This window comes from Rhamphochromis longiceps, linkage group LG15 (genome assembly GCF_057381845.1).
Source record: "Rhamphochromis longiceps isolate RC_006_pf linkage group LG15, R_longiceps_female_GT1.1, whole genome shotgun sequence".
NCBI lineage: Eukaryota > Metazoa > Chordata > Actinopteri > Cichliformes > Cichlidae > Rhamphochromis > Rhamphochromis longiceps.
In genome coordinates, this window is record NC_140571.1 from 25,853,351 (window position 1) to 26,089,324 (window position 235,974).

Below are 235,974 nucleotides of genomic sequence, written 5' to 3' on the forward strand. Positions count from 1 at the left end.
AATCATTCCTTCATTTGCCCAAAGGTCATTTCAATGCGTGCCCTTGTCCTGGCTAGAGCTGCATTGTAGTGGGTTTGTGGCCCAGGGTTGGGGTCAGGGAACGGTGTCATGAAGTACTGCCTGCATGCATAACCCCTGTCTCCGAGGAGAATCCCATCGTAGGCCCCTGTGTAATGGAGAAATGCTGTTATGTTAGGCCCGAAATGAGTGTGAAATATCAGAATAAGCCTCTTTTTCTTACCACGCTCGAATAATGTGCATAACCCTGACTCTCTGAAGATCCTTGAGTCATGCACTGATCCGGGCCATTTAGCTTCCACATTTGTGATATGGCACAGAGTCACACACCATCTGGGAGATTACATTATATGTGAACACACTCCTCCCATTATATATTGCCATCTGGAATGTTAGTATTACTCACCTGCACATTTATACTGTGGACCCCCTTTCAATTGACAAAATCCCCTTCATTGGGGCCTGGGGGGGCCTTGATCGCAATGTGTGTGCAGTCTATGGTACCAATCACATTCGGGAAGCCTGCGGACAATCGAGCTACAGTTACCGACATAGGTCATGATTGCATCACATTCACTATCGAATTTACTGTACCTGCAATGGCAAAAAAGCCCTGTTTGACAACCTGTGGTCTTAAGTGGCTTGGAAAAACCACAAACGCACCCAGGAAATGCTTGAGTGCCAGGTACACTTTGCGAATGGCCCGGCAGACAGCACTTTTGCCAACGTTCTCTGCGTCTCCAACAGCGTACAGAAACGTGCCACTCGCAAAGTACCGCAAGGCAATGCACACAGTTTGTGCAGTTGTTAATGCCCGACTACGGTGAGTGGTACTCTTAACATGGGGATCCAGCAAGTTGGTTAGGTAGATGATACCCTCACGGGAAAATCGGTATCTCTCTATGAGCACACTGTCGTGCTGAGCTAAAGGATCCTGTCTATCCCGCAATATACGTTGGATTCTGAAAACTCTCCTTATCACTCTTGCACCTTCCGCAATGGGTGGCTCGCGTACAAACGGACAGGACATGGCTGCGACAGGCTTCCCACTTCCACCTTCGCTTTTATAGCCGTGGTCTCCCATCTTGATTACGCGATGTAATTTGCTGTTACTACTCTGACATATGAGTTGCATCTGGCGTGATCACCTACATGACATAGCGTGATTAATAGTGCATTTCCCTTTTTTAGGAAATGACCTGTGTGACATCAATAACAGTATCAAGTGCTGCATTATCTTTAGTTACATTGATGATGTCTATTTCTGGTGAAACAGTGGTCGGATATCGCTGTTGCTTTCGTATACATGAGGCGGACATACCTGAGTGGCCGCGATCTAATCCTGTTTACATAAAGTAAGCCTGCTCCCAAGCAGGTTTACGCTTACGGCTCTGTTGCTATGACAGCAAGTCCCGGATGAGCTTCGGGGAACCGAACGATCCAGGATCACGCGAAATCGTTAACAATCAAATCCAGCTAACCTACTTAGCGACGTACGAAGAACGGGCCCCAGATGTCTTGTGCTCTTTTGTTTTGTTTTGTTGTGGCCTGTTGTCATCTTACAAACGTTTATGGACTGGCCTTGACTGACTCATGGTTTTATAAAGAACTGTAACTTAGGGTGTATTTGTTTTATGTATATCTTTTACTAATTTGTTTAACGTTTTATGGTTGTTGTTTTATTGCTTTAGTGGAGGTGCGGCCGCTTGTTGAGGGGCTAGGCACGTGAGGTGGAATCCCCTCCCCGATGCATGACAGTGTACACACCGGGCATAGGTAGCTTGCACCATTTAGATTTCAGTGTGAGTGACAGTGAGGTTTGCAGTGGAACTACATGGTGAGTAATTGGTGGCACCCTTGGGTACTCCTCTCTGTAGGGCCGGTCTCCACTGCTTTGTTTAGTTATTTTATCAAGTTGGTGTTTTACTCGGGTGGCAGCGAGCCTTTTTCCTTTTAATCATTGTTTGTTAATAAAGTGTTTTAATAAACTGTCTTGCAGACTCAGCCCTGCTACCTGAAGAACATCTCTGATTTTACAGTTCTATGCTTTTAGTAGTTTTTCTTAATAAATTCTGCCTCACCTCTGCTGTTAATAATGAGCCTGTGGGCTTTGGTAGCTAGTGTAATATCTACATTGGCTATAAAAATCTTTCCTGGGGTGTAACTCTGTCCCCAGGTGGCGTTGTCAACATCCCTTAGTCACCGTCCCTGGTTATCCCTCCTTCGCGCCACCACACTAGCAAGCAGGTGCCTTAAACATGACTTCTAATGGTCAGCAGGGGGCGACTCCTATGGTTATAAAAATAAATTTACAGTCCTTTCACTCTGTGGGGAAACAGCCCTCGACTCACTCGCTTTGTGACCTCATCATCATTTCCTGATGAGCTCAGTTTTTGTTTCAAGTTTTAATGAATAAAATACGAAGTTCATTTTGTGAAATATGAGTATTGTACAAGTCCGGAGGATAAACCAGGGTATAGCAACTTAGCTAACAACATGAGAATTGCAAGTCTGAGCTTGCAGTGTCCTTTGGTTCCTCTGTCAGATCCAGCCGTCTTTCATTGTATTCACTTTCAAAATGGCAATGGCAATTAACGGATGTCATGGATAAAGTAAGCAAACACAGTATTGTCAATGGAGAAATGTCTGAAATTCTCTTTCAGATTCTGGGTTCTGTGTGGGCTCTAATGTGAATGTCTATGTATGGAGACAACAGATTTGTGATTTTCATCAGTTCATCACAGTTAATTGCTGTGACACAAACATCACAAAGCGACTGCATGTAACTGCCAACCTGATTCTGCCTTACTGCCTCTTTATCGCTGTGTTGCCGTGCAAAAGTGACGGAGAAAGCGCCTGTCTGCGAGTAACTGTAAACCCTGTCTTTGAAGCAACCGTTTCAGAGGCAACAAGACTGGAAGGTCATTGCACATGCTCACAAACATTTGGGTTTCTCCAACCTCTGTTTTCTCAGATGTGACTGCAGCATAAGCTTGAATGAGCGAATGCCTAATTTGCATGAACTGCCTAATTTGAAGTCAAGCTACATCTATCTGGCAGTATACTTTGTAAGAGTGCATCATATTTTTTTAATAGCTAACTGTATTTTTATATGTAAATCTACTCATATAAAGTAAGTAATAAAGCCCCAGTACACCTGCCAACAAAGACACTGCATGAATGAATGAATGTTTATACAGAAATGAAAATGTTTTTTTAAGAATATTTGAACTCTCAGCAGATTTCATGTGATTTTGCTGTTAGCAGCCAGCTTGGCAGATGAAACGTTCATGCTGTTGTCCTCCGACCGCTGCAGCTTGAAAACGAATTCTTCCCCTGCAGACTTATGTAACTTAATGCAGAGTAATCATTTCCAATTCAGTACCTTCACCACATAAATCATTAGTTACTCTCCTTCCAGCCAGACTGAGCTTTTCAGACCATGTTTGAGCTGCCGCACGATGAATCACTTCTCCGTCCGAACGCTTCTTTTCTTGGAGATCTCGACGAACCAATTCATTGTGCCCTTTGGTCAAATGTTCTCAGCAAACACGAAAGCTCTGATTTTATAAGGAAATCATAAATGTTTCATTTGATCTCAAAGCCGAAGACAGCCGTAGAGCGCCTCGCATCACTGTGACATAAACATAAAGTAATAAGACTTTGCTGTGGTTACTGCGTAAGGGTCAGCCAAGTGTTAATGTGTGCAACACTTAATGCAAAGTGGTTTACTTGCTGGAAAACATTATACCCAGCTCTTTAGTGACTGAAGAGCTGCCAAAACAAATAATACGTCTGTGCTTGTCCTACTTTAATCTGATTCATCAGCACATTTTCACGTTATGAGTTTGATTAAGACGTTGCAGAACACATGAGTCATCTTCTTTAATCAGTCATTAGGAGGATTTTATTTGCCGTTTTGCATTTACTGTTTTTTCCCCCAATAATAAATGCTAAATTATATTTTAAGTGAGTGGTGAGCTCTTTAGATTTGAGGTTTTCTATTTTCCACTAATTTAAAGTAACACTTAACATTTATCTTTAATTTATTTTGACCGCCTGAAGAGCTCCAGTGTTATTATTATGTTATAGTGATGTGTCAGTCGCGAACGAAATGGCTCTTAGAGGCGGGTCTTTGACGTGAACCACGCGAGCCGGCTCCTTATCGCGAGCTGTGGGGTTTTTTTTCTTTCTCTCACCCTCTCTCGCACTTTTTTTTTTTTCCGCTTCACTCAGCATGCGAGCGTTGTGCTTTGCGCTGAGCAGAGGGGGGAGGGGCGGTAGTTACACTCGCACTAGCACGGGAACAGAGCGGGAGGGAGAGAAAGAGAGTCAGGGACAACAACGTCACATTAGAAAGGTATAGTAATCATCCACAACTATTTTCAGTTGCAGATGCTAAAGGATTCAGAAAGTTTATTCATGCAGGCGCATATGACAGAGAATATGCATCTTCTTTTTGTTTTCATATTGTAATTTATATTTAATTGTGTTGTGGTTTGCAGTGTTTTGTGTTGTTTCACTTTAAATTGGTTTAAATGGAAAAAGCTGAAAATTTAAATAGTTAAAAGTTGAACTGTGACTAGTTGGTTGTTGTATTATATGATTTATTTATTACATTTTATGTGGAGTGACTAAATAAAAGTATATTTACGGTGGCCCCTACAGACAAAGCACGTACAAACTCCAAAACACGTAAAAACTCAAAACACGTACAAAACACAACAGAAGTGCTCCAGGATGCTAGGCGCAGTGTTGAGCTTTAGTTACCTAGTAGCTACACAAGCCAGCAAGTACCAACGACATGATTTGGTGTAAATGAACATTTTTTTTTATTATTTGAATATATATGAGTGCTTGTGTATAAATACACAAACCATACACATATGCTTTCAATTGTGTAATTTAAGTGATCTAGGTAGCTCTGTTTTGGAAGTTCAGTTAACTCTAGGAATGTGTTTTGGAGTTTGTATGTGCTTTGTCTCTAGGGGCCACCACATATATTTATATATAAACATATATAAATAAAACCACTTTTTTTTACATTAGTAATTCATTTTGTGCATAATTTTATATTATTTTTAATAATAAATTAACGCAACAAAACAACCTGAAGAGCCGGTTCGGAGCCGAAAGAGCCGGCTCTTTTTAGTGAGCCGAACCGAAAGAGCCGGTTCTCTAAAAAGAGCCGGAAATCCCATCACTATTATGTTGTAGGATTAGTCTAAAATGTGGCTTTCTGTTTCTTTTCCTTTTCTCTTGCACAAATCTGGATATATAAAATAAGAAAAACCGCAGTGTGTATGTGGATGATTTCAAATGTACATCTCTTTATTGGTCAAATAAATGTGTTTATTGATATATTTAAAAATATATAGTTTTACATTTTAATTTCAAGATAATGTTTAAGTTGGATGTCAGTGAATCACTCTTGGTAGTTTTCCTTCACTTCCTTTTGGTAGAAGAAAATCTATCCTGAGAATATCTGGAGATTCCCAGGTAGGAGAGGAATGCTGCCCATATATTGGCAGCAGAAAATTGATGCATTGTCATCCCTTTTCAAATACTAATAAATGAACCACTGAAAGGTTTCCAAACTATAGATCCAAGTTCTACATTTAAATTGAAAAGAGCTTATTTATTTTTATTTTCACGGATGCTGGGAGGTGCTGCCGATGGACTGATTGGTGAATTTTTTTTCCCCAGTCCGTTTATGATCTATGGCTAAGAAGAAGAGTAATCAGATTTATGTCAAGCTAACAAAAACTCCATTCAGACAGGATGATGTGTTGCCAGATATAGTGAGCCAAATGTCATTTTGATTTACAACTCCTAATTGGTCAGTGTGAAGCTGAAGAAACCCAGAAAACCACTTTTGATTTAGACCAAACAAAATAAACCATAGATCAGACTGAGAGAGTCATCAGACTGTTGGTCAGATCCAGGTCACACAGGAACTACCCGGCGCTCTGTTAGCCAACTCCAGCAGCCAGCAGACACTGGCTACAACACAAGCTTGACAACAAAGAGGGTGTCTGAGGTTACAAATTTACCCCTAAGCATGAAGCCAAATGTGACAGCTCCGTAGCACTGTGATTTACATTTCCTGCAGCAGGACCAAAGCCCTGTGAAGATTAAGCCAATTATCCTGCTGATCATACTTATACATTCTTTTTGCAAAAATGTTGAAAGCCTGTTGAGCCTTTACTCATAAAATCTTTCTGGCTCATTGTTGGCCTCAAACTACAATCAGAACAACCTGTTTTCAGGAGCAAATGTTCCAAAGGTCAAGTCTATGAGGGGAAATTGATCAGTTCTGCAAACCCCACCTTGAAAGTTACTCGACCTTTAGAAAGCATTTCACTGCGAGGCCAAAAGGTTTCTAGAAACCACATTTTGAGGACTCGCCCAAGATGTCGGTGTTCTGCTTGCTGCAGTGTTGCTTGTTTGGAGCCAGAGGTGCTTTGAGCTAATGCTAGCTAGTTGAGCTCTAAGTTCTGGTTTCACCGTGAGGTGCCCAGGACACCAGTGACCCTCTGAAGCCATATGTCGCCAGTAGGATTGTCAGGTCTTCTGATCAGAGTTTATTGTCCTTCCCCAAATATAGACAACAAACACTAGAGGTGGTAGAGCCTTTATAATAGTTGCCCTCTTTGTGTGGAAAACACCAGCCCTCAGCTGAAGCTCATCTTTTTAAACAGGCATTTTTTTGTACTCAGTCTTTTTCTCCATTTTTTGCCCCTTGTGATTTTATCTTGTAAGGGGCTTTTTAAGTAAAACGTACTTACTCCCTCATCAAGCCACATCCAGAAACTGTACTTCTCCAAAACACAAGGTTGGATAGCTGCTAACTAGAGCTAAATATCAGGCAAATAAAACTGTAGAATTTCACACTGCATAACTGAAGCACAGATTTCTTGGAGAGGCTGCTGCTTGGAATGCTGCACGAAGAGAAATGACAAGTGTGAGTCGTCCTCTGCGTCCTCATCACCAGACTGTAGGCTCACACATGTATAACAACTTTCTTAGCTTTGACCTCATCCTCTCGGGGGGCCACTACATGGACCTCAGCCTGTTGAATGTGCATTCACACTGCAAAGCAAGCTTTAAAAAGAAGAAGAAGGGAGAAAAAAAGCAGCTGGATTTACAGACAACATGAGCATATAATTATACACCAAGGCTATTTTGCTTGGAATTTCACTTTGAAACAATAACGGGTTATAATAAAAATGGCTTTGAGTGCATTTATGTGCTCGAAAGTGAGACTGTCACCTTTTGAATCTCGGTGAATGCAAAGATTTGTTGTTGTTGTTGTTGGTTGTGGTGTAACTTATCTTTCTCAGAATGTCGGGCTACATTAATCTGAGCAGAATAACTGGATCCCCCCCCCCCCCACACACACACACACACAATTTGACAGCTACAAAGCAAAATATACAATGAGCATCACGTCTGCCTGCTTGTGTGAAACCTCCACTGATTCCATATTTCCCTCATTAGTCTGAAACGTTTCGAGCCAGGTCCATCTGCCTCCCATTAACGGTGACAGCCAGAGAGGCTCTGTGCTCAAACGGCCTCGGTGTACGCAGCTCATGTGAAAGCCTCTATAAAAAGTTTCCCGTTGATACCTTTGTGTCATGGAAAGTTGCAAATTTTGAGAGGGGTGGGGGCGGGCGTTGAGTTGTTTTTTAGCTAAGGCAATCCTGCCACCTACTGGTGGAGATGGGAACAATGGAAGCATTTTTTCTGTGTGCATATTTTTGACTGACAGTTATATATGTACAAAACTATCCATGCATTACACTTCTTCATATATGATTTCATTATAAAGCATGAATGTGTCTGTGTCCTGCCAGAGCTTCTCATTTTGTACATGAACCGCCCCACCAGTGCTGCAAGGCTAATAGAACGTTTTGTGTAAATACAGAAATACAGTCTTGAGTCACTGCTCAAAAATAAAAAAAAATAAAAAATCCCTTTCAACCACTCAGATGGTGGTGTGTGTGCTCCTCAAACTCGGGTCCTCTACCAGAGGTGTGGGCGTTTGAGGGTTCTGCATAGTGGATCTTAATGGTTCCTCATGGTGCACGCTTCTGGACAGAGACCTCTGATTTTGTGCCTGGAATCTGCTGCAGTGCAGGATCATCCTGACAGAGGGCAAAAGAAAAGACAGTTAAAGAGCTTTGAATGTACCACAGGAACTGTTCCTAAAGACTGCTCGAAGAAAAGGGGAAAAGAGACTTAATTACTTAGGGACAAACGTTTAAAGCATTTTTTAAGTTTAGTCTCTGTGTAGTTTTTGTGTCCCATGTGACTACTGAAATGACATTTACGGCTCTCACTCTCTATTGACCCAAAGCCTGCTCAAAATAACTGCTCAGTAACTGCCCTGGTGGTTCAAAGATGGCTTTTATCACTTTTACATTAAGACTGAGGGTATGTGTGGGAACAGTCTTATATGTGAAGGGCTGTGATAGGGAGGTCTTGGGCCCAATATGCATGACTCTGAACTTGGACTCAGAAAAGTGAGTCTTTATTTTAGCTGAACTAAAATTAAAGAGTCCACAGTGATTCAGAGAAAACACAAACCAAGGGGTACACTCATCGAAAGAAACGGGAACACAAAGCAGGAAACCATACAGCACAGCAGAACGAAGAACTACATGACAGAGAAAAGAAGCAAACTGAGGACTAAAGTACATATCAAGGTAAGGGCAAAGCAGAGCACCTGAGAAACACAGCTGAACACAATCCAAGTAATGAACCGAGGAAAGCAAACCTCAGCATCACGCACGAGATGAGACACGATTAAAATAAAAGAGAAAATAACATAAGACCAGAACAGAAATGGAAACACACAGAGACAAGACTGACTAAATACAGAGATGAGACCGGGACCAACTGGACACAAAAGCATTACTCCAAAGTGCTCTGAAATAATACCATACTGAAAAAAAGAAACAATATAAAACTAGAACCCAAAAATAAATTATAAACCCACAAAACTCAAACCACTGGGTCAATGGCCCATGACAGGTTGATGCTTTGAGGAGAATTTGTTGGTAATGAAGCACTGAAAGAATAAAGACACAATCACAGCACAATCACTCATTCTTTTGTATATGAACGCTGTCAGGAAGCTAATCAGGCACAGCGTAGAGATACATAAGAAGCCACTGAAGAAAACAAGTGAAGTGTGCACTGAGTCCAGAGGAGAGCTTCAGTTAGGCAGAAAGTGAAAACATCTGATTATAGCAGAGACGGATTTTAATAAACATTCTACGTTTTTTTCCCCCACTGCGCTGATGGTAAAGGTTATAAACAAGTGAGGGGGTTTGAGTGTCCTCCTTGATTGATTTAATGGGTTTTGGCATGAGCTAAAGAGAACTTACTTCAAATTTCAGGGTAATTTGAAGCATTTTGAGAGTCAACTCAAAAAATCTGTTGCTTTTTATTCATGCAAAACTCAACAAGCTCAAATGAAATCTCGCCACATTTCTGTTCAGGAACTGAAGCTCCCCTGAGGATGCGAGTGCAATGTAAGATTTTTGTCCAATAGAAACAACTTTTCTGCTCCAACCTCCGCCACTGATTGAACCCAGATGTCTCCAATGTCAGAATGATGGACTGACTCGTCTCTTCTTTGTCCTAAAATATGGTAGCGCTGGTGCTGTGCAATCGTGAAGCTCCCACACTGAGAATGAGCTCTGCAGCGCACGTGTTGATTGAACGTAGTGTTCTTGCTGTGCAGCCAGATGATGCACTGGTGGGGTCGGTGTTTGGAGGAAACATGTTCCCTCTGTGGTCGTGTTTATATCCCGACAGGATCTGATACACCGTGTCATGGCTGATTAATATGCAGGCCGTTCCAGCAGAACAGTTTTCATCTGTGTTTGTGGTTCAAACTTTCTACTTTCCACAGAGAAAGTGTGACTTTCACACCTTGCTTTTCCAACTAGGAAATTTTTGCTTTATCATGACAGCACAGATTCTGACAGGGAATACTGCTTGAACATACAAGGAATGTGCCATCCTGTTTTCAGGCCAGCTGTTTGCAGGGATTACCAAGTCGTTCCGTTGGGCTTCCCCTTTACTTTATAATATCTCAAAGATCGCTGGACTGCTGCTAAACTTTGGAAGGACATTCAGAGACCCTTTCACACTCCTTACACGGTTAGTTAAGAGAGAGATGCAGACTCACTGACAACCAAAGCCTTTCATCAGTTGCACTTCTGTCATCCTCACATGGAAGATTAAAAAAATCTTTTCCATTTCATATGTGTTTATAATAAAAGCTTTTCTAAGCATTTTCCACTCCCACTTAGTAAACATGGTGTTCACTCTTAGTAAACATGGTGTTGGAACAGACTCTGTATCTTCCCACGTGAAAATAGACTGCAAAAGCAAAGCCGTAAACACACAGATGTTGGCCTTGTTTGTACGTCCAATAGACACCCAATCAGACGTCTCCTCCAAGCGAGAAATATACACTAGTTTGGCCACGCAGTGTCCACGTAATATTACTGGACCCCATTTTTGACTCTCAAACAGCACTTTAGAAATCATTTTATTTTATTCATTTTTTCATAGTGAACTTTGTTTTCTTGGACTGATGTAAACATAACCTCTCTGCGCTCTGACGTCAGCATTATAACCCCACGGTGTGGTCCGATCAGTGTCTCGATGAGTTTGACCTTCTGGGGCTTTTTTCACTCGTCACTTTGAATAATGTTTACTTTGTGTTCAGAGTTTATGTTATAATTTTGAAGATTGAGAAATGCCCTGATCACGTCTAACTCTCAAGTGACCGCTATGGTGCACCCTGAGTGGAGGTTAGCTGTAATGAGGCCATGAAAAGGCAGATATTATCGATCCCAGCTGCTTCTCGTGTGCACACGTGGGTCAAATATTTCCAGCCTGCCTCGCTGTCGGAGCGCTCATCATCGGCGGGGCTTTAAACTTTATAGAGGCTTTGTCGTTAATGTTTATGCCTCGGTCACTTTGATTGTCGCACAGATTTATGGTGCTGCCGTGGCATCGTACCTACTTTAGTGTGTAGATTTATGAAAGGCCTCAGAGTGCTGCTCAACCTCCTGCTTCAGTTTGTCTCATCGCAGACACGTTTAATGCCCGCAGAATAAATTTAAATGTAATGTTTCATTTTCCGTCATTTATAATCTTTTAGTGGTGGGGAAACGGCAAGCCGCTCAAAAAACTCAAGTGATCAAAGAGACGCTTAAACTGTGAGGATGAAGTTTTTGCTTAGATGACGATAAGAACATGTTTCTGCTGCAGTTAAGTTCATGCAGGTGGAGGGAGTCAAACACATTTTTGTGACCTATGACAGCTGGGATAGTCTCCAGCTCCCCCACCCATGGATTCCTGCCTTGCATTTGAGTTTTTGTGTTTTTTTACTAAATATTCTTACTCTTGGTCATTAGTGTTCACCTGGCTGCTTGTCTTCTCTGTTCTTTTCTTTCACGTTCTTTGTGTCTCAGGGATTTTTGCCTTTCTCTTCCCTCTTTTCATTATTGGTCTCACCCTCGTTAGTTTCCTGGGTCCAGTCAGATTTCTCAAAGGCTGCTATCCTTTATCCTATAGCCTTTTCATGTCCCTAAATACACATCCCTGTATCAGTCTGATCCACCAGCAATGAGCTGAGGAATGAGGGAAGCGCAAGAGGAGAGTGGAGTTGAGGCAGCAGCATCTAATAAATTAGAGATCAAGGTGAATACAGGTGTTAGAGCCCAAATACTGCAGTTTTTTCTGATCTCAGATATAAAAGCGCTCATTACTTTCTGTTTATGGTCACTTTTAATTAAATCCACAATATGCACAATGTCAAGGATATTTTACCTTCACACTGCTTGTTTTCTATGAACCCACACTTTGTGCTTCAGGCTCTGTGCTCACTCTTTAAAACATGAATAATCTTTTGACTCTTCTTCTGCACAAAATAATCAGCTGAGCTCATCAACTTCAGTCAAACACATTATCAGATCTGAGCTGGTAAATAACATAAAGTATAAAAGCAAAATGAAACACTGGTGTTGCCACAAAGCCAAGAGAGCAACGCAGGAGAAAAATCACATCTTGTGAATTCGTGAGTTTATACTTTTATTTGAGCGATTGATGCTTCTTTATAACATAAATCATAAAGGAGGTGTGGGAATAACCTCACTGATTCGCTCACTGAATATTTTCCATGATAAATACCATACATGTAACCTGTACTCGATTACTGCAGTTCCAGCAGTGTACAGTCTTGGCAGTAGATTAGGACCAGGTGTGAAAACATTTATAGAATATCTTCATCACCAGCTAAATACATACTCAATAAATTGCCAGGACATGCAGTTTGTGCTGCAGATAGTAAAATACCCCTGAGCACTTATATCACACTTACAGATTGTAAGTAACAGAATCAGTGAAATGTGGAGCCGATTTAAACCAAACTCTGAAGTTAGCCTCCTGCAGAGCAGTTTGTAAGTTCATAGGAGTTCAATTGAAAGAGCGCGACCTTGGTGACAGTGAAAACTCTGACTTTTTGAGCACGCCTCTGAACCTGAATGATCTCTGTTTGGACCAAAACATGTTCCTGTATAAGCTTTTAATGGGGGACTTCACCTCAAAATCATATTTAACCCCTGGAGGGTCTTGGGTCGATTTGTGGCTATTTTCAAATTTTGATTACCTGCCATTTGCACAGTGTTGAATGGAATATAGCGAAAGTCTGCAAAAAAAAGTTTGGTCACATTTACTGTTAAAATTTCAGTATGACTTCCGGAAATTAGCTTCAGTGGCTAAGCTATCGATAAACTTACGCTATCGGACCTAGTGGTCGATTTGTGCCCCATTGAAACCCATTATAAACGCTATTTTTCACGGCAAAAAAATTACGGTCAAATCGATCGTGATCGGTAATGCTTCCGCTTCCGCTTGCAGTACTGGCCTTAGAGTTGTAATTTTTTTATTTGTCCACCGGGTGGCGCCCTTGCTCCACATTTGACCCGGGGCTGGAAAACAGCGGGCTGCTTAAAGAGACCTGCGGGGAATGAAGCGTCATTTCCGGCGTGCTGCAGCGGCTTCGCCCGCTGATCGGGCGGGACAATTTTCGGCCCCAGGACCGTTTGAGGTTGGATTTTTTTTTTTTAATCAACAGGAAATGACGTATTTGTTGTGACGTGGTACCGGATGTGTGTGTTGGAAAAAGGGGTCCGACGCAACATGCCCCGGTCATCGTCGCGAGTCAACCCGGGAGCATGCACCGATTCCGGCCTAGAGGAGGAGCATTTGCCGCCTGGAGACCATTTTCTGGTCCGGAAAAAAAAAATAAAAGGCGATCGAAATGAAGGTTGGTGCCAATCTTTAGTCCATCTAAAGGCCTAATTATAATAACAATCAAATATTACTTCAAATGTTTTTTTTTTAAAATATTTCGTTTTGTTTCGGGGGGCTAAAAAAAACGGTGCGCACATGTAATTAAACTGCGATTAAAAGGGTTAAAACCCCCGAAATATAATTAAAACTTTACATGGATAGTTCAGGGAGAAGTAGTTTTAAAAGATTGGCTAATTTAAAGTGGAATAAAATATTAATATATAAATTTTTTATAGCACTTTTTGGGCGTGGTCGATTTGTGGCTCTAGGTCCGATAGCGTATGCATTTTTCTAAGATCCTCCAGGGGTTAAATGTTTGCTTCTACAGACAAAAGAAACGCCCAGCTGCTAACATTATTGTGAACCAAGTGTTTTTCATATCCTGTCACACGCACCAGCTTTCTTTCACAGGTACATGCACGCTTCTTCAGCACAGCTGAAGTCGGTGAGTGTAGGGGAGTTTTAAATGAGGACACAAAGGGAAGAAAACCTGCAACGGAAATCAAAATTTATCAGTCACGTTTATTTTTGGACAGTACAAAGAAGAGTCCTGTGACTTTCTGCATCTCTAACACAGTTTTCTATTTTAGTCAGAAACAAAATAAGAACCCCACAACCTTGAACCGAGCCTGACAGATTTATATGTGCAGCTTTTTGTTTAGACATGTTTACAATTCAAAGATGATGAAGAGGAGGAGCAGTATGGGCAGAAAACCACTCAGACTGAAGTGGACACTGTTCCTGTTTGATGCATTGAAGATGGCTTCGTCGGGAATGAAGTCGCCGTTTACGTTGCACTGACTGCAGCTGTCCCCGCAGAGTGAGCAGGAAGATATGCTGCTCCTCCACTGCGACGTGTATGCCCTCGCCATCCTCCGCCCTGCAGGAGGACGTGAAGGTTTAGAGATCAACGGTTTCAGTTTCTGCCTTTGTGTTTCTGCTGTTTCTTTTTAATGATTAAAGATGGAGGATGTTTGAGACGGGAAGGATGAAAACAAAATCACCAGTTTTAGATATATAGATATCTATATATAGATATATAGATATCTATATATATATAAAAATAATGATTTTTATTTTCAGTGGTCCCTCGTTTATCGCAGGAGTTACGTTCTAAATATAACCTGCGATAGGTGAAACCTGCAAAGAAGCCAACTTTATTTTTTACAATTATTATAGATGTTTTAAGGCTGCAAACCCCCTCACTACACACTTTATACACTTTTCTCAGACAGGCATGAACATTTTCACACGTTTCTCTCTTGTTTAAAAACTCTCAAAGTTCAAATCTTCATAGAAAAATAAGTCCAGTATTATGGAATGAAACCAAAGATCAAACCCTGTTTTCAGGTCCAGAACATGGGAATAGAGCAGCTGCCAGAGAATTGAACATTAATGGATCAATTGTACGAAAGTAAGGGAAGCAAGAAGAATGAGTTGAATCAAGTTTGACTTATCTGACTATTTTGCTTTGCTTAACCGGTGTGCCTTATGGTCCGAAAAACATCTACCTTCCTTTAGCATGTCCAGAAGTCCAACTTTTTATGCGATGGTAGCATCTTCCCCTGCCTTTTGGGTGCTACCACAGGTTCCTTTGACGGTGCAAAACACTTCATCGACATTGTTGTGTTCGTTGATTTGAAAACTTACAAACATACAGTACAGCACTTCAGAGTCTGCTAGCGATCGAAGATTTATGTAAATTTGACAAGCTGAACGCATTCTGTACTGTACAGGACCACGGCACAAGATTGACTGACAACGGTCTACAACCGATCAGGACGCAGAACAAAATGCACTGTAAAATAAATAAACAAATAAATAAAAGCATGCAAAATTGCCCCCCAAAAATCTGCAAAACAGCATGGCCGCAAAGGTGAACCACGTTATCCGGTTGTTCAGTCTGACGTCACTAGCCGTGTCTGGGTCTAAACTCCGCTGCAGGTCCATATATCAAACGATCACTATCAATCAATCAATCAATCAATCTTTATTTATAAAGCACTTTTCATACAGAAAAAATGTAGCACAAAGTGCTTTACATAGTTAAAAGCAGCCCACCCCACCCTCCAAGGAGCCCCCCAGCCAGGCTGAGAGGACCCCAGAGACCCAGCAGCCACGGTCAATAACAGCCCCGGTGCAGAGAGCGCCCTCCGAGGAAACACTGGAGATATGACGCAATACGATATATACAGGGTAAAATGATAAAATAAATAAGAACAGGATACAATATAAATATAAATATAAATAGAGTAAGAAGATTAAAAAATGAATAAGAATAAAATCAAAAAAATATTAGGTAAATCCTAAATTAATAATAAGGGTAAGGTAAGGTAAGGTAACTTTATTTATACCTAAAGGCAAGGTAAATTTGCTTTACAGAAAAATGACAGCATTTGACATCCCTTTAAAAACACACATACCTAGTAAATATATAAAACTCACTGTGACACATACTTTAATATTTCGAATCAAAAACAGTTCTTATTTAATTCAGTGACAGCAACGGGGACAAAGCTATTTTTATAACGCTTTGTCCTGCATCTCGGAAATAGAAACCTCCGTCCTGAGGGAAGAAGCTATAGAATAACAGGATAGAATAAATAAGCATAAAAAATAAATAAACGCTAAGTAAAAGCTAAATTAAAAAGGTGGGTCTTGAGCCTGTTCTTAAAAACATGTACGTTCTCTGCGGCCCTGAGCTCCTCCGGCAGGCTGTTCCACAGACGAGGACCATACCACTGAAAAGCTGCCTCTCCGTGAGTATGTGTCCTGACTTTAGGGACAATCAAAAGGCCAGTACCAGAGGACCTCAGGGTCCGCGAGGGTTCGTATGGTAAAAGCAGATCTGAGAGATAAGAAGGCCCAAGACCATTAAGACATTTAAAAACCAATAAAAGAACTTTAAAATCGATCCTGAAACACACGGGGAGCCAGTGCAGCGATTCTAAAACCGGTGTAATGTGGGCCCGCCCTCTGGTCTTCGTCAGCACACGAGCTGCCGAGTTTTGCAAGAGTTGTAAAGTTGAAATATTCTTCTTAGGAAGACCAGAGAGCAGGGCATTACAGTAATCAATGCGACTGGTAATAAAAGCATGCATCAGCATCTCCGTGTTGGCCCGAGAGAGAATAGGGCGGACTCTGGCTATATTTTTTAGATGATAAAATCCAATTTTGGTTACATGTTTAACATGTGGGATAAAACCAAGCTCAGAGTCAAAAATAACACCCAGGTTTTTCACTTGTAGTGAAGGACATAGTGAAAATGCCTCTAATTTAGACAAGAGTTTCTCTCTGAGCCTCAGGACCGACAATTAAAACTTCAGTTTTGTCCTGGTTAAGCTGTAAAAAGTTTTCTGCCATCCAAGATCTTATATCCAAGATACAGTTAAAAAGGGCATCCATTGGTCTGGTGTCATCAGGAGACACGGAGATGTACAGCTGCGTGTCATCAGCGTAACTGTGGAAGTTCACTCCATGCCTCCTGATGACACTGCCGAGAGGCAACATATACAAATTAAAAAGTACAGGGCCTAGAACCGACCCTTGAGGCACACCACATGTCACCACTATGGCATTACTGAGAGTTGAAAAACTGTCTAAAGTCTTTCATCTTTAATAAAATGATCAGCATTCTGCTCTACCACGTGTAACAATTGAGTTTAACATCCAGGCATCCATGAAAACGGAATTTATGACATTTGGAGTTAGAAGTTAGCAGGGAGTTAGCTCGCTAGCTTCTATCTAAATACAATATAGCAGAGGTGTGGACTCGAGTCACATGACTTGGACACGAGTCAGACTCGAGTCATTAATTTTATGACTTTAGACTTGACTTGAAAAAATGTTCTAAGACTTGTGACTTGACTTGGACTTTTACACCAATGACCTGGGACTTGAATTGGACTTGAACCGATTTACTTGAAAAGACTTGATATTTTACCCCAAATATAAAATTTAACATGCATATTATATAGAGATTGAAAATGTGACGTCATTCACGGGTAGAACCGCAAAGGATTCTGGGAACTCGTGGCAAGAGGTACTAGCGCACGCAGGCTTTCAATTGAAATCAGTTATACAGCGATAAAAAGAAACACAAAAATGGCAAGAAGCTGTTGTATTATTAACTGCAATAGCCGGTCGAATGACAGCCACGGGAAGCCGACGGGTAAAGAGATCGGTTGTTATCGGATTACGTCGTTGAAGAGAAATTGTTCGAGCCATGTTTCCGAAGTGACAAACAGGCGAGAGATGGCCTGGATTGCAGCCAAGATCAAATATAACGTCTCAGAACACTCCAGCTCACAGGTTAGTCTGCTCCAAGCATTTACACAAAGGTCAGTGTTTTGTAGTAGTTAATACGTCATTTTCATAACATAATTGGTGATATAGGTTACAAGCAAGTCTGGCGCTGAACAGAAATTGTCGCGCTATGCTCCTTTATTTATTGTGCATAAATAGTGAATTGTCCTGACACAATATTGCGTTTCGCTTCTGTTATTATGGTACATTGACAAAAACATATACTTTTATTCACAGGATAAAACAGGTTTTTTGTATCACTAATTGTCCAGTACAATTACAGCATACAGTATTATTGTCACTGCTACATTTCTGTAATGCGAACCAGAAATTATTTCCACTACTAATTAATTATCGTTGAGCTCAAAGGTCCTATTAATAAACGGTTAATGAATGTGTATTTATGACGACGATTTGTGAGACTGGTAAACTTATGATACGTACGATGGTCTTTCGTTCTACACGGTGCATTTCAAGGTCCTGTACCCATCCGTCGGTAAACTGTACCTGGGCTTGTTGCAGTGACCGGAAGTTACTAAACTTCACGAGTGTATGCACTCACTCCAAGATCCGTATAATTATAAATATGCATATAAATATGCTACGATGAGATAGCTGACTTCATCTAACTAGCAAATGTTTTCCAGGCTACGTTGGTGATGCAGTTTTTTTTTAATGTGTATGATATTTTTGTCATGCGATTTTAAAGCCGGTCCTACAACCGCATCCAAGAATAACATGCAGCTTATCTCAGAACTGTCGGTGAAAATTATTCTTGGAGCTAGGTTTAATTGAGCTGCATTTTAAAGAGGTGCAATTTCACAATTTGTGTATATTTTCTAAGTTCACTATTTTGTCATGTGTTGAGAAAAACACAGATTTAAAAATTACATGGTCTAATATTTACATTTATCATATAACTGCAACATTCTTTTTTTCATTTTTTTTAATGACTCGAAAGGACTTGAAATTCAAAATTTCAGACTTGTGACTTTACTTGGACTTTTACACCAGTGACTTGAGACTCGACTCTGACTTGCCTGACATTACTTGAGACTTGACTTGAGACTTGAGGATAAAGACTTGAGACTTGCAAAACAATGACTTGGTCCCACCTCTGCAATATAGCATGTCCTGACTGCGGGGTTTTGGAAACAAATTAAAACGTACAGCTCTGTTATCACTTCCAGCATAAATGAAGACAGAAAACTAAACAGCAGTGACGTTTGTAGGGTTACTGAAGTTGGGCTAGCTGGTATATAATGATGTGCTACGTGACCGCTAGTGACACAGCTATGTTAGCATAATATAAACAAGCTAACTTTTTTTCCACTCGATAAAAGTTAATGTGAGTGTTCTCGGTGGTCAGGAACAAATGTAATCGCATGGCAGGATGCTGTAAAAGGACCAAACTTCAGCCAGGAGAACAACTGAGATAATCCATCCACAATACGAGGTTAGTCATTCATGTACTGCTGCATGGGCTGGGCTGTAGTTACATCCTAAGGTTTTAAAAACTGAGCTTAAATAAATGATTAGCGGTAATAAAAGCCGAGAGAGGTCAACAGTGATCACTGACTGTTTTAGGAGCTTTTTGAGATCAAATAGAATAAAATAAAAAACATTAAACATGTTAACAACACAAAAGCCATATTAAACGCAGACTACTTTAGGCCCGGAAGTAGGATTCGTCACGTCATCACTGAACAACCGGATAGCGAGGGACCACTGTAACTGTAAAATTTGGCGGCTATCAGTGAATTTTCAGTTTTGCAGTATATTTTAAACTGAAAATCATTCTTATATACTTCTGCTTTTTATATTTTTAAACCTTATTTTGATACCCAATTTATTGTTTTATCACAAAGCATGTAAAAATGTATTATTAAATTAAAATGTAAATGTTTTTTCATTACCTCACAAGCAGTAATGTCAAACTCAAAACTCTTTTATCTCAAGTTGGCTGGAGCAGCAAAACTACATGATAAATGTGTGAAATTACAGAGAAAGTTGGTTCATTGCCCAGACTGTCCTATAATTATATAAAATACACATTTTTGGTTCATTCAAAGAAAATTTATTCTTCTTTCTTTCTGAATCCACTGTATAAAAGTGTACATTTTTAGACATTAAAAATGTAGAACTTTCTGTCATTTAATTGTTCATCTATTACTTATTTGTTTTGGTGTAGAGCACAGGTGTCCAACTCCAGGCCTCAAGGGCCGGTGTCCTGCAAGTTTTAGATATCACCCAGGGTCAACACACCTAAATCAAATGATTAGTTCATTACCAGGCCTCTGGAGAACTTCAAGACATGTTGAAGAGGTAATTTAGCCATTTAAATCAGCTGTGTTGGATCAAGGACACATCTAACACTTGCAGGACACCAGCCGTTGAGGCCTGGATTTGCACACCCCTAGTGTAGAGTGATGGGCAATGGGAGTGAGGGGGGTCATCAATAGGAAAAGTTTTAAAATACAATTAAAACTTCAAAAATGTGTGCACTCCTTCAAATTTTCCAGATTTCCTGATCCAGGCCGGATTGGAGTCTTTGCCAGGCCCATTATGGCCCTGGGGCCTTATGTTTGACGCCCCTGTTCTAGAGAAAAAGGCTTGTAGCAATCATTCAGGCCAATACATTTTGTTTAATCACAGGTTTTTCGCGTGATTGGGTGAACACACAGTGCTAAACTCTTGCTAAACAAAAGCATAAAAAACTCATAAAACGTCAGTGGAGGTCCTCGGTGTGTTTACATGGACATGACAGGCTGTCCTGGTTTGGATCATACTGCATGCATTTTCCCCATATACAAGATTATAAAAACATCAAAACTGAAAGTAAAAAAATAAAAGTGGACATGTTCTGCTTTAGGTCCATATATTTCTACACAATCGTGCATTTTATTGTGTCATTTTGCTTCCGTTTACTACCACAGTGGATCAAACAGCCTCAGTGAGGTTAAAGTGCTGATTTTCACTTTGACTTTAATGAGCTTAATTACAATATTGCATTAACTGTTTAGGAATTGTTTTATACAGTCCCTCGTTTTCAGGGAAAAATGATAACAACTGTGTCCCTGTGCAAACAGTATACTGTTTAATTGTTATTTGTTCATGAACTTGAATGTGGTCTTCATATAAGCTTCATATAATGAGCTGAGTACACACAGAAGTGATCTCTGTGAGCCATAGGATCCAGCTCAGCCTTCAGACTGCTCTAAATGCTCTGTTTCAGGCAATTTTTTCTACTTTCTGCTATTTATGATGTTGTTAAGATAATACAGTCATCCCTGCCACACTGCTTTGGCTAGTTGCACAGAAGCCCCCCACTCCCAGTTTCCATTAACGGCGGACAACTAATCAGAATAGAGCTGGTTTATAAGGGAAAGAGTTAAAACAGTTTGCACCTCAATTCATTCTCAGTCTGAAACAATGTCACATGTATACAACGAATGAATACGTTTGAGAGAGTTTCCACCATGTTGTTACAACAACACTTTGTCTTTTGTGTTATAATTATATATCATTTTAAATAAGAGTTCTTTGATTTTATTGGGCAAAACACAGTATTTGCAGGGGAGAGTAAAATGATTATCCATTAATATAAGCATATGAGCGAAGTCTTACTTGGTTCGTAGTAATCATAGATGACGACCGTAGCTTCCTGGACTTTGGCAACTTTATACTCAATAATCAGAGGAATCTGGACACACATCTCCAGCGTTGTCACCTGGAAATAAATTTATAACTTAAGCTTCAGTATTTACACTCAGACACATCAGTGTTTGTGAGCCGCTCACTGAGTCCAGGTACAGGATGACTTTTCCCAGCTGCGTCTCCACTTTCTTTACAACGTCGTTAGTCTCGATGCCAACCGGCGACAGACTGAAGCCACTCAGCAGCCCCACCTCCATGATGGCCATTCCCGTTGCACTCAGGCCCAGACCATACACCAGCCTGCAGAGGACCACAACACCACACAAAGGAAAAGAAAAAAAAACATTTAAATGATATTCAAAATGTTATTCTAATCAAATCAAATTTTATTTGACTCTTAGCCTGTATTAAGTTTCTTGTAAATTAAAATAATAAATTTAATTGCTATAAAGCAGTGCTTCCCAAACTTTTTCCAGCCACGTACCCCTTGAGACATGTCACCCTCAGCCGCATACCCCCTACTACGAACGACTCTTAATTAGTGTCTATAAATACATTGCAATATCGCATGCATAAAGATAAATACTGCACAGTCGATTATTTCTCACCACCAAATGAATTTATCAATATTTTTTAGTAATGACAGAGTTTTAATAACAAACTTTACTACTTAATACTAGCAGTGTATCAAAGGATTTATTAGAATTCACTTTTTTGTCGAGAGCATAAAGGCCATGAACTTTCATTAAACAGAACTTTATTTAATGTGATGGATGTGCTTGAGCAGAGGCACACAGCTCTTCAATGTTTGGCTCAATTTGGGAAAGGCTGAGTCTTAAATCGTTTTCCACACAAAGTCTTGCTCTGTATTTTGTTTTCATGTTTGTTAAAGCAGAAAATCCCTTTTCGCATAAGTATGTGGTGGCGAAAGGCATCAGAGTCTTGACAGCGCGCTTAGCCAGCGCGGGCTGTTCAGTGCGCAGCCCTATCCAGAAATCCGCCAGGTTCTTTTGAGCGTGTTCAACTTTTAGAGATCCATCTGTGGCGATTTCAATTAGGCTCTCCTGGTCAGACGGTGATAATGAAGTAGGCACGGCGGTGAACGGGTGACGTATCCAATCATTTGAGCCGTCCGTCTCTGGGAAGTATCGGCGTAACTGCACCGCCAGCTCCTCAAGGTGCACGTTACATTCGCGCTTTACACTTTTAGATAGTGTGAGATCATTAGAGCACAGAAAATCATGCAGCACAGGAAAGACTTCAGTGTTGTTTGTATCCAAGCAGTTCTTCCAAAGGTTTAACTTCTTTATCATGGCCTCAACTTTATCTTGAACATTGAATATAGTTGCAGAAACGCCTTGTAATCCGAGATTGAGCTCGTTCAGACGAGAAAATATATCACACAGATAAGCCAGGCAGGTAAGGTACTCTTCATCATGCAAATGTTCAGACAGCTCAAAGGGATGGTTACTGAAGAAAACTTTAAGTTCATCCCTCAACTCAAAGAAACGGGTCAGCACTTTCCCTCTAGATAGCCAGCGAACCTCTGTGTGGAGTAATAATGTCTCATGCTCGCTGCCCATCTCATTGCACAACGCAGTAAATAAGCGGGAGTTCAGCGGCCTGGCTTTCACAAAGTTAACCATTTTTACACTCGTGTCCAAAACATGTTTCAAACGGACAGGTATTCCCTTTGCAGCAAGAGCCTCTCGGTGGATGCTGCAGTGTACCCAGGAGGCATCTGGCGCGACTGCTTGCACACGCGAAACCACACCTCCGTGTCTCCCAGTCATGGCCCGTGCGCCATCAGTACAGATGCCAACACATCTGTCCCACACGAGTCCATGTGTGTTCATGAATGTGTCCAGCTTTTGAAAAATATCTGCGGCAGTTGTCCTTTGTTCCAGCGGTTTACAGAACAGCATGTCCTCCTTGATGGTTCCTTCATGAATGTAGCGCACATATACGAGAAGATGCGCCAGGCCAGCCACATCCGTGGACTCATCTAGCTGTATTGCATAACATTCACTGTGGCGTATGCGCAGAAGTAGCTGCTGTAAAACATTTTCTGACATTGCATTGATGCGCCGTAAGACAGTATTGTTTGATGATGGAATGGACTGTATCGTCTTTTTTGCCTTTTCCCCCAACATTGTCCCTACCATATCTAAAGCAGCAGGGAGAATGAGGTCCTCCACAATAGTGTGGGGTTTGTTGTTTTTAGCCACTCTGTAACTGACCATGTAAGATGCTTGTAGTCTGTTTTTATTCATAAGATCTGGCACCTGAATGCAGGTTTTACTTGTTGAAAGTGATTTTAGCTGTCGCTCAAAATATTCCCTTGGTTTATTTTTCAAATGGGGATGATTTGTCTCTAAATGTCTGCGCAAAAGTGAAGGTTTCATTGAGTTCTGAGACAATACTTTTGCACAAATAACACACTGTGGCCGGGGAAATCCACCAATATTTATACACGTAAACCCCAGCGAAATATAATTGTCATCATATTTGCGCTTCTTTGATGAGGTTGTGTTACAGTCCGTGCTGTCATGCTTTCTCCCACTTTGACGCTCCGCATCAGACACTTCATCACTTTCCACATGGCTGGCTCCAGCTATGCTAGCCACTTGGCTAGTAACCACAGATACATCCCTGCTAGCACTGCTAGCATCCAAATCTGACGAACACATTGTTGTTGAACAATCACCTGTGCGGTCACTGGAAAATGCATCTTCAGATATGAGCTTATTGGTTGTTGTGGCCGGTGTCTCTGTGGTAGGGCCTTTTTTTCTTGTTAACCACTTGTCCATTTTCGCGCTGCACTGAATGCTTGGAGGCAACTTCAACTGTTAGGTGTCAGTCATTTGGGCAAATCACGCCCATGTATTTTGTCAGAGCTATTTTTTTGCTGAACACCAGAGGGTGGTATATAGTCATGTATTTGACAGGCAAAAAAAACTGCATTAGCGCAAATTTCGGCTTTTAAAACTTTTGATCCCCACTCCAACCCCAACCCACGCGTACCCCCTACAGCCACTTGCGTACCCCCGAGGGTACGCGTACGGTAGTTTGGGAACTACTGCTATAAAGTACTCCTTTATTTATCTTTGGAACTTTCTCAAGAGTATAAACATAATTAGGGTGAAATTTACCGACAATGATACATTTATTTAAAAAGAAGGAGCAATAAAAAATAATTTCTTGATGAACAGAAATTAATTTAAATGTTTCAGCAAACTTGTCAGAGCAAAGACCAAATAACCACAGTGATTAGAAGTTATCTGTGTATTGTTTTAGGCACTTTCCAAAAGTGAATAAATATATTTGGAGATGTATTGGTTTCAAAAAGGTTATTTCTAACAAATGTTTCAGTTTTTCTCGGGTCTGTTGTCAAACTGACATCTGGTGCTTTTGGCTGATTATGTTTTATTGTTTGTAAACAGACGATGATCGCTGGAAACGCTTCTCACACATCCTGCTGATTGCTGTGCTGATGAATCTGTTGCATCAAGCTGTTGGCATGTGAAGAAACAGATGCTGACCCGCTCACCTGGTGCAGATGTACAGATGTGCAGAGTTTACTTCGCTGTCGACCAGCTCGACGTACAGCTCAAACGCTTCCTGTTCGCCAGCTTCTCGCCTCCTTCTCCTCATCTCCTTGTTCCTGACGTTGTAGAAAACGTTAAGCTGAAGGAAGAGAAGAACCAAATTTACAGAATAAGAATGAGAATCACACAGAGGTTTAAAGGAAAAATGCAGCTTCTTTATTGTTTCTTTAGTTAAAAGTACTTGCTGTAAGTATGGAACGCCAGGACTGCCATAATGAATTAATTAAATACACCATTAAATAATTAATTAAATGTGGCAATAATTAATTAAAATTGGAATTAATTAATTAAATAAATAGTTATGACACATGTAATTAATTAATTATTGACACATTTAATTAATTATTTATGTATTTCACATTTTAATTAATTATTGACACATGTAATTAATTAATTATTGACACATTTAATTAATTATTTATGTATTTCACATTTTAATTAATTATTGACACATTTAATTAATTATTGACACATTTAATTAATTATTTAATGATATATTTATTTATTTCATTTTGGCAGTCCTGGCGCCTGGCTGTCGTCATGAAATAATTTTATCTGTCAGCCTCACCCATCAAACTCAGGGGGCGGGGTTAACGCTGCCCATGCAGCTTCTCTAACATTTGATTGGTTGCCGTGCAAAGTAAGTCAAAACAGGTCGATCCTAGAAAATCGATTGCTTGTGTAGACTTGGGGCAGCCAGTTATCCCAGAATGCAGATCAAATCACAAGCAGCAATGGTGGTGGTGTAGTTTTAAAATACCCCGTTTTTCTGTCACCAGCTACACTTTTAACAGTGTTTTAGCCGCGAATGTCGCGACGTATGTCTGGTCAGGTTGTCAACATAGAACATGTTTGCAAAAGTGCTCAGATGTTTTCAGAGATTTCACTAGCTCTGCTAACAGTTAGCATGCAGAGTGCACCGAGGGGGTTACGTTAACCGGTTTGTTTACATATTCCACTCTCCGTGTTCCACATGTTGCATTCGCAGATTCTCATTTTCACCGAACGATCGTCTCTTTCCGCCTGGTCTTGTGTCTCTGTGCTTCTGTAACATAAAGAACGAGCTGACATTTTTCTCACGAAACCAGCGATCAGCTCAACAGACCCTCAGTTTACCTGCATGCATCCTCCTCCTCATCTGTCAGCTGTTTAACACCTGCTGCTAATTCAAGAAACACGCCTAGTTACCTGGTGATAGTCACAGTTTAACTGGGCAGCCGGTGCTCGATATAACGCAATGTCAGCGCATTTTTCTGCACAAGATAAGTAAATATAGTGTTTTCCCCGAGCGCAGAGCTGCTGGAGCTCGTTTCCTTACAGAGCACTTTATAGGCGAACAGCTTTATCAGCGGCTGATGTCCAATCACCGGCACACAGCTTTCAAACCTCAGCTGAGTTTTAGCTCTCAGTGGTTAAACGCTGGACTTCATTCACTCAGGTTCTGTCTGTCGGGTCACGTTTACTTCGCTGTTTTATTTACAACTGAGCAAATCGGTTTGGCTGAGGTTAAAGTTACGTTTCATAACTGCATAGTTTCACAGACGTTTAATGGTTCACTGGCACATGTGTTAGACTGAACTATCATCTAAATATCATCTGTTTTTTAATAGTTATTCAACTGTATTCTAAGCACCAGCTGTCTGTTAGAATGTGATTTTTTTTCTCTCTCTGTTGGCAGAGGTATAAAAATGCGCAGGAAAATCTGACATGCATGGCGAACTTCACCGACGATATTTAGGGAGGAATAAACACACATCAAACATAAATGAACCATTTGTCTGTCTCCATAATTGAGAGAATTTTCTCTTCTTATGTCAACACTCTCTCTCTTTTTTTTTTTTTTTTTTTTGCTTTTTCGGTCATGTTATGTTTACCTGTCAAAGGCTTGTTACAAACTATGAAACACATCGTGCAGACTTCTGGATGTTAGAAGAAAACTAATACTGCTCATGAATGAGACTAAAGGCAGGAAGGTGTCCTTTAAAACTAAACATGTTAATAGGACCTCCCTGTTTATATCATAGTTTATGATATAGCATGTGTATTTCAGTAATAGCCTGCTGAGGCCACTATACGTGCTGGCCTCATATCAAATGTGAAGGCAGACTGAGTCTATGTTTGACGTTTGTTTATATCTAATCTTCCTTTTCAAACATTTAAACAGCAGCGAGTCTGCAGCTGAGGGAATACAAATTCAAATTGTCGGAACAGGTTTGCTCGTTTCTTGGATTCATTTGGTGATTTATTAAATGTATAACTGTTATTCTAATCTGCTGCTGAGTCTCTTACACTTTTCTTTATGCTGTATATTTTCACGTCTCTGGAATAGTTGGCAGTTAGATAGTCAGCTGGGAAACTTTGTGTTAACTCATGGAGCTGAGGATATCGTGGATATGCTGACCTCGCTGCGTGGTGTACAGAGCGAGGTCAGCATGATTAATATTCACAATAAAAATATTAGCCGAACATCATGAAGTCTGTATGTGTTTCATAGTGTCGAACAACCTTTGTACAGTTAAAGCCAGCAGTTACTACATGACGGAAACACCAACGTTATCTCTTTTATGCGTTTATACACAGGTCACGCTGATTACTGAACAAAAACCCAAAGATCAGATGTTAAACAGATTTATTTGCTCTCTCTCCTCCTTAAACATGTTTTTAATGTTAGTTATAATTCAGAATTGGCGACTGAAACACGTAGGACACATAAGAACATCAGGAAATAAAACATCGATAAATATAACCTCAGTAAAAGAAGTCAGCGGGGGTTACTACAGCTGTGTACCGGGGCCTGCGCTTTGTCGGTGGGATTGCTTGCGAGGCGAGCGGGTCTATCCCACGCTTTGCCGTGAGACTGGGCAGACATCTCCGAAATCATCGAAACACTTTTGCAAAGAGGCTGTATCTTGACAAACCGACCAGACACATGAAGATTAAACCACTACATTCTCGGCTAAAAAAATATTAAAACGGTATTTGGTAACACACAAACAGGGTTTTTCAAAGCTCAGTTCTGTTAGCTTCCACATGCCGGTTGTTGTGTGCTAGAAACAATGGCCACCAGGCCAAAGCAATGGTTTTGACTCGATCAGCGTTAACCCCGCCCCCTGAGTTTGATGGGTGAGGCTGACAGATAAAATTATTTCATGATGAGAGCCAGGCGTCAGGACTGCCAAAATGAAATAAATAAATATATCATTAAATAATTAATTAAATGTGTCAATAATTAATGAAATGTGTCAATAATTAATTAAAATGTGAAATACATAAATAATTAATTAAATGTGTCAATAATTAATTAATTACATGTGTCAATAATTAATTAAAATGTGAAATACATAAATAATTAATTAAATGTGTCAATAATTAATTAATTAAATGTGTCAATAATTAATTAAAATGTGAAATACATAAATAATTAATTAAATGTGTCAATAATTAATTAATTACATGTGTCATAACTATTTATTTAATTAATTCCAATTTTAATTAATTATTGCCACATTTAATTAATTATTTAATGGTGTATTTAATTAATTCATTATGGCAGTCCTGGCGTTCCATATATAAGTAGCTTCTGCAGAATTTCACTAAAGCTTTCTGCAGCATTGACCCAGTGGGCAGTCTGACATATGTGCTTCTGTTCTTTAACTTTTTAACTACCACAATTTAAGTGGCTTTGTTTTTGACATAATCTGAACAACTATTGTTCTTACTATTATACCATTCAGCAGACTGAACACAGACCAGCAGGAGGTGCTATTACACGAGTGACATGTCCTGTTACCTGAAACAAGGCGAGTCCACGACCTTCTGCTGTCACCTGCAGGATTAAACTTTCTTCTGGAGTAATCTAAAGCATAAAAAACAATCTCTATGTTTTTATTGACAGATTATTGCAGTTTTTTTTATTGCTGTGCACTAAACAACTGTTAAAAACTAAATTAAGTCCTTAACTGGACTAAAAGGAGTAGGCAACTCCTTTTAGAAGACTGACTCACACCAAGCAGTAAATCTTTTAGGGCATTTTTAGGAAATATAATATAGTTCCACGTTTTTCCTTTCAATATGAGGGAATATGACAGAGCTGAATTATCTGTATAATATTACATGCTGGATGTAATCATTTGTTTCACTGTTCCATGAACTCTGCTCTGATCAGTTGCTGACAGCCTTCAATAACCAGCCGATATCTGACTCATCCCCACAAATATTGCTGGATAATACTTCAGCCGCTGTTTTCCGATAACGCTGGCTCATCTGTGTACCTGTTGGCTCTGATGGAGCAGGTAGTTCTCGTTGTTGATTTGGAAGGAGGCGACAGTGGTCGAAGGGTCGATGTCCACCCTGATTGTGACGTCAGTGTCGTGCGACCCAATGCGAGCCGCGAACATAGACAAAGCCTGGAGAGCCACAACTGTGTCCTGAAAGAAAAAACGAGACTCGCGGTCACATGGTACACGTAAGCAAACGTGTGTCTGTGATGTGGGGGATTTCAATCCCTGATGATCCTTTGCTTTGATATTCATTGCTGATTTCCTGTTTACAGCTGAGGATGGGAGTCTGCTATTCAGCACATGTCTCTGCATCTGTTTTAGAGAAAATCTTTGCCAGACAACGCCTCACTGGGCTTTACTCACTGTGCTGTATTCGGATCTACTGGCAGTTTCCCCATCTGCCTCGCATGTTCTGCATGTACGAGTGGCCATGTGTGCTAAGAGGTTAATAAGTCTTTAGTCACTACATACCCAGACGGCCACAGTTGCCCTCTGATGTGACATATAACCACAGTTGGGGACTTTTTTTTTTTAAACATGAATCCAGTTTAATCAGTAGAGAAAAAGTCCTTTATTTAGAGTTGACAGGGCCAACAAGTCTGTTTTATGTTTTGTTGGTGTTAAAAAGAAGATGATGCAGAAATCAAAAGCCTGTGTAGCTTTTTTTTCCCCCCTGACGTCTTTGTTCTGGTTTATTTCATCCTCGCATGTCTGTAGTTATCATGTGGTTATTGTGTCCCTGTGGCTCAGGTGAACTTTACTCTCCCAAACTCCACTGCAGAGATTTGGAAAGAAGACAATCACAGTCAGTGATGTATGCCAACATTTGTGGCTCCAGTGACAATTCGGGCCAGCAGGAAGGTGGATTGAATCTAAATAAACTACAATTAGTCTGTTTATGGTGTTAAAGGAACAGGGCAGCCCTGTCCACTGATGTCTTTTTAATCATTTTTGGATAATGATAGAGCTCCATGGCACAGATAAACACAATGCATTAAGTTCTGCATGAGCTCTGCTTTTTGACACATGTAGTTTTTGACAAGTGTAGTCAGATGATAACAAAGAGAGGGAAGGTAGTCAGAACTGAGGGGATCGAACTACCAGAGGGCAACATTGCAGACATGGAGGACAGCTCCCAGGCCTCTGGTAGAGGACCCGAGCTTGAGGGATTAACCGCCCACAGAGGTGAGTGGGGAATAAATATATATATAGTAACGGAATACATGTACCAGCGTTACGTATTTAAAATACAAAATATGAGTAACTGTATTGCGTTACAGTTACCGTTTAAAAAGGTGATATTTAAAATACAGTTACTTTGTTGAAATAAATCGATTACACAGCGGTCTTTTCCTGTTTCAAATGTTAGGCTATACCCTCTCTATTTTTGGTAATTCCACGTGAAAAACCAATAAAAAAAAATAAAAAAATAAAATAAAAAAAAACACGCATGAAGAGACTCTAATGCCTGTGTCTCAATCTCGCGACCCATGTCACCCCTATTTCTATAATGACGTGAAAATTTTTTTTTTTAAGGATTGGTACAATCTTAATAATTTGAAGATTACATTCATGTACTTCTGTTTGGAGTTAAGATCTGACCTGAGTGCTTCCAAATCCTCCTCTGTGGTTTCTTTGCTGGCTGAGCCACTTCATTAGGTTCAGACCCTCTGGGATTGAGTTCAGCTTGTAATGAGACAGCAACACGTAGGACGCCATCTCAATGTCAGATGAACGAGGTTGCCACGATGAGGACAGGCCGTCATCCAGGGAGAACCACATCGGCACACCGTCTGCTCACAGAAAGACAGGGCATAATTCAGATGATTTATTTTTAAAAAGAGAAGCAAGATGATCAAAAAATATCTGGGGTAAAGACTCCCACAAATAGCTAAAAGTCAAAGCCAAGAAGTGGATTATTTTTCCAGCCATGCTAACTCTCAGATAATTCAATTAAAATGCTGAGAAAGACACCAATAAAAGAAACAACATCCGATTCAGTCACTAAAATTACCAGAGGTGAGGCATAGGGACAGGCTTGTTTTCTAGGCCTCACCAAACTGACCTGGAGGTTGGAGCTTGGTCCTGTCTAGCTGTCTGCCACATTACCATTACAACAGAGTTTTCTAGCTATGAACTTTTCAAAATAAGAAATAATTATTTATAATAGTGATTTTTATTATACAGACTAATTAATCATACAAAGACTAAAGGACACCATTCTTCAAGTAAAACCACTGTATGATCCAAAAATGTTTTTAACTGAATGTAACAGTTCTGTTCACAATCAAACAATGTAGATTTGCATGAAACTATGAGAATGAGGTGCATGAAGTTATAACAACCCCCAGAGAAAGCTTATGTCCCCCAAATGTTAAACTGGCTTTTAAGACACAGCTGCTGTTGTACCTCTTATCTCAGCTCGTCCAGTCAGATTATTGAGTGCTGATTGGGCTTTGGAGCTCCCTGCCAAAGCCAGAGCGTAGGTGAGTAGACTGAGGCTGTAGTTGCTGGAGACACCAAGAGCAAGATGGGTCTCCAGGTACATCACGGCTGCAGACACCTTGGTCTCATACAGAGCCTGACAGATATGGAATAGGGCAGCAGTAGGTGAGACGACAGGTTGGTACAGGCACATGTAACAATGTCAGGCCAAATTAGATCTTACCCATGAATGTGAGGAAAACAGAGACTTTCTCTTTATCGATTGGTTAATGATAATAACCATAAGGCATGGTCAGTTTTGGTTTTTAAATTGATTTTTACATTAAAAATACTACAGAAGCCTAGATAATTAAAATACACAAGAAGTTTTTTTGTACGTCTACTTGGTAACTCTTATAAAGTGAACACTGTTTAAGCTTCTTCAGCCTGTCCATTGTTGCTACTGCATCTGCAAGCCACTCTGCAAGGCACTTTGCAACCCATCTCCACCCCAGGTCATTGTTTTTATGCTTTTAAGACTTCTGTGGCATATCTTCTCCATTTATGCCTGCTCTGTTATGTGCTTGCTGCTTCCAAATATAAATGACTGCAGATGGAAAGTTTTGACTTCAAAATATGAGTCACCACCCAAACATGTGTCACAAGTTAACACAATATTTTGTTTATCCTAAAGTTCAGCAATTATTTTGTAACTACAGTTAAAAGTTACCATAATAAACAGAAAATGTATAAAAAGGAACTTAAATAAGGAGACACATAGCTCAATAAAATAGGTATGACAGAAAAATAATCTTAAAGAGTTAAAAGCCAATCAAAAATCAAATAACTAAAACTAAAATAAGTATTAAATATTAAAAATATTTCTAACTCAGCAAAGGAAAAGCTGAATATAAAATTGCTCCCCATGTTTCAGTCTGAGAGGCGGACCCACACTAATCTCTCAAAATGTCCCTGGAAAGTGTGCCTAAACAATGGCATCTCACCTTGACGCTAGCGTCTTCCAGCAGGGCGATGAGGACGTAGGCCGTGAGAGAAACAGGCCCGTCCAGGCCTCCCTGGAGTTCGGTGTGGATCACCCTGCCGGGCTCCAAGAAACTCCCATCATGCCCTTGCTGGCTGGCTATCCAAGCTACCACACTGTGCAGCACGTTGGAATCAATGTTGATGAAGGGCCGTGCCTGCAGGAAACACCTCAGCACAAAAGCAGAGAGCCTGTGCAAAGAGACTACCTGCTATTAGTTTTCCTGAGTTTTTCAGTTATATGAGCATGTTACTGATGTTTTCTTTTAGACAGACCTGGTATATTTATCACATACCAGGTGCTTCCAGATGAGTCCTGCTCTCCAAAGGCGCTAAAGGAGCCATCTCCTCTCTGAAAGGTGAGCTCCCGCTCATAACCTGGTGAAGAGGACATCAGATGATGGGAAAAAAGGCAAAGGCAAATGACAAATCTAGAGGTTCTTAACCTAGAGAAATAAATGAGATGTGCATTTTAAATGTGTTTATTCAACAGGGTGTGATCAGATGTTCCTAAAGTGTGAGGCACCTGGGGTATGAATGAATTAAAAAAAAAGAAAAAAAAACCAAACTCATGGACACTGTTCACGTAATGGACCGGTATTTGACAGGGCTCCACACAAACGCAAAGCAGATGAAGCATCGCCAAATATGTTTCCAAACCAACTTTCTTCCAAGTCAAAGACTAGAAAATTTGATGAAACATATCTTGCCTTTGGCTTCACCTGCACAAGTGCCAAGGTATGTGGGGCGCCATTTGTAAAGTGAAACATGCTGAAATCAACGACAACATTTTTCCACATTTAACTCAAAACCTTACAAAAACATGTTTTTTGAGTCATTTTTCACAACATTTAGCATGAACATGTCCAGCGATTTTGGCTGGACATGTGCTGCAGTGATTGTGAAGTGGAGACTGCAGCTGCCGAGAGTCCACTACTGCTGAACCTTTGGATGGCTGACAAAACGGATCTTTGGATGTTTTCAGCTAAATCGCTGGATGTCCTGGTAGACAAGAAGTGAGGCAGCTCATGGCGGTGAGAAGTGACCATCATTGGAAAGCAGACACAATCTGACCACTACCGGCACACTTTTGCACTGGAATTTTTCATAAAGCTTTTATTTTGGTATTTCCGTTGAGCCATACAATAAATTTGCATGTTAGCTAAATATTTAGTTTCCTGTAACATTTAGATTTAACATTTAGATTTAAATATAATATTTAGATTGAACATTTAACATCCATCCATTTTCTTCCGCTTATCCAGGGTCGGGTCGCAGAGGCAGCAGCCCAAGCAGAGAAGCCCAGAGAAGCCTCTGTTTAGACAGAGCGAAGCAGACACACAGCTGGTCACATAAACGCACATTCTGAGTGCGTTCAATGTAGGTGCATAGCACACGCACTAGACAAAGAGAATGCATCCTCCTCTGCTCCTCAGATGCAAAAGGAGGGGAACAAATGCTCAGCAACTCAAACTCCATTGAGCTAATAGATGCAGGCATGAGCTTGGGAAAATAGGCAGCATTTGGACGCAATATGACCTTGTGGCCATCAGGTGCCGAAGCCAAAGCGAGAAGTAATGTAGTCTTATATGAAAGAAATTTCATATCCACAGACTCAATGGGTTCAAACGGTGGGCTACAAAGGACCTCCAGCACCAAAGACAAGTCCCAAGCAGGGACACTGGACTTAAGCACAGGTCTCAGCCGGCAAACCACTTTCAGAAAACGTATGGCGAGGGGATGTGCGCCTGGTGTCACCCCGTCAAAGTCAATATGACAAGCAGATATAGCTGCCAAATAAATCTTAATTGTCGAAAATGAAAGGCCCTTATCCAGCAGCTCCTGCAGGAATGTCAAAACATCCACAATAGTGGTCTGAAATGGGAGAGTGTGGCAGTCCTGGCACCATTGCTCGAAGGCTCGCCATTTGTAAGCATACAAGCCTCTTGTACAGTGGCTTGCAAAAGTATTCGGCCCCCTTGAACTTTCCCACATTTTGTCACATTACAGCCAAAAAAAAAAAAAGAATCAATTTTATTAGAATTCCACATAAAAGACCAACACAAAGTGGTGTACACATGAGAAGTGGAACAAACATCATACATGATTCCAAACATTTTTTACAAATAAATAACTGCAAAGTTGGGTGTGCGTAATTATTCAGCCCCCTGAGTAAATACTTTGTAGAACCATGTTTTGCTGCAATGACAGCTGCCAGTCTTTTAGGGTATGTCTCTACCAGCTTTGCACAGAGACTGAAATTCTTGCCCATTCTTCTTTGCAAAACAGCTCCAGCTCAGTCAGATTTGATGGACAGCGTTTGTGAACAGCAGTTTTCAGATCTTGCCACAGATTCTCGATTGGATTTAGATCTGGACTTTGACTGGGCCATTCTAACACATGGATGTGTTTTGTTTTAAACCATCCATTGTTGCCCTGGCTTTATGTTTAGGGTCGTTGTCCTGCTGGAAGGTGAACCTCCGCCCCAGTCTCAAGTCTTTTGCAGACTCCAACAGGTTTTCTTCTAAGATTGCCCTGTATTTGGCTCCATCCATCAACTCTGACCAGCTTCCCTGTCCCTGCTGAAGAGACGCACCCCCAGAGCATGATGCTGCCACCACCATATTTGACAGTGGGGATGGTGTGTTCAGAGTGATGTGCAGTGTTAGTTTTCCGTCACACATAGCGTTTTGCATTTTGGCCAAAAAGTTCCATTTTGGTCTCATCTGACCAGAGCACCTTCTTCCACATGTTTGCTGTGTCCCCCACATAGCTTGTGGCAAACTGCAAACGGGACTTCTTATGGTTTTCTGTTAACAATGGCTTTCTTCTTGCCACTCTTCCATAAAGGCCAACTTTGTGTAGTGCACTACTAATAGTTGTCCTATGGACAGATTTCCCCACCTGAGCTGTAGATCTCTGCAGCTCGTCCAGAGTCACCTCTTGGCTGCATTTCTGATCAGCGCTCTCCTTGTTCGGCCTGTGAGTTTAGGTGGACGGCCTTGTCTTGGTAGGTTTACAGTTGTGCCATACTCCTTCCATTTCTGGATGATCGCTTGAACAGTGCTCCGTGGGATGATCAAGCCTTGGGAAATCTTTTTGCAGCCTAAGCCTGCTTTAAATTTCTCAATTTTATCCCTGACCGGTCTGGTGTGTTCTTTGGACTTCGTGGTGTTGTTGCTCCCAATATTCTCTTAGACAACCTCTGAGGCCGTCACAGAGCAGCTGTATTTGTACTGACATTAGATTACACACAGGTGCACTCTATTTAGTCATTAGCACTCATCAGGCAATGTCTATGTGCAAGAGATGTCCCAAAATGTGGGAAAGTTCAAGGGGGCAGAATACTTTTGCAAGCCACTGTATGTGTTGTGCCGAGAGAATCGACTGAAAGGGAACACCAACAGCTTTACTGACAAGAAAATTAGTTCAGAATTTTCAAACAAAGATGGGATTAACAAAGGCTAAAGTTCTAACCTTGGTTCGAATATCCCAGACAAGCCCCCATTTTTACAACCAGCTTTAAAAATGTATTAAAAACAAACCTTAAAAAATAAAAGTTAAAGAGGGTTGATACTAAGTGGAATAAAAGAGTGTGGGTCCCACTATGAATCTCCAACCTGAACATTTTCTGTATTTGATCTTGAATTTGACCTTTTTAATTAACAGATTTGAAAACATCCTCATAAAGCTAAAACTAATATAGAAATAGTAGCCACACGTTTGTCAGATATCCTTCTGTGGCATGTTAATGTAACATGGTGCATGACTTGTTGCTCTACCTTGCATCATGTAGTTTATGGCTTGGTCTGTGGTTTTCTGGCTATCCTGTCCTGTGGCGTCCAGATACTGGAGAACGTAGATGTTTGGTGCAAAGTTAATCATGTTCTGTTCCCCACAGCCATAAGGCATTTGGATCAGTGAGTCCAGACCACTGATGGATGGACCGAGGATATCACCTTCATCGAGATGGAAACAAGAAAAAGAAAAAAAAAAATTGTATTTAATGGAAAAACAGAGCACAGGTGAGTCATTTTAATTAAAATTTTCAAACAGTAGCTTTTGGTTTGAGGAGTTACATGGTATAATCCACAAATGCTTTTCATATCAGCAGCAAAATTTCCAGTTAAACTTCTTGCATTTAAAAAGAATAGAAGACAATAATGGATACTTATAAGTATAAGACATTTTCCGCCATGAAGAAAAAAAGATTTGCCACATCAAACCAATATTAGTGGGCTCAACTTAGCAACAGTTAAACGAGAGAAACATACTCCCGTTTAACTGGAGTTAAACAGTTCAATGTCTCTTGAGAAACACTCTAAACAACTTGTCCGGAACTGTTTTTATCATCTAAGAAACATTTCTAAACTCAGACTACTGGCGTCAAAGGCAGAACTTGAGATGATTCTTCATGCTTTTATCTCTTCTCGTTTGGATTATTGTAACGGTCTTTTTACGTGTCTCAACAAATCAGCTCTGGATCGCCTTCAGTCTGTACAAAATGCAGTGGCAAGACTTTTAACTGGTGCAAACAAGAGGTCACACATTACTCCAGTTTTGGCTTCTCTTCATTGGTTGCCTGTAAATTTTAGGGTTCATTTTAAAATTTTAGTTGTAACTTTTAGAGCTCTGCACGGTGAAGCTCCCCAGTATATCTCTGACCTGTTGAAACCTCGTGCTTCATCCCAAGCACTTAGGTCTTCAGGTCAGAGGCTACTGGTGGTCCCACGTACTAGGTCTAAAACACGTGGGGATCGGGCTTTTCAGGCACTGGCACCTAGGCTGTGGAACTCTCTGCCTTTGTCTTTACGCTGTCTAGACTCTACTGACTCCTTTAAAAAGCAGCTGAAGACATTTTTATACAAACAGGCTTTTAATTAATTTTAACTTGTATGTCTGATCTTATTGTAAAGCACTTTGTGGTTTTTATCTGTGAAATGTGCTATAAATAAATTTTACTTACTAAATATAACTGCATAGTGCATATCAGTATAGCAGGATGCATGTTAGAAGTTTGAGGAAAGGTGGGATAATTATTTCTGTAGTACTTTGGAACAGTGGCGTTAATTAATATTAAAATTACCACAGTCAGCTTACCCTGGAGGGAGCATTTAACAAAAAAAATCTCAAAATTTTATGTATGTATAGGTGTGGGGTAAATTTTGAAGTTAGTTTTTTTTGTTTTGTTTTTTACTTAGGGATCAGTAAAAGGTTTTAGATGTTATCTCTGTACATGCTGTAAAGGCTGCAAAGGAAATTGGTGCCTCTTACCTGATCAGAATCAGCAGATTTTTTTTTTAATGAACATTAGCATATTAAATGAGGCCATTTTACTTTGATTCTATTTGTAATTTTCTGAGCTTACAGGCCCTTGAAGTAAACTATTGAGGGTTGGAGTCTTATGCATTTTTAATTCAAATTTTTTTCAGCATTTTTAATCTCTTAGAAAATCATATGTCCAGGAGATATCCACATGACAATTTTAGGGCTGAAAAATGTATTCAAACTCTGTTAAAAACTGCAAAAACCAACATATGCAAATGTAACTTATTCCAAGATTGACAATCTAAATCATAATAACAATAATCTGCAGTAATTTAATATTTATGAGGAAGAGGAACAAAAACAATCACTGGTACCCTGGATGCTTAGTCTGTTTTTTGATAACTTACTGGAAGAACCCTTTAAAAAAGGAAAGAAATTGGTAAATTTTAAAAGAGCATATCACCACGATATGGGTAAAGTGGTGATTGTTCCACTGTCTTTTTCATCTTCTAAATTTCAGTCAAAAAAGTTTTGTAAGTTCAGGATAGTGTCACAGGCTGGGTCTCTGACCCAGCGCTCTGAGTTCATGTTTGTATTTTTCTCATTTTGATATGTGATTAGTTTTTGTGTCATTTCCTATCTAGCTTTAGTTTAAGCTGTTATTATTGTTCCCTTGGTTTTCTATGTTTTGGATTCTTGTATTATTCTTCACGTATTAGGTCTGTTTAGTTGTGTTGTCATGTCTAGTTTTAGTATTTCCTGTTTTATTCTGACAGTGTCATGTGTTCTTTGTTCATTGCATTTAGCTTTCCTCCTCCTGGTCCTGTCATTTAGGTTTATGTCAGTCAGCTGTTTCCCCCATGTGTCTCCGCTTCCCCTGATCACCTCATGTATGTATTTAAGCCCTCTGTTTTCTGCATGTCATTGTCGGGTCGTCTGTTTACCTCACCTCAGTCATAGTTCTAGTCTTCGTCTGTATTTCCACGTTAGTCATAGTCTTAGCCTGTTTATTTCCACCTCAGTCATAGTTATAGTTTTTGGTCTTAGTACCTTTAGTGTTTTGTTTCTTAGTGTTTTTGCCAGTTCGTTTTGGTTTCCTGGTTTAACCCTGCCGTCATTTTAATAAAGCCTCACCTTTCTGTTAAGACCTTACTACTCCTTGTCCTCATCTGCTTTTGGGTCCTGTTTCCACACACATCGGCGCACCCCGCCGTGACAGAACGACCCGACCAGTATGGACCCAGCGGATGTCTGCGAGGATTTTTTTGAGTTCAGCACTCAGGTGACCATTCTCCGCGGACAGTGGATTTGCTACTCCGCGTGCAGACAGGAGAATGAGAGAGTCAACCAGAGTCCAGCTAAAACAGATTTTGTCTGCATATCCTGCTTACGCGGCGGGATTGCCGGAGGATGTGCAGGATTTTGTTCGCACGGTTTTGCCACCGCAGCAGCATCAAAACCACGAACAGGAATCACTGCTGCTGCCTTGCGAGCCTGAGACGGTTCGGGTCGGTTCGCTGAGACTCGCCGCAGCGGTACCACCTCTCAGCTCATCAGTTTCCACACCCTCGTCACAGTCTTGCCACACTCTTGCCACGGTCCAACGCGAGGAAGCGCTGGACACCATAGATTTGGACCACGACGAACGTCAGACTATACTCAGCGCTCTATTGGAGGAGGAGCTCCGGTGGAAGCCATGGCTCATTCCGGAGCACGAGCACTCCTTCCGGGGAACTCGACTGGCTCTCGGGGGTCCCCGGAGCTGCCAGGGACTTCCACCCATCGCTCCGCCGTCTCCCACTGTCAAGAGAAAGCGGCGTGCGCGCCACCGACGCGCCGCACTACAAACGGAGGTGAGTGACTCTGTTTTTGCCCCTCACGTCTCCGCTAAGGAGGGTTCTGTGATTAAGACTGTGTTGCCGGTTGAGGGGCCCGGCTGTAAACTAATGAGCCATGCCAAGCCAAGCTCTGAGACTGAAATTACTTCTGCCACAGCGTTCGGGGTTCATGTGACTGCAAGTGAGGCTGCTAGCAGCAGCCCTACTAGCATGACAGCCAATGTCAACTCACAAGGGAAGACCTCCACGGACTGTGTTAATTTAACTTCTCCATGTATAGACCCTATTGAGAACTGTTGTTCCATAGAGTTTATTAATGAAACTTCACCAGTGCACAATGCAAATCACGAACCCCCTGGCGCAGTGTCCAGAGACCGTAACATTGTGACTAGCCCTTGTTTAAATTTATCTGTTAAGAATCAAAGTTATGTGAGTATTTTTCAAGAAAAGCAGCTTAACAACTCAGAGTCTGAGATTCTGTCTGAATCGTGCTGTACTGTGCAAAGCACCAGGTTGAATAGAGCTGAGAGAGAAGCCAAAGAGAACTTGGATCTTGTCCATGATGCTGTTAAATCAAAGACTGACTCTGTTTTAGCTCCTGTAACTGTGTTGCGAGAAATCAATATTCTGGATCCCATGGTTAATAAGTGTAACCCATCTTTACAAACTGTTTTTCTGAAGACCAGTAATGATCCTGCTCGGGATTCAAGATCTGTTAGTGATCCGGTAAACTGTGAATTCATGGTCAAGTCGGTGTCTTGTGCGTCTAAATATGCTCACCTAGAGATGGTCATGAATCGCACTAAAGGAGCAACGAATAACTCGGGCTGCATTTCTGAGTCTTTAAGTGTTAAGCAAACTGTGTTGGCTGACATGACTTCTCCCATGAATGAAACGCAGTCAAAGCCATGTTATGAGTCAGAGAACACTGTGTTTAGCTCCACTGAGAAGACAACCACTGATAACGGAAGCTATGGTAATAACTTGATAAAACAAAGTACTGTTTCAGGTGTTGCTTCCGTTGCTGGACCTCATGGAGCCAACGTTCCTGAGGTGGAAACTCGTGTCCTATGTACTGTAGGTTCCTGTGACGTGAAGGTTAAAAATAACAGGGTGTGTGACTCAACCGTGGAGACCAATAAAGAACTGCTAAGTGATGTTTCCACAGGCGGCACCCTGAACGTCATTCAGGTGGCCAGCTTGACACCCAGTCATTCTGAGAAATCTAGCACTATGACTGCTGATTCAAGGTCTGTAGACATTAATCCCACTCAGTTCATGGACACTTGTGGTAAAGAGGTGGGCACAGAGGACTGCCTTCCCCCTGCCCTCAACGAGTGTAAAATTGTGCCTCAGACTGTTTCTGTTCAGTCACCAGCTCGGACTGCAGTTTTCCAGTCTCCAGTTCTGATATCCTCACGGTCCCCTCCTCAGCCACCACCTTCACCTGCTGAGAGCTCGGGGGAGCCATCTCAGCCGTCCGCAGCAGCCTTATCTGAGGACTCAAACAAACTCATTTCCCCCACTATAGGCTGTGTGTTGCTGCAACTTGAAAAGCAACCTGCCACGTCAGCTGGAGGGTCCGAGGGGCCCGTTCAGCCTCCTGTCTCAGCTGGAGGGCCCGAGGAGCCTGTCCAGCCGCCACCTGCGACCACCTCGTCGTCGCCTGGTCCGGCTGCATCCGAGTCTTCGTCGTCGCCTGGTCCGGCTGCATCCGAGTCTTCGTCGTCGCCTGGGCCGGCTGCACCCGCCTGTGCTTCTGCTACGCCTGGGCCGGCTGCACCCGCCTGTGCTTCTGCTACGCCTGGGCCGGCTGCACCCGCCTGTGCTTCTGCTACGCCTGGGCCGGCTGCACCCGCCTGTGCTTCTGCTACGCCTGGGCCGGCCTCTGCCTCGGCTTCAGCGTCGCCTGGTCCTGCCTCGGCTTCAGCGTCGCCTGGTCCTGTGCCCTCCAAGCCTCGGCCGGGACGCCTGACACTTGGGCGCCGCCGTCGCCTTCCGCACGGCCGGCCCCCTGATCGCCTGAGTCGCCGCCGTCGCCTTCCGCACGGCCGGCCCCCTGATCGCCTGAGTCGCCGCCGTCGCCTTCCGCACGGCCGGCCCCCTGATCGCCTGAGTCGCCGCCGTCGCCTTCCGCACGGCCGGCCCCCTGAACTTTTGACCTCTGACCTGCTATGCTCTCGACCTCCGGGTCGGCCCCCTGAGCTCATGGATTTTGGACTGCTGGACCGTTGGCCTCCTGGTCGGCCTCCTGAACTTTTGAACTTTCTCTTGTTTTGCTGTCGGCCTCCGGGGCGGCCGCCTGAACCGCTTCGCCATTCGCTCCTGTTCTGCCGGGTTCATGGTCGCCCTCCTGAAGCTGGGTCTCGGACTTTTGTGCCCTTGTTGTTTTTGGCCTGTGTGCTTCTGGTGCTTTGTTTTTGGTTTTGTTTCCGGCCCTCCGGCCTGGTCCCCCTCCGCCCGCCCCGGGTGGGTTGTTTTGTTTTGTGTTTGTTTTCTTGTTGGTTTCGGGCGTCTGGAATCCGCCCTTGGGGGGGGGGGGCTCTGTCACAGGCTGGGTCTCTGACCCAGCGCTCTGAGTTCATGTTTGTATTTTTCTCATTTTGATATGTGATTAGTTTTTGTGTCATTTCCTATCTAGCTTTAGTTTAAGCTGTTATTATTGTTCCCTTGGTTTTCTATGTTTTGGGTTCTTGTATTATTCTTCACGTATTAGGTCTGTTTAGTTGTGTTGTCATGTCTAGTTTTAGTATTTCCTGTTTTATTCTGACAGTGTCATGTGTTCTTTGTTCATTGCATTTAGCTTTCCTCCTCCTGGTCCTGTCATTTAGGTTTATGTCAGTCAGCTGTTTCCCCCATGTGTCTCCGCTTCCCCTGATCACCTCATGTATGTATTTAAGCCCTCTGTTTTCTGCATGTCATTGTCGGGTCGTCTGTTTACCTCACCTCAGTCATAGTTCTAGTCTTCGTCTGTATTTCCACGTTAGTCATAGTCTTAGCCTGTTTATTTCCACCTCAGTCATAGTTATAGTTTTTGGTCTTAGTACCTTTAGTGTTTTGTTTCTTAGTGTTTTTGCCAGTTCGTTTTGGTTTCCTGGTTTAACCCTGCCGTCATTTTAATAAAGCCTCACCTTTCTGTTAAGACCTTACTACTCCTTGTCCTCATCTGCTTTTGGGTCCTGTTTCCACACACATCGGCGCACCCCGCCGTGACAGATAGTACTTTCTTACGATAATACACTACGCTCTATCCAGGTACTTCCCTCACCTGATGAAAAGCCGTCTGAAATAAACCATTTCCTGCTAAGTCCTACACGTGACAAAGGACATCTGTGGAATATTTCCAAACTTTCCAAAGTTTGTGTGTGAAAACAACTTCAGTAAACCTTATTTTTAGGAATTATTGTCTTCTGTTTTGTTGTTTACCATGAATCAGCCTGCAATCTCAGGTGATCTGAATCTGTTACTCAAGGTTTCTCCCTGGTGTGTTTACATACCGACAGCCATAACTGAAGCTCTCTCGCTGCCCTCCACAACATCTGGTGGGAAGGTAAACGTAACGTTTCTAGACAGGCTCATCCCTGCTGGTAAAAGCTCAAGCAGCAGGGAGGTGGAAAATGACTGTTCAAGACCTTCGGCCTGCAGGATGAATGGACATGCAAAAGATGAAGGCAAACAAAAATGGTGAGTAAGAAATGGGAAACGCAGAGCTGTGAAACCAGGTCAACATTTCTTTAGTTACAGTGGAGTAGATGGCGAGGATTGGTAACGTTAGCAGAGTTCCCTGCCTGTTTGTGCTTTAGATGGCTGACAGGCACTTTACAAACAGGATATACACGTTCAACTTCCACTGTCACAATTTCACAAGTTATTTTGTTATCTGTTAAAACCTGGAAAATGCTCCTTCTCAGTAAAAGCTAATAGAAAGATTTGGTGCCCCTCAGGCCTAGAGACCAATCAGTAACCCCATAACAAGATCTAGTCAGACTAAAGACTAACAATGTAGTAGTCTTATAACAGGCTTGATAATAACAGAAGTTCATATTGATAATAAAATCTAAGCATGGGAGTTAAAGTTCTACAAAAACAACAAATAAATGTATTTTTAAGCCAAATTAATTATTTGAACTGTTTTAGGACTGTGGAAATTTTTCACTGCGCACCTTAACTAACACTGTTGTGTGGACAGAGTCGGACACTGCATCCGAGTTGGCTTTCACAGAGATGGGGATCTCCCCGAGGACCAGCGGCCTGATGGGAACGAGGACGGTGGCTCCGCTTTCACTCTTCACAAACACCGGATGAACACCGGGCGTGGAGAGCTGCTCGTTGTCTGGGAAGACGAACTCGAAGGTCTCACTCTGTGCAACAGTGACGGTGACCTAACGACAAAGGCACAGAGTGATCACATTTAACGTGGCACAAAGGGAGTCGGAGGAAACCAAAGAGGCCTGTTCTTTCATGAAGGGTTTAAAGAACATATCAATTTTCAGAAATACTGATGCCACCTTAGATTATGGCAACTTGACACGTAAAGAACCCCCAATATACATTGGTTAAACAGAATTTCGCATTTAAAAAGACGCAGATATGTGTGGGAAAGGTCACATTTTAAGTGTTCTCAACACTCTCGGTTCAAAGAAAACAAAGAAACTCACCACTGATACCACCAAGATCCTGGACACTGAACTAAAAAGCAGCCACCCTTCTATTATACTGTCTGCTTATGGTTCCTCTAGGTGGCAGCATCTTACAAAAGTCTAACTCTGCTGTACTGTATTGTGATTTAATAATGTATGGCAGGCAGAAGCTGCCATAAGTATGCAACAATTAATTAAATGCCCAAAATTTATTATTACATAAATACATACAGATTATGATTACATGTAATAAAAATAAATATTTTATTTAAAAAAATAAATATGGGAAATAATTAATCTATAAATTTGACATAAATGTATATTTCTGACTTAATATTCTTTATTTGTTTTCTTATTGCCTCAAATCCCACAAATAGATAAATAATAGTTAAACTTTACAAAATGAAATAAAAGTTATCATGATCAAAACTTAAAAAAGAAAGCACACACTCTTAAAATAACAACCGATAAAATAAATAAAAACAATAAAGAATTTTCCAAAGGTCAAAAGCTGTTTAACTATTAAAGAAAAGGTTTTCTCTCACAGTATACTTTGAGAAGTAATTCTTTGATGTCCATATTTATATTCCTATATATAAAATATAGGACATTCTTTAGACCACACAGTTGAACATTTTTTATTTTTAAACATGTACTTTTCTTTTTTCTAACTTATTCGTTTAATTTTATTTTTGGCAGTCTCCATAATAAAGCTAATTTAGCACCGTACCAAGGGTTAAAAATGACCCATTTGTCTAATGCTGGCAGACTCTTATATTAATGTACACTCTGCCTGTGTCTGAGGAGAAGCAGATTCACCTTCTGGTCCTCTTGGAGGTAGTTGAACAGAATGATCTCCAGCAGCAGCTCCTCTCCCCGGATGATGAAGGCCGGAAGATTTAAGGACAGGAAGAAATCCTGGAACACTGTCAGCTGCAGGAAGGTTGCATAGAAAACCTGGTTACAAGAGATGCTAATGCTAACAGCTACTGCTCAGATTAATAAGCCAAAAAGCCATACTGTGAATAAATTTAATAATACAGGGTTAAAAATTAAAATGAATTAAATATATAAACCTTAATACCTCTGCTGGTTGCTCTACAATTCCCAGTCCCAGATTCTCAGACATCACAAAGGCAGTGGCAATCCAGGTTGTGATGCTGTCTGGTACAGTTAGCGCCATTTCCTTTGTGTTTGAATTACTGCAACAAACGGCAAAAAAAAAAAAAAGAAGAGAGAGAACTTTAAATTTTAAAAAACTGCATCTGACCCAACGGTTTCTGAAGAATCATACCGTGCAGGTCATCAGCTTTCTTACAAACAGTATGTTTGCTTACTGACTTAAAATGTTAGGTGTTGGAGGTGCGTTGTCTTTTGTCTTTGCAGGTTGGAGAATGGTTATTTGGAGAAGAAAAAAAAAAATTCTTAAAAACTTAGATCCTGACCATTATCTATGAGATCTCTGACTGTTTGTGGCTTCACCTTCTTTGTGTTGTTTGAGCCTTTGTTTTGCACCACAGCTTACTCAGCGTTAGCTTGGTAATATCTTTTATCATTTCATAAATATGAATGTATATGGGACATCATCTCCTAAGGTTATATGCCAAGGTAACAGCAAAAATAACACCCACTCACATCCTGGGCCATTTAACCTCAATAAATCACATGATAGAGTGAGGCTAGGATTCACAATGGGTTCACCCAAAACCTTGGCTGATTGTGACTGTGGTGTGAATATGGCACGACGGGACCACAGATCGCAATTATGAGCCATTTATTTACATCTCATCACACCACAATACACACCGACCCCTGAGTCCCCATGTTTTAACTCGGTGGGCGTGATTAAGGATGCACGGCATCCACCCTCCCTGCACGGCACCGCAGACCACGTCCCACCACAGTGAGCCAAAACAGTTTTCACACCTTGGCTGTGTGATTAGGTAGAGGAACAATAGGGGGTCCAAGACCCTCTTGGGGACACTCCCATGGGGTTTAAAATCTGGGACTCTCCACCAATTACTCTTGGAACTGAAAAGCTTCTTGGATTAGAGGTGAAGCATCTTCAAGAAAACTTAAAGACGCCCAGACGCTTTTCTTTCCAAACTTAGACCACAATTACCTGGATCAGGGGTCAGCAACCTTTAACACCCAAAGAGCCATTTGGACCCGGTTTCCACACAAAAGAAAACACTGGGAGCCGCAAATGCTTTTTGACATCTAAAATGAAGATAACACTGTAATTATTGTTTTTTACTTTTATGCTTTGTGTGAACAACTAAGGTGTGTTGCTTATGAAATCTATGAAGTGCTACAGAGAAAATTACATTTAATTATGTAATTAACACTCTTAAAGAAATATAACAAAAGGAAAGACGCCCAACTGAACTAAAATGATCCATGTAGCAAACAAATACTGTTGTGAGCTGCCACCCTACTCGCCTTTGGGCTTTTGGAGCCTTGACCTGGCTTTTAAAAAAATAATTGGAAAAAAAAGCACTATACTGCTAAAGAAAAGAAAAATAGATATTTGCAAAATTCTGCCTAAATATGTAATTTACCTGGTTAACGTGTGTGGCGGGGCGTGGTCTGCAGCGCCACTACAGGGGAGTCGGACGCACCTGAGCAGCACCCGCAATCACCCCTCGCCACCTGAACGTCTGTGCTCTCTATGCTGTTGTGTTGGTATGTGTCGGGCTGTGTATAGCAACCGTGTGTGAAAAGTGGTCAATAAAGAGATGCTGAAAAGCGTGTTCATGCAAACATCGTCAGGCTTGCCATGGTACAATGGGACTTCTGCTCCTGAATGTCTGCGCACAGCGTCTGCAAATCGGGGCTGTACGAAGTCACTTTCATCTTTACGCAGGATTGTAAGCTGTCATCTGTGAGGCATGAGCAGTGTTTGTTTTTAACATAGTTTACCAAAGGTCAATAATTGGCCTACCTGGGGCTGAAAGTCTCGATAAATGCGTGGTGTTTCAGCGGATATACCAGCTTCCACGAGTGTGACGCTTATTTTGAGCGATGAAAAAAATAATAGAATATAATTGTATTCTTATATTTCAATATCACAATAATCTTCCAATTTAGAACTACAAGTTAAAAAAGAACTAACATAAATAAAATACACTTCAACTAAATACTTCTATTTTCCCAAACCACGCGGAGCCGCACTATAAGGACTAAAGAGCCGCAGGTTGCCGACCCCTGACCTGGATGAATGAGAACCTTCACAGAGAACAAAAGTAGAGGCTTTTCCCAAACTATAAACATGTTTATTTCTGCTGTTAACTTTGGGGTCTGTGGATTTATTGGACATTAGAGGAACTGCATTTCTTGACAGCCTCTTGGCCTCACTTCTGCTAAGTGGACTGATTGAATTCAACATCTCCACCTGTTTTACTCCTGCTATTGTCATGGTCTCTGTGCCTGTTCGGCAGACTCAGTATGGCTACAAGTGTTTCTGTATATTTTGCCCCTTCTCCCTCCCCTCTCGCGCCCTGCGCACTACCGGGGCGGAGTTCATTGTGACTCCCGCCCATGGCTCCCGCACCTGCAAACAATCATCTGACCAACACTCTCACAGGCTCCCTACTTAAGGCTAGAGATGGCACGTACCACTTTTTTATGTCCGATACCGATATGATGAATTTGGATATCAATCCGATATAGTGTTTTTTTAATCAATAAAACTGTTTTTTAAATATCTTGCTGCATTTTGCCTAAGTTCATACTCAAGTTTAAAAAAAAAAACAAAAAAACAACAACACTAAAGCTATTCTGTTATACCTGTATGCAAAAAATGTTTTCATAGTTCAGCAATACTGATCAATCTAATAAACTTAAACCTACACCATCCTCCCTATTCTGGTATTTTAAAGAGTACTTAAGTGCCTATTGAAACCCTATTAGAGTACCTAACTAATAGGGTTTCAACTCCCAGCAACAAAGAAAAAAAGAAAAAAAAGAAAAAGGGAACCCTCCACCTCATGATGCTTAATTGACGTAATCAACTTTAATTTGATGCAGTGTGGGGGGGGGAAAAAAATGCACAGAAATCTTTTTTTTTTTTTCAAGAAATATTAAATAGATTCAACATCTTTCTTCAACAGAATTGCAGACTGCACAGCCTTCCCAAAGGAAAAAGTACTATAGCTTACTAGGGTATATTAGACTTAACAGTTACTATATAGATTGGTAGCGAGGCTCCAAATGCTGAACCAGACCACCGACACCTCTCGCACGCCACAGCCACTCTATCACGTGATGAATACTGCTTCAATGTGCTAAGGTTATGAGGCGAGTTACAGCGTGTCGCAAGTTTTGTGAGGCGCTTTCGTGATTTAATGGATCGGATTACATTTTTTATTTCTTTCCGATATCCGATCCAGTAATTTAGGTCAGTATCGGACCGATACGTAATATCGAATCGGTCCACCTCTACTTAAGGCAGCCACTGGGAATGCTTCGTCGCTGGATTATTGTGTAACCTTCGTCAGTGTTTCCTGTATTCAGCAGCTTTCTTCAAGTTTCTCTTTGAAGTGCTATTCTGATACCAATCTCCTCTTTTCATGCCTGACTCTGCATGCCCCACCCGAGGACCTGCTACTGATCTGTTGTGAATGTGGTGTGTTGGTGCGGTGTGAGCGCGAAAAGGAATCCCTGGGAGGAGAAGTCCTGTGTCTGAATTAACCGTGTGCGTTTTCCCCTCACTGCCCTCGTGACCCCTAGAGACCCCAAATCCCTTTCCTTCACCTGTACATTGTGGCACTCGGTGTGAAGAAAATAAACTGCCTTGATATTGCCTTTTGCAGTATTTTAAATGCAACTGTCTCCAAAATAATGTGACCTGTGTTCTTATATCAACTGTTCAAGAAAATTGTGCTTTGCGTGTGTGAAATTCTGGTGTCTGTGTGCTGCAGCCTTACAATTTACATAAAATTTGAAAACTTTTGTTTAAACTCTATTTTTCAATATGTAGAGTAAAGGTCACATGAAACAGCAGGAGGCAACTGTTTCTACAGTCTGACACTGAAATATCACCTGGTGTTTGTGTCCATCCAGATCCAGGTCTCTGGAAAGTACCAACGCACACGTTCCTTTTGTTGCTCTCCACGTAAATGCTCTGTCGCAGTAGTGTAAAACATTATCTCCCCTGCTGTTTAAAAAAAAAAAAAAGTATCAGTCACATTAGCATTACCGATCCACAATGTTTAAAATGTTTGATACTGTTTAACACTTACGGAAGTCGTGCATTATTTGATACGTTTCCAAACTGGCATCAGTGAAAACCACAAGATCACATGACTGTACAAAAAAACAGAACTATCATTACATATTATTCATTTTGAAATAAAGTGAAGACTGTCCATCTTCCCTCAGTGAAAAAGAGGAAAACCAAACCAAAACTCTATGTTATGAGTTATAAGTAATTACAGAAATATTACACATGTCAAAATATTAGAATTATGGCTTTAGTGTAGGTATAAGTGAGTTAAAAGCTCAGGCACCGACTGCTCTGAACACTCAGGGTCACAGTTGTTTCTACTCTTGGATCTGTTTGATATTATATCTGTAAATATGAGCATCTAGGGCACACAATGATCACGGAAGGCCCTCCCATGTCAGAGCCTGTTATAAGATAAGTAAGGATTATTTTGTGATTCAAACAATGCTTCTTGAGTCAAAGAATAGCTGAAAATGAGCAGAGTCACTAAATAAACAGAAGCGATGTCTCTCTGTGGAGGCTAACCTTGAAAACAGAGTGTGGATCCCCCATTTTTGGCGTTTCATTGTTGCCGTCAGCCATGGAATTGCCAAACTCCTTCATCTGCTTCATCACCTGAAAATATCACCAGCAATATAAGAGCTGCTACTGTTACACCCCATAAAACCGAACAAAGGAAACTGGGACAGAAACATGTCTAATAAAAAAGTTCAGCCTTGTTAAACTGATACTTGGGTGGGGAGGCAGGTTTGTTTTCCCAGGTGAACATGAAAGGGATCATATACCAGGAAGCATATGATTATAAAAGGCAGAGAACATTTAGCTGGAAAACAAACTACAGAGGACCCCAAGGAGATATGGAAGCTTCTAGTATTCACAGGTTACACTGTTGTAAACAATAAAGCATGTTATGTGATCAACAACAGTCAGTACGAATGAAAAACAGATGAGTCAAGGCTCCAAGTTTGATCTCTCAAATTAAGGATCAGATTGAAGTAAGCAAGCTGCCTCACATGCTGATATTTAATTATTAACATTTTAAGAAACCAATAATTGTTTTAGTTTGAGAAGCTGAATTACATTTATACAAACTATCCTATCATGTACGAGGAAAACATCTCATCTTCTTCACATATCTCTTAACCTATTCACTTTAAAAACATTTTTCATAGGATTCAATGCAGTCTTCTGAACAATACTCAGTAAACCCTGATTGCCTCCATACGAATTAGGAGGATAAGGAACAGCCAACGTGCTGATTATCAAAAGTCAATGAGTTGCCATCAGTTCATCAGTCATCAGTTGTGAGCACCTCTGTAAAAGAAAACATTTTAGCAGCGTGCTGGGTATGTGTTAACACAATGCCAAAGTTATCCCAGGAGTACACGACCCAGTAAATTCCTTCCAAGGTCAGACTGTGCAATGCTCAGAGAAACTGCAAGATATCCAAGAGCTACATCTGAGACTCTGCAAGCATCGATTAGCAAGTTAAATGCAAAAGTTAATGACAGCGCACTTAGAAAAATACAGTGCTTTGCACAGTCAAAGTCTAGATTTAGATCTAGACTTTGACTGGGCCATTTTTTTTTTAAACCATCCATTGTTGCCCTGGCTTTATGTTTAGGGTCGTTGTCCTGCTGGAAGGTGAACCTCTGCCCCAGTCTCAAGTCTTTTGCAGACTTCAACAGGTTTTCTTCCAAGATTGCCCTGTATTTGGCTCCATCCATCTCCCCATCATCTCTGACCAGCTTCCCTGTTCCTGCTGAAGAGAAGCACCCCCAGAGCATGATGCTGCCACCACCATATTTGACAGTGGGGATGGTGTGTTCAGAGTGATGCACAGTGTTAATTTTCCACCACACATATGGTTTTGGCCAAAAAGTTCCATTTTGGTCTCATCTGACCAGAGCACCTTCTTCCACATGTTTGCTGTGTCCCCCACATGGCTTGTGGCAAACTGCAAACGGGACTTCTTATGGTTTTCTGTTAACAATGGCTTTCTTCTTGCCACTCTTCCATAAAGGCCAACTTTGCGTATGGACAGATTCCCCCACCTGAGCTGTAGATCTCTGCAGCTCGTCCAGAGTCACCTCTTGGCTGCATTTCTGATCAGCGCTCTCCTTGTTCGGCCTGTGAGTTTAGGTGGACGGCCTTGTCTTGGTAGGTTTACAGTTGTGCCATACTCCTTCCATTTCTGAATGATTGCTTGGACAGTGCTCCATGGGATGTTCAAGGCTTGGGAAATCTTTTTGCAGACCTAAGCCTGCTTTAAATTTCTCAATAACTTTATCCCTGACCGGTCTGGTGTGTTCTTTGGACTTCATGGTGTTGTTGCTCCCAATATTCTCTTAGACAACCTCTGAGGCCGTCACAGAGCAGCTGTATGTACTGACATTAGATTACACACAGGTGCACTCTATTTAGTCATTAGCACTCATCAGGCAATGTCTATGTGCAAGTGACTGCACTCAGACCAAAGGGGGCTGAATAATTACACACGCCCCACTTTGCAGTTATTTATTTGTAAAAAATGTTTGGAATCATGTATGATTTTCGTTCCACTTCTCACGTGTACACCACTTTGTATTGGTCTTTCACGTGGAATTCCAATAAAATTGATTCATGTTTGTGGCTGTAATGTGACAAAAGGTGGGAAGGTTCAAGGGGGCCGAATACTTTTGCAAGCCACTGAATGGGCTGTTTGGAAGAGCTGCCAGGATAAATCGTTTTCTCTTTAAATAGAAAATGCCAGTACAGCTTAGGTTTGCAAAGGTGCATCTGAACAAACCACAAGACTTCAATGTCCTTTGGATAGATGAGACCCAAGTGGAGATTTTTTGGTCAAAATACAAAGCACATTTGGGGAAAACCAAACGCAGAATATAAGCACAAACAACTCATAAAAACTGTCAGCACAGTGGTGGAGGGTTAATGGTTTGGACTTGTTTTGTAATCACAGGACCAGGCGCTTGTGACCTGAACTTCTCTGTATGCTAACCAATTCTAGAGTCAAATTTCAGGCCATCAGTCTGACAGCTAAAGTTTGGCACAAAAACAAACAGGAGAATGGTCCCAAGCAAAGCAGCAACAACAGAATGACTGAAAAAGAAAAGAATCAAAGTGTTGCAATGGGCCAATTAGCATCCAGACCTCAACCTAATTGAAATGCTGTGTTGGGACATTAAGAGAGCTGTGCATAAATGCATACCTGCAAAATTACGATTAAATGAGGCAAAATTGTAAAGTAGAACCGAATCAAGCAATTTAATCGTGAGATAAAGTAATCCCTGGTTCTTTGATAACAGAGTGAGGTGTTTCACTATGGGAATCGCCTCGTGACCAACTACGGAAGCTCCAATGACACCACGTCTGTCTATGACAGACCTGTCGAGCCATGCTCAGGGCTCCGCCCCCTCATACTAACACGGCCGACCAGCTCCTCCTAACTCATTCCAAGCAGATTTCTTTCCGTGCCTAAGCAAGGAGGGAAGTGTTGGTGAAACACCTCACTCTGTTATCAAAGAACCAGGGATTACGTTAAGTAACCCAACGTTCTTTTTCTAATTTCGCTCGGTGTTTCACTATGGGAGATATGGCCCACTCCCGGATTGCGCCAGCTCCCGAAGCTACTCTCCAGTGCTACTCCAGGATCTCAGGTCAAACCTGAGGCACCAGAATCCAGCACCGTCTGAGCCAGGGATGACTGTGCAACATCCAGCCGATAAAACCGGACAAACGTGTGCGGCGTAGCCCAGCTTGCTGCCGCACAAATATCCTGGACTGATACACCTCTGAACAACGCCCAGGATGTGGCCACACCCCTAGTGGAGTGTGCTCGGAGTCCCGGGGGGGCCTGCAAGCCCTTACAGCTATAAGCCAGAGCCAAGGCCTCTACAATCCAATGAGCTAGTCTCTGGCGTGATACGGGCCTGCCCTTGTGAGGGGAGGCCCAGGAAACAAACAGCTGATCCGACTTCCTGAATCCAGCTGTTCTGTCAACATAAGTCCCCAAGGCCCGGACAGGGCACAAAGTGTTCAGCCTCTGCTCCCTCTCGGAAGAGAATGGAGGGGGGTGAAAAGCTAGGAGCTCTACTGTAGAGCACCTGTATGATGTTTCCAACACTTTAGGGACAAAGGCTGGGTTAGGCCTCAGGAGTGCTTTAGTGAGTCCCGGGGCCAGCTGTAGACAAGAGGGGTGAATAGACAGAGCCTGTAATTCACTAACTTGCTTGGCTGTGGTTAGAGCCAACAGCAGAGTGGTTTTAAGAGAGAGAAACTTCAACCCCACTGCCCCAATAGGCTCAAAGGGGTGGTGGGAGAGGGCGTCTAAAACGACTGACAGATCCCATAAAGGGACCAGTGGTCTAGAAACTGGGAGCGTTCGACGCGCCCCTCTCATGAAGCGACCTACAAGGGGGTGCTGCCCAGCAGGTTTATCACCAAACCCCACGTGGCAGGCTGAAATAGCTGCTAAATAGACCTTTATAGTGGAAAAAGCTTTCCTTTTGTCCAGCAAGTCTTGAAGAAAACACAACAGCTCCACCACTGAACACTGAAAAGGGATAATCTGCTTTTCATGGCACCACTCTTCAAAAACACGCCATTTACTGCTGTAAATGGAACGAGTGGAGGAGGCTCTGGCATTCTGAATGGTTTCAATAACCTTCGGAGGCATGCCTGCTGCCTTCAAATTCCACCTTTCACGGGCCAGGCCCAGAGAGCAACCTGGTCTGGATGGGGATGGTATATCTCCCCCCGCGCCTGAGACAGAAGGTCCCTGCAGATGGGGAGTGGCCATGGCTCGTCCACCAGAAGCTGGCTGATTTCTGCTATCCAGTGTTTGGATGGCCACCGTGGAGCTATTAAAATCAGAGACAGCCCCTGATCCCTCACTCTGATCAGTGTTGGGGAGATCAGGCTGAGGGGAGGGAAAGCATACAGCAGAGTTTTTGACCATGGATGGGCCAGCGCATCCACGCCCAGTGGCGCGTGTGCGTCTGACAGGGAGAAAAACAGGGGGCACTGTGTGTTTTCTCGCGAGGCGAAGAGATCTACGGCAGCCCGGCCGTATCTCTGCCAAATCTGCTCCACCACCTGTGGGTGAAGCCTCCATTCTCCGAACAGTGGATTTCCTCTGGACAGGAGGTCCGCCCCCCTGTTCAGAATTCCTGGCACGTGAGTTGCCCAAAGGGAGAGGAGCCGAGTGCTGCTCCACATAATTATTTCCCTGGCTAACCTGTGTAGCTGCCGGGAACGGGTGCCGCCCTGGCGGTTGATATAAGCAACTACAGTGGAGTTGTCTGTTTTCACTAAAACATGTTGACCCCGGAGATACGGCAGAAAATGCCATAAGGCTAGGAGCACCGCACGGAGCTCCAGCACATTTATGTGATTCAGAGTGAGTCTCTGTGACCAAACGCCATTCACTGCTCTGCCCATCATAGTTGCACCCCAACCTGACAGGGATGCATCTGTGGTCAGCGTCACCCTGGATGATACTGCCCCGAGCGGTACCCCCGCCGTGAGAGCTGTCGGGCTCCTCCAGGGCCGGAGAGCCGCGATACATGGCTGCGTTATTTTTACACCACGACTGAGATGTCGGCGAGGGCACAGCTGCAGAGAAGCGACCCACCGCTGAAAATCTCTCATCATAAGCAGCCCCAAGTGTACCACCGATATCACCGAAGCCATGAGGCCGAGGAGGCGGAGACAGAGTCGGAACCGCACGACTTTCCCCAGCTGAAAACGGGAAAGACAGTGAGTGAAGGATGCGATCCTCCGCTCTGAAAGTGCGATACGATAAGAGATGGAGTCTATTCTGAGCCCCAGATACTCTGTAAACTGTGCGGGTTTCAAGTGGCTCTTTTCCAGGTTGATAGTGAACCCAAGCTCCGTGAGGTGATTCACCACCACCTCGGAGTCTTTGATCGCCTGCTCGCGCGATCGTGAGCATATTAGATAATCGTCTATGTAAGAGAATATTCTGATGCCGCTGTTCCTTAACGGAGACAGCGCTGCCTCCACACATTTGCTGAACACCCTCGGAGCTAAGGATAGCCCGAATGGGATAGTTTGAAACTCGTACGCTACGCTCTGATAAGCGAACCTGAGATATTTCCTGTGTGGAGGATAAATGGCGATGTGAAAATATGCGTCTGATAGGTCGATTGTAACAAACCAATCGCCTGTGTGAATTGAGCGACAAAGCGTCTTGTGTGTGAGCATTCTGAACGTGTACTTTCTCAAATGCTTGTTTAACACACGCAGATCCAGAATAGGACGGAGCGACGTTCCGTCCTTTTTCGGGATGAGGAAATAGCGGGAGTAAAAGCCCTGCTGAGCTTCTTCGCTCGGAACCGCTCCGATCGCCTGTTTGTGTAACAGGGAGGATATTTCCTCCTCCAGCACATTCGCTGAATCGCGACTGGCCACAGAAGCTAACACTCCGCCGAATCTCGGTGGTTTTGCCGCAAACTGTAGTCTGTAACCATGGGAAATGGTTGACAAGACCCAGGGATGAACTGCGCATGCGCGCCACTGCTCCAGCCGCGCTGCAAGCGGGCCTCTGAAGAAGCGGTAGCGTGACGTCACCCCTGTCTCCCGGAAGGAGTTGGGGCTCTCCCCCTCGGGAAGAGCGTGAGCTCACCCCGCTGAGAACAAAGACAAATTGCAGTGATTTTCTTTTGTTTTTATTTTGAAACTGGGGGGGACATTCTGCCCTTGGCAAACTGCCTGGCTGCAGAAATGCACGTTTTATTTCTTTTGTTACCCCCAAACCACAGTGAAGTGTCTGATGACTCTGGGCAGTGCTTGGTGACACAGACAGAGTGCTTAGAAGTGTTTGGTGACACTGCGCCATTTGTCCACAAGTCTGTCCTCCCTGAACTGGAGGAGGAGACTGAGAGGGTGCTCCTGGTGAACTGGAAACTTCCGGAGACCCTGAACTTTGGAGTGATTTGGTTACCCCTTCTAACACCTTCCTTCTATTTGGGGAAGAAAAGAGGGGTGACACAGAATGCTGCAGGTGTGCTAGGCTGACCGGGTGTAACGGCTTGTTCTTTGCAGCAACTGCTGCAAAGGAATGCTTGCCCCAAGGTCTTCGGTTCTCTACCTTGGCCTGGTGGGCACCCTGCTGGCCTCCTGCTCCTCTCTGCATTCTGACCCCACTCTGTCTCCCTCTCGCAGCTGCTGCTGTTTCTGCAAAGCCAGCTCTTGGCACCTGCTGGGGCTGAGAGTTAGGTTTTCTGGGTAAGCAGAGATTTAATGCTTCACCCTCCTGCTTTCTGCGGGTGCTTGTTTCTCTCATTCTCTCCAGGGCTGGGCCAAAGAGACCCTTGGTTGGGTCATAGGCTGCATCCATGACCTCAGCCTTCTGAGCATCACCTAGGCCTGACAGGTTTAGCCACAAGGCTCTCTCACCCGAGACTGCAAGGCCCATAACGCGACCACACCCTTGGACTGCTCCCCTGGAGGAGCGAAGAATGAGATCATTAACCACGCAGATTTCATCCCAGAGGGCTGGGTTCGGGGAACCCGAGTCAAGCTGACGGCCCATGTCTTCCAGAATTTCTGCCTGATATGCTGATAGCAGTGTGACTGCATTAAGCGAGCATACTGACTGTGCAGCATATTTGTACATCCTTTGATAAATAGATGCCGTGAGGCGATCTATCTTGTTGGGCAAAGAAATGCTAGAAGAAGCTGAGATTGCCCTGCGGTTAGGGTGAAGGTGATACGCCACTGAAGGCTCCACTGCTGGGGGTTCGGTCAGCCCCAGTTCACCCATCCCCTGGATCTCAAGCTTAGAGCAGCCCTTGGTCGGAAGCTTGCTTTTAAAAGGGCTTGACCAATAGCGACTCATTTCTTTCATGCAGGCTGGGACTGCTGGCAGAAGCTGCTTTGATGGCGGCAAGGCTGGTGGGAGCCTCTTGCCGTCATACAGGTCGCGTTCTGCCCCTTCGGCATCCTGGGCGGCTGGCCATGGGATGCCTAGCTTGGCAGCAACCCGTTTGCAGACCTCGTACAAATTGCTGTCCACCAGGGGTGCAACTTCAGCCCCACTCGGTGGCCTGGACTGCTGGGGAGGAAAGGTAGAGTCATCCTCCTGTTCCTCATCCATGTCCTCCAGGTCGAGGAGGTCGGAGTCGGCATCGCCCTCCGCGTCCTCGCCACCCGGCTCGCCCACGTTTTGATCGAGGAGGTCCTCGAACGATGGGGGCATGAGCGGGGACTCTTCTTCCATCATGTCCGCCCAGCTTGTGGAGGCTCGCGGATGACGGATATCGCTCGTAGCAGTAGCAGCCGACAGGCAGGGGTCCTGACTGTTCGTTACTGCTACTCTCAGCCTCCTTTCCAGGACTTTCTCTGGCATCAAAGCACAGTGTGGGCATCCCTGAGGGTCCGCCAGTGAAGCCCGAGCATGCTTGGCACCCATACAGACGATGCACATTGGATGAGGGTCCCTGCCCGAGATGGTGGCACCGCATGATGCGGGGCACGGGCGGGATGCAGCCTCTTTAGCCTTCGGCTCCGACCTTTTGGCGGGAGTAGGAGCTGTAGACATGGTTAGCGGAAAGGGGTGAGACTAGGCTACACCAGGCTCGTCTCGACACGTTAGCCCATAAGTAGCTAGGACTAGCAGCGGGTGTTAAATCCGATCTAGTCGTGGCGGGAGTCAGCTCGTCGTGACACGTTAGCTGCACTCCGCTAGCCAATATCGTTAGCAACTTAATGCTAACCGAACCCTAGGTCGACCAACAAGCTAATGCTAGTGAGACGCTAATGTGGTTCGTGGCCTGCTAACAAGTTAATGCTAGCCGGACACTGAACGAACAGCTCGCCATAATGCGTTAGCCCAAGTCACACAACGTCGGCTACCTCGCTAACTAAAACCAGGAACCGCTGGGACAGCTCGCCTGACGCGGTTGCTGTTCCACAGTGCAACTCTAAGTACACTTCTTTCGAAGGACTTACTCAGCACGATCCAAACTGGAACCGGAAAAACTGCGTTCGGCGACGTACTCCTACACGGGACGCCTGAGAACTGTTAAGCAGCTAATCAAGTTAGCCTGGATGCGCTGAGGGAGCTCAAAGTAGTTTCTCACGGGAAGAAAGCGAGAATGAGTTAGGAGGAGCTGGTTGGCCGTGTTAGTACGAGGGGGCGGAGCCCTGAGCACGGCTCGACAGGTCTGTCATAGACAGACGTGGTGTCATTGGAGCTTCCGTAGTTGGTCACGCCGAGGCGATTCCCATAGTGAAACACCGAGCGAAGTTAGAAAAAGAAACGTAGTTTTACTGTCAAAACTTTTATTTTCACATGAATGTATACATACAGTTCTTATCTTAACATTTTACATACCGTCTCCGTGGTGATGTCATTGTCTGATCCCGCCCACTGCGTCGCCTTGTCAACCACCAGGATCCCGACTACTGAGTTGGGCTCCAGTACACTCACATTCAGGGTCACAGTCTCAGCTGGCCTCTTTACAACACTGCTCCAACTAAGCGACACCTGCCAATCACAGGTTGATTAGTCACAAATTTGCAAAAGTACCATTTTACTCGTTATTTCCTGTTATATATGTCCTGCTCTAATGGTGGATGTTCATATTAAACATGCACAAAATTTTAAACCATAATGTAAAAATAAGTCATCTCTGTGAGCAAAAATGTGAGATTTCAAAATTCTGAGGTTTGTTTTTTGTTTGCTTTTTTTTTTTCAACTCTTTGATGTGTATGAAATCAGTGAAAAATAATGTGCCAAATGTGGTCATCTTAGGCGCAAACGTCCTGCCTACTAATTAGACAAAGTCAGCCTGAAAAGCTAAAAGCAAGACCAGTTTAAGAAAAATAATTATAATAATAATTATTTAGAACTTTAATAAAGTCAGGGAATAAGTCAGTTAGGATATTTAGGAGTTACGTATAAAGGTCCAGTCAGACCATCTTTTAACATAAGAAATATATTCACAATAATATAATAAAGAAATATTATTCCTGGTTGTGAACAGATAGTCACAGGATGTTCAGAGACACACACTAGCATTATGGCACAGGGCAGCAGAAGATATAAACCTCATTGGGATAAGAAATGGACTCCAGAGCAAGAAGACACCAGTTCATGTTACCTTTGCAGGTTGTTGTCTTTTCATGAGCTTTTAGGCTTTTTCACAAAATACAATATTTTGCTTGTTTTTCTAATTGCTAGATAGTCAAAGAAGGACACCAGGCAGAGGGCAAACGTATTTCTCCAACACTGACACAACTTTCATTCAACTATTCTTTTCTTTTTCTTCTTTTTTTTTTTTTACTAAGACTAGACATTGAGAAAAGATGACGGTTACTCACTGCTGAAATGTTTGCTGGGAAATTATTATCATGTAACTTGGATTGTTTTTTCTTCACCGTTTTTTCCAACTTCATAACCTCATATACACAAAATTCAAGAGAAAAATTAGTTTATTTTTCAAAGAAAAAAATGAAGAATGAAAAAATCACCTGGTTTTGTAAAAACTGCCTGATTGGCAGCTGGATTGCATCATTGATGACCTCTCCGCTGGGGTGCACACAGTAAACGATGATGCAGGCCAGAGGAGCCCAGGAGACTTCTGGGACCAGAGTCAGATCAGGAGAGCCTTTCCCGGCAGAAATCGCCTGTCCTCTTGACTTCACCTTTACACACAAGATACAGACGGAAGGTCTTATAAGAAGCTGGAAGCATACATTCGTCTTTCTTTGCTTACAGCAATAAACTGAATACTTAAAACTTCTTGTCACCACTACTGGAAAACAAACAACTTTCAACAGTTGGAAATGTGCTTTATTTAAATATTAATCAAATTAACTACAAATTTGACAAAGTGTAATAATATTTGATGCTTTTTTTCATACCAGGTAGTGAACCTCATTCAATGGAAAATTACTTTCAATGTGCAGCAGAAAGGGCGAACCAACCTGAAAGAAGGTCAAATGGTGACGTTACGTATGAGTATAAATGTTCTACAACCACAGTCAGTAATTGGCTGTAAATCTGTTTTTTGAAGATCTACACTGGACGAGTCATTCTAGAAGCCTCACCATCTTCACACAAGCAGTCACTTGGAAGCATTGTACAGCGCTTTGAGGGCCCCGAAAAGCGCTATATAAAATGCAATCCATTATTATTATTATTAACTAAGTTAACTTTAATTTGAATCATAGGCAGGACATAAAAACTGAATGTTTATAATTACTAAGCAAATGTAAATGAAACAAATTGTTATAATGAACTCAGTGCATGTGATTGAGGTGTGTTGAAAGGACATCTAAGGTAACCATAGACTATTTTGGCATATTACCTGCATGTTTACAATGCTGACACAAAGGTAATTTTAAATAGTTCCTTGTATTCTTCAGCTTTACCTCTGGAGGTGTGAAGGGTTTCTGAATCTGCAGGTAGCTCTCACTGGGGGATGTGTAGCTTCGCTGTATATATAGATTGCTATGGCTGTCCTCAAAAGAAGCCTGAGAAGAAAAAGAGATACCAAAGATTTTAAATGTAATTTGAAATCATGATCACATGCTTTTGGGTTTAATTTCTGTTTTAGTTAACACGTAAATATTTTTCATATTAATTTATTTATCTATTCAAGTGTAATTTCTTTTGTACGTGATTTTCTTGTCAGGTGTGGATTTTTCACAGTAGATTACTTTATTCTTGCCTGTAGCTATTAGCACTCTCCACCTAGCAACTACAGAATAAAATAAGCCTTTAGCTTTTTAGGTACAATATGTGAGTTGTAAAATCCTGCTGCTAAATAAAAATACATTTAAGCAAATAAATGATAATATCACAAAAAAACCCCACACAAGATAAACAATATTAAACAAACATGTTGTGCTTTTTCTTGTTAGATATTAAATATGATAAAATCATTTTTCATTATACAGTTACCTTTAAAATTTTGTTTTGTGTTATGAATATAGTTAATGCAAAATAAATCTTTAAAAATCACATAATTCAGTTGATATTCAGAATTATCATAACACCCTGATATAATAAAGACATATATTCCAAATTTTTCACAAGTTATACTTAGCCTATTTTCTAAATTAAACTTAGAATTGAAATTAAATTAGCTTTCAGTTGGCCCCTGAATTGGTAAACACATAATTTTGTCCCTCTTCTATGCAGATGAGACACCAATTTATATTTCAGCATAGTGCAATATGTCCTAAGACTTTAATGCATTTTGCCATTTCTTTCGATATAAATACATAATATTGAAAAAATATCAGCAGATGTCAATGATCTATCTACAGAGTATATTTGTTCAATTTAATGTTGACCAGTACATTTGAAATCATATGTTTAGCTGTGCAGTGACTCATTTGTTAATTAAAATTTAAATATAAAATTAAAAGTTAATTGAAAGTACTAATTCTGTAATTTTTTTTTCCAAAATTGGATCCTAAATTAAGAAATAAGCTGTGTCTGAAAGCAAAGGCTAAACAGATAAAGTAAAACAATAATAATTTTCAAGATTTCTTAACAGAACTAAAGGCCTTGTTACTTAATCCCACATCCAGACATTTTAAAGTCAAATTTTGAAATAATCTGTCTTATAATATTTAGTCAATGAGGGTATTATTGTATAACTTACATCAATACTGAGCATGTCTGTTTCACTCGTGATTTCAACGCTGAAAGGTATGAGTCCATCTGCAGGGACAGGAAACTTCATTTCTTTAGGTAGCATCTCCTTTGGACTTTCTGAAGTTCCTGAACTGTTCGATGTTTTAGGCTCCGTGTCTATCACCATGTCTCCGATCCAACCCCAAAATCTTTGCTTTTGCTGAATCACTGAAACTTCAACAAAGCTTTGGCGATCCTCCAGTGACAGTGGCTGATTGTTGTATGTAGATATTTTCAGCTACAAAATTAGAAAAAAAAATTAGCATAATTGTTTTACATTAACACTGGAATATCTGTTATCTGTACAGCTCAGACTCTGCATTTCACTTAAATGCTGCCTTCTTACCCTGGCGCTGAAGGTTAAAGAGGGCCTCAATAATTTGTGATATTCTTCAAAGGAGACTTTATATCTGGTTTTTGACAAACCTACTGTTGCCGTACTGTTATATGTAATGCCTGAAAAATGAGACGTAGTCACAGGAGTCAGCACCACAAACAAGAACAAAAGCTGGTTAGATTCCAAAAAATAATGTAGACTATCTCCCTGACTTTGTAATTAAAAAAAACTATAGCAGTTTAAAGTCCCACAGTAGAGAGCAAATGCAATGCATCTGGGAAAAAAAATACTCACAGCGCTTCACTTGTTTCCCATTTTGTCATGTTATAGCCTTATTATCATAAAATAGATTAAATTCATTTTTCACCTTGTCATTATGAGGTACACACAACACCACATAATGACAAAGTGAAAGAAGTTTGCTTAAAATTCTGGCAAATTTATCGTATGTCGTGATATTCAAAACGTGCAATGGTCCCATTAACACTATGCATCACATAGCTGTGTGTGCATGTCAGGCCAACCAAGCCACGAAGTCCTAGAGATTGTCTGTAGACCTCTAAAATTGTAAAGAGGCACAATCTGGGGTAGGGTACGGAAAAAAAGTATTGAAGGTCCGAATGAGCACACCGACTCCCCCCATCCAACCTAATGGTGCTTGTGAGGTTCTGTAAAGAAGAATGGGAGAAACTGCCCAGAAATAGGTGAGCCAAGCATGTGGCACCATAGCCAAAAAGACTCAATGCACTTCAACAAAGTATTAAGCAAAGGCTATGAATACTTATGTACATGTCATATTTTTGTCTTTATTTTTAATAAAGAATAAAAAAACTTTGCAGAATTTTCAAGCAAATGTTTTCACTTTATCATTACGGGATATTCTGTGCACAATTTGGGGGAGAAAATGATGTTTTAATTGTATGTAAATAATGTAAATATTGTAATACACACTAATTTCACAAAAATATGAGCTTGGACACTGCCTCGAATAAAACTCTACACCTGGAAATGCTGAAACTCAGAAGTTAGAACTACTTAAAACAATATATGAAATACATGCATACATAACATAACAAAAAGTAAAGAAATAAGCTGTAAATTGTCACTTCTGATCTGTACAACCAATCTTTTGGTATTTCAAGTTAATATTTATAAATAAAATCTGAATTACCTGTGAGGTATTCAGTCACATGAGCCACAACTGTTACGTCCTCAGCGTTTCCCTCGTAGTACATCATTTTGGAATCATTTCTCATTTGGAAATAATCAGGAGCATCAAATGTGAAGCTTTCAGTACCATCAATCTGATGAAAAGGAACACTGTTAATGTGTTAAATCTATGATGGTTAAGTTTAAATAAACTGTATATTCTCAAATGTTGTAATCAGGACAGGAGTTCTTCAGTCAAAAATGATTTAATCAATATAAAGAGAAGGTAATTAGTAATCTTAAGCGTGATATATTACATATATCATGCATGTTGCATTATTAGTTTACGAGACAGTATAAATGTATGTTTATACTACATTTAGAGATATTTTTCACTGTGTAGAAAACTTAATATTTAGAAAAAATGTAATTAAAAATGCTTTCAGTCTGTAATTTTATTTTAATAGTTTAAATAAAGAAAATAAACAAGTTCAGATAGTGGGAGAGCCTATAATGATAACTGTACAGCTGAATATTAAAGGAATAATTACACAATGATTCCACTGACATACGAACCTCTCTGTCCTCATAGTAAAACTCGACAGTACCGTGAAAGTGATAAATGAACGTCATATTCAGGTGTCCCTGAACGGACTTCCCGTAAGTGTACCTGTGGATGGAAAGATCATAAATAATCCTGAGGAGCAACTTCATTCACACACAAACTGGATCAAAGCCAAGTCTCACTTTGCTGTGATGGAGCCCTCCAGAGGGTCCTCACGGTAAATGACATCCGGAGCATCGATCAAAACCTCAAACTTTGGCAGCACTGCAACCAAAAGATACACACACATGTTGGATATTCATATCTTGTGGGGACATCTAATTGACATAATGCTTTCCCGAGCTGCTTACCCTAATGAAATACGAATGCCTAACCCTAACCCAATTGTAACCCTGTTACTAAAACCACATTTTGAGTCTCAAAAATGCCTTCAAACTTGTGGGGACCAGGAGTTTGGTCCCCATAAGGACTGTTGGTCCCCACAAGTATAGTAAACTTCCTATTTTGGTCCCCACAAAGATATGAATACACACTCACACACACAAAATTAATATGTGTTTTTATTCTTCAAAAGGAGGAAGCTGTTCATGTAATGCTGGATAGAGAAAACATCCATACCATATTGAGCCACAGTGAAGTACTTCACACTTGAAATGTCCTGCAACACACAGAGGATCTTTATAACATCATCTCTCTTTGTTCTTTTTATAAGGAAAATCTATTCCTTCATTCTTTCACTCAGTCTGACTTTAACTGGTGTGTATAAATGTTACAGCCACAGAAGTCCCCTTCACATTCACAGCACGAGTTGTGAGTTACTGAAACTTAAGAGTTTTTTTTATGAAAGGGACTCTTGCCTGTGCTGCTATTTATCCATTCAATTGTTCCGATGGAATCTGCCCTGTTACAGAGTTATCCACTGCAGAGAGGTCCGATTACTCTCGTCTTTAATCACGCAAGATCAAATACATTTAAAAAACGCAGCAGTGATTTCTCTGACCAGAAATCACGCACAAATATCAAATAAAAATATCCAAGAACCAAAAAATATTTAGATTTTGTACTTTTGCTTGTCTCCAAAACAAAGGGTTAGGGTCACCAGTGATGAGAAGGTTAGTATAAATCAAAACTACGAGTAAATCAGGTACGAGCAACACTGACATACTCTTTGAAGCAAAGATGAATAAGTTAAAGGAAATGATTCCATATGTTTTTAAATGTCTTAATATATCTTGTTAGGGAATCAGCCTTATATTTTAATGCAAACCTGGAGATGTGGAGGTGAGACATTTTTCATACTGTGCATTAATTATAGGTTTCCTGTCAAACAGATTAGTGCCACTGACCGCATGAATGTCTTTGCACAAAAGATCTGACTTTGGCAGAAGCAATCAGTGGTCAGGTGGATTAGATTGAATTATCAGAGGCCTGTCCAGCTTAATTACCCTGCAGAGGTTCACCTGCTAAAGGACTTACTTTGACTGTAGCGATGATGGTCCACTGACCCAGAGGAGGGTTTTCAGACAGCTGAAACTCTTTGGACACAACGCCAAGGACGCTGTCTGCAGCCAGCCACTGCCTGAGCAGGTTTCCCCTCGGATCCTGGACCAAGAAAAAACATGCTGATCAGACGATTTTCAGAATTTCAGTTTGTGCTTTGAAAAACGTCCAGCAAGTTTACAGGCAAGTGACTGATTTAGCCACCAGTGCTGACGAATGCTAGTGAATGCTAGTGCAAAGTTCATGGCTGGAAATTCATTAATTAAAATGATGCTGATATGAATATGAAGCATGTGTAATAGAATTAACTCATAATCCAATCAACCAGACGCAGAAGTTGTCCAAGTAAAACTCCCCTGAGATCTTTTAAAAATAGTCTCTGATCTTGCCCTCTTGTCCTCTCTTTCTTCCATGGTTTTGGTACAATAACATCATTCTTACCCTGATGATGATGTCCACGGGGCTGATGAAGGGCTTCCCATCAGAGTGAATGGAAACAACTCTGATCTTCACCGCCTGCCCAGGTAAGTACATTACTTTGTCTGTTTGAATGAAGGTGGCGATATCTTCAACATCCAAGTGGAGCTTTGTGAAGCTGGAGAAAACCTGGACTTCTCCTCTGTGACCTTTGACCTCCAGTATGTAGGCCTCCCAGTGATTGGGCTCGCTGTCACTAATCTGCAAGAATTCAACATGGAAGGAAATTCATCAACACTTAAATGACAAACAGTCACATTATCATCTTAACAAATTTAATCTGGCATACAGAAAGAGCAGGTTTTGAAAACGCTCCAAGTTTAAAGTTTAAAGTTTCTCGGGTGTAATCTGAACCGTGGAGGACTGAGAGCTCGCCTGTGGTCCAGATGAGAGAATTAGCCAAAATCTGCTCAACATCCATTTGAATTTTACCTGATGGTGTCTGTTTGTGCTCTACAGAATCAGAGTTAAGCCTCTCCTCGCCGACCTGCTCTCAGAACAGAAAACTGGCCTTTGTTCTGGGCTCTGAACTTTTACCAGGAAGTTGCTTTTAGGGGCCACAAGGGGGCATCAAAACCCACAATTTCAGCTATGATTTTAAAGCTGAACTGTAAAATATCCTCCAATTGATCCTGTTTTCAAAAAGTAGTCCAAAGTGTTATTGTTTATTTTCTAATGATTGTGTGTCATATTTAAAAAGAAATAAGGCACTTATTAGCATAGTGGGACATAGTAAACAAGTACAGTAAGTGCAAACAAAAAATAAAACTGACTTGAATTGTAGAAAGCTCAGACTGACTTTACAAAGACTGACCTTTGTATTTGTTACAGAGGAATTTCTTACTTACAGGCGGCAAAGTCAGCAGTGTGGTTGAACCTTTAGAAAGAGAATTTCACAGTGAGATTAGAGCTATAATTAATTAATTGTAAATTAATTGTTAGTGGCAGATACTTACCCCCTTCAACTTTAACAGATTGTGAGGCCATTGTTAGGTTTCCACGAACAATGTGAGCAGATACAGTGACCGGTGAAGGGATCAGGATGGTGACTGATATAGATGTTGGGATTCCATGTTGGAGGGCTTTGGGAGCAAGGAGCAGGTAGGAGGGCTGAGGGTGGGGGCTGAGGAAAAAACCCATAATATATAAATATATTTGTTTACACCCAAAAAAAACATCATTAAGAATAACAAGTTGGTGTAGAAAACCTGAAAGGGCGAATGGAAACAGAAACCTTCCCCACTGTGAACATTTATTATTTTATTGGAACTAATTTATTATAAAAATATGTACTTACATTAGTTTAAATCTATATCTTTTAATCAACTTGTGCAAAAATGACTGTAAGGCAATAAAACATGTTTGTAAAAATAATGAAAAATCAGCTTAGATTCAATGAATTTTTAACACCACTCCTGCAGTTTTGAACTGACTTTTTATTTTCTAAAATGTAGGAAAATATATTTAAAAACTGTAGATACACAGATGAGCAGAAGAGGGAAAAACACTCATGAAGAAGCAGTTTAAACTGTCCAGGTGAGTCCTGTAGTTCAGCCTGTGTGCTTACCCGTTTGTGGTTTTCTGGGCGGCGGTGAGAACGATGAGGCTGAAAATGCCCCACACCTGGAGACGCTCCATTTGTATCAATGAAATTCACTCCAGAGAGCTTCTCTCAGTACTGAAAGCAGGTAATATCAGTTTTTGCCTTCATACCTGCAGACAGTAACCACACCCACCTCCTACTTCTCATCATCATCATCATCCGATATCACCTGAAGAATTGAACCAGGATCGGTTTACCTGAATCCCACTGGGAGGCTTTTATTTCTTGTGCTCTGATTCAGGTCATAATGAGAGTAGAAACACATAAACAGGCAAAAATTGACAGCAACAGTAGTACAGCATACCTCTCCTGTATATATATTTTTGTATCACCAGGGGCATCTAGTATCTGAACAGAGTCAACCCAAGACCAATGATTGGACAATTAGTTCACTACAGTTGTACCTGGAGGAAGGATTGTCGTCTCCTCTCCAGAAAAAACTGGCAGAACTGATCATCAGGTTTTACATTCTGGGAACCAGACCTGTAAGTGATCACAAAGTTAAAGCAGGTGAAGAAGAAAGCCCACCTGGTGTGTCTAGTGTTCAGTCATTTGGTGGCTTTGAGTTGAGCGAGGTTTATGTTTTTTGTTTCTGACCAAATTATTAATGGATCCTCGGCTCCCTCAAGCCAGCGTTTCTGCTCTTTGAGCTCCAGTTTCCAACAGTTTCCAGTCACTGTTGTCAGTGTTGCATTTAGCTGGGGAGAGACATGAGAAGCAGGAAAAAGGATGCATTTGCTCTCCTTTGTACTGAGATTAACTTGTGCAAATTTTAACCACGTGAAAAAAAATTACTCATAACCATCTCACAGACATAACATTATGTACAGCTACTTTCATTATCATTTTTTTTACTCTTTTTCTCCAATTGATCCGCGTTAAGTTCAGTAATAACTTCTTACAGTAATAAGTCCTACCACTAATTAATCTTTCAATCTTAAATATGATCAACCTCTCTCTAATAATTGGCTATGTACCACAGGCCTTCAAGCTAGCAGTAGTTAAACCGTTACTTAAACAGTCATCACTTGATCCAGAACTCTTAGGTAATTATAAGACAATCTCCAAACTTCCTTTTTGCTTAAAAATTCTTGATTGTCATTTATTATCTTACTAATATCATTTTAAATTATTGGATGTAACCTTAAAGCAAGGTTTAAATCAAGCCTGATGTTGTCACACACATTAAGGAATTAATCGCACTCTTATTAATTTAACACTGATATGAGATCAGTACTCGGTATCAGCAGATATCTTAAGCCAGAATATCTGTCAGAACTGGAAAAAGTTGCATTGAAGCAGCTTGTTGAGTCTCAGCTGATGGCTGTGTAGCACTTTGATCTGCTTTTTAAATGAGAAATACAAATGATCTGACTTGGCTTGTTTCTCAATTACTGATCAGACTAAATAAATAAGGAATACAATGGTGTGAAAAAGTGTTTGCCCAGTGCAAAAACAAACACTTTATCCTGAAAAAGAAGGAAATTTGAACAACAGACAGAACTGGAGAAGACTCTTGATTAAGAGGTGAAATGTTTTCACAGAAACTGGCCAGTTGTCACAAAAAACTGTTTTTCCTAGGAAAAGGTCTAATGTTTTGCTTACCATCAAACTTGGATGATTCACTGATCATTGGCACAAATTCCAATTGTAATGGGAATCAGACACAGTGACTGAATTCACACAAAGATCCTTTCTTACTGAACTGCAGCTCTCACACTTTAAGTTTTTGACACGGCCATGTGATCTTGCAGGGCTGCCGTGGTCCTTATGAAGATAGTACAAGAGCTCACATTCATTACAACTACAGGCCTCACTTAGTGAAAGTCAGTGTTCATGACTCCACCATAACATGGCCATAAAATGGCCTGCATGGCAGAGCTTCAAGATAAAAACCACTGCCACACACACACACACACACACACACACACACACACACACACACACACACACACACACACACACACACACACATATATATATATACTGTATATATATATATAGAATAGGAAATCAGGAAGGGAGCAAACACTTTTCACACCATTGTATTTGGAAACTATAGGACTGAGAGATGGCTGTGACCAAATCAGCAGCTGTCCAAGTCTCCATGTGACTCTTGTTGTTATAGTAACAGCTGTGAAAGCTTTACTGATCTGGACTCTGTCAGGGTTGATGTCAAACACACTGATGCGCCCAACACTCCAGGAGCCATTGACCAGCAGCACGATGTTGGCTTTTGCTGTTGTATTACACTGAGCACATGCAAGAAGACAGTGGTGTTGGAAGGAGTCGAGGTTAGCGAGACACCTGATGCACAACAGATACCTGACATGAGGGCCTGTTTGGTCTTATTTGGACTGTTTATGGGTGAGAAAAGTGAGAAAAAGTGAAAGGAAATGCATCAGGAGGAGAGACAAGTGAGGAGTAGGAGTACATCACAACAACTCGCCCACTCACAGGAAGTGTGAGAGCTGTGGTTCAGTAAGAAAGGATCTTTGTGTAGGAACCTCCACTTGTTTCCTGATTGGTGGGGAGTCAGTCACTGTATCTGCTTCCCACTAAAACAGGAACATCTGCCAGGATCACCGCGTCATCAGGAGTCTGATGAGAAGCATAACATGAGACTTTTTCCTAGGAAAAAGTGTAAGTGTAAACAGAGCTCTTTGACACACTACAGTAAAGGGAAATATCCACTTTCGCATGACTAAAGACTCCTTTATCCAGCATCCAGCAAGATATCCCATATGGAAAAGAAATAGTAAAAACTTATTAAAGACTTGCATAAGATGTGGCCTACTTCATATAGTGAATCATATAAGGCTTATATGATTAACTCATGAAAGTGGCCACTTTCTCATTACTTTCATATATTGTTTTAGTAAGTATCCAAAACATGCAAGTTTCATTTATATAATTTTTCAAGGGATCTTACATCTGTTTTCACTCTTGTATGCTTTTCGCAGTTTTCACAGTTTCACACAAGACAGATACAAACTTTACGAGATTTATATATATGTTTTCCATATGGGATGCATTTATGGTGATACCAGTAAAGCTAAGTGCTGGCGTGGCTGCTTCCAAATGGGTAATTATGTGACACATGAGTTAATCAGTTGGTCAATTTCTAGACGTTAATCGACACTTCAGAACATTTTACTATGTTCTGCATGACACTCCAAATGACTCCAAATGAGAAGACAGAGGTGAGGGAACTCGAGCCATGCATTCCTAAATAATGTCTCTGTGAGGAGAAAATTGTTTAGAAGATAAAGAAACTCACAACTCAGATATCTATTTTTTACATGCGCATGGGCGGTCACGGTCCGATCTGCTCTGCACCAAGTGTGCACAACAGATGTGACACAGGGAAACCGCCCAGGGCTTTCAGAGCATCCTTTATTTATACTTCAAATGAGCTTTCAAGGAAGTAGGAGTGGCATGTTCAGAATACAAAAACATTTCCATAAAAGGAGAAAACTGTTCACTTGTCTGCTGAAACAGGAGGTAGCTTGGTATGTATAGAAATTCAGACATTCCCATAAAAGGAGAGAGAGACCGTTAGCTTGTCTGTTAACACAGGAGGTAGTATCATATGTCACCGCATTCTTCTACACATATGGCTTCACTCTCTTTTCCTGTGGTGGTTCCAATTCACAAGCTCTTCTTCCTTTAAATGAAGCTACAACTAAACATAATTCACAAAATTAAAAATCTTTCATCATTCCCTCCTGTTTGTAGCTGAAATTAAAAAGATACATCAATGTGTTTCAGACACAGACCCTACCTTGTGAGTGCTTTCAGTCTGGTCGTCATAAAATGTGTATCATTCAAACATAATCATTCATCACATTAGTTTCATACTCATCGTCTTCTCCTTCTTCCTCGTCTGGCACAATGACATATGCAACAAGAGATTGAGATATCATTCTTGATACCATTCCTCTTACAGGGGATAAGGGGATTGCAGGGGATAATGCATGTAGTAAAGATACAAAACATGATAAGTATTAGGCCAATAAACATCAAAACCTTAAACATCAATGTTCTCCATGAGCTGCTCATAAACCAATCCCACCAATTACTTTGTGAATTTGCCCAATTGGTTATCTGTGCCTGTTGAACGTTTCTAAGTAATTGTAGAGCATTTGTCACATTATCAGAATGCACATTGTCTGGAATATATGTGCAACAAGTTGTATTGAACAAAACACACAGTCCACCCTTTTCTGCCAAGATCATGTCCAGAGCAACTCTGTGTTGCATAACAGTTATTCTTATGGCATCAATTTCCTGATTTTGCTCTTTGTTGATGGTGGTCGATGCATTTAAAAACAGCCCAAAACGATAATCTAGAGTTCGGGCATGTTTTCCAACTCCAATCCATGGAAATATTGCATGGACAATATTTCCAGTAGTCCATGTTTTAAATTCTTTCGGTACGTCAGTGCCCCACACGGAATCATGTGGCTCCACTTGCTGGGCTTCTCGTTTCCTTCTCGTAGATTGGAAGCTCTTGATTGCCGTTATCTTGAATGTGTGGTCAGAGATGAATATAGGAGCGCATGTGCCTGTCCACTGCTCTGGGAGTACGAAATAGGCACGCTGTCCACATAACCATGCCATTCCCTGTACCCAATAGGTACCGTTAGATGGACCGTTGTTCTTCACTGGGCCACCAAGTGCATGTGTATACGTTCCTACACAGTTCCTGGTGGTCCCTAAATCGATGGTTCCTATCGTCTGGCGATAACCAGTGGCGTGTCCAGCGGGGTGGCCTGGGGGGGCACAGGCCACCCCCCCCAACCAGACTGGCCACCCCAGGTGCCACCCCAAAGGCAAAACAATAAAATTCAATCAAATATCAAATGTCCGATTATGTTTTCACGATGAAGCTCAGATATCCGAGTGTAAGTGAATGCAGCATCGGCTTCTGCGCTATGTGCATCACGTTAGCAAAGGAAGGAGAGCCAAGCACGAAAGACGGTGTTCCAGATCTACTGGCGTTTAGATCAACTGGCGTTGGTCGAACAGATGTGTGGCATTCTTGCTTTTCAGGAGCTACTACTGACAAACCAGCAAAAAAAACGCCAAATGTGTCATCTGTGACACTTGTGAGGTTATCTCAAACACACTCCGTCAGCCTTGATGCTGTTGAACAACAAAATGTTTAAAAATGTGGCGAGTTTACCTGGTGATATCCTCATGCGCGACGCGATCGCGAAAACAGCAAACAAGTAATACCACGCCGATGTTGTTCACAGGACAGCAAGAGTAAACGATCGGGAGACTCTAGTCGTCATTATCGTTCCCCTCGCACGGTTTATTTCTCCGAATTCAGCGTTTTTGCTTCACAACTAAAGCGAGCAGTTTACTTTGTGCACTAACATGGAGTCGAGTCAACCAGCGCCACCTCTGGCCAAGTGCCACAGCCTACAGCCAGATCAACTTGTGACACATCTGCAGCACGTTTGATTTCGTTTCATGCACAACACATTTGTATGTACAGTTTGGCCATAACGAACACCCTGTTCGAACATAAGAGTGTCCATAAGTGCACGTGGCACCAGGACGCTCTAGGCCGTAGGTCGATGATCGATTTTGTAATCGTATCAGCAGACCTGCGACCATATGTTCTGGACACTCGGGTAAAGAGAGGGGCTGAGCTGTCAACTGATCACCACCTGGTGGTGAGTTGGATCAGGTGGTGGGGGAAGACGCTGGACAGACCTGGTGCACCTAAACGCGTAGTGAGGGTGTGCTGGGAACGTCTAGCAGAGGCCCCAGTCCGCGAAATCTTCAACGCACACCTCCGGCAGAGCTTCAACAGCATTCCGAGGGAGACTGGGGACATTGAGTCCGAATGGACCATGTTCAGCGTCTCCATTGCCGAAGCTGCTGCATTGAGCTGCGGCCGCAAGGTGGTTGGTGCCTGCCGTGGTGGTAATCCCCGAACCAAATGGTGGACACCAGAGGTGAAGGGAGCCACTAGGCTGAAGAAGGAGTCCTATCGGGCTTGGTTAGCCTGTGGGACTCCGGAGGCAGCCGACAGGTATCGACAGGCCAAGCGGAATGCGGCTCGGGCAGTGGCTGAAGCAAAAACTCGGGTGTGGGAGGAGTTCGGAGAGGCCATGGAAAAAGACTTTCGGACTGCCTCGAAGAGATTCTGGCAAACCGTCAGATGTCTCAGGAGGGGAAAGCGGTGCTCTACCTGCACTGTGTATAGTGCTGGCGGAGCGCTGCTGACGTCGACTGAGAAAATTGTCAGGCGGTGGAAGGAATACTTCGAGGACCTCCTTAATCCCACTGACACGTCTTCCGAGGAGGAAGCAGAGTCTGGGGATGAGGGGAATGACCCGCCAATTTCCGGGGGCGAGGTCACTGAGGCAGTTAAACAACTCCTTGGTGGCAGAGCCCCTGGTGTTGATGAGGTCCGCCCCGAGTTCCTGAAGGCTCTGGACGTTGTAGGGCTGTCCTGGTTGACACGCCTCTGCAATGTTGCGTGGAGATCAGGGGCAGTACCTGTGGACTGGCAGACCGGGGTGGTGGTCCCCATCTTTAAGAAAGGGGACCGGAGGGTGTGTTCCAACTACAGGGGGATCACACTCCTCAGCCTCCCTGGGAAAGTCTATGCCAGGGTGCTGGAAAGGAGAGTTCGTCCGTTAGTCGAACCTCGGATACAGGAGGAACAATGCGGTTTCCGTCCTGGTCGCAGAACACTGGACCAGCTCTTTATCCTCTCCAGGATACTTGAGGGTGCATGGGAGTTTGCCCAACCAGTCTACATGTGTTTTGTGGACTTGGAGAAGGCATTCGACCGTGTCCCTCGGGGTGTCCTGTGGGAGGTGTTGCGGGAATATGGGGTGTCTGGCCCATTGCTACGGGCCATTCGATCCCTATACAACCGTTGCAAGAGCTTGGTTCGCATTGCCGGCAATAAGTCGGACTCGTTCCCGGTGGGTGATGGGCTCCGCCAGGGCTGCCCTTTGTCACCGGTTCTGTTCATAATTTTTATGGACAGGATTTCTAGGCGCAGCCAAGTGGCGGAGGGCTTTCGCTTTGGTGGCCTCAGAATCTCATCTCTGATTTTTGCAGATGATGTGGTTCTGTTGGCTTCATCGGGTGAGGGCCTCCAGCTCGCACTGGAACGGTTCGCAGCCGAGTGTGAAGCAGCGGGAATGAGGATCAGCACCTCCAAATCTGAGGCCATGGTTCTCAGCCGGAAAAGGGTGGAGTGCCCATTCCGGGTCGGGGATGAGTTCCTGCCCCAAGTGGAGGAGTTCAAGTATCTCGGGGTCTTGTTCGCGAGTGATGGGAGAAGGGAGCCGGAGATCGACAGACGGATTGGGGCTGCAGCTGCAGTAAGGCGGACGCTGCACCGGTCCGTCGTGGTGAAGAGGGAGCTGAGTGTAAAAGCGAAGCTCTCAATTTACCGGTCGATCTACGTCCCTACCCTCACCTATGGCCACGAGCTGTGGGTAGTGACCGAAAGAACGAGATCGCGGATACAAGCGGCAGAAATGAGCTTCCTCCGAAGGGTGGCTGGCCTCTCCCTTAGAGATAGGGTGAGAAGTTCGGCCATCCGGGAGGGGCTCAGAGTAGAGCAGCTGCTGCTCCACATCGAAAGGAGCCAGCTGAGGTGGTCAATGGCGTGTCCAGCGGGGTGGCCTGGGGGGGCACAGGCCACCCCCCCAACCAGACTGGCCACCCCAGGTGCCACCCCAAAGGCAAAAAATAAAATTCAATCAAATATCAAATGTCCGATTATGTTTTCACGGTGACGCTCAGATATCCGAGTGTAAGTGAATGCAGCATCGGCTTCTGCGCTATGTGCATCACGTTAGCAAAGGTAGGAGAGCCAAGCAGAAAGACGGCACTGCAAGAAACAATTTTTCGGTGAAAGAAAATGAGGACAGAATGAATGTCCCGGTAAGTAATATTAAGTTTGTTGAGTTTAGTAAACTAAGGTGAAATTAGAATACCAAGGAAAAAATAACACTTAAAGAATTATTGCAGCCGTCAAATATTTCAGACAGTATGCTACTGAGGGCAGCTAACATAAGAGTTCTGAGTTATAAGATGTAATCTAAGTCGTAACATTGCTGTATGGAGCTGCAGATTTGGTTGCAGGTTAACATAGCTGGACTGGCCATCGGGCTTATTTGACTTATTTTTTATTTTTTTTGTAACGGCATGAACAATGAGAGGTGGTGGATTGGCCAGATGCAGGTCGATGTGTAGAAATAACTCCGTTGTTTGGTGGTGGCTATGGCGGGGCTTCCACAGAGGCAGTAGGTGGATGAGGGAAGGGGAGGCAGGAGGAGAGCCCCGAGGCAGCCGCCAGTCCGAGTGTCAGGTGAACTGAACTTCAGGTAAGAAGTTATAACCTGCAGTCTATCTGGGTCAGATATAAACTAAGTTTAGGTGGAGTTTATTTTCGTTGTGCTGACTTTTTACTGTCAGTTACAATAACTCATACTGCGTTCTAGCCAGCTTGACGGAGTTTTTATACAGCTGTTCGGTTGCTATGATGTTACTGATAGTGAACTTTATTTTATTCATAAGGTTAGTAGAGTTGCCAACGGCTCCTTAAAAAAATGGAATGGTCCCTCATTCAGAGAAAATATTACACGTTTCGTATTGAGCTGAGAAGAGACGCAGTTTGTCCCGGACTTTAGCTAGAATGGAAAAAAGACACAAAGCTGGATTTATTCTGTCTTTATGCTGCACAGCTGCCTCTTCTTCTCTCATTCTCTCCCCCTCCCTCTCCTGTTGCTACTTCAATCATGAAACTGATCAATGATCAGCTGATCGTCTCTCTTGTTTATCTCCCACTTTGTGCCAGAAAGAGGAAACCAGCGGATGTCGCGCTAAACAACAGCAGCACGTTTAAGCTTGATCAGCTGTTGTTAGAATTTATTTAATATTAATTTCTAGTATCAGCTGATGTTTGCTGGAGCCACAGCTGTAAAGCTGCTAGTCATGATGTCGGTTTGGATATGTGGTGAGAGGGAAACATGAAACCAGGAGATGTCCTTACTGAACCATCAGAGCTGAACAGGTGATGGAGAAACAGGTTTACCTTTTAGGTGACATGAATGAGTTGAAGGGAAGTTATGAACTGTTTCTGAGAGACAAATAACACCAGGATCCTTTTCTAAGTAGCTGACAGCTGGTAACTGTGCAGGGGCGGGTCTAGCAAAGTGTTGCCAGGGGGGCAGGTAGGGCATTAACAGGGAGAGGGGGGCACAAAGACATACTTTTCTTTCTTATTCTCATTTAAAATACCTAGCTTTTATTAAATAATTATCTAAATCTTACAACCAAAGTTTTTATCTGACGTAAAATGTATAGAAATCATACATATACCAAAAAGACTGTACATCACTGTCGCAACAGGGTTTGTTTTCATTCAAAGGCTTTATGGCTTTAATACCTGGTGGGTCGGTCTGTAGTCAAAATGCCCGATTTTCTGTCCCAGTCCAGCCCTGCAGGTTAATACTGGCAGTGTCACCGTGTCAGCTGACTGTATTTCATCATCAGCCAGTGTTGTTCTTGATCAATATTACCAAAGTTTACCATAAGGCAGCATAGAAAGTATTTACTTGCTTTCAGGTTTTATTCAAATGTTAGTCTTTTCAGTTGTTTCCCCACTTTTTTCCTGTTTCAAAATCAAACACCAGATTGTGAGAAGATTATCTTCTTTTTTTAACAGGCAGAGAAAGTTTTGCATTGGCTAATTTGTCAATTGTTTGTTACAAATGTTCGTATTTTAATATTCAAAAATGTTTTTGCCCAAAACATATGTGCACTACATGTCAGTAAAAATACTATGAAAATATTGCTGTCCTTGAATGCTGAGTAAACACTGACAAAGCACTGATTGTATCTCTTGTACTTTATCAACGCAGTATCTAAAAACTTTGCACCGTAGTGGTTAAAATCTCATTCTAATAAGAGTTAAAAGTGCATTTGGTTATTAGGTTTACAGGATTATTGAATTATGGTTAATGGTTGGTAGAATTTTTTTTTTAAACATTATCTGCCAATTAAATCTGCCACCCCTCTCCAAATCTGTGCCCCTACCTGGCCCCCCCAACAAAAATTTTCTAGACACGCCACTGGAGGTGGTTCGGGCATCTGACAAGGATGCCCCCTGGGCGCCTCCTGGGTGAGGTGTTCCAGGCATGTCCCACCGGGAGGAGGCCCCGGGGCAGACCCAGGACACGCTGGAGAGATTATATCTCTCGGCTGGCCTGTGAACGCCTTGGTATTCCCCCGGATAAGCTGGAGGAGGTGGCTGGGGAGAGGGAGGTCTGGGCCTCTTTGCTTAGGCTGCTGCCCCCGCGACCCGGCCCCGGACAAAGCGGATGAGGATGGATGAGGATGGCACAACACATTTGTACCTTTCAATTGTGTCTGTTTGTGTCCCTAACCCTAATGATATCATATATTCCTTATTGGCCTACATTTGTACAAAATTCCAAATTATATACACAAAGTCATAGACATCACCACTCCAATTGGTCATCATGATTTTGATATTCTCTTTTTCCATAACAATGAAATACGCCTTGGACAAATATGACACGTCAATATTTCATTAGTGTTGTCACATCACATCCTGTAAGCATCGTTTGTCTGTGTCCTTTCTCTGGAAATTAATATTTCCAGCCAATATAGGCAATCCATCAACATGGCTGGAGAGTTGGTAGTCAGTGTTGGGGAGTAACGGAATACATGTACCGCCGTTACGTATTTAAAATACAAAATATGAGTAACTGTATTCCGTTACAGTTACCGTTTAAAAGGGTGGTATTCAGAATACAGTTACTTTGTTGAAATAAATGGATTACACTGCGGTACTTTCCTGTTTCATTTTGTCGCGGGTCAGGACTGCTTGGGTTTTGTTTGACAGCTATGTTCTGTTGTTCCAGGCGGCAGCGTTACGGTTGCCATGGTTACAGGGCGACGCTCTCTCTCTCTCTGCGACTGTGTGTTTCCTGGGTGAGAGAGCGCCTTTTCGTTGTTGTTGTTGTTGTGCTAAGCTAACAGGCAGAATGCTACAAGCATAGCTCTAAAGAATGTAGCATCATGGGCAGTGTAGTCCGTGTTGCAGGGAGAATGGACTGCCATACACGTTATGGGTCTGTGAGCGCGAGGAGGGAGAAAAAGGGGAGTGGAAAGGTACGAGTTGTCGTCGAGGAAAAACGGGAGCTGGAAACATGTAAATATAATAATAACCACTGCAGCCAAGAAGAGTGCCTGACGAGCCCAGTTGTAAGTAAGCTATTAAGACTCGACTGTACACAGTGTTCGTGTTTTCCTCCGAAAACAATAAGTTCCGTTGGAGCAGCCTTTCAACGCCTCTCTCTGTCTCTCGCAATAAAAGTTGACCCACACAACAAAGTAAAGCTATTTTTCGGCTACGAGCCGACAGGGACCCCGCCGTATTAGTCAGAGGTCCCTTTACTACAGTTCAGAGTCGCGGACCTTCAGTAATAGTAATAAATCACACAGCAATAGTACATTCACGTAGTTGTAAAAAGCATGATAATATATTAAGTAATCCAAAGTATTCAGAATACGTTACTGTCATTGAGTAACGTAACGGAATACATTACAGAATACATTTTGGGGCATGTATTCTGTATTCTGTAATGGAATACATTTTAAAAGTAACCTTCCCAACACTGTTGGTAGTTATATACAGTCTGTATAAGTGTTGTTAATCCAATGAAGATTTGTAAGGAGATGGCAGTTACTTTGAATTCACAGCAGTTACACAGTGATTAGTAATAAACAGCCAGTGAGAGTGAGTGGATTTAAGAAAGTCAGTGACTCAGGTGTGTCGCTTGGTTTGTCATCTGTTTGTGAGACTGGAGGAGACGTAGAAATCCTTTGTTTTAAATCTTAGTTAGGAAGATTCCTATTTGAAAACAAGCACTTTTTGTGAGAAATGCAAGAAGTACATCTGCAGAAAGCACACAGTTACATTCTGTCCATCATGTGGACAAAATCGAAAATGTTGAGCATTGAAAAACTGAGAACGTTGGGCAAGTTCAACAGAAATGTGTTTGTAAGAACGAAAAACCAAATTGTTCCTAAAATAGTTATGGAAAGTCACTGTTGTATGTCTGTGTTCTACATGTTTATCTGATGGGAAATAAAGTTGCTATTGTTTTATTGCAGTTTCTTGACAATTCTGAGTGGATTTACACAGTACGGGTCAAAATGACCCGCAACAAAATCAATGTCACTTTTTTGTTTTTCAACATAATACAAGGGTTAATTTCCAAAACTTCCATATGATCTTCAATTTGTAGCAGATCCACTATCACACAGCAGCTGGAGCAGTTTCAAATGGAGGTCAGTCCACTACTACCATAGCCTACTACTAGATTAACTTGTGACACATCTGCACCTGCTGCTATGATCACATTGAGTAGAGGCTGAGTGGCTGCACTAACCCCTGGTACATCCAAATCTACCCACAAACATGTTGAAAGATGCAATGCCAGCAATGTGGATTGTCAACACTGAAAACAATCAGTAAGCAAAGACAACAGGGATCACTTTTTTCTGTTTATTTAGCATGCACAATATTTGTAGTCGCCTTCTGCACAGGGGAAGTCCACACACACTGTGTGGTACCACTTTCCACAGAAGGTGCATTCAGTCTGCAAGATTGAATGAGATTGTCACCCAGTCAACACACATATGTGGGGCCCAAATAGGGAGCAGCAGGGCTAATATTTGGGGCCCACTTGGGAAACCCAACTGGGGTCCAGCTAATTTTGTCCTCAGTTTCCATGGTGGCCCCAAATGTGTTTTCCTAGATGGGTTTATGCTGGGTCCCAGATAAGCCCCAAATCAGGCCCAGTCAAAAAAAATATGTGGGGCCCAGATGGGTAGAAGCAGATCTGATATTTGGGGCCCACTTGGGTTACCCACCTAGGACCCAGCTAATTTTGTCCTCAGTTTCCACGGTGGCCCCAAATGTGTTTGCCCAGATGGATTATTGATGGGACCCGGATGGGCCCCAAATCAGGCCCAGCCAACAAATGAGTATGGGGCCCAGATGGGTAGAAGCGGGTCTGATGGTTGGGGCCCACTTGGGTTACCCACCTGGCACCCAGCTACTTTTGTCCTCAGTTTCCATGATGGCCCCAAATGTGTTTTCCCAGATGGGTTAATGATGGGTCCCAAATCAGCCCCAGACAACAAATGAGTATGGGGCCCAGATGGATAGAAGCAGGTCTGATACTTGGGGCCCACTTGGGTTACCAACCTGAGACCCAGCTATTTTTGTCCTCAGTTTCCATGATGGCCCCAAGTGTGTTTGCCCAGATGGCATTTTGGATAATGTAAGTAAGCTATAATTTAAATAAACTGGCTTTGTTGTACAGGTGATCTTTTTTATTAATACTGATTACTATGAAATTTTAAAACAGTATGCTTTTTTATATAATACATTTTTTGTTTGGAGAACATGTTGACAAAAATGTCCACAGTATACACAAAACAATAACAAATAAATGTTATACAGTTTAAAGGAAAAACAAATGCAGCAAACCACAGCTTCTCACTCATTCACCAATCCATTGGTCCTGAAAGAAATAAAATAAAATAAAAAATTAGTGCATTTTCAAAAAACAAAATCAGATTTGCGATAGTACTGAAGTTGTTTTGGAGGTTGTGCTGTTCAAGTTGTTTGACCTCCTACATTGAACTCTTTGAAGACCATGAGTATTCATGGAAACAGAAAAGCTATTTACAAAATGATTTACCAAGTAGGCACTCAAAAATTAAATTAATGTGAAATATTTTACCTTAAAACATTTAAGACAAATGTTTAAAAGATGTCTACATAGTTACAATGATAACTGGTGTTGTGGGCTGTCTCAGTGATCGGCACAGAGCTTAGAACAGGCAAGTGGTTAACCAGTTTTTTGCATGGTACAGCACCTCATAATGAACACAAAACAAAATAGTAAAATGTAACAAGGGCTATATCTACCAAGGAGAAAACAGATTCCACTTCTTGAGGTGTGTGCCAGGCGGGCGCCAATGATTTCACTTGTCATGTTTGCATAGTAAGCTAATGATTGATGAGACGATGTCAATATGTCATGTAAATTTTCATGTAAATCAAAAATAGGGCCATCAGATAAATCAGTGTGTTACTAATTACACTGGAAAAAATAGAGGCTGGCTCTGGAGTTCCTGGAGCTTATTCACATTCTGTGAGCAACCAAAAAACTGTTTAGTGAGAGACTTCTTCAAGTATGCTACAAGCCAGAAAGAAACGTAGTCATTCCTGCCAGCAGCCACCAACCTCCAGAACAACATGAGCTGATGGTTTCATCTCCACAATTTGTACAGTCTATCTAAACCACGTGTCAAAGTCAAGGCCTGCGGGCCACATCCGGCCAGGCATACATTTATATCCGGCCCGCAAGATCATTTTATATAGATGTACTATTATTGTTATGCATGGCCCGGCGATATGAGGCGCTAATAATATACAAACTACAGATCCCATAATGCAGCGCTGAAGCCTCCTTGCTGACCGCTAGGCTAACTGGGAACATTCCCGCGTCAATCAAGTCAAACTTCTGTTATTGCGAAGCTAGGCGCTCACAATGGTGGAGAGAAAAGTTGATTCGGAATGACTGCAGCTGTAGTGAGCATCCGTTATTCAAACATCAACAAAATATCTTACAACTAATGAACTTACCATATAGCACTTCAAAAACTTTAAGCCCTCGAAATTCCCGCTTTCCATGGCACCCAACGAAGTTATATTGCCTGGAAAGAGCATTGTCCATAATGAAGGCCATCATTCTTCTTGTGGCTTCATCAACAGTGCTCCCTCTGATCTCTGCCACAACAGCAACCTTAGGACACGCAAGGACAATAATTTTACTGACAGTAGTACCATCAGTCACACCTAAAAGAAAGCAAGCACAGCTACACAGTAATTAGGCTCTATAATATTGATGCTAATTGACTGAGAAAGAGTTAGGTGTCAAAGTCAAACACTGTCTGATGTGAATGCAAAGAGCTAAATGATTCACCAAAAGTAATTTCTTAAGTTTTGGGTTTGGCATGGCACAACTTATAACTAGGTAATGTTTGGAGAAGTTATTTTATTAACAAAAATAGCAACTTTTGTTCAGCTCTCCTCCCACTCCTTCATTGCACTGACCATGTTCGAACAAACAGCAACTTTCCTTGATCATAACTGCTAGCATGAAACAGACTGATTGAGGCATTAATCATTGAATATTGTTATCACATCATTATTATTTACCACTTCTTTTAGGAAGACAGGGTCTGCCAGTTTTTGCTCCAGTGCTGCCACATCTGCTACTGTCCGGATGGGAAATACAGCACCCTCGGGTAATACTGAAGCAACTGGTCCATCACGTTGTGTAAGGAGAGACTGTAGCATTCGACTGTGGACCCTCTGAGTGTCCTTAATGTCTTCCAGGAGGGTTAGAACACGTACAAACATGCTCGTATTGGTGGCTTGTAGAAGTTGTCTTGGAACTGGTTGTGAAACCACAGGTGAAGGAGTTGAGGGTTGTAGTGGCTGAACAAATGGATGAGTGATGTTCAGGAAGTGAGTTTCACTTGAATGTCTATTCTCCATTGCTGATGGTGGTGAGGTCTCTGGCTGTTCCGCAGTGTTGTCCCAATCCTCATCAGAGCTCGACGGGATCACTGGCCTTAAAACAAACAAACAAACAAACAAACAAACAAACAAACAAACAAACAAAATACAACAAACATACACACACAAATAAATAATAATCCAAACACATAATTTAGGGTACTGGTTAGTCCTACAAACTAAAAACATTAATGTATATAATGGCATCAAAAAAAAGTCTAAAACAGATTTTTAAAAGTCAACAAGTTATAAAGCGCTATTTTGAAATCATATCTGAACCTGATGAGCAGCAAGGGTCTGCTAAAGAAACTGTTAGTTTTTTTTTCTTCTTATAATCTCAATAATAAATTTTTGCTTTTAAGGTGTTTTCAACATAATTACCTCCTTTTCCGCTTCCCTTTCCCAATCTGCTTCCAGAATCCAAATAAATTCCACCAAGGAAGGTTTCTAATGGGAAGCAGGAAATGCTGTCTAAAGGGCCAAACTTCCGTACATCTTGAGCTAGGTGTATTAAAGAATGTATATTATAACCAACAAAGTCAAGACCATAAATCAAAGCAAAATCTTTCACAAACTGCTTCAAAACATCCTCTGCATAATCACAGTCAGTTATCAATATACAAATCAGGACTTAGAAGAATTCTTGTAGATACAGATAACAGTATAAAGTATCTATACATTTGGCTTGGTATATTATTCAGTAGAACTGGGCTTGTGTAATGCAAAACTTGTCTCAATTCAGTTGCTTTCTACGTGCTAATTTCAATGAGAGACCTTGGTTTCCTTGCAAAACTTTAAGGAAGATATTGCCTGACAGAAACCATGAATGCTGAAATCAGTTAAAATTTGCATAGACTGTCTGCATTTTCGGGGACTTTTTAACCAAAGATAAATAAGCTTGTGCATTACCCCCATATCCCACACCCAGCTCGTTCAAAGTGACACCCCAACCTGGTGCTCTTTGTTGGCCATAGCACAAAGTTTCATCAGTCCTTTAGTCAACAGAAATTTCATGATAACATAATCTTTAGCATGTTCATCGCAATCGTAGTGCTCTTCCTCAAGTGTTTTATTCTCAAAAGAATCAGAGTACAATATTAAGTCCTGATGATGCTCTGACTCATTTTACTGTGAAACGAAACTAAAATGTTCAACAACTTTCTGAGCTCTTTTGTCCTCTGAGATTGCTCCATTGCTTTCTGAAAGACAGCTCACAGATTCTGAAGCTCCAGGTTTCATCACTCTCCAATCAAAATTCAAAATTAACTGAACCAGCAGCAAAAGAAGATCCAAACTACGCTTCACATTTGATAAATACTGTCATTAATTCCCTCTTCCTGTCTTGTTTCCACCACGATTGAAAAAAAAACAAAAAAAAAAACATCATACTTCTTGCACAGCTCTCTCGTAGTATACTTCAAGAAAAGTTTCCCCATCTGAAATATGTTTTCCACATTATTCCCTTGCTTATTATACAACAGTGTACAGTTGTTTATTACTAATCGCCTGCTGTACATTCACAGTAACTGCCATCTCCTTACAAATGTTTATTAGATTAACCACACTTATACAGACTGTATATAACAACCAACTCTAAAATGTTTGTTCGCAGAGTAAAGACACCGACAGACTACACTAACGACATGTGATGTTACAACACTAGTGAAATATTAGTGTCATTTCATTCATTTCAAAGGTTTATTTGCATGACGCACAAACAGACACAATTGAAAGGTACAAATGTGTTGTGCATGAAACGAATTCAAACGTGCTGCAGATGTGTCACAAGTTGATCTGGCTGTAGGCTGTGGCACTTGGCCAGAGGTGGCGCTGGTTGACTCGACTCCATGTTAGTGCACAAAGTAAACTGTTCGCTTTAGTTGTGAAGCAAAAACGCTGAAACCGGAGAAACAAACCGTGCGAGGGGAACGATAATGACGACTAGAGTCTCCCGATTGTTTACTCTAGCTGTCCTGTGAACAACATCGGCGTGGTATTACTTGTTTGCTGTTTTCGCGATCGCGTCGTGCATGAGGATATCACCAGGTAAACTCGCCACATTTTTATACATTTTGTTGTTCAACAGCATCAAGACTGACGGAGTGTGTTTCAGATAACCTCACAAGTGTCACAGATGACACATTTGGCGTTTTTTTGCTGGTTTGTCGGTAGTAGCTCCTGAAACGCAAGACTACCACACATCTGTTCGACCAACGCCAGTTGATCTAAACGCCAGTAGATCTGGAACACTGGCACCGCAGGAAACAATTTTTCGGTGAAAGAAAATGAGGACAGAATAAATGTCCCGGTAAGTAATATTAAGTTTGTTGAGTTTAGTAAACTTCAGTGAAATTAGAATACCAAAGAAAAAATAACACTTAAAGAATTATTGCAGCCGTGGAATACAACAGACAGTATGCTACTGAGGGGAGCTAACATAAGAGTTATGAGTTATAAGATATAATCTAAGTCATAACATTGCTGTATGGAGCTGCAGATTTGGTTGCAGGTTAATATAGCTGGACTGGCCATCGGGCATACCGGGCATATGCCCGGTGACTTATTTTTATTTTTTTTTTTTGTAATGGCATGAACAATGAGAGGTGGTGGATTGGCCAGATGCAAGTCGATGTGTAAAAATAACTCAGTTGTTTGGTGGTGGCTATGGTGGGGCTTCCACAGAGGCCAGCAGGTGGATGAGGGAAGGGGAGGCAGGAGGAGAGCCCCGAGGCAGCCGCCAGTCCGAGTGTCAGGTGAGCTGAACTTCAGGTAAGAAGTTATGACCTGCAGTCTGTCTGGGTCAGATATAAACCAAGTTTAGGTGGAGTTTATTTTCGTTGTGCTGACTTTTTACCGTCAGTTGCAATAACTCGTACTGCGTTCTAGCCAGCTTGACGGAGTTTTTATACAGCTGTTCGGTTGCTATGATGTTACTGATAGTGAACTTTATTTTATTCATAAGGTTAGTTAGTAGAGTTGCCAACGGCTCCTTAAAAAAATGGAATGGTCCCTCATTCAGAGAAAATATTACACGTTTCGTATTGAGCTGAGAAGAGACGCAGTTTGTCCCGAACTTTAGCTAGAATGGAAAAAAGACACAAAGCTGGAGTTATTCTGTCGTTACGCTGCACAGCGGCCTCTTCTCTCATTCTCTCCCCCTGCCTCTCCTGTTGCTACTTCAATCATGAAACTGATCAATGATCAGCTGATAGGTTTTCTCTCTTGTTTGTTTATTGCCCACTTTGCGCCAGAAAGAGGAAACCAGCAGATGTCGCGCTAAACAACAGCAGCACGTTTAAGCTTGATCAGCTGTTGTTAGAATTTATTTAATATTAATTTCTAGTATCAGCTGATGTTTGCTGGAGCCACAGCTGTAAACCTGCTGGTCATGATGGTTTGGATATGTGGTGAGAGGGAAACATGAAGATGAAACCAGGAGATGTCCTTACTGAACCATCAGAGCTGTGATGGAGAAACAGGTTTACCTTATAGGTGACATGAATGAGTTGAAGGGAAGTTATGAACTGTTTCTGAGAGACAAATAACACCAGGATCCTTTTCTAAGTAGCTGACAGCTGGTAACTGTGCAGGGGCGGGTCTAGCAAAGTGTTGCCAGGGGGGCATGTAGGGCATTAACAGGGAAAGGGGGGCACAAGGAAATACTTTCTTATTCTCATTTAAAATATCTAGCTTTTATTAAATAATTATCTAAATCTTACAACCAAAGTTTTTATCTGACATAAAATGTATAGAAATCATACATATACCAACAAGACAGTGTACATATGGAAAAGATATATATAAATCTTATAAAGTTTGTATCTGTCTTGTGTGAAACTTGTATGAAAAGCATACAAGAGTAAAAACAGATATAAGATCCCTTGAAAAATTATATAATGAAACTTGTATGTTTTGGATACTTACTAAAACAATATATGAAAGTAATGAGAAAGTGGCCACTTTCACGAGTTAAGTCATATAAGTTTTTACTATTTCTTTTCCATATGGGCACTGTCACAACAGTATTTGTTTTCATTCAAAGGCTTTATGGCTTTACTACCTGGTGGGCCGGTCTCTAGTCAAAATGCCCGATTTTCTGTCCCAGTCCAGCCCTGCAGGTTAATACTGGCAGTGTCACCATGCCAGCTGACTGTATTTCATCATCAGCCAGTGTTGTTCTTTATCAATATTACCAAAGTTTACCATAAGGCAGCATAGAAAGTATTTACTTGCTTTCAGGTTTTATTCAAATGTTAGTCTTTTCAGTTGTTTCCCCACTTTTTTCCTGTTTCAAAATCAAACACCAGTTTGTGAGAAGATTATCTTCTTTTTTTAACAGGCAGATAAAGTTTTACATTGGCATTGGCTAATTTGTCAATTGTTTGTTACAAATGTTCGTATTTTAATATTCAAAAATGTTTTTGCCCAAAACATATGTGCACTATATGTCAGTAAAAATACTATGCAAATATTGCTGTCCTTGAATGCTGAGTAAACACTGACTGATTGTATCTCTTGTACTTTATCAACGCAGTATCTAAAAACTTTGCACCGTAGTGGTTAAAATCTCATTCTAATAAGAGTTAAAAGCACATTCAGTTATTAGGTTTATAGGATTATTGAATTATGGTGAACGGTTGGTAGAATTCTTTTTTTAAACATTATCTGCCAATTACATCTGCCACCCTTCTCCAAATCTGTGCCCCTACCTGGCCCCCCCAACAAAAAATTTTCTAGACACGCCACTGGCGATAACATCTCATATGCTCCCATTTTATTGGATTGTCTAGGAATACCGGGAAATGCAGTGCTTCATGTCTTTGTTTAACCTTCAAGTTAACCCAAAACAATTGGTCACAGGTGCCATCTCGAAGTCCAATAGTCAGGGGGTCGCTGTGGTTTAAGACAATTCCTGAATATTGATAACCTAGACTGGCAAAGCTTGCTGCGCATGTCACTTGAGTCATGTTCATAGGTCTGCCATATAATGTAGCATGCTGTGTTGTAGCAGGCATGTGTGAGCATATATAACAATCTTTGCCTTCAGTGCGATTGTATATATATATATCTATACCAGGCGTTGTTCATCCAGGGATGGATGTGGTCCTGTGTCACTTCAGCCAGGTGTGAGTTGTCATATGTCCATGCCCTTCTATGCAAGTTGGCTTCTTGATCCTTTAAGTGCAGATTGGAGAGGAATCACACAGCAGTTTACTGTTCAACACAATGTCCTTGTTTTTTAGTAGCTTTACCATCCATTCTGCTAAAGTTGTCTCTCTAACAGATTTATCTATTGGTTCACTTGTTATTGGTAGTGGAAAAGGTCTCCCATGAATTATTTCAAATGGTGTCAATTTTTGGGAGCCCTGAGTTAGTCTCATCCACATTTTTACTAGACCTATGCACTCTGGCCATGGTCTTTTTGTTTCTTCCATGCATTTCCTCAGTCTTTGTTTTATAGTGCCGTTAGTTCTTTCTACTAATCCTGCACTCTGAGGATGGTTATGCACAATGATTTTTAATGTTAAAATCTAATACTTCTGAAACTTTTCTGATAACTTCGTTGACAAAATGTGTGCCATTGTCAGATCTAATCAATGAAGGAATGCCATAAGTGGGAATGAAATGATTACATAAACATTTTGCAACGGAGATTGCATCATTCCTTTTTACTGGATATATCTCTGGCCAGTTTGAAAACACATCTATAATCACTAAAGCATATTTTGATCCTTGACATTCATTTAGTTCAATAAAATCCATGTGGATGGTGTGAAATGGATGAGGTGGTGTGGGGAACTGGCCTCTCTTAGGTCTTAAATTTCCTTGTGAGTTGTGTTTTTGACAGATTAGACATGTTCTTACAAATTCTTTCGCTGAAGTTTCAAAATTTATAGTGTAGAAATGTGTATTAATTATCTTTAACATCCCTCCTGTTGACACATGCGTTATACCATGGGTCACTAAGGCTGCTGTTTTGTGTAGAGACTTTGGTAATATTGGTTTTCCATCACAAACCATTAAATCATCTTTTAGTTGTGCTCCACATTTCAGCCACTTGTTCTGTTCAGTGGTTGTTGCAGCTTTTTGTTCGTCTCTTAGTACGTCAAGTGGTATTTGTGTACAACGTTCGGATGTTAGAAGCGTTATCGTTTGTTGTGCAGCCTGCTTTGCTGTTTGGTCTGCAAAGTTATTTCCTTTTGTGACAACAGAGTTGTCTTTTTGATGTGCCGCACATTTACAAAGTGCCAATTGTTTTGGCAAGGTGATCACTTCCAGTAGAGTCTTCAGTAGGTCACCGTGTTGTACTGGGTTACCTGTGGATGTGACCATACCTCTGTTTTGCCAAATTCTCGCAAAATGGTGTACTGCTGAGAAAACATACTGGCTATCAGTATGAATATTTATAGATTGGCCTTTGTGTAGTTCACATGCTCTTATAACTGCTTTCAGTTCTGCACTCTGTGCTGAGTGTGAAGGTGTAAGAGGTTTTGCTTCAATCACACTGTCTGCTGTAGTTACTGCATAACCTACGCAATTTTGGCCAGTACTACTTTTAGATGCTGAACCATCTACAAAAATATTGCTGAAACCAGGTTGTGGCGTGCTGTGGATGTCAGCACGTGGTTTGGTGTCTTCATCAAGCTTTTCTATACAACAGTGTGGGTCACCCTGTCCTGGCGTAGCTAAAAGTGTGCTTGGGTTTAGCTGGCCGCATTTTTCAATCTGTATATGTGACTGTGATAACAAAATGCCAACATAGGATAGTTGTCTTGCATGAGTCAAATATGATAAGTTGGCTTGCAACAGAATGGAGGTTACTGCATGCGGTACTCTAATTATTAGAGTATGACCTAGTACAATGTCAGCTGACTTTTTTACTGCTTCTGCTGCTGCTGCACAAGCCTGTACACATGTAGGTAGTCCTGTGGCAACAGAGTCTAATTTACTGGAATAAAATGCCAATGGGCATTGTTTTTCGCCAAAGGCTTGGGTTAACACAGCTTTCATGTACCCTGCTCCACCATCTACATGCAGGTAGAATGGTTTGTCATAGTCTGGTAGAGCGAGTACAGTGTTTGTTTGTAATGCATTTTTTAAATCTATAAATGCCCTCTCTGCCTCTGGAGTCCACTGTATTTTATCCTTTAATGCTAAGTTTTTTCCATAAATCACGTCTTGTAACGGCTGAACTTCAGCTGCATAATTTGGAATCCAGGTCCTGCAGAAATTGCAGAGACCCAAGAAACTCATCATTTGCTGTTTTGTTAAAGGTTTTGGGGCATTTTGTACAGTCACTTTTCTACTATCTAGTAGTTTCTTTCCTTCTCCCGTGAGTGTATGCCCTAAGTATGTAACCTTTGGGCTCCACAATTGCAGTTTGTGTTGTGAAACCTTGTGCCCCTGTTCAGCCAAATGTTTTAACACAGTTAAGGTGTTCACTTTGCATTGCTCCTGTGTGTGCCCTGTTATCAGGATGTCATCTACGTAAAGCAGATATTGTCCCGGTGCAGGTAATGTACACAGTGACATAGATTGTTTCAGTGCTTCGGCATACAATGTTGGGCTATTTTGAAACCCTTGTGGTAGCCTTGTGTATGTGTATCTTTCACCATTAAACGTGAACCCAAAAAGATGCTGTGAGTCAGGGTGCAGGGGCACAGAAAAAAAAGCGTTTGACAGGTCAATCACTGAGAACCACTGTTCTTTTGGTGTCACTTGATTTAATATTGTATGTGGATTGGCCACCACCGGTGGTACCGTTTTTGTAATGCTATTAATAGCACGAAGGTCATGTACCAAACGAAATTTTCCTGTATTCGCCTTTTTTATTGGAAAAATGGGAGTGTTACATGATACTTTATCTGATTTGATTAAAATTCCTGCTTGTTCCATATCCGCGATTACAGGTTTAATGCCTTCCATAGCTTCTTTAGATAATGGATATTGTGGTTTTACAGCTCTGTGTGAAGTAGTTGTTTCCACTCTTATTTGATCTGCATTTTTTATCAAACCTACGTCGGTCGAACCTGAAGACCATAACTCATCAGGCAATTGCTCTAGCTCTGGGTACTTTTCTATTGTTAATGAATGTCACTCATTATCATTCTGTGTCATACAGACGTTTGCACCGCCCGATAGATGAGTTGTGGGTAGGGATGGGTATCGTTTAGGTTTTATCCGATACCGGTGCCAAATCGGTACTTTTGAAACGGTGCCGGTGCTTAAACGGTGCTCGAACCGGTGCTTAACCCTTGTATGGTGTTCGGGTCTGTGAGACCCGTGTTCAGTTTTTTTCAAAAGAAAAATTAAACAATTAATTATTTTTTCACGTGTAAATGTGTTGTGTCTTTCCACTCACTCCACTTGATTATAACTGATTTATTTATAACATTTTATATAAAAGAAAAACGAGAAGCACATTAATTCATAAATGTGATCTAACAAAGGTAAAGGGAAAAAATTAACCATGTTTGCTGTTCATATGTCTTGTAATTGGGATGAAGTAAACATCTGTTGAGTAATTTAACATAAAATTGTTTGATAGTGTTAATTTGGAAAGCCAAAACTCTAGCGGGTCCACCAGACCCATGAACACTGGCTGAGTAACAAAAATATGAACACCACACAAGGGTTAAAGAATGGAGAACACAAACTTTGTCCAAAAACCTCTCATGTTCAGCTGGTTTTTTTTGTAAAAAGATAACAATGTTAGCCTTTTCTGCAGCTATGGGGCATATATGGCATCACTCTTGGCTGGAAGCAGTGCTTAATCAATGGAAAAAACACAAACTTTTTCCACTTTTTCTTTGGTCATTTTAGCCTTTTTGGCCAGGGTGAAGGGAGTATCTGCCATCAAACAAGAAGACAGCCGCATGTAGCTATGATGATGTTTGCTAGTTCACCTTACATGCATTAATGTAATAACGTGGTTAGCCTACTCAACGTAAATTACACACGAACAACATGAAGCTACTCACGCAGAGAAGAACGGCTGCTGCTGCATCATCATCCGTCATCATCTCTGCTACACTGGCAGGGCTAGGGGCCAGGACTCTATTCTTCGGGTTTTTGGGGGATGTTGCTCCGGGTCCGATAACTGGCAACCCACCCGACGTGCACGGTGTGAGGTCTCGCAGCAAGCTATCAAATACGGCGCATTTCTGGGCTTTTTAAAAAAAACGCTATGCGTCGCCAGGTGTTTCATCGGATTTGAGGTGTTACCTCCTTTGACAGTATCACAGTATCAGCTTAAAGCACTTGTTGCAGGCTGCTGAGTTTGCATATTTTGCTGTGAAGTACAGCCAGACTTTTGACCGCTTCGCCTTGGACATTTTTAATCTGTAGCTCTGCTCTAACAGAACGTACGTACCCGGCCCCGCCTACTATCCTCGGAAACGTAAAATGATTGGCTAGAAGTGTATCACAGCTCAGGAAAAAAAAGCACCGAAATAAAGCACCGAAATGTGCGCTGCTTTTCGGTCTGGTTACTACCGTTTATGTCAGAACCGGTGCCATCATGGCACCGGACACCGGTACCCATCCCTAGTTGTGGGTATTGTTGTCATTACCCATCCTAATGTGTAGCGCATGCATTTTGTCCTTCTGCCTTGTAGCCATCCCTCCTGAGCTTCCCCTGTTTTCTCATATCTGTCAGTTTCTACACTTCTGAGGACCCGCCCTAAGTCTCTCCAATCTGTGTTATCATTATGAGTCACTGACACATGTGGGTTTGGCATCCTGTTTACTTCCTGAATTTTCTCGCTCTGTATCACTGAGCACACTGCATTTCCGCTTTTTGTGACATAGAGGTGCTGCAGTGTTAAACGTTGTGGGCCTAGTCTGTGGATCTGTGCATCATATTGAGAATCTGGGCTTAATTTATATTGCAGTGTGTTGTGATACTCTGTATAAGGAAGTACAACAGATGTAGGTGGCAAATACATTTTGGCTTTTTGTTGTAATGGCTCTAGTGAGGGAAGATCTAGGGTCCAGTAGTAATGGGGCTCTGGTCCCGCTTTACAACCATTTGGGCGTGGTTCGATGCTTTCTATTTCTTCATCATTTAGCATTATGTAACCCAGTAGAGAAAACTACCTTTTGTTATTTTTTTCTTGTTTTCGTTTTGATTGTATAAATGTATTTTCATTATTTTATTTTGAAAAGAAACATTTATTTTGAAAAAAGGAAGTGTGATCCTCTAGCAAACTTTATTTTCTGTTGCTGGATCACAAGGGATAAATGCCTTTTTCATTGGTTGAAGGTGGTTTTAGCCCCGTCTTCCGAAACACCAGACCATCATTTCACATGAGCTAGATCTTTTCGCACGTGGAAATAGATGAGACAGGTCACGGATAGCTCGTGCGGAATTTTCTAACATTTTGGTGAGTTTAGCCCATGGGTTTGAAAAGTTAATAATGTGTTAGTCTGTTGCTAAAAGTTGTTTCTTCTGTTCATACCGATTCGCGAGTGGTAATTTGCTGTTTAAAAACGGTTGAAATGCTGTTGTGGTAGGATTTGTTTAGCATACTCGAAGGATGATTGGAAAAATGTATTATCTTGCTGGTTATACCTATTAATCATAATTTCATGGTTAAAAAGAGAACAAGAAATTCATTTGTTGTTTACATGGTTAAAATAATTTCATGTATAACGAGAGATATATTCAAAGCATGCATGTAATGTATTACTGTGGTAATGTGAAAGAAATGTGAAAAGAGATAAAGAACTAAAGCTATAGCTGTGATACAAGAGAAGAAACGGAGCTGGCTGTGTACAATAATGTTAATATTGTTGTGCAGGCTAGGTTTTTTTCCCTTGTCCGTGTGGAAGGAACTAAGATTTTGGATTCCAATGGATTCTCTCCGGATGGAGATGGCGAGCCTGAGCCCAGACTGAACTTTGCAGAGGAACTTACTCTTCTTCCTCGACGGAGACTCCCAAGTGGTAACACACAAACCACAAACGAAAGAGAACAAGAACTAGACTAAGAATTTTTGACTTGACAAATGACCAAAGACAAAAAGACAATTGAATATTGAGCTCAAACGACTATTTTTGGGGTTAATTTTGTTTTGCCGGCTTCTTCTTCTTATTGTTATGGTTATTATCACTACTACTGTCAATGTGGAATTTGTGTCTTGTTTATTTCATTTTTGTGCAAAATAATAACTGTTGCTGCTCAAATTCCTGTCTCCAGCCATTTCATTCTGCATTCGCCTCGCTTTCTATTGTAGCCCTGCCGAACCTAGCAACTGGTCCGTAGTTTGGCTGTCCTAAACTATTTAAAATGAGTCAGTGGTTACAATTAGTTCTGCATGCATGCCTTGTTCTCCTGGCACTACTCCTATCTTTAGTTTTTTTAGTGCGTCTCTTCCTAACAGATTCACGGGGCATGACGGGTCATAGATGCACTGATTTTTGCATGATCTGCCGCTGTCTCTTAATACTAAAAATAAAGGTTTTGTCAGTCGCTGCACTGTAGTGTGACCTGATGCTGATTTTACTATTAAAGTATCTTCTGAGAATTGTACTTCCTGTGGTTTTTTGTTCAAAATGGTTTTACAAGCTCCTGTATCACATAACATCTGCACTGGCTTGCCATTCACATATACTGTCAGCGTAGGTTTGCCTTCTACTTCAGAAACTAATTGATGGACATTAAATACTTCTGCATCACTTTTGTCATTTTCATTTGGCTTTTTCTCATTTAGTCATTCATTTAAATATTGCCGTTTGTCTGTTTTATGTCTGCAATCTCTGGCGAAATGCCCTTCCTTGCCACAATTCCAGCACATATTATCTCTTTCTTCACTTCTTTCGCGTAAGTCTGTCTGTCCTACGTATCTCTGGCCCTTTCCTCTAAATCCTCCTCTTCCTCTTCCTCTATTTCCTCTCCTCTGTCCCTGTCTGTTACCTCTAAATCCTCCTGAGAATGCGATAAACCCTGTTTCTGGATCTAATGTGAAAGTACCTGTGCTTGCAGTTTTTTTCTTTATTACACGGAGAGCGTGCTCGGCATGTTGCAATGCGTCGGCTAGTGGTCCCGTATTCATTGTAACCCAGTGTTTTCAACGTGGGATTTCACTGAGGGTAGCAGGCCATTCAGGAATGCATTTTTTAGCTGCTGTTGGTAAGGACCGTCGGGACCTTCATTATAATCCATTCCTGAATGTTGCCTAAAAACCGGACGCAGGCGATCTAAAAAATCGGACGCTGTTTCATTTTCTTTTTGTTTCACTTCGCCAATTTTGCCATAGTCAGCCCTTGGAGCTAATCGTACTCTGATGCGATCATATAAATTTGTGACGGCGGTTTGTAGGTCTTGACTTACAGTTGGTAAGGGTGTTCCATCAGCGGCGCTACCTGTGAAATCTCCACTAACCGTTCCCATTTTTAAACCTAGTATGTCTTGTATTACTTGGAACATTTCATGACCATTTAAATACCACTGTCTTCTGATCATTTCTACCGCATCTCTCCAGGGTATGAAACCTTCATTAAGAGGGGGAACGTCTTTTAACACATTTTGCCTATCTTTTTGTGACCACGGCCGAAACACGAATGTATTTGGGTTATTATCACGTTGTGCCTCTCTATCTGCTTCACCTTCCCCTGTGGGTTGGCCATATCTGGGGTTTGGTACTGCTATCATGGGAAAAATGCCGGGAGGACCAGGTGGATCGACATCACCTCCCATATCTCGTCCGTAACGATCTTTTCCTATTTTTTCCTGTGGATTTTCACCTAGTGCCATTTTATCTAACATGTTTTGTGCCTCTGCATAAAGACCAGGTTGAGGTCTAAACAGATCACAGGATAGTTTAAGGGGGGTCGCAGCAGCGGAAGTGGGGGCTGGCTTTGCAGCAGCAGAAGTGGGGGTTGGCTTCAGTATTGATGCTGCTCCAGGGAGTGGTGCATATGGTGGGGGGTTTGATACTTCTGCCTTTTCTTTTTTCTTTTCTTGTCTCTTTTGTTTATTCTCACATCGTCTATCTGCCTCTCGCTTCCATACTTGGAAATATTCTAATTCTTGCGTGCATTTTCCTTTTTTCTTTAAATCTTTTGTCTGTTCTACTTCTTTCAGTAATGCTCCTTTAAGTTGTGATAGTGCAGATGGGCTACATTTTCCTTCCCAGGTGGAATATTTGGTCTTTTTAGGATTTCTCCATCTTTGCACACTAATTTGTCCGGCGCCTGGACATTTTTTTTCTAACCACTGTTCATCAACAGTAAACTTAGTGGGCTGATTACCCATTAAAACAGAACTGCAGAGCTTTCTCTGGTATTAGACTTAAAGAGTGGTTACTGACTACGCCCTTCTACTCCACTCTATTTAGTGGAGCGGTGTCAGTTTTATGAGGCGGAACTCAACCGTTCTCTTTTGTCACCTGTACTTCAGCTACTGACAGGAAATAAAATAACAATAACAATGAGAGTGATTCAGCAGCGTATTGTGCTGTTTAAATCAATTCACTCTCAACACACAGAAAACACAAACATTTACACAGACATTTACACAGTCGCGCAGACCTTTTCGGCAGGTCAGTCCTAAAAATTCCTAATTTGAAATCCTTTCGGCAGATTAATCCTTAAAAAACTTTTATTTTGAAATCCTTTCGGCGGATTAGTCCTAAAACGTTTATTTTGAAATCCTTTCGGCGGATTAGCCCTAAAACTTTTATTTTACAAATCCGTGCAGTGGATTAGACTAATTAAATCCTTTCGGCGGATAAGACCTAAATTCGTTTTACGCGAGTGTAAGTGAGTGGTTTCTTTACCTCCCCAAGACTCTCTGGCTATGTTGAAAGTCAGCCACTGGATCCCAACGTCGTGGACCACTTAATGACACTGGCCAGAACCCGAATTTCACGTCTCTGGACTTTCACTCTTACCCAGAAGAGGCTGTCGACAGACTTTCAGTGCAGTTTCCACGACGTCAGGACACAGCGGCCGATGCTTCCTCTCCGACTTGGAGGACCAAGAAAATGTGAGGAGAAAATTGTTTAGAAGATAAAGAAACTCACAACTCAGATATCTATTTTTTACATGCGCATGGGCGGTCACGGTCCGATCTGCTCTGCACCAAGTGTGCACAACAGATGTGACACAGGGAAACCACCCAGGGCTTTCAGAGCATCCTTTATTTATACTTCAAATGAGCTTTCAAGGAAGTAGGAGTGGCATGTTCAGAATACAAAAACATTTCCATAAAAGGAGAAAACTGTTCACTTGTCTGCTGAAACAGGAGGTAGCTTGGTATGTATAGAAATTCAGACATTCCCATAAAAGGAGAGAGAGACCGTTAGCTTGTCTGTTAACACAGGAGGTAGTATCATATGTCACCGCATTCTTCTACACATATGGCTTCACTCTCTTTTCCTGTGGTGGTTCCAATTCACAAGCTCTTCTTCCTTTAAATGAAGCTACAACTAAACATAATTCACAAAATTAAAAATCTTTCATCAGTCTCCTAATCTAAGGACCTTGGAGAGAAAGAGGCTGGACTTTTTGTGAAGGCGTTTCTCCTCTCATCCCAGGGCCTTGTCAGTTCTGTCTTCTAATCATAATCATTTGTTCAAATTTCCTTCTTTTTCAAGATAAAAATTTAATTTATTTACACAGTATACACAGAATATTTTCCCACAATATTTCTTATTTTCCGCTGACCATAACTGAGGTAAGTGAGGCCTGCAGTTCTTTGGATTTTATTCTTTGGATGTCGTCCCAGTTCAGCCTCCTTTCAAGTGGGAAGAGTCTCCACACGATCTGCTACTTAACGGGGCGGGGGGTGCTGCTACTAGCTCTGCCTGCCCCAGTTCTTACGACATCCAGAGGTGGATGGACAAAAGAGTAGAGGTGGGAAGTTCTTGAAATTATAATGTTTTGAATTGGTTTGATGATTTGAAGGTAACATTGGTTTCATATTTTACTGCAATAACATTTTATTATACTCAAATTAGAGCCTTATGAAAAGGACACCGAGGGAACAGTTTACCCTGCCCGGGATAGGGTTACCGGGGCCTCGCCCTGGAGCCAGGCCCGGGGAGGGTGCCCGAGGGAGAGCGTCTGGTGGCCGGGCCTTAGTCCATGGGGCCCGGCCGGGCACAGCCCGAAGAGGAGACATGGGCCCATCCTCCCGCAGGCCCACCACCCGCAGGAGGCGCCATAGGGGTCGGGTGCATTGTGTGCCGGGTGGCGGCCAGGAGCGGAGGCCCTGGCGGACTGACCCCCGGCTGCCAAGACTGGCAATAGGGACATGGAATGTCACCTCTCTGGTGGGGAAGGAGCCTGAGTTAGTGCGTGAGGTTGAGAGGTACCGGCTAGATATAGTCGGGCTCACCTCAACACATGGCTTGGGCTCTGGAACCAGTCTCCTGGAGAGGGGCTGGACTCTGTCTCAGTCTGGAGTTGCCCTTGGTGAGAGGCGGCGGGCTGGGGTGGGTATCCTAATATCCCCTCGGCTTGCTGCCGGTACGTTGGGGTTTTTCCCGGTGGACGAGAGGGTTTGTTCCCTGCGCCTTAGGGTCGGGGAACGGGTCCTGACTGTCATCTGCGCTTATGCGCCGAGTGGCAGTTCAGAGTACCCAGCCTTCTTAGAGTCCCTGGGGGGGGGAGGGGGGGGGGTGCTGGAGGGTGCTCCACCTGGAGACTCTGTTGTCCTGCTGGGAGACTTCAATGCTCACGTGGGTAACGACAGTGAGACCTGGAGGGGCGTGATTGGGAGGAACGGCCTCCCTGATCTGAACCCGAGCGGTGCTCTGTTATTGGACTTCTGTGCTAATCACAGTTTGGCCATAACGAACACCCTGTTCAAACATAAGAGTGTCCATAAGTGCACGTGGCACCAGGACGCTCTAGGCCGTAGGTCGATGATCGATTTTGTAATCGTATCAGCAGACCTGCGACCATATGTTCTGGACACTCGGGTAAAGAGAGGGGCTGAGCTGTCAACTGATCACCACCTGGTGGTGAGTTGGATCAGGTGGCGGGGGAAGACGCTGGACAGACCTGGTGCACCTAAACGCGTAGTGAGGGTGTGCTGGGAACGTCTAGCAGAGGCCCCAGTCCGCGAGATCTTCAACGCACACCTCCGGCAGAGCTTCAACAGCATTCCGAGGGAGACTGGGGACATTGAGTCCGAATGGACCATGTTCAGCGTCTCCATTGCCGAAGCTGCTGCATTGAGCTGCGGCCGCAAGGTGGTTGGTGCCTGCCGTGGTGGTAATCCCCGAACCAAATGGTGGACACCAGAGGTGAAGGGAGCCACTAGGCTGAAGAAGGAGTCCTATCGGGCTTGGTTAGCCTGTGGGACTCCGGAGGCAGCCGACAGGTATCGACAGGCCAAGCGGAATGCGGCTCGGGCAGTGGCTGAAGCAAAAACTCGGGTGTGGGAGGAGTTCGGAGAGGCCATGGAAAAAGACTTTCGGACTGCCTCGAAGAGATTCTGGCAAACCGTCAGACGTCTCAGGAGGGGAAAGCGGTGCTCTACCTGCACTGTGTATAGTGCTGGCGGAGCGCTGCTGACGTCGACTGAGAAAATTGTCAGGCGGTGGAAGGAATACTTCAAGGACCTCCTTAATCCCACTGACACGTCTTCCGAGGAGGAAGCAGAGTCTGGGGATGAGGGGAATGACCCGCCAATTTCCGGGGGCGAGGTCACTGAGGCAGTTAAACAACTCCTTGGTGGCAGAGCCCCTGGTGTTGATGAGGTCCGCCCCGAGTTCCTGAAGGCTCTGGACGTTGTAGGGCTGTCCTGGTTGACACGCCTCTGCAATGTTGCGTGGAGATCAGGGGCAGTACCTGTGGACTGGCAGACCGGGGTGGTGGTCCCCATCTTTAAGAAAGGGGACCGGAGGGTGTGTTCCAACTACAGGGGGATCACACTCCTCAGCCTCCCTGGGAAAGTCTATGCCAGGGTTCTGGAAAGGAGAGTTCGTCCGTTAGTCGAACCTCGGATACAGGAGGAACAATGCGGTTTTCGTCCTGGTCGCGGAACACTGGACCAGCTCTTTATCCTCTCCAGGATACTTGAGGGTGCATGGGAGTTTGCCCAACCAGTCTACATGTGTTTTGTCGACTTGGAGAAGGCATTCGACCGTGTCCCTCAGGGTGTCCTGTGGGAGGTGTTGCGGGAATATGGGGTGTCTGGCCCATTGCTACGGGCCATTTGATCCCTATACAACCGTTGCAAGAGCTTGGTTCGCATTGCCGGCAATAAGTCGGACTCGTTCCCGGTGGGTGATGGGCTCCGCCAGGGCTGCCCTTTGTCTCCGGTTCTGTTCATAATTTTTATGGACAGGATTTCTAGGCGCAGCCAAGTGGCGGAGGGCTTTCACTTTGGTGGCCTCAGAATCTCATCTCTGATTTTTGCAGATGATGTGGTTCTGTTGGCTTCATCGGGTGAGGGCCTCCAGCTCGCACTGGAACGGTTCGCAGCCGAGTGTGAAGCAGCGGGAATGAGGATCAGCACCTCCAAATCTGAGGCCATGGTTCTCAGCCGGAAAAGGGTGGAGTGCCCCCTCCGGGTCGGGGATGAGTTCCTGCCCCAAGTGGAGGAGTTCAAGTATCTCGGGGTCTTGTTCGCGAGTGATGGGAGAAGGGAGCCGGAGATCGACAGACGGATTGGGGCTGCAGCTGCAGTAAGGCGGACGCTGCACCGGTCCGTCGTGGTGAAGAGGGAGCTGAGTGTAAAAGCGAAGCTCTCAATTTACCGGTCGATCTACGTCCCTACCCTCACCTATGGCCACGAGCTGTGGGTAGTGACCGAAAGAACGAGATCGCGGATACAAGCGGCAGAAATGAGCTTCCTCCGAAGGGTGGCTGGCCTCTCCCTTAGAGATAGGGTGAGAAGTTCGGCCATCCGGGAGGGGCTCAGAGTAGAGCAGCTGCTGCTCCACATCGAAAGGAGCCAGCTGAGGTGGTTCGGGCATCTGACAAGGATGCCCCCTGGGCGCCTCCTGGGTGAGGTGTTCCAGGCATGTCCCACCGGGAGGAGGCCCCGGGGCAGACCCAGGACACGCTGGAGAGATTATATCTCTCGGCTGGCCTGGGAACGCCTTGGTATTCCCCCAGATAAGCTGGAGGAGGTGGCTGGGGAGAGGGAGGTCTGGGCCTCTTTGCTTAGGCTGCTGCCCCCGCGACCCGGCCCCGGACAAAGCGGATGAGGATGGATGGATGGATGGATATACTCAAATTAAACTGTTATATTTCAAGACCATGGACAGCGAACATGGTTTTCACTGTGATCTCCAACATGACTGTTTTTAAAGGTGGAACTACACAGTTTCAGCTACACTTCGACAATACATAAGATGTCACGGAGATCGTGCATTGCACTTGTCAGATTAGGCTCATCACACTGAAATTTATTGACTGCGCTTTTTAAACACACCTGAAAAACTAACCACACCTATCAACGCTATTGTGCGGATTGTACTCACACACTAATTTAGTTGGAAACAGCAGCTCAGTTTTGTGGACTCACACATTTTACCTTTATCCACCAACAGTCAGCCATTCTACACACAAAGAGCCACAAACTGGTTTGTTGATCATGGGAGCCATGTTGTTTTTATTGATCCTCGGATCAACATAAAGAGAGTACATGAAGTAACTGTAATGTAGTCACATTTATAAACAATTTGAGTCTGAGTGCTCGCACCATGCAAACTCCACAAAGGATGAAACCAGGAGCTGGAATCAGGAATCTTATTGCTGTGAGACAGAAGTGTTAACCATGGTGGTGAAGCAGTTAGCACTGATCATAATGATCCTAAAAACACTGAAATAAAGATATGAACACGCAGACCGACACAGATGGAGTATTTTCAAGTGGCTGACTGGTTTTGGGGGAGTGGAAACAACTGAAGAAGAGGAGTTAAACTTTCTTCTGAATGATGCCCCCACCGCTCAAATGACACCTATCCATCTCCTGAAAGGAAGAGTTCAAAGACGAAGATAGAACTAGTTTGTCGTGCACATGGTAACCTGAACATCAAACATAGTGTCCATGCACTAAATAAAATGATGAATTTTTTTTGTTCTTTAATTTTTGTAGAAGAGGAAACACTCACGGGTGGTCTCGGTGCCCCTGAGAGGCTCGCTGCTCCGCTCGCCCACCACAGCATAAACATTGATGACGTACTCAGTCAGAGGGTTTAGATTTTCCAGCACTACAGTGGTCACTGATCCCTCGACTTGCAGCTGAAACGATAAAGCAATGGTTCTTATTCTGTTGACCAGTGAACGAGTAAATGACAGGTGGATTTGATCAAAACCAAAGAATACTTCAAACCAACAGTTGGACTCACTTTTGGGATTTTGTGAGTGTCACAGTTCTGGGTCTTCAACACGGTTTTCAGTTCTGCATTAATTTTCTGTTTCTTATTGTGTGGCATTGGCCACTTTCTGGGCCAGGTTCTGTTCATAAGTTTCTGAAATGTAAAACTCTAGACTCAATGAGTCTTATGCAGCATTTTTATACACTGTTTATGCTCTGATGGGTGTATATTTTTATATTTGGGTTGTCACAAATAAATGAAATGAGAGTTTTGCCATCAGTATGAATTACATGTATTCTGATGGTGGGAGCTAAAAGCCTCTGGTCTCTGGTTACAAAATAACATAAAGGGGAGAGCTCATCTCACCTCCTTGGGGGGTCCTCCGGGTGCTATCGAGTAAGTGACGCGAAACTGGTCCACGGTGCCGTCAGGTGGAGTCCAGGTGGTGCGGAAGGAGCTCTGTTTCACCTCTGAGGTCACCAGGTTGGTTGGTGCCCCCAGTGGCTCATCGTCTGAATAAGAGACAGAGCACAGAGAATGGAATCCATCATGTTGACATCAAACGATGCAACATATCACATATCCTTTTATCATTCAGCTAAGCTAAGAGGATAATCTTCTGTTTTCAGTGCAGAATTGATTTGTGAATAACAAAAACAAAGTAATTTCTATTTCCTGTGTGTCATGTGTCGTCAGTTTCATTGCTGAAACAGGGTAAACGCTGCTGTGCCAATGAGTGCTTAATCTTTAAAGCCTGAACCATGAAATAATTGTAAGAATTTTCCATTTCTTTTGAAAATACAGTTTTTTTTAAAGCCTCTGATGAATCGGACTGGACAGCCGGAGAAAAGCAGCCAATGTATGAAGAAAAACTTGGAAAGTCCTGAAGAACGCATGGAAAGCTATTGCTAAAAACCACTTTAACAAATTATAAGAGTCAGGTTCCCCAGAAGGAAATCTAAAGGTATAAGAGTTGGCTCAAGACTTTTGCACAGTAACTGTATTAGTCTATTAGTTAGTATTAATTAGTAGATTTATCAGTGCTTTGCTCCACCGTCTTGTCTAAATATGGAAACCTCTGACTCAAAAACCAACAGAGCGATAATCGTTAAGCTAAAGTTGAGGGTTTAAAATTCACAAGCCAGTGGGTGATGTGACAATGATACAATGATATAGATATATATTTTTACTAAATGTACACTTATTAAATCACTTCAAAATTTCAGGAGATTAAGTTATTCAAGCTATATTAAAGGTTTTCTACACAACATTAATAAACAATGCAGTTTGGTTACTCTTTTAAGAATCAGCTTGATCAGTTTCATAGTATATGTACACATACAAGGAATTGGGCTCCAACTAATTTCCGACCTTTTGAAATCTTGACCAGTGCAAGATTTCATAAAAGTTATTGAGATGCTGGTCTTATAATTATCCAGTGTCTCCAACCTGAGCCCTTTAAGCTGTTGTACAAGTTGATTGTGAGGTCATTAACGATGTCCGGCAGGAACTCAAAGTCAGTGACGGAGTATACGTGACTCTCATCTGGATCAGAGGCGATGGACTTCAGCTCATTCTCATCAATATGAGCTATACCTACCAGAAAAATGCACGATCAGATTGAGAATTACACATTTAAACAGAGACTAAGAACAAAAATAATATCAGTGTCTTCCAAATGAATCAGTCAAGCTTCACTCCTGTTAGCGAAGAACAGGAAACTGACGTTAAAATTGGTCAGTGCAAGACTGGAAACTCCTGAGATCTCTCTTTCTACTGCAACATTTAAATGCTGAGATTAGAATTTGCATAAACAACATAAAAGCGTGGACCCATTTTGCCTTGTAAGAACACTTCAGGCTAATGGTAGTGGTGGAAATGGTAGTGGGGCCCTTAGTACCAACTGAACCATCATTTAAATATCAAAGCATGAGTATTGTTGCTGGTGTTTTTTCTTTCTTTCTTTTTTAAATCACAGTCTGTAGCTCATTGCTGCTTTCCTTGCATTTTTTCCCTATGTAAACAACCAAGCTCACTAACCAACAGCATAGAGCTCAATGCCACTGTCTCTGAGTTTCTGTGAGACTCGGATGACTTCGTCCTGGGACCTTCCATCAGTGATCAGGATGCCAATTTTGCGGGAGTCTCCACGCATCCCCACATTAGGTTTGAAGTTGTTTTCAAGCATGTAGTTTAGAGCCAAGCCTACAACACAGCAGCAAAGATGTTTTACCAAGACTTCAGTTGGAAACATTGCGGTGGGGGGAGCCTAGCAATGCTGTTAAAAAGTCACCTGTCATGGTGTTTCCTCCTTTATGTGGCAGGTTGGCAATGGCATGCAGCAGGGATGCTTTGGTGGGGTGGGCGTTGAGGTGCCATTCAGTCCTTGGATCACCACTGTACTGAGTCAGACCTGCAGAAAACACATCCAATAATGTAGAACACCAAAGATACACAAACTCTGATCCTCAGCTTTTTCACAAAATAGACAAAATGATAACAACTACAAATAAAGAGGGACAAACAAAGCAACCTATTCTGCTTTTCCTTATTTTCTGCCATCTATACACTGTTCCAACGGTGGATGTTCAATGTAAACAAAGTTTTGAATAATGAGATTAGTGTACATACAAGTAATCCTTGTAAAGCCAGGCTTCAGACTACTCGAAATGTTTGGTACATGTTCAGCATAACGTAAAAGAAACCAGATATCCAGTCATCTCAGGCACAGAAGCCCCACCCACCTGCTGTTTAAATCATCTGCCTGTAAAGAACAGCCAATCAGAGGAAAGCTGACTTAAAGTAGTGATTCTGAAACTTCTTCTCGTTTGCCCCACTTTTTAAATGAATCAAATCAACCTTTACCGATCTGGACACTTTCTGGGCCAATGTCAAACACACTGACCACACGAGCAATGAAGTTGCAGACTGTTTTGAAGTTTACGCGTCCAACACTCCAGGATCCGTCAACCAGCAGTACGATGTCGGCTTTCGCTGTGGTGTTACACTGAGCATCTCCAGAGAGAGGTGGTGCTGTTGGGAGGAGGGGAGGTTAGTGAGACACCTGGTACACAACAAATACCCACCTCACCTATTGAGTCCCATTTTAACTGTTTGTATGTGAGAGAAAAGTGAGAAAGAGTGAGATGAAATACATAAGGAGGAAAGAAGACAAAGGCACAGAAAAAACTGTCGATTCTTTTCTCGTCAGATAACTGGCCCTGTGTTCTCAGTAGGAAGTAGCCTCTCCCACACTGTGATCTATGGCGCCACCTGCTCCCAAAATTATTTACATGTTCCTGCTCCAGGAAAAGGCTGCTCAGCTGTTCAAAACAAGTTAGGAGACGTTTTAGCTCTTTTAAGGGACTGCAGTAATAAACACAGTAGTCTAAAAAGCAGCCTCCTATCTGGTTTTCCTAATCAGTTTTCCTTGACGTCAATGGAAATCCAAATGAGATCAAGAAAAGGTGCAAAGCAGATCATATAAAAAAGAACCACTGTTCAAAAATACAAGTTTAGTACAATATTTGAAATTTTAAATAGATACTAATAAAGTGAAGTAAAATTTATTTCATATTGAGGTGAGTTGGTCATTCTATCCGCTCTTATTTTCTCTCTCTACAACAGCGTTTGGGAATTCTCATTCCCGACCATTTTCATTCTTTTGGTCACTACCCAAACCTCATGACCATAGGTTAGGATAGGGACGTAAATCAGCTGGTAAATTAAAAATTTCACTTTTATGCTCACTTCTCACTTCACCACAAAAGATCAGAGCAGTGTCCACACCACACCAATCCACGTGTAAATCTTTCACTCCACTTTGTCCTCCCTTGTGAGCAAGATAGAGATACTTGAAGTCCTCCACTCCACCCTTCTCCAGCTTAGAACATGGCCCCAGATTTGGGGGTGCAAATTCTCATTCCAATGCACAATGACTGAAAATAGCACAACTAAAGAACAATGGGCTGTGAGGCCAGTTTCTTGATCATTAATATTCAAATTGTCATGACCACTGATCAACAGCCACTGGTCAAAGACCATTGATCAATAACCAATGATCAGTGGCCATGAGTACCATTTACAGAGAGTTGGGGAATAGCTGTAATCACAGCATTGTAAGATGGTGAAAGGTGTGCCCTACATGGCTATTTCTAACTCTAAATAATAGTACAAGCCATGAAAGTAAAGTCATGATTGCAATGTTGAACAATTAAAGGGCAATAGCCTTTATTAAATCACTAAAAAATGTGCCACTCTACACTTCCTAAAAGAGTTATACAACAGATTCAAATAACTAGCTATAGCCTCTTGTCAGAAAAACTAAAATTGGGAAGTCTTTTCAGCTTTGTAAAGTGTTGAACAATGTATCTAAAGCTAACTGTGATGCTGGTCTAATGCTCCAGTTACTCATTACCAACCTGAGGCCTTTATGCTGTTGCACAAGTTGATTGTGACATTGTCAACGATGTCCAGTAGGAACTGGAAGTTGCTAACTAGGTACATGTGACTCTCGTCCGGATCAGAGGCAATGGACTTCAGCTCGTACTCATCATAACTTCCTATACCTGAGGGACAAATGATTAGGTTGAGAATTTCACTTCAAAATAGAGAATTCAAAACAAAAATAGCATATCAGTGTCTGCTAAATAAATCAATAAACCATCATTAAATAGGTACACTTAATAAAAATAAAAATCTGGATTTAAGAGGGAGCCATTAAAGAGAAGCCAATATAGGAGAAAGATGCTCTCTCTTTCTAGCCCATTAGATATATATAATTCAAACTACTGCAGCACAGTACTTGTAATACTTACAGCATCCTCTAATCACTATAATACATTATTATGGTCAACAGTATCAAACACTGCACTGAGGTCTAGCAGGACAAGCACAGACATCTGTGATGAGCTCTGAAACCTGACTGAAACTCTGGAATAAACCATTCCTCTGCAGGTGCTAATTTAGCTGTTTTAAAACTACCCTTAGCTTAGACAGCTGGGTGCTGAGAAAGCTGGGATTGAGGGAGAGATTGAAGTTGCCCCGGCTTTCCTATCACATCTGAGAGGGTAAAAAGTCTTATCATCCAGCCTTTTATGCTTAAAATGATGCACGGTATAACAGGGCTTTTCCATATTTTCTAACAGTAAACCATCTTTATTCTTGATCAAAGATATGATCAAAACATACGTTTGATTAACATGTTGAACGGGAAATGTAGTTTCAGTAGTGAAAATTACATTAATGTCTGGATTTTGTGTGCATAGACGTGATCCAGCTTTCACCTTGGAGAATCAGTGTCTGCAGGAATGCGAGGAACGTCTTCTGCTGGAATTTTCAACAGTGAACATCTTAGGTACCATCTTATGAACTGTTCATCTCACAGAAGACAAAGGGAAGAACACGGTATCTCTTCTTCACTTAACATTTATACCTGTTTACCCTTTTCCCCCATTCTCTTACTTGACGTCACATCTTCTCAGATGACATCTGACATGTTGACAGGTTTTTGCTGCTGTGCTGAAGTCAAAGTGAACTTTATTTATATCAGGAGTCAGCACAGAGACTACAAGCCCATTATCATCAATGGAGCTCCAGTGGAGAGGGTGCAGTCCTTCAAGTATCTCGGTGTCCACATCTCCTCAGACCTGACATGGTCTGCCCACATTCATGTCCAGACCAATTGTCCGCCCTTTCTATCTGCCCCGTGAGTATAACAGGGCTACATCCCACCCCAAGCGGACACAGGTATGGCTTTGTCCGAATTACATGATGTGCTGAGCTCGCTTCAAAACAAGGACCCGGGCGCAGCCCTCATTGTAGCAGGAGACTTTAACAAAGCGAACCTCAGACAAGTCATGCCAAACTTTTACCAGCATGTCTCGTGTCCAACGAGAGGGGATCGAATTTTGGATCACTGCTACACGCCATACAAGCAGGGCTACAAAGCTGTCTCACACCCGGCTTTTGGGAAGTCTGACCACAACGCCATCTTCCTCATCCCCCAGTATAAACAAAGCATACGGAGGGAAGACGTGACCACGAGGGAGGTAAAACGGTGGACTGCCCAATCAGAAGCTACGCTACAGGACGCACTCAACGACGTCGACTGGGACATGTTCAGAGCATGCGCAGTCGACATCAACGAGTTTACGGAAGTAGCAGACTGTCATGGTCCGGGTGTGTGCCAGTGTGTCTCCCTCCGAGCCGGCGTCTCCACCCCTGGGAGGGGCCTCAGTGTTTTTGCTGATCGTTGACATCTGTGGGTAATTAGCCGGGGGACTCATAAGGCCAGCGTTCTCAATCTCTCTTCGCCAGATTCTCTGCTAAACATCAGTCAGTGCAGGCCACCACCATAATTTCCTTACGTGTTTTTTTTGTGAATCACTTTTGCTTCACTGTATGTTTGTTTTTTGTGCGCCTCCCTTTTTCAGCTACACCTAACTGTTAAACCTCTGGCGAAGAGCTTCTACTTGGATGCTGGACCTTCTGGCAGTCCCTCAGGCTACCACCAAAACTACCTACCTGCCTCTCTGCCTCCACGCCAGGAGTTTTTGGATTTACACACCCGGATTACTCCCCCTCTATGTTATCTCCGACCTCCGTTGGCAAGTACACAGTACGAAGGAGGATTTTGAGCCAAACAACATATTCATATGCCTCCTTATCTATGTTTTGAACATTTGCATTCTGTTACAGTGACCCCGACCTTTCCCTGGACCTTTTGTGACTTGCTTTCCAGTCCAATCCCCGGACCCGGACCAGATCATTATTTAGTTAACGTCTACGCTCACCTTTTGTTTATGAATATTTTGTGTGCACATTAAACATTATTCTTAAAATATATTTACGAGCTGTTCGGCGTCTTGCGTTTGAGTCCTGTCACTCGTCTGAAACGGTCCCGGCCGTAACAGTAGAATCTGGCCAGCAGTTATGGACTCAGCAGACGCGGAACGGTCAGCCATTCAGAGGCAGGGGGCGATATTAGGAAGTCATGAACAATCTATTCAGTTCCTGTTAGCCCAGCAGCAGACTCTTAGAGATGGTCAAAGTAAAATACTGGAGACCCTCCAGGCTCTACAAACTGATATTTCTACTGCTGCTGGTTCCGCCTCGGGCCCCGCGGGCCAAGACTCCGGTACACCAGCTCCTCTGCCTCAACCTGTTGCCGTTGCATCTCCACCTACATCAGCTTTCCGTGATGCTACGTCCCCGGAGCCCGAACCATTCTCAGGGGATCCAGGGAGTTGTAGCGGGTTTTTGCTTCAGGTTGACCTTGTTTTCGGTCGTTCTCCGCGCACATTTGTTGCGGATTCTAATAAGATATCTTATTTGGTGGGTAAACTGCGTAATCGTGCACTTAAATGGGCGGAGGCGTATCTATCGAAGAATCCTTTGTTAACCTGTTCTTATGAGGTGTTTTTGGGGGAATTCCAGAAAACGTTTGCGCACCCCATTTCTGAGGGTAGTTCTGCGCAGAGGCTGCTGGATCTTCGCCAGGGCCGTCAGAGGGTTGCTGATTTTTTGATTGATTTTCGTACTGCTGCCGCCGAAACCGGTTGGCCTGACGACGCTCTGCGTGGGGTGTTTTTCCGGGCATTGAACGAGGGTATGAAAGACCAGCTTGCCTCCCGTGATGAGCCAAAATCTTTTGAGGAACTGGCGTCCCTCTCCCTTCGCATTGACAACAGGTTGCGTGACAGGGAGAGGGACAGGAACTACAAATCCCAGCGCCGTTTACCGCGCTCGTTTCCGGGTACGTCACCGTCGCCGCCTCCGACTGTGGACTCGCATGAGTTTGTCGCCTCGGCTTACGTCACTGATCCCGAGCCGGAGCCTATGCAGATTGGCCGGTCACGGTTGACACCGGAGGAGAGGGAGCGGCGGCGTCGGGCTCATGCCTGTTTTTACTGTGGCTCGCTGGAACACTTGATTGCTGCATGCCCGAAGGAGGGAAAAGGTGTCGCCCGCCGGTAGAATCGGGGATACGGGTGGGCGGTTCGAATTCTGGTCAGAAACCCCGTTTACAACTCCCTGTCACCTTGGAGATGCTACAGAGTACTCATTCGTGCACAGCCTTATTAGATTCTGGTTCTGAACAGAATTTAATCAGTCTCGATCTCGCTGAACGATTAGGCGTTCCGCTCGTGCGCCTTGAGCCGCCCATTTCAGTTAGAGCGATTAATAACCAGGTTTTCACTAGAATTTCTTTTCGCACTGGTCCAGTGTCACTGTGCACTTCGGGGAATCATAGGGAAAAACTCACCTTTTTTGTCCTCGATTCACCTGATACTCCGCTCACTTTGGGTTATCCCTGGCTGTGCTTACACAATCCGCACTTGGATTGGGAGGGGCAAAGGGTTGTCAGCTGGAGCCCTTTTTGCCACTCCAATTGTCTGACTTCCGCCCGTTTTCCCGGCCCGGGGGAGGCTACGGGGACTGACGAATATGTCCCCGATCTCTCAGGGGTGCCGCCTGAGTATCATGATTTGCGGGAGGTATTCAGTAAGATCAAAGCGCAGTCCCTACCGCCCCATCGCCCTTATGACTGTGCGATTGATTTGCTCCCCGGAGCGTCCCTGCCCAAGAGCCGGTTATATAGTATCTCTAGGCCTGAACGTGCTGCGATGGAGGAGTATATTAGGGATTCATTAGCGGCTGGGTTAATCCGTCCGTCTTCGTCCCCCGTGGCGGCGGGGTTTTTTTTTGTAGACAAGAAGGATGGGTCTCTTCGGCCGTGTATTGATTTCAGGGGCTTGAATGACGTCACTGTTAAAAATAAGTATCCCTTGCCACTCATTAGCTCCGCTGTTGAATCGCTACAGGGTGCCACGGTGTTCACTAAGTTAGATCTTCGCAATGCTTATCATTTGGTGCGAGTCCGTCAGGGAGACGAGTGGAAGACCGCGTTTAACACCCCCCTGGGTCATTTCGAGTATCTCGTTATGCCTTTCGGTTTAACGAACGCTCCAGCGGTGTTTCAGGCCCTAATAAATGACGTCCTGCGGGATTTCCTCGACCGTTTTGTGTTCGTCTATTTAGATGACATTCTTATTTTTTCTAAGTCTTTGGCTGAGCATCATTCACATGTCCGTGCTGTCCTTCAACGCCTCTTGGAAAACAGACTGTATGCCAAGGCTGAGAAATGTGAGTTTCATTTGACATCGGTCTCTTTCCTGGGATACATCTTGGCAGGGGGGCAGGTGAAGACGGATCCAGCTAAGGTGAAGGCGGTCACTGACTGGCCTGTGCCTTCTACTCGCAAGCAACTCCAGGGGTTTTTGGGATTTGCGAATTTCTATCGTCGGTTTATAAGGAACTACAGTCTAGTGGCGGCTCCGCTTACACGCCTTACCTCTACGAAGCTTCCGTTCGGCTGGTCCGCCGAAGCTGACAGCGCATTCACGGAGCTGAAACATCTGTTTTCTACTGCGCCCATCCTCGCTCAACCCGATCCGTCTAAGGCTTTTATTGTGGAGGTGGATGCTTCTGATGTGGGGGTGGGGGCTGTGCTTTCACAACGTGCCGGCCCCTCCTCTAAGCTGCGGCCGTGCGCCTTTTTCTCTCGGCGGCTTTCACCAGCGGAACGGAACTATGATGTGGGGGACCGGGAGCTGCTTGCCGTTAAGTTGGCGTTGGAGGAGTGGCGTCATCATCTGGAAGGCGCGGCGCTACCGTTCCTGGTGTGGACGGATCATAAGAACTTGACGTACCTGCGCGGTGCGAAGAGGTTGAATGCACGTCAAGCTCGTTGGTCGCTGTTTTTCGCACGTTTTAACTTTTCCATTTCTTATCGCCCGGGTTCCAGAAACACCAAACCGGATGCCCTCTCTCGGCAGTTTGACTCTGACACGGGTCCGGCGGAGTTTTCCACCATTCTTCCGGCCGGCTGTACGGTGGGAGCTATTACCTGGGAGGTGGAGGACGCCATCGACCGGGGCCTCCGGACGGAACCGGATCCGGGCACGGGACCGCCTAACCGGCGTTTTGTTCCCGCGGCTGCTCGCTCCAAGGTACTGGAATGGGTGCACGCTTCGAGGTTTGCGTGTCACCCGGGCAGGGGCAGGACGACTTCTATGGTTAAGAGACATTTTTGGTGGGCCACTCTGGATAAAGATGTTCGGGAGTATGTGGCTGCGTGCCCTGTGTGTGCCAGGTGTAAGTCGCGTACTCACCGTCCTGCTGGGCTGTTGCAGCCGTTGTCTACGCCTCATCGCCCTTGGTCCCACATCGCCCTGGATTTTGTTACGGGACTCCCGGTTTCGGCTGGGAAGACCACTATTCTCTCGGTCGTGGATCGGTTTTCTAAGGCTGCTCATTTCGTCGCTTTGGAGAAGTTGCCCACTGCGGCTGAGACGTCTACGTTGTTGTTGGACCATGTTTTTCGGCTTCATGGCATTCCTGTGGAAATAGTTTCGGACAGGGGTCCGCAGTTCTCGTCCCAGGTTTGGGGTTCTTTTTGCGCTGCTTTGGGGGCCAGGCCTTGTCTGAGCTCTGGTTACCATCCTCAGACGAACGGCCAGACGGAACGTTTAAATCAGGAGCTGGAGGCCGCGCTCCGCTGTGTGACCTGTCATAACCCTGCGACTTGGGCCTCGTATCTGCCGTGGGTGGAGTATGCCCACAACTCCTTGGTTTCGTCTGCTACTGGGTTGTCACCTTTTGAGGCCTCTTTGGGTTATCAGCCGCCCCTGTTTCCGGTGGAGGAGGCTGATCTTGCTGTCCCCTCGGTCCAGCATCATCTACAGCGCTGCCGTCGGGTCTGGTCTCGTACGCGGGAGGCGCTGTTGCGAGCTGTGGCTCGCCAACGTAGCTGTGCCGACCGTCGCCGGTCTCCTGCGCCTGTTTACTCACCTGGACAGAAGGTGTGGCTCGCTGCGAAAGACATCCCTCTCAGGGCATCCTCCCGCAAGTTGTCTCCTCGTTACATCGGCCCCTATTCTGTGGACAGGGTCCTCAGCCCTTCGGCTGTCAAGCTCCGTTTGCCTGCTGCCTTGAGGGTTCACCCGGTCTTTCACGTTTCTCAGGTGAAGCCGGTGGTGTCTAGTCATCTGTGCCCGCCTCCGGTGCCCCCGCCTCCCGCCCGGCTCATTGACGGGCATCCTGCGTTTTCTGTCCGGCGCATTCTGGATGTGCGGCGGCGGGGTAGGGGGCTGCAGTTTTTGGTGGACTGGGAGGGTTATGGGCCGGAGGAGCGTTCTTGGGTTCCTCGTTCTTTGATGCTTGACTCTGTGATGGTTTCTGATTTTCTTAGGTCACGTCGTGGGGCGGGTGCTGGTCGGCCGCCGGGTGGCGTCCCTTGAGGGGGGGGTACTGTCATGGTCCGGGTGTGTGCCAGTGTGTCTCCCTCCGAGCCGGCGTCTCCACCCCTGGGAGGGGCCTCAGTGTTTTTGCTGATCGTTGACATCTGTGGGTAATTAGCCGGGGGACTCATAAGGCCAGCGTTCTCAATCTCTCTTCGCCAGATTCTCTGCTAAACATCAGTCAGTGCAGGCCACCACCATAATTTCCTTACGTGTTTTTTTTGTGAATCACTTTTGCTTCACTGTATGTTTGTTTTTTGTGCGCCTCCCTTTTTCAGCTACACCTAACTGTTAAACCTCTGGCGAAGAGCTTCTACTTGGATGCTGGACCTTCTGGCAGTCCCTCAGGCTACCACCAAAACTACCTACCTGCCTCTCTGCCTCCACGCCAGGAGTTTTTGGATTTACACACCCGGATTACTCCCCCTCTATGTTATCTCCGACCTCCGTTGGCAAGTACACAGTACGAAGGAGGATTTTGAGCCAAACAACATATTCATATGCCTCCTTATCTATGTTTTGAACATTTGCATTCTGTTACAGTGACCCCGACCTTTCCCTGGACCTTTTGTGACTTGCTTTCCAGTCCAATCCCCGGACCCGGACCAGATCATTATTTAGTTAACGTCTACGCTCACCTTTTGTTTATGAATATTTTGTGTGCACATTAAACATTATTCTTAAAATATATTTACGAGCTGTTCGGCGTCTTGCGTTTGAGTCCTGTCACTCGTCTGAAACGGTCCCGGCCGTAACACAGTATGCTTCATCAATATGCTAGCGGAGGAGATTATCCCCACTGCGAGAGTCACCACATTCCCAAACCAGAAACCGTGGATGGACAGATCGATCCGCACTGCAGTAAACGCCAGGACCGCCTCCTACAACGCGGGTCTCGCCACTGGCGATATGAGCGCCTACAAAGCGGCCTCATACGGCGTGCGGCGCGCGGTGAGAGATGCCAAACGCCGGTACCGGGAACGTGTGGAGTCCCACTTCCACCAGGGCGACACACGGAGTATGTGGCACGGACTACGCACCATTACGGACTACAAAGCCAGGGACACTGCGCCGATCAACGCCGACTCTGCATTCACCAACGAGCTGAATCAGTTCTACGCCCGTTTTGAGGTTAGCCAGGCGGCTAATGCTATCTACCGCCTGACTACCGAGGACAGTGACGTCATCAGCGAGAGACCGGTGACCAGCATCGCGGAGCATGACGTCCGAGCGGCACTGAGGAGAGTGAACACAAGGAAAGCGGCGGGGCTAGACGGCATCACCAGCCGTCTGCTGCGCTGCTGTGCTAACCAGCTAGCAGGTGTGTTCACTTACATCTTCAACGAGTCCCTGGCGAAGTCTGTGGTCCCCACATGCTTCAAAAGATCCACCATCATCCCTGTGCCCAAGAACAGCAAACCCTCATCCCTGAACGATTACCGGCCAGTTGCACTGACCTCGGTAGTAATGAAGGTGTTTGAGAGGCTGTTGAAGAACATCATCTCCTCCTCCATCCCAGACACCAAAGATCCGCTGCAGTTCGCCTACAGATCCAACAGATCCACAGAGGATGCCATCACCCACGTCCTACACACCACTCTCAGCCATGTGGACAAGAAACAGGGTAACTATGTGCGAATGCTGTTTGTTGATTACAGTTCAGCGTTTAACACAATAGTGCCCTGCAGACTGTTCACAAAGCTGAGGGATCTGGGACTTAACAGCCGTCTGTGTGCATGGGTGTTGGACTTCCTCACTGGCAGATCTCAGGTGGTGAGGGTGGGCAGGTGCTTCTCCAACAGCATCACCATCAACACAGGAGCACCTTAGGGATGTGTCCTCTCACCACTGCTCTACTCCCTCTACACTTCAGACTGTGTGGCCACCCATGGCTCCAACACCATTGTCAAGGTTGCTGACGACACAGTGGTGTTGGGTGCCATCTCCAACAACGATGAGACGGCCTCCATGGATGAAGTGAAGAATCTGGCATCGTGGTGCCAGGACAATCACCTCCAGCTGAACGTCAGCAAGACCAAGGAGCTGGTGGTGGACTTCAGAAGGGGTCAGCACAGAGACTACAAGCCCATTATCATCAATGGAGCTCCAGTGGAGAGGGTGCAGTCCTTCAAGTATCTTGGTGTCCACATCTCCTCAGACCTGACATGGGCTGCCCACATTCAGGTCCAGACCAAAAAGGCTAGGCAGCGCCTGTATCACCTACGACAACTGAGGAAGTTCAGGGTCTCTCCAAAGATCCTCAGGATTTTCTATACAGGCGCTGTGGAGAGCATCCTCACACAGAACATGACATCGTGGTTTGGGAACAGCTGTGTGAAGGACCATAAAGCTCTCCAGAGAGTGATCCATACAGCAGAACGCTGCTGCAGGGTTGCTCTCCCCCCACTTCAGGACACCTACACCAGGAGATGCCGGACTAGAGCAGCGCAGATACTGAAGGACCCGTCCCATCCTGGCAACAAACTGTTCCAACTTCTGCAATCTGGTAGAAGGTTCCGCATCTTCCGGGCAAGGACAGAGAGACTCAAGAGGAGCTTCTATCCCCAAGCCATCCGTGCCCTAAACACACACACCCGCCCTCTCACATCATCTATAATTGACTGAGACAGGACTCTCTTCCAGACACTAAACCAAGGCACAATGTACATTTCAATTCCTTTAATTTTAAATATGTTTATATTGTCTATCCTGTAAAATAGTCAGATGTCTATTCATATTAATGTACAGAATTCACCTGCTTGCTGCTACTACTGCACATTCACCCAATATATATATATATATATATATATATATATATATATATATATATATATATATATATATATATATATATATATATATATATATGTTCTTCCTCTACACCCCCCCCCCCCCCCCCTTCCACATGTCGAGGAGTCAGGCTACATTTCACTGTGTGTTATACTTGTATAACTATGCATGTGACAAATAAAGAACCTTGAACCTTGAACTTGAACCTTGAACCTTGAAAAAGGCTAGGCAGCGCCTGTACCACCTATGACAACTGAGGAAGTTCAGGGTCTCTCCAGAGATCCTCAGGATTTTCTATACAGGCGCTGTGGAGAACATCCTCACACAGAACACCACATTCTAGTTTGGGAACAGCTGTGTTAAGGACCAAAAATCTCCTCAGAGAACGCTGCTGCAGGATTGCTCTCCCCCCACTTCAGGACATCTACACCAGGACTAGAGGAGCGCATATACTGAAGGACCTGCCCCTCCCACGGGGTGGCTGTAGCTCAGGTGGCAGAGCAGGTCAGCCACTAATCAGAAGGTCGGTGGTTCGATCCCAGGCTGCATCCTGGCTGCATGCCAAATATCCTTGGGCAAGATACTGACCCCATGTTTGCCTACACAGGTGGCACCTGTGTCCGGCAGCCTCGCCTCTGTCAGTGCGCCCCAGGGCAGCTGTGGCTACAATGTAGCTTGCTATCGCCAGTGTGTGAATGTGTGTGTGAATGGGTGAATGACTGAATGTAGTGTAAAGCGCTTTGGGGTCCTATGGACTACAAATGCGCTATACAAATGCATTTACCATTTACCATCCTGGCAACAAACTGTTCCAACTTCTGCAATCCGGTAGAAGGTTCCGCATCATCCGGGCAAGGACAGAGAGACTCCAGAGGAGCTTCTATCCCCAAGCCATCCGGACCCTAACACCTCCCCACCACCACACACACACACGCTCTCTCACATCATCCAAGGTTGTTTTATTGTCAGGGTTAGAATTAGGTTATGGTTAGGTTTGGGCTAAGGGTTAGGCACAAACATTCATTTTTGATAGTTAAGTTTAGGGTAAGTGGCAAGGGAAAGCATTATGTCAATTAGATGTCCTCATTAGGATACGAAAACAGGATGTGCGTGCGTGTGTGTGTGTGTGTGTTTTTTTTTTTATGTGTAGGTGTGTGTGTAGGTGTGTGTGCGTGCATCATGCGTGCGTGCGTGTTTGCTGGGCAAGAAACATTATACAATCATGTTAGAGTGGCACCCAACTACCCAGCACATTATGCCAGGCCCACAATCTGTGCAGGTGGTGGAAGCGTTTCCTTGTATGGTGGCTGAGCTAGCTAGCACGAACCTAAGAGTAAGTGCATTTTGTTTCAAGTGGTACAAGTTGTAGCTCATCACTGCTTAGCTAGTGTTACTTTTGTTTTCCCATTTAAACAATCAAGATCACTCACCAATAGCATAGAGCTTGATGCCTCTGTCTCTCAGGTTCTTTGACTTAAAGTAAACTTCATCTTGGGACTTTCCGTCAGTGATCAGGACACCGATTTTGCGGGAGTCTTCTCGCATGCCCACACTGGGATTTAAGTTGTTGTTACAGATGTATCTTAGAGCCCAGCCTACAAAATAGCAACAAAGAAGTTTTACAAAGAGTTCAGCCAGAACAGGTACATGTCACAATGCAGCAACAGACTCAAGCGTTGGATCAAGAAAAAAGTTGAACAGTTTATTTACAAAAGTCACACCAAGTGATATATACAAAATGTGCAGGGGAAAAGAGGTCCAGACATCCTAGGGCGGGGAAGGGCAACAACAATCCTCTTCAGTCACACACACGAGAATGTTCTCTTCAGTCACACACGCCACTCGATACACTCGTCATAACCAACATACATACGTCAGAACTCCAATGGAAAACAGGCAGGGACACGTCCAGGGAAATCTATGCACAAAAAGAGAATGAAGTCACAAACCAGGAAAATATATCAGGAACGAGATTAGCATGAGAGAGCCGGGCAACACTGACAAGAATCATGCAACGATCCAGCGATGAGAAACACCGACCTGCCATCTTAAATAGTCGCCAGAGAGCCAAGGTAGTGAGCAGCAGGTCCTTGTTACATACCTTGGTGCGCAGCAGCACAGACTACGTAGCTCGCCAGGCATGACGGCACCTGGGGAGATGGTGGTGGTCCAAGGGTACCTCGAAGGGAGACAATCCGGTGGCTAAGTAGATTAAGCGTACTCTATCCAGGGAAGACAGTGACTCCATACGGACTGGTTGGTTGATGCCACACAACGGAGGGCTGCTTCCTGTTCCTGGCTCATGCGTTCGGTTTGCCCATTGCTCTGCAGGTGGAAACCAGAGGATCAACTAACCCTAGAGCTCTTAGCAAAACAGAACACCTTCCAGACTCTTGAAGTGAACTACGGCCCTTGGTCGGAGACGATATCCTCTGGTATCCCATGAAGGTGGAAAACATGGGTAGTCAGGAGTGGGGCTGTTTCCAGGGCCGTAGGAAGCTTGGGTAGTGTGAGAAAAAGGGCAGCTTTAGAAAAATGATCAACAATGGTGAGGATGACTGTATTATCTGCCGAGGGTGGAAGGCCGATGACAAAGAGGGAGACCCAATCTCCCAGGTGATGGCTCCCACTGTGCAGGATGGAGGTAGGATGGGTGAAGCTTCACAGGACTCTTCAGATGAAGTAAACTGCCAGGAAAGATGAGATGACTGAGATGTTTTGCAGTTTGTAGATCGGTCAGGTTCTTGAGATCCATCCAAACAATGAATGGTGCCCCCACTCCTCCAGGGCGAGCTTGATCACCAGTAGCTCATGGTCTCCCACATCATAGTTTCGCTCTGCAGGTGATAACTGACGAGAAAGAAAAGCACATGGGCGGAGCTTACTGGGAGAGGACAGCCCCAATTCCAGTGTCAGAGGCGCAGGTCTGTTTGAAGCCCAAGCAAACCACTGCTTGAGCTGGCTGAAAGCTGCCTGAGCCAACTGGTCCCACTGAAAGAAGCTCTTGGGAGAGGTTGGGCGGGTTAAAGATATGGCTTTTTTGCTGAAATCACAAATAAATCTATGGTAGAAAGTGAAAGAAAAAACAAGGAACCATTGTAATTGCTTTCGGTTTCGTGTTCTGGCCAATCCAACACATCCTGTACCTTAACAGGGTCTGGTTTCAGGTTCCCCTGCTGGATGATGTAGGCCAAGAAACTGACCGTGTCAATGTGGAATTCCCATTCTTCACCTCTGACAAAAAGTCGGTTCTCCGGGAGACACTGGAGCACCTGCTTTACATGATTCTTGTGTTCTTCAAGCGATCTGGAAAAGATGAGGATATCATCTTGTGGTGGAGGTGTGGTCCCTGGCTCAGCTGCAAGGGAGGAGTGGTGCAGTGAGCTCAAAGGGGCGGTACCGGGAGGCAGGTGAGCCACAGGTGGTGGCGACACTGGAGCCTTACATGATTCTTGTGTTCTTCAAGCGATCTGGAAAAGATGAGGATATCATCTTGTGGTGGAGGTGTGGTCCCTGGCTCAGCTGCAGGGGAGGAGCGGTGCAGTGAGCTCAAAGGGGCGGTACTGGGAGGCAGGTGAGCCACAGGTGGTGGCGATTGACTGATGATGGTATTTCTTTCCGTTTCTCTATATAGTGAAGGCAGAGTCGAGTGGAGAGAGGAGAGAGCTGGACTGGAACAGACTGTTTTCCTTGAGTGCCCAACTGTCAATAAAAAGCAATAATAGTGAGCACAATCACCGTGTATGTCATGTACGTCTACAAGTGATGCCGAAACCCAGGAGTGGGGTGTCTGACCCAAACAATGAACCACCCGCCCAGCCTGTGCAGTTGTTGACACAGTTGTTGACACAGTTGTTGGCACAGATGCTGGCGGAGATGGCAATGATGTGCCAAGACTGGGCGGTGGCCCAGCGGGAACACCTGATTAAGCTGCAGGAACACTCAGACTGGCAGACCAGGTCCTGGAGTCGCTGGCGCCACCAAAACTATCTCCTCTGTCAGTAACGATGCACTGGATGGGGGACGGTGACGATGCCCAGGTCTTTTTGGAGGCATTCCGTGCAATGACAGAGGCGTGCCAGTGGTCACAGCGGAGTGGGCCCAGCAGCCGATTCCACTACTGTAGGGGGAGGCTCAAACGGCAGCCCTCAGCCTACCGCCAACCTTGTGGAGCAGCTTCTTAACAAAGAAGCTTCTTAAGCCTCCTTTACTGGCGGGCGCGACCTTTTGGCTTAGCGGGGCAAACAGCGATAATGTGGCCCTTACAGCCGCAACACAAGCACTCACCAGACGTAAGGCGGCAGTGCTGTTCAGCTACAGTTATGTGGTGAGTTGATTGCAGGTGTGTTGGCCAAAGGCCAGAACCTCTGATGAGTTCTGCCTTGGCAGATGAGAGATAAAGCAGAGGAAAACAAAAACAAACAATGGAGTGTTTGATCCTTGAGTGACGCCGAGAAGGCACGGGAACCACGACAGTACAGTCATATGAGAAGATTACAAAGACTTGTTTTTTGTTTGTTTGTTTCTCTCTTGGTGTCAGCTTACTGTGATGGGGGTTTATAGTCCCAGGAGCTGTTTTGTTTTTGGCATGCAATTTACTCCTGGTAGGATCTCCCTACAAACAGATCCCAAGTAAGGGATCAAATTGAGGGGATTTAGAAAGCCTCTATAAACAGGAACTCCAGAGACCACATTACACTGATTGGGACAGGGTTCCATGGCCCTACTTGGAGGCAATACTGTGGATTGATTGGCAGGCAGCGGCAGAAGCTCTAGCGGTCTAATCCCCAATTGCCAGTGACTACAAGGACATGGAACATCACCACTCTAGTGTTGATAGAGCCTAAGCTTGTGCATGAGGATGAAAGATCCTGTCTAGATATAGTCAGACTCACCTCAACACTCCACTTCTGGAACCAGCTTCCTTGGAGAGGTGGTGGAAAGGAGTTGTATCCCTTGCCATATGGTGTCACTACACTTTTTTTTCTTAGGGAAAAAGAGATTCAACTCTGCAGCTGCATGTCTTGTACACTCAGGTAAAGACAGGAGGAGAGCTGTGAACTGATCACTTTTGATGGTGAGTTATAAAAATCATCATGCCCAGACATATAGTGTGGGTGCACTGCAAGTGTCTAGCAGAAGCCCCTGTACTGGAGATCTTCAACTTCCACCTATCCCAAGGAGGCTGGATACACTGAGTCAGAGATCACTCCATGAATCCACAGACAGCTGCCAAGTATAGCCCATTGTCATAGGCCTTTTGGAGACTATAGTGAGAGCTTCTTTTGCATTGCCAATAATAAGTCATACACCTGCGGGCTGGACTCCATCAGGATTACATTTGTCACAATTCTGTTCACATTTTTATCGAAAGAATTTCTAGGCACAGCCAAGGAGACAAGGGTGTTGGGTTTGGTGGTCTCTCCTTTTGCAGACGTTGTGGTTCTATTGACTTCATCAAACAATGACATCCAGTTGTCACCAAGATGTCTTGCAGTCAAGTTTGAATCAGCTGGACGAGAATTGGCCAGTCAAAGTCTAAGACTCAGGTTCTCAGTCATAAAAACTTGGAGTGCCCAATCAGGCTGTAACTGAGTAGCTGTCCTACATGTAGACGTTCAAGTATCTTGGGGTTATTGTTTGTAAGTCAGTGAAGGATGGTTGGTCTAGCATCTGTCATGCATATCCTATATCGGTAATTGTATTACTATTGCTATACACTATTGTGGTAAGTGTCCTAGTTGGACATCAACTAGCTGGACACGTCTAACTAGGACGAGGCCCCAGGGAACACTCAGGATGGTCTGGCATTGGCATTCGGGTCAGTTTAAATGCAGGAAGGACAGGTCTGTTGTGCTATTTAAAAAAATACCTGTCATGGTGCTTCCTCCTTTATAAGGCAGGTTGGCGATGGCCTCCAGTAGGGATGCTTTGGATGGGTGGGCATTCAGGTGCCATTCGGTCCTTGGGTCATCGCTGTACTGAACCAGACCTACAGAAAATACATCCAACAATGTAGCAAAACACCAAGGATACCCCATCTCTGACTTTCAGCTTCTTCACAAAATACAGGGAGTGCAGAATTATTAGGCAAATGAGTATTTTGTCCACAGCATCCTCTTCATGCATGTTGTCTTACTCCAAGCTGTATAGGCTCGAAAGCCTACTACCAATTAAGCATATTAGGTGATGTGCATCTCTGTAATGAGAAGGGGTGTGGTCTAATGACATCAACACCCTATATCAGGTGTGCATAATTATTAGGCAACGTCCAACAATCAAGCGTTTCATTCAAAATAGTCAACAGGGTCGCAAGAAGCGTGTGGAAAAACCAAGGCGCAAAATAACTGGCCATGAACTGAGAAAAGTCAAGCGTGCAGCTGCCAAGATGCCACTTGCCACCAGTTTGGCCATATTTCAGAGCTGCAACATCACTGGAGTGCCCAAAAGCACAAGGTGTGCAATACTCAGAGACATGGCCAAGGTAAGAAAGGCTGAAAGACGACCACCACTGAACAAGACACACAAGCTGAAACGTCAAGACTGGGCCAAGAAATATCTCAAGACTGGTTTTTCTAAGGTTTTATGGACTGATGAAATGAGAGTGAGTCTTGATGGGCCAGATGGATGGGCCCGTGGCTGGATTGGTAAAGGGCAGAGAGCTCCAGTCCGACTCAGACACCAGCAAGGTGGAGGTGGAGTACTGGTTTGGGCTGGTATCATCAAAGATGAGCTTGTGGGGCCTTTTCGGGTTGAGGATGGAGTCAAGCTCAACTCCCAGTCCTACTGCCAGTTTCTGGAAGACACCTTCTTCAAGCAGTGGTACAGGAAGAAGTCTGCATCCTTCAAGAAAAACATGATTTTCATGCAGGACAATGCTCCATCACACGCGTCCAAGTACTCCACAGCGTGGCTGGCAAGAAAGGGTATAAAAGAAGAAAAACTAATGACATGGCCTCCTTGTTCATCTGATCTGAACCCCATTGAGAACCTGTGGTCCATCATCAAATGTGAGATTTACAAGGAGGGAAAACAGTACACCTCTCTGAACAGTGTCTGGGAGGCTGTGGTTGCTGCTGCACGCAATGTTGATGGTGAACAGATCAAAACACTGACAGAATCCATGGATGGCAGGCTTTTGAGTGTCCTTGCAAAGAAAGGTGGCTATATTGGTCGCTTATTTGTTTTTGTTTTGTTTTTGAATGTCAGAAACGTATATTTGTGAATGTGGAGATGTTATATTGGTGTCACTGGTAAAAATAAATAATTGAAATGGGTATATATTTGTTTTTTGTTAAGTTGCCTAATAATTATGCACAGTAATAGTCACCTGCACACACAGATATCCCCCTAAAATAGCTAAAACTAAAAACAAACTAAAAACTACTTCCAAAAACATTCAGCTTTGATATTAATGAGTTTTTTGGGTTCATTGAGAACATGGTGGTTGTTCAATAATAAAATTATTCCTCAAAAATACAACTTGCCTAATAATTCTGCACTCCCTGTATACAAAGTGATGAGAATTAAAATAATCAAAAATGTGATAAGTAAAGGAAATCTTGGAGCTGAAATTAGATCAGTGCTAATAAATTAGTTGGATATAGTGAATATTTGTTTTTAATTTTGTATTGCTGTGCTGTCATTTATTATCTTACTAATAAAAAACAACTCAGTAATTTTAAATACTTGGATGGATGTATTTGCTGGATAATATCCTACAAATCAACCTTTTAAGCTCAAGTATTGATGTGGAAGATTAAAAGTCCTGATATCAGATTTGTACTCAGTATCAGCAGAGTACCCAAAGTACCAAAGTATCTGTATCAATCGGAACTGGAAAAGTTGCATCGGTGCCCTTTGATCTTCTGTTCTTAAATGAGTCATATAAATAAACTGACATGGCTTATTCTTTAATAAATGATCAGAAGAAATTTTAAGGGAGGAGGAGCTACAACAGCTTTTTTTTAAGAGGGGGCAGAACAAAGGCTCTGCATACAGTGGGGCAAAAAAGTATTTAGTCAGCCACCAATTGTGCAAGTTCCCCCACTTAAAATGATGACAGAGGTCATGTCATGATCCTGGGTCTGCTGACCCAGCGTTTTGTGTTTAGTTTATGTAGCCTTCAGGTTTCCTAAGTTCATCATAATCATGCCTAGGTGTTTCTAGTTATTTTCCCCTCGTGTTTCCACTATGTTAAGTCTCCCCTGCTTTTCATGTATTTCATGTCTGTGGCTTATGTTGTCAGTTCAGGTTGTCATGTCTATATCTCACTGTGTTTCCTGTTTTATTGTGAAGAGGTCTGGTGTGTCTGTGTTCATCATGTTCAGTTACTCTCCCCCTGTGAGGTAATTATGTTCATGTGTCAGCTGGGTTCCCCAGGTGCTGCCACTTCCCTCATTATCCTCCTGTGTCCATTTAGTCTGTGTGCTCTCAGCCATTCTTTGTCAGGTCGTCCGTTGTATTCACCCGTTGTACTCGTCCGTTGTTTCCTATGTCTCCGCTCCAGGTATCCCTGTCAGTTTGTTATGTTTAGAGTTTTCTATGTTTTGTTTTAGTTCACCCAGTTTAGGTCATTGTTTAGTTTTCATCGATTCCCTATTATTTTGTACCCTCGTTTCTTGCCTTAATAAACGGCTTGTTTTGTTATTCATATCTCATTTCGGTCTGCGCTTGAGTCCTTCCCTGCAACATACGGTCTGCCCTAGCCAGACCGTGACAGTACGACCTGACCACTATGGACTCAGCAGACCGCGAGCTTTACGAGCGTCGGGAGGCAGCCTTCGCCCAGCTGGAGGAGGAGCTCCGCTGGAAGCCGTGGCGCGCCCCCGACTATGAGCGGATTTTCCACGGGACTCGGCTAGCTCTCGGAGGTCCCAAGAGCTGCCGTAAGTCCCCGCCTGTTTCCAAGCCTCGTCCGCTTCAAGTGGGAGTTTTTCACGTGGCTACAGGTGCTCACGCTCCAGCCTCGTTGTCGCCGTGTTGTGCACCGGGGGCTCAGTCGCTCGCTCCGCCGGCTTCCTCCGCTCGAAGGAAGCGGCGTGCCCGTCGCCATAAACTGGACAATGCCGAGCTCACGGTGGTGAGTGACATTGACTTTTATTCTCACGTCCCGTCTGACATTAAAAGTAATCAGCTCACTTCTGATCCGTGGGGAACTTCCCTTATGGATGACGACGTGGACTGGGAAGAATCGTTTTGCTTTGCTCCCTCTACACAGGGAGAGATGAAAAACAATACCCGCTCGCCTAAGTCTGCACATGCGGTTAAAGGGAAAACTGTGAACCACTCTACCAGGTCAAACACCTTCAGTTCCGGTTCCGTCTGTTCGGGTTTTGTCAGGTCCGGTTCAGTCATCCCCGAGTCAACCCGCGCTGCAACTGTTAACCCAAGGATTTTGAAAACTGTTAAAACTAAGACTGCTATTGCTAAGACTGCTAAACATGAAGTGGACGGCGGGCTCATTTTTGATAGATCCGTTTTTGTCGACCCTGTATATGTTGACCCTGAGCCTGCCGTTTCTGCGACTGTTTTATCTGAGCCTGCTCCCGTTCCTGCTCCTCGGGTGGGAAGGGCAGTTGCCCAGCCGTTGCCGGGACCTGTTCCGGTCCCCAGGGTGAGGGCAGCCAGGATACAGCCCGTCTCCGCACCCGTACCTACTCCTCGGGTGGGAGTGGCTAGTGTCCGGCATGCTCCTGCACCCGTCCCTGTCTCTACTGAGGGCTCAGGAGAATTCGGTCTGCAATCCACGCCGCCATCGCTACTGCATGCCTTTCAGTCATTAGCTCAGTCATTAGCTCTGTCAGCAGCCCGGTCCGCAGCTTACATTCCTGTGCTTCCGTTAGCCCAGCCCTTAACCCACTGTGCAGCTCAGTCATTTGCTCCATCACCTGCTCAGCCTTCTGTCCAGCCGGTGGTCTCTACACCTGCTGGTCATGCCTCGACAGCTGGAGGGCCCGAGGGGCCCGCCCAGCCTCATGCCTCGTCAGCTGGAGGGTCCGAGGGGCCCGTTCAGCCTCCTGTCTCCGCTGGGGGGTCCGAGGGGCCCGTTCAGCCTCCTGTCTCCGCTGGAGGGTCCGAGGGGCCCGTTCAGCCACCCGTCTCCGCTGGAGGGTCCGAGGGGCCCGTTCAGCCACCAGCTGCTCCACCGGCAGCCTCGTCCACATCTGCTGCAGCTCCAGCCTGTGCTTCGTCTGCTGCAGCTCCAGCCTGTGCTTCGTCTGCTGCAGCTCCAGCCTGTGCTTCGCCTGCTGCAGCCTCCGTGTCTTCAGCCTCGTCTGGTCCAGCCTCCGTGTCTTCAGCCTCGTCTGGTCCAGCCTCCGTGTCTTCAGCCTCGTCTGGTCCAGCCTCCGTGTCTTCAGCCTCGTCTGGTCCAGCCTCAGAGCCTTCATCTTCGCCTGGTCCGGCTTCGGCCTCTGCTTCGCCTGGTCCGGCTTCTGCTTCTGCCTTGTCTGGTCCAGCCTTGGCCTCAGCTCCTGCTTCGCCGTCGCCTGGTCAAGCTTCAGCCTCTGCTTCTGTGTCGGCCTTGCCTGGTCCTGCAGCTGTGTTGCCGCCGCCCAAGCCGCGTTTTGCCCCTTGGGATCGCCGGCCGCTTTCCGGGCCATTAGCTGGACATTGTTGCCATCGGGGTCGGCCGCCTGAGCTGTTGAACTGTGACCTGTGGTGCTCGCGACCTCCGGGTCGGCCCCCTGAACCTTGGAACTATGACCTGCTATGCTGTCGGCCTCCGGGTCGGCCCCCTGAGCTCGTGGACTATGGGCTACTGGACCGTTGGCCTCCTGGTCGGCCGCCTGAACCATGTGAACTCTTGTGCTGCTGTCGTCCAGGTAGGCCACCTGAACTGTTTGACCATGAACTCCTGTGCCGTCGGCCCCCTGATCAACTGAACTATGAATTTCTGGACCGTCACCCTCCGGGTCAGCCCCCTGAGGAGTCATGAACTGTTCCCTGCGCTCCTGTGCTTTTGGTGGACATTTTGGTTTTGTGGCCTTGTTTCTGGCCCTCCGTCCTGGGCCCCCGCCGCCCGCCCTCGGTGGGTTGTCTTTTGGTTTTGTCTTTTCGGGGTTTTGGGCGTCTGGAATCCGCCCTTGAAGGGGGGGCTCTGTCATGATCCTGGGTCTGCTGACCCAGCGTTTTGTGTTTAGTTTATGTAGCCTTCAGGTTTCCTAAGTTCATCATAATCATGCCTAGGTGTTTCTAGTTATTTTCCCCTCGTGTTTCCACTATGTTAAGTCTCCCCTGCTTTTCATGTATTTCATGTCTGTGGCTTATGTTGTCAGTTCAGGTTGTCATGTCTATATCTCACTGTGTTTCCTGTTTTATTGTGAAGAGGTCTGGTGTGTCTGTGTTCATCATGTTCAGTTACTCTCCCCTGTGACGTAATTATGTTCATGTGTCAGCTGGGTTCCCCAGGTGCTGCCACTTCCCTCATTATCCTCCTGTGTCCATTTAGTCTGTGTGCTCTCAGCCATTCTTTGTCAGGTCGTCCGTTGTATTCACCCGTTGTACTCGTCCGTTGTTTCCTATGTCTCCGCTCCAGGTATCCCTGTCAGTTTGTTATGTTTAGAGTTTTCTATGTTTTGTTTTAGTTCACCCAGTTTAGGTCATTGTTTAGTTTTCATCGATTCCCTATTATTTTGTACCCTCGTTTCTTGCCTTAATAAACTGCTTGTTTTGTTATTCATATCTCATTTCGGTCTGCGCTTGAGTCCTTCCCTGCAACATACGGTCTGCCCTAGCCAGACCGTGACAGGTCAGTAATTTGCACCAGAGGTACACTTCAACTGTGAGAGACAGAATGTGAAAAAAAAAAATCCATGAATTCACATGGTAGGATTTGTAAAGAATTTATTCGTAAATCAGGGTGGAAAATAAGTATTTGGTCACCTCAAACAAGGAAAATCTCTGGCTCTCACAGACCTGTAACATCTTCTGTAAGAAGCTTTTCTGTCCCCCACTCGTTACCTGTATGAATGGCACCTGTTTGAACTCATCATCTGTATAAAAGACACCTGTCCACAGCCTCAAACAGTCAGACTCCAAACTGGACCAAAGGGCCAAGACCAAAGAGCTTTCGAAGGACACCAGGAAAAGTATTGTAGACCTGCACCAGACTGGGAAGAGTGAATCTACAATAGGCAAGCAGCTTGGTGTGAAAAAATCAACTGTGGGAGCAATCATCAGAAAATGGAAGACATACAAGACCACTGATAATCTCCCTCGATCTGGGGCTCCACGCAAGATCTCATCCCGTGGGGTCAAAATGATCATGAGAACGGTGAGCAAAGATCCCAGAACCACACGGGGGGACCTGGTGAATGACCTGCAGAGAGCTGGGACCAAAGTAACAAAGGTCACCATCAGTAACACACTACAACGGCAGGGAATCAAATCCCGCAGTGCCAGACGTGTTCCGCTGCTGAAGCCAGTGCATGTCCAGGCCCGTCTGAAGTTTGCCAGAGAGCACATGGATGATACAGCAGAGGATTGGGAGAATGTCATGTGGTCAGATGAAACCAAAGTAGAACTTTTTGGTATAAACTCAACTCGTCGTGTTTGGAGGACGAAGAATACTGAGTTGCATCCCAAGAACACCATACCTACTGTGAAGCATGGGGGTGGAAACATCATGCTATGGGGCTGTTTTTCTGCCAAGGGGACAGGACGACTGATCCGTGTTAAGGACAGAATGAATGGGGCCATGTATCGTGAGATTTTGAGCCAAAACCTCCTTCCATCAGTGAGAACTTTGAAGATGAAACGAGGCTGGGTCTTCCAACATGACAATGATCCAAAACACACCGCCCGGGCAACAAAGGAGTGGCTCCGTAAGAAGCATTTGAAAGTCCTGGAGTGGCCTAGCCAGTCTCCAGACCTCAACCTCATAGAAAATCTGTGGCGGGAGTTGAAAGTCCGTGTTGCTCGGCGACAGCCCCAAAACATCACTGCTCTCGAGAAGATCTGCATGGAGGAATGGGCCAAAATACCAGCTACTGTGTGTGCAAACCTGGTAAAGACCTATAGTAAACGTTTGACCTCTGTTATTGCCAACAAAGGTTATGTTACAAAGTATTGAGTTGTATTTTTGTTATTGACCAAATACTTATTTTCCACCCTGATTTACGAATAAATTCTTTACAAATCCTACCATGTGGATTCATGGATTTTTTTTTCACATTCTGTCTCTCACAGTTGAAGTGTACCTCTGGTGCAAATTACTGACCTCTGTCATCATTTTAAGTGGGGGAACTTGCACAATCGGTGGCTGACTAAATACTTTTTTGCCCCACTGTATGATAACATGATGCAGTATACAATAGTAGCAGCAGTGAAAGCTTTACCGATCTGGACACTGTCTGGGCCGATGTCAAACACTCTGACCAGGCGAGCGATGAAGCTGCGGATGGTTTTGAAGTTCATACGCCCAATGCTCCAGGAGCCGTCAAGCAGCAGCACGATGTCGGCCTTCGCTGTGGTCTTACACTGAGTGTCTGCACAGGCACAGTGGTGTGTGTGTGTGTGTGTGTGACATCTGGTACACAACAGATACTCACGACAAATGTCTGTTAAGTCTTATTGTGTGAGGGAAAATTGAGAAAGACAGACAGGAACTACATCAGGAGGAGAGAGGAGTACATCACAAAAACTCACTATCAGAAAGCAGATTACATTACATAACACAAATAATTTGTCTCAGAGTAGGATGTGATGCATAATAACGAACCTGATGTCTCACAGTGGTAAAAACAAATGACAAATATTCCAAATCCATTCTGAATGACTGTTGATCAGTCCTAAACCCCCTCAACTTTCTTTATAGAGAAGCATTTCAGAGTAATTGTTCTGCAGCATGTTAAATATGCCTTACAGCATCTCTGCCTGACCACATGGACCTGTAAAAAAACACTAAATTAAATCCTGCTGTGGATCCAAGATCTTGGAGTTGGGAAATCAGTCACTGTATCTGCTTCCAATTACAACAGGAACTTCTGCTAAGGATCAGCATGTCCTTTGAGTCTGATGGGAAGCATTGCATGAGACTTTTTCATAGGAAAAATTTGCATTGTAAATCTTAATAAACATGAAGCCACATTTAACTACACATTCAAGCTGCATTACTGCTCTCGGTAAGCTATATTTAGTGGATTAAACGTCTTTAAAAAATAAAAAGCTCCTCCCAGGAAATTCAAACTAGATTTAAGTTCTGATGGATTATCTGATCATCAAAACTCTTGCCTATGAGTTAAAGCAAAACACTTCACAGGCGTAGTTTGCTTCAGTTATTATTTTAATGTAGACAAAAAGTGCAGTTACACACAGCAGGAAGAGGACAGACAGAGGTGAGAGGAGGTGGAGGAAGTCAGATGTGTTGGATCAAAGAGGAAGAGGAGGGGGAGGAGGAGCGACTTTACCTTGCTCCTGGGCCTGAGAGGAGGACAGCAGCAGTGCCACGAGGGCCACAACTGTTGCCAGAGAGAGCCTGCTCTTCATCTTCAGCTCTACTGGTCTCAGCAGCGCATGAAGGAAGCTGCAAGAGGAACCAAGGAAGCGGTAAGGCTTCCTCGGGGCTTCACAAAACTGTTAATCCTCCCTGAACGTGAACCTCAGAGCTCATTATTGCACCTTTATTTTCATTTAAATCTACATTATGCTTAAAACAACAAAACAACTCAGCTTTGAAGAGAAAAATAACTCACATGAATATTACATGAGCAGCAATAAGATCACATGACAACCTTCTGTATGAAAGACTAAAATTCACCAAATTCTACAAAATATTTAAGAAAATCTTTTTTTCTGTCTCTACAATATATTCTTTTTCTGTCATTTCTGTGGCTCAGATTATTTCCTCTCAGAGTAAAGACATGCATTTAATATTTCTGCATGATGAGAAATATTCACTCATGAGGACAAAGTCATCCCACTGTCTTGCGTAATGGAGGATCAAGCCGTGGCACTGTACGCAATTACGCACAGCAACGGTGAGATATAATCCATATAAAAAAACGACAACAACAACAAAAAGTAATATTTCAGAATTTAAAAAGCACGCAGATTTTAAACAGGTGATAAATGAAGGCGTGTGAATCAATCCCCCTTAAATTGCACCCAAACAGAAACCTTCAGGCGCTGACCTTCAGAGGAGACGGACACAAATGTCGTTTGCTTAAACAAAAAGTCTTCGCTGTAGACTGCAGTCTTCTTCCAAGTGTGAAGAGTCTCCACACAATCTGCTACTTAACAGGGGGTGGGCTGCTCCCAGCTCTGCCGGCCCCGCCACAGTGAGCTCTTACGACATCCAGCCATGATGCTTCATTTATGGCACCGCTATTGTGTCTGTTTGTGTATCTGTTTGTCCACAGAAATTAGCTTTAAGCCAGTGCCAACCTGTTTCCGTGCAGTCTCCAGAGTTCTAACCGCAGCTTTTTGGACATGGATAGCACGGCCAAATGCTGATTGGTTGACAAGTGGGCAGGAACAGAGAAAGGACTGATGGTGGAGGAAAATTTGTCCAAAAAAAATAACAATACAATGAGATATCCCAGATATCATATTTAACGTACACACGCTTGACCTATATTTATATATTTTTCCACCTGCAATTAGCAAGCTGCGCCTGTCCTGTTAGTAAATTACCCAAAACTCATGTCTTAGTTTGTGATTAGGTGTTAAATTTCACTGCTCTTACAGTGGGGCAAAAAAGTATTTAGTCAGCCACCGATTGTGCAAGTTCCCCCACCTAAAATGATGACAGAGGTCAGTAATTTGCACCAGAGGTACACTTCAACTGTGAGAGACAGGATGTGAAAAAAAAATCCATGAATCCACATGGTAGGATTTGTAAAGAATTTATTCGTAAATCAGGGTGGAAAATAAGTATTTGGTCACCTCAAACAAGGAAAATCTCTGGCTCTCACAGACCTGTAACATCTTCTGTAAGAAGCTTTTCTGTCCCCCACTCGTTACCTGTATGAATGGCACCTGTTTGAACTCATCATCTGTATAAAAGACACCTGTCCACAGCCTCAAACAGTCAGACTCCAAACTGGACCAAAGGGCCAAGACCAAAGAGCTTTCGAAGGACACCAGGAAAAGTATTGTAGACCTGCACCAGACTGGGAAGAGTGAATCTACAATAGGCAAGCACCTTGGTGTGAAAAAAATAAACTGTGGGAGCAATCATCAGAAAATGGAAGACATACAAGACCACTGATAATCTCCCTCGATCTGGGGCTCCACGCAAGATCTCATCCCGTGGGGTCAAAATGATCATGAGAACGGTGAGCAAAGATCCCAGAACCACACGGGGGGACCTGGTGAATGACCTGCAGAGAGCTGGGACTAAAGTAACAAAGGTCGCCATCAGTAACACACTACAACGGCAGGGACTCAAATCCCGCAGTGCCAGACGTGTTCCGCTGCTGAAGCCAGTGCATGTCCAGGCCCGTCTGAAGTTTGCCAGAGAGCACATGGATGATACAGCAGAGGATTGGGAGAATGTCATGTGGTCAGATGAAACCAAAGTAGAACTTTTTGGTATAAACTCAACTCGTCGTGTTTGGAGGAAGAAGAATACTGAGTTGCATCCCAAGAACACCATACCTACTGTGAAGCATGGGGGTGGAAACATCATGCTATGGGGCTGTTTTTCTGCCAAGGGGACAGGACGACTGATCCGTGTTAAGGACAGAATGAATGGGGCCATGTATCGTGAGATTTTGAGCCAAAACCTCCTTCCATCAGTGAGAACTTTGAAGATGAAACGAGGCTGGGTCTTCCAACATGACAATGATCCAAAACACACCGCCCGGGCAACAAAGGAGTGGCTCCGTAAGAAGCATTTGAAAGTCCTGGAGTGGCCTAGCCAGTCTCCAGACCTCAACCCCATAGAAAATCTGTGGCGGGAGTTGAAAGTCCGTGTTGCTCGGCGACAGCCCCAAAACATCACTGCTCTCGAGAAGATCTGCATGGAGGAATGGGCCAAAATACCAGCTACTGTGTGTGCAAACCTGGTAAAGACCTATAGTAAACGTTTGACCTCTGTTATTGCCAACAAAGGTTATGTTACAAAGTATTGAGTTGTATTTTTGTTATTGACCAAATACTTATTTTCCACCCTGATTTACGAATAAATTCTTTACAAATCCTACCATGTGGATTCATGGATTTTTTTTTTCACATTCTGTCTCTCACAGTTGAAGTGTACCTCTGGTGCAAATTACTGACCTCTGTCATCATTTTAGGAGTGGGTGAACTTGCACAATCGGTGGCTGACTAAATACTTTTTTTGCCCCACTGTATTAGATTATTTTCATCATATTGAAATGAACTGACTGGGTTTATGGTTAAAGAATAGCAATAGGGATTGTCCTCACGCACTGTTTTACCCCATCTAGTAAATCTGGCCTTGAGTGGCCTACACCAGGAGATGCCGGACTAGAGCAGTGCAGATACTGATGGACCCGTCCCATCCAGGCAACAAACTGTTCCAACTTCTGCAATCTGGTAGAAGGTTCTGCATCTTCCGGGCAAGGACAGAGAGACTCAAGAGGAGCTTCTATCCCCAAGCCATCCGTGCCCTAAACACACACACCCGCCCTCTCACATCATCTATAATTGACTGAGACAGGACTCTTCCAGACACTAAACCAAGGAACAATGTACATTTCAATTCCTTTAATTTTAAATATGTTTATATTGTCTATCCTGTAAAATAGTCAGATATCTATCCATATTAATGTACAGAATTCACCTGCTTGCTGCTACTACTGCACATTCACCCAGTGTATATACTATATGTGTGTGTATATATATATATATATATATATATATATATATATATATATATATATATATATATATATATATAAAATGTTCTTCCTCTACACCCCCCCCCCCAATTTTTGCACATGTCGAGGAGCGTGTCAGGCTACATTTCACTGTGTGTTATACTTGTATAACTATGCATGTGACAAATAATAAAGAACCTTGAACCTTGAGTGGTAAAATGTGAAACATTTTTGTTGGAGTCCTACATTTCACTCATGTGGTGGCTGTAGCTCAGGAGGTAGAGTGGGATTAGAGGTTGGCAGTTTGATCCCTGGCTGCTCCAGTCTGCATGCCAAATATACCTGGGCGACATACTAACCCCAAGTTGCTCTCTGATGCATCCATTGGAGTATGACTGTGTGTGAATATTAGATAGAAAGCACTTGAAAGCACAGAAGAAGGTGTTTGTATGAATGGGCGAATGAGGCTCTGAGTGCCCCAGGAGAGTAGCACAGCGCTATGTCCATTTACCATTTATTTACCTTTATCCACCAACAGTCAGCCATTCTACACACAAAGAGCCACAAACTGGTTTGTTGATCATGAGAGCCATGTTGTTTTTATTGATCCTCAGGTCAACAGAGAGAGAGTACAAGAATTGTAATGTGGTCACATTTATAAATGTGTTTTGAAATGCCACAACATGAAACACGTAGTCCAACACAGATGGAGTATTTTTAAGTGGCTGACTGGTTTGGGGGAACTGGGACCATACGGCTGAAGCAGAGGAGTTAAACTTCCTTCTGAATGACGCCTCCACCAGCTCAAATGGCACCTATCCATCTCCTGAAAGGAAGAGTTCAAAGATGAAGATTAAAATGTACTTTTTTGTGCGCGTTAATCTGAACACCAAACATAGTTTCCATGTACTAAATAAAATGATGCATTATTTTTTGTTCTTTAATTTTGTATTAAGTTTTCTGTATAACCAACATTACAGACTGTAACATGTCCATACACCCAGCAGCAGAGAAGCAGAAGAGGAAACACTCACGGGTGGTCTCGGTGCCCCTGAGAGGCTCGCTGCTCTGCTTGCCAACCACAGCGTAAACACTGATGACGTACTCAGTCAGAGGGTTTAGATTTTCTAGCACTACCGTGCTCACCGATCCATTGACTTGCAGCTGAAACAATAAAGGATTGGTTCTTATTCTGTGACCAGTGAACGAGTTAATGAAGTATTCTTCGAGTTAATGAAGAATACTTCAAACCAACAGCTGGACTCACCTTTGGGATGTCGAGAGGACTACAGCTCTCACCTTTTAATCATTAGATGATTATAGTTTGCTGAGCCTAAATCTATTGTGCTGCGTTCATGAGCTGGTGACAGTGTGCTTATTTGTGGACAGAGAAGTGCACATGCTATGGACGAGCAGTCTGCCCTCTTAAACATTCAGGTTGTTTTACACATGTTTGGTTGGAGTCTTGCAACATGTTAATGCTCTGATGATGAAATTTACGTCACTTGGATAACGGATTATGTCACTGTTAAACATTGCCTTAGGCTGATTGACTTGGCTACAGAAGGATGAGCCAGCACTTAAGGTGTGAAGCTGGCACACTATTTCTTTTCATCCTCCCTCTACCGTGTAAGGTCCACAGTTACTGCTAAGTCCACCCCAGCCTCTTTTATTGTTTTTTATTCATTAATATTGATTTGATGACATCATTAGGCCAACAAACAGTGCCACCATCTATTTTTAATTGTCCTTGTCCAGCGATTGTTAATGAATTATTAAGAAATATTCCTGACACAGAGATCAAGTCAGTCAGTACCAAACAGAAACATCACACTTTGTACTTTTTTCACCCCAGACAGGAGGGCTGCCACAAAGAGTTGGAAGTTTGAAGTCATTTGTTTCACTGCTTAATTCTGTAGCACCATGACAGGTGTTGAGACATTTAAACATTATTTTTAGTAGAACTCGATTAACGAGTTAAGTTTAACGATTCTCCTGGTGCAGCGTTAGAACAATCTACCAAAATAACTGATTTTGCACACGGGTTAGCGCATGGGTTAATGCTGTATATCCTCTGGGGTACATTTTCATATTTTGATTGTTAAAGATAAATTAAATAACAGCTTTATCATCAATATGAATTAAATTTATTGTGACAGTTGAAATCAGAAACTTTCATACTCTTGTTTCAAACTAACATGAGGGGGAGAGTTTAATCTCACCTTCTCAATGCGTTCCCCAGCTGTCATCATGTAAGTGACATCGTATTTCTCCACGGTGCCATTGGGTGGAGTCCAGGTGGCACGAAAGGAGCTCTGTGTCACCTCTGAGGTCACCAGATTGGTGGGTGCCTCTAGAGTATGACATAAAAAGGAACGAAAGGACAGCATGTTCAGTATTTTCCTTTTTAAACCCACTACCACTCTGCCGCCATAAACCTGCCCTCGCTATTCTCACTCTTCTGACAGCGAGACTCCTGACCATCTGCTTCACTTAAAAACTGGGTTTTGGTTACACTTCCATGTGACCTTCACCACCAGTGATGACTAAAATGTCTAAAAATGACAGAGCAGTATTTAAATATTGATTTGTATAAAAAGCTTTGATCAGCTATTTACTTGTGAAAACTGCAGTTTTAAACTTTAAAATCTTACATTTAAATCACACTGCTGTAAACTTTCTGCTTCATTTGTTTTAAATCCTGGATGAATATGTGTTTGCCTAATAATACCAAGCATCGGCCTCTGGGTGTGAGGTGCCAAAAACTGCATTTCCACTAGTGTCCACTTGAGGCAGAGTCAAAAAGTGAGTCAGTTCCTATAGACTTCCATGATAAAATGTCCAACTTTACAGCAGAAGTAAAGACAGATTGATATAAATATATATATAAAAAAAAAAAAAAAAGATCAATCGACTTGGGATAAGTCGATAACAACTGTTTGGATAAGTCACCCATTTGGATTTTGTTAAGGCTTAAAGTTAAGGATGTGGCCATTATGGTTAACGGGATGGTGCAGACACAGCGGTCGTAGTTACTAGCTGTCTCCACTTGGCTTCACCTATGCTAATTCAAATCACTAAAGTAGACCTCTAGAACAGCTTGTGCTGTTTGGTGCTTCTTGGAGCATTTTAATGAAATTATCTGCCGTGCAGCTAATTACAATAACAGACTGTCCCAGAAGTCTGTACTTCAGTTTTGGTGAGTTTGTTGTTCATAGCAAAACTTAGTTTATGTTTAGGTCCATGGATGCACCTCTATAAACGTAAATAAATAAGATGACCTGCTTATTCACATGTTTTATCTGTTAGTTAGCGCTCATTAGCAGGTATCTCTGCCTATGTTGTGAGCATGTACAGTTTATGGTTGCATCTTATTTGCATTAGCTGATAACTTCTCTCTCTTATCCAAATGTGGTCACTTCTAACTCCCATGACAAGCATAGAGGTAAAGTTGAAGGGTCCACAAACCAATGACTGACATCTCTGAGACAGCAATATTAATAAATCACTATTTGATTTAAGAAAATGTAAAATGTCTCAGAAGTCTTGTCCAGATCAGATGCAGACTAGATTCTCTGAGCAGCCTTTTGAAATACTGGCCCATCTTTAAGATTGTTCTGACAATGCTGAAATGGCTCCTTCCCTACCTGAGCCCTTAACACTGTTACACAGGTTGACAGAGAGTTCGTCAATGATGTCCACCAGGAACTGGAAGTCGTAGACGTTGTACATGTGAATGTCATCTGGGTCAGAGGTGATGGACCTCAGCTCATACTCATCAGCGTTTTTTACACCTGTGAGAAAAATAAACCATGAGTTTGATGAAGGAAGATGACTAAAGTGGCTGCTGGTTGATCATTTTCAGCCCATTCTAGTAAAGTCAGGTACTTTTCCTGATTGCTGCATGCAGGTAGCAATCATCCAAAAGTTGAAATGTGTTTTCATTTCCTTTTCTTCAAACCAGTGAAGCTCACTCACCGATAGCATAGAGCTCGATGCCGCTGTCTCTCAGGTTCTGTGAAATTACGATGACTTCATCCTGTGACTTTCCATCAGTGATCAGGATGCTGATTTTGTGGGAGTCTGGACGCAACCCCACGTTGGGTTTGAAGTTGTACTGGAGAATATGGTTCAGAGCCATTCCTGTACCACAGTGAGGAAGAAGTTTCATTTATGTGTGCAGATAACAAAGCACTGCTTCTCTGTTTTTTAACCCTTCTGAAACAAACCTGACCCATCAGAAAGCTTACAGCTAGATCAGGTGATGCTGAATGTGTCCATTATCAGGGATAGGAATCGAGAACTGCTTCTTGTAATTGAATTCCCCAGAATTGTTAGTCCGCTTCCCTATTGATCCCACTTAGCGGTTTCTCTTACACATGCTCCACAATCAGCTGATTTCAGTTCACGTGCCAGAGGACGAAAACAGTGGCACAGTCTAAGAGTGTTGATATGGACATTACTCTTATTTTTATTGAACAATGGGACAAGAGTTTGATGGCAAAGTGGAGACTGCTTCTAGGAAAGAAACAGCTGGATCAAGCTGCTAACACAACTTTGGCTTGTTGCAAGTATCTGCACGGACAGCATGTTAATGCTAAGCCAGCCAGACAACATGCTAACACTAAGCTAGCCAAGAACCCAGAGTGAAAGCTGCGTGAATGCTGACCCCAACTTAGCAGGGAGATGCTGAACTTCAACAGGTAACAAACTGATGAGCTGTCAGGCTGCAGCCTTTTTACTTGTGCATTATGATCGCTTTAAAGTTAAACCCTTTATTAATCTCCATCCATCCATCTTCTTCTACTTATCTGGGGCCAGGGCACACAGGAAGCAGCCTAACCAGAGAAGCCCAGACCTCTCTCTCCCTGGCCACATCCTCCAGCTTGCCCGGGGGAACACCATGACATTCCCAGGCCAGCCAAGAGATTTTATCTCTCCAGCATGTCCTGATTCTGCCCTGGGCAGTAAAGGGGCAGCCTCCCGGTGGAACATGCCCAGAACACCTCACCCAGGAGGCATCTTTGTCAGAGGCCCCAACCACCTCAACTGACTCCTTTTGATGTATAGGAGCAGTAGCTCCTATTCATACAGCAAGGGAGCAAGGGACAAGCCAGCCACCCTTCGGAGAAAGCTAATTTCCGCTCCTTGCATCCACGACCTTGATCTTTTGGTCACTACCCAAACTCGTGAGGTGAGGGTAGAGATGTAGATCGACCGGTAAATCACTCAACTTCTTTCTTCCCCACAATGGACCGGAGCAGCATCCGCATCACTGCAGCCACAGCACCAATCCGTCTATTGATTGTCCACTCCATTTTCCCGTCACTCATGAACAAGATCCCGAGATACTTAAAATACTCCACTTTGTTCAGGAGCTCGCCCTGACCCGGAGTTTGCACTCTACCCTGTTCCGGCTGAAGACCATGGCCTCAGATTGGGAGATGCTGATTCCCACCACTTCACACTCAGCTGCGAACTGTTCCAGTGCGAGCTAAAGGCCATCACCAAGTGAAAGTCTTCTGCCACTTGGCTACGTCTAAAATTCTGTCCATAAAGATTACGAACATGTCCGGTGACCAAGGGAAGCCTGGAGCTCTTGCAATGGTTGTATAAGGACTGAATGGCCCGTAGCAATGAGCCAGACACCCCATAGTCCCAAAGCACCTCCGACACGACACTCCAAGTGTCATGGTTGAATGCCTTCTCCAAGTCCACAAAACACGTGTAGAATGGTTGGGCAAACTCCCATGCACCCTCAAGTATCCTCGAGAAGGTAAAGAGCTGGTCCAGTGTTCCATGTCCAGGACAAAAACTGCATTGTTACTCCTGTATCCGAGGTTCGACTAAGGGATGGACTGTCCTTTCCAGCACCCTGGCACAGACTTTTCCAGGGAGGGTGAGGAGTGTGATCCCCCTATAGTTGGAACACACCCTCCGGTCCCCCTTCTTAAAGATGGGAACTACTGCCCTGATCTGCCATGCATCATTGTAGAGACATGTCAACCAAGACAGTGCTACAACATTCAGAGCCTTCAGGAACACCAACAATGACGACACCGCCTACAGAGATGAGGTCCAGCATCTGACAGAATGGTGCAACTACAATAACCTTACCCTAAACACCAGGAAAACCAAGTAAGTGGTCATGGACTTCCTAAGACAAAAACTGATCCCCCTCCCCTATCCATAAAGGGTGACTATGTGGAAAGGCTGCCCTTCTTTAAGTTCCTCTGTACCCACATCTCCAAGGACCTATCTTGGACCACAAACACATCAGCCCTAGTGAAGAAAGCCCAGCAGTGCCTCCATTTCTTGAGGGTTCTGAGATGGAAGAGGCTGCAGACTGACCTACTAGTGTCCTCCTATCAAGCCACAATCAAAAGTGTGTTGATGCATGCCATCTCCATGTGGTACGCTGGTTGCACAACAGCCAATAAGAAGAGACTCCAGAGAGTCATCAGAACTGCAGAGAATGTGATCGGCTGTCCACTCTCCCCCCTGGACTCCATTGCCAGCTTGAGATGTCTCTCCAAAGCCAATGTGATTATAAAACCACCACCTCATCAACATCCTGCCCTCTGGAAAAAGGTTCAGATCCATCAGGTGCAAAAACAATAGACTAAAAAAAGAGCGTCTTCCTGTCAGCTATCACAACTCTCAATGCAAATTAAGAGTGTGAACAAACTTCTCCCACACAATCACTCTGTCGCTGCTATTGACTATGTTGCTACCATTCCATATGCAGTATTTTGGTCTTCCCTTTTTCTGTGCAATATTTTGGCCCCTGTGCAATATGTGCAATATTTTGGTCTGGCAGATGTGCAATTACTATCCCCATGCTAAATGACCATAGCCCTTCAATCCTTACTTATATATTATATTGTATTACTGCCTTTCTACGCACCAATATAATGTTTCTGTGACTCATACACTGTGTATATAGTTTACTTATTTATATATATTAGTGCTGTAAAAATTAACGCATTAAAGCAAATTAATCCGCCATCACGGTCAACACGATTAAAATTTCTAACGCATATTAACGCATCTGGAGTGCAGAATAACTCAAAATCCCTGAAATGTTTCTGTCAATGCATTTCGGGCAGTTTGTCCAAGCACCTTCACACACGCGCAAATGGGCAGTTGATCTGGTAGTGACTGCTGAACCAATCAACTCAATATGGAAGATGATAAACGCACATTGGCCCTCTCAATGGGAAATTTGAGTATGAAAAAAAATAAGAAGGAAAAGTTGACCGACATAAAGTATCATGCACATTGTGCATTTTCTTTCACCAAAGCGCTTCCATCATAAAATATCACATTGACGCAAAGCATACGTTAGTCGGGGATGCAGCTAGGACTTTGGCTAACGCGTCATCCAGCCTGCGACAAACCACTCACAGAGCATCGGGGACACAGTAAGTCTACCTCAAAAATATTAACTGACACAATTGCCAAGTAGATTGCAGACCTATTAATATACGTCCTATATTAATGCGAGAACATGCGCTTTACATAGCTTTGGTTCCTCGTTTCAAGGACTTGAAGTGCATTTAATCTATGTGGGTGTATTTGAGTTGTAGGTATGGATTCCCATGGAAGATCATCATCTTGCAATATATCAGATTTTCCTTCTAGCTGTTCAATGCTCAGCTTCATCTCAGCTTCTGCTCCCAGTGTATTGTCGCTTTTAACTTGTACTACTTCTGTGTCTCTCCTTGGTTCACTTCTTCCTCATCATCCTGCTTATATCTTCACGCAACCCATTCACCTTCAACCGATAAAACTGAGTAATAACATAAAAGTCTTGTTGAATTATTACCTTGTATTCTTAGTGTGTCTTGCCTCTCTTTCAATCCCCATGAATTTTCTGCCCTGCTGCATCTCATTAACTTTGTGTCTACTCTCTCCGGTAGTTTGTCCATTGTCTTTCTCATACCTGTCTGAAGTTTCTTCCTTTTAAAAGTGAGCTTATCGTTCTCCACTGTGGCTGAGTCTCACACCAAGGGTTTGGCCCTATGTAAAGTGCTTTGAAAGCACAGTATATACAAATGAATTAAATTTGTCTCCCACACTGGCACCCATGTCAGTGATAGCAAGGCCAAAGTAATAAAAAAAAAAAACCTGTCATGGTGTTTCCTCCTTTATATGGCAAGTTGGCAACAGCATTCAGCAGGGATTCTTTGGTGTGGTGGGTGTTCAGGTGCCATTCAGTCCTTGGGTCACCGCTGTACTGAGCCAGACCTGCAGAAAATACAACACTAGATAAAGCAATTCTGATTTGGTGTTAAATAGCTTATTTCAGACAGAGCTTAGGGTTAGATTAGGGTAGATTTAATTGTGACTCATGCAAAGCTACTCTAGTAAATTTAAAAAATAAAAATGGGCAGATATGAGCGGAATATCTTGAGATTACAAGAGGTTCAGGTTAGGCAAATACTGAGAGACAGCTGTCTGGAGGAAAACATCCCTCCATGTGAGTCTTGTTGTTATAGTAACAACAGTGAAAGCTTTACCGATCTGGACTCTGTCAGGGCCAATGTCAAACACGCTGACCAGGCGAGCGATGAAGTTACGGATGGTTTTAAAGTTTTTGCGCCCAATGCTCCATGAGCCGTCGACTAGCAGCATGATGTCAGCCTTTGCTGTGGTCTTACACTGAGTGTCTGCAGAGACTGTGGTGTTGGGAGAAGAGGAGGTTAGTGAGACACCTTATCAATAGGAAATTTCTACTTTTGCATGACTAAAGACACATTTGGTCAATAGATCCAGAGCTCAGGAGTAATCTAATGTAGCTCTAAAAGGAGCTAATGAAGACATATGCTTATAGTGATGCCATTAAAGCTCAGTGCTGTAGCATATGAGGGGGTCAGTTGTGCAGTTTATATATGTTCATGTCAACACTTGATCAAATATAACTCTGCTCCACATTACACTCACACTGAGATAGTAAGGATAGTGCTATCCCTGTGTGAGTGTAATGTGAGGCAAGCATCTCTATATAATTTCATCCAATCGTAATCATCTGTGCCAAGTTTCAGTCCCAAAGCGACAGCGACTTCAATTCCGCGTGAGAACATATAAATCAAAGTCTTGGCACTAATCTGATCTCTGACTTCAATGTCAGAGATCAGAGAGCGTCTGCTCTGCAGGCCTGCTAACGAGTGCAGTGAGAAGTTTTTTGGCGGCTTTTACCAGAAGGATCTAGAGGAGGAGATTTGGGTTCATCCGTGAGGGTCGGCTTTTCATCTCCTGCACACTTTAAACTAAAAAAAAAAGCTCTATTATATTTTTGCATTTAAAAAAAACCAACAACAAAAAAACCCACACACAAAATAACAACAAGTTGGATTATAAAATCTATAAAACTAACCTAAGTGGTAAACCATTTACCAATATTTACTTTTTTAACTCCAAACTGAGATGTAACTTTACCCCTTAAGAGATTCCCTTTGAAGGAGTTTTCTCTGAAAACAATGTGTTTGTGTTCAGTGTTACTCAGACAAAAGAAAATTGTAAGTTTAGTAGATACACTATAAAACGTTACATTAGCTTAAAGTGCTAAAACACAGATTTGGGAGGTTTTACCTGTTGTTTTACAGCATGCCTGCTGTAATCAGAATACAATCGGCAATCATTGTACCAATGTAGACTACAAAAGTTTATTTTTGGAAAAGCTTTACGGTTTTTATTACTATGCATCAACCTTGTATCCTGTATTCAGCTAGCTAAGTTGCTACCTAAACATTAGCACTGTTTATGTGTTTAACACATATACACAAAGTCTAAGCACAGAAACACAACTTCCGCACATCAAAATGAATGATTTTAGTGTAAAAATGTACATTTCTATCAGTCTTTGTGCAATCATAAAGTAATATGGAAGAACACTGTAAAAAAGGTTAGTAGTCTACTTTCATGTACTGTATCCAGTTGGCTATAGCCTTCCTGTAGGAACCCATAACCTGTATTTTCATAGCAAGTTGTTAGAGTCACTATCTAACCCTTATCTTATGTATCCCTTATCTTTAACCACATTAATTTTTTTGTTTTTTTACCACAGCAGATCATCTGCCTCCATCTCACCCTATCCCTTACATCTTCTCTCACATCAACCCTCTGAATGTCCTCCATGAAACTTGTCTGTGGACTTCCTCTTTTCATCCATTCATCTCTACCATACAAAGAAAGATTTATAAGTTAACAGAAATGCTGCTGTCTTCTCTGGGCCGAAGCTCTTTTAAAATGGACTAAGACAAAGTGTCATAATTTGGCTATGCAGCAGGCAGGAAAGGACCCTAGCACAGACTCAGAGAGGTGAAAGTAAACTAAAAAAATAAACCACAGCTTTATTTATATGAATAAAACACACAGGGAAGCACGTGGAGAAACACACAACCATAAGGGAGATCGTCAAAGGAGCTTGCAAAGAAAAGCGTCTGGACTTCTTTAAGTTGCTTGAAGACGTTTCATCTCTCATCCGAGAAGCTTCTTCAGTTCTAAGGTCAAATGGTGGAGAGTCCCAGATATAAACCTAGTGGGAGTATCCCCCCACAGAGGGACAAAAGGACCCCCTGATGATCCTCTAATCGCCTGAGCCAAGGTGTGAAACTGGGCGTGGGTCCCAATCAGCCAGAGTTTCGGGTGTGTTCATTGTGAAACCTGGCCCCACCTTATCATGCGAATTGCTTGAAGAGGTGAAACGTCTTCAAGCAACTTAAAGAAGTCCAGATGCTTTTCTTTGCAAGCTCCTTTGACTACGATGACCTGGATGACTGAGAACCTTCACAGACACATAAGGGAGATCACGACACAGAACTGTGGGAGACGCTGACATAAATACACAGGAGGATAACGAGGGAAGTGGGAACACACGGAGAACACAGCTCACACAAATTAACATGACACCACAGTGGAAGCACATCTAGACACACCAAACACAGAACCACGAGACCGTCACAGTAAAACAGGAAACGGAGGAACACAAGACTGACACGTGAGTTTGACAGAGGAGTGGAGGAAAGGCAGACAAGAGGGAGCAAGGGAACAGGAAACAGGAAAGAGGAGACATGAAGGGTAACATACAATGGAACACAAGGAGGAAAACATGCACAGAAGAGGGAAACAAGGCACAAACACATATACACAGCAGGGGCCACAGAGGGCAAAGACACGAGAGGAGCCAAAATGCACAAAAGCTAATATAGAATAAACTTGGGATTACCTATATGAACCTTAAATAATAAACCATAAAATGTTATAAAAACATAAGAAACTCAAAATGCTGGGTCGAAAGGACCAATAACCATGACACAAAGAGGGAAACTGTTATGTGATCAGATGAATCAGAAGTGATTTAAAAAAAAAAAAAAAAAAACATGGACACCATATTCCCCAGACTAAAGAGGAAAGGGAGCGCATGTTAACAGCACTCAGTTAAAAAATGTGCATTTCTGACAGGATGAGGAGGGTTTAATGCCCTTAGAATTCGCACCTTGCACATCTGGAAAGGCACCATCAACGCTGAAAGGTATTTACAAGTTTTAGAACAACATGTGCTCCCATCCAAATGTCTTTTTAAGGGAAGGCCTTCCGTGACCCAGTGTTATTTGTATTCCTTGATTATTGCTATTCATGGTTTTGAGTTATCTTGATGGTTTTCTGTTTAAATGTTAAGTTTGTTGTGTTTTTTAGCTTTTAGTTTATGACCTCCCTGTGTTCCATGATTCATGTCTTGTCTCCATGTTCCTTGTTCCCTCGGTCATGTCTCCCCGGTCAGTCATGTCTCTCTGTTTCACTGTCTCTGTGTTAAACTTCCTGTTTTACTTTGTCGGTTCCTTGTTTCATGTCAGTGTATCTAGTTTCGTTTCCCATGTCTAATTAGTCTCAGCTGTGTTTCCCTCCTGTTTCCCATTCCCTCGTTGCGCCCTTGTGCATTTAAGCCATGCATTTTCCTTGTTTTTTTCTGTGTTGCACCCTCACTATGCTGTGTGTTTCTTCCCTCAATGTGCCAAGTCGACTCCTAGTTTTGAGTTCCTGGTTTATTTTCTAGTGGTTTAGTTTGAGTTTCTTGTTTCTAGTTTCTTCTTTTGCTTTGTATTTGGATGTGAGGTTTTACAGCATTAAAGCTGCCGTTTTGAGTTTACTCAAAGTGTAGGACTAATAAACTCTTTTGAATTTATGAGTCCTACATCTGGCTCTCGTAGGTGTGCAGAATTTCCATAGAACTCCACCTGCTGCTCCGCGAGCATCCAAACCTCGTCCACTTCAGTTGGGAATCCTCCTGCGCACTGGAGGCACAGCTCAATTCTGTCCCCCGGACAAAGCGGTGCTTACGCCGCCGACACTCTTAATTCACTGAGCAACTGCCAGTGGTTAATGAAAATGACTATTTTTCTTTTGCTCTTCTCGACATTCAAAACTGTTCATCGTGGTGGAAAAGGTCTAAAACCTATTTTCGCTGCATCCGAGCCTGCTCCCCTGCCTCACTCTGTTCCTGTTCCTGGTCCAGCCTTCACCTACACCGGAGTCAGTTTCCCAGGTGAGGGGGGCTAGGCCCTGGTTGGTCCCTGCTCTATTTTCCAGGCCAGCTGAGGCTCTGCTAGTCCCTGCACTTGTACCAGCTTCTCAGGTGGGGACGGCAGCTGCCCAGCTGTTGCCACTGTCTGTTCCAGTCCCCAGGGTGAGGGCGGCCAAGAACCAGTTCACTGCTGCACCTGTACCTATTCCTTGGGTGGGAGTGACCGGTGTCCCCTCTCCCGGCACCTGTGCCGGTCCCTGAGGTGAGGCCTGCCAGGACACAGCCAACCTCCGAACCCATACCTACTCCTCGGGTGGAGTGGCTAGCACCCGGCAAGGGCCTTCACCTGTTAATGTCTCCACTGGAGGCTCAGGTGAGCTTGTCCAGACATTTCTCTCATTTTCTGGGAGCTCAGGAGAACTGGCTCAACCACCACTAAACCACTGCTTCTATCTCTAGCTCAGTCACTAGCTCAGGAATCTGCTCAGCCACCTGGTCAGTCATCAACTCAGCCACCTGCTAAGCTGTTCAACCAGAGGTCTCCGCACCTGCTGGCTCTGCGTCTGTTCCCGGTGGGGGCTCAGGTGAGCCGCACCTGCTGTCTGTTCCCATTGGGGGCTCGGTTCCCATCTCTGCTGGTGACTCTTGAGAATGTGTCAAACCATCAACTCCATCAACCACTCAACCACCAATCAACTGCCTGTGGTAGCCACTCCACCATCAGTTGGCCTCCGGATCTTCTTTGCCTGCGCTGCCACCGTTTTCCACGCTGTCGGCCTCCAGATTTGATTCACCCACAACACTGCCACCTTCCTTGTTATTTGGACTCTTGTGCCTAGTTTTGTGCCTTGGACTCTGTTTTTCTTCTTGCTTGTTTTACTTCGATGGTCCCTTGTTTCATGTCCTTGTATCTATTTTTGCTTCCCCTTGTCTTATCATATCTTATCATATCTAATTAGTCCCAGCTATGTTTAAGTGTTTTAGTTTGTTACTTGTTTCTAGTTTCTTCCTTTGCTTTGTATTTGGATGTGAAGTTTCCCAGCATTAAAGCCGCTATTTTGAATTTACTCCTCTGTTTATGAGTTCTGCATTTGGGTCATCATGCCTGCCACACAGCAAACCATGAGAAATCCTGTTCACAAGTTATAGAAATAATAATAAGTGTGCCTTTTGGCATAGGCGCACTTAATGAGTTCTGCTACCATAGTGTCCATCTAAGCCTTTTCCTGTTGATTGTCTTCTTCACTGTCGCATATTTGTTGTTTCCTTTTAAATGAAATCCTCTACGTATGGCATGAAATAACTCTGAAAGCTTACCTGAGTTTCTCTACAACAATTGTGTTAACGTCGGGGCCGATAAAGAGCTCCTTAAGGTCAATATTATTCCTTGAGTGAAAGGTGACTTTATAGCCACTGACATCCCCAGGTGCTGGATCCCAGGACACTCTGAAACTGGTCCTGGTGGGCTCTGAGGTCAGAAGGTTCCAAGGACTCTTGTACGGTGACACTGAAATAGAAGAAATCAGCAGGAAATTCAGGACAAACTAACCTAGAACTAAACTCGACACAACTCCAACTCTTGGCGAAGGTTTTTAAGGATCAGCCACGCCACATTCAAGCCAGTTTCTCATTAGTCCATAATACAATTCCTTGAACCCAGTGTCGACCGTTAGGAAGCCCAGTGTCATGCTGTGTGTTAGTAATGCTAGCGTGTTATTGAGCACGTGTTTATCTGTGATTTTAGTGTTCTCGTGAGGAGGCGCTGCAGCACCTGTGGTGTGAAAAATACTCCTCTTAACAAGTAGTTTAAACTTGAAGTCAGTCCATGAAATTTTTGGTGGGAAAACGGGAAAAAAATCTGCAACTTGGAACAAAGAAACATATGTTTTTCCAAGGCACCGTGACTTGGTGTGAGGTTTCTCTGAGAAAGTGTGAATAAATCATCAAATATACCAGGTTTATCCACTGCCTGGAAAATACAGACAATTCTTCAATCTTAAGTACTGAGGATTAAACCCTGGAGGCTACACATCCTCACACATCGTTAGTGTGGGCCTCAGATTTACTTTTCCTCATCATGTAAGATCTCCTTTAAAATTAGAAGCTTACAAAAATTGACTTTGAATGAGTGACTATGTGCCCATTGCATCCAGCATCTACTGAGAACATCTGATCTCAGTAGACTTGAACTTTACTAACTATGGATAAGCAGGGCTTCTACATTTTTAATAAGGGACCACCCAACAGCAGATTTTTTTAATCGTTCAGTTCCAGCAGCGATCATATTTTTAGACTGAGCACAGGTATAAACGTCTTGGCTAAGATGGACATGTTTCTGCAGTGTGCTGTCTCTCAGAGGGTTGAACTATGGACCAACGTACGTGTCGTTCCTACTCCTTGCTTTGCTTTTCCTTCGCTGCGCTTGTAGATGGGCAGAACGGTGATATTGTATGTGGTCGCAGGCTTCAGATTCTTCATGATGGTACAAGTGGCCTTTGCAGGGATTTTCTGGACCACTTCTTTGCCTCCGTTGTGGGGAACGTACTTCAGCCGGTAGTTGAGCAGCTTGCCCAGCGCCGGCGTCCACGTGACTCTCATGGTTTTCTCTGTCTCGTCTGACACTCTCAGTCTTTTCCCATCTGCAGAGCCTGAAAACATAGAATGCACTTTTAATACTGCAACAACATAATTCAGTATCGTTAAAGAGAAACTAGTTGTACCAGTTCCCCTTTAAATTGTTCCTGGGGAAACCTAAACAAAGTATATTTGACTTATCCAGGGTTTGTTTTAAAGTAGAAACCTGCAGGGCTGAAAAATGCTCAAATCTGCAGTTCCCCCGATGCCCACTTGGGGCTGGCTCCAAAAACGAGTCACATCACAAATAATGTGGCTTATTGTGGCATTAACTGAACTAGCAGCCCTTCTACTAAGTCTACTCTAGTTCATAACAACTCAGATGGTGATGCAATAGTGTTAAAATTGAGGCTTCAAAAAGGATCCCATAAATTAGTGGGTAGCAAGTATTCAGTGTTCAAAAGCCAACCACTGACATCTATGAGCCAACAATATTAATGAATCACTACAATAGTGCTTTGAAAAAAGGAGGATACAAAATTTGGATCCTTCTTTAAACTTGTTCTGATAAAATCTGTACAGGTGGTGAACACAACAGAAAAACCTTTTATTGTCATTGTACATGTACAATAAAACTTTGGGATAAGTCGATAACAACTGTTTGGATAAGTCACCCCTTTGGATTTTGTTAAGGCTTAAAGTTAAGGATGTGGCCATTATGGCTAACGGGATGGTGCAGACACAAGCGGTCGTAGTTACTAGCTGTCTCCACTTGGCTTCACCTATGCTAATTCAAATCACTAAAGTAGACCTCTAGAACAGCTTGTGCTGTTGGTGCTTCTTGGAGCATTTTAATGAAATTATCTGCTGTGCAGCTAATTACAATAACAGACTGTCCCAGAAGTCTGTACTTCAGTTTTGGTGAGTTTGTTGTTCATAGCAAAACTTAGTTTATGTTTAGGTCCATGGATGCACCTTGATAACATTAAATAATTAAGATGATCTGATTACTCACTGATTATTTACTCAGTGTTCTGAGCATGTACATTTTATGGTTGCATCTTATTTACATTAGCTGACAACTTCTTTCTCTTATCCAAATGTGGTCACTTCTAACTCCCATGACAAGCATAGAGGTAAAGTTGAAGGGTCCACAAACCAATGACTGACATCTCTGAGACAGCAATATTAATAAATCACTATTTGATTTAAGAAAATGTAAAATGTCTCAGAAGTCTTGTCCAGATCAGATGCAAACTAGATTCTCTGAGCAGCCTTTTGGATTACTGGCCCATCTTTAAAATTGTTCTGACAATGCTGAAATGGCTCCTTCCCTACCTGAGCCCTTAACACTGTTACACAGGTTGACAGAGAGTTCGTCAACGATGTCCACCAGGAACTGGAAGTCTTTGACGTTGTAGATGTGAATGTCATCTGGGTCAGAGGCGATGGACCTCAGCTCATTCTCATCAGCATTTTTTACACCTGTGAGAAAAATAAACCATGAGTTTGATGAAGGAAGATGACTAAAGTGGCTGCTGGTTGATCATTTTCAGCCCATTCTAGTAAAGTCAGGTACTTTTCCTGATTGCTGCATGCAGGTAGCAATCATCCAAAAGTTCAAATGTGTTTTCATTTCCTTTTCTTCAAACCAGTGAAGCTCACTCACCGATAGCATAGAGCTCAATGCCGCTGTCTCTCAGGTTCTGTGAAGCTAAGATGACTTCATCCTGTGACTTTCCATCAGTGATCAGGACGCCGATTTTGTGGGAGTCTGGACGCAACCCTACTTTGGGTTTGAAGCTGTTCTTGAGGATATAGTTTAGAGCCATTCCTGTACCACAGTGAGGAAGAAGTTTCAGTTATGTGTGCAGATCCCAAAGCACTGCATGCTGCTTTTCTGTTGTTTAGCCCTTCTGAAACAAGCCTGACCCATCTGAGGGAAACAACAAGGAATGCTTCTCTGACACTTTGCTCCACAAATGAGAGGAATAAATATGGCCCTTGTCAATGTATTTTTACCTAAACTGAAAGAATCTCCAAAAGTTGAATCTGTTCATCTGGACTTAGTGTTTTTGTGGGAGAAACGTTTCGTCACTCATCCAAGTGACTTCTTCAGTCTCAGCTGACTGTTTCTCCAATCTTATAAACAGTACATTTGCATAATGACTGAAACCAGCCCACTGAAGGAACAATGGGCTGGGAGGTCAGTTCCTTAATCTTAATTATGCAAATTCCCATGAGAATTGATCAACAACCACTGACCAAAACCCACTGATCAAAGACCATGAGTACCATTCACAGAGAGTTGGGGAATGGCTGCAATCACAGCATTGTAAGATGGCGAAAGATGTACCCTTGGGCCCCCTCCTTGATTCAGAGATGGTCTTTCCCTTTTCACGTAAATGGCCTCCTTGACTCCGCGCTCAAACCAGCGTTCCTCTCTGTCCAGGATGTGCACATCCTCATCCTTGAAAGAGTGTCCACTGGCCTGTAGGTGTAAATATACTGCAGAGTCCTGGCCTGATGAGGTAGCTCTTCTGTGTTGTGCCGTCCGCTTCGCCAGAGGTTGTTTGGTTTCCCCGATGTATAAATCCTGGCAATCCTCCTGGCACTTAACAGTGTACACTATGTTACTCTGTTTGTGTCGGGGGACCCGATCCTTGGGGTGGACCAATTTTTGGCGCAGCGTGTTTTGGGGTTTAAAAGCCACAGAGACCTGGTGTTTAGAAAAAAGTGCGTCTCAACTGCTCCGATACTCCTGACACATATGGGATCACTACAGGTTTCTGCTTGGGCAGTGGTTGTCCTTCTCTCCTGGATTAGCTGGAGCTTTCTTTAGGTGCCTTTCCCGCTTTGACAGAAGTCCAGCTGGGATAACCACATTTACTCAGGGCCTTCTTGATGTGCTGTTCTTCTGCCTCCCTGGCCGCTGTGTCAGTGGGGAAGGTGTTCGCTCTGTGTTGTAGCGTCCTGATGACACCCAGTTTGTGCTCCAGTGGATGATGAGAGTCAAACCTTAGATACTGATCCGTATGTGTAGGTTCACGGTACACGTCAGCTTTTAGATGTCCCCCATTACTGATGGAAAGCTTTAAAGGAGACTAAATCTTCAGCCTTCGGGGATTTATCATATCCATCCTTTTAGAGGCCTCCTGCTATCCCAGCCAAGCACTTTACCCTTAGGCTGCAGGCTTGTGGTTCCTGGAGTTTCTAAAAGGAGATCCTTCAGCTATCAGACCCCTCTCCTATGGAACCAGCTGCTCATTTGTGTTTAGGATACGGAAACTGTCTACTTTAGGATTAGGCTTCAAACATTTCTTTTTCAGAAACCTTACTGTTAGATCAGGTGATACTGAATGTGTCTTTAACTTTTCCTTGATTAATTTGTGTTTGAATGGAAGCTATCGATTCCTATGGAAGCGCATCATCTTCAATATATCAACTCCAGCCCTCCTGCCAAATTTTAAGCTCAGTTTCTGCTCCCAGTTCTTCTTGTTAAAAGGGAATCTTTCTTTCCCACAGCGTCCAACTCTCTGTAACATACTTCAACCTCACTGTATAAAGTGCCTTGAAACTATACTTGTATAAATTGTGATATAACAATGAATCAAAGTTGGCTCCCAAGCTGGCCCCTAGATCAGTCTGAACCCTGTGAGTGCTGGTAGTGCTGGTAAAAATAATAATAATAATAATAATAATAATAATAATAATAATAATAATAATAATAATAATAATAATAATAATTTTAAATTAAAAATTACCTGTCAGCGTGTTTCCTCCTCTATATGGCAGGGCGGCAACAGCACGCAGCAGGGATTCTTTGGTGGGGTGGGCGTTAAGGTTCCATTCAGTCTTTGGTTTATTGCTGTACTGAGTCAGACCTGCAGAAACAATGTAGAAAAACACCAAAGATACAGCAACTCTGACTTTTCCAAAAATATACCAAGATATGACATTTTAAATAATTAAGTCAACTTCAAAAAATGCAACCAATTTCTTTTATCTAGTGTGTAATTTTACTTCTTTAAATTGATTTGTTCTCAAAAATAACAGCAGCATGCAGCACCCTGTGACTCAAAGACTGATCAGAACATCAATTCAGTAGATTTCAGACACCAGTGTTTAAATTTAGCCTGATGTTGTCACACATCTAAAACAGTTATTATATTATTGTTGTTTAATGTATGAATTTCTCACTTTTGTTCTCACAGTACAGAATCCAGCTTATTACTTTAAGTTTTTTAAAGTACTGATTAGTACTCAGTATCAGCAGATACTTTGAGCCAAAGTATTGTTATCATTCCATCATGGCATCTCTAATATCAGCTGCTTGCTCGATTTTCTGTTTTTAAACGTGTCAGATAAATAAACTGACATGACTTGTTCTTTATAAACTGATCAGAAAAAAATTAAAGGGAGAAGGAGCTGCAACAGCTTCTTTTCTTTTTTTTCAAACGATGAACTGAGGGGCAGAACTAAGACCCGATGTATGATAATACGATACAGTATACGATAGCAGCAGTGAAAGCTTTACCAATCTGGACACTGTCTGGGCCGATGTTAAACACGCTGACCATGTGAGCGATGAAGTTGCGGATGGTTTGGAAATTGATTTGGCCAATGCTCCAGGAGCCATCAAGCAGCAGCACGATGTCGGCCTTCGCTGTAGTGTTACACTGAGTGTCTGCACAGAAACAGTGGTGGTGGTGGGGTGGGCAGTAGTGGGGGGGGTCAGACATCTGGTACACAACAGACACAATGTCTTTAAAGTCTTATTGTGTGAGGGAAAAGTGAGAAAGAGTCAGAGGAAATACATCAAGAGGAGAGAGGAGTACATCACAAAAACTCAGAAAGCAGATTTACATTACAAAACACAAATAATTCTCCCACCCCCATTCTCTGCGGCCTGCTGGAGCGGGAGGGCTAGTAGGAGGAGTTGGCCGTCCGACTGCGGTCTGGGGTGTGGGGCCTCCCTGCTGCTGCAGAGTCGGGGTGGTCTGCCTCTCCCCACCGCAGGGAAAAGGGTAACACCACCTGGGTCTGGGTGCAATTCCCCCCTCCAGGGGCAAGGGTACCTAGACCCGGTTTGTAGAGTACGCTTGGGGAGTGTGATTGTGTGTACAGCGTCTCTTTATGTCTGTCTCCACGTTGGTTGAGTGTGGAGTGAGTGCATATGAGAGCATGAGGGTGGGAATGGATGTTTGTGTCTGTGTGTGCCTGTATGTCTGTGTCTATATGTCAGGTTGGGTATCAGACGCCACCTCTCTGGGGACACCTCAGGCCCTCCAAGGTTTGGAGGCCTATCTCCACCCACCACCACTTCCCCTGCCGGTGGCGGACTCCCTCAGGTGTCGGTGTGTTGGTGGTTCTTTGTGTCTGGGGGCTCACTCCTTGGCGGCCGCTTGTCGGGGCCTGGGGCCTGGGGCTCGCTCGGGCCCCCTTTGGAGGTGGGGTGCCCCCGGCCTCTCGGCCTGGGGCTCGGTCACTCAGGCACAGCTGGGGGCCGGCGGAGCTCACGGGCGCGTCACTGCAACTCCCCCTGACTTCTGCTCCGCGGCTGCTGGGCGAGCCCTCATCTGGGACTCTCCTCAGCTCTTACTGGAACAGTGGCGCGGCTGCCCCTCTGTTGGTCTTCCATGGTCTCTTGTGTTCTGGGGGCCTCTGGATGTCTGGAGTTTTGATCTCCTCCATACCCGCTTCACACCCTGGAGGACGGGGCTGTGGCCCCCCCACACTCCCTAGCAGATCATTACATGGAGAAACCTTTGGAATGCAAGCATGCTGATCCACACAGGTATGCACACATGGGTATTCACAGACGCGGACTAAAGCTTTCTTGGCTGCTGCCTCAAAGCACACTGTGCGCTGTCTATCTTGCGTGCTGCACAATATCGTTTATTATTTAGTAAATATTGATATCTATGACTAGCTAGTTTATTGTGATGGTGCTTTGTTTTCTCTATTATTATGTTGCTCTTTGTTGTTTGCTGTCTCCTCTGTTTGTTTTTTTTGTTGTTTGTTTTTTTTTTTCTCCATACAGGTGACCCAGGAGTTCTTTTTTTTTTCTCTCTCTCTTCCCCCCCCTTCTCACCGTCTCTTCTCCCCTTTGGTTTTCTTTCTTTCTCTCCCCCTCTTTCTCTCATTCATTCCCCCTGTCCTATTTATTAAAAAAAAAAAAAAAAAAATGACAAAGGATGAACTGAAGCTCTGCCATCACGTAATGTCGCATACTGCTGTTTCTGATGTCATAAAAAAAAACAAAAAAAAAAAAAAAAAAACACAAATAATCCACACACCTAACACACTGTGTAACCTATGCCCCTGTTTAAAATTTAAATTTCACATGTCTCAGTGTAGGTTGTAATGCATAATGACAAACCAGATGTCTCACAGTGGAAAAAACAAAAATCCTCACAAATATTCCAAATCCACACTGAATGACTGTTGATCAGTCCTAAACCCCCTCAGCTGTTTTTAAAGAGCAGCATTTTAGCATTATGTTTCTGCAGCATGTTAAAAATGCCTTACAGCAGCTCTGCCTGACCACATGGACCTGTCGAAAACACTGAATAATGGATCCAAGGATCCATTTTTGGATCCTGCTGTGGATCCAAGGATCTCAGAGTTGGGAACGCAGTCACTTTTTGTCTTTTTCGAGTTACAACAGGAACTTCTGTCAAGGATTAGCACATCCTTTGGCTCTGATGGGAAGCATTACATGAGAACCTTTCATAGGAAAAATTCTGACTGTAAATCTTAATCACAAGCACAAAGCCACATTTAACTATACATTCAAGTTTAAGCTGCATTACTGCTCTCAGTAAAATGGTAAATGGCCTGTATTTGCATAGCGCTTTTCTAGTCCCTAAGGACTTCAAAGCGCTTTACACAATCAGTCATCCACCCATTCACACACACATTCACACAGTAGGCTATATTTAATGGTTTAAATGTCTTTTAAAAAATACAAAATAAAAAGCTCCTATCGTGAAAATAAAACTAGGTTTAAGTTTTGATGGAATTATTGGATCATCATACGCGTGAGATAAAATCTGAAGTTTAAGCAAAACACTTCACAGGCACACGTTCGCTTCAGTCATTATTTTAATTTAGACTAAACGTGCAGCTACACACAGCAGGCAGAGGACAGAAAGAGGAGAGGGGAGATGGAAGAAGTCAGATGTGTTGGATCAAAGAGGAGGAAGAGGAGGAGGAAGAGGGGAGGTGGAAGAGCGGTTTTACCTATCTCCTGGGCCTGAGAGGAGGACAGCAGCAGTGCCATGAGGGCAGCAACCACTGCCAGAGAGAGCCTGCTCTTCATCTTCAACTCTGCTGGTCTCAGCAGTATGAAGAAAGCTGCGAGAGAAACCAAGGAGGCAGTCAGGCATCCTCTGGACTTCATGAGACTATTATTACTCCCTGAACATGAACCCTCAGATCTCATTAATGCACCTTCATCTTCATTTAAATCTACATGATGCTTAAAACAACCAGAAAACGCAGCTTTGAAGAGAGAAATATGTCACATGATTATTCCACGAGCAGCAATAAGATCACATGATAAGCTTTATTGTATATAAAAGACTAAAATTCACCAAAATCTACAAAATATTTAAGAAAAGAATCTTTCTTCTGTCTCTGCGTTATTTTCTTTTTCTCTCCTTTCTGTGGCTCATATTATTTCCTCTCAGAGTAAAGTCATGCCTTTAATATTTCTGCATGATGAGAAATACGCTCTATACTCCCAGCCGTTATTACGATCTTCTGGTCAGTTACTTCTGGCCCAGCCCAGGCTCTGTCTGAAGATTAGGGGTGATCGTACTTTTGTAGCACCAAACCTCTGGAATAATCTTCATGCTACCATTCATGCCTCTGACTCCATTCAGTCCTTTAAAGCACGCTTGAAAACTTACCTATTCAGCCTCGCTAATTCTCAACGCTCATTAACTGCCGTATCGCTACTCATTTCTCTGGATAATCATGATTTCTCCCCATCTCTACTTACTAATGCTTTTTGCTTGTTTCCTCTGTTTTATCTATTTTACCTTGTTTTAACGGCTTACTGTTCAGTGTAAACGTGCTATATAAATGAAATTGTATTGTATTGTGTATTGTCAATATTCACTCCTATTAGGACACAGTCTTCCCACTGTCTTGCGTAATGGATGATCAAGCTATGGCACTGTGCGCAATTACGCACATCAGAGATATAATCCGAATGAAAAACAACAACAACGAAAACAACAAAAAGTAATATTGCAGAATTTAAAAAGCACACAGATTTTAAACGGGTGATAAATTAAGGCGTGTAAATCAATCCCCCTTAAATTGCACCCAAACAGCTGACCTTCAGATGAGATGGACACAAATGTCTTTTTCTTAAACAAGCGTAAAATTTAAAAAGTCTTCGCTGTAGACTCCGGCCAGAGAAAAGTGGGAGTGAGGTGGTCGGTCCTAGACTGCAGCCTTCTTCCAAGTGTGAAGAGTCTCCAAACAATCTGTTACTTAACGAGGAGGTCGGAGGGGCGGCTGCTCCCAGTTCTGCCTGCCCCACCGCGAGCTCTTACGACATTGTCCGTTTTTGTAGATGTTTGTCTACAGAGATGAGCTTTCAGCCAACGTTAACGTGTTTCCGTGCAGTTTCCAAAGTTCTAACCGCGCCTTACTGGACAATGCCGAGTGGTTGAGAAGTGGGCAGGAACAAAGTGATGGTGGAGTTCAGGACTGGGGAAAGAATTATTAAAAAATATCAAAAACGCAGAGGATAATTTTTAATGTCAGTTTCCCTTCAGGGCAGAATAAATACGAGTTTCACCACTTATTAAAAAGGTTGGGTTTAAACTGTTGTGCAGCTGCTTTTTATTTTAATATCTGGATGAGTGAAAAGTGATCTAATGAAGGCTGGACACTGGCCTATAGTTAGACGGCTGGGTCAATAAACAATGCTTTTTAAACAGTGGCTTAATTCCTGCCACCTTAAAAGCCATGGACAAGGCTCGTTAACAGAGATCGATTGATCACATTAAGATCAAAGAATTAATTTTCAGTTTAATTCAATTCGATTTTACTTATACAGGGCAAATCACAACAGTTGCCTCAAGGCACTTTATATTGTAAGGTCAAGACTCAATAATACAATAATACAGTAATACAAAAGAAACAGAAAAAACCCGAACAATCAATTAACCCTTATGAAAAAGCGCTTTGGCAACAGTGGAAAGGAAAAACTCCTTTTTAACAGGAAGAAACCTCTGTCACAATGAGGGGAGGAAAACAGGAAAACTCATGCTGTGGAAGAGAGTCAAAGATTGATAATAACTAAAACTTTAAAACCCTAACTATATGATCTAAGGCTCTTGTGTTTCTTAGGAAACACAAGCGAGCCTACAGTGTGGGAGCGAAGTGCTCTAATAGGGTGATATGGTACTACAAGGTCATTAAGATAAGATGGGGCCTGATTATTTAAGACCTTGTATGTGAGGAGCAGGATTTTGAATTCAATTCTGGATTTAACAGGAGTGAAGGGAAGCCAATAAAGGAGAAATCTGCTCTCTCTTTCTAGTCCCTGTCAGTACTCTTGCTGCAGCATTTTAGAATAGAATAGAATAGAATAGAATAGAATAGAATAGAATAGAATAGAATAGAATAGAATTCAACTTTATTGTCATTGCACATGCACAGGTACAGGGCAACGAAATGCAGTTTGCATCCATCCAGAAGTGCTTTAGTGATATAGATATATTACAATATATATTAGCAATAATATAGATATGTGAGTATATTACAGAAATGAGTCTATTATGGTATGTTATAATGTACACGGTATGAAGTATGTTGTGAATATTCTATAACTATAAGTATGTACAGGCTGTAGTGAGTACAAGCTATGTACAGGCTATGAACAGGATATAAATATGAAAAACTATACAGAATATGAAATAAATAACTTTACAGAATCTGAGATATACAGCTATACAGAAATGGGAACTATGCAAGTTGTAAACAGTTGTAGGATTAAAGATTATCGAATGTACAGAATGATTATTTACACAGAGCTATACAGTAGTTTAGATCAACTGAAGACTTTTCAGGGAGTTTTTAGGACATCCTGATAATAATGAATTACAGTAGTCCAGCCTGGAAGTTATAAATGAATGAACTAGTTTTTCAGCGTCACTCTGAGACAGGATATTTCTCATTTTAGAGATATTATACAAATGGAAGAAAGCAGTCTTACATATTTGTTTAATATCTTAATTGGAGGACATGTCCTGGTCAAAAATGACTCCAAGGTTCCTCGCAGTGTTACTGGAGGCCAAGGTAATGCCATCCAGAGTAAGAATCTGGTTAGATACCATATTTCTAAGATTTTCAGGGCCGAGTACAATAACCTCAGTTTTATCTGAACTTAGAAGCAGAAAAGTAGAGGTCATCCAGGTCTTTATGTCTTTAAGACATTCATGCAATTTAACTAATTGGTGTGTGTTATCTAGCTTCGTGGACAGATAGAGCTGGGTGTCATCTGCATAGCAGTGAAAATGTTTGCTATGCCTTCTGATGATACTAAGGTCCTAGCACTGAACCCTGTGAAACTCCATCATTAACCTCAGTGTGTGAAGAGGACTCTCCATTGTCATGAACAAATTGGAGTCTATTACATATATAATTTAAACCACTGCAGCGCAGTACCTGTAATACCTACAGCATGCTCTAATTGCTCAGGATATTATAGTTGACAGCATCGAACGCTGCACTGAAGTCTAGTAGGACAAGCACAGAGATGAGTCCACTGTCAGAGGCCATAAGAAGATCATTTGTAACCTTCACTAAAGCTGTTTCTGTGCTGTGATGAGCTCTGAAACCTGACTGAAACTCTTCAAATGAGACATACATTAGTATTTCCACCATGTTACTTGTTGAACTTCTACAAGTAACTGCGGTTTATGGGAAAGCTTCAGCCCTTGTTACCCACCAAACTATTCCCATTTACTTGTCCCTGTCTGGTAATCATGAATTCTTTGGGTTTGAATATCCTTGTGCTGCTCTGACTCTTGGACATTCATGGCTGTAGGTTTACATCAAGGTCTGGCAGAGGTGTTTAGAAAAGAATAAAATCTTTCACCTCACTGACTGTATGACTGCTACGGATTGTTTTTATGTGGTGTACCCCTTCCCTTCAACCGTTTGTGCAACCATCCTTACTGGAACAAGAGGCTATGAAGAAATCTAGCTTGGATTTTCTGGTTATAGGTAAAGTAAGTAAAGTAAGTAAGTAAAATTTATTTATTAAGCGCTTTTCACAGACAGTCACAAAGCGCTGTACACAAATATTAAAATAAACAATACAACCAACAGACTCTGAGTCTATGAGCGGAGATGAAGAGCAGCAGTGTATTTTATAAGAAGCTTGGATAAATAATCTGGAGCCTAGTCATTATTTAGTGCTCTGTATGTTAAAACAAGAATTTTAAAGCGAATTCTAAACGCTACTGGGAGCCAATGTAAAGAATATAAGATGGGAGTAATGTGAACACGCTTGGTAGAATGAGTTAGTAGCCTGGCTGCTGCCTTTTGTATCGCCTGGAGGCGAGAGAGAGATGATTTATCCAAGCTAGTAAACAGGGAATTACAGTAATCTAAGCGTGATGACACAAATGCATGAATCAGTTTTTCCAGTTCAACTGAAGAGACCATATGTCGCAGTTTAGAGATGTTTCTTAAATGATAGAAACAGGAACGAGACAAAGATTTTACATGAGAGTCAAGGCCCAGAGAAGAGTCAAATATTACTCCAAGATTTCGAATATTTGACTTGACAGATGGACAGAAAGAGGTAAGAACCTGACTAATGTAGCTCAGGAGGAGCTATGATCATGGTCTCGGTCTTGTTGGTATTTAGAACGAGGTAGTTGCTTGAATATAAAAATATAAAAAGAAAATAATAATGGACCTAAAACTGAATCCTGTGGGACCCCACAGGTCAGGGCAGCAATGTCAGAGGTGAACCTGTCAGTCCTAACAGAAAAGGTCCTGTCTGATAAATAGGAAGAAAACCAGTCTAGGGCAGAGCCAGATACACCAGCCAAAACCTTGAGCCTGTTAAGTAGGATTTTGTGGTCGATGGTGTCCTGCCACAAGAGGGAGGTATATTCAAACAGTAGCTTCTGGATAACACTGTTTGTGGCAGTCAAAAGAGACTAATTTTAATGTTCAAGCAAAATGATCACAGAATAATTCCCTGCATCAGATGCCATTAACAGATCATTATAGACTTTTAAGAGAGCGGTCTCTGTAGAGTGCTGCTTTTGAAGCCCAGACTGAAAAGGGTCAAGAATGTGTAATTTACATAATAGAGACCTGAACCGATTTTCAACAATTTTTATGGTATAATGGTGTTATACATCCATCTTCCTTTCCTCTTGCTGCTTTTTTCCTTGTGGCAAAAATGAATAATACACTATGGCATTTTATAGATTACTGTGGAAATATATCTAGCACAAGTAGTCAGTTCCAAATTTTGAAACTACAACATTTTTCCAAACTGGATCTCCATAAGGTCTATCACCCACTCCACATAAGCCAAGTGGATGATTTTCTTAACAATTTCATCTTTTTCACCAATTACATTCTTAATATTCCTGTAAGTTGGAGGGAATCAGTCAACAGGTGAGGTTAGTCTTGCAAAGGCTCTTGGAGAACAGGCTGTATACGAGTCATTTGTGAGTATGTTGACCAAACATGTATTTAGTCATGAAAAAGTACCTATTTCCCATTTCTATGGTGTGTCAGAGCTGTTTACACTTAGACTTTTTTCCTATGAAAAAGATTCGTGTTGTGATTCCCATCAGACTCAGATGACACGCTGAACCTGGCAGAAGTTCCCGTACTTGCAGGAACCACACACAGGGACAGACTTCCTCGCTAACCTGCAGCTCTCACACAGCAGGCTTTGATTCAGTTTTTTCGACAGGTCCAGAGCTACTTTAAGGCATCTTTAACACACTGCAGAAACATTGTTTTCACTCTCTGTGAAATTTACTATGTTGCTCTTTAACAGAGCCGGCCACTAAAATGTGGCCCTCATAGATAGTACAGGAGCACACATTCATTACATTACATACATTACACATTCCTGACTGACACCCCCATCACCTCTGTGGACTCATTCCGCTTCCTGGGTACCACCATCACCCAGGACCTGAAGTGGGAGCCCACCATCACCTCCGTCATCAAGAAAGCCCAGCAGAGGATGTACTTCCTGAGGCAGCTGAAGAAATTCAACCTGCCAACACGGACGATGATGCAGTTCTACACTGCAATCATCGAGTCCATCCTCACCTCCTCCATCACCGTGTGGTACGCTGGAGCCACTATCAGGGACAAACAGAGACTGCAGCGTGTTGTGCGCTCTGCTGAGAAGGTGATTGGCTGCAGACTCCCATCTTTGCAGGACCTGTACACCTCCAGGACATTGCGGCGTGCAGCTCGGATCTCAGCTGACCCTTCTCACCCTGGACACAGTCTGTTTGACCTGCTCCCCTCAGGCAGGAGGCTCCGGTCCATTCGCACCAGAACCTCTCGCCATAAGAACAGTTTCTTCCCCTCTGCTGTTGGACACATGAACAATAACCATATGACTGTACCCGCCACTAACACATGACCCTACGCTGTGTCACTGCATCATTCCATGTTTGGCACTGATCACCACCTGCACTCATGTATATATCTTTCTACGTAGCACTCTTAATTCTTATTCTCATGTATATATCTCATGTATATCTCATGCACATATCTTTCCACGTAGCACTTTTAATTCTTATCCCTACTTTTATTTTTTTTCCATGTCTATTTAAGTGCTATTTATGACACTGTTTGCACTGAAGCACCGCAGCAATTTCCTAATGTTGTAAACCTGCTCAACATTTGGCAATAAACCCCATTCTGATTCTGATTCTGATTACCTCTGCCAACAAAAATTGCTTGTTTTTTGGCAGGATTTATGGAGAAGTGGTAGCGGTGACCAAGAATGGTTTTAGAATATTTAGGATTTTTTTTTTCCTTCATATGAAAAACACAAAAATGGATTACTTGTCATACACATAAATTTACTGTCCAATGTACCCTCTAGTGCACGCTTTACAAAATAGCGAACAAAGGCTAGAGGCTGAAGGCTTTATATAATGTTTATTAACTGTGAGAAGCCAAAATTGTGACAGAGTGAGATTTCATTACTTGTGCAAGTTTAAAACTCTATAAAACTGAGACTGACAATGGGAAATCCTCACACTGGAGGAAAAAGGTTTACGCTTGCAGAGCCTCATGTTGCTTTACTAATAGTTTAAAGTTTAATTCCATTACTTCAGTAGCTTTTCACAGTTTACCACCATCAGAAAACTAAAAAGGAAGAGGCACGAGAAGGTTCTTGGTCATGAGAGGCATTTCTTTATTGATCCTCAGGGCACCAGAGACTACAAGAAATAAATAGTGATCCAATGAACACCACAATAGAATCGCACCACGACATGAAACGCGGTCCGGCACAGACGGAGTATTTTCATCTTCTTACACAATATAGAACAGCTGGCCGGTTTTTGGAAAGTGGAAGTAAACAGCTGAAGCAGAGAAGTTATTTCTTCTGAGGGAAGGCTGCCTTCACCAGCTCAAACAGCACATATCCAACACCTGGAAGGAAGAGCAAAAAGACGAAGATTAAAATGGATTTCAAAGTGCTTCACTAAGGATAAGGTCCCATTATTTTCCAATGGATCTGTATCCTCATATGTACTACTTCATGTTCTGTGGTCTGTGGAAAGAACACCATTTGTTAATAGCAGTAAGAGTTACCATTACTTAATCCCAGCAAGATTCTTTCTATTTGTTTATCTGAAAGGTATCAAATATCAACTACCATGGTACTAAACTTGTGTACCACCTGAGGCTAAATTATCAGGCTGGATTTTTCAATTTAAATAAAAACTACAGCAGCTCATGAGGTTCATAAAGTAGCTCAGAGTTTAAAGCAGTTACAAAGACAGGTGTACTTACCCAGGACGGTGAGTGCCATCGTTGTCCTGTAGAGCAGGGCGTCGGCACTGCCTCCCTTTAAATGAACCGGCATACCGTTATCCTCCTGCAACAGAAGATGGAGGGGAACAATCAGGTTTGTAAGCCCTGCTTTAACCAGAACTCATCCAGACACCGACAAAGATTAAACACAGTGAAGAGCAGCAGCAGTTTGCAAGAAAGCCTGCTGATGAGTGAGCATCAAAAACAAAAGAACAACTTTTCAACATCTCTATATATAAATAAATAAAATTTTTCACAATAAGGGTGTTTTATTCTATAAAAGTGATATCTGCTTCTATTCCAACATGGCACAAAGACTTTTGTTTTACACATTTTGGGGATTTGACTGATCTTTTCCCCCCACTTCTAAATCACCATACCAAAGTGACGTAACATGACCATAATGTTCATGTCCATCAGGAATCTGGGTAAGTTAGAAATCTGCATTTCATGTAAAAATTTTTTAGAAAAAGCAAACAATCTTTGTTATAAAATAACCAAAAATAACAGAAGAATACTTTTTTCCAAGAAAATATGAATTTATCAAGAAAAAGGTGGAATAAAGCCCTCGCTTTTTTTAACCTTGTGTCAATAAATAAATCCACAAAGCAAAAATAATCTTTTTTTAAAAAGTTATGAAGCCAACAAAATTACCTGACGCTTAAAAAAAATAAATAAATAAAAAAAATCTGTTACTCAGATCAAAGCTAACATTTAAAAATAGATCCACTTTCTTTACAGTAAATCTTTAAGATGTGTTAAAAAAAATATTAAATATATCTACTATCCGAAAAGTGCTGCAATAAAAATATATTCTTAAGACACAGGAGGACGCTTTAGGATATTCATTTTTATCACTGGTCTGAGTTACAGATTGAAAACGGACCTTTTGAAAGTTCAGGTCTAATTTTGTCCTCTTGTATTAAAGTATGCAATTATGTTTGCAGCTGTTTAATCATACAACACATAAGTAGCAGACTGGAGCAGCCAACAGCAGTGCAGGAGAACAAACCAGCTGGAAACTAGTTTAGTCTGCAGCACACACTGGAAGCTGTTCAAATCATCTACATGTTCTTCATTTTCACACCGATGATCTGCTTCAGCACCAGCTCGTCCTTTTCCTGAAAGCTAAAAAACTACTGAAGCCCAGCTAGTGCTGCTGTTAGCGGCTGATTTACTGCAGGTTAAACATGCAGAATTAGTACTCCACTCAGTTCGGAGACTTATCTGTGGAGCTAAACTGACTGAGGTGTCCTCATTAGAAGAACCGCTGCTAAAGAAAGAAAAAAAAAAAAAAAAAAAAGCACCATTGACCACAAAACTGCAAGAGGAACACATAAATAATAATCCATCTTTGTGTAGACAGACCGGACACCAAAATCTAACTCTTTCAAAATTAAACACAAAGAAAACCAAGAAACTCGGATGGACGCTCGTCTCCACACTGCTCAGAGACTACAAATACGGTTTTAATGTCTGATCTCTGCAATTTAAAAAAAATTATCGTCTACGTTTTTTGCAATTACACAAATCTTAAATGAACATTTTATTCACTGAGGATTTCTGAAGCTCAAACTGAAGTATTTACTGAGTTTAAGGACGCCATCCAAAAGTGAAAGCAAAACCAACCAACTAAAAACAGTTCTGACATAAACATTTCCAGCAACTGCATTTTTCCCTGTTCTTCTCATCTACTTCTTCAGGGTTTCCTCCACTGTCTCATTTTATAGCTAAAGAATAAATAAGCTGATAGGAAAACTTTTAGTTTATAGTAAAACTGCTTGTTCTTTCTTTAAAACATTGCTGCAGGCTGACTGGACATGCAGAATTTACTCTACGATAATGTTTAAAGTTAAACTTACTCCTTATTTATGGCATTTATATCTATGATATTTATATAAAACAAATCTAATAAAAATTAGCAAACCACAAGTAATTAAAGGCATTGCCTTCATATTAAATACTTTTTAATTTAAGCCAAAATAAGACGTTTTAAGAACATCTTAAGGATTTGTAAGCACTGAGAGGTGTCACAGGTTTTTAAAGTGGTATGTTTAGCTAATTTCTTTTAAGAAAAAAAAAGCTATAGAATCTCATCTTAAGAGGTCTCAACTTGATTCAATTGCAGCTCCAGATTTTGGCCAGCAGAGGTCACCATTCAAGCTTGCATTTAACACTGGATCAAGTCATTGCTATTTTTTTAAGAGCCCATTTAAACTTAAATTCAGACCATGACTGAAAACTTAGATATTAAAGGTTTTTGTTTTATTTATTTCTTATTCACTGTACTTCTGGCTCTAAAGCAAATCTGATATTGGTTAAAAAGAAACAGTTATACTGTTCAAATCATGTTTTCATGGTCTGAATGCAAAGTTAAAACAAAAATAAAAGATCCAGATAATTGACTGCAGCTCTGAGGGGACCTTAGCTTCCCCAAGCTTTAAAAATGATTGATCCCAGATCACGTTAGGAGCGCCTGAAGGTTGACGTTCAGATAACTGAGTACACACCAAAACAAGAGACCATGAGAACATATTTCCTTTAAAATAAACACCTACTGAAGGGAGATAACAGAACTTTGGGTTTTTGTTGTTTTAAGTCAATGACACAAGTTAGGTGGGTGATTGTTGAGGGGCTTTGGTGTCCTCTGACTCCTTCCTTTGGTTGCTAAATTTAAAATGAACAGAGCAGATCTGTTGTCAGCAAGGTGAAGAAAATATGCTTAACTGTGATAAATATCTACAAATATGAACAGATGTGACACCATAGTGACCTTAGATAGCCACCAAAAAAAATTACATTAAAAACTTAAAGGACCTCCAACTTATATTATTCAGTGTGGATCCCTTGAACTAATCACACAGAATGAACACATTAACAATTCCATCATCATTAATTCAGCTTTCTACATAGAGACAGACACACACACACACACACACACACAGGAATTATTATTTTGACATATTAGAATGTTTTCAATGCTCCTGTATCCTTTAAAATTTCCCAGCGCACTCCCAATACAAAGATATGAGGTTTGGATCACAGGACAGAGCCTCAGTTCAAATAATAATTAATATTATAGGTATACAGGAAGTAGGAAACGGTCGTATTCTGAATTTAAGGCCGACAACAGAAACACAAAGGAGGCCTTCGATGATGACAGGGTTTTATGGAACAGTTGGAAGTGCAGCGGTCTGTCTGTGTGACCTTTACCTGGAACACCTTCTGTTTCTGGGGGACTTTGTTCTCAACCTGCCGCCGGACGGAGCTGGAGATGCTCCGCCGCGCCACCTGCTGAAGCGCCTGGAAAACAGCAGCGCAAGGACACGGAGAAACACTCATTTAATGAAAATATAAGAACCCAGTCTTGAATACACAGAAAACAAACACCGAGAGGCCGGACACCACCGCTAAATACAACTCCTCTGCAAAGCTAATGCTAACTCTTCCCGGTGTTGACCCCTGCTAACCGTTCTAAGCTAAATATAGCCGACTGTTTTTACCCCGGTGGCTCATCCATCGCATTTATCCAGCTCACTAGTTTAAAAAACAACACCCAAGAGAAACTTGTAAATAGAAAATAAACTTACATAAAATTGTCTGTACATGCTCATCGTCCGTCTACAGTCCGCTGTCTGTCACAAGGGCACAGGAAACCTTTACTTCCGTTTCCACTGAAATCTTCTTCGCTATCATTAACTGTGCTCATGCTGCGCGCTGCTGCCCCCTACATGAGCGTCAGGTACCCACAGTCAAGCATGAGAGCAGATTTACAGTTTTTTCTGAATGCCTAAGCACATTTTTTGTAACTATTGGCTAATTTTGCAAAACTCTTCACACAAATAAGAAAACCTGTCACCCAATAATCAAAACATTGTAGTTCTCTTGCAAAAGCAAACACAGCTAGATTAACTCTTCACACCTTCGTAAAAATGGTGTTTCCGTATCAAACAGTACACACAAGCCATCATCTACTAAGCACACAATGCGCCAACTGCACACTGATGGTATGAATATAAAACACATCTGGCTTTTGCTTTCTCTGTGCACAAGGTAGGCTATGTCAGTTTGAGCTCATACTTCTGTCATAGATCCATAAGCATAGAGGGATCCAAACTTCAAGCACTGGTGTTTATTCAAACACATCAAAACAAACACAAGTGTTTATTTCCAAGTATAGGATTATTTGCAATCGCCATAATGACTATATGGGTTACTTGGTCTGCAGTGAACATGCTTCCTCTGCCCCAGCATCTGGTCATCTAGCAATTCTGTAAAGTAACAATTTCAGTATTTTTACATCAATGGTATTGGTGTGTTTCTCATTGGCATATGGCAGTGCTACAAATCTTTGTGCGAAGTGACTGTACTCACCGATTCTCATTTCAAGATGTCCTTGTGGTACTTGCTACAGTGTAGCGGCTCGAGTTAGGCTGGACCCGTTGGCCAGCTACCCTCAGGGTCATTCGACGGTTGATTACATGGTCCACTATTGTAGCTCTGATGCCATCAGCAATTCTATTTCTTACTCTTCCTACCCTTCCTCTCCCCCCTCCTCATCTTCCTCTCCCCCTCCTCGTCTTCCTCTTGCTCCTCCTTGTCCTTGTCGTCCTCTTCATCCTACTTCTTCACCTCCACGTCCTCTTCCTCGGCCTCCTCTACTTCTCACTCTTCCTGCTCCCTCCATTGTACTCCGCACACACAGCTTACCTGTATTATAGTGCTTAGGCTGATTGCAAAGTGAACTAATTATCTAAAAAAGTTTTCACATGTGAAAGTGTGCCAGACAGTTGGCAAATTAGTGTTAATGATAGCCATACATGTGTATACTTTTGCTAGGAGTGTGTTGGAAATTTGGTAATTGAGTGTTGTGCAGTGAATTGTGCCTACAGTTTTGCAAAGTGTGTGTTACAAAATTGCAAACTGAGTGCAAAGCAGTTTTTGTGCTTTTAGTTTTGCAAACTCAGTGAGTGGTTTTGCTATAAGTCTGAATAGTTTTAGAGATTGTGCTACAGGAATCACAGTTAGGGTTTAAGCATTCAGAAAAAACTGTAATCAAACGAAATTATAGAATTTAGAATGAACTGGTTCATATATTAATAAATATATTATACATATTATCATATCATATATCATATAACTTCATATTTGCTTTCTGTTAAAGAACCTCTTCTGGGCCCTCAACACCAGCTCCATAACTAAGAAAGCCCAACAGCATCTCTAGTTCCTGTAGAAGCTGAGAAAAGCCCATCTCCCATCATCCATTCTCACCACCTCCTACAGTGGGACTAAAGAGAGCTTCCTAAGCAGCTACATTACTGTCTGGTACACCATCACTGCACCATATCAGATTGCAATACCCTACAAAGGATAGTGAGAACAGCTGAGATCATCGGAGCCTCTCTTCTCTCCATCACGGACACCTATCGCACCCGCTGCATCTGCAAAGCCACTGGCATTGTGGAGGACCCCATGCAGCCCTCACACACACACTTCTGTCAAGAGGTACCAGAGCATTGAGCCCCTCACTGCCTCACTGTCTTCCAATGTTTAAAGACGCCGCTGCTGCTGAACAAGCTGAAGCCAGTTTGAAGATGATCCATTCAAAATTTGTTGGTAATATAATAAAAATATATTTTTACTAATTTTTTTAACATTTCGTTTGATCTAGACCAGATTTTCACCAAACTGGAAGCAGCTTGAGCGATTATCGGTGTTTACCATCACACAAAATCTGAAAATGAGATCTTGAAAACTGTGGATGCTAGAGTGCTAAGATACTGACTACACACTCCCTCCCTTTTGGATTGGAGAATAAAATACAGTAAAAGTGTTTTATGACATAAAACTTATGAGAAAAATAAAACTATTTCCACACTTATCATTTCCGGCTGACGAATTAAAACGACTCATCATTTTTTTTTTTAAATCACAAATTTATTCTTTTAAAGCAAAAACAACAAAACACAGGTGAAGTATCAAAAACACAAAAGTCAAATCCAACCAGACACAAATGCAGGTAATAAATTCATTTCTATGTTAAAAAATAAAAAGCATAATATATCTCGGCACATCTGAACATGCAGCATCTATTTAACGAGCAGGTGGAAGCAGCTGCAGCTCCTCGTAGCTTAAAAATGGCTGTAAAACGACATAAATTCACTCGTAGCACAGAAAACATTTAATCACATGTAGTGCTGAGTCATGCTGCTCTGTTGTTACTGCATGTAAACCACAGTGGATGAAACTACGCATCAGTGCAAATTTCTCTGGATACTCACTCAAATTTAAACCTGTTTCAGACTCTGCAACCCTGAGGTCTCACGTGCAAATACTGGCTTTAGTCTAGCAAGCAAACATCTCATAAAACTGTTCATGTAAATACAAAAAATAAACACTCTTTTTTTTTAGCTGCAGTACTCTGTGTGTTCCCTTGAAATTGCTACAACACAGTTAAAGCGGAGTTAAAGATTTAGGACAACGACAAAAAGGAGGCACAAAGACAAGCCACCCGTTCAACGCCGTACCAGAACCAACGAGGGGCAGAAAGAGACCGCGAGAGGGTCTCTTTTTTTAGTTTTTTCCTTATATTAATTCTGTCATATTTGCACATTTTGTTTCCCATGAACTTGCCAAATTTCTTTTTTACATTTTCACATTTTGACAGTCTCATACATTTTTACTATTAATTTTGCCACTTTTTCTGGTAAATTTACAACTTTAGCCACATTTTCTGCCTTCGGTGGGCCTAACACACCATCATACACCCGAGCAGCGCGGTGATAACAACATCTCAGCAGCATGCAGCTCACACACTTATACTCCCGCTCACTTCCACTTCACCATCAGAGATCCTAAAGTGACGTAAAAAACTTTCCAGACTCCTCCCTGTTAATTTTTTATTATTATTTTTTTTAATATTTGAAGAGCCTGGCTGGGCTTTAGGTCGTTCTGCGTGCTGACTTGAATCTCTGACACAATCGTTTTTGTTAGACTTGTATAGTTAGGAGAGGAATGAGCACATTTTCAGCTGATTTCTTTAAGATTGGCATTTTAGTGTGACTTTAGAACATGAACTCTGCACTACAGCTGAAGATGAATCTACCATCGTCACCCGTTTCCTCAGATTCATCATCGCATCACATTTATGGCGGTGGAGGCGAGCTGGAGCGCAGCCGGCACCTCAGTTTGAGATGTTAGCGCTGTTGTTGCGGTTCCCGTATTTGTGGTGGATGACCAGCAGCACGACGCCCAGGAAGAAGCAGACGGAGCCCACGGTGATGTAGGCGATGCCCAAGAATGGGTTCTTGCCTCCCATCCAGGAGATGGTGCTCAGGATCATCCGCTTCCTGCCCTCAAAGCTGCGAACAGGGTAATCTGGTTTTATCAGGTTAAAGGTACAACAACCACTTATTTTTCTTTTAAACCTTCATTTAAATTTTATAAGAATCTGTTTCTGTTTTTTTCATGCAGTTTTGCTGTCACGACTTTCACGTTAAGGATACTGTAGTCTACCACTAAGGTGTAGTTTCCTCGGGGGAGGGTGGGGGCCATATTGTTCTTCTTTTGGATGATGCGGTAGAGTTTGCGGAAGGTGGGCAGAGCGGCAGTTCTCATCCACACGATGAAGTCCTCATTGATGAAGCCGTTGTTCTCCGGATCAGTGTCCAGCTCGTACACAGGCCGGTGCCAGTTCACCGGCTTCACTGTTCCTGAAGTGGAAGTGAAAAAAAAACAAAAATAAAAACGGAATAGACGTTGATGATTATCTTAAAAATGGTCAGAGTTTCTGATATTGTAGCATTACCAGTATTTACTAGTAATATTAGTAACAGAGGATTACTATTAAACAATCAAATATATTAAATAATAAAAATCTATCTAATCTAACCACACAATAAAATATAAAAAGTGTGTTGTTAAATTATAAAAATACAAATATTAAAAACTAATTAATACAATCTAAAAAAAATAAATGTTACTTAATAAAAAAAAACAAAAATGTAAAAAATAAAGGTAAATAAATGCAGAATTTATTTCTGCCAGTCATCAATATTTACTTCTAATCTCATTATGGTGCATGTTACTGCATATTCATTTATTTATTGAGCCACTTTTAGGTTTATGCTTTATTTCAGCTGTTTTATTTCCTGTGTTTATAACACGGAAACAGTGCAGCTCTGTGCACAGGAGAACGAATCCTTTTTTAAGACTTGTCTGCAATAAGAAAAACAGACAGCCTCTCCCTCAGAGAGAGGGAGTGCAGCAGACGTAGCTGACTGGCGATACCTTGAAAAACAGCCGTGAGGTTTGAGTTGGTGCCTACAGGGTTCCTGAACTTCACATGTTTGTCCGTCCACCAGGCAATTCCTGTGGATGTCAGCGGGATCGGGACACTTGTGCCGTTGGGGTCGTTGTAAAACAGCTTCAAAGTGTCTGCAAAGAAAGCAAAGACGGCTGATAAGAGAAACGTGAGTCCTTCAAAGACACGTTCACACAAACTGATCTGTGATGATCTGTGACCATAATCATTTACTAACAGTCATTTTTTTATGTTTTCTTCATTCTCTCTTTGTTGTTAATCTGCAAGAAAAAAAATGGTCTCACCGTTAAACATGCTGTTGGCGATGGCCCCACACGGAGCAATTGGCTTATTATCAATGGAAGCATATGGTTCACACTCCTTGCTGGGCTTCTGTAAAAGACGGAGAAGGAAAAGGTGACGAGAGAGAAGTGGCAGCACGTAGCGCAGCATTTAGAGCTGTAAGCAAGGATATAACCCAGCAACAACCAAGTAGAACTTCCTCTAATGTTGACCGAGGCTGGCTCCAAATGTGACACAGTCCCCACAGACTCCTATGTTAAAAAGTTCAGTTTTAAGGCAAAAATGAGCATGTTTACAGTCAAGATATTTTTTAAAAAAATGCATTTTGGCCTTTCTGGACACTTCATAAAGGTTTTACAGGATGACACCCCTATAAAATTGGGGGCGTAGCTGCTTGGACTGATAGATGTGCTCACACAGGCAGCTTGAACAATGTGTTTGTGCTGCTGTCTGAAGCGTGTTTAATATTATCATCTGACAAACGTTATGTCATCCTCTCCCGTTAAATGTGCTAATGGACCAATGAGGCCCAAGTCTGGGCTCCAGGTTTGGTTCTCCATACTTGTCTTCAAATGTTGAGATCACCACCATGTTTTGGTTTGTTTATTTATTTATTCACCTGTTGCTCTTCGTTTCTTTGACTCATGCCTGAAAATTAGCATATATATAAAAAACTAAATATGTTTTTGAAATCTAAGTTTTAACTGCATTTAAACCCATTTTCCCTTGTTGTTTTCTTGGTCTGTGACCTAAAACATTTTGTCCTTGATATGAGTTCACCTTCTTTTTCCTGCTTGCCATTGGAGATGAAGCTCCTACCTTGAGGGAATCGATGTTTCCGTTCAGCTGGCTGTCATCTCTTGACTTCACGTAACGTCTGTGATTTTGGTAAAAGTTGGAGAGGCCATAATACATGAAGACGTTGCTCTGTTTGATTGAGAGAAAGATGTGTAAAGGTTAGCTTAATCAAACTGGCTGCCGCTGGGCTGTAGTCCTGGATGCATCTTACCTCGTAAGGCTGATCCAGCTGGAAGGGGATTGTGCAGGTGCAGGACTTCGTGTTGTTCCAGCTGAAGTTCTTTGCACAGTTGTAGCAGGGACTGGACGTGTCATCTCCGGTATAATCGATCTGTAAGCACGAAGAAAATAAATATGATAAATAAATAAAGTTAGCTCAATATATTTCATGATACTGACAGCTTTATTTATTTAAGATATGTGAATGAAGAGATATTCAAGATACAATTATATCATGAATATGAGCGTTTTGGAGAAAATGTCAGTATTAACAGAATCATTTAGCTCAATAAAATGTTTAACCCTGTTTTGGAAGAGCTTTACCAGATAATGATCAAATTGTGTTTGTGCCATTTGATGGGAGTTACACTATGTGGACAAATACAATATTAATGCAATACTCGTGACACAGAAAAATCAGCTCAGTTTACCTCAAACTCCTTGATGTTGTTAGACGTCACGTACAGGCCGATGCCGATGGGGATGAAGATGAGCCCGATGATGAAGAAGGCCGGGAGGACAGTGCCCGCGGTGAGGATGGGCTGCCACGCGGGGAGCCTCTGCTGCTTAAAGGCGGTGTTTTCGGGCTTCTTGTTCCGCAGAGTCCCGCCACCGGGTCCAGACACGGTGATGTGACCGTCCTCGTCTTTGGCGCTGTAACTGGACGCCATCATAACTTCGGATCTGTGATTTATCCAGCTGACCTTAGCAAGCTAACGGGGCTAGCTTCTCGACGACAGTTGTTTTTAAAAGGCGCCGGTCTTAAACGACGTCGTCATTAGCTTGTTGCTAATTTGAGTGTTATTTATGCTAATCAAAGTTCTGTTAGTTCATCTCTAAACCACGGAGAGGCTAGCTAAAAACGGCTAGCACTTCCTTTCCCGGAAGTGTGCAAACAGGTTTGTCAACAACACCCAGTGACGTAACTCTTGTGGTGGCTACTGCTGCATTCAGTGACCGCTGCGGAAACAAAAGATTCAGTCAGTGCTGTATTGAAAGGACACGTGGATTGGTGTAACATAAGAAGATGGAAATCTGTTTAGTATCTAATTACAATTATTTTATTCTACGAGTGATACAGCGATGGTTTTATTATTTCTCGCTGGAATGGCGAATAATTGTTTTCAATTTCCAAAGATGAGATTAAGATGTACGTGAATCACCTAAAGGCATCGTTATTAGTCATACAACGTCCAAAAATCAGAAATAAATAAGTTTCATTTCACTGCTAGTAGAATTTTATTGACAGATTTAATTCTATCAACATAAAGAAGTTCTTCACTGAGAATATCCGTGTGTGTGAATAAAGTCTCAGAAAGCCATCACGTAGGCTTCAAACAGCATACATCATGTATATTGAAAAAGAATAACAAAAAGCGAGATGTTCAAGGATTCGAATTGAAATTTCCAAGCACTGTTTGCATATGTTCACATCCACATAAATAATATGGCAAATAAACCATCAGAGACACTGTATGTCATTCATTATCTTCATGTCCAACTGCAGGATATTCAGCAACTTTCAAAACATGTTTGTTTGTTTTGTTTTTATTTCATTTCATATATGTTTTAAAACTGATTTAGCAAAAAAAAAGAAAAGAAAAACTTCTTCTTTCCACTGTTCCCTTTAAGGGTCACCTCAGTGGATTACCACAGTGCCTCTACATCATCCCATCTCATCCTATCATTCCCTTTCACACCAATCCTCTGTATGTCCTTTTTCACTACATCCATGAATCTTCTCTGAAACCTTCCTCTGCTCCTGCCTGGCAATACAGACTAAAATTGTTAACGATTTGATGCCTAATAATCATAAATGTAACTTCAAAAGCCTCAAATGTGTTTTAAACTTTTGAATATTTGTCATTTAAAATGTATTAAAGCAGGTAAAACAGCGTGCCAGTACACCTCACTGGGTTGAGCAGATACAAATAAGCCACAAGGCGATTGCCAAGCCCCACATCTGAATTAACTGAGTGTTTTCCCACTCCTCTCTCTCCTGGCTTCCCTGTTATAATAAAGGATAAAAAGCCCCCAAATAATAATAATTCCATTTTATGGTGTTAATTTATTCCACTAATGGAAGGTGTTTGTTTGTGAACACAAAGGGGGGGAATGGGAATCATCAGAAGTGGGAGGTGTGACTGTTTGCATCATGTACTGAAGCTTCTGATTTTTTTTTCTTTTTGTTTTTGTTGTTAAAAGTCTCCCATCATCTTCACCATTCTTCATGGCTCAGCGGTGCCAGTTTACTGTGCCAGCATCCATCAGTGAACCTGTGGTGGAAAACACACAGACAAGAAAACCTTCATTTGAGCCATCACGCTCCCCTTAGACAGCTCATCAACTTTAGAGCAGTAGGCAGTTTCATATGTATAAAAGATTTTAGAAATGAAACAGAGATTTGCTTTCGTCCGAGCTCTACCTCTAACTTGTTTTAAACTTACAGCTTACATAAATGAAACCATTTACTTCCTGTTCGACTTGTAACTTAATGAAGATAAAGGAAGTGATTATTTTGTAGTTATAGTGACAGTTATTATATTTATTCAGTTATTATATTTACATGAAGAAAGGGTCTACTTAGAACAGGACCTGGACTGAATGGATGGATGGATGGATGGATGGATGGATATTGTTCACTGTGTCTCTTGTCTCTTTGTCTTCCACAGCTATATGTTTAGCACCCATCAGCAGATGCAGCTCTCTGCGTGTTTTTTGTGTATTTTTTTATCTATTATCGTGTTTGGTTTTGTCAATTTTGTCTTTTGTCAGCATCAGTTGCTTGTAAATGTGCTTCATAAATAAAGTTGTTTTGAGTTACTGAATACTTCACATGTGCACAGGGTGTGAGAAGATCAATCAGTAGAAGCAAATACAGGAGGACAAATATCTGAAAAATGAGCACAGCACAATATCCGTGAGTGCATCTCTATCTCCGTCTTAGGTAACAACATCGAAAATGCATCCTGCTCTCTTTGGCATGAAAATATTGTCACCTTGATCTAAAGTCTGGAAAAACAGTAAACATTCCTCATCTGCACTAAAGCGGTGCAGTGACTTTGCTGCAGGCTATAATAGCACACATCAGAGTGAGTGAAACACGCTATATAACAGGAGGCCAGACTCTTGTCCCACCCTGCTTTCTGGGTTACTGAGGAGTGCAACAAATCAGCTGTATGGGTGCTTACTTGCATAAATGGAAGTGCACAAATTGCACCTACACTGGGCCTTTAAAGGGGCTACCTGTTAGACTCCGGATTGGTTTTAAAAGCCGCTGTATTGCTTCAGACTAGCTCTCGCTCTTTTTCAATTCTTGACCATTTTATTTGTATCATCCTATTATGATAATAAGTCTGTTAATCAGGAATGGCTGTGGCTCAGCGGGTGATCTACTGAAGGTTGGTTGTTCAATCCCTGGTATCCTTGGGCACGATACTGAACTCTCAGTTCTTCCTGATGTGCTCATCAGAGTGTGAATATGTGTGAAAGGGTGTGAAAGATGTGTAAAGGGCTCCAAGTGCTCAAATAGAGTAAATAAAGCACTTTATAAAAACCAGTCCATTAAATCAAGTGACAATATATATACTGAGGAATCTGTCAATTTTTTATCTGTTTTATTCGAGTGTAGCCTGGATATAGTTGGATATATTATATAAATCTAGTTATAAATGAGTAAAAGAAGACACAATCAGATGAGTCCGAGCTGTAAATGATTGTTAGTTGTTAGACACTGTAATGGCCGGCCCACTCCCGGCAGTTTTTCAGCTCTGCAGCTGGACTGCAGCAGAAAAGTCCCGCATGTCGGTTCTGAGCAGTTTTCTCTGAGGAGTGTGCCCGGCTCAGCCCAGCTATGATTTTCATAATCCTGTTCAGCCTCTGATGTTGTTCCCAGAAAGGACTTGATCCCCCCCAAATCTCTAAGCAGCAGGCTCTGTGATTGATCATGTTTACCCTTCTGTTTTCCAGCTGCAGTCTTTAATATCCTGCCATCTTCCTCTTTCCTCCTTACATCAGCATATCTCACACTCTCCATCTTCCTGAATCACTCTAATTAAGTGGTAGCACAGTTGCTTGTTCATATCACCGCATCTCTCCACATCTCCTGACAGATTACACAATCAGCAGGTAATTGTGTTGGCTGTTTTGTTCAGCCTGCGCTGAGACAATCATTAGAGGAAGCGTGAGGCTGCTGCTGCCTCACTGAGGCAGTTTAGAGATGTCAGATTTCTAAATGTGATCAGTTTGTTGCTGAAGTGAATCTCAACTCAGTCGGTTTATGTGCACTTGTCCACAAGAGGGAGGTGAACGTTCACAATGTGGACTAACGCTCACAGGTCTGTGTGGAAACCATTCTGAATAATGGCCAGCAGGGGGCGACTCCTACGATTAGAAAGAGAAGTCAGTGAGAAATGGGTCGACTTCACCCAGCTGAACACTTTCCTGATGAGTTTATGATCTCAGCTGCTATTTATATATGATGCTCATTTAGTAAATGATCCCATTAGAGCCAAACTGACTCACAGGTCGCCAACTCATGATGTACCTTGTCCCTCTGTTGCCACGGTACCAATATTTACATCATACAACTCAATAAATCCCTTTACCAGGTAACTTCAATTATCTTTAGTGTCTAAATTTTATTCTTGTTTTTCTTTACTTCTCAGGCTGAGGTCCACATGCATCTGTCCAACTGCTCACATTCTCAAATGCACTTTAGTTGAAACCGGAATAAGAAACCATTACTCTGCACACCTGTGATGAAGGCAAAATCCAGGCTACTTAAAGGTGAGGAGTACAAATATCTTACATGAAATGAATTTTTACTTCTATACAGGATGTGGAATCAAGTTCAGAGAATTAGTTTTCATGGTTTCCCGGGAGTGCTCTGGGAAGCAGCACGGGCACCACGCAGTCACAAAGATGGAAGTTACGAAGCAAAGCCGTACTTGGTTCAGAGATAAATAGTTTTTATTTTGGTGCGTGTCACAAACAATTCACAGTCAGCGCCTTGGTCACCAGAAACCTCCATGAGCTGCGGTGAAATAAACACATGCTATAAAAATACGATGATGACATTAAAAATCTGAACCATCTATGAAGGAGCGGCGAGATGGAGTTAATCAAATCAGCAAAGCTTTCTCGTGCAATTAACCGGCCGTTCAAATGACATGAATATTATCTGAAAACATGAGTGGTAGCACATTAAATGATGTTTGTAAAGCTAAGCTGTGGTAAAAGGCAACATCACACACAGTCCCATGGTGAATGCACACAGATGTGTTCTGCGTCTCTATTCTGGCAGCAGATTTGGGGATTTGGTGGTGAACCGGCACTCAGCTCTTTCCTGCTGCTGCAGAGGCCAAGCCACACACAGTCGGCTTCCTCAGCTCGATTTTCATCGCGTGGCTCTCGGCCCGTGACTCTAACCTTGTCACCGTGGACACGCCCAGGACCGCTTTGCTGCTTGGTTTCATACCTTTTGACACAGGGATCCGTGTTGCGGTGCTCCGACTGTACTGCACATCTGCACTGGGCTACAAAAAGAAGAAGAAGAAAAAAAAAAAAAAAGACAAAAGCCAGCATGAGACAGAGACAAGGATCTTTTAATCGTTTTATTAACTGTGTCACTGATTTCACTGAAGCAGGGATGGTGAGAATGTGAGCTCCCCAGTAAGCATGCTTTTGGTGGCTCTGATACACGATCAGTGGACTGAGTGATGGTGGGTCATTTCGGGGAAAGGGGAGAAACTCCTAACGACTAGGTACATAAAGCACCGTATTTTTCGGACCATAAGGCGCACCGGATTATAAGGTGCATCAAGCGAAACAAAACAGTCAGATAAGTCAAACTTTACTCAACTCATTCTTCTTGCTTCGGTCCGTTTACAGCATCCTGCCACGAGATTGCATTTGTCCCCAACCATCGGGAACCCTCACGTTATTGCGTTAAAAGTTAGCGTTCGGTCTCCAGCTTCCCTGCGTTTATGTTATGCTAATATAGCTAGTGATCACGTAGCACATCATTATATACCAGCTAGCCCAACTTCAGTAACCATACAATTGTTACTGCCGTTTAGTTTTCTGTCTTTATTTATGTTGGAAGTGATAGTGAGCTGTACGTTTTAATTTTTTCAGAAATCTCTCAGTCAGGACATGGTATATCATGTTTAGGTGGAAACTAGCAAGCTAACCTCCTGCCAACTTCTAACCCCATTAAATTTAATAAATTCTGTTTTTATGGATGCCTGGATGTTAAACTTCATTGTTACACCTGTTAACGAAGCAACGCTTATCATTTTAATCAAAGATGAAAGAATTTACAGTTTTTAAATCTCAGTGATGCCGCTGTGTTCGTTTGACTTTGCGACCTGAAACGGATGGAGTTTTGTACCCAGAGTACTCCGCGAGGCTCCTGACTACGGTAGCCATAATGCTCTGACAATCCATCAAGCTTACCAAAGTTGTACTAAAACATTCGAGGTCAGTAAGCGCAACCAGCATTCATACATAAGGCGTACCGGATTATAAGGTGGACTGTTGATTTTTGAGAAAATGATAAAATTTTAAGTACACCTTATAGTGCGGAAAATACAGTACACTGAAGTTTGTATTGCTTTGTGATAACTTTTCCATTTCTGTTATATTATGAAATTATGTAGTTCACTGCTGCTGGCGTTCATCATTCTGCACCTCTGGGCCAAAAAAATAAATAAAATCAAGCCCAAGTACCAGAAAGCTGCAGTTCCTGTAGTGACCACTTGAGGCTGGCTCTAACGGTGAGTCACTCAGACGCAAAGGTTAAAATAAGAACTACTAACACACCCATTTAAACTGTCCAAAGGTTTAATTATGCATATTTAAGGGAGTGGTTTGGTTGTACTTAAATACACTCTTAGGAATCAGCTGTTGCGTTTTTAGCATCGTTAAATATTAGTTTTTTCTTTGTCCATCAGTTATCGGGATCTTCTTTGTGTCTCAGTTGTACAGATGTACTGTTTTCTTACCGATTCTTTATGTATAAATCCTAATTTAAACATTTATTGATATCTTTTCAGGTAAAGTTGTTTAGCAGTTTAACCTGAATGTCCACAAAACCTGATTTTCACCTGAATGTATTGATTTGACCAAATCAGCGCTTACTGGACCTTTTCGCACCAGTTTGTTAGGGTTATGTTGAGGTGACTTTGGTAAATGTAAATCTTAAGTGCTCAAAAGTCAAACCTTCAGTGCTCAGTAGCTGCTTTAACTTAGTTTGAAAAAGTGAACTTGTCAGTTTGTAAATTTATGCTTGTGTAGGAAAAGCCTCTCTACAGTGTTGAGCAGTTCTGGGTAAAGCATTCTGGGGTTAGTTCAGATTATATATTCACAAATTCAGTGTTTAATACCTGGACAGAGTGCTATCTAGGAAGCACAGACCACCTGTTTTCATTTTGAAACATTTCAGAAGCAACTGAAACGTAAAAAACAATTGAAACACTTCAGCCATTGCTGGAAACAAAGAGGAAGATATTCATGCCTCTAGGTTTGTATTCAGGGAGAGAGACAGATGGAGGTCATTAGAGCTAATGATCTCACCACTGACTGCGTCGGCCTGGAGGCGGCCGAGGTGATAGGCGTGATCGTTATGCTGCTTGTCATTTTGCTCGGAGTGGTTTTCCCCGCTTGGCGTGGAGAGCGGAGAACTGTTCCCGTTTCTCTGCTTTCTGAACTCAGGCCAGTTGGCCTGAGTGTCAGCACAGGACTGCTGCAGGCCTCAGATGGCCTCTTAAACTGTGGACCCAGGTGGATGTGGATCTTGTTGTCCTCCGTTGTGATGATGTTGCTGTTGTATTTCCTGACAGGTGCAGTTCCAGGCTGCTTCTCTGGGGTCACCTTGATTACTGTGCAGCCTGTGGAAACTTCGTGAGGCTCAGATAAAGCACACGCTTCAGCCACAGGGGTGGTGCTGACCGTGATGATGGACACTGGTGACTGATGGCTGCTCCCACCATTCCTCTCTGGACTCTTTGCTCTGGAGATGGTGGTGATTGTGACAGGAGATTTGGCTCGATTGAGACCTTCCATTCCGTCACAGGTTTTGGTCTTTGAGGTCACGGTCGTGGGTTTAGGGACGATTGTGATGCGGGGTTTCTGAAGACCGAGAGTCGGGATGATGGTGGTGCTGGAGAAGAAATCTTCAGCTCGAGGGCTGGTGATCTCCAAGGTGGCAGTGCTGTTCCCGTGATCTGGGGTCACTCTGATATGAAGTGGCTGACCCGGTTTTTGGGACATGGTTGCCTCCGGTGGATGAAGCAAAGAGACCCCGTGGATCTTCTCAGGAGTGGTCTGCGTGATTGTGATGGCCTCCTTCTTTTTCATCCAGGGTATCCAAGACTTTTTGGCTCCAAGTTCCGCTGAAGCTGGAGGGTATCGTTCGAGAACTGTTGGCTTCTTGAGACTGTGTTGCCTGAGGTTACTCATCAAGTGGTTCTCCTCAAGAACTGATTTCCGGATAAAGCCCGCTGCCGTCTCGTCCTCTGCGGGCTCGCTGGCCATCATATCTGTCTGGACGGCTGTGGAGGTAACCGGGACATCCACCATCCTCCTGCCATTCATGCTTGGCCTCAAGGCACGACTGTACCGCTTGGCAGCTTCAAGCTCCTTGTTGAGGTTCTGCATTTCTTGGCTCATGCTCTTATTCTTCTCTTCCTCCTCCATAAATCTCTGCTGGAGGACAGAGAAGTCAACCTGCAGCTGGGAGAGCTGGTCCTCTTTGTTCATCAGCTCGTGGATTTTCTCCTTTAAAGCCAGAACATCTGCCTGCAGATCTTTGGTTTTGGCCTCCTCCATCTTGCAGCGAATTCTCAGCTCAGCCTCAGGACTCATGACTTCTCCTTTCTCTATGGCTTTGTTTCGGGCAATCTGACTTTTCATCTCTTCCAGAAGCTTTGATAGAGCATTTGCTTTATCCTGCTCTGTCCTGAATTTCTTTTCAAGCAGATCATACTCATCTTCAGTTTTCATCAAATCGCCCTCAACCACCTCAAGATGTTTGAGCCGGCTCTTCAGTCTTTCGATTTCTAGCGTGAGCTCTGTTACTTTGTTATCCTCTTCTGGATTTTGGTTATTTTCCTTGCTGGCCCGCTTTCTCTGCATTTCCCTCTCCGTTTCCTCAAGTCTGTCTATCGTCATCTTCATCCCACTCAGCTTGCCATTTAGCTCCCTACACTTTTCCTCTTCACCTGCCAGTTTATTCTTTAACTCATCTCTCTCTTTGGTAAGCGTCGTCACCTGGATCTCCATCTCCGATTTGTATTTCAGAACTTTTTTGCTCTCCTCTATCAGCTTCTCTGTGACCTCTGTCACCTTCCCCTGCTCTGCTTTGAACATCTTACTTAAATCATCACTTTTCAGCTCTTCCTGTTTGAGTCTTTCTGCCATGTTTTTGCGTTCATCTACCAGAATAACCGTGAAGGACTTCAGCTTCATGAGCTCGTCTTTAAGGGCCATTTCCGCTTTTTCGAACTTTGACTCTGAGGACTCGAGTTCCTTCATCCGGGTTTTCACCATCTCCAGCTCACCGGCCAAATCCTTCACGACACGTCTCTCTTTTTCCAGGTTTGCGTGAAGCTGTGAGCACTCCGTTTTGCTCCTGTTAAAGATTGCCTCCAGTTTCTCCAATTCAGCCATTCTCTTCTGGAGTTTCTCAACTTCCAACTTCAGCTCCTTGCTGTGGTTCTCCTCTTCCTGCAGCTTCTTCCTCAGCTCCCTGCACTGAGTCTCTGTTTTGGTAATCTCCTCATCTTTGCCCTCCATCTCCAACACTTTCTTACGCAGATTCTCCAGCTCGGCCATGAGTGAAGAGTTCCCACACTCTCCTTTGCTGATCTTCTCCCTCAGCTCCTGCAGGTCCTCCTCTGATTTCTGCAGGACTTTGTTGCTCTCTTCCAGCTCTTCAATCTTGCGTGTCAGTCCAGCCAGCTTCAGCCTCAGCTGCCGGCTCTGGGACTCCTGGTTCGCCAGCTTGGCGGTCATCTCCTCATGCTCCTGTGTGAACTTTGCTGCTCTCTGCTCTAGCTCGGCCTCCAGCTTTAGGACCTTCTGGCTGCTTTCCTTGGCGGTGTCGCTGACAGACGCCAGTCGCTGCTCTTTTTCCTGAAGCTTCTGAGTGAGATCCTGGATCTTCTGGCTCTGCTGGTCGATCTGCTCAATGTGCAGCTGTCGCTCGTCTACCAACATCAGGGCAAAGGACTTGAGCTTCACCAGCTCTGCTCTGACCTTCTCTAGCCTTCTGCTGTGCTCCTTGTCCTTACGAGCCTGGTAAGCCTTCTCCTGCTCCAAAAGCCTTTTGAGTCTGAAAAACAAAGACAGTGAAAGATCTTAGTTAATCTCTGCTAAAAAAAATTTTTTTTGGAGCACTTGCTTTCATGGACCAAATGTGAATTGTTTGTTTAAAAAAAAGAAGAAAAAAAAAGCCAATTCAATTGTAATATTCTTGGGATGGTAGTCCAAAAAGATCCAAGTGCATGAATGCCAGCTATGAGATGGCAGTTTAGATTTGGCAATTTAATTTTTCAGTAAGTTACTACATTTGGGTTTACACTTTTTAAATGTAGTTTGTTTCCTTAAAAACAATAATTTATTATTATTATTATTATTATTATTATTATTATTATTATTTCTTCAAATGTGTACACATGTAAACACATCTATGGGGAATATATAAGATGTTCTTAAGAGGCATTATAAAACACACTCACAGACATCCCCGTCATACGGACATGCAAGTCTCAAGCATTATCTGCATCTCCTAAAGCTTGTATTTCTGATCAAATAGATAATTTGTCATTTGTATATTGTACTTTAGTTTTGTAAGTGCACAATATTGTTTTTAGTTAGGTTTTTTGTTTCTCGAAAGTGAGAAAAATATGTTTTTTTAAGTCTACTTTTAGTTATGAAATCATTTTTTCATGTCATTTTATTCCAGGATTGTTTTAACTCCGCGAGTTTGTAAAGTAGATCAAGTCGAGTAAAACTTTTCCTTTTGATAACAAACATTTTCCATTCTATGTGGATACATTTTCACCTCATCGCCCCTAAAAATTACAAACTAATAGTTGCCTTTAATTTTTATTTTGAACACAGTTTGCAAAGACGGGAAGATAAATGGAGCAATTTCACAGATTTAAAAATGGCATCAGCACAGCACTGCACAGTGGCCTACAAAACTGAGAACTGAGCTTTTATTTGTAGATGTTTAACTGATCTCTGCATGAGTCCCTGCAGGTCTGAGAAAGACGCTTTACAGCAGTTACATAAGACACTGGGATACATCAGCTGAGCTCTGGATCAAAAAACAAACTTCCAACCTCTACGCATACACCTTCACAGCTTTATCCTCCAGGGTCAAAAACTTCTTCCCCTCCAAACTGAACTTACCCACCGGCTGGGCTGCAGTGCTTGCTGATCCATCTCTGAGGGTGTTTTTAAAAGTAGCAGCCAGACTGCAGCTCAGCGTCTCCTGGGGGGGTCAGAGAGGGAAGGGAAGGAAGGAGGGGCCCCAACTCCACTGGAAATTAGGCATCACATTCCAAACAGCTCATTGGAGGACAATGAGAAAGGTGGATGTCGTGCTAAACAGCACTGCTCTGCTGGATGGTGATGTCATCCACCCATCCATATATGGACACAGAGGCCCTGCCCTTGTTTGGACACCAAAGTGGGGGGAGGAGGAAAGGCTCAAATCTTCTTCACTGTTTTGCTTTCCCTCTGGGGAAGGAGGCACGACTAGACAGCAGGTGACATGACTCACGTAACGTGTCCACTTTCAAGTTCAGATTTCTTTTTCCTCATCTTTACTTTGGCTCCAGTTTTAACCCTCTGCTACCCACCATGCAGCCCTGCAGCATTTCCACAGAAACAAGACAACAATGCAAGGCGGGAGTTTTTGTTTGGGAGAGGACAATGCCAGAGTTGCACAGCCTTTCTCATTATAATCCCCTGGTATCGTGCAAAGCGAAAGGACATAGATATAATAATATATTTCTCCATAGTGGCTAAAGGGTGGGTGTGGGTGTGTGTGTGTTCCAGACAGAAAAGGCCTGTGGTTTGCACTGCAGAGGCTGCTAAATGAGCCAAATATGAGCAGTGCAAAGAGCTAACAGATGCTTACAGCTCTTCATTATTCCAAATGCATGTGATACATAAATACCACAGGAACAAGAAGCCACACTGTACAGTAACTGCCTGTGTTTTGTGGCTTCGATACTTACACTTTTGTTGGATGTTTGTAATTTAGAGATCTGGGAAATTGCTTTCTCAGCTTTGTATTTTAAATGAATAAAAACCATGAATGTAATCTTTCTTTTTAAGTTCAGAAAAAGCAAATGCCTATCCTGCCATTCAGTGTAGGAAATACTAGAGGAAAATGAGGAAGTACTCTCATGTGATTAGGGATTAATATCACCAAGGACTTATTAATAAGTTCTGCTCAAAGAGCTGATGCGTTATCAATTTCTCACCGAGATGTCCCTCAGCCATCTGAGAGATACAGTCTCTCTGGTCACTGCCACCAGGCCTCATCCCACCTCAACATGCCTAAAATACCTCACCTGGGAGGTGTCCCGGTCAGATGCTGAACCACCTCCGCGGGTACCTTAAAGTAAAATAGGAGATCTACTCTGAGCTTCTGACCCGGTGTCTAAGGAGGAGTCCAGACATCCTTGACAGGAAGCATGCTCACATCCACAGTCTCGTTCTTACAGTCACTGGAAACATTCAATAACCAGTAAAAACCAAAGCTTCACCTTCAACGCAGCATTCGCATCATTACAGACTCTGCACCAATTCCTCAAATCCAAACATCTGGCAAGCAAATGTTTATTAAGGTTTAATTCTTTTTAAAATTCGCTTTTTTAAATAAATCTTGGTAAAATACAAAACCACATTTTGTAAGATTTAAAAAAAAAAAAAAAAAAAAAAAAAAAAAAAAAAACTGAGCCCATAAAGTTTTTACTGAAGGCCAGAGACTAAGAGCTCAAGTCTTTTTACAACGTCTGCCTAGTTCAAGACACTTCTGCCTTCACTTTTCACCTCCATCTTTTTGACCATCTGTGGTTAGCGAGCATAGCAATCCTGCTGCCAATGTTAGCTAAGAGCTCCACTCAGGTTTGAAGTGTCACTTCACCTGCTGTACCCCAGTATATGAAAAGCCCTGGTTTTAACCATCTTGGGAGTTTCCACTGCTTTGAACATCCATTTAGATATCAACCATCTATCCTGAGCCTACATGAGAAAAGCTCTGAGGCTTTTACACCATTTAGACTTAAAACAAATTTGTTTCAGATTAAAATCGTACCACGCATTCAAAAGTGCAGCTTTTGAATGCGTGTTTGCACATTAAAATTCTTCCCTTCCTCCCAAATTTTACTCTGATTGCTCCCCCATGCTCACAGGACACAGTATCTGTCATTGCTGCCTTGTTGGCAGATGATGGCTCTGCAGAAAGCCTCTCTCTGTGTTTGGGTCTATTCATAGCCTCAGCACTAACCGAAGCCTGTCACAGAGAAGGAAGAGAGCCCCAAACAACCATAAACCAGAGCATGGCTGAGCCCACAGCAAACATCGGGCCAGGAGATGCTGATCTCAAGCTAATAATAGTTGCAGTAATTACCATTAACGTGCTGAACAGACGCGTCAACAGGCACGCTTTGATACAGAGGAGGCACAGTTCATGTTCTGACACAAACTGGAAAATCTCCACCACTGTGAAATTACAGAGAATCAAACCTACATTTTTCTAAAGACAAGCCTGATTTATCGGTCAAAACGTCGATGTCTCAAACCACATTAACCCATAACCACACTGGGCTCAGGGCCCTCTGGGTGGTCATGACAAAAACTGACAAATCCATGTTGCCGAGACTGTTGGATTCCCCCATCAGGAATCGATGCAGATCGACGATATTATATGGATAACAGTTTTCCCCTTCATCAAAGCCACTGAAATTTGTATTTCTATAGTACATACCAGTCATGATGACAAGTCGTTTCCATAAATACATTTTAAAAAAATTAATGAAAATCATCCAGCAGGCAACAGGTCAAAACAAGAGCTGGAGCTTGGATTCTGTGAGGTAAAGTTAACTTTTACATCACAACCTTTTGGACATTTCTTCCTTCATTAGTTAATAAACATTTGGTTGGTTGCAGCCCTGGTTTGTTTTATTTTAGCCAAATGAATTAAATTTATTGCTTAGATCAAGTCTCTAAATGGCAGGTTTTTCGGCAAAACACTCAGCCGTAGCTCAAAGTAAATGGATGTAAACCCTGCTGGTGCACTGTGGTGGACATGTTTTCATTGAAGGATCTTAGCTTGTTTTTGGTGGGGGCCTTCCAGAGTCAACAGATTCATAAGCTGGTCTCTCGACACTTATTTTGTGTAGCTGTAGTGGTCTGTGACCGTTGTTACGCAAACAGAGCCTTGTAATCGGCCAGCGGGATCTCTGCTGGGAATGACATCATCAGGGTCGACATGTTGGTGATGCGAATCCACACGCTTACTGCAGCCAGCAGGAATGTGTTATCAGAGCAAGGGGAGAGGTGAGATCAGGGCGACGTTAGAGACACAGAGTCTGAAAACTTCCTAACGACCATGAAACTGAACCAACAGCTCTCTAAAAAAAAAATTGAATACACCTGAACATCTTCACTGTTATACTTCAGGTCTGTCCTTCAACCTGCAGACCACTGAGCAGGCACCACTGCTTCAGAGTTTAATTCATTTAGATGGTCTTTTCTCTTTTTTTGAGCCATATTCTGTTTACTTGAATGTTAATTTGCAGTAACATTCACTCTCTTTTAACTCTCGTTTAGGTCTCCTCCTCCACCATTTTCTGAGAAAACCAACAGTTAAATCAGTTTATCAGCTACAAACCTAAGTGAATCAGGTTTTTATGACTTTTCCTTTAACCTGCTGCATCTTAAGGAAGCTGATGAGAAAAAAGTGAATGAGGAAGAAAAAAAAGGAATGGAAAAGCCCCACAATAATGAAGACAGCCAGTATCACACATATTTATGATTCTTAAACCATCACTGAAAATATGAAAGCAAGCAGAAAGATGCTGCTATGAGCCATGCAGACAGATCTGAGACTCGGTGAAGCATTTCTCCACATTCGGGCTGTTAAGAGTTTTTATGGAGCATGAGGAGCAGCTGAAATCTTCTATTGTGCAGATCTTCTTATGCCATCTCTCACATTTGGGCTGTTTTGATGTTGGGTAATGGAGGTCAGTCACTGGAGCCATCAGCACGCCTCAAACAAAGACCTTATCAGATCACTGCACACGTTTTCTGATGCTCAGTTTGGGAGGCCAGAGTTAAACTTTCCAAACCAAACAAGCTCACGAGTGACAACCATTTTCCACCATGTATAAAACCTACTGTATCATCATAAATTCTGCTTTTATTTGGAGCATTCATAACCATAAGCAGCCCAGACGTGAATTACAATGTGCAAAATGTCATAAAGTCAGAATTTGAACCTTTTCAGTCATCATTTCCTTGTTTTTTTAAATAGTCTTACACAAGCTATTTAGTTGGATTTAGTGATTGTTGCAAACTGAAATAAAAAAAAATTCCATTATGTAAAAGAAAAAAAAAAGAAAGAAAAAAAATGTTCTTATTGTACAGATAAGGCCTCCAATCAGACTATAAGGATGGATGGAAAGACACCACAGTGCCACCCATTGCTTGATTTTATAACCAAAAGAAAGCTGCCATCATAAAATGTGCAGGTACAAAAACAGTTATCTGCTAATTACTGCCAAGAAACAGACCAACAGTTATATAAAAGTTGAGTTTCACTCACTAAAAATGAAGCACAGAAATCCTGTTTGTTCTTTTAGTACAACTATTTATGTAAAAATTCATATTTTTACTGACACGGGTGGCTACAGCTGCCCTGCTCGGCATCTGCTGCTTAATACGCCAATTCTTGATGATTTTTTTTTTGTTTTATTTTTTTTTTTTTGTTTTTTTGTTTTTTAAAAAACTCATTTAACATAATTGTTATGAAGGAGGAAATCATTTATGGAGATCAAACAGTTGGAACCACTTTGTGAAGAGGCTTTTTTGAGCCACATTAAGTGTACTGACATTTTCATTTGGAGTAATATTCAATCTCTTTTAGCTCCAGTTTTGGTCTCCTCCGCCTCCCACACCATTTTCCAAGAAAAAAAGAAAAAGAAAAAAAAAACAAAACAGCAAATGTTGTTTATCAGCTACACTGACTTTTTCCTCTTACCTGCTGCATCTAAAAGCAAAGCTAATGAGAACCAAGCGAATGAGGAAGACATTAATTTGGACATTTTAAAAACTGGGAGATTATGGGGATTAACTCACTTTTGCAGTTTTATGTCAGAAGCAAAGTTGCTGCTTTAACAGTATTTAAAGCAATGCAGCACATCAGTTCACATCAGTCGCTGCTGCGTGTTCTGTTTTTGCGATGACTCTGTAAGGCATGTTTCACCACCTTGCCTATCAGACAGCATCTAAAACCCCGCTCTAGGTTTTATCTGACCTGGCCAAATAAACATGCATCTGCAGAACACACGTTCTTTCAAGAACAACTCATCTCTCATCATCTTTTAAGAAACGTATCCCTAGAGTCTGCAAATCTTTCTAATCCCATGGAGTGAAAGATCACAGCTTGGTGGACTTCTAAAAATACAAACATTACACATAACATCAAATGATTTCAGCATCCGGCAGTGTTTGGTGTAATCGCATTACTTTTGTCATGATAGCTTGATTTCAAAATGTTTTAAAAATCCATGTGGGAGATGGAACAAAAAGGGGTGATGAGCACTTCTAGTTTGAAGAGTGTGGCTAGAAGCTGAAGCTGTTCAGCACAGCAAACTGAGCACAGGATTGAAATTTAAGTTTTTCTATTAAAAAGTTTGGGGTTTTCTTTAGCAGAGCTGAGCAGCTTCAGCTCATGATAACAATTTTTCTGAGAAACATCTGTGATGCAGATCCTTCCATTTGCTCTTTGTTTTTTTGCAGAATACTTTGTGTGTGTGTGTGTGTCCATATGCACTTGCATCACTAACTTCAGGGTGAACTTCAACTGAACTTCAGGGCTTTTTCTGTAAGCCACATGACATCAAAGCTCAATAGAAAGCAACGCTGACCCTCTCTTAGCAATTTAGCTTTCATTTTCAGCAGGTAACCAAGGCAGATATGGACAGGCTTGTAAGCGTGATGATGCAGTCCCAGCTTTACTGCTTTCTACAGTAGAATCTCACCATTTTTCTGCTCCGTGGCCTCGTTTTCACCCACTTTACTATCAGCTTTGTCCCAATACTAAAAACTACTGAAAGAAAATTTGTGCAGATTCAGCTAGCTAATAAAAGCAGAAAAGCTTAATTTAAAAATCAACAAAGATCCAAACACCACACTGGGGACAAAGTTAACAGGAACACAGTTGATCAAACAAAGACAGAGAGGACGAGAGCAGCTTGGAAACAAGACACAGGTGGAAACAGTTAAGGTGGAGCAAACAATCAGAAACACAGGGTGAAAAAACCAACAGAAACTGAATGTATATGAAAAAATATTCATAGTCACCCCTTAATTCAGGTCATGAAGTCTTGAGCTGACCGTTTTCCCCACCACCATCTAGGTGTTTTGAAACAGGATTTGACATGCAGAGAGGCGGATCTGACTAGAAACTGAGGTGACTGCGTGCTCATTGGATAAGAGCTTGTGATTTTCAAGTCATTAGCCAATGAGCATAACCCTCTGTCACTCTAAGGTAAAATTTATGTTGTATTTAAATCACACAGGCCTAGAGATTGGTTTGCGACCACCTGGCAACCCACTGGTTGCTAGGGGAAAAGCGAGTAATCAAGTGGTGGCCAGGGAGATTGCAGAGTGGTTTGTAGGCCTGTGTAACCAAAGCCATTAACTCATCATAATCGCTGGCCGTTGTGTTCCCATGAATAACTGGAGTTCCGATGAGCTGCCCCCTGCTGGTCATTTAATAGAATGCAGCAGCGCCTGAGAACAGATGGCCTGGATCAACTTTAACAGCGGGGTGTTTATTTTTTAAAAGAAAAGGGAGAGATTAATGCGCCACCTTCACAATACACAGCAAATTCAGGCATAAACAACCCATCTGAAACCACACCATGAACGCTTACAGCGAGTTTGCAGGTTTTAATTGAGCTGAATCCAGAACTGAAGTCAGAATCCTGCTCCTCACATACACGGTCTTAAATAATCAGGCAACATCTTATCTTAATGACCTTGTAGTACCATATCACCCCATTAGAGCACTTCACTTTCACACTGCAGGCTTACTTGTTGTTCCTAGAGCATTTAAAAGTAGAATGGGAGGCAGAGCCTTAAGTTTTCCGGCCCCTCTTCTGTGGAACCAGCTTCCAGTTTGGATTCAGGAGACAGACACTATCTCTACTTTTAAAATTAGTCTTAAAACTTTAAAACCTTTCTTTTTGCTAAAGCATGTAGTTAGGGCTGGATCAGGTGACCCCGAATCCTCCCTTAGTTATGCTGCAATAAGTGTAGGCTGCTGGGGGATTCCCATGATGCATTGAGTGTTTCTTCTTCACTAACTATGTGTTAATAGACCTCTTTGCAGTGAATCATACTTGTTATTAATCTCTGGCTCTCTTCCACAGCATGCCTTCTATCCTGTCTTCCTACTCTCTGCCCCAACCGGTCGCAGCAGATGGCCGCCCCACCCTGAGCCTGGTTCTGGCGGAGGTTTCTTCCTGTTAAAGAGAAGTTTTTCCTTCCCACTGTCGCCAAAGTGCATGTTCATAGGGGGTCATATGATTGTTGGGTTTTCACATATTCTATTATTGTAGGGTCTACCTTGGAATATAAAGCATCTTGAGGCGACTTTTGTTGTGATTTGGCACTGTATAAATAAAATTCAATTGAAAATTGAATTGGTTCGTGCGCTCTTGGCATCTTGGTACAGATGTTCCAAGCTGCTATAACTAACAAGGGCTTAGTTGTTAGTCCAATAATTTACAATAATCAGCAATGTGGGCATTTTATTAGCATTTTCATTATCAGCTGACGAGGCACAAAAGCTAACCTTCAAAATAAAACAGGAACTAACCTGAAGAAGGATCACAAAGGCAGAAGGGGACGCAAAGAGGCACAAAAGTTACAACGGGGCCGTGGAATAATGCAAAACTAATAAAAGCAGAGAAATATGAGTAGGCAGAGTAATGCATTACTTTAAAAAGCAATAAAGATTCAGTTGTTATAGATTATGTTTTTGGCTCACAAGACCACAAAATGTTGATTAAACCGCTGCTAAAAATAGTTCACAGCAGCTTATAAAAGGTGCAGTAATCCACCTCCAGCTTCATTTTAAACATCATAGTTTGAGCTGATTTTAAACGTTTTCTTTTATCTTCTTCAGGGACCACATGGCTTTGAGTTTTAGAGATGGACTCATTTTGTTGGTTTTGGCAGACTAACTAACTTTTTTCTTCAATATTTGAGACTGTTGAGCTCTTTTCATGCCAAAGTAAGCAATCTAAAAGAAAACAGGTACTTTTGTCCAGCCAGCCTGAACTCACCTCTCTCTCTCCTGCTCCAGCAGGTTGGTGAAGTCGTCACTCTTGTTGATGAAGTCGGTGTGCTTTTGCTTCTCGTTGTCCAGCTCCATGACGGTGCGGCGGTGGCATTTCTCAGCCAGCAGCAGCTGCTCCAGCATCCGTCTGTACGTATCCTTCTGTTTGTCCTCCAGACGGTCCAACTAAGGGCAAAACGCGTCAACACTCATTATGGACAACAACCCGCTCTCTAACATCGCATCTGCCAGCACAATATCACAAACCATTAGCCATGGTTATGGTGAGATTGTACTTGTGGGAGAGACTCTCTGCACACAATTCAAAACTTGTCACGCTTACTGCACATTTGTTCAGCCTTTCTTCCTCCACTGCACCCGCAGATTTCACCGAGCATGGAAAATCAGGTTTTGCTGCCATTCTGCTCACCAGAGAATCACTTTAGGATCTAATTTCAATATTTCTTTTTTTTCAAGAACTCCAAACCAAAGTTTTACAATAACTGTTTTATAGCTGGATATAAGTTTAATTTACTCTGTGTGTGTCTGACTGAGCACAGTGAGGACATTATTTCAAGCTGTGGTTACTCCACCTTCCTCTATAAATCATGTGTTGTCTCTGTATTCAACAGTCAAAGCTTCGACGTTTCCTTTTTAGTTTAGGTTCAGTTCACAGTCTCATTTACAACAGTGTATCATCAAATAATTGTTTTTATTATTATTATTTATTCCTAAAATAGCTCGGTACCTTTGAGATTAATGCACTTTTTTTGCCACTGTGTGCTCTGATCCAGTGTAAAAAACTTGTCATTTCCTTTTAAATGATGAAATGAAAGTTATCAGTGTGCTCACTGACCTCAGCCATGGGCTTCTCGTACACATCATCTGTGCTGCTGCCACTGTGGGTGAGCAGGGCGTCTCTCTGCAGGGCCTGCAGGGGTTTGGTGGGCACAGCCGAGCCATAGTGGGCCTCCAGAGTCTCAGGACGGGTTCTCTCGGACTTCAGCAGCCCGATGATGTCCTCTCTGGCCTGAGGAGACACAACAACGAAGGCGTATTGCATACATCCACCTCATTCATATATTATACTGTGAATATTTCTTTTCAGAGGTTTGGTCAGCACTTCCTGACAGAGAGAGAGAGCTGAGACACTCAAATGAGACAAAGCTGACTCCAAATAAAACAGCATGCAAAAAGCTTTGCGTCAAAAAAAGCTTTGCGTCAAAAAAGCTGGAATGATGCAATAAAAATACAGATTATAAAACATATCACATGATTTGATCATTTTAATCTAAAATAAGCTCTCCAATAAAATAATAATGGATTGCATTTATATAGCGCTTTACAATTCCACTATTCATTCACTCTCACACACTGGTGTGAGTAGTCTGTCATTCTACCCACAGCTGCCCTGGGGTAGACTGACAGAAGCGAGGCTGCCATATTGTGCCATCGGCCGCTCTGGCCAACACCAGTAGGGTAAAGTGTCTTGCCCAAGGACACAACGACCACAACAGAGAGAGCTGGGGGATTGAACCAGCAACCTTCCAGTAACAGATGAGCTTCCCAACCCCCTGAACCACGGTCGCCCCAAATGCTAACGCAAAAAATAAAACATCATCAACTGCCATCAGCTTCAGTAACAAACATTAGACACAGCTTTGCATGATGCACAGTTCAAAATAATCGTTCTTTATTTTATACCAAGCCTTGGTGCAGCTTCTCTAGTCATCATTTGTTTAAAATACAATAACCCCTCCCCTTTTAAGCTAGCGTTTCTCTGATAGGCTGACCTTGTAAACAGAAGGTTTAAACAGCAAATGGGAGGGGCTTCTGTCAGTAGTAGGCAAAACTGGTCTCCATGACATGTATGAATAGAAAAACCCTGCAGGAATTATTTGCACATAGACTGACATCATTATTTGAAACTTTGGGCATGTTTAATACGAGCAGCCACTGTTTGAACAGCATCCGTTTGACAGGAACTAAGAGGCAGAGCAGATGCCCTTCTAGTTTTATGTGCAGTCTCATCCCTGACCTTCCAGGTTTGTGCCAGCAGAGAGTGCTGTTTCCTTCATACAGCATTTCATTTCACAGATCAACAGCTATGAAGCCTGCTTGGTTTATTAAAAGCATCACAATCACCTCTATTTTCACAGCACTGGAAATATACATTGATTTAAGAAACTGTTTTTACATTACAGCCATTTAAAACATCCGCACACCTTCACCAAAGAGGGCTCTGTAGTCTGCTGCTCCACCGTCTCAGTGTGTGCTGTGACATCTAATTCAGAGCCTGTGTTCTTACTTTGTATATCTCATACAGCTGTTATCGCAGCCAGCCGTGGATCCTGAAGATTATAGTTGTGATCTCATAGAAAGCATCAAATCTCTGTCCTATTATTTTCTGTCTTTACCCTACATGTCACTAGTGAGCTATTTAGACCAACACATGGTGGTGCTGAGATGAGCAGGATAAATGTGCATAATAGAAGTCCAGAAAGTAAGCAAGAGAGGAACTAAATTAAAGGAGAAAGCAACAAGATCAAAAAGACAAGGAACGGCTGAAAAAATGCAGATAGGTTCACAAACTGACAAACAGTGAGGAAAAGCACAAAAGCACAGCAGAAGGACAGAAAGTCAAACTGCAGCGTGTGCAGCTGAAAACAACCTGCCAAAAACTGCATTTCCCCATATGTCCACTCAAGACTGACGCTAAAAGTGAGTTACAGCTTTTGGGGCTGCAGATGTCTGGAGGAGCGTCCTCCTGTCAATCAAAGTAGCTACGCCCTGAACTTTAAGTAATGACAAAAATCAGGTGGATAAGTTTAAAAAAAATTGACCTCCAGAAAAATTAACTTTTGATAGAGACCACATGCAGCAGTCTTATTCACGTAAATATGTTAAAGTTAAACATCCCAACATGGAAGTCTATGGGGACTGCCACACAGTTGAAGCCGACCTCTACTGACCATTGGAGGAACTGCACTTTAACATCGGCTCGGTTTTTCAGCTCCCGGAGTTGCTGCTCAGTTAAAAATCGATATAACTCGGGATTCTGTTGCGGCTTGAAAGTTGACATGTGGCCACTCGATTGGTGTCCTAGCTGTAGCTGCTAGCTGTCTGCTGGGCTTCACCTCAGCTAAACTGGACCTCTGGGCTGTGTTTGTTCTGTCAGTGACTTTAAGAGCATTTTTTATTTCATTCTTAATTTCTCAGAGATTAGAAATCAGTGGATGACATCATAGTGGCTACACCCATCTTTTATTTACAGTCTATGGTTGAAATGCATAAATGAGACTTTATTTAAAAGGATGCTCTTGTCATGGTTAAAAATGTGCTTATTTAGCTTGAATCTAAAGCAAAGCCTGACCCTAAATAGGTCACCAGTAACCTGGCAACATTCCTTTCTCAAACAGGAAGAAAAGGAGTGTGTATGATGGGGAGTATTTTCAGCAGTGGTTAATCCACATTTGATACTCCTGTGAGGTTGTATGTGGGTCTGGTTTAAATAAACTGCAGTGTGTGTGTTCATAGTGATGAAGTATCATATCACCCGAGGGAAGAGTGCGGCTCACTGATGTGTTTTTAATAGTTCTTGGACGATAACGGAGCTCAGAGGAATAAGATATATAAAGGTTTAATCCACAGTAGTGGCATGTGATCAGCGTTAGTTTAGGTATATTTATGAGATTTGTCGACTTGGAGAAAACACATGATGATGCTTGTTGTATTTCTGGCTCTGTCATGCTGCAGCAAACTCTCCTTTTGTGTCTAAAATCTTGATCTGTTTTCTATTCCTGAGCACCTGACACGTGAAACAAAGCAGAACAAAAGCAGCTCTTCCTGTGCGAGACATTGCTCTGTGCTGATTATTTCTCTGCCTGATGGAAAATATTCAACACGCCCAAACAGATGAGCAGGATGGAAACAGAGGGCGAGGCAGCAGCATCCTGCCTCTCCGGAGAGAGCTTTATAAATGTGCCTCCATTAGAAAATTATTATCAGAGTGGAACCCAGAAGCAGCTGGTGGGCTGTTTCCACAAAAATCTCACTCATCACATGCTGTGAAACATCAATATGTCTCAGCGATGATGAAAAACTCCACTGCATTTATGGCTTTCACATCCCCAAACAGCTTCAGGCAAAGAAAAAGAAAGGAAATAATCAACACTTCAGCTTAAACGACTGAGCTGTCAAATAAACACTACTGCACCATCTCAACCAATACAATTAATTATTAAGACAACTGATCCTACTGTAATCAAACTCAGCTGATTCAGTCAGGTGTCCAGCATGTTCTCAGAGGTGCTGCAGGTATAACGCCACAGCCATGGCAGACATTATTACTGTCTGATGGTATGATGGCTAAACCCGTACATGAAAAGATGTTGACACTGTTCCCATGCACGATTGAAGTTCAGTCAGACACAGACACACTAGGATTACCAGAGCATGTGCTTTTAAATATAATGAACACTTTTCAAGCTATGTGCATATTTACATTACATTACAGATAAGAGGAAAACAGCTGTCCAATGGCTAAAAGAAGCAGCAGAAAGAGTCTCCAGCTGGTTGTGGTATAAGCAATAAAAAAGCCCGGAGGAGATGGGCAGTAACCACTCTGGGAAGGCTTCACCTGGTGACCTCTCCTCCACCTCAGGGCTGGATCCATTAAAACCAAATGGAGTAATTAGGCATCTTTGATGTAATGAAGCCCCACCGTTAACAGAATGCTTTTCTAACCAATCAGACAACTCAAAGAGCTTTAGACTATGAGCCACATTTAACTATACATTCATGCAACGCTGCACTCTTTAAGCACTTGATCTACTTCACATCCACAACCAATAAAGAATCATCACTTAACCTGGCATGCATGTCTTTGGACCTGTAAACAAGATTAAATAAATAAATGTGTACTTTATTGATCCTCGTGGGGAAATTCCTCTCTGCATTTAACCCATTCACCCTGTGAAGCAGTGGGCAGCCATTGGGCGCCCGGGGAGCAGTGTGTAGGGATGGTACCTTGCTCAGGGGTACCTCAGGGTAGCCGTTCAGTGGAACCCCCAACCTTCCGATCATGGGGCCACCACTCTACCTACTGAGCTATATCCCTGCCCAAAGCAGGTTCAAAGTGACCACTCAGTCTTCGCTGTCTGTATTAATGAGCCACACCAGCGGCTTTGACAAACTACTTTTTGCCCCGTGAATGAGAACGAGTCAAAGGTTTGGTTGAAAATACACTTTCTTTTAGGGAACATGGTTAAATATGAATAACCAAATCGAGTTACTGAGCTTTCTCATTAAATAAGGACATTTCTTTGAACTTTAACCAGCCACCATCTGAATGCACGTATTCCCTCTCAGATGTAGTTGGCAGCGCTCAAGCCATCAGTTCATTAGAGATTTGCATGAAGTTGGTTGCCAGACACATAAATGTGTACAGATGGTGTGCAATAATATGCATGTGAACATACGTATGAACATGTGATCACTGTACAGTATGGAAATGTTCATGACCATAATCACAAATGTGCAGTTAAATTAAATCAAATCAAACTGGAAAAAATGGGAAAGGGTGATTTTTCAATGCAACTGCTGCAAGGGGCAAACAAAAAGGGACAAATTTACAAAAATATGTCACATGACCTTGATGTCATTCATACCTGAACTTCTCCCTCCATGACTCCTAGCAGGTGAAGCAGGTCCTTCTTGGACAGATCTGGTGTTGCTGGCTTCTGGCTCTCTGCAGCTTTCTGAGGTTTCTTCACTGAGCCCGACACCCCCGTCCTCCCATCCTTCTCCTCTCGGTGAACTTTCATCTTCCTCTTCGTCAGCTCCGACATGTTTTCATCTTCCTGCTTGATGAAACCTTTACTGGGCTGGATGTGTCCATCATCTGGACCTTCCATGGTGCAGGTCCTGGATCGCATGTTTTTACCTGTGGGAAAGGGGAAAAAAATGGAGACCATTAAGTTTAAAAAAAAGACCCAAGGAAGCCAGATGTTTGTCTTTTTATATCAGTGTTGGGTTTCAGCTTGTAAAGATTTAAAAATGGTAAAAATGGCCTGCATTTGTATAGCGCTTTTCTAGTCCATAGGACCCCAAAGCGCTTTACACTACATTCAGTCATTCACCCATTCACACACACTTTCACACACTGGCGGTAGCAAGCTACATTGTAGCCACAGCCACCCTGGGGCGCACTGACAGAGGCGAGGCTGCCGGACACTGGCGCCACCGGGCCCTCTGACCACCACCAGTAGGCAAACATGGGGTTAGTAACTTGCCCAAGGATATTTGGCATGCAGCCAGGATGCAGCCTGGGATCGATTAGTGGCTGACCTGCTCTGCCACCTGAGCTACAGCCACCCCATTTACTTGGCTTGAAGGTTTGCTTTGGACACCTACGACATTAACAGGATCATTGTATTTGCAGCTCAGCCTCAAATTCCAGCTGTATGCACAACAAAGACATTAGCAAGTGATGAAAGCATGACAACAAAATAAAGGCAGTGAAATATTAACCATGATGGATTACCCAGCTCACCTTTCAGAATTTCAACCACTGCAAAGATGATTTTCATAGTATTCAAACTAACTGGCAGCGATGCAGCAGCTGCCTGGAAAGTCCAAACCACTAACTGTATATAAAAGATGATCATGGCCACCAGACTACAGATCACCCAGTGGCTTGTCGAACGACATTTGGAAGGCTTCTCAAGTTTGACGTTTTGGCCGTCATATAGCGGACGCCTTCAGTGATGCACAGCATTGGTGATACAATAACAACAGGTGACTCATATAAATATTTACTCATCATCTAAGCTTTAGACGTCCAAATGTTTCTGCAGCAGGCTGTAAAAATGTTCATTTCTGCTGAAAGTTGAACATTTTAACATGAGAGTCTATGGGAATTGGCTTTGGGAGCCAACCTCTAGTGGCCATTATAGGAACTGCAGCTGAGTTGAGTTGGTGAGAACTAAGGTTCATATCTTCATCATATTGGTTTCATATTGCAATCATGCAAACATCCCAAAGAGCATCATGTCACATTCTCACATATGCGGCTTGCATTACCCTGTATTTGACAATGATTGGTTTGTAGGTGGAACTGTGCAAATGATGTTGCTCAGTCATCGATTAGACAATCACCAATTGAATGAACCAAGAAAAACGATTCACATTCCTCTCAGGACTTTTTACATGACTCATGAGAAAAAGAAAAACAAGATATAATACAATGAATTAACAATTTAGAAAGGTTTAAACACTTTTTCAAACAGTTTGTTTTTTGTGACCCTCGTAGACAATGAGGACATTTAAGTACCCTTAGTAGGAGGAAGAAGTCACATTCATGCCTCAATTTATGAAACTGCATCCTGTAACGAGGTTTCTTAAACCCATTAATGGAAAGATCTTGGAGAAGCTCGCGGCTCTTCAACGGTAAATTGATACACCTGATGACCAGTGATGGTCCATCCATATTAAGTGACCATATTAAGTTAACTTTAAAAAACAGTTTAAAAAAATATTCCCATTCCAAAATGTTATGGGACAATCTCATTGGCTTACAGAGTGATGATGTCACAAGGACAAAAGGGGAGTGAGACGCAGCATTTTTAGTTGATTTGTTCACAGCAGTTGTGTTCGCAGCCTTCAAACGTTTGACCAAAGATACATTTGGAAACCTTCTCAGAGTCGCTGTGTACAGACTATGTATCCACAAAAATGCCAACTAAGCAAAAAAGATTACGCTGCCTGAGGTGATACATTTCTCCAAGAGAAGAAGCAAAGCTTGATGAAGCGCTGGGAAAAAAATAAAGAAATCCTCCAACAGAAGGAAGAACAGGACAAAAAGCAGAGAGAAATGGAGCGCAAATTCAAAGGCGTGGAGGGAGAAAACAAAGTGCTGAAAGTCAGGCTTGATCAAACACTGTGAAACAATGAAGAGCTTCTTCAAGAAAAAGAGCAACAGAAGAAAAGACAGGAAGAAGAAGAATTTATTCTCCAGGACTTTGAGAGGAAAAACCTACAACTGCAACAATTCTGTGATGAAATGAAGGACAAAACAACTGAACTGAAAGGAGAAAAGGAAAAACTGGAAAAACGATGTTCAGAGATGCAGCGTAGGATCAACGGAATAGCGAGAAACAACTCAGAGCTCATTAAGGGGATGTTGTTGAACTTCAGTGACTTCAAGAGTGAAAACACAGAAATGCAGGCACAAAAGCAACAACAAGAGAAAGTAAATGAAGACCTGCAGCGTACGCTTCAAGAAATCCAAAGAAGAAATGAGCAGTTAGAAGACATGCACAACAAAGCACAAGAGAGAAGTACAGACATGCACAAGATGACTCTAATGCACGAGGCAACATCCAAAGAACTGAGATAAAAGCTTGAAGACACACAAGCAACATTAGAAGATGTGCAGCAAATATACCAGAAACCCGAGAAGCAAAATGCTGAAACAACTGATGAGTTGAAAATCCTCATCCTGGAGAAAAAAGCGCTTGTGGAAAAGTGCCTGAAAAAAAGCTTCCACTTGTTCCAGAGGAGGGACATCCCCCCCCAGCCTGGTTCTGCCAGATGTTTCCGCCCGTTAAAAGGCAGTTTTTCCTCCCCACTGTCGCCCAGTGCTTGCTCAGAGGGGATTGTTGGGGTTTTCTCTCCTTTACCCTGTTTTTTTATTTACTTGTTTCTTTAACTTTTGGTTCTTACTTTGTTTTACCTTGTTTCTTTATTTACTTGTTTGTTGAACTTTTTTTCAACTTACTTAACAAAATAATAAACCAATTGAATTGATCCTTTCAGTATTTTTCATCTTATCTTTATATAATTTTTCCAAAACAATTTCAAACAATCAGATCTGTCTTTTATTTTCTTGTTGAAACCTCATAAATGGTGAACTAGGTGAAAGCTTTTCTGCTCTTTGCAGTGAGACAACATAAATGCAATGATGGCAGAAAAAAGTCACACTTTGATGAGCCACAATTTAAGCTTTACTGCTGCACTGAATACTGAGTTTCGTTCTTTGTGCATTTTCGATGGGGGAAAGCTTTGGAGAGCCGGACCTTCCCATGTCTGAGCAAATCTCCTCTACGACCAAAGCCAGGTTAAACTATTGTGCTCACTGTGAAAGTGAAAAGTAGCTTCGGCATCACATCACAGGAAGATAAATGCAGTCACCTGGCTGTGACTTCTACCTTCATTCATACGCATAATAAAAAAAAAAAAAACAAGTTACAACCAATTGAATCTGAATGAGGCCAAAGTTCATGATGTCTGGATGAAAGCAGGTCGTGACTAAGCCAAAGAGAATCCTGGCAGGCCAGAAGTAGCAACCACGTTACCGATACCCGTTATTAATAGTTGTTTCAGGGTAGATGCCAAAATTTCCCATGTGTCAAAACCACAGAGCTGAAAAGAAAAGGCTCAACCAGGGGGTCAAAATCTAAAGCCAAGACAAGCTCATCTCAGTAGCTGGAGGTCCAGGTGTCAGATGGAGAACATTTCGACAAGTTCAGGGAAAGAATCTGATCTTAAATCCATTCAGATTATATCCGCTGCCCCAAATCTGGATTTAATCAACATATCATGGATTCCAAACCACAAATATGGTGTCACTCCACATTAAAAAGTGTGCCTTGAATCCGGAGTCAGTCCGTATGATTTATTCTTCTTCTACCCTTCATCTGGAGTTAGTTTATATCATAAAATTAAATACTGAATTTGGATTAAAAATGAAGAGTTCAACACTCAGAATGTGCAGTCAATCCATATGATGAATTCTGATGTGATTCTGGAGTCAGTTCATAGGATGAATTCTCTATCGTCAATCTGGAGTTAATCTATATCACAAGTTCTTTAATCTGAATCTAAAGCTGGTTCATTTACACGTGACTGAAGCATGTAGCTCATGTTTAAGAAAGCAAACAGCAGTTCACAGTTTTAACAGTTACTCTTATGTCTGTCGTTGAGAGTAAAACAACTATTGCACCACAAGACCATAAAAACAAGCTAAATTCTAGTTATGCTAGTAAGAAGTTGAGATAATAAAATTCAAATTCGAAGGATATATTCTTTTAACCTGTAGAGTTTTATTTTGTTAAATGCTTATTCTGCCAGTCTGCATTGAAAAACTGTCCCAGGAGGAACTGCTTGAGCAGCGTTGATGGTACTGTACATAGACACAACATTAAAACACCAACACAATCTCTCCCACTTTTTCCTATTTTAGTTCAGATATGACACTAAATGCCCAATACGAGTGTGTCATGACTCACAAAGGATCCACAGGCAGATCACCACCAAGAAAAACACATTATTTCTAATTTTTGTGTACTCTTGGCAACAAACAGACCAAAATTTAACCAATAGCATAAAATCGTTGGAAGTCAGAAAGTTTTTGTCCACAAGGTTTAATTTCAATCCTAACTCTGAAACCTGCACTGATATCAAGCTCACAGGACAATGAAGCTCCTGGGACATGTTGCTGACGTTCAGCAGGCCTTTCACTGGAAGCGGCGCGTACGGCGTCTGTAAGCAGAGATGCTCTGTTTACAGGTCATGTTGTTTTCATTTCTGTTGCTACATGTCACATCAAAGACTTTTGCAGGCTTCTGATGGACTCTCACTCGTCAGATACCGACACACTGTTGCACCGAGTCCCAGATAAGTAAAGCCATCCCTATAAACAGTTTACCTCCCCAGAAGGAGCTCTGAGTCATGATTTCACTGTGACCTTATCAGCATCACATCCTGATGAAGCACCGATGAAAAGTCTACTCAAAGAGTTTTCCATCACTGAACGTCTTCAGCACAGAAAAACAGATTTATTTCTCGAGTATTATTAGAAACCTCTTCCTCTTTAATGTCGCCTGCAGTGTGTCGTCCACCATCTGTAACTTTCCAGAACTGGTGATCTCACTTCCACATACAGGGAGTGCAGAATTATTAGGCAAGTTGTATATTTTAGGGATAATTTTATTATTGAACAACAACCATGTTTTCAATGAACCCAAAAAACTCATTAATATCAAAGCTGAATGTTTTTGGAAGTAGTTTTTAGTTTTAGCTATTTTAGGGGGATATCTGTGTGTGCAGGTGACTATTACTGTGCATAATTATTAGGCAACTTAACAAAAAACAAATATATACCCATTTCAATTATTTATTTTTACCAGTGAAACCAATATAACATCTCCACATTCACAAATATACATTTCTGACATTCAAAAACACAACAAAAACAAATCAGCGACCAATATAGCCACCTTTCTTTGCTAGGACACTCAAAAGCCTGCCATCCATGGATCCTGTCAGTGTTTTGATCTGTTCACCATCAACATTGCGTGCAGCAGCAACCACAGCCTCCCAGACACTGTTCAGAGAGGTGTACTGTTTTCCCTCCTTGTAAATCTCACATTTGATGATGGACCACAGGTTCTCAATGGGGTTCAGATCAGATGAACAAGGAGGCCATGTCATTAGTTTTTCTTCTTTTATACCCTTTCTTGCCAGCCACGCTGTGGAGTACTTGGACGCGTGTGATGGAGCATTGTACTGCATGAAAATCATGTTTTTCTTGAAGGATGCAGACTTCTTCCTGTACCACTGCTTGAAGAAGGTGTCTTCCAGAAACTGGCAGTAGGACTGGGAGTTGAGCTTGACTCCATCCTCAACCCGAAAAGGCCCCACAAGCTCATCTTTGATGATACCAGCCCAAACCAGTACTCCACCTCCACCTTGCTGGCGTCTGAGTCGGACTGGAGCTCTCTGCCCTTTACCAATCCAGCCACGGGCCCATCCATCTGGCCCATCAAGACTCACTCTCATTTCATCAGTCCATAAAACCTTAGAAAAACCAGTCGTGAGATATTTCTTGGCCCAGTCTTGACGTTTCAGCTTGTGTGTCTTGTTCAGTGGTGGTCGTCTTTCAGCCTTTCTTACCTTGGCCATGTCTCTGAGTATTGCACACCTTGTGCTTTTGGGCACTCCAGTGATGTTGCAGCTCTGAAATATGGCCAAACTGGTGGCAAGTGGCATCTTGGCAGCTGCACGCTTGACTTTTCTCAGTTCATGGGCAGTTATTTTGCGCCTTGGTTTTTCCACACGCTTCTTGCGACCCTGTTGACTATTTTGAATGAAACGCTTGATTGTTCGATGATCACGCTTCAGAAGCTTTGCAATTTTGAGACTGCTGCATCCCTCTGCAAGATATCTCACTATTTTTGACTTTTCTGAGCCTGTCAAGTCCTTCTTTTGACCCATTTTGCCAAAGGAAAGGACGTTGCCTAATAATTATGCACACCTGATATAGGGTGTTGATGTCATTAGACCACACCCCTTCTCATTACAGAGATGCACATCACCTAATATGCTTAATTGGTAGTAGGCTTTCGAGCCTATACAGCTTGGAGTAAGACAACATGCATGAAGAGGATGATGTGGACAAAATACTCATTTGCCTAATAATTCTGCACTCCCTGTACACTTCACAGAGCAGTCATTCAGAGAGGGGCGAGGCACGGTGCTTGATTAAAGCTCCTCATTTTCTTACGTTATCAGTGTCTCCCATTCCACCCTTTTTTCAACAGAATTATATTCTGGTTATAAAAACATTTCATTTCTTTCACATGTGGCCCTGCATGAAGTCATGAACGACTGCACAACACCTCTGACATGTAAGCAGACATGCATAAGTTTACTAGAGCTTTACTAAAGCATAGGGCCAAGGATGTACTCTAATGGAAGCAACCACTTCGATGAGAAAGTCCTCCACAATACACTACAAACGTAAATAAATCAGACAAAACTGGGTCCTGAATAAACAGTGTTTCCGATTTTCAGTCCTCTGTTGTGAGCCATATTTCTGGACACATGATGAGTCTAAGATGTTCTCTGATTTACAAGACGGTGTGGATAAAACCTCTGACAGCTGTGGACTGACACATGAGACTGTGTGGATGAGTGGAAGCACGGTGCTTAAGAAGATCGTCCAATAATGACAAGGTCACAGCATTGACCCTGTGATCGACAACTGTTTCCAAAGCATTTTAGGAGATAATCTTTAATGTGAGCACTTCTGTTGTGTTATTAAATAATAACCCTACATTTAATGTAAAAGTCCAGATTTAAAACCTTTTGTGTCACATAAGAACCCCAAACATGAAGTCAGGTAGGAGACACTCACTAATGTTGCCGACAGGGGTTAGCGTGGGATAGCTTGGAAAAAGGCACTAACTCGTGTGCATTGAAAAATTGAAGTTTTTAAGTCTGTTGATGCTGCACGAATGCAGCGCTCTCTGATCGGGGGCAGGTGTAACTTAATCTGAGGCCTGATATGTCACTCATGTGCTATGCAGCCCGCTAACAGTGTAAATACAGCTAATGGGCGTCCTTGCAGCAGTCTCAGCTGTTTGTTTGGTGAAACTTAAAGAGGTATTTTTAGGGTGTCCCCACTCATGTCCAGGGTCCAACAAGGGGAGACTCTGGGGCTATCACTTTATGAGCCATCAGCAATCTCAGAGATGCCTGAACCTCAACTTCGCTTCACAGCTGCAGCTCTCGCACACATCCACAACAGCATTTGTTGTAAACAAAGTGCCCGTTAATCGGGCGAGCTTGAAGCGCCTCCAAGTTAGCAGAGGTCACATTTGGATGAAAACACCAGAGCAGTTAGCAAACAGCCACCGGCTCGGGTTTCATATTGTAAAGATGTGTCCGGGAGTAAATATAGATCATACTGACAACTTCATGTGGTCTCTTGTTCATTAAATGGATTAGAAACAAACACCACAAGTGCTGTCATGCAAACACAAACCTGACAAAGTTGGGAGACTATGATTTACAAATGATTTGCAAATCTCAGAAACCAAAAAGACCATAGAAAACATATCAAATGTTTAAATGTACCATTTTGAAAAAAAATTTTAGAATTTAGAATTTTAAGGCAGCAACACATCTCAAAAAAGTTTCCAACTGTGCAGCATCCCGTCTTATTTTAACATTAGACTGCATACCTCTGTGAGCTGAGGAGAGTAGCTGTGGACTTTAACAGAGGAACGTTGTCCTGTTCTGGTCTGAGGAGGATTCTAGCTGCTCAGCAGTCCTGTTTCTGCTTTGTCCTGTTGTGGGTTTCATGATGCTCCAGATGTTCTCAGCTGGTTGAAGGTCTGGACTACCTGCAGACCAACTCAGCACCCGGACTTTTCTCTTACAAAGCCGTGCCGCTGGAATAGATGCAGTCTGTGGTTTGGCATCATCCTGCTGTAATATGCAGACCTCCCTAAAATCGCACATCATCTGGATAGGAGCATGTGTTGCTCTAAAACCAGTATATACCGCTCAGCATTGATGCACCCCCGCCATAGCATCAGAGATGCAGGATTTTGAACTGCGCACTGATAACGAGGAGGATGATCCCTCTACTCTTTAGTTTGGAGGACCTGGTGTCTTTTTTGGGATCCTCTTGGGATCCTCTTTGCCTCAGTCCATTTTAACAAGCTTTGGTCCACAGGAACCGGCGCTGTTTCTCCATCACAGTCACAGTCAGTCTGGCTTCTTCACTGCATGATGGAGCTTTAACCTGCGTGTGTGTGAGCACCACACTGAGCAGTTCTCAGACGGTGATTCCTGAAGTGTTCCTGAGCCTGTGCACTGATCTCCTTCCAGAGTCATGTTTTTAATGCAGCGCTGCCTGAGGACCAAAGATCATGAATATCTATTATTGATTCTCAGTCTTGTTCTTCATGCACAGAGCTTTAACCCGCCCTAACCCCCACCAACTGCAGTTTTCTTGGCTGATTCCGAAAACACTTTTTTTAGATTTTGAATTAGTTTATGGACAGTGCATCTGCATATATGTTGGTCATTAGGCAAATGTACTGAAACCTGCAGTCAGCTGAGACTGAAGAAGCCACTTGGATGGATGATGAAATGTTCCTCCCACTGAAAACGTGACATCCAGATGAACTGAATCAACTTTCTGGGATTTCCTCACCTGGATGATGGAGCATGCATCAAGACTCTACTGGACAGGAGTGAAGCTGTTTTTGTGTGAACACTGCGTAAAATGTTTATGTGTAATATTTAAGTTTCCTTCTTTTCCACTCTAGCTCTAATTTTGGTTTCTTTAGTTTTGTGTGTGTTGCAGGGTGGATTAAGAATATAACAGTAATGACAAGAACAAGTTTGTTTATGTGTGAAGCAGAGAGTATAATTTTTTCTTAGCTAAACTTCAAGGATAGATTAATAATTCCAAATGCTGATGAACCAGGAAGTCACATGAATCTTTTTGTGAAAAATTTGAATGCAGTCTTTCAAAGGCTGTTTGACCTGTTTGTGAAGCTCAGACTGCTGAACATAATATTTGAGTAGCTAATAATCACAGAGGTGACTGCTGATATTTCATCAGAAGCTAACTTTCTCGTCCACTGGCAGCAGTAGCCGTTGCCTCACAGATCTCTCACCACTTGCTCTGTTTTACGAGCTCAGCTGTGAAGAAATAATCCTGCGAAAAGTCCGTGGCTTCCTGCCAGCTGAGCTCACAAACCTCTGGATTCCCAATAAAACTCCATCCTTTACTATGTGGGATTCGGCTCATACTGAAGAGGCAAAGAAGTGTTTATTTGTGTAAGGCCTATCAATAATGCAAGGCCATTCACAGCACTTTATACAAGACATAAAAAGGATCACGGGGGTGTCATTAAAAGATGTATGGTTCTGGTCTCCTTTATAGAGAAAGATAAGTTATGATGAAATGAACACTGGAGCAGTATCATAAAAATCACTGAGGTGAGCTGCAGTTCCTCTGATGTCCACTAGAGGCTGGCCAGACAGGGAGTCGGTCTTCACAGACGATATGTTAAAATGTCCAACTATACAAATAAACACGTGAATGTGAATTATTGTGTGACTCATCCAGGGAAGGTTTTAAATTAGAGGTGTGTAATTTGAGAGACGATGTGACAACGATCCACACAGAGAGTTTTTCTGCAACACAGCGTTAACGTCACAGAAACCACGCAGACATTAAGTGTTTTACTAACATTACTAAAACAATATATCACACATGGGGTGATGTTATAGTATAACTTTGTATTACTTTTATTTGTTTTGTAATATTGTTATAATGGGGTCTTACCTGTTCATGTTAGTCTTACATGATCTGACATGTTTACTGAAAATTTCCTGAAAATTTTATTACTATTATTTTTGTTTTTGTTTTGACTCCCACTGTTTTTATCCATTTGTTCATTTTACCCAGTGTGGTAAAGCCTTCGTTCTCTTGTATCTCTCTTGACCCCCTTTTCCATTAGTACCAACTTGGATCGACTCGCCATGTCAACAGCGTAATAAATGACTCGCCCTTTGTTACTTTGTCTGCGTGTGAGCCCTGGATTTGTTTCCTGTCCATCACACTTAATGACACAAAATTTGCTTGTAGGGTCTCAAAAATGATTGCAGTGTTGGTGGTGCATTAAAGGTAGTCATTAATATTTTAATGAAGTTCTTTGATTTCATTCTTCTCTTAGCATTGAAATGTTAACGACTGACGTCACAGTGGCTATGTCCACCTCTTATACACAGTCTGTGGTATGAACCCACTTTTCCCTGTGGGTAAAATTTCCTGCACTGCAGACTTGGCTCATGTTAGCCAGTCAAGTCGGGTGGGGTCACATGCACTCAAATGACCTCACAGTAACTCTGCTCCAATCAAAGTGCACTTTCTCTAATTTGCTGTCACGCATACAAAAATCCCCACATAAATTGACCGTGTAACACAAAAATCAAAGCACTAACTCAGCGTGTCATTCTCCGCTTCAGTCCATGGAAAATCACTGAGCAAGGCAGGCTGGGATAAAATGCTTGACTAATATCAGCCCATCAAGCTCTTGTGCTTATAATAGTGACACTTACAGTTGGTTTCAGCGCTGCTGCAGGCTCATATTACCTCCTTATTACCAGGCAGTCAAAGCCACATCAGAAATAGAACAATTATAAGCAGCACTCGACAGCCAGCACGTGCCCTTACAACCACATCCTTAATGCTGTTTCTATACCTTCCACATATCTGCTTAAATTAGCAACTTTCTTGCTTTGACCTTGTCCTGAAGTCACAGATATGACAAGCAAACGAGCAGCCAAGGTGAACTCATCTTAATGTTCATGGTTTTTGACACAGCCATTATTCAGCCTTAGTTCACTTTATTAATCAGCATCCATCATTTTAATCAGTGGGTGATTTTAAAAAATAATCTGTTGGACAAACTCTGATAAGGTTTTCTTGAGATGCCATATGGATGAATCTGATAGCATGAAGGGTCATTTTTTTACACTTAACACAGCAAATAAAAGACACAATAATCCAAACCTGCTCCAACATGGGAACAGCTATTCATGGATAACTTGGACTATGACAGAATACATGCACATCTGGGCAGTTCACTGAGGACACAGATGTTGCTGTTATGAAGGAACATTAATTCACTATGAATGCAAACTGTATCCTTACTTAATTTAAATTACAAGAATTTGTAGGTTTTTATAACGTTTTAAAGATTATTTTATTAACTGCTCACTGAGGAGTATAGCTTCATACACTTGTTTTATTTAATAATTTATACCTGGTTTTTCTAAGTTCAGACACGTTTGCATTTGCAAAGACAAAGACGCTTTGCAAATCTCAGCTTGCATAAAGTGAATCTTAAGTGTGTGGCTATACTGTCAAGTTCAGGTGACTGATCCTTCTTAAAACAGCACACTCAACCAGTGTGAGTAAAACTTATCTATATTTTTTCTTATGTAAGTATTTCAGTGTTTGAGTCGGTATAAAAAGAAAGATATTTGTTACCTGTTTTACTTGTTTTTATTGAAAGTATACTTATTTTCATACTTCAAGCCTGAAAAATTATTAACCAATGTTTCCTACACTTCTAAATTCCTACATAGACCCAGAGAATCCTACACAAATCTGCAGAAAAGGAGACACGTAAATTAACATATCTTCTTCTGCATCCTTTTCCTCTTATACATTTACTTTATGTAGTATTCATGTAGTATTTATGTAGTATATGTGATTTTACTGAATGTTGTGCTGCACACAGATGCATGTGTTCTTATTGTCTTGCCGTCTGTGAATTGTGGGACAAATAACATACAAACAGATGAGGGAAAAGTAATTTTGTCTAAAGTATGCACTGTAAATACTGAAAGGCTGACCTTTGGTTTCATCCCAGAATGACTAAATAGATTATGAAATAAGGTGTGTAAACAGACAGCTCAGCCCAAATACACTGACTATATTCACTGTTTTTGTGTGTTATTGAACAAAATATGGCCTTTTTAAATCACTAAATCTATCCTACCCTCATTTTTCCAGCTGAAAAATAAAGGAAATGTTCAGTTTTTACACCCAGCAGAACAGAGTAAAAGGTAATGTTTCTTAGATCGTCATGTTTTATCCATCCTCTCCATCGCTGCCTGCTGCCTTACATGGAGTCTTAAGGCCGCTCTGGTAAGTGAGCAGCAGAGCCACAAAGAAGCTGCTACAAAAATAGAAATCGTAAATGCAGCCCAGTTTAACCTGCTCGCTCCAGCCTGCTCACCCATCTAGGTGAGGCAGGAGCCACAGGCATCCTCTGCACACGCCTTCCTCTGGCTTTAGTAATTCATCCATTCATTTACAGCCGACAGCCCTCATCGGCAGTTCGGTTATCACAGAGCATCCATGACTTACTTTTATCTTTTATTCAGGAGTCAGGAGCAGAAGCATACTGTGTATTATGGAATATTATGAAAGCAAAGGAAGGATTTCACTAACATGTCTGCACAAGGTATATTCTACACCTGAAGACTGACTGTGGCTTAAATGTTTGTATCTGTAACTTTCACTGATGTAAACTCTACATGACGCAGATGTGTTCCTGAATCAAATCCAATATGTAAATTATTTTTTTCTATTTTCATTTTTTGTAAAAAGATCATGAAATGTTGTTTGCTCTCTGAGCAACAGAAACTCCAAACATGCGATTATCCTTGGGTTTTGAGCTTTGTTGAGTTTGTGGGTTTTGTAAATGTTTTTTTTAATTTGTTTCTGGGTCCTTGGGTTTCTTTTCTTATTCATGACTGTGTCCTTTACATTGTTACGTTTGGTTTGCCTAGTTTACTCTTTCTGTCTCTCTGGTATTAGTTTGATATTGAAGTTGTCCGCATTTTCTCTCTGTTAAATTCTTGTTCCTGTTATGACATTATTAGTTTCCTGTTTGACTTTGATAGCTCTTTGTCACTGGTATCTTGTGTTTAGTATTAATTCATCTCCTGTATCACTGTCTTGATTGTTGTCACTGGTGACTTATCATCCAGCTGTTTCCAGTCTGTCTCTGGATCTATGTTTTGGGGCTTTCTTTGTTTTTTAACTCTGCTTTGCGTTTGGGTACAAATGTCCTACATGCTATCCGGTCGTTAAGTGATGACGTGACAAATCCTACTTCCGGGTCTAAAGTAGTCTGCGTTTAATATGGCTTTTGTGTTGTTAACATGTTTAATGTTATGTATTTTCTTCTATTTGATCTCAAAAAGCTCCTAAGACAGTCAGTGATCCCTGTTGACCTCCCTCGGCTTTTATTACCGCTAATCATTTATTTAAGCTCAGTTTTTAAAACCTTAGGATGTAGCTACAGCCCAGCCCATGCAGCAGTATATGAATGACTAACCTCGTATTGTGGATGGATTATCTCAGTTGTTCTCCTGGCTGAAGTTTGGTCCTTTTACAGCATCCTGCTATGTGATTACATTTGTTCCTGACCACCGAGAACACTCACGTTAACTTTTATCGAGTGGAAAAAAAGTTAGCTTTTTATATTATGCTAACATAGCTGTGTCGCTAGCGGTCATGTAGCACATCATTACATACCAGCTAGCCAAACTTCAGTAACCCTACAAACGTCACTGCTGTTTAGTTTCCTGTCTTCATTTATGCTGGAAGTGATAACAGAGCTGTACGTTTTAATTTGTTTCCAAAACCCCGCAGTCAGGACATGCTATATTGTATTTAGATAGAAGCTAGCGAAATAACTTCCTGCTAACTTCTAACTCCGTTAAATGTCATAAATTCCGTTTTCATGGATGCCTGGATGTTAAACTCAATTGTTACACCTGGTAGAGCAGAACGCTGATCATTTTATTAAAGATGAAAGACTTTAGACAGTTTTTCAACTCTCAGTAATGCCATAGTGATCGTTTGATATATGGACCTGCAGCGGAGTTTAGACCCAGACACGGCTAGTGACGTCAGACTTAAGGACCGGATAGCATATAACATGATGTGTAAACATGGTAAAAGGATTTACCATGTAAAAAAAATGTATACGTTATTCAATGAGTAAACAGACACGCTGGCCCAAAGGACTCCAGGACCAGGAGCTCTAAGCTGGTCTGTACCTCGTATTTTTTTAATGTAAACGTAAATTACTCAAGATTTTATGTAGTTATTAACATAGCGTAAACTGTACTTTCACTCCCCAAACTTCCTTCCTTCCAATTACTATATAATGTGCTACTGCTTTATAACGGCAAAGCTTTATAACGTCAGCTGATAAAGGTGAGGAAGAATTGAAATTCTATTAACAACATGTCCAAGTGAAATCACGTAACCTTAGATAATTACGGTGGCCTTGCAAAGAGTCAGTTGTGAAATTAACAGACTATCGTTCTGATCATCTTCTGAGTTGAAGCAGCAGTTCATGAAAGGAGGAAATGATTGCACTGAACATAATCAAGGTAGTTATTCTTTTTAAACATATTTGTCAGAACCCTTTAATTATCATTAAAATGTTATGGTTTTTGGACAGCAGATTAGATTAAAAAAATATTTTGTTACCTAACAAATCTTCTCAGTCAGTTTCACTTTCCTCCTCCTCTTTTCCTCCTCTCTGGGAGCTTTTATCCACTTAATAATTCTGCTCAAGCTTAAATAGCTGAGATGCTCTCAGCTTCATGGAGAATTTAGTTTGTTTGCTGTAGTTTCACCATAAATGATCATACTGAAATCTAATCTCTTATTGCTTCTACCATAAAACTCCTAAATTAGGAGGTTTTAACCATCCAAATCCTGGTGCATTCTCGGACCTCGTCAGTCATCGAGGCTAAAATTCTTCGGGTTTATATGAGGCAGGTTTCCTCCCAGGAGTTTGTGCGTGAGCTCTAATCAGTGGTGACCAGTCCAGAGAGCTGACATCATCCCAACATGCAGTAGGCCAGCAGCCAAGTCCCACATGCCTTTCAAATGGACTGAGTATGAAGTCACTTGACTCATAAACTCTGAGAGGAGGAGGGGGGGGAGGGTGCGGGTGAAGTGAGAGCGAGGCAGGATATCACGAGGGTTTGAACGCTGCTCATTTTACGTCGCTTTAAATTTTTACAAGCCGTTTAGCTCCTGAGCGTTGACCAATCTCAAGTGGTTGGTGGTCAGCCCACCACATGCATGACTCGAGAAATGAGTCATGAGAGAGGAATAAGTTTGGACCGTATCATAAGACTCCCACCGCATCACAAACAGCCATACTGACTAAAGGGGACAGAGATTTATTAAGTATGCGTAAGGCTTCTCACATCAATGAATAAGATCTACATTTAAATAGAAAATCTGGGATAGGAGAACCTGAATAACTAAATCAACATTTAATGAGAGCCTTGAATTACTGATACCTGTTATCAGCCGGCTGAATGGCTGTTATCAGTCGTTATCAGTCTTTTGCCAGCATGTGGCTTCTTCAGCCAACGAGGAGGCCGTTATCACTTCATTCACTGGTAAGTGCAGAGCATAGAGTTACACACCATGGCTCATCCACTGGTTAGTGAAGTCCTGTTGTGAGCTTAAGCTGACGTTTCTTGCATCATTTTGTGTTTATTTTGAAACCATATGTGATGAACAGCAGTCCATCTCACTGTGAAACCCTTGACAATGAGCACAACCACAGTAATCCTCCAGTTTAACTTGAATAAAGACCCTTATTTACAAAAATAACCTCGTGTTTTATTCAGAAGCCTGGAAACTACCAGGAAAGTGTTTACTGAGGTAAATATGAGGGAGCACTGGGTCATTTTCCCACAGACTTCCACGATTTAAGCAGAAGTTTTTTATGCAAGTACTGGAGTCACCTCCTACTGGCCCCTAGAAAGAATGAAGATTTCAGTTGTTTGCAAATTAGTTTCAGACCCAGAAGTTACATCCATCTTTGTATGTTGCAGATCACACCGCTGTGTTACAGCATGTATAGAAAACCAATGCCCTGTGGATGAGAATGGACTGGGTTTTCCAGTACCATCCAAGTGGGAGGAAACCCTGGAGACAAACTATCTCATCTGGCCTGAGAATGGGTGGATGGGTGCATGGATGAATCGATGGATCTTTTAACTTATTTTAGGGTTCTCACCAGTTTTCTTTGGTTCTGCTGTTTTTAGGACTAATCTATTGAAGCAATCACTGTGTAAGGTGAATGAGGGGAACAAACTTGCTGGATTTCAGCACCCAAAGGAGTGTCAAAGAGGGGGATTTTACAGTGTGACAACCTGGGTCATAAGGAAGCATTTGCAGTAAATATTAAGGTTCAGATCACACATCAAATGCATCAAACAGACAAAGTCTCAGTCCAGATATTGGAGGACATTATGTCCCTACTTCAGGGTTTCTGAAAGAGTAAAAATAAATATGATTCAAACTTGGATAAGAGTGCAGTATGTCTACCTTGTAATATGATGGCAAATTCAAGGCTGAGCTCAGACAGCTTGCCACAACATCAACATCCCATCTTTCCCAGCGTGATCCATCTTGATATTATCAGCTGTTTGATATGCCCTCCTCATTGCTACAGAAAAGTGTAGCCAAACAAATGCAGTGCTCGCCTCTGCTCCCTGTTATGCTGTCATGGGAACAGCAGTTGTTGTTATGAAACCAAACATGACGGCGGACGCTGGTCCCACACAGATTAGTGAGCTGAATTAGCAGAATGATCTCATAGTTCCTGTCTTATCAGTTGGCCTTGGGTTGCAAATGGAAGATACGGTCACACTGTTACAAGCTGAAGCTGAGAATTTAAAGGCTAATGTGACCAGAATCTGCAACGGTTTTAGAAATCAGTTATAGTTTTTCCTCATTTTTTTTTCTTGAATCCAAATTCAAGTCAAATATTTGATCAAGTTTTCACAACCACCAGGAGGGTATTTTAAAACAGCCAAAAAGAAATGAGGGATTAATCTTTTGCTTTAATTGTGTTTGCTTTGGATCTGCAAAGCGATTTTCACCTCTGATGTCCACCTATAAATGTACTGGAAACATTGGAGCTATTCCTAGAAGCAAATCTTTTCCATTATCTACGTTTGCTGAGTCAAACTTGGAAACATCAAGTTTTATTCACTTCACTTATCCAGATAACGGAGTAATCCTACCCTATGGCACGGAGCCCAGGCAGTAAGGATTTTGGGTACAAGTTTCTGATCTATCAAAGGATTATAATGGAGAATTACAAGATCTAATAATGCTTAGGGACTGATTAATTCCTCACAACTACAAGACATTAATAAGAAACACTAAATTTGTCATTTTCAGCTCTTTAAATCATTAAGGAGATACCTATAATCGACTGTTTGACCAGTTCTGGAAAATACTCAATTTATAAATTTCTTATTAACATATACAACTACTTTATTTGTCATTCAGCTGCATTTATAAATGTTTCGCACTGCTTAGAAACATAGCTTCATGCAAACTCTCACATCCCACCTCGTCGTCAGTGTATCAGTCCATGTTTGCTTGTGGTGTACCTCAAAACTCTTTTAGTTTTTTTTTTACCTCTTGGTGAAATCTTCCAGAAGCATCAAATGTATGTACCACTGTTATGTAAGGAACTAAGATCTATTTTGCAACACAAAGCACAATAACCCTGAAGCAGAAGTCAAAAACATGATTTCTCAAAACTTTTTTCTGACTAGTTACTTTTTGATTTTGCACCAGATTATGACTGAGGAATCTCAGAAGAACCACCCCTTCTGAAACCCAAAGATTCCAGTTATTGGGAAATTAAAAGGAAAGAGACACAGAAGATGATGAAATGACACAATAAGAAGAAACTCTTGAGTTGTGAAAGCTGGGTTGAGATGAGATCTTTTTTATGAATTGCATGGTTCGAATGTTTGTTGGGATCCTGGTCATCATCAGCGCTGCGTTCACAAACCGTTACACCCAAACACATCCGCTCTTTCATCATAACAGTTTAGAGGAGACATATGTTGACCCATTTACAGTTTTTTCTGAATGCTTAAACCCTAACTGTGATTCCTGTAGCACAATCTCTAAAACTATTCAGACTTATAGCAAAACCACTCACTGAGTTTGCAAAACTAAAAGCACAAAAACTGCTTTGCACTCAGTTTGCAATTTTGTAACACACACTTTGCAAAACTGTAGGCACAATTCACTGCACAACACTCAATTACCAAATTTCCAACACACTCCTAGCAAAAGTATACACATGTATGGCTATCATTAACACTAATTTGCCAACTGTCTGGCACACTTTCACATGTGAAAACTTTTTTAGATAATTAGTTCACTTTGCAATCAGCCTAAGCACTATAATACAGGTAAGCTGTGTGTGCAGAGTACAATGGAGGGAGCAGAAAGAGTGAGAAGTAGAGGAAGCCGAGGAAGAGGACGTGGAGGTGAAGAAGTAGGATGAAGAGGACGACAAGGACAAGGAGGAGCAAGAGGAAGACGAGGAAGGGGGAGAGGAAGATGAGGAGGGGGGAGAGGAAGGGTAGGAAGAGTAAGAAATAGAATTGCTGATGACATCAGAGCTACAATAGTGGACCATGTAATCAACCGTGGAATGACCCTGAGGGTAGCTGGCCAATGGGTCCAGCCTAACTCGAGCCGCTACACTGTAGCAAGTACCATAGGGACATCTTGAAATAAGAATCGGTTAGTACAGTCACTTTGCACAAAGATTTGTAGCACTGCCATATGCCAATGAGAAACACACCAATACCATTGATGTAAAAATACGGAAATTGTTACTTTACAGAATTGCTAGATGACCAGATGCTGGGGCAGAGGAAGCATGTTCACTGCAGACCAAGTAACCCATATAGTCATTATGGCGATTGCAAATAATCCTATACTTGGAAATGAACACTTGTGTATGTTTTGATGTGTTTGAATAAACACCAGTACTTGAAGTTTGGATCCCTCTATGCTTATGGATCTATGACAGAAGTATGAGCTCAAACTGACATAGCCTACCTTGTGCACAGAGAAAGCAAAAGCCAGATGTGTTTTGTATTCATACCATCAGTGTGTAGTTGGCGCATTGTGTGCTTAGTAGATGATGGCTTGTGTGTACTGTTTGATACGGAAACACCATTTTTACGAAGGTGTGAAGAGTTAATCTAGCTGTGTTTGCTTTTGCAAGAGAACTACAATGTTTTGATTATTGGGTGACAGGTTTTCTTATTTGTGTGAAGAGTTTTGCAAAATTAGCCAATAGTTACAAAAAATGTGCTTACGCAATCAGAAAAAACTGTAATATCCTGTTAGGATTTGAAACAACTGGTGCAAATCAAACATCTGGATCGCCACCAAACTCTAATCAGTGGTTTCATGTTGCAGATTATGTTTGATAATTTTGAAAAATAACGTGCTGACGGACGGGTCAAGCAAACAATTTCCACATTCAAAAATTTAATTATGCTGCTTTTTATTCCCATCCGTTGGTTTTTGTTTGTTTTTTTGTTGTTGTTTTTTGCTGCCTGTATGCACACTTTTTAAAATAGCTAGCAAAGCAAAGGGAAGGTCCCAGGAGATCTGGGCAGGGTCGGAGTATGCTGAGTACAACAACAGAGAGGAGGTCGAGTTAAAGACCTTCTCTGTTTAATGTTCAGCTCTGAAACACATAAAAGCGGGAACATTTTTAAATAGAAGAAGAGACGTCTGATGTATAGTTCAATCCTCAAAGCAAAATCAGAACCAAAGCAAAACCATGAAATTAATCCAAAGGAAACATGTGAAGGTTTGTAGCCTGTGTCAGGTCCGGCTGTGCCCGAGGAGTCCAGTGCACAAACATTAAGGAGTAAAGGAACAATATATAAGCTTCTTATATAGTGCACATCGGTCCAGATTTCACAAATATGCAGACTTCATCTGATAATACATGATTAAAATATTTTCAGATGGTTTCCAATCTTCATTTTTTTTATGTGCAGAAACAAAATGTTAAAATACAGTACAATGTAAGATTTTAAAATGAAGGAATTTTTTGTATTCATTTTTTACTTTTTTCTGTTTTTTAATTTTGTTTTACCTGGAATTTTTTTTAGGGTTATTTTTATTTTATTTTTTTACATTTTTGTTAGCCACCAGAAAGAGTAAGATGAGCACCTTTTTCTTTCTGTTGTTAAGGTTTTACTAAACAAATACATTTTTGAGATTAAAACTCTCTTTTACGACAGTGTCCTGGGTCCAGGCAGTTCCACATAACCCACCATGTTTTATGCTACTGTGGGTTTATTCCTAAGAAGGTGCTACAGAAAATCTGTTTTCTTCCATTCAACCATTTTTCAAAACTGTTCATCCAGCTTGTCCTGGGTCTGCTCCGGGAGTAGGCCCCGGGGCAGACCCAGGACACGCTGGAGAGATTATATCTCTCGGCTGGCCTGGGAACGCCTTGGGGTTCCCCCAGATAACCTGGAGGAGGTGGCTGGGGAGAGGGAGGTCTGGGCCTCTCTGCTTAGGCTGCTGCCCCTTGGATAAAGCGAACGAAGATGGATGGATGGATGGATGGATGTTCATCCAGCTTAGAGTCATTGAGGGTCATCTGTCAGCGCAAGGCTAACACAGACAAAACGTTCACACCAGCAACAAATTTAGAATCACTGGTTAAAATAATGCGTACGTCTTTGGACTGTGGGAGGAAGCACCCATAGCACCCATGTGTGTGCAGAAAGAACACTAACTCCACACAGCTGACTGAGCACTTTTGGCCACTCCCTTATTTTCCAAGGGGTCGCCACAGGGATGGATCCACATTACACCAATACAGGACTGCCCTTCCTTCCTCCCTCTATCCTGGTTTGATACTGCCACGTGTCCCGTGGTTTCTTTCTCCCACCAACTTATGTTCACTACTACACTACGGTATTGCGAAAATGCATCTTTTTCTCTCCGTTTTGACCTTCCGTCCACACTGAGACGCCGTTTTTTGTAAAGGAAAATGCAGCGTTTTGAAAACGCTCTCCAAAACGGATACATTTGAAAACGCCGTTTTCACTTTGCAGTGTGGACAGCGAACCTGGAGCCTTTTCGAAAACGATGACATTGACGGAGGGCATTATACAGCAGTTGTTTTGTTTGCTCTCAATTTTGACAGCCCTATTAAATATTAATATCTCTTTGTACATGCTCCAGATAGCTTTTCTTCAAATTCTTTAATTCTCACTTGCTTTTCCAACTTTGTACTTTTGTGTTACTCGCAGCAACAACTCCACCTCATTGTAAGTCCATTTAAAAAACTCGGTGCTTTTCCTCAACATTTTACCGCAATGTTTCAAAGAGCCGGAAAGTAAATAAACGGCAGACAGAAATGAGGCAGGTCGAATCGTCTTGCATTGCACGCATGCGCATGACTGGAGCGTAAGCGTTTTCAGCCGTTTCAATGTCCGAGAACGCTTACACAAACTCCTAAACACAAACTTAACAATGTAGTGTGTGCTGTACAGTGTAGCGAGGAATGCCCAGACCTCTACATTGGCGAGACCAAACAGCCACTTCACAAACGCATGGTACAACATAGAAGAGCCACCTCCACAGGACAAGACTCAGCTGTCCATCTGCATCTTAAGGACAAAGGTCACAAGAAGCAATTTATGTCCACAGTGAGCGACTATCTTTGAACAGAGGTGGTGGCTTAAGACACCAACTGTCTGCCATCTATAATACAGTTTTGAGATCCCTTCCCAGACGCCTTAACCCCCACATCCCGGGCCATCTGACCTCAGGAAATCACATGATAGGGTGGGGCTAGGTTTCACCATGAGCTCACCCGAAACCTTGGCTGATTGTGACCTACTCATGTGATTAGGTAGAGGATCATTAGGGGATTGATTGTCCCTCTCGATGGGATACTCCCACAGGGCTTAAATCTGGGACTCTCCACCATTTGACCCTAGAACAGAAGAAGCTTCTTGGATGAGAGGTAAAACGTCTTCAAGCCACTTAAAGAAGTCCAGACGCTTTTCTTTCCAAGCTCCTTAGACTACGATGACCTGGATGACTGAGAGCCTTCACAGACATCTGCTGTTTTGTGCTCTAGTTTTGGAAATTAAAATTCCAGGATTTTCTCTCAATGTCATCCGGATGCGCTGGTGTGTTGTGTATGTACAGTTTTTTCCCTTTTTGTTTCACAAACCAACATGGAGGTGTTACACTACTGGGTCTGTGTAATTCTGGGTTAAGTTATATTATTTGATTTGTTGTTTTTCATGGGTTTGGTTCTCTTTAATTTTTTTTATGTGTGTTATATTTATAATTCCTAGTTTCTAGTTTTCTGTCTCTATGCCTTCCCTGTGTTCCATGTTTAGTTACTCTAGTCTCTGTGTTTCATGTTCCTAGTCAGTCGTGTCTCCATGTCACAGTGTCAAGTCTGCATCTTTGTGAAGGTTTCCTGTTTATTTTGATAGTTCCTTGTCCTGTGTTCAGTGCATTTGGTTTTGCTTCCTCCACGTCTCGTTATGTCAGATTAGTCCAAGCTCTGTTTTCCTCCTGTTTCCTATTCCCTCGTTACTCCGTTGTGAATTTAAGCCCTGTGTTTTCCTCTGTCTGTTGTTGTAATACTCTATGTGCTGTAAGTTTCTCCAGGTTTCTGGTTTCTATTATTCTTAGTTCCCTGCTCCTTGTTTCCAAGTGTTAAGTTCTTAGTTTCCATGTTCAGGGTTTTGGTTTTTGTAAGTTATTTTATGGAGGATTTTTCCCAACGAAAAAAGCTGCTGCTTTAAGTTTACATTCCAAGTACAAGTCCTGCATTTGGGTCCTTCATTCTGCCTACTGCACCTGACATGATGCAACCAGAATCCTAAAACACTGAAGCTACACAATAAGGGGTACTACACCAATGAGTGACATCACTATCGCTATGTGCATTTTTTATACAGTCAGTGCCAGTCAGACCAACAAGCCTGCACCACTGCTAAACACTTCTCACTGACTCTCAATGATTACAGTTTTTTCTGATTGCGTAAGCACATTTTTTGTAACTATTGGCTAATTTTGCAAACCTCTTCACACAAATAAGAAAACCTGTCACCCAATAATCAAAACATTGTAGTTCTCTTGCAAAAGCAAACACAGCTAGATTAACTCTTCACACCATCGTAAAAATGGTGTTTCCGTATCAAACAGTACACACAAGCCATCATCTACTTAGCACACAATGCGCCAACTGCACACTGATGGTATGAATACAAAACACATCTGGCTTTTGCTTTCTCTGTGCACAAGGTAGGCTATGTCAGTTTGAGCTCATACTTCTGTCATAGATCCATAAGCATAGAGGGATCCAAACTTCAAGTACTGGTGTTTATTCAAACACATCAAAACAAACACAAGTGTTTATTTCCAAGTATAGGATTATTTGCAATCGCCATAATGACTATATGGGTTACTTGGTCTGCAGTGAACATGCTTCCTCTGCCCCAGCATCTGGTCATCTAGCAATTCTGTAAAGTAACAATTTCCGTATTTTTACATCAATGGTATTGGTGTGTTTCTCATTGGCATATGGCAGTGCTACAAATCTTTGTGCGAAGTGACTGTACTCACCGATTCTCATTTCAAGATGTCCTTATGGTACTTGCTACAGTGTAGCGGCTCGAGTTAGGCTGGACCCGTTGGCCAGCTACCCTCAGGGTCATTCGACGGTTGATTACATGGTCCACTATTGTAGCTCTGATGTCATCAGCAATTCTATTTCTTACTCTTCCTACCCTTCCTCTCCCCCCTCCTCGTCTTCCTCTCCCCCCTCCTCGTCTTCCTCTTGCTCCTCCTTGTCCTTGTCGTCCTCTTCATCCTACTTCTTCACCTCCACGTCCTCTTCCTCGGCCTCCTCTACTTCTCACTCTTTCTGCTCCCTCCATTGTACTCCGCACACACAGCTTACCTGTATTATAGTGCTTAGGCTGATTGCAAAGTGAACTAATTATCTAAAGAAGTTTTCACATGTGAAAGTGTGCCAGACAGTTGGCAAATTAGTGTTAATGATAGCCATACATGTGTATACTTTTGCTAGGAGTGTGTTGGAAATTTGGTAATTGAGTGTTGTGCAGTGAATTGTGCCTACAGTTTTGCAAAGTGTGTGTTACAAAATTGCAAACTGAGTGCAAAGCAGTTTTTGTGCTTTTAGTTTTGCAAACTCAGTGAGTGGTTTTGCTATAAGTCTGAATAGTTTTAGAGATTGTGCTACAGGAATCACAGTTAGGGTTTAAGCATTCAGAAAAAACTGTAAGTCAAAGTGTTTAAACAGACCAAATTACAGGAGACCATAGGGGTGGATGAGCAGGGTGCAGCACGAAGGTCCTGGGCAGGCTTGAACCAACCCAGCGGGGCTTTTCCCTCCACCAGAAGTAACATGCTATAATTCAAAAAACGTTTTACAATTACGTTCCCCTCATAATGATCCCATTACATCTCTGGAATACCATAAAACCATAACACAGTACATCTTTACTACTATTAGTGTAACACAAGTTTTCTTTCATTCAGGAAAACTAATGGCACTTGACTGCAGAGCATACTTGCACAAACGTTCATGTTTTCCATTCATTAGCTGCTTATAGATATTTCAGTCTGGACACAACAAACCTTGTGTGACTGAAAATTGTTTTCCTGCTGCAGCATCTCCGCCCAGCTGCTGTAGAAACTGTGTCGGAAAGAGCAGAGCTTGTCTCTCAGCTGATCGGCGCTTAAGCACTCTGGTAAAACATCTATTAAATTAATGCCTCCTGATGTACTGCTTCCTGAAACCAGCCTTTACTGGGCTGTGAATAAGGGAGTCATAACTCACTGATTCACTGAGCGAGTGTCTCACAGACGATCCTTTCATGACTCAGTAACGACACACTCAGCGTGGCTCAGTGGGTGTCGCTCCATTCCAGTAACTCATTATTGAAGCCGTCACTATACATCTAAATGACGCCTGGAAGCATTTAACTGATCACACTTACACTTTAGTTCTGAAGGTTTTATTTTGGCCCCACTTCAGCCTTATTTAAAAGGTTGATAATTTCTCGTTTACACACAGCACCTACACAAAGCTGAGCCGAGTCTGCTTTTCCTTATTCTCTGTCATGTATCTCTTGCTCCAAATGAAGAAGTCAGCGTACAGCATGTTCAAGAAATCCCTGCAATCCCCTATGATGCCACAGGAAGTGGATATCCCTGATGATCCCATCTTAAATCCCTCTGTTTGCAAGAGACAGCCAATCAGAATCAAGTTGTCTCAAAGGGGGAAGAGCCAAAATGGCTTGTTACAGAAATGACATGAAATGAGAGGTTGTACTGAGGCCCAGTATGAAATAAATAAGGATTATTTTGAACTGTGAATCATACAAAGCTGCTCTAATAGATCCCAAGTGTAACAGCAGGACCTGGAAAGGAGATGATTAAGGTCACTTCGCTTTTGTTGCATTTAAGATCAATTTTGGCTGTATAATCTGTCAACCAATCAAATTCAAGAATTCGAGAGAGTTTAAGAAGCCCTGAGTCTTTTCAGTTTCAAAAACTCAGCTGACTAGCAAGGGGTGCCTCAGAACCTCAGGGACAATACGTGTCAGTGTAGGCCAGTCATTAACCAAACCCTGCTTTTTTAACTCAAGTGGGACCAAAAGGCACAAACTGAAAATCCTCCTGCACTAAGTAAGACTTGAAACTAGAGACGGAGACCATAAACTCATCAGGAAAGTGTTTACTAAGCTCACACAGAAACCAAGTTAAGGACAGATTTCTTTTTGCCATCAGAGGAGTCACCCCCTGCTGGCCTTTAAAAACCATGCAGGTTTATGCAGATTGTTGGCTTCATGCTCCAGAACCAGAAGTATGTTGGCATACTTTGGCATGCAGAGAGGAGCAGCCAGGGATCGAACCACCAACTTTCCAGTTAGCGGATGGCCTGCTCCTCCTCCTGATTGTTGACCATCAAATCACTATGTTGCAGGATTTTAGCTCCTCCCTGTGTTTAGGTGGAGACAACAGTCTTGTATTAAAGATGTACCACGCCAGTTTTGGAAGGTTAAAAGCATGGGGGTAGTATTAACCCGCAGGTTTCTCAGCCAAACAGCCAAACATCTGGTTTGGAGATTTTTGTTTTCTACTTTTTTTTCCCCCGACTTGCCATTTGACTTCTTTGCTACAACGTTAGGTTTGAAGATGGTGGTTTGAGTTAACATGCACCTCTTCACAACATTAACCCTGCACGAAAACCTAAGAGTTAGGATCAGTGACTGTGCCAGTCTTACTAATCCCATCCCTGAGTTTATAACATAGTGAGACCCTGGTGTTTGCTATGAAGACTATGGTTTCAGTCAGTGACACTACAGTCTGTTTCCTAGACTTTTTAAATACTCGAACACTTGTCCACCCAAGATTTAGTCACATCGCCATCTGTCATTTTTCTTTTCACTCTTTTCCTCTTTCAGTTCTCCATGGTGGACCATCAGGTATCATGGGTCATTCAGATGTTTTTGATCTCAATCTTTGTCTAGCAGCACCGTCATCCTTTTGTCCATTAAATACCTGAATTGTGTGGTTGGTTTGCAGTAGGTGTTTAGGTCCTACACAATCATTTTCACAACAGTTCTTTCTCAACTGTTGATGGTGCAAATCTACTACACTGTTTCTCTGTGCACACATCTGTCCCCTCTACTGTTCGGCCAGATTTCCCATCAGAGTCAAGGGTTGGGGGATGCAGGGTGTGGTATGCTGCACAAACTGAACTCTGAATGTTATTTGTGACACTTGAGCCTTTCTGTGTCTCTGTTTTGTAACTCCACACGCTTTCTATTTTTGCCAGCTTCGCGCAGACATCTACTGCATCATCTGCTTCTGTCATATTTTCCATTTCTAGGTTAAAGGATGTTGTTTGTTGAAGAGATTGTGCAGACAAATTTATGATTTGGGGGTTATATTAATAAATCTATTAGAAAAACCTGGCATGGGATAAGAGTACAGTTTTTCTTTGGACATTTATTAAAGTGATCCGTGTGGGAAACCAGAGCATGGCCTCCCACTCTCCTTTTAGAGTCTAGAATTTGCATCATGAATGTGCAGTATGTGATGAAATAATCAAGTTTGGAAAGGAAGGCCTTTAAACCCGTTAAATTGTAAACAAAAAACATTTTACCGCTTTCAGTAATTCTGAGTAAGTTTAATCATTCATCATGAATTATTTGGATATGCTTTAATTGATAAAACATTTACAGGTGAGGTAAAAGGTTCATGAAGAGGTTTATTAGCCTGTGAGCTCAAACCTGACCCCAACCTCATAAAAATGTGCTTCATATTTTTGTCTCTGAGGTCTTAAGGTAGTTGGAAATCCTGTTGATTTTTCAGTATTATAAAAGTCGCAAAGCAGCAAATGTTAATTAGTGACCATTTTAACTGGATTTACAGCAATGACCTTAAAATATTTTTGCCTAATAATAACTAATAATGTTATCATTTCTAAACTGAACGCACACACATCACACTTAGCTTAGATCACGTTTTTCACTCCATTACAGATCAAATCCACCGTCATGAGTCAGGCTTCCATAAATAGCTTGGTTTGAGTCACTGCTGATGTTTTGTTGACCCGTCCATCCACCCTGACCTCCTCCCTCAGCTGACTATTTGGTTCTGCAACGTCATTTGTATGACTGATGTTGCTGTGCATCGACAAGACACATTTTAAATATAACATTTCCACACTTCTGATTATTAGTATTTTTGATTATTTAGTGAATGAAGTTACAAGGAAGCAGAACACCAAGCTTGTCTGATTTTTTTCTGATGAAAAAACGGGAAATAATTCAGCTGCCAATAATATGGAACAACACTTCAAAACTACCTTAAGTAATTAGCTGATATAAACTACTGTAACAAATCTTTAATGTAAACTGCTTTATTTATTGAAATATCCTGATTTCTTTATTTTAATCATTATATTTGGACTCTGGATATTTATTTGTTGTGGAGTTTTTTTTAATTTCAAATAAACATTTTGATAACTTCTCATACTGTTTACTTGGTGATATAAAACCTATATTTATCTCAGTTTTTCTGTTAGCTGACATTTAATTTAGTTCAGATGATCTTGTCTGGATTTTTTTTTTCTTTAATAGCAGTTGTGATTCACCAACTCTTTATACAGATCTCTGTATCTTTGCATTTCTGAATATTTGAGGAAAAAGTATGTTTTTATATGATTGTCCTGTTTTTTGTATAATAACTGCAAACAATAAATAAATGCGCAAAAAAATTATAAATACTGTTTTGCTTCCATCAGTGTAAGGTGTTTCAGTAATGGTATACGCCAATATATTTTCAAAATTATCGGTCTATGATATTGGCATGTTGGCAAATATGATGGCACATACCCATTTCAGTAGTGGTCAGATGTTTTTCTAGATTTCTTTGTGGCAAATTAAAACAAATATATCAAAACAAGCCAGAAATCAGAGTTACAAACCTGGTAGCTCTTAGTGTCACAGCTGTTCGGTCCCAAAATGACTCCAGTCCTTATTAATACTTCACTTCTTCTCCAGCACTCACCACACCAGCGTGTCTGTCTTCTTTCCTTTAAATCTTAAATCCAGCCTTCACTGTGTCTCCTTTTCTGCCAAAGTTGGAGCATGGTGAAGCTTTGTCCTCTCCAAGTTTGGGCTGTATGCTCACTGGCCGAGAGAGTATGAGTGAGAACTGAAGACAGAGAGAGAGGGGAGGGGATCGTGCGAGGGCAGAGATGAGAATAAACAGACTCTTTCTCTGAGCTGAAATAAAATAAGTTCTCTTTTTGCCGCAGGATGTTCAGCCTCTCTCTTTACGCCTGCTTGTTCCCGGTCATCAGCACTGAGGCTCTGCTCTATATTTAACCCGTGCTCTCACTCTGTGTTAGCAGCTCAACTGACTGACGGACTGACTGAGGCTCGTCCAAACCCCCAACAGCTGAGCTATCAGCCCTGACCACACCTTCTCCTCCTCTCACAGCCAAAGGACTAGGTTTGGGTGCGTTTGGCTTGAGTTGTGGTTTGTTTTGTTTCACTCCAAAATATTTTTATTCTTAACAGCATGAAACCCAGATGTTCCTGCCCCTCTGTTAATGTGACATCACTGTACTTGAGTTGATCACTCAAAATTAAGTGGATTTAACTTGAATAAACAAGATCAGTAAACTTCTGGTATTCATGGTGAACTATCAGCTCTCAGATTTGCTTTGTTTTCATGTGTTTTTACCTTAAATAGTCAGTTTGTCTCATTCACTTCTTCCAAGCACTCCCCATCTTCTTTATTTCCTAACCCTAACCCTAAACTTGAACACACCATCTTCTCACCTTTCCCTAACCCTAACGAGTGTCTTTGACAATCATTTCTTTGACCTTCTCACCCCTTCTCTAACCTCAGTTTTATTCCCAACCTTTCTAATCCTCACACTTTTACTAAACTTGACCTCTTTTTTAATAATTTATGTAACGTTTAGCTTTTTAGACCCACTTTTGTCCTGCTCACATTGAATAATTCTGAATACAGAATTGCCCGACTGCTGCTAAATATAATTTTATTTATGTGAATATGTCTGTACACAAACACAAACATATATCATGTATTCTCTATTTAAACAAGTTAAACATTCAGAGCAGGAACTTGGTAATGCAACAGTGCCACCATCTCTAATCTGACTCCTAATTTTTAATCCTGACCCCCTGAAATTTATCCACAATCACTGACCCTAACCCCCATGAATCTAACCCCTAAACCTAGATCCAGCATCTTCCCATAATGCAGCGCTGCAGCCTCCTTGCTGAACGCTAGGCTAACTGGGAACATTCCCGCGTCAATCAAGTCAAACTTCTGTTATTGCGAAGCTAGCCGCTCACAATGGTGGAGAGAAAAGTTGATTCTGAAAGCAGAGCCTTTCAGCGCCAATGGGTGACTGAATATATGTTTACAGACATTGCTGGTAAACCTGTGTGTCTTATTAGTGGAGCTAATGTGGCTGTAATTAAGGAATTTAATTTAAGACGGCACTACGAGACAAAACGTCAGGATAAGCTGAAAAACCTAAATGCAGATCAGAAACTACAGAAGTAGAAGAGCTAAAGAAGAATCTGACATTTCAGCAGACGTTTTCCACCAGAGCAAAATCACAAAGTGAAGCTGTTGTGAAAGAAAATTTTATTGTAGCAGAGGAGACAGCCAAATCAGCCCGGTACCACTCTGAAGAGCTGCATGATGAAGCTGTGCGTTGTCTTGTGTCCAGACAAAACGCAGATTTTGGCAAATGTGAGCCTGAGGAGAAATACGATTGCTGATCGGGTTTGTGAGATGGCCACTGATTTAAGAACACAGTTGTGTGAAAGAAGCAAAAACTTTATTGCATACTCTCTTGCTGTGGATGAAAGTACAGACATGATGGACATTGCACAGCTGGCCATCTTCATCCGTGGAGAGGAAATATTGAACATTAAATCAATGCACGGGACAACGACAGGAAAAGAAACTGCCCAGGGACAAACTTGTTGGACTTACAACAGATGGAGCGCCGGTGTTGTGCGGTGAAATAAGCCACACAACACCGGCGCTCCATCTGCTAGTCAGCAGGATGCGAGTAAAGATGCAGGAGGAGAACTGTACCAGTGAGTTAACAGCATATCACTGCATCATACACCAGGAAAGGTAAAGTCCTAAAAATAGAGCATGTAATGATCACCGTAACGCAGACCGTAAATTTTATCTGAGCTAAAAGTTTAAATCACCGTCAATTTCAGTCTTTTATGTGGGAAATAGATTCAGAGTTTGCCCACATTCCTTATCAGACAGAGGTCCGTTGGCTGAGTTGGGATAAAAATTCTCAATAAAGTTTTTGAGCTCAGCAAGGAAATCTGTCAGTTCATGGACATGGCATGTATGATGCAGTGAAGGCATTTCAAGTGAAGCTGTCACAAATGCACCAGTGCAACCTGCCTCACTTTCCCTGTTGCCAAGTAATGTTGAACCAAGTCAGCGGACTTTGCTGAACTGCACCTGTGCAGATTCAGATGGAGCTGCAGTGTAATGATACACTCAAAGTGGGCAAGTCCTCAGGTAAACAAGAGTAACTACCAATAAGAGTGGAGGATGTTGTTGATGCATTAGAGGGTTACCTAGGCAACCAGTGCCTGGAACGTCTGCAAAGTCATCTTTACCCCTAATCTTTAATCCTAATCTGTGTGTTTTAGGCTCTTCGTTCAGGTTCTATGTCCATGTGTAGGAAGAGTTGCTCTAATTTATAATACTGTTCCCGTGCTTTTAAGATGTGTTTCCATGTACCTCTAAATCAATGCATATCCAATCTGTGGGCACATGTATATGTTTATTTATACTACTTAATATTCTCATTGGTTACACAACTTAATCCCTAAGTAACCCCTGAACCTTAATGCTGAACACAAGCCCTACCTGGTAACCTTAAACTAACTCTAAGTTCTCAGAAAATGTGATTTTTCACAGTTTGAAATTTGCCCTTGAGAATCTTGTTAATAGGGTTACAAAAATTAGACCTTCTAACTAGCACACGTAAAAAACTATTAACATTTTTCCACCAAATATCCCTTTGTTCCCTTAAAGCTACGGGATATGACCAACATTAACGTAAGCAGACAAAACTTTAAAGGTCTGAGAATTTCTAAGAATCAATTTAAGACCTTTAACAGCCTTTTAAAGATGTGCATATGGAAAATATTTGAGTTCATGTATTTGTAATATGACTCAATTGAAACAGGAAAACAAACACTTTTTGGACCGACTGCTTTGTAATAGTGTTATTAATCATGTTGTGGTTTATTGTAGTCAGCAATGAGGTTGTAAATGTTATTTTTTCAGTGATCTTCGGCTCAGCTTGAGTCTGGCTCAGCTGTGTACAACAATGGGCGTGTTTGCGCGCTAATTTCTCGTCATTGATTGTTTTCAGATGTAAAGTAAAATCACTGTTTCAACAGCCATCCTGAGGCTGGATCAGACCAGGCTTTTCAAACACGACGTGATTTATTCAGGGCTGTGAACGCAGCAACATTTGTTCCTAATAAAGCAGCTCTGAGTTTGACTTTATCAATGAGGAAGAGTGAGAACCGGAGCTGCGTGTTGTTGCAAAGTTTGACAACCAGCTTCAGCAGACACAACACAGCTGAGTTTGTGCTTTTAAGAAAAGTGATTTTCTTATCAGGGAGTGATCTCTCTGAGATGTTTTCATGAACAAACATTGTTAAAGGAGCTTTAGTTTTATCCTTCAACATATTGAATCCTGTCAGCGCCTTTCATAAAAGCGAAGCCAAAACGGCTTGCATAATTACACACACACACACACACGTTCATGTTCTGGAGATCAGCCTGGTCTTCCTGGAAATATTCAGTCTTATAAATGTGCCAAATACATGTGAAGGATCAATCCATGAAATAAAACAGTTGCTGGACGGTGACATGTTCACACACCCACACACTGAAAGGAGGTAAGCGTCAGTCCATTTTTGTTTCAGGAGTCATCCGGCAGAGGTGTGGACTCGAGTCACATGACTTGGACTCGAGTCAGACTCGAGTCATTAATTTTATGACCTTAAACTTGACTTGAAAAAATGTTCTAAGACTTGTGACTTGACTTGGACTTTTACACCAATGACCTGGGACATGAATTGGACTTGAACCGGTTTACTTGAAAAGACTTGATATTTCACCCCAAATATAAAATTGAACACTCATATTATATGGAAAGTGTCTACCATTAATTCACTTCATTTATTCAAACCACACTCCGTACGTATGTGTGCGTGAGCTGTAGCACAGCCAATCAAATTAACCAGATTTAAAAAAAAAAAAAAAAAGAAAAAAAGAAAGAAAATGCTGCAAGGAGTTGTTTTTTTCCAGGTACAGTGGGGCAAAAAAGTATTTAGTCAGCCACCGATTGTGCAAGTTCCCCCACTTAAAATGATGACAGAGGTCAGTAATTTGCACCAGAGGTTCACTTCAACTGTGAGAGACAGAATGTGAAAAAAAAATCCATGAATTCACATGGTAGGATTTGTAAAGAATTTATTCATAAATTAGGGTGGAAAATAAGTATTTGGTCACCTCAAACAAGGAAGATCTCTGGCTCTCACAGACCTGTAACGTCTTCTGTAAGACGCTTTTCTGTCCCCCACTCGTTACCTGTATGAATGGCACCTGTTTGAACTCATCATCTGTATAAAAGACACCTGTCCACAGCCTCAAACAGTCAGACTCCAAACTCCGCCATGGCCAAGACCAAAGAGCTTTCGAAGGACACCAGGAAAAGTATTGTAGACCTGCACCAGACTGGGAAGAGTGAATCTACAATAGGCGAGCAGCTTGGTGTGAAAAAATCAACTGTGGGCGCAATCATCAGAAAATGGAAGACATACAAGACCACTGATAATCTCCCTCGATCTGGGGCTCCACGCAAGATCTCATCCCGTGGGGTCAAAATGATCATGAGAACGGTGAGCAAAGATCCCAGAACCACACGGGGGGACCTGGTGAATGACCTGCAGAGAGCTGGGACCAAAGTAACAAAGGTCACCATCAGTAACACACTACAACGGCAGGGACTCAAATCCCGCAGTGCCAGACGTGTTCCGCTGCTGAAGCCAGTGCATGTCCAGGCCCGTCTGAAGTTTGCCAGAGAGCACATGGATGATACAGCAGAGGATTGGGAGAATGTCATGTGGTCAGATGAAACCAAAGTAGAACTTTTTGGTATAAACTCAACTCGTCGTGTTTGGAGGAAGAAGAATACTGAGTTGCATCCCAAGAACACCATACCTACTGTGAAGCATGGGGGTGGAAACATCATGCTATGGGGCTGTTTTTCTGCCAAGGGGACAGGACGACTGATCCGTGTTAAGGACAGAATGAATGGGGCCATGTATCGTGAGATTTTGAGCCAAAACCTCCTTCCATCAGTGAGAACTTTGAAGATGAAACGAGGCTGGGTCTTCCAACATGACAATGATCCAAAACACACCGCCCGGGCAACAAAGGAGTGGCTCCGTAAGAAGCATTTGAAAGTCCTGGAGTGGCCTAGCCAGTCTCCAGACCTCAACCCCATAGAAAATCTGTGGCGGGAGTTGAAAGTCCGTGTTGCTCGGCGACAGCCCCAAAACATCACTGCTCTCGAGAAGATCTGCATGGAGGAATGGGCCAAAATACCAGCTACTGTGTGTGCAAACCTGGTAAAGACCTATAGTAAACGTTTGACCTCTGTTATTGCCAACAAAGGTTATGTTACAAAGTATTGAGTTGTATTTTTGTTATTGACCAAATACTTATTTTCCACCCTGATTTACGAATAAATTCTTTACAAATCCTACCATGTGGATTCATGGATTTTTTTTTCACATTCTGTCTCTCACAGTTGAAGTGTACCTCTGGTGCAAATTACTGACCTCTTTCATCATTTTAGGTGGGGGAACTTGCACAATCGGTGGCTGACTAAATACTTTTTTGCCCCACTGTACATAAACTATGAAGTAGTCAACAAAAAACCGAAAGTCATGCTGATGTGTGTCTGTCATCCAGACACACATCAGCAGGTCTAAAGTCACTCTGGTGTGCAGTTTAGATCCCATTTAATTCAGGTTACGTCAACGTATGATTTCGAATTTGTTTCTTAGTGGGATCACTCAAAAAGATACAGATGGATTTGTGTGAGACTTTTACAAGAACTAAGTTAGTTCAGCTTAGAAGTTTTAATTTTTGGAAGATGGAGAAAAACTGAAAACATCTTCTCAAATACATGTCAAACTGAAAGAGTTTAGAAAGTTCTAATCCAAATCCAGTCATGACCCTTTGAGATGTGGGAACTTATTTCATGCCTTAAGAGGTATGTAGTCTCACACGTGTTTGTTGGTAAGATTACCTCAAAGCAGGTGGAGAAGAGAACCTATTAGACCTTTTGGTGCAGACCTGGATCTCTTTCTTTAAAGCTCAGAAGCGAGGCCTTGACTCTAATGGATGTCTGAGTGCACTCTGCAAACAGCAAGAAACGTCCAAATGTGGCCCACATCGGCAGCTATCTCTGGGCCACGTTCACGAGTCTGACTCAAACCAGCCATACTGCCACCTGATGTGTGGATGCACTCATCTATAATTAGCTTGCATGTCATAGAAGTTACTTGCTAAAATAAATGTCTTCTGCTTTCCTTATATAGTCCCATGGAAACACTGCTGCAATGGAACAGGGTCAGTGTAAGGTAAAGAAGGGTTATCTTGAACCTTGAATCATGCAAAGCAACTTTCGTGGAAATAAGAAGAATAGGTTGACGTTAACATTATCACTGCGAGTGGTGAGATATTCCAGCACAACAAATCGAACAAATCGCTGGTAAGTTCAACACAAGATGCTGGTGGGGAAAGTGTTAAAGATGCTGTGGTTTATCTTTGCATCATGATACTGGTACAGCGCCG

The 235,974-nt window shown here is 42.5% G+C and overlaps 8 protein-coding genes across 9 annotated transcripts; all 8 read right to left on the minus strand.

The window, feature by feature from the left end:
* Nucleotides 1-13,910: 13,910 nt before the first annotated feature.
* Nucleotides 13,911-68,102, minus strand: cd109 (CD109 molecule). The gene is made up of 33 exons (XM_085382456.1): nucleotides 67,955-68,102; nucleotides 67,344-67,510; nucleotides 67,236-67,264; nucleotides 66,352-66,588; nucleotides 65,887-66,012; nucleotides 65,029-65,068; nucleotides 64,593-64,674; nucleotides 64,422-64,515; nucleotides 63,868-64,000; nucleotides 62,706-62,815; nucleotides 62,328-62,597; nucleotides 61,087-61,188; nucleotides 60,577-60,639; nucleotides 60,184-60,357; nucleotides 59,045-59,197; nucleotides 50,212-50,301; nucleotides 49,703-49,766; nucleotides 49,503-49,617; nucleotides 45,544-45,661; nucleotides 45,279-45,392; nucleotides 43,983-44,201; nucleotides 43,317-43,458; nucleotides 36,496-36,672; nucleotides 33,010-33,091; nucleotides 32,677-32,905; nucleotides 31,658-31,829; nucleotides 30,851-31,041; nucleotides 29,240-29,395; nucleotides 28,759-28,824; nucleotides 24,911-25,047; nucleotides 21,504-21,660; nucleotides 21,331-21,433; nucleotides 13,911-14,278 (listed from the first exon to the last, which is right to left on the minus strand). The coding sequence occupies exons 1-33, from the start codon at nucleotides 68,023-68,025 to the stop codon at nucleotides 14,067-14,069; spliced, it is 4,395 nt and encodes a 1,464-aa protein (XP_085238582.1). The 5' UTR covers nucleotides 68,026-68,102; the 3' UTR covers nucleotides 13,911-14,066.
* On the minus strand, nucleotides 54,373-58,249 carry LOC146652780 (uncharacterized). Its single transcript, XM_085382605.1, has 2 exons — nucleotides 56,798-58,249; nucleotides 54,373-56,310 (listed from the first exon to the last, which is right to left on the minus strand). Exons 1-2 carry the CDS (start codon nucleotides 58,247-58,249, stop codon nucleotides 54,373-54,375), a joined length of 3,390 nt encoding a protein of 1,129 aa, XP_085238731.1.
* Nucleotides 68,103-80,559: 12,457 nt separating the features above from the next.
* On the minus strand, nucleotides 80,560-88,881 carry LOC146652781 (uncharacterized). 2 transcript variants are annotated; one of them, XM_085382326.1, is made up of 5 exons: nucleotides 88,741-88,881; nucleotides 84,048-84,167; nucleotides 83,304-83,721; nucleotides 82,728-82,887; nucleotides 80,560-81,597 (listed from the first exon to the last, which is right to left on the minus strand). In XM_085382326.1, exons 1-5 carry the CDS (start codon nucleotides 88,752-88,754, stop codon nucleotides 81,581-81,583), a joined length of 729 nt encoding a protein of 242 aa, XP_085238452.1. In that variant the 5' UTR covers nucleotides 88,755-88,881; the 3' UTR covers nucleotides 80,560-81,580. The 2 variants fall into 2 exon arrangements, with proteins under 2 accessions (XP_085238452.1, XP_085238451.1); XM_085382325.1 differs by lacking the exons at nucleotides 84,048-84,167; nucleotides 88,741-88,881 and having other exon boundaries at nucleotides 83,304-83,873.
* Nucleotides 88,882-102,269: 13,388 nt separating this feature from the next.
* LOC146652782 (collagen alpha-1(XII) chain-like) lies at nucleotides 102,270-131,553 on the minus strand. Its single transcript, XM_085382265.1, has 12 exons — nucleotides 131,454-131,553; nucleotides 130,383-130,532; nucleotides 122,915-123,034; nucleotides 118,473-118,637; nucleotides 107,371-107,517; nucleotides 105,815-105,982; nucleotides 105,243-105,362; nucleotides 104,990-105,154; nucleotides 104,399-104,545; nucleotides 103,316-103,461; nucleotides 102,743-102,872; nucleotides 102,270-102,600 (listed from the first exon to the last, which is right to left on the minus strand). Exons 1-12 carry the CDS (start codon nucleotides 131,530-131,532, stop codon nucleotides 102,590-102,592), a joined length of 1,548 nt encoding a protein of 515 aa, XP_085238391.1. The 5' UTR covers nucleotides 131,533-131,553; the 3' UTR covers nucleotides 102,270-102,589.
* A 3,874-nt stretch (nucleotides 131,554-135,427) lies between these two features.
* LOC146652783 (collagen alpha-1(XII) chain-like) lies at nucleotides 135,428-158,504 on the minus strand. Its single transcript, XM_085382337.1, has 16 exons — nucleotides 158,282-158,504; nucleotides 157,177-157,290; nucleotides 154,469-154,618; nucleotides 153,696-153,815; nucleotides 151,601-151,765; nucleotides 151,270-151,416; nucleotides 149,739-150,005; nucleotides 148,675-148,864; nucleotides 144,033-144,103; nucleotides 143,354-143,512; nucleotides 142,962-143,081; nucleotides 138,810-138,974; nucleotides 138,479-138,625; nucleotides 137,054-137,184; nucleotides 135,866-135,995; nucleotides 135,428-135,657 (listed from the first exon to the last, which is right to left on the minus strand). The coding sequence occupies exons 2-16, from the start codon at nucleotides 157,253-157,255 to the stop codon at nucleotides 135,647-135,649; spliced, it is 2,052 nt and encodes a 683-aa protein (XP_085238463.1). The 5' UTR covers nucleotides 157,256-157,290; nucleotides 158,282-158,504; the 3' UTR covers nucleotides 135,428-135,646.
* A 5,849-nt stretch (nucleotides 158,505-164,353) lies between these two features.
* On the minus strand, nucleotides 164,354-168,724 carry LOC146652784 (cytochrome c oxidase subunit 7A2, mitochondrial-like). The gene is made up of 4 exons (XM_085382694.1): nucleotides 168,591-168,724; nucleotides 168,214-168,303; nucleotides 164,980-165,064; nucleotides 164,354-164,616 (listed from the first exon to the last, which is right to left on the minus strand). The coding sequence occupies exons 1-4, from the start codon at nucleotides 168,612-168,614 to the stop codon at nucleotides 164,561-164,563; spliced, it is 255 nt and encodes an 84-aa protein (XP_085238820.1). The 5' UTR covers nucleotides 168,615-168,724; the 3' UTR covers nucleotides 164,354-164,560.
* A 2,214-nt stretch (nucleotides 168,725-170,938) lies between these two features.
* Nucleotides 170,939-175,534, minus strand: LOC146652785 (cell cycle control protein 50A-like). The gene is made up of 7 exons (XM_085382542.1): nucleotides 175,054-175,534; nucleotides 174,615-174,734; nucleotides 174,425-174,532; nucleotides 173,608-173,695; nucleotides 173,290-173,436; nucleotides 172,506-172,712; nucleotides 170,939-172,377 (listed from the first exon to the last, which is right to left on the minus strand). Exons 1-7 carry the CDS (start codon nucleotides 175,294-175,296, stop codon nucleotides 172,184-172,186), a joined length of 1,107 nt encoding a protein of 368 aa, XP_085238668.1. The 5' UTR covers nucleotides 175,297-175,534; the 3' UTR covers nucleotides 170,939-172,183.
* Nucleotides 175,535-179,580: 4,046 nt separating this feature from the next.
* LOC146652786 (filamin-A-interacting protein 1-like) lies at nucleotides 179,581-229,421 on the minus strand. The gene is made up of 6 exons (XM_085382561.1): nucleotides 228,992-229,421; nucleotides 199,886-200,160; nucleotides 195,073-195,246; nucleotides 194,224-194,402; nucleotides 182,201-184,958; nucleotides 179,581-180,159 (listed from the first exon to the last, which is right to left on the minus strand). The coding sequence occupies exons 2-6, from the start codon at nucleotides 200,150-200,152 to the stop codon at nucleotides 179,959-179,961; spliced, it is 3,579 nt and encodes a 1,192-aa protein (XP_085238687.1). The 5' UTR covers nucleotides 200,153-200,160; nucleotides 228,992-229,421; the 3' UTR covers nucleotides 179,581-179,958.
* Nucleotides 229,422-235,974: the final 6,553 nt, after the last annotated feature.

Bases quoted from the DNA above. Each gene is read 5' to 3' on its own strand.
- LOC146652784 (XM_085382694.1), bottom strand. From the start codon at position 168,614: ATGAGCATGTACAGACAATTTTAT. The intron at 168,304-168,590 runs GTAAGTTTATTT...GCTGTTTTCCAG, and splicing joins GCATGTACAGACAATTTTAT to GCGCTTCAGCAGGTGGCGCG. The intron at 165,065-168,213 runs GTAAAGGTCACA...CTTCTGTTGCAG, and splicing joins AGAAACAGAAGGTGTTCCAG to GAGGATAACGGTATGCCGGT.
- LOC146652785 (XM_085382542.1), bottom strand. From the start codon at position 175,296: ATGATGGCGTCCAGTTACAGCGCCAAAGACGAGGACGGTCACATCACC. The intron at 173,437-173,607 runs GTGAGACCATTT...CTTTCTTTGCAG, and splicing joins CGCCAACAGCATGTTTAACG to ACACTTTGAAGCTGTTTTAC. The intron at 172,713-173,289 runs GTATCGCCAGTC...CTTCCACTTCAG, and splicing joins CCTCACGGCTGTTTTTCAAG to GAACAGTGAAGCCGGTGAAC.
- cd109 (XM_085382456.1), bottom strand. From the start codon at position 68,025: ATGGAGCGTCTCCAGGTGTGGGGCATTTTCAGCCTCATCGTTCTCACC. The intron at 66,013-66,351 runs GTAAGAATGATG...TTCTTGGTCCAG, and splicing joins CCGTGGACATCATCATCAGG to GATCCGAGGGGAAACCTGCT. The intron at 62,598-62,705 runs GTAAGAAGGCAG...CTAATTTTGTAG, and splicing joins CTTTAACCTTCAGCGCCAGG to CTGAAAATATCTACATACAA.
- LOC146652782 (XM_085382265.1), bottom strand. From the start codon at position 131,532: ATGAAGAGCAGGCTCTCTCTGGCAACAGTTGTGGCCCTCGTGGCACTG. The intron at 130,533-131,453 runs GTAAAGTCGCTC...GTGCCTGTGCAG, and splicing joins CTCTCAGGCCCAGGAGCAAG to ACACTCAGTGTAAGACCACA. The intron at 102,873-103,315 runs GTGAGATGAGCT...TTATCGTTTCAG, and splicing joins CCGGAGGACCCCCCAAGGAG to CTGCAAGTCGAGGGATCAGT.
- LOC146652781 (XM_085382325.1), bottom strand. From the start codon at position 83,873: ATGCCATTATATACATTAATGTTTTTAGTTTGTAGGACTAACCAGTAC. The intron at 82,888-83,303 runs GTAAATAATAAT...GCGTGTCCTAAG, and splicing joins CTGTCTTCCTAAAAGAAGTG to GTTGCTGTTGTGGCAGAGAT.
- LOC146652783 (XM_085382337.1), bottom strand. From the start codon at position 157,255: ATGAAGAGCAGGCTCTCTCTGGCAGTGGTTGCTGCCCTCATGGCACTG. The intron at 150,006-151,269 runs GTAGGGAAGGAG...CTATGTTTTCAG, and splicing joins TAACAGTGTTAAGGGCTCAG to GCTCTGCAGATGGGAAAAGA. The intron at 138,975-142,961 runs GTTTTTTTTTTT...ACTGTGGTACAG, and splicing joins AGGAGGAAACACCATGACAG to GAATGGCTCTGAACCATATT.
- LOC146652780 (XM_085382605.1), bottom strand. From the start codon at position 58,249: ATGTCTACAGCTCCTACTCCCGCCAAAAGGTCGGAGCCGAAGGCTAAA. The intron at 56,311-56,797 runs GTAGAGAACCGA...GCTCTTCCCGAG, and splicing joins AGGGTGCCCACCAGGCCAAG to GGGGAGAGCCCCAACTCCTT.
- LOC146652786 (XM_085382561.1), bottom strand. From the start codon at position 200,152: ATGCGATCCAGGACCTGCACCATGGAAGGTCCAGATGATGGACACATC. The intron at 194,403-195,072 runs GTCAGTGAGCAC...TTTTGCCCTTAG, and splicing joins ACGAGAAGCCCATGGCTGAG to TTGGACCGTCTGGAGGACAA. The intron at 180,160-182,200 runs GTGAGATCATTA...TTCTTTTTGTAG, and splicing joins CCAGGCCGACGCAGTCAGTG to CCCAGTGCAGATGTGCAGTA.